Below are 270,323 nucleotides of genomic sequence, written 5' to 3' on the forward strand. Positions count from 1 at the left end.
CTGAAGGGGCAGCAGGAAATAAAAGTGTGTAAAACAACCTGGGAAACCTCGTCAGTAAAGACTGCTGGGGCAGGTTAAAAGGCAATTAATCAGGCAGATCTCCCAGGAAAGAGGAGGCTTTGTTAATACCTCAAATTTGTGCTGCGAGCACAGCGTGCTACTCTGCAGCTCTCTGCACAGACACCCCCACGCTGCAGGACCCCAGCACCCATCACGTTCCTGCTGTGCGAGTGGGGATGAAACACTTGCCTCAGTTTCTCCTGTGAAACCAAGCAAAGAGCAAAGGGGAAGGGGACCATATCTCTGGAAGGATCAGACATGTTTCTAAGGTGGCAGGTTTCTGGGATAAAAAGGTTCCAGCATTCCTGAGCAAAATAAGAAAGTGTAAACCTCACCTGTGAAGGTTCCAGCAGGCAGGGGAAATCCTCCAGCATGGCAGGAGGAGACGCACAGATCCAGCTACATGTACACAGACACGGGGTCAAAGCTGCGAAGCGTCGCCCCACACGCCCTGCACCCCAGGGTCAGTGCCTGGTTTGGGTTGGCCTCTAACCACGGAGGGGTGCGAGGGGCTCGGTGTGACCCCCACGCTCCCCCCCCAGCTGCCGGAGACACATGCTGCAGACATCAGTGCCACTTCTGGGACTGCACGAGGGTCAGGTCGGGTGTTGTTTCCCCAAGGGGGAACACAGCAGCCATTGGCAAGATCAGGCCCTGTGTAGGCAGAACCTGCTCTTCCCTTGGCGGCAAGACAGTTCACCACTCAAAAAAAGGAAGCCTGGAAATGCCTGATGCTCAGCAGCTCCTTTTCAGCAGGCAGGAGCAGGAGTCAGAAGGGAGAAGGCTGCTGATCCTGAGGGCCACAGCACACACAGCATCCTTTCTGCTACCGCGGGCAGCCAGGCGAGCAGGAGGAGCAGCCTCCCTTTGCAGGGAGCGAGAGGACTTCAAACCCCTCCGAGTGCCTGATGAGCTGCTGTGCCAGAATGAATCACGGAATGAATCTGGTGGGCACCAGCATCCCTGCTGTTCATGTGATTACAGCTCATTTGAGAGCATCGTGCCCGCTCCCCACAAGGAATTTGGCATTTCCAAAGGCACCACGTGAACGTGCTCCCACCACCACCTCCTGCCCGGGCTTTGGTGCAGAGAAGCAGCTCGCTGGGGAGGCACAGCCCGGGCTTGTGGAAACCTGGGGAGGTTTCACAGCAAGAAAGGAGGGAGCATTCCCCTTTGTCACGTCTCACCAGGGAGACTATCACTGCCTGCTCCTTGTCCTTCCCTCTCCCCTGCCGTAGCAGGAAAACAAGGACATTACAACCACCGCCAAAGGGAGGCTCTATAAATGGCAAAAGGGGCACGAAGGCCTTCCTGGGGGGTAAAATTCCTTCCAATCAAACATCATAAGCAGAAAGGGCATGTTTGTGAAGTGGTTTGGGGTTAGAAGCAGCCCTGCAGGGGAGCATGGAATACTTATGTTTGAAACTGCAGGAAAAGTGTGGGTGCCCCAAAGCTGGATCCTTGGGGAAACTATTTACTGCTACAACTGTCTTCGCTTTTAATCCTGAGCAAATTTAACTGACCACCCAGGCACCCCAAGAGAGCAGACAACCCGCTGAGCTAATTGCTTCGAAGGGCAATTAGTACAGCCTAAAGCTCCAGGTCCAGAGGGGGAGAAATCCAGAGTGCTGAGGCTGCACGGCCCTGGGGATGCTGTGAGATGGTAATTGCACCCTGAGCACAGACACTGCAGGAGTCAATTCAAAGAAGAGAAATTGCTTTTAAGCAATTGCTTCATGCAGAAAGACACTGTGCTACAGCCTTCACAGAGGCCACCCGGTGAGAAGGGGGCTCGTTTCCCTCTGAGAGTGGGAAAGGGTGACGAGGCACACTGCTCCCCTAATGACACCCAGGGGAACAGGGTGAGGCATGAGGAGGGGACTTGTGGGCATTTCTCTTTCTGCCATGGCAGCACAGCTGAGGTGTCCCTGTGGCTGTTTGAGACACTTAACACCGAGCCACCCATGCCCCCTTCTGTGCCCCCACTGCAAGTGTGGGGGCAGGAGCCCAGCCAGCCCCATTCGCCCAGCCTCACCTCTGTAAACAGCCCTCCAGGACGAGCCTCCCCTTCCTCATTCGTGCTCCCCCTTCAGGTCGCCTCTCCTGAGAACGGGTGGCCAGCACCGCACACACTCCTGGGACAAGGTCTTACAAATGGACATGACCCCATCACAGAATCATCTCAGTTGGAAAAGCCCTTGCAGCTCCTCCAGTCCAACCATGACCCTCACCCTGACCCTTCCCAACTGCCCCAGATCCCTCAGCGCTGGCTCAGCCCGACTCTTCAACCCCTCCAGGGATCCCGGGGACTCCCCCCTGCCCTGGGCAGCCCATTCCAACGCCCAACAGCCCCTTCTGCACAGAAATCCTTCCTCAGAGCCAGCCTGACCCTGCCCTGGGCAGCTTGAGGCCATTCCCTCGGGGCCTGGCGCTGGGGCCTTGGCTCCAGAGACTCATCCCCCCTCTCTGCACCCTCCTGGCAGGGAGTTGCAGAGGGCCAGGAGGTCTCCCCTCAGCCTCCTCTTCTCCAGACTGAACCCCCCCAGTTCCCCCAGCTGCTCCCCAGCAGACCTGTGCTCCAGACCCTGCCCCAGCTCCGTTGCCCTTCTCTGGCCACGCTCGAGTCATTCAATGGCCTTTTTGGGGTGAGGGGCCCAAAACTGAACCCACTCAGCGAGGGGCGGCCTCCCCAGTGCCGAGCCCAGGGCTCAGATCCCTTCCCTGTCCCTGCTGGCCACGCCAGTGCTGACACAAGCCAGGATACCACTGGGCACCTTGGCCACCTGGGCACATCCCTGCCTTACCCACTGTAGCTCAGGAGCGCCTGTCTGCCCCATGGCAGTACCACTGCAGTGGCCATGGCTAATCCCACCACTAAGTCTCCCAGGGCTCGCTCCTTGGCACATGCCAATACATCTGTGGGGGGGTTTTTTAGCAGAAGCCCATGTTCCGAGCCGAGGGCAGGCCAGGCCAAGCCCTCAGTCTCAGTCTCACATGGCCAGTGCCTTGCTGCAGCATGAAAACCAGGGGCTGGAAGGAGCGACCTTCCCCCTCCAGGCATGGGAAGCCCAGCGTGACCTGTACTGCACTTCCCTGGGGCTTGGCCACGCCAGGGCCCTGCTGCCCACAAAGCTAAGCACCAAGAACCGAGACTCACTTGAATTGCCAGGGCTGAATCCACAGCACACTGTGCTGAGCCCCGAGAGCCACCGAGTGGCCGTGCCTGCCAGCTGCACCATGCCTGGCCAGCACACTGACACGGGCCTATTTCAAACTTGTAACAGGCCATTTTCAACCTTAAATCCTTAAGGGCAACAAAAAAGGGCACACAGCTGCTCCCTCTTTTTGACATCTGTGATAGAGGGTGGCTACAAGCTACTCCACAGCACACGCACCCGGCTACCAGCCTCTTACGGGCAAGAGAGAAAGATGAAAGATTTCCCCTGTCTTTGGGGTGAGTGGAAACAGTGCAGGTGACCACAGCAGAGTCAATTCACACCCTCAGTTAAGAGCACCCCGGTGCTGTTAGGCAGACCTCCTGGTGAGCACAGGCAGCAGCAAGGTGAGGCAGCCCCCGCCATGGCAAAGGGCCAGTTGTGTCTGCCCCAGCGCCCTGCACGGGATGAGAAAGCACAGCCTGTGTGACGAGGGGAAGATGTCACCCGTGGCCGGGTGTACCACAGGCCATGGAGCCGTGTGGGGTAGGCGCTGAGGTTCTGCACCTTTGGCTCTCAGGGTGACCCACGGAGGAGCAGAGGGCAGCACCCTGCTGCAGCACACCATAACCAGGCTGGCAAGGTCGGCGACACGAAGCAGATCCTTCCCCAGCTTCCTTCTCAGCCTGGTCCCTCAAACCAGCATCTTTGTGAGGAACTGGCTCCTCAGCAGGAGGATCTGAGGAATCCTTAACATCCACCCCACTCACAGTACCCCTTTTGTTACACAAAGTACAGAATCTTAAGCTTTATTTTTCTATTGGCCAGCAACTTAAACTGGGTTTAAAAAAAAAAATGCAATGAGTATTATTAGACAGAGAAAAAGTATAAAACAACTCAATGGATACAAGCCAACTTGCTGGTCATATCTCATTCTTCCTGGCCTCTCCCAACCCTGTACAGTGTATTTGAAGGGAATGGGTGAAGGCAGCTATGAAGATATGCTTAAACTAGAAATACTGCTTCAAGCAACATGCTCAATATTTTCTTCTCAGTTAGCAGTCAATACTTGTCAGGAACTTGATTTTAAAACAAGAAATAATTTAGAGATTTCTCCTTTAGATCATTACATAATAATTTAGATTTCTTTCCCCTCTTTCCTACTGCTGTGGAACCAAGGATACACCTCAGTTCATCTACCTCTCTTTCTGCATTAGTTAAGGATTATTTCATGGAGCTGATGTTGATGGGGGAGTTTCAAATTGACCTGCTCTGAATTTTAACTTGTCACCCTTTAGCGCCAGTCCAAGATTTCTGCTCTGTGAACTAAAACTCCCACAATGCTGCAAGACCCTTCAGGGGTCTGGGTGATTTTGCTCATGTTAACTGTCTGCTGCCAAGGGACAGGGCTCAGCCAGCAACACTGAAAGGCCAGGAGAGGGAATAAATGTGTGTGTTTATAAAAGGGCTTGTCTTCACTGCTTAGAAACACCAAAACCCCACAGCCCTTTCTGTTTCATGGGTGTAACAGGCATACCAGGAAGGTGTGAACAAGACAAGAGGCACACAAGATCCTATGAATTTGGGCTAAGACCTGTTGGCATCATGATGGCACTAAGTCAGTGGCAATGGCGATGTCTATGTCCTGTGTGTATCCAGGATTCCAATGCAGAGAGAATACTTCATTAAAACCTATTCCTCTGCAGCAAACAGACAGTTAACCCAGCACTAACAATTTGCCAAGTACACTGGGGCAACTGGTTGAAGCTAACTCTCCTGACCTTCTTGGCAGTAACCAGTAAAGTGGGCTTCCACATCTCATTAAAGCCAGAAAACCCTCAGCTCATTAATGAGCTCTTCGGAGGCTGATAAAACATTTGTATGTATTCATCTCCTGCCCAAAAGAGACAAATTAGAAAAATCAAGCCAAGGGCATCTCAACACGTAAAGAGATGTGAGAAGGTATTTCCACTAACTGAACAGGCCGAGGGGTAGGAAGATATGCCAGCCCCACAAACAGACCAGTTCTTCACCAAACTCAGCAGGGGATAGGTAGGAGGAAACAAAGCTCTCTCACTTGCACTGGAAGCCACTCAGTAAAACAGACCAGATCCAAAAGTCCATCGTCTTTGCTCCAGAATCACTAGGAGGCAAGAGGCCTCTTATGGCTCCTAATAGCACTGTGCTGGGGAAGCTTCAAGGAGGAGGACGAGGAAGGATTGCGAGAAATCCTAAGGCACGCACATCTTGGCAACATGTGAGTCATGACAGAATTTCAGCTGCAGCACGTGGTGCTCCCGATCAGCAGGGAGAGCAGCTCCTGCCCCAAGCAACCAGGCAGGCATCCTCTCAGGCAGAGATCAGCTGTGGTAGGACATTGGTGCACACTTGTGAGGAGGGAGAGAAATCTTCCGTGTATGAGAGACTCAGCTCTGGCTCCAGCTCAGCGCAGAAGCATCATCTGTCCTCAGTCAATGCTCGATGCTGCTGAGCCACTTCTCAGAGAACAAACCACAGTTCTCATAGAGCATCCCAATACCTTCACGTTGGCTCAGGAAAAACCTCAAGAGAAATGACCCTGGATAACTCTTGCTTCATAGTTCTATCAAAGGACTATTTCACTAAAATTTCCAGCAGAAGATCCACAGCTCTTTGTTTCTTGACAGTGAAGAGGACCCACTGAACTCCTGGCTGCCTTGTGCACAAGGAGGGTGCCTCTCCCCAGAAGGGCAGGTAAGGCAGTGCACGGTTCGAGAAGCATTTAATTACAGAGCCAAGTCCTCAGGTTACAGACACTTCTGTGGTGGTGGCGAGGAGTGGTCAGGTTGGCAGGCGCTAGGGGAAGTGGCAGAGGGGGAGTGACAGAGTTCCCGCAGCTATTAATATGGTTCTGGCTTTAAACTCTTGTACAAACAGCAGGTGAAAATCATCCCAAAGATCTACAGGGTGTAAAGAGAAGAGAGAAATGCATGAAAAAACAGAACGGATGCAGTGGAGGCAACAGCTTGCAAACTAACAGCCTGGACCCAGACTGGAGTGGCAGCTAGCTCCTGCCTGGGGATACTGCACTCCAGCTTGCAATAAGCAGCAGGAGAGAACATAATCTGTGCTAATCCTCGTAATTAATCACCAGAAGCTTCTCTGGGGTGTAATTTGGCTACTTTCCAGAAAAAGGGGGAAGATGAGGAACTCCCTGATGTCTTCATCTGCAAGAGAAGAATATCTTGTGCCCTCACTTCTAAAATGGGAGCAGGGGGCATCCATACCCCACCCCTTTACTGATCACCCTCTCACAAATCCTTTACAGACCCACAGTGCTGTTCTTCAACATGACACAGCCAAGGGAGAAATTCAGCATGACTTAAAATAATCCTACGAAGGGGGGTAGGGAACTCCTCCCGGCTGGCTCTTCAGCGGCGCGGGCAGCCACGGCAGGTCCCCACAAGAGGTCCCTCTCCGTCTGCCAAAGCGCCTGCCAGGGCCAGCGCGGCTTTGGACCTAGCGACTCCTCAGGTCCCCAAAGCACCTGGCAACTCCTCCTTGCCAGGCAGAGAAGAGCCTAAAACATCTGATTTTTTTCCATCCCTCGGGTCTGGGGTTCCTTTCTGCCCAGCACCCCCAAAACTCCACTCAGCCCTTTTACCTGCACACAAGCAATGCTGATCCCCACCGCCCCGATAATTTTCAGATGATCTTGAATGAAGTTTTCCAGCTTGGTAATGCAACCGCTCTGCAGGATGAAAGGAGGGACATGGAAAATCAGCTTCATTTTAACCTCTTCTTCACTTTAACCCAATGGTTGTGACCCTTGAAAGCAATGCTACAAAAAGCAGTGTCTGGGAGTAATCTCTTTGCCTGCGGAAAAGCTGCACAGATGATGCAAACCACATCACGTTTCGCATTGCTCTGGACCTACTGGCTCAGGAATTGTCAAACAAACCCAAGGTGGCTGCTAGTTGGGCAGGAGAAATGCATAAGAAGAACTGGCCATATCACACAGAGGGAGAGTGTAATTTTCTCTGAGATAGGTGGAGAAAGGTTCCCTCACTCACTGCCTAGCACACTCCTGGAGAGGGTATTTACTCCTGTCAGGCCAAAAGGCTGAGGAAATGCTGCTGGGTGGATCTGCTACCAAGAACTCTAACATCACAGGAGCCTTTTAAGAGTAAATTTGTCCTGCTGCTATTTATGACAGCAATGAGTTTCAGTGTGAACCTGGAATGCCAGGCTCTGCCTGCCTCTGCCTTGCAACTTGGCTGGCAGTATGATCTTTCCCCTCCCTGTTTTAGGGCCAAGTTTTTGTTGTTATAAAAGCAAAAATAAATTGGTAAGAGCATTCTCTGTCAGTGTTTCTTTTTTTTTTTTTAAAAAAAAGTTGCCTTTAAATAATTAAACTGTTTAATTTACTGAGGCAGGTTTTCCATAGTAACATCAGGGGGATATATTGTGTAGGCTACAGCTGTGCCCCAAGGGTGCTGGGGGCCCTCCTGCCCCACATCACGGAGAACATGCATGCAGGCAGAGGAAAGGAGCAAGCACACAGCCCTCCAGGGAGGGATGGCAAAGGCCTCACTTTTCCCATGCCAGCAAGAGGTTTTAGAGTCAGCCCCAGCTGCCCTGATACAAAGCACTTACTCCTGTTCCCTCTTCTGATCCTTTTCTAGGTTCTTCTTCCCCAAAGCCCCTAAAATCCTTCCGGAACTCTGAGACCTCATATCATGATATGCAGCACCGGCCTGTGGATCCAAACTTCCCCTTACAGCTTCTTCTCTAGAGCTAGCCCAATACATTTGTCAGCCTACAGGGCCTCTCTTAATAATGCAGCTGGGCAGCTGCCTCCAGCTTCACGCAGCACAGAGTGAGGATGGGAATTGCCAGCCCTGCCCAAATGGTTGTGGGTTTCCACTCCCAGAAACACCTCATCAGCCCTTGGACTCTTTTCTGTGCTTCCTCCTTGGGTCTCACCTGGAAGGCACAAACCTTATGGGTAACGCTTCTTTCTGAAGAGCAAAACCCAGGCAAGCAGCTGAACATAAGAGGGGCTTTAGTGGATCAGAAAGACTGGACTTCACCTCCCTATTCATTTCACAAAGATAGACAGTCGGTTTCCTTTTAGCTGTTTGAGTTGCTCAGCTTAATGCAGATGTTATCCACACTCCTGTTCCAAGTCCTGCTTAAAGCACAAGCTGTGATAAGAAATACCTGCTTGGAAGAGGGCCACCTCTTCATCCACAGCCCTCCTTAACTGTCAGGGGACAGGAACAAGGAAAAAGCTCCAGTTGCTGCTCCCCAGACTCAATACAGCCATCCAAGGTGCTGGTTCCCCTGATGAATTAAAGGACTCTGCCACCTCACAGAGAGCATCACAGTGAGCAAGTTGAAGCCAGGTGTCAGGACTCAAGGGTACCAAAATTAACAAAACTTTCACCAGTCTTCTGCAAATTGGATGAATAAATGGTCCGAGAGCAACCTGTTTACTTACTCAGCTAGTCTGAGATTCAGTTTGCTTCTTCCAGGAAAGAGACAAGCCCCTCTACCTCAACTCAGCCTGAACTGCAGCCCAGTGGAACTGGCCTAATTCGTCTTCTACGGGGTCCTCTTTCTTCCTCATACACTGTTTCTTCATGCTGTAGGTCAAATCCCACTATCTGAGTCTAGTACCAGAAGTATGTCCATCTGCACCTCGCTGAGTAATTCCAATGACAGGAAGCTGTGTCAAACATAGGGCTCACATCCAGGTCTCTGGCCAGAACCACCCATCTCTCCTACTTCCCCCTATCACTAATATACTCTGTGGCAACAAATATAATTTATTATTTTTCTCTATATTTACAAACAAAATAACCTAGATGGCTAAACACTTAACCAGATAAATGAATTCTGCTTTCTAAGGAATCCTACTGACTTTGAAGCCCACTGACAGTTTGCAGCAGTAAAGCAACACCCTCACTCCCTGCCTGTGTCCTTTACATACTTTGTGACAGGGGGTTCTGAAGCCCTTTTGCTCTTTACCTCCTTGTAGATGTTGGAAGGATGGTCTCGTCGGCCACACAGGTCGGTTATCGTCTTACAGCAGCTGTCTGGGACCTTCCGTCCACTGGCCTCTGGAGATTTGATCCACTGGCTGTCAGCCCAGTCTGTATAGTTGTTGCTCCCACAGCACTTGAACTGCGTGTACACAGAGCAAAGCCTGAGCCTGCAAGCGCCACAACCTCCTTCCCCCTCCAGCCTCCCACACCAAACCCCGGGCTTCGCCCTCCAGCTATTGCACGGGTTTGATTTTATGTTTTGGGGCTTTTTTTGGGTGGGGAGGTGCAGGGAGGAGGACTATAATTATTAGTGACTTTTGTGTTAAGAGTCCCCAAAACGGCCATTAAATACCAGCTTCATCCATCTTTCAGCAGCTGTGACTTCTGGTTACTGCTGGGATGAACTGTAACCAGAGTGCAGCTGCAGCTGCCTCAGCTCTGACCCACCAGACTGGAGAGTGTTGAAGATGATAACAGGGTAAGTTTAATTACCAGTTACTATCACAAATGCACCTGCTATGGCAGTATGCGTGTAGTAGGCCCCACAAGTGTCTGTGCACAAGGGTCCTTTCTGTGGGAAAGCCTGTCAGAAGTGTGGCAGCCCCGACCCGAAGCACCCCTGAGCCAGGCACAGCTAGCAACAGCGGCAGGAAGGCTCTTTCATTACACCTTGCTCTCCAGGGTACTGAGGAGCTTAATGAAAAATGTCAGCAATTTCTCCAAAGCTTTGAAGTGTGAAGTAGAAACAGCTGTCAGAGTGACTTGGCAGCTCCAGTTCACTGTGGGAGCAATTCAGGTGTTGTTTCCACAGTGCTACCGGGTGTGCCATTCAAAGATCCCACTACACAATTCTGCTGGTTACATGGCCCAGGCCCTGCACCCCATCCAACCACGTTTGAATGAGAAGCAGCAGAAGATACACTCAGCATACAGAGGAGTCAGAGAGGGACCTGGGGGTGCTGATTGCCAGCTGGCTGAACAGGAGCCAGCAGTGTGCCCAGGGGGCCAAGGAGGCCGATGGCATCCTGGCTTGTGTCAGCACTGGCGTGGCCAGCAGGGACAGGGAAGGGATCTGAGCCCTGGGCTCGGCACTGGGGAGGCCGCCCCTCGCTGAGTGGGTTCAGTTTTGGGCCCCTCACCCCAAAAAGGCCATTGAATGACTCAAGCGTGGCCAGAGAAGGGCAACGGAGCTGGGGCAGGGTCTGGAGCACAGGTCTGCTGGGGAGCGGCTGGGGGAACTGGGGGGGTTCAGTCTGGAGAAGAGGAGGCTGAGGGGAGACCTCCTGGCCCTCTGCAACCCCCTGACAGGAGGGTGCAGAGAGGGGGGATGAGTCTCTGGAGCCAAGGACCCAGCGCCAGGCCCCGAGGGAATGGCCTCAAGCTGCCCAGGGCAGGGTCAGGCTGGCTCTGAGGAAGGATTTCTGTGCAGAAGGGGCTGTTGGGCGTTGGAATGGGCTGCCCAGGGCAGGGGGGGGAGTCCCCGGGATCCCTGGAGGGGTTCAAGAGTCGGCTGAGCCAGCGCTGAGGGATCTGGGGCAGTTGGGAAGGGTCAGGGTGAGGGTCATGGTTGGACTGGAGGACCTTCAAGGGCTTTTACAACTGAGATGATTCTGTGAAACATCTGTATGTTGGATGTCGAGAGCCCATGATGCCTTTTGTGTATTCGATTTTAAGCCCTCTGCCACTGCATTAATTCTCCCTGCCTCTAGAGATTCCTACCTCCTGCTGCAGTTTGTCTACCGCGCTGGTGACACTCTCTTCTCCCTCCTTCCGGTACTTCTGGGTCATGGTGTTCTTCAGATTTTGCTTCAGCTCCATGCTCAGCTGAATGGGAGAGACAAGTGGGATAAAAATCACAAGGCAAACTCACACCTCAGAGTGACTCAAGAGCCCTGCATACATTCCATTGCCTCTGCTCCAAGAGGAAAGCAGAGAGCCTAGCGGAAGCTACAGCTTCCTTCAAGATCATCCTCCAAGGTTGGAGTGGACAGGCCTATTTCCAACTGACTACAGATCATGCCTCCATTTTAATAACTGGAAGGAGGTGCTTCAGGTCCAAATTTCAGCCTGTGTACACATCACCATATGGGTCCTCACCTTGAATATTTAAGATTGCCGAGACATGTCTGCAACAAAATAGAACACAAAACTGTGCCTGCTTAAATGTGAATATGCCTATGAGACCACATGCAGTCATTTTCCTCTGAAGCCTGTTAAAAAGTGCTAAAAACCAAATCATTCTGACCAGGAGCAAGAAGAAATTAGAATCCTGTGCATGCTGGATTGACACCATGCAGACTGAATAGCTCTTGTATTGGCATGAAAAAGTATGCCACACAAGAGAATTAAGTGTGAGACTGCAAAAGCACTATGAAGTCTTTCTTGGTAACAGTGATAGAGAGACAAAGTCTGGTTTTGCAAGTATAGAGTTTCTGAAAGCATCATCATAAACCACTGGCATGTTCAGGGGATTGGACTTAAACATTTATTCCTGTGAAGGCTCTTTCAATCCATTGGAATTCATCTCACCCATCCAGGTGACAGCCAAAAAGTGCCAAAGAGCTGCATCATTTTTTTTGGTCATCCTAGTTCATACAGCAACACCGCTTTAGTCCAACACTGTGAAATGCTAAGTTTCCTATACCAATAAACAATGTCAACATGCATGTTAGATGGAGTCAATGAATGAAACAGGTGGGTAGACTCTCTGTATACCTTTTATTCTACACATTAAGTAGTAAATGAGAGGTCAAACACCTGGTTATGTTGAACTGTGCAAAATACACTCTGCAGTTTATTCTCCCTTTGAAACAGTTTTTTCCAACCCCATGTGCCAAATGGGGACAACACCTACCTCACAGAGATGATATGAGGCTTCATTCATTAGTATTTGCAAAATGCTTTGAGATCCTGGGCTGGGAAGCTCTACAGAAGTGCAAAGGACTTAGTGTAATAAAAGGAAAGCAAAAGGTTCAGCAGCTGGAAGGCATCAGAGGCAAATAAAGAGGAGAGTCCATTAGCAGAATTATTACTTGGGAGAAAAGCAGTTACCTGCGGGCTCACGGGGAAGAACTGCAGCATGGAATAGAGATAACAAAAGAAACAATTTAGACACGCATGCACGAGCCTTAGACACCAAAGCAAGGGCTGAAATAAAAACAGTGGCAAACAGAGGAAGCAGCCTGCAACCAGGAAAGAAGGGGGATTTGTCAGCCAGAGGGCAAGGGGGAGTGCCGCTATTGATCAGAGGCACCCCCAAGTGATCTAAAGCGCTCAAGGGAACAGCTCTGAATCTGTTGTCCCTTATTTCAACCTAAGGATCAGCTCCTCTTCATCCATTGTCATATATGAACCTCGTGCCTTTGCATGGATATCCGGACTGACCCTGGCTTCCTGCCAGGATTGATCTTTCCCTGTTAAACACACACATTCATACCACTGATCTTCCTGGCAGGACCCAGCATGGTTCTTTGGCTCCTCACAAACTGCCACTGCCCACCTTAGTGAGGCAAAGCACAGAAGGCCCAAGAGAAAAAGGAATGGCAAGAAATCCTGGCAGTGAAGCCAACAAGATGGGACATCCAGCTGCTTTTCAGACAACCACTTGACAACAATCCTAATTTGCCATTTCCAATCAGTTTCCAGACATGAGAGCAACTTTGCAGGTGGTTTGTGCCTTGGTGGTGAAACCCCATTTGAAAACAAAGTGATGACTTAAGGCTCTGCTCTCTGCAACTGCAAAAAGTGCCAGGCTAGAACTGCAGCTGTTGGGAGCTTGTTCTCCAGCCCCTCAGCTGGGCTGCTTAAATGAAGCTCTCAAACTTCTTGACTGGAAAGGACCTCTCAGCTGGACCATCCATTATCTCTGCTAGTTCAGAAGTATGGCAGCTAGCTTGCTGGATGCAGCAGGGACTTTTCCTGTGCCCTCAATATACTAAGTGGCACTAATGTGATTTCAGGTGCTTGCACTATGTTTTGAAGGTCATTAGGAGAGTTCCTAAATCTACACAGTGTCAAAAATTGTCTTCTGCAAGGCTCTGCAGAAAAACAGCACACAAAGGTGAACCACAGGAAGAAGCTGAGCAGCCTCCCTAGAGTAATCACCACCACTTTGTCAAAAACAGTAAATAATCCAAGGTCTTCTGTATGGGGCGGGAGTACAGACATATGGAATGTGAACCACAACCAGACCCTAGGTCCCAAGCCTCCAAGCCCAATTCTGCCTGGAGAAATGGGATTATAACCAGCTGGTTTTTCTCCCTGGTTTGAGTCTCTAAGGACTAATGTCCACTCACCTGTTGGTAGTAGATATAGGCCAGGATTCCAGCAATGATTTCCAAGAGAAAGATGCACAGCAACAGTATGAAGTACTGTAAAAGAATGGGAAAAGCAGGATATTAGAACAGAATGTGACGAGATGCCAGGAGCTAGCTTTTTATTATCTGATAAAATGCATGACTCTGTCCTCATTGATGCTTTTCTGCAGCATTGTTCAAAGGCAGGGGCTGGGATTAAGACCTCAACAGAGTAGGAAAAGAACAATCCCATAGGTTAAAAAAAACAAAACAACCAACCAACCAACCAACCACAGGGTAACTGAAGACAAGCAGCAGCAAGTGTGAGTTTAACTCACAGACCCAAAGGGGTGTAGAGAACAGAAAAGTGCAGGCAACTAAGATAAGATCACTGGACAAAAGAAAGTGGTTGCTGGATAACCTGATGACTGCACTCAGTATCATAGAAAACATCTGATTCTGACATCAATACCAAAAAATTTGAAACTTTTGCTTGTTCTGATACTGTTTAGGGTATTTCATCACGTTACTAAGGAGCAATGTATGTTATAATGATGATTCAATAAAGCAGCAGAGGGCCTGTTTCACCAAGGATACAGTAGGCCAGCTAGGCATATGCATAAACCATAGTTTTATGTTCCCAGTGACTTGTGGGGGGCTCCACCACAGGCTGAAGGGCACTACTGAAACAGATGGGACTTTAGCACAGATTCATGCTCAGGACTGTGACTAAATGTTCTGCTGAACTAGGACATAGAGGGAAAAGCTCAGTATCTCAAAACCAAAGTGATAAGAGCTCTTAGAAGACTAAGATGAGAACATGACTATTTTTTAAAAGGGCTTAATGGCAGTGAAATGGAAGGAGATGTGCCCTGCTTACCACAAGGAGAATCAAATGGACAGTACAGAAAACTGTTTGGGAGCACTGTTCCTACACCAACCCTACAAGCAGGAACATATGTACTAGATTAAAAGGACTGGGCAGGCCTGAAGACAGAGGGTGATGTGGCCACTTTCTGCTTAGGGTCAAAGATAGCTTTTCAGGGAGAACCTGACACAGCCCCTGCCTTGCTCCTGGTCAGCAATGAACAGCTTCTTTACAGATCCAAGCTGCTCTATGACTGCTATTAATTCATCTGTTATGTAGATAAAGCTGAAGAAACATCAGTTCCGCCATAACAAGGACCTCATGCTAAGCCCCCGTAAGAGTCGGCCTCCCCAGGAGAGAACAAACAAATTATCTCCTGTTTTCTGTTTTAATCCTGACTTTAAGAAACGGCTGTTCCCAAGGGATGAAGCAAGCGGCTCCCTACAAACATAACTGGGTATTAAACCATCTCTCTCCCTGGTACAAAGGACAGTGAAGACGTGGACACAGCAAGCTGACCTACACAGCCACAGATGCCTTTTGTGGCATGAGAGTTACACTCTCACTGTGCACCCTTCTTCACTAGGTATTTCCAAGCCCCTTTGCAGGAGTAAAATGACACAGACATGAACACTCAGGCTTCCTCTTTCACCCCCGCTGGGATTCAGCAGCTGCAAAGGATGGACAGCTGGGTTTTATCTGCAGACCGGGCTTTAATCTGAGCAGACAATCTCAGGCTTTCACTCCCCAGCGACACGCTCTCCCCCACAGCCGAACACTGAGCATCTCTGCAGACGCCTGTACAAGGTACCCATTCATACCAGGGGAATGAGTCACCCAGCAGAGTGCGGGATAGCTAAAGGCTGGTCCCAACACAGGAGGTTGAAAGGGGGCAAGAAAGGATGGGTGTGCCTCGACACAAAGGCTGGCTTTCTTTTGTTGGGACCCAGTTATATCCTAACTGCTCTGACATCATCTCTCTGCCAAGGAGGGGGCAGAAGAGCAGCAGGATGCTGAGAACAACCAATGAACTGGAAAGCTTCTTTTATTTATTTTTCCCTGCTCTGTGTCGTCATGTCAGAGGCATTCAGGTATGAGCTGTGTCACCACAGCCTGGCTCACTGCGCTGGCTTACAGTGGGGAGAAACAAACACATATCCCGCAGACCTTAAAAAATTTGAGTCACAAGGCCCATGTAAAACCTTGTAAAGGAGGTTAGTACATCTGCCACCCAGGACTCCAACCTGTCTCTGCTGATAGACTGCATCATTATCCTTATCTCAGTCTCATCGTTCCCTCAGGGCCACTTCCAAGTACCATGCTGACAGAGGGGAGCAGCAGCTTTCACTCTGGACACACACGGAGCCCAGGGCTGCGCTCCTGGCTCTTCATCAGGAGTTGCAGGGCTTTCTTACAAAGCTCTGCTCTGGGAAGAGTAGGCCAGCTCTGGCATGGAGCTGCAGGAACATGCCCTACTTGCTTCCCAAGAGGCTGCAGAACAAGTCAGAAATGTGGTATCACCCCAAGGCCTGTAGTAGACACATGCCTGGACCTGGGTGGGCTTGGAGCAAAATCTGCTCTTACTCTGGGTCCAAGCCAGAGTCAGAGCTACCTCGTGTCTCCTCAGGATCTACAGGGTCCAGATTTGTTCCATCCAGCTTCAAGTGTTTGAGTGAAGCACCAAGTTTTAGTTGTTTTCCCTGAAAAACACGAAGAATGGTTCAACCTGCCTACAACCCAAATCACTACCTGAAGAAGAGATACATAGCAACTATACTCCTAAATCAGCAATCTCACTTCAGTGGGAAGGCTCCAGGCAGCAGGAACAGAAATCGTAACTGATGTATGTTCCCTTCTCCCTATCCAAGGTAGCTAACCATAAGTGGCAGGGTGAGGGGCCAAGCCTGAAGAAAGCCACCTCCTTTCTTTAAATGCAAAGTCTTTGATAGTTGCTTTCCTGAGACTCCTGCTTGCATACTTTTGTGTATGAAAGCATGCATCTTGACTGAAGTATAATATAGTAGCGGTTTGTGTGCTTGTAAAGAGCTAGACTGCAGCATCACAGCCAGCCAGGCTGCAGATCCACTGCCATGCCTGCTCATGGAGCCACAGAAACTCCACATCACCTGGCTAAAGAAAGACACTAGGAAGGCAAATAAGCAATGACAAGAAAAAAGTAGCACAGCTGTGAGTGATGAGCAATGAAATACTATGAAAAGCCTTGAAGTGGGCCCATAAAACTGAGTTAGGTAGAAAATCAGTGAAAAAAATTCAGAGCTTCCGGAGTCTTCAACAGAAGAAAACAAAAAACAGATATGCATTTTACAAACAGCACTCAAAGCTCTTAACAGTTGATTTTTAAAAGTACCAAGGAGGCACTGGGGAGAGCGAAGAGTGCTGCTTACAGTACTCCCTCCCATAGTTATGTGGGCCTCTGGTACAGAGAGAAATTGGGACAGGCTGGCACAGACACCGGGGCACTGACTGTGAAGCTGTCAGCATTACTGTCTGAGCTCAGAGCTGGCAAAGGCCCCCAGGCAGGCTCACCCAGCCCTGGCAAGCACAGCCCTCTCTCTTGTGCAGATTACTCACCCGCAACCAAAGCGGAGTGCAAGCAAGAAGAGACAATAGGCCTGTCACAACCAGCCACTCCCAAAGGACCCATGGTGTAAGGAGACAGAGTGACCTTTTGTTCACAAGAGACAATTATTAGTTTTCTGTGGCAGAATAACAAAGAAAACCCCACCGGATTTTCATCCATAGCTTCTGGTTGAGGCAAAAAGACAAAGGGAGATCTCTTTGGCTTGGAGAGTAAGTGAAGCGAGACCAAAAGGGACTGCTACAGACCAGGGGCCTAATGAACAAGCATCAGCAATGCACTCACTGTGTCCTCCTCTCTCTTTTATTCTCCCTTTCTGGCCCTACTCTGCCTCTTGCAGGGATTACCCGACCTTCAAAGCAGTTCTACAAGCATCAGGTTTGCTCACTATCTCCTATTTCTGCTGCTCTATCCAAACAAAAGAGGGGAAATGGGACAGTGAGGTGAATGAGGATTTGCAAAGGAAGGAGCTGAAGAGTTGCTGAAGTATCCTCTTCTGTAACTGTGAAAGCCAAAAGCCCCTGATTGTTATTTCAGTCACTGCACTCACCACTGTAGCCCAGATACTAAAAGGGACTCCTACCACACACCAGACTGAAAGGGAGTTTTGAGAGGTAGGAAGTGGAACAGAAACCTTAGGGCTGGTCAAAAACTTCAGCGTATGTGGGTGAGGAAGGAGCTCAGGAAGTAACACACCAAAAGGTGTGAAAGAAGAAGATCATCAAAACAGTGCAGCTTTTTTTGTGGAAGCGGAACTAAAATAATTTTTTTGTGACTAAAGAAAATATTCACTGGAAACGTTCTGATTTTTGACAACTGTGGGAATTAAGAATTGGTAGTTTGGCAAAATGTAAACTGACCTTGAGGTTAGAAGAACGATTGTGGATAACTGAGGCAACATTATGGAACACCATGTTGTGTAAAAAACAGCAGGAAAAAACACCACCTGCAGAGTGTGGTGAGTGTGTGAGCAGTGAACAGGCAAAACCTGAAGGTCGGTGGGATGTGGAAGTAAAAACAAACCTATGTAAACAAGTGTGAATAAACTGGGAGCTTGCAGACAGTGCAGCAGCATTTGCTCTTGGCAATGCTCCCTCAACAAACTGGGGTGAGTTTGTCATGATTCAGCGTGTTACCACAATCCTGGCTGGTCCAAGACCGGTAGACAACCAAGTGAAAAACCACGTTAATTTGGCTTGAACCTACTGTCATTAAAAGCCAGTTTTGTTACAGGTCTCTCATATTTTCCTCTCTTTTTCTATTTTCCAAAAGACAATACCGGATGGGGAAGGAAGAAGGAAGAGACAAAAGCCAGGACATTTTGTTCTGAATAGTTTCAAATAGATGTTCTTACACAAAGCATAGGTATTATGACTGTACTCTGTACTTCTGGAGCATGCAATGGTAAGCACATTCTTTGGGCGGATGACAGGCAATGCTCTGCAGGAGAACCTGCCCCTAGGATAAGGACAGCACTGCTGTGAGGAGCTGGAGGCTTTAGTGGTATTTGCTCTAGGACAAACAAGTAAGGTTGATGCAGAACACAACCAAGATGTTTCCCTCCCTCCCAGCACGGTTCAAGACAAAAATGGGGTGAATCCACCCCCAAACAAAACAACCAAGCAAAACTTACCACTCTTAGCAAATTCCGACGCTCTTTAAAGGTGGCACAGCAACCAAGGATGCCAGTAACCATGACAACCACCCCAGCCACCACCAGAATATAAGCAGTTGCCGAATATGTACTGGAGGAGAGCAGGCTGATGTAGTCACTCTTCTCAGCTAGGGTCCAGGTGCCCACTGCCATCACGGCCCCGCCAGCCAGCTGGGCAGAGAGAGAAGCAAGCAAATGAAAGGCATTGATGTGTGAACTTCCTCACCTCCCAGAGCAACTGGGCTTGGATACCAGGATGTGTCTCAGCTCCATAAGCTGAGCCAAAGATGACCTGCACTAAAGGAAGGACTCCCAAAGGTCTCACTGGGACCCACAGGCTCCAGTGCACCAAGGGGCTTAAGGGCAGCCAGTTTAGCACCCTAGTCAGCCTGAGACACAAGCTACCTGAAGCATCTACCTGTGCACAGCAATTCGGACTTGGACCAGAACCTTCCCAAATGCAGCAACACCATTATCTGGGCAAATATGAAAAAATGTCAAATCTATTGGGATGCAGCAGAGGGGAAGAAAACAGCTTTACATCAGCAAGCTTTCACTGTTTGTCAGGGAACAGTACTACCAATAAATGACAACCATGCTCCGTATCTCCTTCCTAGACTACACATCTGGGGACAAAGCAGTCTGGAAAGAGCTAAACAGCCTGGCTGGCCAAACTCTAACCCTTGCAGCGAATGAATGTGGAGAAGCCTGCCAGACTCCTACCAGTCCCTTTTCTCTTTGCAAGCCTTGTCTTTCTGGAGGGTTTTATGCAGCTTCTAGTAAGATCAGACAGTTTTTCTTAAAGGTCTGGCCTGGACCCTCTAATGCTTTGTCCCAGGCAGCAAAGGGAAAAACAATCCTTTGCTATCAGTAACTTTCTGGTGGAAGCATGAGTGTAGGAGGCTCTAGTGTGGACTAGGCTGCAAGAAGGTGTTTGTTAGCCTTGCTCTAGCTGTCCCACTCCACTGCCCTTGCTCTAGCTGCCCCAGGACTCCCTCTGCCATCTTGAGAGGAGGAATGGCAAGAAAGTGGAGTCCTCAGTCTCCCTGAAAAACAAAGCATGTTTTCAGGCTCCCTGTTATTTTCTACACTTGGTAACATGACCTAGAAACATGCCAGAGGCTACAGTGTCAAACCATAACTTCTGCAGCCTGGGCAGGCAAGCCCAAGGGATGGGATTTCACCCCACAGGACAAAATCTGTGTCCTACTGAACTGATATCAGCGGTGTTTGCCAAAAGACTTCATCAAGGTTTAGATTCCTGTGCCCCGACACCAAAACTGCAGTGCCATCTCAGTGCCTCTGAAACAGACTGAAGTTTCTTACCCAGAAAAAGAAGTTGAAGATGAAGAGCAGGTACTTGAGGCAGATGGTTCCACATGTTTCCTTCTTTTCCGTATACTCACGCATCTTTCTGGTTCAACAAGTTCCTGGGAAAAAAAAAAAGAAGATAAAAACTTGAGTCAGTCATCACACCCCTTCTCCCAAAAGACCAGCATTACTACTCTGCTGCTGCAAGAACTCAACACTTCTGACCTTTTGCTGAAATAGTCCAGTGAGCAAGCCATTCGACTGACTGCAGGGATGCTAGGCAGTGCTTGCTTAGATAAAGAGCTCTTGTATCCATTTGGGTGACCTACACAGCACGAGGCTTCGCACAGTGTGAAAGGGAGGCAGATGGTACCAGCATGTGGCCTTCCTGTACCGCCTTCATCCTCCTTCGCTCTCCCCATCCTGCTATCACTTCTGGAGACTCACTCTCCTTTAGATCAATACTTGCAGTGGAGGGATCAGACCTACCATCGTGCGAGCAGTCAAGCCAAAACCATGAACTGTGATCAATGTCAGAGTGAGGAAGCTTATAGCAGTACAGTTCATGTTCACTTCTTCCTATCTGACCCAAAATAAATTAATCACAGACCTGTTATCCAGAAAATCCCAGTATCTGGCTCCTGACTCCAGCCTGCAACTGCTTCTTCTGAAGGCAGTGACAGAAACCTCTGTCTTTGACATTTATGGAATAATCTGGCTCCAGAGAATGTTCTTTCCTCACTGGCATTAGTTACAACTGCCTTAAATAGATCCCTCTCTAAGTTTGGTGTATTTTTAGTCTTTACAACTGTAACTGGGAACATACTTGTTATCCACTCGCATGCCCTATCCTTTTTGAACCCCAGCAATATGCTGGAGTAATTAATTCTCTTCTTCACTCTGCTCATTTCTCATGGCCCTTCTCACTGGCCAGCTGACTCCTAGGGCAGCTGTCCCAGCTACTGAGATGAAGAAACATAACCACTGGCTTCAGAGAATCTGACAGCGTAAAATGCTACTGCAGATACATCACGAATGGGAGCTCGTTGTGGGTCAGTCCCGGTGCAGTGCTACAGATCTGCTACAGTCCTGAGCAGGTTTCTCAGAAGCAAGTCTGCAGCAAGTGCAGCTCCATGTCACTTCACTGCCTCCTGCTGTGATGCCAGAAGGACTGAAGCTCTTGAAAAAAATATTCTCACCACTGCTTGACTAGGCAGACAGGCCAAAGGCACTGCCCAGAGCATCACTGCCAGCACCATCTGTGTGAGGCAGTTTGCAACTAAATCCACACCACCTCTCCTGCATCTTGCACCCAATCTCCCTGGAAGCAGGCAGGCAAAGAGCCTCTCCCCTCTTCCAGAGGCGTGCAGTTCATGCTCGCTTACATTACAAAACTTCCCACAAGTGGTGTGAGCTTCCTCTGCAGACCCACTGCAGCTGCAGTCCAGACACGTAGTGCAGGCACTTGTCTACCTTGGCAAGCCCACTGCAAAACACCTGACAGCACAGAAAGAGAGCCATGGGGATGCACAATCAAGTGGCTATCGGGTTGGGTCAGTCACTCACTTTGATCTTTGCCGCTAGCACTGCTAACATCTGGCTTTAGAGCCAGATGAACCAAGGCTGGGAACAACAGCTGCCCATTCCACAGCATAATTGTATTTTATTTGCAGGGAACTGTTTCCTTTTGCTTCACGCCAGCCCACTCAAAAACCCCAGCCAGGACTGCGCTTTAGAAACTAATAAATGAAACTAACAGGGAAAGGTGAGAATATGCCAGCAGTGCCACCCATGCCTGTCCCCTGTCATCCTTTAACAAGAAAACATTTTTCTCTCAAACAACATCTGGCAACAACAGTTGGCAGCAGAAGGCTGTTTCACTGGCAAAGGGAGTGGATCCAAGATGGTGGCATATATCAAGAATAACTCTTTGGATTTATCTTCAGAAGAGATCAGAACCTCCAGCAACGCTCAGATTAATTACCGTGTTGCAACACAAAAAAGCCCGGAGCAGTGGGGAGGAATGGATGCTGGCAGTACCATATGCACCAAACAGGTCTGTAAATTCTCAATGAGAAGACGCCCCATGAATGCAATGTTCACGGAAGGTGACAGATTTACAGCTCCTAGAGGCTTCATTTAGCCACAGAACAGGAATGGCAGCAGAGACAGGCTCACACAGCCACACACGCCTGCACAACCCAAAACAGAGAGATGCCCTCCAGTAACAAGACTCTGAGGGCTGTACTTGGATTTTTGCCCACCCTTTCTAGGGGTCATAAGTACTACTACTCTACTATGGCCCTCTACTCAGGCCATAAGTAGAGGAAAATGCACTGTAGATTTGCTGAGACTGACCCTGGTCCTCATCACTGATAGCCAGGGGGCAGTAACAATGCTTACTGGCCTTGGGCTGGCTCCTTGGCCCAGTTTCCCTCTTGCTCCAGAGGATTTCAAGAACCTTTCCCTCTTCCTCTTAAAGTATGTCCCCTGTCAGAAAAAAAGCCACTACAGATATTTCCATAGCAGCATACAACAGGTACTGGGCCCTAGCGAGGGATGCTAACTTGTCCCTTCTCCTGATCGGAGAGGTCAGAAATCCCAGACCGAGCTGCATCTCGTTCTGGGTGAGGACTGGGCAGACACACAGCTGAGACTGCACTTGCACTCAGACAAGAGAGTCTGAAATTCCCCTCAAGACTGCAGGACCTGCACCACTGAGCACCACGTACAGGCCTTTCAAGCAGCTCAGCTTCACTGCTGCAAGGAAAGGATCTGTTTCCAGAAAGCTGGCAGGGAACAGCTGCAGGTTTATAAGGCACCGTGATTCACGCGGGGATGGCAGGCCATGAATCAGAAAGCAATCAGGGCTGTCTCCTGTTTGATCTATCCTTCCTAGCCAGGAGCAGAGCTGATGGCACTGGCTGCCTCTGCGTGCTTAATGACTCACCCAGCAAGCTATTCAGGGAAGGCAGCTCCTTCCAGACTCTCCTTTTGGAAGTGGTGTGTTTGTGCTCCTTGCCTCACACAGGGTGGCCTGCCACCCCCCACTGCCTGCAGAGACAGGGTCAGCCTTTAGGGAGCTACACTGGTCTTCAGGGGAAGCAAGTGAGGGCAGGAGAAGGCACTGAAATACTTTTCCCAAAGAACTCATGCAGGGGAGAGGGGAGCCACAGTCTGCCTTCAGGCTCTGAGCCTCATGGTCCCAAAAAGCACAGAGGTGTTGATCTGCTCCACAGCGCCCCGATGAACATGGGGGCCTCATCCTGAAATCACTGACATGACCAGGGTCTCTTGGCTTCAGTCATCTTTATAACAGACCTCAGAAGTGGCACGAACCACTCTTGCAACCAGATAAGAAGTAGCAACATTAATTAACACACAGAGTTATATTCTATTTTAAAACACTGAGGCAAAGGTCTATTCTGAATCACATGGATAATTACAAACAAGCTCTCCAACGGACAGAAAATGGCCAGCTATGCCACAGGGGTGTGATTACAAATGCATAAAACCATAGTAATTTGACATGAGCTTCACAACAGGCAGTGCTTTGCTAACTGTAAAAGCGGTTAGAAGACCAAAAGCACTTCCATAATGAAGTTCACTTGATCCAGTCCAATAGACAGTAACCTCACCAGCAAGTTAAATTTAAGCAAGCAATCATGGGATACAGGCTGTGAAATTTAGTCATACAATGAAGAGAGGTATTTTTATGTAATCCACCAGAAATCAACAAGAGGTTCCTACTATGCCCACACACCTGCAACAAGCAGCAAGGAGGAATAATGGTCCAACCAAAACGAAATGCACAAAGATGGGAGGCAAAAACAAGGACAAATTCAGAGTGACAAGAACCTGTACATGAAAGGGAGGGGTAACAGTTTGAAGATTAATTCAGGAAACTGGGACCTGAAGAGCTTGAATGCAATTCTCCACTCTGACACAGACTTTATGCACAGCCTTAGGCAAATCCCTTAGTCTGTCCCTTGCCTCTGCCCTTCCTCCCCAGTGCAGGACCCTCATCTTCCTCTAAACCCAGTGATGTTGTCATGATCTGCACTGAGAACCCCTGCTGACAGGGGAATGCCGGCTGTGAGGCATGACAGGGTCCAGGTGACTGGTGTATTGGCAAAAGCCCTACAGCCACACAATTTCACTGCCTCAAAAGTGCTTTTGCCAGTACAGGCTGCTTTGGCCAGTGAACTGGAACAACCTCTTCTGGGGTCAGTAAAATCCTTACTGAGGAGTATGGAGTAAACTCCATAATGAGAGGACTGTCTGGTAAAACGATTTTGGCAACCATTTACAAGGCATGATGGCTCAAATACATCAAAGATTGCCAGATGCCAATAACGAAGTACAAGAGAATGGAGAAATAATGAAGCACCTAGATGAAGAGCAAGAAGGAAAGGACAATCCACCTACACAGACATCTCAAAAAAAAAGGAAAAAGAAAAAGAGATTGAGCTCATCCTGCCCTGGTGACTGCAAGCCACAACCTCCCAGCTGTGTAGGAACACACAGAGCATGGCTGCCAGGCAAGGCAGGGGGTCCCTTCAAAAGTCAAACCATTCCCCAGCCTGAATTTCTTGGGCTCTCATCCTACCACAGCTGAACTCTTGGGACAAGCCAGTCAACAGGAATGTACCAGAAGTTGAGCATTTTGGCTCCAGTTCTGGGTGCTGAACACAAGCACTGCACAAACAGCTGCTTTGTTGTGCTGAGCCACCTAAAATCTCAATGGCAGGACTTGCTCTGGTTATCCCCTGTCAGACCACTGTATTTTTATTTGCAGGCCCAAAGGCACGCAAAGGCACACTCCCACATCCCAGCTCAGAAAGCACGTGGCATGCACACACGCACACTCTCCTGCTGGCTAGACATTCATTTAGTCATCACAGACATTGCTTGGTACATTTGCCTCAACTTGCACAGTAACAGTACTTAATTAAACAGCAAAGAAAGCCAGGCCTGCAGGCTTTTTCTGCACAACCTCCCCTAAAGCACTGTCTGACAGATGGGGAAGAAACAATGCCAAATGAAATCGCTCCCAGGTCATTAAAAACATCATTATTTTAAAGTATTGATTTTTGAACGATAGCAAGAAAATTGGTATCCGACACATCAGTGACGTCTATTTCATAGGTAACTGGTATGCCAGAAGTTAGGTAACTTCGGACATCTTTGCCAACACACACAAGAAAGACTTGCTGCAGGAAATCCTGCTGCACCTATGCTGCTATCAAAGTGCAGCTCCCAAAGGGCTGCAAGTTCAACATCATCAGCTGTCTGCTAGGCTGGAGTCTCTCTGAGCTGGACCAGATAATCCTGGCCCTGAGGCAGCTCTTTGGAAACAAAGCAGATGTCCTCCCCATGGTACCTGTGGGCCAGCAGCCTATTACCTTCAGCAAACTGACTAAAGACCTCATTCTCCAGCAAGGCTAAGCTCCAGCCTTTGAAAGCATGACCTAAGTTCCCTCTCTGTAATATGAAAATACTAGCACTGCCACTTTACCTACCCCACTGAACATGCTCAGAAAAAGCCTCCAGCTGCTTATCAACTTGCCAGCACATCTCTCAGCCCAGAAAGCAGACAGCAGTCATTAAGTAAAGCCTTCCCAGAACTCTGAAGCTTGCAGGTGAAGAGCCCTGATTTACACAACTACTGAGTGCCATTATCTACCCCAAATCGAGAGCCAACATGGGTCAACAGTCTTGATGCTGACCTTTCACCACCAAGGCAGCTCACAGCAGCAGTGCAGATGTTCACTCGTCTTTAAGTGCTTCCTTCCACCCCCTCTCTTCTTGCTGACTCTGGTCCTCTGCTGGATTCAGGAAAGCAGAAAGCTGAAAAAGAAAAGAGAGATGCAGAGAATCATGAACTAGGTCAAAGATTATTCTGGGAATCAATATTTGATAATATGCTTTGCCACCAAGTCCTCCTTTTAACAGAGAGCGCATGATTTCAGAATACACCTTATGAATGCAGTTGATGAAACTGCAAAATGGGCACTGGATAACGGAGAGAGCCAAACCACGGCAGTGGGGAGTGGGAAGACCTTCTGATGGTAGGAAGCTGTGGGAACAGGTTTATATTAATTACTGCATCCTCTAAAAGGTGCTATGGTTTCTCTCAAGGCTGTGGACACACAACGACAGCTCATTCCGGTGGAAAAGGCCTGAAAGTAACTCCATGAGAAAGCTCAGAAGCAGACCCTTCTGTGCAGCGGGAAGCCCCAGCTGGTGTTAGTGCCTCAGAGATCACTGCTCCAGGCCCTCCTACAGGAACTGCTGGGAAAGAGGAAAGTGGCGGGCAGACAGTACCAGCACTCATTGTGTACGTCCACCCTCTGCTCCCAGGGTGTACAAGCCCCAGGATATAGAGCACAAACCAGAGCAGGGCCCCTGCAGAGAAAAAACGTGCTAGGAACTCACTGTTTTCTTCAGCCTCTATCCCTGCTGAAGCATAATCAAGACACAGGTCTTAAACACCACTGTAGGGTCTGCTGGAAAACAGCTCCCTGAATTCATCTGCCACTGACAGCCCTCTTAGAGCAAGGCTTCAACTTCCCAGTGTAACTGCACAGCACCTCCCTCAAATAAGCAAGAAGCCACAGGAAGGTGCCTTCAAATTTAACAGGAGTTATTTCTCTACAACCGTACTACATTTACCATAGAATGGCTTGGGTTGGAAGGGACCTTTAAAGGTCATCTAGTCCAACCCCCCTGCAGTGAGCAGGGACATCTTCAACTAGATCAGGTTGTTCAGAGCCCCCTCCAACCTGACCTTGAATGTTTCCAGGCATGGGGCATCTACCGCCTCTCTGGGCAACCTCCACCAGTGTTTCAGTACATTCACTATAAAAAATGTCTTCCTTATATCTAGTCTGAATCTACCTTCTTTTAGGGGTAAAAACCATCACCCCTTGTCCTATCACTACATGCCCTACTCAAAAGCCTGTCCCCATCTTTCTTATAAGCCCCCTTTCAAGTACTGGAAGGCCACTATGAGGTCTCCCCAGAGCCTTCTCCTCTCCAGGCTGAACAACTCCAACTCCCCCAGCCTGTCCTCACAGGAGAGGGGTTCCAGCCCTCTGATGATCTTCGTGGCCTCCTCTGGACCCACTCAAGCAGGTCCATGTCTTTCCTGTACGAAGGACTCCAGCGCTGGACCCAGCACTGCAGGGGGGTCTCACAAGAGCAGAGCAGAGGGGCAGAATCCCTCCCCTCAACCTGCAGCCACACTGCGCTGCATGCAGCCCCGGAGACAGTTGGCTTTCTGGGCTGTGAGCTCACACTGCCAGCTCATGTCCAGTTTTTCATCCACCAGTACCCCTAAATCCTTCTCCCCAGGGCTGCTCTCAATCCCTTCATCCCCCACCCCGTATTCCTGGACTCATGTGCAGGACCTTGCACCTGACCTTGTTGAACCCCACAGGGTTCACATGCACCCATTTTTTGAGCTTGTCCAGGTCCCTCTGGATGGCATCCCGTCCCTCAGTTGTGTCACCACACCACTCAGCCTGGTGTCATCTGCAAATGTGCTGAGGGTGCGCTTGATCCCACTGTCTGTGTCATTGGTGAAGATATTAAACAGCACTGGTCCCAGTACAGACCCCTGAGGGACACCACTCGTCACAGACCTCCATGCAGACATTGAGCTGTTGACCACTTCTCTCTGGAAGTGACCATCCAGCCAATTCTTTACCCACCAAATAATCCACCCATCAAATCCATTTCTCTCCAATTTAGAGAGAAGGTTGTGTGGGGACTGTATCAAAGGCCTTACAGAACTCCAGACAGATGACATCCATAGCTCTGCCCTCATCCACTGATGTAGTCACTCCATTGTAGAAGGCCACTAGGTTGGTCAGGAAAGACTTGCCCTTGGTGAAGGGCTGTCCTTGAATCAGCAGCCTGCAGTAAACACCAACCACAAGGTCCCCTTTGTTGGCTCAGTCTCTAATTCTTACCCATAAGCTTTCAACCTGCTCACGGCTATTCTTCAGAGACAGCTCTTCACAATCCATCCATTTCTTGACTGAGGGCAATGCTCCCACCCGTCCTTCCTCACCTGTCCCTTCTGAACAGCTTGTAGCCATCGACAGCAGCACTCCAGTCTTAGCAGCACAGTGGCCTCCAACTCCTCCTGTTGGTTGCCCATGCTATGTGCATTAGTGCAGAGGCACTTCAGCTGGGCTGTTGGCCGGGTCACCTTTTCAGAGGAACACACCTGAATTCCTTTGAGGTATTTCACCAGTGTTTCCCTGTTGGCTCCTATGACCTCAGGAGCCCCTGGATCCTCTCTGTAAGACTTCAAGTGTCCTCCAGTGTACCCAGGAGGTCTCAGAGCAACAGGCTGAGAGCCCTGCGAGCACAGCAACCCTCTAACCTTGATGTGTCATCCCACAGCTTGTCCTTTCTGTGGAGGCAGCTAGGCCGCATAAGGCTGCTGTACTGGAAAATGGCCCCTAGCATCCTTTCTGTCTCCTACTTTTCGAAGGCAGAGGGTCCCAAACTTTTTGCAATCATTTGTACTTGCCACATCCTCAGCCATCTCACCCTCATCCCACAGCAGTCAGGTTCAATTGTTTCCACAATGTTTCCGTTGGCATTGCAGGCAGCAGGATGAGGAGGAGAAGAGAATAAGAATTCTTCCTCCCTTAACCTGTTTGGATACTGAATTAGTGATCCTTTGATCTACACCTTGACACTAACTTCACAGCCTAAGGCTTAAACTCTTATCTATCACGAGTACCAGGATATGGAAGCAGTAATACTTCCTGACTTGCCCAGGTGGGATAATGGGGTGTTTGAAAACCACCAGGGAAGAAAGCATTTACTTTTTATTAACAGATCAAATTTAATGCAATTTATAAGCATTTTAACTTCCTATTATCTTCAAGGAGAGGTTCCTGCAGGCCTTTACCTAGCATAGCATGGGTGACACACCTTCATTTATAATCACCTTGGATCACCCCTGCTGCCATTCCCTATGAAAAGGAATGCTCTGGTAAGAGCTAGAAACTTGTTGATTCACATTACTGTGTAGCCTCTAGACCACAAAATCATCTCGAGAGAAACAGTGGAAATTCCAACATTTGAGCCATTGAGAATCAGGACAAAGTCCTGGAATCATTAATTAAAATCAGACAAGGAAGCTTTCTGAGAACTGGGGAGAGGAGGGAAGGCACTGGCAGTGTGGTCACCTGCAAAGCAAGCAATAGCTCTGAAGCATCCTTAGTCCTGAGGCTGGGCCCAAACTCCCCTTAAGTAGCCCTTGTGCCTTACCATTTATCCATCTGCTTCATGCTGCTCCCGCACTGCTGCCCTTTCAGAAGAGAAAGATGCCCCAGGATGCAAAGCTGAGTGCTTTGCTTTCCATCTCAGCATGCTGGAACATGCTGGGAAGTCAAGGTACTTGTGCCTCTAGGGCTGGGGAGAAGGCAAAACACAAGCCAGACAACCAGCGAAGCAAAAAAGCTCCTTCTCCTTCCTATAAATGACAAGGAATTGTCATTTATACTTATGTGTGGGGCAGGCACACAGAACAGATTTTGGCCCAAACCCCTCTGCCCTAACGCTTCACATGGAAGCTGAACTCACTTGGCACTGGTGAAAGAGATTCCCCAGACACAGGTTGGAAACTGCCTTTATGTCCTTCTGCCTGTTGTCTAAACTGATTACATACTCCTGAGGGCATGGAGTCATCTTCCTTGACTGTACAGTACCTGGCACAAAAGGATCTTGCCTTCAGCCTTTTAGGGGCTGCTGAGAAGCAAGGAATACAAACCAGTGTTTTCCAGCCACACCATCTGCGCCCACCAGGAATGCGCACAGTGGTCCTGGGAGAGGTGGAGACAACTCAGAAAGCCACCTACATTCAACATCAAGTACGATCTCTCGGCCATCTCTGGCAGACCCTGCTTGGCTCCACCCCTCAAATGGGAGAGCACCTTTCTGAAGAACTTGAAGAGAAGAAGCAAGATCCCATCCTGGGAATTTGGGAGGATCTTACCTCAATTCCCTCTGGGTCTAGACATCATCTCCACAGGTGCATCACAATCCTGCTGTCGCCCCTCAGGACACTTACAAAATCCCTCCTTTCTTCTACCCTGCTTCTTTCTGAATAGACCCCCCGCAAGAGAGATGTAGATCCTTAACTCTTGTGAATTTTGATGAGTGTCAGGTATCCAGTGAGGAGCTGTGTGCCTAATAGACTTGAGGAGCTGACAGCTCTTCGAGACAAGAGCAGTCTCTCAGAAGAGCACTTAGCCCTTCCGCTCATTTTTTGAGACTGTTTACTCCCCAGGGGAGGGACTTACTGAAGCATAAATAACGACAAGCATAAATTTCAAACTCAGCAAGGATTTACATGCTTGGCATCACATACATACCTGTGAATTATGTGTTTTACGAGGGGGTTAGTCAAACGTAGGCGAGGTGATGGCTGGCTTCAGGATCCTTGAGGATAAAAGCAACATCAGCGTAAAACCAATTTCACAACCATTAAGAAAATGTAAGAGAGAAAAAGAGTGACCAAGCATGCCCAAAACTGCATGTCTGCGCTTTAGCACTACAAAGCAAACAAAAATCCCTTCTCAGAGCTTTCTGGTTCTAACAAAATCCAGAGCCAGCCACACCCTGAGGGCAGGAAGGCCCCGTCTGCTGCTCCCAGAAGTGGATTACCAGGGAAGCACACGGCCCCTCCACACACCTCGTCCCACCAGGAGCTGGAAGGCCAGAGACCGGCACGCACTGCGCACCAACGGGAACTCCTTCTGCGTCAAACAACATCCTCTTGTATCTCATAAGGCCTCCTTTATACTAAAAGATCCCAAAGCACTTCACGCTATTTATACACAGGAACCACTTCACCAGTCACTGAACTGAGGAGAGGAACAATAACCGTCTCTTTTCTCTCACTTGAAGCACCAGAAATCAGTGCCTGGCGCGTGTTTGCAGAGAGCTCAGAGCAATGAGGGTTTGCCACGACAAGGAACAATAGTTCAGATAGGTCAGGGTTAGCCAACAGACAAGACAAACTCTTCACTGCAGTCTGATATTGGAATTTTAAATTCTGTTTTCCCAACTCTGTTCAGAGGTGTTGTGGGCTTTGTGAGTTTTCTGGGGTTTGGTTTGGTTGGTTTTTTTAAAGCCTGGCTTTGTCTGTGCTGGAGAACTTACCAGCAGCATTAAATTGCATTTCTAAACAAAACAGTCTGTGCAGAATCAGCTTTCTGCCTGATCCCTTCCTATTCATTACATTCATTTTCAGCTCAGCTCTCAGAAGCGAAGCCACCGGGTCCTCAGCGTTTTCAGGAAGTGCTCACAAAACCTCCCTGCCCTGTAGCCATGCTAGTACTAGGACCAAGCCAATAAGCACTAAAAATCCTGGGAGGATTAATATCCTCCCAGCCCCACAAAGCCTATTCAGGCAATTCTGTACATGAATTCAAAGCACTCTCCAAATAACGCAGCGATGATAACCATTTGTTCACTCTCTACAAATAGCTGGTTTTTTACACAGTGGTTTGAGCTCAGGGTAAAGGCTAACCTAAGAACACGTGCTGTGTCGTTAGCTAGCACACAGTCACTCAGAATTTGGCTGCAGTTTCATTGCAGAGGTACTTTCTGTTTCATTCCCTATAAATCTCTGCAGTGAAAAGGTGACTAGCTAAAAGCCAGTAGATTTTCTACCTGCCCACAGTATCGGGTGCATATCCCATGGCAGGCCAACATCTTCACCTCACCAAGCTCACAAATGAATCGTGGGACTGTATTTGTAAAAATTTGTAAAAATTTTGTAAACTGTCAAAAATACGTGCAGCAGTTTTTGGAAGAGAGGGCAGGCAGCTGGTGTCACCACGGGGTATATTTCTAGCCTCTCAGTGACACAATATTCTATAACCTCACTGCCTGAAAGATTCTTTGCCTCCTCAAAGCATCTCAACAAAGAAAAAAAGGTAGCACATTATAAAAGAAGCACAGAGAGATCAAGTGACTCTCCCAGCAGAAAGAAGGGGTGGATTCGCTCTCCTCACATCTCAACATCCATCCTCCATCCACCGAGCTGTTCTGTCCTCTAGACATTGTTAGCACTGTCCTGCCTGTACCTGCGACACCTAACTGCAGACAGCACTAAAGCAAGAAGTGCTGAAAGCTGGCACCAGCTTTAGCTTTTGTACAAAACTTGTTTTGCTTTTGAGTAGGCTGTTCCTGTTCACACATTCTGCGATGTAAACAAAAGCAAGGCAAAAGTCTCTGGAGTCAACCCAGATCTCTCCCTGGCAGTCTGCCTCAGTTTCAACTCCACAAAGATTGTATTTTAAAAGCAGCTGAGGAGGTATCTGACAGTGGAAACCAAGGTTAACAGTCTTACTCCTTCAGCCACGTTGCTGATTAGCTCAGGACTGGTGCCAGCCATGTCAGAGAAAACCTCTCAGTCTGTCAGCAACAGAGCTGGCACCTGCGACCGTAGGAACAGAGCAATGCACTGCAGCACCCCAGCACACCGACAGAAAAGGGAACATCACGCAGCCACCCAATGGGGCAACAGCAGCTCTCACCTCAGCGTGGCAGCTAGAGAGATACCAGTGACATTCTCAGGAGCCTCCCTTCCTACCCAGGACAGACACCTCATTCAGGAACACTCTTGCACCTGGAATTACCCACTTTGCTAACAGCAGTGCCAGAACGGCCATGAAGTCTCTTCTGAGCATCAATCAATCCTTATATATCCCCGACATTCATGTCTCTGAGGGTGTTTTGGAGTGATCACTGAACACTTTGAGGAGTTATATTCCTCTCCAGAGCTAAAAACACTTTACTAGAGTCAGATCAAATATCAAGCACAGTCAAGGGCAAATTAAATGACATTTCATTTCCCAGAGCTCTAAGTCGAAGTTCATAGGAGCTGTCTCTCTCCTGTTGCTATAGGAGTGATGCTGGAAACAATGCTCAATCCACGCTGCTTAAGGCTGCCTTGAAAAGGACCATTCTTCCAGTAAAAATTAAACAACCCCCAGCCAAAAATAAAACATTCCTCCCCCTTTCGCCTCGCTCTTGTGTAGCAGGTTTTAATGACTCCACCAAAACCATTTACACAGCCGTTTTTAGACCAGCCTGCAAACTTGACAGGGAGGCACCAGCATGTGAATTAATAACCGGGAGGCGACGGCCGTCCTCAAGGCAATTACTTGCTGGCCCTTCGCCAAGGCTGCAGGCAGGAGAAAAGATAAAAAGAAGTCCCTGACCCCAGAGCACACGCCAAGAAGCTCTAAAGAAATCCCCCAGCCCCAAGCCGTCAACCACTTCCTTGAAACACCTTGCTCCGCTGGTCTGTACACAGACCTCCAACGCAGAGGCACCGGGAGCTGCGCTTGCTCAGGTCCTCTCCTCTGCTTTAAAGAAACACACGGGCAAAGGGTAACTCCTCGTGAAGGGTACAGAGCTATGGTCAGTACAGAAACTTTGGCAAGTCTGCCTCAGCATATCATCCCCTTCATTTAGAGGTGGGAGGAAGGAGTAACTGGAAAAGGGTTCCTCTAACAGATGCCAGCACAAACCAGCAGGACTTCAAACAAACCCAGGAAATCCTGCAGGGGATTTCTCCACCAACCCACCATCGGGTTACCCTGAACAAGCTTCATTAAAAGAAAGCCTAAAAGGAGTTTGAAACTTAATCCTCCACACCACCCCCCAAACCTTGGAGGTCAATTTTTAAGTCAAGAGGGACCATACCATCACATCTCTCGTTATTCCAAAAGTTAAAGTTTTAAAGGCCAAAAGTAGTCCATTCTACACACTAGATTAACCCTCAAATATCAGGAAGACTAAAAGGACTTCAGGAGATGTGAGAAACCATGTACTTTTTTCCCTCAGGAGCCTCTCCAAATGTTACTGACATGCACTTGGTGTCCAGACTACTCCAAGCTCAGCAGAAAGCAGCAGAGCATTTTCCTCTGTGTGCAAGAGCCAGGAACACGGCAAACATCCAGCGTCAGGCAGGCTCATTATCCAATGCCACCCCACGCCATTAGTGAGCAGGAGGGCACAAGTAGTCCATAGCATGGTTCACTTGTAGGTTAAGACAGTCAGTCCTTAAACATTAGAAATATACTCAGAGAAAGTCCAGGAATGACACAGCCAAAAATTTCTGAAGAAACTGAGTAGCTACCTTCACTTTGACCTGAGTTTTGGTCAGTACTAAATGCGCCCTGTGAAGATGAGGTCCCTCTAGAATACCCAGGGGTAGAGCAACCCAGGAAACAAGAGTCACTTTGTGATTTTGAAGAATTTAGATAAAACTCTAAAATTCATGCTGGGAGTAACCAGGTCAATCCTGGCAGAGAAAATAATCCTCATATTACTGACCTCAGACTAAAGAGTGTTTCATGGAGCCAGGGACACCTTCCTGCCACTCAGAACACTCCTTGCTGCACTGGGGCACGCGTGTGCAGCAGCAGCATCTGACTTGATAACCACTACCCTGTGCACAGACACAGGAAAACAGAAAGGACTATTTGGGCAGGGTGATACAGGGAGAAGGGAGCTGGGCTGGCCAGAGATGGTTATCAATGTCAAAATAGGGAGGATACTGCTGATCTGCAGCTGTCATGCCCTTCTTACACAGGGAAACCAGCTTCCCACTTACACACTCATAAATATACTGTTGATAAGAATTACACTGATATAACTACAATAATTTAATTTGGATACTCTCACTGTTCTCATCTAACTTGGCTTCCCCCTCCTTTCTTTTTTTCCTAAAAACTTGTTAAAATTCCTGATGAAGCAGCAAACAATAAACCCCCTTTTCTCTACAAGGGGGTTTTCTTCCACATGGAGACAGATGCAGCCTGTAAGTAAAGCTCGTGACACCAGTGAAAGCACTTTTTCCTCTGCAACTGTGCCTGCTTTTCCCTCCTTCCAGGCTTCTTGAAGCACACCTGAGAGGCAGGATCCATGCTTCCCCAGTGCCTGACCAACTCTGAGAGCAAACAGCCCAGTGCAAGTCAGCGACCAGGATTTTTTCCTGGTGTAAGCACAGTGGTTTAAACTCCCTTTTTTCCTGTCTCGGGACACAGCGCACACACCACAGGTAAGCCCTAGGAAGCACACAATGGACAGAGCAGGGTTTTGTTAAGCTCTCCAGCACCCATCTCCAAGGCTCTGCCTCCTTCCCCACTTACAGCACAAGAGCCCAGCAGGACGCTTGTACTATTTCCTTGCTCAGGAGGAGGAAAAAACCCAGCAAACTAGGACTCAAAGGCACAGAAACCAGCTGACAGTTTCTCTTCCCCAAACACAGAAAGAGGTCCTCCCAATAACTGGAAATTTGTCCCTCCAAAAACACTCCGAGTGGACAAGGTAAACTGGAGACCACCTCAAATCTTTCACCTCACCTCTGGCAGGCCTCCCACCTAGGCCAAGTCTCCGGACGAAGATGGAAGAGGGCTAGTCCATACAGCCACACGGGACCTGAACTAACCACAGCTTCCAGCTCGCTGGCAGCACAGCTCCTCAGCAAGTCCTACTTTCACAGAGGACAGGACTCATTCCTCCTATGCTACAAAATCCAAACCCACATAAGCTCTGCATGAAGCTTACAGTGACCACGGAGAAAAACAACAAATCACCTCTCTTCCAGGGCAATGTACGGAGAGAGATATGGGATACGAATTGCTCCCTTCTGGAGTCCACCAAAGCTAGGAAGAAATACCGACATTCACAAACCATGACTCATACCGGCCTTGTGGACGGCACTCCAGAAGTCCTGCTCACTGACTGGCATGCCAGAAATACCAGCACGGCTGGCATCTGCCAGCTGGCTTTCTTAGCATATAAATTTGACTGAAATGGTCCTTCCCCCTTATTTTCTTTATTGTTGCAGTGTGGTGGTCAATGAGGATCAGAGCACTCCCTGAAACCACAGCCACACAGGCATTGTGGCTTTTGCTCTAGCAGATAACAGGTCATTGCGGCTCAAAACACGATCCACTTCACACAAAACAGAAACCTCTCCCACAGAAATTCCCACCTCAAACCACTCTTGGTCCCAGTTTTAACTGGGTCTCATTAGTGAACGTGCCAAAGAATCTGTTGTTGGTACTCCAGCTACACTGTTAAGGAGCTGCCAAGGACTCTGCTGTTAACTGACTGTCCCTCCTTCGCCCACTAGACCAGGATCCTGTCCCCACCAGCAGCTCCTCACACTGACATCCTTCTACAGAGGAGCCGGCTGCACCTTCAGGCCCATGTTGAGCTTATTGCACTGATGCCTGAAACGCACCTCTCGAGCTGTACAGCACTTTTCCAGCTCGGGCTGGAGAGCCGTAACCACCCGACCAGCAAGAGGAACTGGAGTTAGAAACAGGGACCAAGCCGGTCATACCCCAGTGTGGCCCAGACCCCAAAACACTCCTTATTCTGCCATGCAATGCCAGGAGTGCAAAACAGTAATTACCTGCTTGGCCTTTCTCCTGCCTTCCTCTCGCCCATAGGGACAGAAGTGCTCCAGGGCAAGGTATCAGGCAAGCTTTCACCTCACTCCTTTGTCCAGCACAGCCAGATCTTTCTCCCACAGCATCTCTAGAATGTGTTTGTTCCTCTCAACCTGTCCCTCTCCTGCGGTGGCAAAGACATCTGGGAAACATGCTGCAGATTTCAGCCCAACTCCAGAGCTTCTTAGGAGCGTGCACTTCCATCCACTTTGCAGCTACAGGGAGAAACTCCACCGAAGCCCAGGCACTTAGAGCCTCACAACTCTTTCCACTGCCCCAGCTCCCCACTGCTCTGTTTAAAACCAGCTCCCTGCTGCTCTGTTTTCTTTCCTATAAAAGGAAAGAGAACCTGGGTTGGAAAACTGAACTTTGCTCCTTTCGCATTCAGAGCTATTACTAGCAATAGATAACAAACAATGGTTGATGCCAAACATTTTGTCACCTACTTCTGGTTCGGTTTTTCCTTACCAAGCCTCCTTACTGCTGCCAGGAACAACCCGTGGGTCTGAGCAACATCCCCTCTCGCACCTCCCACACATCTCCTTCCCACCTCTCTTCGGAGGCTGTGTCACATCCCGCATCCTCCACGCTCCCTCGCTTTGATGCACTCACCGCTGACACACATGCTCAGCAGGTAGAAAAAGTGACTCCGTAGCAGCCTACATGGATGCAGGCAACACATACCGTGCAACTCACTGCACGATTGAAATTGTATTTGGTTGGTTGTACCCTGCTAACAGTGGGTCAACTCTCAAATGAATTTAAACAGCTGCCAAGGACCCTCCCTTCACCTCCACAGAACATAAGTCCGGATGTTTGTCCTTATCCCATTAAACCAGTACCCTGCCTCCAATAGTGTCCAGCACTGCTGGCATCAAAACTAGGCATGAAATACACACACACAAATATATATGTATATATAAATATATATAAAGAAGTCTATGAAGACCACAGCTGGCATGTCATAGCAGCTACTCATGCCTGCATCCAAGGAGCCAGCTACTCTTTCAGGCTCGTGTCAAGCTTACTGCTTGACTGAGATGCACCTCCCAAGCTGTACAGCACTTTTCCAGCTTGGGCTGGAGAGCCGTAACCACCTGACCAGCAAGAGGAACCGGAGCTAGAAACATGGACCGAGCTGGTCATACCCAAGTGTGGCCCAGACCCCAAAACACTCCTTATTCTGCTATACAATGCCAGGAGTGCAAAACAGTAATTATCTTCCTGCTCATTCTGCCGAGAGTTTTATTACCGTGCAGCAGCCAGGACACAGGACTGACAGGGCTGCCAATTCACTCCCTGGGATGCCAGGCTGTTGAGATCACAAGCAGAGGAGTCTGGCAGGCGGGACAGAGCAGAGCGCTGGGGAGAGAGGCGCCCATCAGCAGCGCTGCTATTACAGTGCTGATCCTTGCCAAGAGGGCCTGGCAGCAAACAGGTTCTGCGCCATGGATGGCATGGAGGGATGGTACGAGGTGCTCTCTGCAGCCCTGACAAAACATCTCAGCCCTGCCAATCATTTCTCCCTCCACACCCTGGCTTCAGGCATGGGGTGGCAGGGAAAAACCCATTTCTCAGATGGTCACCATCCTGGGGGAAAGCTCTGACAAAATGCACGTGCAAAAATTCATGGGAAGATAGGACGATTTTACAGTGACACTGTTCATTTCATTTTGGCTTTGCTGTGGCAAAATAAAAATCACATTCAGGGTCTGAAAGGCAGGATGAGCATGCGGGACAGGAGACCTGGTCTTCACCTTTAGGACCTTGAAGGTTTTTAAACAACCAGGGAGACTAAGCTTTCTGTTCCTCACAGCCAGGGAAGCCCAACCGAGCTGTAATTTCCAGAAGTCACCCTCCCTCAGGCTTTCCATGACCTCAGCTGTCAGTGCACACACTTGGGGAGAGCTGCAGATAACCCCAGGTCGAGCCCAAGAGCAGAGGTGGGGAGCGAGAGAGTGTCTTCTCAGGAGGTCTCAAGAGCAGGACCGATGAGGCCACTGGGGACAGTAATAGTAGACTGGGGCATAAAAAGCAAAGCTCTCCTTGTTTTTTAGAGCCAGTCCATCCACCTTCTATTTTTCCAGGCTTCTGTCTTAAACAGAAGGCACAAGATAAACAGAGGGACAGCACCATTGCTTTGCAAGTGACCAAATCACCTGGAAACATCAGAAAGGACAGCCTGCCACATACAGGTATACATGCTGATAGAGATACTACATGTACAAATAAATATGTGTTTTCCTCCTATGCAAAACAAGTAGCCCAATGCACTCTTGAGAGCAGAAGCCAAACTTTGTAGAACAAGTGAATTCACCTGTGGGATGATCCAACTAAAGGAGACACAGCTCACCAGTCAACCCCTTCGGGGCTGTCTCAAGAGCAAGGGATTTGTTGCCTGGTCTATGTATATGCAACAGGAACAGACAGAGTTGTGCTACTTTTATTAGCTGGGAATAATATAATACGCCTGCTGGAAACTTCCTAACAGGGATAGATAGCACTCCATCTGCCACTCCCACTTAGTATTTTTGCTTGACAAGGGAATACAAGCAGCTTTCTTCCACCCCCTTGCTGAAGAATCTCTCACACCCATCGACACAAACTTTCAGAGGCTACACTGAAAACATCCTTCACAGAGCCAAGATTTCGGCTGTGCGTGCCTTACTGTACTTAAGAGAAGCCTCAGAGTCCTGCCCACTTCCAAACTGGCATAAGACTTCCCTTCTGCACAAGGGGACTGGGAAGATAAAACACTGGAGAAAAATCTTCTTGGGTTGGTATTCCCTGCTTACTCAGAAGACAGCTTTTGTATTCAATCCAAGAAAAGAGCCACAGACCTGTTGAAGTTCCTCTTACTCAGTGCTCTGCTGTCTGCACTAAGAACAAACCCTCCTTCAATACACCTGCCTTAAGCCAGGAGAAAGAAAACCTGACTGTTAAGCTCCCACAAAACATACTGCAGGATGGACTAACCACCTTAGACTCAAGAGTAAAATGAGGTGTCATACATGGGACATTATCTCAAGCACATAGAAAAGGCACGTTCTTATTGTTTACTGGAGTCAATATACAGCAGGGAATGTCAGGACTTTTACCAGGCAACTGGGGGAGTCATTCTCCTCCACTGCAGAAAGTCTCCACCAAGAAGATAAGCCATTATTTTAAAAAAGCCACAGACCAGTCAATATATGCAACAGTTTAGAATAAAACATGCTTTTTGCAGAAATAAAGCATATGGACAGAAAGACACCCAGGTCAGGAACTCGAAGACACCATCAGAAAACCACAGAGCAAGGAGGTGATCTCAGGATAGTTACATGAAGGAGCTCAAAAGCTGCCAACTCCTCCAACTCACAACCCCAGCTTTCAGCAAGGACACCTGACTCAAAGTAGTGGCACCTAAGAGCAGCTGTAGCACACCAGAGCCCAGACCCACCTATATAAGCCAGCATTATGCCTTTGACAGGAACCTGTCACCAGATAACTCAAGCAAAGCATAAGTGATTCTGTCTCAAACATTACCCAGCTTCCAACAGTCTGCAGATTGGCAACTGCCTGTCCTAGGCACACAAACTCCTTCAGAGAAACTAAATAAACTGAAACTTTTGCATCGCTTTTCTAGTTTCCATTGAGCTCATCAACAGCTCAGAAGACAAGATGCTCTGCTCTCTCCACCACAGGCAGTCATCTTTGGTAGCAGCGAGGAGGACTGGGACAGACCTGGTCTGACTGAGGACATGCTCAGAGACTCTTCAGCCTCAACAACACCAGGCAGTAGAGATCCCTTCACACCAAAAACGTCCCTAAGAACCTAGGCAACAGCCTTGCAGATGGCAAAGGAAACGCATTCTGGCAAAAGGGACTTGTTGCAAAACTGTTTCAACAAAATGGCCACCACAGGGCACTGCCTCTAAGGGGTGATGCCATTTGAATTAACCCTCGTTCTAGCAGACACCACACAAAACTCCCAGAGCGAGCCAGGGAGGTGCTGTGGGGGGACAAAGGAAGTGAAACAGTGTAATTTAATGAATACTAAAGAGTAGCCTGAGACAGATATATCATTGCTAAAATTCAACAGGATACTGCAACAGGTTGATTACAAAAGCCCTCAGGAGGAGGCAAGATTTTTTAAAATTTACAGGAGTTTACATTCTTCATGAGATGCCACGGAGCAAAGGATACTGGGAAAGATTCCTCATGGCAAGCAACACCGCGGTGCAACAACAGCCCATCGCCATCAGCTTCCAGAAAACGACATGGAACATCGCCTGGATTTTGTGGTAAACAAGGGCTCGCCCTCCTCCTCCAAGGGTGCTACAAGCCCGACATAAAGGCCAAGTCTTATTTGTACAACAGGGAGACTTGGTTGAACAAAAGGCAGAGGAAGATAAATACCGTTTCACAAGATTACGGCGACATTCAGAACACTTTAATTCAGAGCACGGGCTGTGCAAAGCTTCCCACACCCTCCCCGCAACAGGTTAAGCACCTTTAAGAAGAGAAGCCGCCGGGAGCTGCACCAGGCCCCTGGGCGCTGGTGGGGAAGCAAAGCAGCGCGGCGGCAGCGCCGGCAGCCAGGTGCGGGCGGGCGCCCCACGGCCCCCGAGCCGGCACGGAGGGAGGGAGCGGCGAGTGAGGGGAGCGCCGGAGCCCGGCTGCAATAAACGGGGTCCCGGGCAGCGCCTTGCCTCCCTTCCCCTCTCCTCCCCTCCCCATTCCCGGGCCGGGCTGTCAGGCGCTGCCGCACGCAGCCCCGCCGCTGCCCCGGCCTCCCCACACCGTCCCCCAGCCCCTTCTCCCCCGCCCGCCCCGGGCAGCCGCCATTTCGGGGCGCCCCGCCTCACCCCTGCGCAGCGACCCGCTCCGTGCCGCCTCACGCCCCGACCTGCCGCGCTCTGAGGGGGGAAGGTACCGAGGGCGGCCGGCGCGGCCAGCTCAGCCCAGCCCGGGCCGGGCCGCCCCGAGCCGGCGGGGCGGTGCTTCGGCGGGGCCGCCTCCCTCCGGCCCCCGGGCCCTCATGCCCGGCCCGGCCCGGCCCGGCCTCGCCCTTGCGCTGTTTTGAGTTTCCCGCAAACCAAAACGCCCGGAGAGGCGGCGGGGAGCGGGGGCTGCGGGGCCGGGGCTGTGCCCGCTGCCAAACCGCGCCTCGGGCACCGCTGACCCCCGCCTCTCCCCACCTGGGCCTCCCGCTGGCGTTTCCATTGCCGCAGGCAACGCATTACAGCAAACGAGCTGGAGCTTCTTTCTCTCTCTCTCTCTCTCTCTCTTTTTTTTTTTTTTTTTTTTTTTAAGGCGTCAGACCTGCTTGTTAAAAGCGTTTTCCATGAAACATCCTGTAAATCAAGATCAAGCCCTGACTGGCACATTGCCTCATCCTTCCATTACCTCATCTCAACTCCAGCCCAAACCCCCCTGTGCCAAGCAGCAGCCCCGCACAGAGGCTGCTCCCCTCCGAGTGGCCTTGCACCGCTTTTAGGGGTGAGTGAGCAGAGGGGAGATCAGAAGGGTGAGGGAAAAGGCCTGTTTAGGATCTCCTGGGTGTTTGCCTCAACTGTATCACTGAAGCTCTCTCACCTATGTGCCCAACTCGGACATCACTTCATCCTTCCCAGTGAGTGAGTCAACTCCTCAGCCCGTGGGGATCCTGCCTGAGCTTTAGCTTAGAGCCCTGGAGAGCCAAGTGATGACACGGGCATTAGGGGACCAGCTCTCCCTTACGCACGCAGAGGTTTCTCGCAGAGAGCATGTGGCAGCCAGAGATGCCAGCCCCTACCCCAGGCCCCTCTACCCCGCTAGCCCTCACTCAGCCCTCCTTGGCAGAGCCCTGGCCAACCAGCCACGCTGGGCCACTGCCTTCTTGCCACATTCAGAGACTCCACGTACAAACAGGGAACAACATAACCTCCTGTCCTGGCAGATTTGAGTCATCAAGCGGGCACAACTAGGCACAACTGGTGCCTGTGAGGCAGTCGTGCGCTTGGGAAAACCTGCAGCTAGAGGTGAGATACACCACAGGACCCCCCAGTCCTCAGCTTATTACTGGAGTAACATATATCTTCACAGGAGATATGTGTTTACCTTGAAAAAACTAATTTTACATGGTCAGGTCTCCTGTGGACTGGTCATTTCAGAAGCACTGCACAGCTACATTTGTGTTTGCAGGATCAGGGCCTTATCAAAGCACATAGCTTGACGTGCATATAAAGCATGCCCTGCAGGCTGAAGAGCGGAGCCGGACTATTGTAGATGTGCCAACTGAAATTTCCGTGTGACTCATAAACAGCCAGGTCAGTAACAATCAGACTGACAGTGGCTCAAAGGGCTAATGAAGATCTGAGCTGCAGGACTGTGGATCTGCTGGTGCTGAGCAGATTTCTAAGTAGAGCATTTAAAGATGAACAGCATGAGCTATGAGATACGCTTATACCTGGAGCTTAAGTACTTGGTCAACATATATGTGGACTAAGCAATTAACGAAAAAGAGCATGAAAAGACACAAACAGAAGAAGGTGACAGGACAGAAAATAATGTGTGAGAGACCATGATCCCCATAGCAGAAACTGATTAAACTTCTGTAAATGGAAACTGTCCCTTGGGGTTCAGGCTACTTCTGGAGTAAAGAAGGTAGCAGAAAACATCCCAAACCTTTGCAATTCCTGCATTTGTCCTGTGGGAAAGCTTTAAAGTTAACACTGGTTTAATGCTCTCTCTTCAGCCCTGTTTTGGTTTTTCAAAGAGATACTGTTAGGTTAATCCTGTTATGCTTATCCTTAGCACATTAACATAAAGAGACAAGCGAAACCCAAGGCAGAGTGGGGTCTCTGCCTATGTGCAGAGCTTGGTGAGACCAGGACTGCTTATCAGAGCAGCTGTTTTTCTCGCCTTTGCCCTGATTGTATACACAGCTGCACTGTTGCACATGCCAGGATAAGGTTTCCCAGGCTATAAGGAGAGTACTTTCTTATGACATGATTCCAAAATGCCGTACAGGTTATGTGCAAAAAGTCACCTGTCCACTAAGAGACTGCAACCAATATGGCACAGGAATAAGACCTCAGGCAGCGTCCATTTTGTGTCCTCCCTCGGCTCATGCTCACCTCAGGATATCCCTTTATTTGCTTTTTATATACACTGCAGTTTCCAGCAGTCACTTACAAAGGGTGGCTGCTCCCAGGGCTTCCATTCAGAGGCAGGAGAGATTCTGACAAAAACAGGGGGATGCAGTAAAATTAGGAATTGTGTGGAAAGTCTGGTCTAGTGTCTGGGTCTTCCAACAGGACATTTAAATATTGTGCAGAGAGACAACAAAAGACCATCCAGTAGTAAAACCCACCCCGGTGCTTACTGCTGTCCAAGTGCAACCTGCTCAAACTGTGCCACTTTATCATGGCTGAAACAAAAGGCCACCCTGTTCCTGCTAAAAAAAAAGACGTTCCAACGAGCTACCTGTGTTATCAGTTTATAGCAGGGGAAATGAGTAATAATTTATTTGGTCAAAGCTGCAGAGAGATTCGTTCTGTAATGCACAAACATCCAGCTGGAGCCATGCCAAGGCACAGGGATTAAAAGCAACCACATTCCTGACTCCAGTGAAAAGGATGCCTGGGACATTATTAAAGTCAGTGTTTAGTTCTACAAATAGAGGTACAAGGTGAGAACGTGCCCTCTCTAAAAGCACATTGGAGAAGCATCTCCCCTTTTTCTCCGCCCTGCTCTGCCTTCCCTGATCAGCTGGGCTCTGGCTGCTTGAAAGAGATAAAAAAATAAGACTGGAGATGAATGGCTCCTGCACTGCCTCCAAGACACGGATCAACTCCCTCCCTACATACAAACCATGTTATTAGCACTGTGGGGGACAACGAGAGAGCAGCAAGCAGGGGAGGTCACGCTGCACTCACCGACGGAAGGAGAGGCTGAATCTCCTGTAGCGCCTGACAAAAATCTCTCAGAACAACCATTTGTAAGACAGCATTTCTTTATTGCCTGTACTCTGCTTGCACACTGAGAAAACATGCTTAAGGTTGTACATTACAAAACCCACGATAGTTCTTGCCATTGCAATATGACAGCACTGATAAAGGTAATATGTAGGCTGGCCTGTAGCTGTGTGGCAGCTGTATTTCATGCTTTTATCTTTCACGTCCTGTGTACACAGTATGGGAGGTATGCATTCAGACCACGGCTACTGCTCTCTTCCTCCTGCAGCAGCTTCCCAAATCCTGCTGCTGCGGGTGGGTAAATGTTAGCAGTACTGATGTGCCCCGACCAAAGATGCCAGTTCGCAGTCAGCGCCGCTCCTCGCTGACCTGCAACTGGAGCATGAGGCAGAGGAATCACTGACAGTAGCTCCCCCGACTCAGGGATGGGACTGACCTGTTCAACAGGTGAGAACATCTGTGCTCATTCATGCCCACGTTGCCTAGAAAGCTACATCTGTGTGCAGATTAGTGGTGCTTTCTGAAAACAGAGAGGATTTCCCTTCCTAGACATCGTTTCTTGCAAACACAAGCAGCACTGCTGGGATTACTCTAGACTCCCCACCAGCAGCCCTGGTTCCTTCTGGACCTCTTCCAATGTTCTGATTCCCAGTCTCTGGAAGGCATTAAAACAGTTAAACACAGCATGAGCCGCAGCCAGCCAGCAGCAAGGACTGAGCAGGAGCTTATTACTTTTAGCTATTCCTTTTAGTCATGAATCCTGCTCTTCCAGAGAACATCCTTTCCGGTCAGCAGTAAAAGGTACTGGGAGGAACCACAGAAATCCTTTGTACCACTGATGGGCTATAGGTGACGCAGAGCACTTTTCCTGCATGGGATGAGAAATTTGTGCAATAAACAGATGTTCAGAGTAATCACCTTGTCCCAAGAGAGGAAAACAGTGGGTAAATATAGGCCTTCCCTATGCTGCAAGGCTGGGGCACTGCTTTACAGCTGCAGGATCACATCTTGTGCCTAAAACGTCAAAGTCACTTACAGAAACAGGCTCAAAGAAGAAGGGGAACAGAGCATTATAAAAAAACCTCACTTAGTCCCACAAGGCATTAAGAGTAACAAGGGAACTACAAAACAGAAAGCGTCCCACCCCAGAGCACAGCAGGGGCCTCGTGCCTGGCACAGCAGCAGCTATGGTGAGAGACACGCTTTTGGGGCCCGTTCCTACATCAGCCCGTGCCCTCCCCTCACCCTGCTTTGCCCTGCTCCTCAGTGACAAGAAGGCCCCTTCCCAACGGGAACAGGTTCAGCCCTGCTTTCTCAGACCCTTCACCAGGCAAGCGAGGTTATTGCACAAGGTCACCGCAAGAGGAAAAGCTCCACTAGGAAGGTTTCACCCAGGCAGCTGCCTTGTGCTGTCAGCCCCGGCAGGTTTGAAAGCATTGTGGTCCAGCCAGCAGGGTGGGATCTTCCAGTACAGCAGAGAAGTAGTTCCTAGTTGCTGGAGCTTCTTCAGGAAAGGATAAGAGAATGGGAGGAAACGGGCAGCAGTCAGCCTTCACACAGGCTATATATGGCCCCCTGGGAGGTACAGCACAGCTCCTGCAACGGGTTATGAATCAGCAGCACAAGTGAGTCCCAGGGCAACTGCTCTGTGTCCTGTAAACACAGAGGGGGACAGTGACAAAGTGAAGCAAGCCACTGGGATGACTCGTTTTATCAGTTCATACCACACCCACATATGGAATCAGTATTAACTACAGTATTGGCAAGTCCAGCCAAATTTTGCAGGAAATACAGGGCCTGATCCAGATCTTACAGGAACTGATGGAGGTTTTCCTGCTTACCACACCATGCTTTCAGCTGAGCTCTACTGTTACAGAACCAAGAGGAATGCTGCTCTGAGACAGATGGTTGACTATCTAGAGCTAACCCAAATTTAAAATAATTTCTTTATCTCTTACACTAAAATTCTATTTAACACAGCGCCCACTGTGTCCTCCACTCTCTGCTGCTAGGCCACTTTGCCAGAAAGAAAAGGAACAAGACTTCATCCTCTTACAGGGAAGTGACCTCTCCAGACAGAAGACCCAGTCTGTGCTATTAGCCAAGACAAGATGAATTCCCCCAAAGCAGCAGAGGCCCCCAGAGACCAGGGCTGCACACGGAGTTGGGAAATGGAACCATGCAGATCATATTTGGCCTGATTTAGTGCCCTGAAATTCCCAGGTGGAGAAAAGCTGCAGCTTCCCCAAGTCTCTGCAGAGCTGATACCATCAGATGCGGCTTGCTTGAAAGAACCCCAGCTTCACGAACAGTGCTGGCACATGTCTCTTGCTGACACACTGACGTGCCTTATGTGCAGCACCTTTTCCTCCTGCTGACATCTTCCAGCTGCAGGGCATTCTCCCTCTGCTTGTCCTCTTGTGCCGTCAGCAACCTGGAACAAGCAGCACAGATCAAGAACACAAGCCAGTTACTGATATCTTCCTGCTGAGGCATTTGGCTCTGCCCTTTGCTCCCCATCAGCCAGGGACATGTAGGATTGTAAAAAGTGACTGGCCCAAAGACCGGGCTTCTCTGAAAGTTGGGCTAGATAAACCACACACGGAAAATGACCATAAATTTCCAGGGAACAGGGAAAGAAACTGGACACATAGAAGAGGGGGCAGCATGGCTGTCAGAACGCCATCAGAGCACCAGCCCAGTGCGTGAGTGGCCTGTGCCTTCTCCCCAAGCGCCCACACTGATGGCAGAATCCCGGGCTGTTTGCTTCATCTGCCTGGGCCATCTTGGGCAGCGGCATGGTTATAAAACATGCTGAAGGCACATGCTATGGGGGACGTGATTCACCTAGCTAGTAAGTAAATCATCCCAGTTAATGAACAGCTAAGTCCTGGTGTGAACTTAACAGAGATGATGCAGCAGGAGGTGAAGGGATAAAAGAAAACAAAAGGATATTTTTCTTGCAAGATTTCAAAGACTTTTTTTCAAAACTACTTGCTTTTTTAAAAACTGAAAAATCTTAGATCAAACTTCTTTCAGCCTTACAAAGTGTCTTATCTCCCTTTAAAAATATTGCCACCAAAATGTCACGTTCTTTATAATGCTTAATAAGATAAGGAAGAAAAAACCCTTAGAGATGCATGCAGACTTCAAACTAAAAACGCCAACTTAAAATCTGGGAGAGTACACAAAGCTTTTGTGATGAAACATTCACATTAAACTCCCCATCTTTCAACAGGTAGCTCTGCCAGACAAAGCTTTGCATGCAGTAAGATCCAGTCTACACTTGGTGCTCTCCGGGCACAGAAGACAAGGATGTGGACTCAGGGGGAAGAGCGTGTTACTCCAGGTCTTTTTTGTGACATGGATGAAAGTCAGTCTCTGGCAACCCTCTCTCCCTGCCTGTTCCCCAGGAGAGCCCACACCAGTCACTTCCAGCGGGGGAGATACCCCAGGGTGACTGTTGCTGTTCGCTCACCTGGCCATGTGCAGCATGGGCTCCACGATGTTATAGCCAGTCATCGCGCTGCACTCGTAGAACACGGCCTTGTATTCCTGCCAGAGAGCACAGCAAGCACCCACGTCGGCTGCCAGCGATCCCCCTGCATTCAGCCACCCCTGGGAGCTGGCCCACCCTCTCCAGGAGGGTGGCTGCTACCCCCCTGCTGGGGCACACACCCTGCTCATCCACCCAGGAACAGGAGATGTTTCTTCAGCACTGGGGGCCCAGCCAGAACATGCATTAGGGGAGTGCTCAGAGGGAGAAGAGCTGGACGTGCTCCCCTCAGAAACACTGAGCAGCACTGCAAGGAGGTGTCAAGCCTCAAGAGGCCATTGTCTGCCACATGCTGGCCACCATCTCATCCTCCCTGGCACCAGAGGGACCTCAGCACACAGTTACATTGGAGAAACAAGGAGCGGGAGGGGAGAGGGAAGGTACCATACTGGGAAATGGCTCCAAGAAGGGCTTCCTGCCAGCCAGGCTGCCCTGCTCACAGCTGGAGGGAGGCTGCAGAGCAGGTCGAGCAGCAGAGCACAGAGTCACACCTTCGCCAGCCTTTCCCCCTCCACCCTGGGCACATTCCGGGTCTCTCTCTGTGCAGCATCCATTTTATTCCCAAGCAGAAAGACCACAGCTCCATCCTCGATACCTTCCTGCAAAAGAAACAGAGTAAAGCACCCCAGAGACTCAGCTGAGGGAAGTATCTTGAAGCAGATCTTGTTCCACCTTCGGTGACAGGAGGATCAGGCCCTTTAGTGCATTAAAGGGCCATTCCTCAAATAGCCCCAGGGATTTCTGGAATTTTAAATTACAGGAATGTATTTCAGTTGTTTGGTATGTACAGCTGGAGAGAGGGGAGACAGGACATAAGTTTCTCTCTGGGAAATAACAAGCCTAAAGAAAAGCAGTTTGCCCTATAGGCTGTTGGGAATTTAAGTTCAGGCATTGCTTCTTATTAGTTCAGTAGGTTTTGTGTGCTATTCATCTGATGTGCTGTCCTAAACTCAGCGATCCCTTGCTGAAAATCCAGGGGCGAAGCACGCTAAGCGACTTCCAACTCATGTAGGGTCTCTGCAGGAACTGTTATTCCTAGATGATTCCTGGAGCCCATTACCTTTGGTAAAACTCCCTCTAGTTCCACTGGCTCACTAGAACATCACCAGCGTAAGGTCTGCAGGATGGGGCTTGAAGTTATTTCCCAACTTGACTGCCCTGCATGACTTACAATACCTGAACAGCTTCAAAGCCAGATAAATACTAGGAGGTGGAAAGGAAACAGAGAGATTATTAAAAGTTACAAATTTCAGGTGCTTTGATTTTCTGTGTGCTCAGTTTAACCTTCCTGAAAGGAGCCTGATTTTCAGAGGCTGATTAGTTTTGAAAAATCTTAACCTTTGATCTTTTAGAGTTCAAAGAAATAGCTGGTTTATTTGTTTGGGTTTTTTTTTCTGAACAGGCCTGTGGAAGTTAATATTAGAAACCTCCAACCCAGGCTTATTCGTTTCACTTAGATCTTCGTTCTTGGTTTTTGAAACTGGACACAATCAAAACAAAACCATCTTTGATAATTTTGCTTCAGCTCTGAATCATCTACATACAACTTATTTAAATTATACAGACAGGTATTTTTGTCTCCCCAAGCAGATACAGGCCACAGATGAATACTTGTATTGAGAGTTTGGAAGTAAAAAGCAGGGGATAGACTATGGTATTAATATACAGTTACCAAATAAAAAAGAAAAAAAATAATCAGCTGTTAAATTTGAAGCAAATGAGGACCAAAACTAAGCTATTACTAATAGGTTAGTCTCATGGAGAAATCTCAAAGTCAGGATGTGATCATGCGAAGTGCAGTGCGTGCATGCTGCAGGTCCGAGCCTAAACACACCAGGGCTGTCTGTCTCCCTTTCCTGAGCATAGTCTGGATTCCAGGAGATCTCCTGATGTGACGGCTTTTAGGAGATGTTGCCAATGCACATGGGCTGCTTACACACACACTACTGTTTTGGCAGGCCCCACCACTTTCTGCCATAGAAACAGCCCTCCCTCGTTTAATGGGCTACCACTGGCTTTGGTACTTTCAACAAGAAGCCCCTGGTCCGAAACTGACTACCACAGGCAGCACTCATGGCATCTGCTTTGATAATTCATCTTCTCAAGGTCAACAGGACCTCCTGGTGTTGGTCTTAGACCAGCCAGGACTGGGACGATGCGTTGAACAATAACAAACTCACACCAGTTTGTTGAAGGGGGTACACTGTCAAAAACAAACGCCACCACACCGTGTGGCAGCTCCCAGTTTATTCCCACTTGTTTACATAGGTTTGTTTTTACTTCTACTTCCCACTGACCTTCAGGTTTTATCTGTCCACTGCTCACCATGCATTCTGCAGGCTGTGTTCTGTCCCGCTGTTTCTGACGCTCGCAACACAGCGTTCCGAATGTCGCCTCAGTTACCCACAATCATTCTTCCAACATTAAGGTCAGTTTACATTTTGCTAACTACCAATTATTAATTCCCACATCCTGGGGCATCAGAGAATGTTGCTCGCAGACAGACTGTTGGAGCTGGACTGGAGCGAGGCAGTGGCAGCACCACCAGCAGTTAGAGAGCTGAGGCCCCCCCTGCTCTCACCTGGACACTGCTCATCCAGTTCCGCACCGCCGTGAAGGAGCACTCAGCTGTAATGTCATACATCACCAGAATCCCATCTGCCTTCCGGAAATACTGCTTGGTAATGCTCCGAAACCTGGGCCCAAACGAAACCAAAGGCACTCTCAGAACCACAGCTGCATAATGACAAGAAACAGAATGGGATTATCTGTCTTTTAGTGCAGGCTCTCTGCAAAGCCTGGCAGCTCCTATGCATGAGGTGTCTCCTGGACACTGGTGTGCACAGACCAGTGACAGGTCAGATCCTTGCACCCCTGAGGCAGCCAGGGGCACGCAGGAGTCTTTCCAAATGCAGGGTGCTGAGAAAGCAGGAAAGGAAGACCTTTGCAGGTCAGGAGGAAAGAAACAGAAGAATCTGTTTAGGTGGGATAGGAAAAGGTAATTGCCTATAAAAAGTGAAATGGATGGAAAAAACCATGAGCTTTCTCTAGACTCTGGAAGAATCTGCAGACTAAGCTGTACCACAGTATAAACTAGGCGTGCATAATGTCTGCCCCAGTGCTGCCAAAACAGCAATTAAGATCTCATAATCAATAGTCTGTTTCCAGTTTTGAATCTATAAAGCAATGCCATCATACATAAAATCAGTAGTTAGACACAATTTCCAGGAGGAACTCCCACCAGACATTTACTTTGTCCTCTGGGTACCAGTTAAAACCACAGACTTGTATTTTGGGAAAAAATTTCAACAAAGCAAAACTCAAAAAACCCTACAAACAAAACACCCTCCCCCCCCCCCCAAATCCCCAAACCTTAAAACCTGTAAGCATTTTGTGACAGGGCCATGGTAGAACCACACTGATTGCGAACTGATGGAATTAAATGAGATACAAGTACTGAGATCTCACTGGAAAGCTGTGAATTACAGCCCTGCTTACAGGCTGGCAAGATTTCCTATTCTATTAAGAGCCAAGAAAACCTACAGCAAGTAGTGACCCTCCTGAACTCCTCAGATTGCCTGAAGCCTGTTCTTTCTCACTACAGTAAGGGCATGACGTTCTGGCAACTACCCAACTGAGAAAGCACAGACTCTATCTTTGGCAGTCAAGGTGCACCTCTGGAACTACAGCACAGGCTAGATGCTCCAGAAGAAACATCAAATAGAGGTTGCACCAGTCTCAGGGATGTCACCAAGGAGTTCTCTTTGCACGCTCCAAGGGGTTCCTCTACCTCTTCCATAGGATATTCACAGTTGGACACCTCCAGTTAGAAGCCATTAATATTTCTGTGTAAGGAAGAAAAGCTTTTGCTTCTTCCCAGGTCTCCTATTCAGTATCAGCACTGAGCCAAGTTTTCTCTTGCAAGTACAAGTCTAAGACTTCCTAATGCTGCAGGGGCCTACCCTAAAGGTCCTTCTGCAGAGACAGTATTTTGAATTTGGCCTCTGATGCAATCTGGCCTCAGTAAAGTGTCACATTTCATGTCATAACAACTCCCCTTACTGCTGAGCTTCAGCACTGAAATAACCACAAGAGCCCCTTCAAAAATCATTATTTCTTCAGCATGAAGCTTGATTTTGGAAGAAATAGTTTGCTTTTCAATAGGTATTCCTGCTTAGTGCATTCCCACCAGGTCTGCATGCCAGCTGAGGTAGCCAGCATCATTACTCTGCTGGCACAGTTTAGCATTATAATATTCCCATGACCTCGGCTGCCTCCTAAAGGCCTGTCCCCATAACATATTCAGCCAAAAATACCCAGTACTTATTTTTGTCAGGCTCTCGAGGTTAACGGCCCCCTTGAAATAGCTTTTCATCTTCAGCTTCAAAATGCATCCTAAACAAAATCTAATTTACATGAAGATAGTGGTGGGCCTCATCTCTAGAAGATGAGGGTCAAGTGTGTCCTCTACTACTCTGTTCCTCACCAACAGTGCTGGTAATGTCTAGTGATGGCCCACGCTTTTGAAACTAGATGCCTTCAAGTGGGGAGCATGTATTCAGAGTCACAAAAAGCTACACTGCCCCTCTACCAAGGATTACCACTTCCGTGAGTCTATCAGCAGAAGGGACAGTGGAAGAGGCCAGTAACCTCACTGACAGAGGCCAGCAGGGTAGTTCAGTCACCTTCTGCACAGGTCAAGCTAATTCAGCTGGCTTTGTCTGAATCAGATCTGGAAAGGTTCACACACTCCACCCTCTGAATAGCAGGTGATGGTGAGCAGCTGGGGACAGCAGTAGCACAACTGTGTCTGAGAGCAGGACGCCTATCCAGAGCCATTGTTTTTATCCTATTCTGCAGCCCTGTCCTGCAGCTTTTCTCAGAGCAGGCTGATGCAAGAGAGATTTGAGAGCTAGAAGAGCTTTGAACCCCACACCGTACAGTTATTTATGGACAGACCACCACATGCCACAAGCATGCAGGTCAGACATATGGAAAACTACTTTTCCATCAGTCCTCAGAGCGACCTCCCGGGGGCCTGCTTTGCAGTCACAGCTTCTAGCAATCCCCAAAACAGACCCTTGCTGCAGGCTCAGCACTGGAATAGCTGCTGTGACCTCTCTGGTCCTTCTGAGGCTAACAATTTTCCCAAAGACAGAAACCAGGTGCACACACTCTTTTTCCCTTTCCTCCCGTTTCCTCCACTGAGCCTGGCAGTAGGGCATCCTCACAGAAATTGCTTACCTTTCTTGTCCAGCTGTATCCCACAGCTGTAAGGCAACCTGGGTGTTATCCACCATCAGACTCTTCACCTGGTAATCGATACCTGTCAGGAAGGGAACAACGATCATAAGATAGGATGGGGACGAAGCAGCTTGCCATTGAAATGGCCAAGATCAACACTATTTAGTTCAAGGAAATTGAAAGACTGATGGGAAATTGGGAGAGATACCATCTTTACCTTTAGCTGGGGTAAAATGGGGGCAAAAAGCAAGTGTCCAAGCTGACTTAACCCACCCTTCTTATCCAGATGAGTCAGGAACCCTCTTACTTACCGATGGTTGCATTGAGCTCAGCCAAGAACCTGTCATAGCAGAAGCGGTGGATGAAAGAACTCTTCCCAACACCGGAGTTCCCTACAAACACCACTTTAAAGATGCGGTCTGGGGAAGGGCTGGCTGCTTCCAGTGCCTGGAGCTACAATGGAAGAAAGGAGTGCAGTTTTGAAAAGCCCAGCTGCACATCGTGCTTTGGACCCCTGCACTATAAACCGATAGAGCTGGACTTAGATGAGAAGGGTCAGAAACCCTCAAGTCCCTAGCAGCAGGTGTTTGAGGAAGAACCCCAAGTAATTGGACTCACCCTGGTTTCAGTGCCAACGGGCTGACCTCTAGGAGGCAATGGAGCATCATCTAATCCATCTGCATTTTTTCTACAGTCAGCATCCCCCTTCAGAGTCATCTTCAACCACTCAGCATCTGCTGCCAGGGACCATCTCTCCTTGTCTCTGCTCTTCTCCCCGAAGTTTGTGCTGCCTCTTTCTCCCGTCTTCAGCCACATCCGGTTGCCTGGGATGTATTTACAGTTCTTTCTGTTGGGTTCCTCCACTGCCACATCCACCGGGAAGGTGAAGGGAAGGTCCGCAGAGGCCAGTTGTCTGTATTAAAGCCCACAGGCACCACAAATAGGGTGGGAGGGTAGGGGATGAGGGGTGAGGTTGCAAATTCCCAAAACAATCAATGTGATCCAATTAGTGCATATGTAGCACTTGCAGGAACTCTACTTCATACATACACGCCCCATACTCCCTGTGACTAAGGCATCAGCAGCACCCCTAGGGAAAGAGAGACAGCTCACCTGAGCTATGCTGTACTCCTATGTGCTGACATGTATTTAATTAATTTTAACAAAAATTCCCACCTTCTGGGTTTTTCAAGGATTCTTTGCCTCCCATTTCCCCCAGTACTGAAATATGAGGCAAAGCATACAAAGGTGGCAACAGGAAAAACATTTGTTTTTTTAAAAAAGAAGCAACAACCCCCCCTCTATTTTTGTTACCAAATATAACACAAAAAGAACTAACAAAGGTTTCAAGGTTAACAAAAAGGATTTTAACTGCAGGCAGTAGGGAAAGGGCTGGCTGATCATCCTTGGGAGGCTGCCTGCAGCATGCAGGTTACTGTGCTCTGCTGAGGGCACACAGCTGTGCGCCAGAAACCCAGCCCATCGCTTCCAAACACGGCTGGAAGAGAGTCTCACTGAGTTCAGGCCACAGAAACCCGCCACAGGAGTGCACACTGCAGTGAACACGCTCAGGGCCACTTTGCCTGGTGCTAGCTCTGCTCTGGCCTGAATCCACACCTGGCCCAAGGGAAAGGAAACCAGGACCCAGAAGATGTTTATTTTTTAAAGCTTCCAACCAGACATCTTGTTCTCCCAACAGCAAAAAATCCCCAGGACTCCTGCACAAGCTGTGGTAGTGGGGAATAGGTGTTGCACTGACGGTGCCCACACAAGAGCAGGCTGATGTACTTTGTTCACTGGAGGAACAATCTTCAAAAGAGCAGCCAGAATAACTGACTTAAACTACTGGAAATCATTGCTGAGGAGCAAGGCAGCATCTTAGCTCTGCCTTGGCTTTCCATGGTTAAAGAACTAGACGAAGGGAGTGAGAAAGCTTAGAACTCAACTGAAGGGCTTTATCCACCAGAGACAGCTCTGTTGCCTTCACTGGCCAACAGATTGCATTTAAAAGCAAATTAGACCAGTCAATCTCTTCAGAGGCAGCTCATCCCACCTCTCTCTGCAACACCTTTCTTGCTACTAGTGCAGGAATCAAAGCAACAACTCTCCTCTCTCACTCCTGCACCTACACCTCATCAGGGCTGCAACACGCCTACACTCTTCCCAGGAAAGGGAGCTCACATTCCTCGTTGTCTTCCCTGCATCTGCCCCAAATGCCAGCCCAGAGCCAGGCCAGCTGGAACCTCTCCCCACTGAAAATAGACACATCCTCCCAGGCTCGGGCTCTGGGGAATGGCCCTCATCTCCCCAGGCTGGCAGCAGTCGCAGCAACGAAGGGCTGAGACTCAAAATCCTCTTCAGGTGAGCAAAAAAGGGACAAACAAAACTTTCTGAACAGTGACTCCAGATCTCATGGATTTTGTTCATATTTCTCAAGCAATGTGATGTGACAGCACTGGGACACAGATGGGACCAACAAATACTTCTCCCATTCTCACATCACCCTCATGATGTCCATGAGCCCAGAGCCTGAAGCTCAATTCTTAAATGCCATTACCAGAACTGCAAGCATTAAGGGTGCATTGAAGTTAAGAGAAACTCCAAGCCTAGACCTATGTCTCTGGTTGGCACCAGGAGAAGCTGGGAAGCAGTGAAAACTTCTGCAGAGACCTGGTAGGAAACAGGGAAGCGTGCCAGCCTTAAAACTTGTTTGGGGCCAGCAGTTGCAGGGGAGACCCAGCTCCAAGGCAGGTCAGGGCTGGGCTGCCCTCCCCTCCCCTGCCTCTCAGAGGAACCAGGCTTTTGGCCAGTGCTGGTGTGCTGGTCACATAAGTAGTTAACAAGGGTGAAGCTTAACACCAGCACAGTGCAGGCAAGCAGGCGTATGTGGGTGTTGAAGCCATTGTACAGTCTGCATGTAGGATGAAAAAAAAAAAAAGGCCTTGGCCACACAGACGTGTTTGCCTGCCCTGGCTGGAGGAGAGGCCTGGTGTGCCAGGTGAGCATCTGCATAGGCGTGGAGGGAGATGGGCAGGATGAGCCCACCTGGGGCTGGGCCCTCTCCTTGGGGCTTTCATCTGCCAGAGAGAACAGAGCCTTGTGCAACTCCTGCTCTCTCCCATGCCCCAGGGATACGGGCTCTGGCATGAGGTGCCATTGGACAGGATTTCTGACCGAGGAGGAACTGGCACACTTGGGAGATGATGCAGTCATTTTAACGGAGCTGCCTGACTCGGTCAGAGGCAGCCTTCCTGACTCCCATCCCACGAACACTCCCATAGCTTCTGATGGCAATTAGGTTTGTTCCTCCATTGCTGCATGTAGAAGCAGCCCAGAGGGGGGCCACCCCCCTGTGGAAATTAGCTAACAGCATCCTCAGCTTCACGCTGAGCCAAGACTCCTTGATGCCAAGAGGCAGCTGGGGCCACAGTCAAGCTGCTACCCCTCCCTTGCTCCCAAAACCAGGCAGCACCAAGGCGGGAGAACTAGACAGAGGACACAGCTTGGCTGACAGGCACTCCAGAGGGCACAGACTGACACCACAAACACAACACAGACGCCCATCTAACCGTTTGACCGGCTTGTCGTCCAGCAGGTAACTGCCTAGCACTGACCCTTTCTTCAACAGGGGCTTTTTGCTCTGAGGCGCCTGGAAGTTGAAAAGAGAAGAGATGAAGAACGCAATTAGGACCCAGGAACCCACCCAGCCCCAGTTCAACCACTCGCCACCTCTGCAGCCAGCTTTGGGAGGCAAGGCTGGAGCCCTCGCAGCCTGTAGTGTCCCACAGAGGCTGAACAGAGGTGAGCACAGGGCTTGCTTTTCTCAGTTCAGCTCAGTTTAACTCATGCAAGAAGGCATCACTGTTCCTGCTTTCCCTCTTGCAACAAAATCCACCAAAACCGGTGGTGCCCCAAACTGAACTCTAACCAGGCAGAGCTTTTATTTCTCTGGCTTGGTCTCACAGCTGAATCTGTTTCCCCACCTGCCTTTTTATTATGCTGAAGTGTTGTGGGACAGACTAGTACCCCTCCTCCGCTGGTACTCACCCAGAGCTGCACATGCACCATAGGGAAGGAAGGAGACTGCTCTGCAAAGGGCAGTGGCACATGCTCTGCCCCACACAAACATCCCCCTCCATCCTTTCCTCCTACTTACCTCAGACTTCCTACAGCCAGTGTCTACCAGCTCCCCAGAGAGGGAGAAAGCAGGACAACTCCTCTCACAACCCTCTTCCCCCCATACAGCAGCTTTGTAATCCTCAGCAGAATCAAAGGTGAGCAACTGGCCTGAGATCACACTGGAAAGCCTGTGGCAGAGAGGACTGACCTGCCAGCTCCTCCAGAGGCCGCGCTAAAGCCTAGCCCCCCTTACCCCCCATGGACTGGCTAACTTACGTGGCTCCACACAAAAACACAAAGTGAGAGACAGCATGGCAGGTTGCCCATCGCCTTGGCGCTGGGGGATAGGGAGATGTACTCGCTCTGGACATCTGGAGATTTCTGACACGTTCTCACAAGTTATTTCTGGGGTTAAAGGTGGGGAAAGAAAAGCTTGCAGCCTGCCAGCTCTGCCTCTGGCAGCAGTTCTGAACTAACCAAACACCTGCAGGCAGCTCTGGACAGGCCTTCTTTAGTGCTGCCCACAGCCCAGGGGAGGAGTACGAAGATTATTTCTTCAATAACCCCTGGCTTATTTTAAAAGACAAAAAATTAAGAAGTTGCTCTGTTGGCCAGAACTCCCAGGACACCTTTATGCAGTCCCACAAAAGGAGACTGGATGCCACAGAGGGTCTCACCCAACCAGGAACAATGTGGGAAAAGAAAAAACAAACAAACCCAAAACATTTTTTACATATAAAACTGGTGTTCAAGAGAAGCTCCAGCCACAGAAACAAACCAGCACTGCGAGGCTCACAACTGTGGAGCACATATCTTCCAAGGCAAAGGACCCCCAAGTGCATAGCAACCCTTCAATCAACACTGGCATCAGGCTGTGCTTCAGCCAACCAGTGGTTCTGCAGTGGGGATGGAGGAGGAAGTTGTCAGAGTTTGAGCAGGTTCACTGAAGGGCACTCTCTAGCCACCCAGAAAAAAAAATAAAAAAGTTACAGCCCACTGGAGCTGAGTCGCAGCCTTCAAGTCACCTGTGGAGGAAAGGGACTCCCAGGCAGTCTGGTATGGCACCACCCTGCCTGGAGAGCAAACAGCCTGCGGAGTACATACCTGGGTAAGAAAGGAGAAACAATGGGGTGCGATTTGCCATTGGTTCTACCATGCTTTATTGGCCTGCCAGGTTTGTGTAGCATGTGGCTTTTCATCAGGATGGTAAAAGGACAGACGTGACATCACAGCTGTACAACACATGATGGCAAGGACAACAGCACACCTACAAGCATTCTGGATGGGAAAGATTCTGGTTTATCAGTGGGACAGGAAAAATTCTGGCTTATCAGTGAAATACATCTCCAGTGTAGTCAGAGTTCCAAAACACTCTTCATGATGAGCAGACATGAAATTTGCTGTCAGCATACAGCATGCAAACGTAACTCCACAGCCAGATGGGTCATGGGTGTGAAACAGAACCCGCAACCCCTGAATCTCAAAACACCCAGCATGGGTTTGCACACAGGCAGAAATAGCCACACACTGCTATCTGTGACCTAGCCACCGGGGCAAAACAGTGCCCCACAGTGCTGTGGGGCCAGGGTCTGCCCGCCCAGGCAAAGCCAAAAACTCTTACGAAGAGCAAGGTTAGGCTGGGTACGGAACAGTGCAAAGGAGCAGAAGCTGGGTTGCTATCAGCCACGTACAGCCCGACCCCTCCTTCTGACCACTTCAAAATCTTCGCTATGAAAGAACCACTGTTATCACAATGTCATTTCACAGAAACAACACAACTCTTCCCAGCACTAACAGAGGATATTAAGGCCTTGGGTTTTTTTTTCAGCCTGTAAGAACACTGACATTCTCTGGAGGCTGGACTCTCCTTCTTGCTGCTGCAGAGAAGGACTGCTATTTTCTCTTCCCCTTACAGTGGGACAGGCTGGACAGCAGATCTCCAAGTGTATGATGATAGCAGCATCTCTGCAATCCCTCAGGGCCCTGCTCTCCTCTGGACTGAAACCAGAGTGGCCAACAAGATGTCCTGGCTGACAAAGGAAAAAGCCTTACTCCGGTGCAGGCTCCCTCTGCCCAGCGCGACACAGCCACACCAGATGAGCGGTGGTGGCAGGAGGAGTTCCCCCGGCTGCCCCATCCCTACTGCCAGCACAGGGAGAAGGAGAAAGCAGCTCCTCTGTACTATGAATCTCTTTTAGGTCCACCCACAACTTGTGGTCGTGTTTCAGAGCAGCCCTGAGCAGGTCCTAATGGGGGAAAAGGAGAGGAGACTAGAGGAGCAGACGAGCTTTGCGCACACAGAGGTACATACCTGAGCCGTGGTCTCCACGAGCCACCCACCCCACCCACAGGGTCCCAAGAGCTGATGAAACATTATGCATGGAAAGAGGAGAACAAACCATTTTCTTTGCCTGCTTGCACTGGACTCTGCTAGAGAGTGACTGTTTATTACTTCTCCAAGAGGGAGCAGGAAGCTCTGGTGCACATACACATACCTAGCAGCTTTAAAAGTGGAGGGGGGGAAGGGGAACAAATCAGATTTCAGAAACACACACACAAAGGTACATGCACACATACCTCACCTCCATCCAAAACAGTTACTGTATTTTATACAGCTGCTGCTCCACTTGGAGAAGAACTCCAGCCTCTCCCCCAGCAGGGCATTTCATCCCCTGCCTGGGCACGATCCCTGCGTCTCCTTCCCTTACACCCCAGCCTGCCACTCACTGCCTGTCCTCACTGCAAGGCAGGTACTGCCAGATCTTCAAGTGGGGCACGGTGCCAGAGCAGGCAAAGGTATCTGGTGGCAGGGATGGGTCGAAGAAGAGCACAAAGCAGCCTTGCCAGCGACATTTGGGAACACAGACTTTTTAGTGAAAAAACAGTAAGAACTAAAACTAGATCATGTATTTGTACTTATCTTGGAGACTGGGAAAGGCCAGAGATGGAGTCGACTGTTCCAGGGTCAGAGGCCCCCTGCTTTCCCCTAGACCTGACACAAGGCTCACTGCTGCCCCTCCACCCCAGCAGAGCTCCCAGGAAGGGGAACCTGCCCCAGAGGAACATCTGGAAACATCTGCTACAGACACAAGGGGTCAGAGAAACTCCAAAACCTTCCTGTGCCCCTCCACCCCTAGTCAGGCGGCAGCACATCTGGGAAGCCATCTTCTTCCTCACCACCCAACTCCAGGGACACCTCCCGCTCCACTCCCCTACTTGCACATGCCCGGTGCCTGTCACAGCGCAGAGCCCCGTGTGAGCAGCAGAGCCACCGCAGCCCTGCGCGGGGCTGCGTGTCAGTCACAAGCTAACGCGCCTCGCGTTAAACCCGGGCAGTTGGCCACAGCAACCAGCAGAGCTTGTCTCCAGCACGGGCAGAGAGGTGCTGCAAAGTCTGTATTAAGCACCACACCAGGCCTCGTGAGCTCAGGTCATTGTCCCCCGTGGAAGTGACAGGGCCCTGAGTGGTGACAGCAACAGCCGCAGATGAAAGGAGGGTGGTTGGGAATTAAGATTTTCTTTCTTAGACTAACCAGCTTCTTGGCTTCAAAAGCGTCTCGCTCGTCTCGAAGTTTCTTGTTCATCTCTCTGCTCCAAAGGAAGACACAGGAGAGACACAATGAAGCACTCATCAAAAATAGAGACCAACATTTGAAAGCTAGAACAGAAAAGGAGCTTGGGACACAGATAAAGATGTTATTTATTGCCAAAAGGGTTTGGATTTCTGCGTATCCCAGCTCAGGCAATGGGCTCCATATGGTGCCCTTAGCCAACAGGAAAGACTAAATTTCTCCAGTGGAGGGATTACTTGGTGAAATAACACAGCCTGGACTCTGCCAGAGCTGGCCAGATTGCGCAGCTGTGTCTGGACCTAGAAAAACAAGCAGTGTCTGAGCACTGCTGGAATACACTCCCATATTTCTGAGCGAAAAATAAGCCCAGTGCTGAAACAGCCCCTTAATGCACAAGAGCTCAGCATTTCTCCCAGCCCCATTCTTACCTGAGGAGTTCCAGCTGCCGAAGGAGGCTTTGTTTCTCTTTCTGCATGTTCTTGGAGACTCTAAATACATCCCTGGGTAAAGAGGATTTTAAAAGGGAAAATAAGTTAATGGGAAAGGAAATACAAAGATCCCTTTCTCGGGGACACTTAGGGTATTCTCAGAGATAAGGGCCTGCCCTACGCTAGGAGAGTTGAGAGGCAGCAGCACCGCCACGGGAGCTGGGGTGGTTGGGTTGTACCCCAGCTCTCTCGCCCTCCTCCAACGTCAGGGTAGGCAACCCATTTTCTCCTTTCATGCTCCAGGTTCCTCAGCTGCTAGAGATGAGAAGGATGCTCACTGCCATCTGGATCTGAAACACCCCAGAGTTTTAGCTAAGTATGATTAGATTAAGCCCAGAAACAGGAACACAAGTGATAGGAACTTCTTTTGGCTGTCGGAACTTTACAGAGGTGATGGTGAACTGGAAAATACATGGAGGAGAAGCCTCCTTTAGGCTGAGGAACATCTGTATATTTTACAGAATTTTTTACTGCTTTTCAAGCCAAATATCAATGAACATATTAATTTCCCACTAAAGGCAGCTGGGAGGGAGCAACATTACTCCCTGTTTCTGCCTGTAAGACCACTGGGACGTTACTTTTTTCCTCCAGACAAGACAGACAATCCTCTGATGAGACCAAGGCTTCTAATTAGAGATCCTTATTCTTAAACTACTTTCCCATCCTTCCGTCCCTGACTGGGTCCCTGCCCTGACACCCCCTTCCCTGCCCATTCCCACCTGTCCTTCTGCTCTTGCTCAAGCTGAGCCTCTTTCTGGAGCTTCTGTAATTGCCCCTTCACTGCCTCCAGCTCCCATTTGCTCTTCTCCAGCTCTTCCAGCAGGTTTTCATTCAGGTGCCGCAGCCTTTCGTTCTGCACGCGGGTCTCCAGCTGCTCCGAGTTCAGCGACTGTAGCTGATGTTCCAGCTGCAGTGGGAGAGGAGGGGTTAAACACAGAGAGGAAGGGTTTTGTGCTATAATCACAAACAGGCTGAAAAAGCAGATGTAAACAAGGAGGCAGAAGGGAGGTAAACACAACTTGGGTTTACCAGACCACCCGTGTCACAGAGAAGGTGAAGTGGAAGCAATTATTTCTCATCGTGCCAGCAGTGGGGGGCAAGCAATGCAATTAGTCAGGCATAGCTGAGGAAGCGCTTCAGGCAGTGTGAGGAGCTCGCTGCTGTCAGGCTTTGTAGAAATCAAAGTGCAAATGAGGGTCAAACGAGGACTGGAAAAATTTGGGCGGAAGCAGGGGTGTGTCTGTCTGGACACATTAAGCACAGTTGTTGAGATGCATCCTCTGGTTTGGGAGCTTCCTGAGCCCGTGGCAGCTGAAAGGGGGGCATACCAAGGTACTAGGGGTATCTCACATCACATCTGGGAAGTCAAGAGATGGGGTGGCCTTGACTACTGCTGCAGACACGACCTCAGCCTAGAGATGTTGTTTCAATGCCACTGGGGCACATCTGCTCTCTAGGCAGCACAAGACCCCAGCACAACAAATAAGCCTGGTTTGGGAAGTTCGACGCCTGCTGTCATGTACCCAACTAGTGATGTGATTCCTCACAAATGGCTGGTGTAGTCTGGGGAAGGTCAAAGACAGATCCAGCAGCCAAACCCACCCAGCTCAGATGACAAGCAGGGCACGGCAAGAAGGATCGTACTGACCCTTCAGTATCTAGCCAGCCATACCAGCTAACTGGGGCCCTCTGCTGAAGCTGGTGCTATGCAGAAATTGTGGTACCCATCTGAGAACTTACAGCCCCCAAATAAAATCATACAATTCATGCTTCCAACCAGGGAGGAGCACCAGGAACCAGTTCTGACCAGTGCAGTAGGTGGCAGAGTCAGCCTCCACATTTATGCCTTCAGCTTTTGTCTTTTCTCTCAGGCTACCTTCTCCCCCTCTCAAAGGAAAAGTAAAGCAGCCCACTGAGGCACAAGTGCTTTTTTCTTGCCACCCTGCTCTCTGCCAGCACACACATACAACAGTCGTGAGCCAGAGTGAGCAGAGCTGACCTCTCCTAGGTTCCCTGAAACACAAGCCTCACATCTCTCCCCACTGAGGCTACAAGCCCAAGTCACACCCAGCTTTATCTGGAGAATTCCAGTCCTTTGGATATCAGGGAAAATTTGAGCATGACCACGTCTGCTGAGCAGTGGAGCTGAGACTAAGAAACAGCAACACCTCCTCCCAGTCTTTGGATTTTTCAGTAAGCCAAGGGACAGGCTTTAATCAAAGCACCCCGGCCCCTCCCTATCACACACAACTCTCCCGTTTATGTTGCCTGTACTTGGAAGCGACACCGTAGAACAGCACAGTCACAATACCGGCCTTACACCACAAGAGGGACCTGATTATCTGCACAGCTTAGTACAAACCGCAGTGTTAAGAGCATCAGAAATGACCATTCAATTAAGATTAAGTGTCCATGGAGCTCAGTACAAGATGAGATGCTACCCAGGAAGAGCATGCCTGGACACCTAACTGTGGTCCATTGCCCTCATCCAGCCCCAGCAACTATGGTCCCTGGCCTAGGGATGTTAGTGACCATGTCCCTGACTACACCTTTTAATAAACATTTACAATCCTGTTGTCCATTTGTTTGTCCAGTCCATTTTTGAACTGCTGATACTGCCTGCCTCCTGCGGCAAAAAACCCTAGCACTAGTCTCTGGGTAAATCAAATTCATACTGGTCTCACTGGTGTCCCTCACCTCTGCTGTTGCAGGATTCAGGGAATAACAGTTCTCTGTGGACCTTATCCACCACATTCCTGAGTCCGTAAAGCTCACTTACATCTTCCCTCAGTCTCCTCCTCTCCAAAATTAAGTCTAAGCTTTCCTAGTTTCTCTCCCTAAGGCAGATGTTAATTTCCTTAATCATATTAGTTCTCTGTATCTTGATACTCAAGGAGGACACAGTGGAGTCAGAGGAGACCAGAACTGCACACACGAATTGAGACACATCAAGGGTGTGGGCAGCAGGAAAATTATGTCCTCTATCTTATCTTCAATATCCTTCCTGACAGGACCGAGGTTTTGCTGGCTTTTCCAGCTGCTGCACAAAGAGCTGATGATTTCAGAGAAGTGCTGTTTCACCCACATCACAGCTAGGTACCCAGCCTGGATACCCTTAGTCGCCAGCATCTTACAGGTACCTCCCATGACTTGTTTCTGTGGGGGTCATGTCTCAGTTCTTCAGACAAAAAGGAAAAAGAGATCCAGAACAGACCATCCCATACGAACATTCATGCCAGGGACAGCAAGCTAACAGAAAGTTTCTCCTTTGATCTTTTCTGTGACTGATTAAACAGTATGTCATTAGGTGCTGAAATGTAAATATACAGCATGTACAGCTCTAAGTGCCACAGAACTGTTCACTCTGGGTTATTTTGGAGTGGCCAGAAAACAAACTAGAGAAATCTGACTCTTGTACGTCCATACACATCTTTCTTACACACTGCAAAAGGCTCCAAACTCCCAACTTCCAAATGTTTACGCCTTCTTTCTTGTCAAACAGTTATTGCACAACTGATAGGAAGATTGGGCCAAGAGAAAACCAAGCAGATAAGAAAGTGCATAGACAAAATATTCACAGGAAGACGTTACAGTTGAAGACAAATCAGTCACTTGGCAAACAACTTCAATACCTTCAGAGACAGGAGAGAACTAGACTAACTAGTACCAGATTAGCTAGCACCAACCCTCAGCAGACAAAAACCATTCTCAGACAGAAAAGGCCGTAGCAGAAGGACAGTAGAAGGGGATGTGCTTCTTTAGAAAGGATTTGGGTCCTGTTACCTTCTTCTGGCGGTAGAGGATTTTCTCCAGCTCCTGCTCTTTGCTGCGCAGTTCCTTCTGGAGCAGGTTACTCCTGTCATGTCTCAGTGCTTCCTGCAGAGGGAAAGATACACAGCTGTGAATACAGCAGCCACCACAGAAATAGCTCTTCTGTGGCCAGGTGAGCCGCCACCTCTGCCTTCAGACCAGAGAAAGCTTGACTTCAGCCAAGAGAGATGAGGTACCTGGCAGATCAGCCTCTCCCTTTCTGCTTTGATCTGTTGCTCCATTTCTTCATAAAGGCACCTGACTTCTCGGTCATGGTCTGTCTCCTTCCTACAAAAGGCAGGGTGCACACAGGTCAGGAGGGAGAACAAGAATACAGAAAGGAATCAGGAGAGGAGCAGGGAAGCAGATTCCCACTAACAGCTGCGTGGCAGTGAGTGGGATTTTAACCCAACCAATGTTGTGAGTAGACACCGATGTAGTACAAACCCGTGGGGATCAGATCAAGATAAAGAGTCATTTTATTAAAGCAAGAGAAATCTCTGCATCCTGCAACGCAGTCTCTCCTTGCATTTGAGGCAGCATCCAAGTATCGGCTGATTCTTGACAGCAAATGGCCATGAAGTTCTCCTTACCGCTTCAGTGCCTGTTCCATAGACTCCTTCTCGTGATTCACCTCCCTTATGTATGATGAAACACGCAACAGAAACTCTTCAAAATTGGATAAGAGCTCCGGACGCTCCTTTCGTAGCCGAGCCCAGAGCTCCCGAATCTCACGTGGACTGGAGCAAGCATACAAGAGAGAAGGAAAGCAAATGAATTTCTGTGTCATCTTACAGACTGTTATTTCAACTCCAGCATGCACTGGGGACAGAAAAACTGCCCTTCTCCTGTGACGACCTCGATTGCACCGTCACAGCTAAGAGGGAAGTTGGACAGTGACTGAGTATGCATGTGGATGAGATCTACTGCGAGGTTAAAATAAAGGAAGTAATCTGAAAGAGGAAAAGAAAAGTCATCTAGGAACCAAACCTGGAATGATTATTTTTCCAAGTATTCAGCAATAACACATTTGGTGACTAAAACAAGCCTCAAAGAGATGAACATTCAGCAAATTTGCTGTGAGCTATGGTCAAGCAGCAAACTGCTATAGCCCAGGGATTTCAGCACACATCACATAGGTGTTTTTCTCATACCAGGGCTGTACTGGTCGATGCTACTGTCCTTCTTATTTATTTATTTTACAAGTTTGGAAACTGAGGCACAAAAAAAAAAAAAAAAGTAAATTTGCCCAGGTGTCACATCAGGATAATAATGGAGGAAGCCCCGAAAACCCAAAGTCTTCTTTTTTCTGAACCTGCAACAGTGATTACACTGTTTTGGCACTGAATTCATTGCACCCTGGAACAGAGAACTTATAGACTTACTCTTTCCCAAAGAGTCATAAGCCTGCAGACATCACATCATGCCTCTTTTTAGGGAAGAGCCTTTCATTACTATTTAATTTTTTTTTTTAAATCCATGAAGTACTTTGGAGGAACTGCCTTGAAATATAATTATACCTATAGACATTATCCAAACAGATATTTTTTCTTTGTCTATGTATCTGTCTCCTTTGTGAAAAAACAAGCAAAAAAACCAACTAAAAAGCTCTTGACTCCCCCTGCCACCATTGCATGATAACCTCCTTTTTCTGTCCCAAGTTGAAAAAGTTACTAGCACTTCATCAAAACTTCGTGTTTTAGATAAAAGAACATACAGAGTCCCGTAAATAAACAAACCCATTTCTTTCTAGCAAAAACAGTGAAGATGGTTCAGATTCCTGCTCTGACCCCAATTAGCTTCTGTTTTCTATTAATTCTTTACAACAGCTGGCTTGGCACAAAAGCATGACATGAAGTAGCTACTGAACTCACTGCATAAAACTGCAAGTAAGTGGTCAAAATAAATAATACCACTTTAGGACTTGATGCTTCTTAAAGCAGAGTTATAAACAGCAGAGGCTGTTTTTCCAGAACAGTAACATGGCTTTTCAGTGCCACCCCATTATTTGAGGCATAACAGCTTTCCAGAGTTTTTCAGGACAGGAGAAGTTGTTCAGCGTTAAAAGAAACACGCAGGCGCTTTGCATCACAATGCAAATGAGACAAAAAAACCTGTTTCATGACAGATGCAGCTCTGAAAGCAGCAAACTCCTTCACTCTCAGCTTTTGTCTCCAATGCTGTCCACCTCCTGTCCCTACCTGGGCTGCTCGCTGCAAATAGGGAGCACTGTTGGACTACAATGCCTGAAAAAAAGACGCAGCTGGGCACCCCAGTCCCGGCAGATATGCATCAGTAAGAACCAGTATATAACCATAATGCTTCACTTGGGAAGGCCCTAAAAAATGGCTGGATGACACCAAGGCCAGCAGACCCTACTGGGGCTACATGCAAGGGCATTCATATAAAGTTTCAAGGCTCAGGTAGACATCCCTTGCTCAGTTTAGCCTTTCACACTCCTCAAGATCAGCCCAGTCCCAAGCAGCTCCTTGAGCTTGGGACTCAAAGTCTCTTTCACAGAGACTCTTAGAACTAAGATTGTCTGAACATATGTGAACAGTCACACACCATTTTGGAACAGACAGCACACTCATCCTCCTTACCTTGTCTAATCCCCACATGCTTCTTTTCATTTGCTGCATGCAGATGGGCTTCCGTGCCACCAACTGTTACATTTTACAGCTGTGGTATGAACTCTAGTTTGGGAAAATATTTACAAAAACTACAGCACTAAAAGTAATTGATAACTGATGAGAAAACCCAGCCTTCACTGCATTTGTTACCAAGCATATGAAAACCCAAGACAGCAGTACAGAAAGCCCAAGCATCAGTTCGCATCTTTGGGCTTTGCTGGTACTTTGAAGCTTTGGTATTGCAAGATCAAAACAGGGCAGAAGTAATGCCATGAGACTCCCCTACTTACTCTTCAAACATCTGGGCTGCTCCGAGCTGCTCCATCATGGAACAGAATCGTTTCTCTTCATCATCATCATCTGCCGGGTCCAAGTCATCTGTCCAGCCTGACTCAAAGGTCTCCTCGTGTCTGGAGTGATCCATTCTCCCAGCACCTTGACACAATTCAATCCCTAGTAATTTTCCTGGTAGAAGGAGAAGGGAAGAAGGAGAATAAGAAAAAGTCAAATTAGATGTCACTTAATAAGCTGTTATTTAAACAGCAGCCTGACTGCACACTACTGGTGTAGAACACAGCTCCTGGTCAGTGAAAAGCCTCTGTTCTGATGTCCTGAGTGATGTCAGTCCAGTCTGCAGTGCCGGGACTGAAACTGGCTCCCAGCCCGACAACAGGCTGTAAGGGCTCTCAGCTGCATGAAGGTGATCTACCCCCTCGGCCTTGGGTTCTCAGCATCAGGTCACTTCACTCCCAGGGACCAGCGCTGTGGGTTCAGTCGTCAAGGATCCCACAAGCTCCTTCTGGGACTGCAAGCCCCGCACGGAATAGCACCATGCCTCAATTCCCCAGCTTAAAAAAAGTGAGGAGGAGATCATTGCCCCTCCCTTCTCATGTGCTACATCTGTTCTGATTCAAGTGCTATGGGACAAGGACCGCCTCTTGCTGGGATTGTGTAGAGTGTCTGAACAAAAAGAACTTAACCGCTGAGCAGCCCCTCCTGCCCCATCCCACATACTTCCAGCTTCCAGCTATCTGGATCCTGCTTCATGCTGAGACACTAATGCCATGAGAACTTCATGCTGTGCAAGGCATGTGACACATACTGGTGCTGGGAACAAATTCTTCTCAAAGAAACAAATCAAGCCATCCTATCCAGAATGCAGGCCCCCATCCTGTATACAGAGGTCAGACCTCCATCAGCAGCTACTCTTCCTTTCCAAAACATAACTGCTTTGTTCAAAAAGCAGAAATTACATCCCAACTACAAGGCCGGGAGCCAAGGATGTTCAGAGCACAGATGAGAACATGAAGCTGCTCTAAGGGGAAAAATATCCACTATTTGTGTACCTCAAGAGACTTAACTCCACCACTTCCTAGCTCCATATGTCCAGAATGTAGCCACTTCTCTCCTGCTCTTAAAATGTGCTGTAAAAAAACTTGCAGTGTGGAGATACAAGCCCTGCTCAGTTTAAAGCCTGAGGCTCAGACAGTTAATTAAGGAGATGGGCTTAGACTAGGCACTTTGGATGTCTGCTTTAAAGAAAGATTCATTATGTCTCATTATGTCTCTTTTACAGCTAGGAAAATTGAGGTAGAGAATGATCTGAAGATTGTTTTGACATCCTAGAAGGATTTGAGATTGCTTTAAATTGAACAATTTAAATGTATGTTCTTTTGTCAGTTGTGCAGATGCACTCTGTAACCTCTCAGAGGCCATGTAAGGAGCCCTCTCAAGAAGCTGACTTGATTGCACCTTAAATCACTTCCCTTGATTTCCCTCCTGCACACTCCAGAAGGAAGACAGCAATGTGCCAGATAAAACTCTTGAGTTAGGGGCAAAGTATGGAAAGGTTTTCAATGAAGCCAGACACAAGAATGACCATAAAGAAAAGAAATGCAGATATTAAGTGTTTTGCCTAGACTGGAGCAAGTCCCCCACAGCCAGGCTGCCAGTACAGGGTGGCACCTGATAACTAGTGGCTGGCAGAAAGCGAAATCTCACCTGCCTCTCTCAGCAGGGGCACTGAGGGAGGTACCCTATGGTCTATGGCTGGGACAAATGCCTCCAACAATGAGATTTGGGAATAACCAAGACGTAACAAAGAGGGCACTGCAGGTGCCAAGGTGCCCAAACGGTGCATGTTCACCTTCTACACAGTGCTGAGCAGGAAAGCCCATGCTCCCGAGGTGACTCTTGTTTCTGGCAAAGGCAGCAGAACCAGCCAACAAGGCTTCACCGCCACAGGCAGGGGCACAAGGCAGAACGGGACATAGTCAGCAGGCACACAGTGGGTTAACACATTCCCTGAACAGGCTGGCCTGTTTATTGCAAGGAAAGCTTTACAGCTTCTCCTTTCAGGGGTGGTTGTTTCTGGCCTTCAAACTGAAGCACCAAAAAGTCCCCCCTCTCTAAGTTGTGAGAAAACCATGAGCAGCCACAGTCTGAGCAATCAGGACACTGCAGGCCAGGAGCCCCCTCAATCACTTCTGAAAATCCTAAACCACCTGGTTCACTTGCTTTGTCCTGATCCAGTTAATACCTCTACATGTCCAAGGAGGGTGCAGATTTTCTGAGAGCTTACAATCAGCTAAGACAACAAAACTCCTACAGCAAAGGTTATTAGTGCTAAGGCCTTTCCTCCTCCTTAACACCTCTTGCACTGCTTGTGCCACTGGATGACAGCTCTGGTATAGAATGAGCATTCTCCTAGTGTTTGGAAAAGACAACAGTAAGAGGAAAACAAAAGCTCATTTGCCAGTGTGCTAGCCTACTAACAGGACTCTGAGTAAAATCTTTCAACAGCACTGCTGCCAGCTGGAGACAGTTGCCAAGGGGCTTATTTCTGTTCCCTCACCCAAGGAGGGTCCTTGTCCAGATGAACCACTGTGGAACAGATAGCCAGATACAGGCTGCAGTATGTACCATCTCCAGCAGGAGATGTTCAGAAGCTGGCTCTTCCATGGTAGGCAGGAAACAGCTTTGGAAAAAGGCAACACAAAGCCCCAGGAAAGGGGATAACAGTATGGCCCCACACATCTCCTCCAACGATACTCACATAAGCACAGGGCATTGCCTTGCACAGCTGGTACAGCTTCAGCAGAACCACTGCACTTTCTTTCTTACCAACATAAAACATCACAGGGGGGATTTTTCCTTCCCCTGCCTCTGTGCAGTCCTTACCTAGTCCCATGCTGAACTCCACAGGTGTCAGGTATCCATTATTGTTCTGCTCCAAGCTGTCGAAAACAGTCTCCAGCTGCTCAGGGGTTAGGGGCAGTTCACTCTGGAGCCGCTGCAAAAAAAAAAGAATGAACAAAATTATGGCATGACTCGTCTTCCCTGGGACTAGCTCCTGTGCCTGCCATCCTCAGCTCTGACCCGCAGCCGTGTGCCCTTTCAACACTGCATCCTGGCCAACAGTCTGCCAGCACAGCAGAGTGATGACACAAAGACCTGTTTGGGCCCACTGATATGGCGACACTTTCCATTCAGTAATGGTTCAGGATGGTTCAACCAGGACTTCAGAAAGGACACTTCACATTATTTTGTTTGGAGAGAGCTCAACCCTCTTCCTCTCCCACATCAGAACCACTGCCAGCCTCTTGGCACCCCTGCTGCTCCCGAGAGCTCTCTGGCCACATCAGGTGCAACTCCATCTTGCTGGCAGAGAGGGAGGACAGAGCTGTGGGTGTCTGGGTTCAGTTCCCAGCTCTTGCAGGAAATCTTGCAGATCATAAACAAAACGTGAGTCCATAACAGAGAGATAGCTTTCTCCCGTCATCTTCTGCCTGTTGGGACCGTATTATTATTCCCACAACACAGACAAGGAGCAGAGAGATTTCCCTTCATAATACATGTGCAAAGCACCTAGTGAGAAGGGGCACCCAAAGAAGCTTCCAGATAACAAGAGGTGTAAGCTAAAACCTCGTTACTCACAGCTTTAAACATACACCTTTAGATAAAAGCCTAATAAATATTTATTAATGTAACTATACAAAATTAGGCATCACACAACCCAAAACAAAGTGAGTCAATAATTAAACCAGCATAGACCTGCCAAGTGTTAATTAAAGATGGAGAGAGAGATGAGACAGGAGAAAAACAATCCACATGTAACCTTCCTGATAAACTGTTAAAATAAAACTCACAAAGGATTGTATAGATTCTGCTAACAACTACTGTTCTTAACAGAAAGCAGCAAACCACATTATCCTAGGTCAAAGCTATAGTTCAGGCTTATAGTGAATTTTTGTGATCAGGCTTTAGCTATGATTGAGACATAAAAGTTATACAGATGTTTGTGAAGAGGTTGGTGGATTTTTTTTTCATTGTTGACTGTGTGGGGTTTTTTGGGGGGTTGTCATTTTGTTTTTTCCAATTAAACCAAAGATTTTTTTCCCCCAGCTTTGTTGTCCACTGCATGCTTAATGTTTGTGGGAACTGTTGCAAATTTTTTCGTTGTAAGCATTCCTTAAAGATTTGGAATTGCAGTCCCACTTGTCCCAGGAACTCCCTGGAGGTCCAAGGCCCTCCTGGGATTTTCAGTTCCTATCAGCTGGCTGTGGCAGAGTTTGGCTCCCAGAAATCTGAATGAGACAGAGCCCACGTGCACACCCACACTTGCCGAAAGTAAAGACATGATACATTCTCCCCTCTTCCGCCACCCATGTCTTCCAGGAAAGGGGAAGGATTTATTTCCCTCACCTGCATGTCCACCTTCGTGATAAAACCCTTCTTGTCCTTGTCACACAGCTGGAAGAGCTCCCTTGCTTTCTCGAGCATCTCCACCTGCACATCTGCCAGTTTGCCCATTTGGCTGGGAGGAGAAGCACCAGGAGCCACCCCATCCTCCTCATCCCCATCATCTTCTCCTTCCCAGCGGACATATCCCAAGAGCACTCCCCTCTGGTTCTCCATCTTCTCAAAGTCTTCTCCCCCAGGGCAGGGGCAAATGGAAGAGCTGCCGGACAGGAAACAGAGAAACCCCAGTCAAACATGACCCTCCACTTCCACCCCACACATCATCCACTCACATGCCTTGTTGGTTTGAAAGAACAATATCCAGTATCTGCACCTGGACTGGATGACCTTTAAAGGGCCCTTCCAACCCAAACTACTCCATGATTCTATGCTGTGTTACTGCAGGGAGGGGTTGAAGGGAGTGAGTTTGTGTCAGAGGTACACAGCACACACAGGCACACACGTGGGTGTGACCAAGCCTACCACACTGCCCTAACCCTCCACGCTGTGATGTGCTTCAGACCCTGCAATGAGCAAGGATGTTCTTTCGCCATCTCTCCTCCTCTGGCTCAGACCGACGGGGCAGTCAGAGTTCTCTGCTGGTGAAAGCCAGGTCCCACACGAAGGTTTTAGCAGAGATGAGATGATGGGAAGGGAATATTAAAGCACACAGGTAAATCTGCATGGGAGCATGGTGAGAGCCCCACATTAGCTGAGACAGGGGGCTCAAACTCCATGAGCAGGGCCAGCTCCCAGCTCCCACACAACTCCCTGGATGCCCTGGCCAGGATGCTTCTCTCTGGTCCTGGTTCCTCTGGTAGTAACACGTGCTTTTCCTCCTTCTGTTGCTTTTCTGTGCCATCTCTGAACAGCAAACTTGCATCACAACTGCAAGAACACAGAGCGGGATGAAGGCAGACAGGAAGATCTGTGCAAGCGACCGAGGAAAGAGAAGAAGGAATGTCTCTCCCAGCCCTCTCCTGCCCAGGTCCCCTGGCTGGCCTTCCACTTCTGACATTTTCTTGTTAATGCTTCCCAAACAGTAACTCCGTCTCCTTTCATGTTACTACAGCACAAAGAAAGGTCAGACAATTCCTACACTGGGAAAAATTTAATAAGCTGGGTACTCCTACCCTCCTTGCCTTCCAGCCTCTGTTTTGAGAGCTCATAAGCTGCCAAACAGAATTTTAATCTGAAACGTTCACCTTTATAGGAAGGAAACCACATGACTATGGAGACATTTCAGAGGCCAAAGAAAATAATTCCCATTACTTACAAGTACCAAAACCAAAAAAGCTAGGAAAGACAGCAACCCTTTAAGCACAGCACTATGACTGTAAATATGTGTACAACACATTCCTACCCCAACCCAACCTGTGACTTACTGATGCCACGTAGCACCCTCCAGACAGCTTTTCTTCAGCAACACCACCACATTTTTTAAGCCTTGTCGCACTGATTGCTTTAGACTTCTTCTGCAGATCTGTGTTCTGCATTGCAGGGCAGAAGTGAGCTGTGCAAGCAGGCTGATAGCAGATTTAAACAGTGCTAGACAAAAAGGGCTCAAGGGTTGTTGTGGTTTTTTTTTTAATCTCCAAGAAATTAAAAGCCGCATACAGATGCTGTGATAACAAACAAGTTAATTCTGTTTGCACTCTTAGTACAATGGGAGGATAAAGAGCATGATGGCCAGGAAAAATGTCACATGCGACAACTATATGAAGCTGACATAAAAGCAGAAGGCAATTATGTACCATGGTATCTGACTCCATTTATTACTGCTGGTTTGTGAGCCAGAGGGTGGTTCTGCTTCAAAGAACAAGCAGAACGCTTCGCTCCCCCTTTCAAATCAGTGTTTTCTCAGGGCACCACCATTTAGTGTCACTTGAAAGGATATTTATTAGAAACTCTTAATAAGACTATCTATAAATGGGTACTATTATATGTTTCTAGTCAAGCAGACATCCCTGGCAAGCAATGGACACAGAGCTGGACCCAAGCTTTGGGGAATATGGCAGAGGAAAGGAGGGAAGAAAGCATGAAAAGCAAGAAGTGTCTTTCTCTCTTGCTCTTTTTCAAATAAACCCTCCTACCAAGCTTTTTTTGTACATGTGTTATGGAGCCAACGCTGCAAAATTTGGAAACCAAAGCTTGATTCTATCCATTAGCTGGACAATCATGTAGTAGTAGTACATGGTAGTAGTAAAGAAATTGGAAAGAACCCCAGCTTACTTTTCACATTCAAGTAAAAGTTGCAAAGCTGGCCTTGAAAGGAAAAAGACCCAAATAGCTTATGTTGCATAAATTTTACAGGTGATTATAGTGAGGAATCACATAGCCACACTGATGAATAATTATTGGCTGCTACAGGCCACCTTGTTGAAGCTTTTTGCCAAACCCATTCCTTCCATGAAGCCACAGTCTCAGCACAAGTAGCACCCTGTACTAGACAGTGAGAGGAGGGGAGGAAACGAAACAGGAGTTCAAAGAAAGAGCCATGACAGGACTGTAGAAAACAGACAGAATATGCGTAAATTAGAAATAAGTTTTCTGAAACATCCCTCTAGCTGCCTAAGAGATGCTGAAGTCCCCAGAAATAAAGTAAGATCTTACTTTCTTATTATCAGCTTCATCATCTCTGTTTTAAAAACGGGATCAGTCCATGCAGATGACGTTTGCTGCAGCAAAAAGGTTGTACGAGGAGGATGTTCTGTTCTCTCTCTTGAGACATATTTGCAAGCTGAAATTGGACCCATTACGTCCCTACCTCTACCATTTCCTCATTTTATCAAAAGCCCAGCTGTACTGTAGCTCCCAAACCTTGGCTGAGCTAAAAGTCTCTTAATTAGAAGAGCTGGGAGCCTGACATGGACAAGAGTCTGAAAGGATTTCACTCGCATGTAAAAGACTAAGCCCATTAATTCAGTGTTCAGAGCGCAGTCTCTTGTTCAAACTGCTTCAAGTGGCTTCAAGCCAGATGTGGCTCTTTCATGATGAGACAGCACTTGTAGAGGAACAAAGCAGCAAATAAGAGCGAGTCCCAGTAAGCAAAACACACTGCAACTCCGGTGGACTTCTCTCCCAGAGGACTGAGAGGCTTGGCCCCATCCCCGTTTGTAAGGGCATTGCATGGTATAAATGGACATGAGGCACAAAGCAGATCTCAGTCTAACAAGCACTGTCATAACTTCCCCAGTTACAGCTCATCACCACAAACTACTGGGGAAGCAGCTTCATCAGCAAGATGCAGAACATCACTGAGGGACAACTTTGAAAGAGGCTGAGGTCACTAGAGTACTAAAAACCGTGGACAGGTACCCAAAAGTGAGGCCAGAAGAGCTCGCTTGGGTGCAGAAAGATCACTGACACAAGTAGAGGACACAGAGATGATAGGGATGGGCAGTTAATGCTTTTGTCAGGCAAACCTGTCAGGCTTCCCCAGTGAGATGTAGCTAAGCCACCTCCAGCAGCAAAGCCAGGGGCTGTTACCAAAACCTGTCAGGAGACAGGATTAATTTTTCCAGGTGTCTTCTGGCATTACAAGGTAGTCAATGAGTCAGCACCTGTTATTTCTACACCTAGCCTGGAGTCAGGACAATCTCTGTATCTTGGGCTGTTTCTTTCCATCATAAGAACATCTGCAATGGGACACAGCAGAGTACACCTAGCCCAGCATTTTGCCCTCAATGGTGGCTGTAAATGGCTGGTGAGGGAGGAGTAACAGCAGGGCAAGCACAGAGAAAGCGTCCCTGAATAGGTCTGTGAGCTTCCAGCCACTGTCAGTCTGGGGCAATTCCTGAGCCATGTGGTTCCTCCCTCGTCTTCCAAGACACTTGTCCAGACTCCCTTTGAATCCAGATGAAAACACTCACTGTTCACATGACTGTGCTGATAGAAACGGGGTGCCTACTGCAATCAGTGGGTGCTGACAAAGCTTCACGGGACTATTCCAGTTTTCTGGGTATGTGGTTTGACCAGCACCCACTCCACAAGATGGAGTCCCAGCTACAGCTCAAACAACTGTTTCCTGCCACCTTCACACCTGGGAACCGTCACAGAGACTAAAAACTCCTCTCCCAGTGCCTAGGGGGATCTACCAGAAAGATGGAAGTGCCAGCGACACGGGGGCACCAACAGACTCCAATTGCCTTGGCAACCCTTGGTGCATCATGTTCTCTCTCCCCCACCACCCAGAGGTTTAGCTGCCTGTGCTCAAGGCCAGCTCTGATATTGCACAGTCCAGATGTGGGTAGTGTCCAACATCTGAATAACCCGATACAGAGCTCAAGAGAAAGCCAGTCTTCAGGACCTGTGGATTAGACCAGGTATCTCCTGCCACAGAGCATGCTGGGGCCCAGCAAGCAAAAATTCACCTGCTCCTGCAAGACAACTGCCCCAGAGCCTGGAAAGCAAACACAGATCTTCTCAGACACAGAACAGGAAATTCGACTGCCAGTGAAGACAGCTAACATCAGGTCTTTTATTTCTGCAAAGAGATAACTCAGACCAGTCTTACACACACATTTTAACCACCTGAGGCATAAACTGAAGTTTGTCCTGTGCAAAGCTGGGCCAGCTGGATCCCATGGGCATGGCATTCTTTGGGGAAATCATAAGACCTGAATTTTAATCCTGACTCAGCTTGCCATATGGCCCTGGGTAAGTCACGTCACCTGCCTATGCTAATAAATTGTCAGCTCTTCCAATTTTGTTCTGATGCTTGTGACAGCTGGCACTTTATTTTAAGACTCAGTTCCTGGAGACTGATAATTACATGTGAAACTCAAGCATCAAAATAGTTTCAAAGCCTCAAAGCTGAAGAATGAAAAACTTCAACACAGAACTTGAAGAAACTGCAAATTTCAACAAACAGAAGAACAGACCCAAGGTGCTTTTCCTGGTAAAGGGAGATACTACTTTCAAGGTAGCGTTACAGGGTCATGGTTTCTGATTTATTGTCTTGGAAAACTTCTTGTAGCAGAAAGCAGTATTAAGGAGGTAAAGTCATGGCTAAAATGGTATCAACAGCCAAGCCCTTATCTATGTGACCGTGACTACCATGTGCACTTGACAACTTTGGGGTGGTTTTTTTCTTTCCACAGCCTGGTGACAAGGAGGAAAGGAAAGTGGGGAGCACAGCCAGATTTTCCACAGCTGGTCCTTAGCTGACCCCAGTCACCACAGGGCACTGTACACGCACTGAATCCACAGCATTCCTAGCAGTCCTGCCCCAGTGTAAGACAATGAATCAACAGTTAAAGAAGAAGGAAAAAACTAAGCACAACAGGCTAAGTGGTTTACCCAGGATTACAGAGCAAGTCCGGTATTTGTGTCCTGTAGAGGTATAAGGGAAAGTTTTCACTTTCCTGTACCACTGAATTTTTGGTGACATGGTGGTAGAAGGGAATATTAAAGAAAGAATCATTGTAGGTACATGGTAGGTGTCCAAGGTGTACCACAAAGTAAAGTGCTCAGACTTGCTGGGCAGTTTCTCAAAAGACATCTTCCCCTATCTTTGCCTCAGAAAGAACAAAAACACTCCCATACTAAAGCTAAATATTTACGCCGTTTATTTAAACAGATCAGAAGAACACACCCCCTTTCCTTTCTGCTCCTGGTGCAGAAAAAGAGTCTTACAACTTTAAAGGAAGGATGGCACAGGGTGTTTAGGTGTGCGTTGATCATGCTCTCGATGCATACACTGGATGAGACAGGTTTGATCCCATGCGTGAGAAGGCATTACGTAAAGAGAAGGAGATGAAGGGCTGGGGTAAGGGATCCCAGCAGCAGAAGCCTGTTGCTTCAGCAAATAACAAAATCACAGCAAAAGCACGCCAAGATGCAGTAGTACAAAGCATTCATTGCTTGCTCATGGAATGGAAACATCACTCAGGAGCCGCTGAGTAACATTTTAAAATGGCAATAAAAGCTTCACAGGTCCTTATGCCATTTTATATCAAACATATGTCACTTGCTTTGTTTGTTCTACCTCCTTTTCCTTCCCAATGTTTTGAAGGCAAATAATTACTACAAAAAGTGTTTGTTGTAGGACAGTCATACATATACCAGACTTAAAGTACTATGAGATTCAGTATCAAATACACATATTTAAAATTATTATCCTAGCTGCGTACAAAAAGCACATATTCTAAATTCACTGACAAAATTACAGCCATACAAATCTGACCAGGTGAAGGTAGAGCCGAGATCTTGCCAGGGAATGACACTCACCCCCATATCAGACTGGCTCCCACACAAGCTGAATTTCCAAAAGCTGCTCAAACGCACTGGGCACCCATTTGATGGAAATTTTTTTAAAAGGCTCTGCCACCATGCCTGAAAAGGCTGGGAGGAGAGCAGAAAGGAAAGAGCTATTTCTCAGTGTGCTTTGTTCAAAATTAATTTTGCTCTTTCCCTTCTCTAGGAAATTTGTTTCCATTGTTTGGAATTTGTTTGGGTGGTTGTTGGGTTCTCCCTTCCCAAAGGGAATGGCAGGAAAAGAAATACACTGAAAAATTAGAAAAACATCAATTGTTTTGTGAGGCTTTTTTTCTTTAAAAAAACGTAAGAAACCCATACACACCCTGGGCAGAGAGCCTGAAACCAGGTGTAATATCTAGAGCTGCACTTCACTCTCTCTCTTTTAATTGCCTGCACTTGATTGTATCCCTTTAAGGAAACAGGAACGAATCCAGGAACCTTTGTGTTGTTTACTCAGCAGGAGATTAGCCCAGCTTGATAGCCCTGAGCTAACCCATGCTGCAATATCGATGGATGACTTCATCAGGAGATATGCCAGGACGATACAGAGGTATATCCCAGAAACACAGCACAGGGCTCATTCTGAACAGCACCTAAAAAAAGGTGCCCTGCTGCAATTTTCCCTCACCCAAGCTCATCAGAGGAACCCTTCTTTATGACTTATCATACCAACCTCTTGATCTTTGCTAAAAAAACTTGCCACAGAGAAATGTGCTTGATGCACACTCTATGCTCTTATCTGCAAGCAACTTGAGATTGGTAACTTCTCTTTTTTTATTTCAAGAGGTGAACAAATAAACTTCTTAAAACTGCAGTCACTGACGCTTCCCAATTCAACAGCACAACAGAAAGCACCAACACGTGCCAGGAACCATCAATATAATAAGGCTCCAACACAGATCGGTAACCACACCGTACCAAAACAATATTCTTTCCCCCAGAAATTGCTACAAACCCTCCATCAAGCCCACAGGCCGCTCCCCAGCCATGCCCGCCACAAGCCAGTGACACTCTGGAGCTCTCTCACGCTGGCGCAGTGTCACGGCATTGGCACCGCAAACACCGAGGGCGCGTGTTTGCACTGGAACCGCTCCTACTAATCGGGGGTTTGGCTTCGTTGGGTTGTTTTGCTTGGGGAGTGGAGAGAGAAAGCATCAGTTTTTCCTCTAACAATATTTGGGCCAAGAGTTAATTCTCAGCAATTAAAAACAAAATCCAAACCACATTTTTTCCATAAACAGCTAATGGTCTTGGATCTGTCACCGTAACTAGCACGCAGCTGATTTTTCAGAAAATAAAGAGTATGTCTGCAATAAGACGTGACAAATAGCAACAGCTAGTTTTAAAACAATGAAATTTTAAAAATTCCTTCACTTTATAAAGACTTACAGGTTTCCTGCAACTTTTTTTTTTTTTTTTTTTTTTTTTTTGAAGAAGAACAGAATATTGCAACGTCTCATACAATGCAACATAAGGATTCATCTTATATACCACAGCGGCAGAGGAATGGAAAATCCAGCAATATTGTACCCTTCGGCTTCAAGAAGAATAATTCATTGTATTTTCATAGGCTGGAGATCATGCTGCACATCCACAAAGGACATGGTTAGCCAGCCGTGAGTAAACATCATTCACTTAATCAAGTAGAAAAGGCTCTGAGCAGTATCAAGTTTCCCACTGATGCCACTGCTGTTAATGTTCTACCACAAATATGTGGTTGTTAGAGGACAGAAACAATTAGCTCAAGGATATAATTGAGAAAGACAGGATATTTCAGCTGTGAAGAGATAATACAGCCTTTATTCACATTAGCTGAACACTAACAGTGTTGTAAAGTTGGAGGTAGATGCTGCTTTGAGCTCAGCATTCAGTAGGTAGATTACGCCTGGGTAACACCAAGCATGTTGACTGCAAAGTGCTCTGCTGGTGATACCTACAGGCCAGGCAGGTAGGTAGGAGGCAAACAAACTTTCTTTGCCAGCCCAGATGTGGGAAAAGGAGGAGAGAAGGCAGAGGACTTGGCACTTGATGTCAGACGTGCTGGATCACTTTTGATTCAAAGTAAAAGCTGAGCACTGGGAGCCCAGGCAAAGGAGATCCCTAGTCTCTTTTCCAAGGGCTGGTGCAGCGGGCAGGAATGTCCCACAAGGAAGACAAACTCCAGACCTAAGCTGGCATTTAAAGCTCTCTTTAGTCTTTACAAGAAATTACGTAAATCCAGGGCAGCTCCTCAGCTTGTTTAACTGAACGTTGCTGGCGATTTCCTCCTGCCTTACCTGCCCCTTTAGCAAAGGGAGCACTTGTGTGCAGAACAGGTTGTAGCAGAGACAACAACCCGAAGTCAGCACACCATACTCCTGCTGGACTCCTGCCTCTGTTGCTGAACAGCAAAGATGCAACCAAGGAAAACTCAACACGTGACGAGCACCACCTTGGCTGCAGCAGCTCTGCAAGGACACATCAGCAGAAATGCTGCTATGGAGACTCCTTCCACAGCCTGAGGAGCAGCAGAAGCACCAGGACACAAGGTTCTTCCTCAGTGCTCAGGAATGCTGCCACACTTGGTGTCCTGCAGAGAAAATTCAGGCTAAAAGGATGCATATCTCAGTCCTGTGCTGGTGGAGAGCAAGACACTCCAGTATCCTTCAGGTACTTCAAGGGTAAAAATATAATATGCAGAAACAGCCTTTTGTTGAGTAAGTGGATAAAAGGTTCTAACAGATACACAAAGCTTCAAATGCAAAATTGTGGGTTTTGTGGAGTTGCCTGCGTAATCCCAAATGGCAGAGTTGGTGAAGAATTGTCCCCATCACTGTCTTCTTTAAGAATCCAGGAGCCTCAGATAAAACTGGGTGGGGCAGTTGCACATCAAACAGGAGGAAGCAATTCTCTGCAAACCATTAAAGAGTGGGACACAGGATACTGAGGATGTCAGAGCTGTCCATGGGCTGCAGACGTGGCTGGGTTTTTCTTCCCTGAGTTTGTCCATAAAGGACTATTACACAAAATGTCTGGTTTGTGAATATTTTCTGAGCCACAAACAGCCAAAAAAGTATACTAGGAAAGTATCATTACACATTTATGCTGGGAAGACAAGGGTATCTGGAGACACAGTGCTGGTTCAGCTTGGCGGTTCCTCAGCACAAATAGAGGCTGCTTTTTCATCACCAGGAATCACTCTCCAAGCACACAGTCCTCTGCCAAAAGGCCACAGCATTTGGTGCATTTGCACCAAGGACAGTCCTATGAACTGGACTTGGTACTTCAACAGCCAAAGGTCAAGCTTCTCCCCACAAGTATCACTGCCACCAGACCCATAACTTGGGTACCAAACTCAACTCAGACCTCCCTTTGAGTCCTCAGATTCTACCTGTCTATGTAACACCAGAACAAAGATTTTTCTTTCCATCAAGAAGCTGAATCTCCCTATGGCAGCCTCACACCTTGTCTGACCTCAGCAGAAACTCTCCTGGGCTGCTGTTACCTATGCACACTCATCCAGCAGAATCACTGTTCAAGTCTGTCACCCTCTCTAGGCACCTTTTTACTAGTTCTCACCTCTGTTGTAAGAGAGAGAAATAACTGCTGTTACCTTCACGGAGGATGATTTTTCTGCCACCCAACCTTGGGATGCTGAACGAGCAAGGTGTTGACTGCTGCCTCTAGTTGGTTCCCAATCTTGTTCTGTCACTTCTTAAGTTTCCCAACAGCCATCCATGTCCTGAGCTCAAGCCCCTCCTGTCCAGCTGCAAGTTTTCCTCACCTGCTTCAGCGCCCTCTTTGGGCAAAGGCTAAAAGTCCTGTGACAATCCTATCTCACATAGAGTACCACAAGTCTAAGATCACAGAAGTGGGCAAGAACCTTATCTTTGTTGAGTAAGATCCTTGATCTTGCAATCAGCCTCATACAAACAAAAAAATCATAGCCTTACGTTGTCCTCAAATAGCTCCCCCACCACACACACACAGATAAAATATCAAGCCAGAAAGAACATGAGACCACCCAATCCCCTTTCAAAGGAGAAACTTCTTTTTGGTAAAGCACCCACTCACACTGCTTACTGAATACATGCGATAGACAGTGATTTCTTCTCCAGCTGAGCCAGCAAGTTCTTTGCAGCACTTGAAACCTCCTTATTTAGAGGGCTACAGCTGCAGGGGGGTGCATGAACTTCCAGCATCTTTACCTCACCCCAGGAAATTCAGCTCCAGTACCTTGAAAACTGGACACACTGATCTCACCCCCATGATCTTTTCTGGCCTGCATGTTAGCAACAGAACCAGGGGGAGAAGGTTTAATTTGCTATTCTGAATCTGCAAAGGACAAAATCGGTTTGTAAAGATTAACAAGTAGGAATGAATATGGAGAGGATTTCTAGGCACCACGACTCTCTGCAGAAGCTTCTCCATGGCTGGTGCTGTATTGGTTTTGCCCAGGAGCAATATATGGGACCCATGGACAGTTTGACCTTTCTGCAAATGCTATTAAAACAACAAACAGAGCTGAGGCAGCTGGGTGAAGCCAATTTCCAAGAAGATGGTTAACCCATTCTCTGCCTCACAGAGATGAAAATGGCCATGTGCACAGGTGCAGGGCACTTGGTTACCTCTCAGCTAAGGATCTACCCTGATAACAGTGGGGATAAAGGTGAAAATTCACCCCTTCCTGTGAGCTAAGGACGCGTTGGCTGTGCTATGCAAAACACTTTTCCTGAAATGCCAGTGTAATCTGTGCACTGGAAACGGATGAAATCCATGCCCTGAGTAAAGACACCTCTTGGCTGTCTGACCATTGAGGGGGCCACAGGGGAAGTCTCAGATCTAGGGAGTCAACACTCTCACTCCCTCTCTCAAAGGAAAGAGGATTGCTCTGAATGCCCAAGAATTCCAGGATCTCGTACAAGGTATCAGAAATATCCTCTCCCTTTCTCATTTGGGGGGCACAAACACAACAAAATACTAAAAGCCTCGGATTTCTACAAGACAGAAAACTAAAGAATGTTTTGAGCAGCACAAGCCCTGAACTGCTCCTCCAGAAAGAGGGATACGTGCAACCGAAGGGCACGTGTTCCCTGCATACCAGGCACAGCTTAGTGCAGGGAGCAATGAAAGCAAGCAAACTCGGAAGCAGATGCTATCTGAGAGGTGCTTTTGTTCAACTTTTACAACTGTCCTGGGAAAGGTGAAATTACTCGGAGCCGGCAGAAATATTCCCCTCTTTGACAAAAGCTGTCACTGAGTCAGAATTGATGTAGGATTGATAAGCAGCAACACTGATTTAAGATTACAGAAAAGGAGGGGCAGGGGGAGTAGGTGTGCTTATGAGAGATAGTGGAAAATTTCCTGACAAATATTTTTAAAGAAAAATTTCTAAGTCTTCACAAAGTATGCAGCAGAAAATCCTTAGTTTTAATCTAAACAGCTCAAGACATCTGTTTCATAAGAAAACATCCAAATCCCACATATTCTAAGCATGTACTTTTTCCCCTTTACTTTTGAAAATGTAACCACTGCAGCTATTACTCTAAATCGACAGTTTCCCAAATCAACAAGTCACTAGAAATAGTTAAGAAACCTGCAGAATCACATCAGAACAGAGAGCAAATTTCTTCAATTCAACAAAGACATTGGGTGATCCAAACCGAAGCATTAACCATCTGTTAATTAAGCACCTCCAGGCTCTTGAAAACCAATGAATAAATTTTCCTTCCTCCATCAGAGGAATAAGAACCGTTGTCTGCGGTAATATACAATGCCACTGCACTCAGTGAGTTCTGCTGTGCTGCTTTAAGGCAAAAGCAGGAAGTCGGAACAGAAAGTTCCTAGGGAGAAACTCTGCTGAGACACAGCAAACTCCTTCAGACTTCCTCCTCAAATAATTTCTTGTCCAAATGAGACAGTTTCTTTCCTCCCCTCCACCTCATTGCACAACCTTATTTTCCCTCTCTGCAGGTGTCCCCAAATACCTCGAGCGGCAGGGCAGTATCGCTCCCCTTCCCTGGAACCAGCAGTATATTCCACAGCAAAAGCTAGCGGAGAATGAACCCTGCCACTGTAAACAGAGTATCAGAGCAGGTCCAGGCTAGGAGGTGTGGTCTGCAATGATCCCTACGCATCTCATCCCCTTTCCAGCAGAGGCTAGTAGCCATCGGTTCAAAAAGCTGCACAAGAAAACCTGCCATTAATCTCCCAAGGTAAATTCCTTGTAATCCTGCCTTGCACACAGCTGTGAAGAAGGGCTTGTTTCGGAGCTTCCTTAGGCAAGAGGGGAAGAAGTGGTAAGCAAGCAGATGATCCCTTGTCTCATGCTGAACTTACTTACCTTCCCTGAGAAACCCTATTTGGGCTTGTAGGTAGCTCACTGCCTACCTCCCATCCGATTTCAACAGGGCAAACTACCCCTGTGAATCCTGCCTCGAGTCTGATTCCACTTTCACAGAGCTGGCAACCTGTTTTACAGAGAAGCACAAAGAGCTTAGGAAAAGAGAAAGGCAAAGCGTAAGGTAACAGTGCAAGGAGCGTCTTTCCAAAGCACGGTAAAACACACCCTGGGGGTGGGTTGCACACCCCAGGAATTTCTCACTAAAGCAGCCAGAGATGCTACGCTCTATCCTGCCACTGACCAAAGCGTCCCTTGATCCCACAGCACCACCGAAAGGAAGCCAAGCCACCCCTGCCTGCTGACAGCTGGAGATACTGAGGGGGATTTGTCACTACGGGGCAGCTCCAGGACCTCCAGGCAGCATGAAGTTGCCCTCAGCTGTGTCAGCTCCCACTGGTTAAGCCTGAGGACTTCTTGGAAGGGGACAAAGAAAAAAGAGAGCATGTTGAGATCCTGGCGGGCTGGCTCTTCATCACCTGGTATGGTTTTGCCCCCTTTGCTCACCCCTGCCCCAAATGCCTCTTTATGTCAGCCCTCAAGGATAATATTTGCCCAGCAAACAAGCTTTGCCATACAAGTCATGAGCGGGCAAGCCCAGGCTCTACAGAGAGCAAAAACCACTCTTCCACCGATTCCCACCGAGAAGACTCCAGCTGGTGTCTGAACAGCAGAGACTTCATCAACCTGCAAAGAGAGGAGCTGCAAACAGCCCCATCTCCCCAGCAGCAAGCAACCATAGGACCTGCAGAAAGCAAAGGTAAAATACATGGGGAAGCACCCGCCTTTAAAACAGTTATTTCAAAACCCAGACTAAAAAATGGACATGAAGACTACTATAACCCGTCATGTTTGTCCTTAATACAGGTTTAACAGGGCCAGTGAGCTCCCTGAGCCATCTGGGAGGGCTCTGTGCTGCTGGAGGGCAGCTCTGCTCCTCTCAGACCAGGACGACCACCTCTCCACTCCTCACACACTCAGCTTTGCCTCAGCCCCAGGACCACACATCCTTTGGGGCAGGCAGTGTACCTGAGGCAAAAAGCCCCCAAACCCCATACCAAGTGAGGTACCTGTCTCTGAGCAAGAGAGTTTACTCACCATTTTGTTTACTGTTGCTGCAGAGGTGATGCTTAACACTGAACCATAGTCTCAGCTAGGATGCTGCTAGAACAGCACAAATAAGCAAGCAAACTGCTTTTCTGCACCTCGCAGCCCGTCTCATCTCTAATCTCCTCCTGGGGTCCTTTATAAAGATTCTCTTAATACTGACCAGAACAAAAAAGCTTATCAAACACACAAAAATAAATAGCATTTTGGAGCTATGTTAATGAATCCTTAGCATTACATGGATAAAGGTCAGGAAATACAAAAAGTTACGGTTCCCATAGTAATGCTAATTCAACCATACTGCACATCCTGGGTGTTTAGTGGTACACATGGAAAAGAAAAAGGCTTCATTCACCGAAGCCAAAAAGGTTTGTGATTAAGTAAAGACACTTGAATACCACCCCCACACACGCAACAGTTATTGTTCAGAGATGTGGATTTTCAGATCGAATTGGATTAAGCCAATCTAAGCATCATTACAGCTCCCCATATCTAGGGCAATAGTGAGAGCTCTCAAGCATGATTACAGACTGAACATTATTTGCCCAGCCTGAATAAAGGAAAAGGATCCAGGCGTCAGAATGTGTTGAGTCACCAAACTGCAGTCAGCACCGACTCTGCACTTGGATGGTGGTAAGGAGAGATGGGAGAGAACAACTGACCAACCTCCCCCCACCCCTAACTAGTAAATGTTAATCCATTTCTAGAAATGCTCATTTCTTTGATACAACTTGAAATATCCCCCTGCCTAATATCCCACCTCTCAAGTCTAGAAACAGGTTGTGAATGAACTCCAGCCGTGCTGACCTCTCTCCAGCACAAATCTGTGTACTGCTCTACTCTCTGAGCTCCTGAGGTCTTATCTTCATGCTTTACATAAAGCCCACACCACTCTTCCTAGAGGAACAGCTACAAGTGGTCCATTTGCATTTAGCAGCTTCGACTGAGCAACCAGATTTGCATGGGAAGCAAAAGACTCTTTTCTGTGCCATAGGAAACACATTAAATCAAAGGGGTTTGTGCATCTGTACCAGAGCAGGGGATTACTCTTCTGGCTGTGTGTCTGGGAGGAAGGAAGGGTAGAGCAGAGATCTCACAAACTCCTTTAAGAGACAGTGAGGGTGAGGAAGAGGGAATGCAGCTCTGAAGTACAGGAGCAAAGTGTGCAATGGAAGAAACATGTACATCAGGGGGGGGGGGGGGGGGGCATCTGCATGTGTCCTTTTTCCCTCCAATAAATCTGAATTCTTCTCCTGGGTCCCATGCTTTCAGACAGAAGGGCACAGTTCAGGACAACACACACCTTTGAACTTCAAAAACCTGACAGGTGAAGAGAGAGGCTCTGGCAGAGCTGCTGCGAAGAGGTGCTCAGCCCTGCTAGACCCCAGAGCAGCCGCACAGCCCTGCTCAGAGGGCACCGAGCTGGTGGAGCTGCTCGTGAAGCAACATCGACCCCAGAGTCTGCAGCAGGACACAGGAACACACGGCAGAAGTCCTCTGCCCCCAGGGTTACTGGGTGGCTGTGCCTTCACTCACACACCTCAGGGCTTTGCTGTCACCATCCCTTGGGGTGCACTCACCTTCTCTTTCAGGCTCCAGCATCAAGTCTCCACGTTTTAAAGAGGCTTTGCAGCCCTCCCCACAGCTGCAATGCCTGGCTATTCCTCCGAGCTGCACAAATGCCAGCCGGCATCTAGCCACACCTGCCAAGGGTAACAAGGATTTGGTCACGCTTTATCTTATCTAAGAGATGATGACGCTCGTCTTTCTTCTTGGGCAAAGCTCAGCAGCTCTGCACCTGCGAGGAGGGGAGCTGGGCAGATGCCAGGAGATCAGCCTGCAGCGGTTCACACCAGAGCAGGATGGCTCTGCTGGCCTGCCCCACAAACAACTCGGCATTTAGTCCACAACCAAGAGTTATGGGGAAAATAAGGCTCGGCAGTATCTACGCATCTCATCTCACCTTCACCTCAGCTGCTAGTACAGGCATACAGCTCACCTTCCCTAGACACAGTGTAGCCACACCAGTCCTTGCCAATAGATAAATCAGTCAGTTTTATTTTACAGGGAGTCAGAACATTTATCTGGAGAGAAGACTTCAACATCCATCATGCTGACAACCTACAGGTTCCCTACAGCTCAAATTCCCAGATGGAGATGAGCTCGATTTCCTCCTCTTCATTTTACAGAGGGGAAACCGAGACAGGTAAAAGCACTACTCTTACTCAGCAAGGTTTTCCTGAATGAGATGGAGAGGTATCCACATACTGTAACAGTGAGGGCCACCAAGTTTTCCTGTATTACGCATTAGATCTGCCTCTCCACACCTGCACCTCTCCCAGGCTCCTGCTACGCCCAGCCAAGGGCTCACAGCTAACCTGTGGTCTGCTTCTAACCTGCCTTTTCCAGAGGCTGGACTCACCTAGCTATGCCCAGACATAGCTGGATTTTTCGCGAAAGGTTTGCTTGCCATAGACTAAATGACATATTTAGACATTCCACAATTGTATTTTTAACACCACACAGCTACCAGTGCTACTCCTCCAAAGGGCTGTAGATATCCTGCTTGTTATTCTTTTCAAGAGCTTGAGATAGGAAGCAAATGAACAGCCAGACACTGTTACCTTGCTTGTGCAGCTACAACAACTGGAGCCTTCACTGCATTGCTTTAGCCCTCATCCAGCACACATGCTAAAAAGCTAATTCTTTCAAAACGCTGCAGAAGATGTCTTAAGAGCTCTCCCCTTATTCATACTCTCATCTCCTCTTCAGAAACGCAGGTTGCCTCAGCCCATCATCTGCTGTGAACACCAACATCTTTGCATCTGCCAGGATCTTACCAGGGTCACAAGCTCGGGCCAGCCCCCTGCCCAGACAGCGCAGGCCTACCACAGTGCAGATGTCAGGAGGTTCACGGCTCCCAGTCACATTTTTAGAGGTCTCCTGCCATCCTCAGAACAACACAAACTTTTCCTGAGGCCTTCAGGTATATGTCATCCTCAAACATCCCTCTGAACCAGGCAGTCCCTTCTGCATAAATGGGGCCATTAACGGGTGCAGAAAAGTGATACCAGCACAGAGATTAAACCTACAGAAGCAGGGACAAGAGCTCCTCCTTCAGATGACATATCTGCTAAATTAACTGCAATCACACACTTCACTAGATAGAAAGCAGGGATATTACAAGCCTCTTTGCTCTCAATCTTATTACTTGACAGATTTTCCTCCAGTTATGCCAACCAGAGGAGAGCACTGTGCCCTTCCAGAGCGTTGTACCATACCCCGTGTCCTCCAAAACAAACCTGTGATTAAAGTCACAGTCTCTAAGAGCACAAGACAGGATTAGTTCCTGCTGTAGTACTCTGCGACACATGGTTAACAGAAAAAAGGGCTTCCCAGTCATGCTACCCCAACTCAAATGAAAGCCAACTAGGCTTCATTTGAAAGTTCACAGTACCACAACCTATGTACAACCCACAACAGCTATTAACCTGAGGTTTGGCACCATTTGCTCCCAAGGCTCACAATATTTGTTATTCCACTGAAGTCCTGCAGTTAAGTGAACTACTGAGACTCAGGCATTCCTGGCAGCTTATACAGAAATCTCCAAGACAATCAGAAATCAGCATGAGAAAGCAAATTAAGAACATAATTTTCAAAAAAACCACTTATGTCATCCCATGGCATTTTTTTTTTTCTTAATGTCTGGCTGAGAGTTTTTAAAGCTTCAGGCTGGCAAACCTTTTGAACATATGGCCTGAGGAGAGCACATGGTGCTCCTTGCCACAGCACAAGCACACAGGGAATACTTAGTGGATCCACCCCAGTGCTCCTTGCACAGCTGCAGAGATCAGGTTTGCTTAGCAAAATTAGGTCCATGCATAGGGAAATCCTTCTCTGTGTTAGCCAAAAAATTAAAGCTTTAGGATGCAGGATGGAGAAAAGAGAACACTGCTAGAGAAATATTAAGAGGGATAATCAGAGCATCAGTAACAGCGCCCTTTCAAGCCTCTGGGCTATGAATACCTCAAAGGATACACAGTGACAAAGGATAGAAAGCTTTACTAACTGTTACAATTCTGCTCTTTTGGCGCAACAACAAAGCGGATCAGATGTTCAAGGTAAGACAAGTATTTCCACCTCAGACTTTATATGGACAGCAAGCGAAGACCTCTGGCAGGAACAGGGAAGACGCTGCTCTGCTCAGTGGAAGACAACACATTTGCTACAGCTGAAGGTTCCTGCCACTGTCTTTAAATCTGAGATGAGTTCCTGCAAGCAGGCAAGGAGAGGTAGGAGGATCTGGTCCCCAGAACAGCCTTATCAAATCAAAAAGATTTAGACAGCAAGTAACATGGAAATTATTTATAGAAACCAAACCTAGCTTATTGTACATAGGGATCAATATCTGCAAAGCTCTCTGACCATGAAGAACGTTGTGCATGGAGCTGTGCCCAGAGCATTATGTCACCACTGACTGTCCTCATCCCATTAGTTTATTCTCCGAGGCTGCCTGGCAAAGCCACAGACCCCCAGCACTGCCTGTGTCCTGCTACAGACAGCCCTGCATGGAGTCCCCCTCTGCAATACCATCTCCAGATCAGTAGATGGTAAGGTCTTAATTCATTAGATACATCAAATCGAGGTGGGGGGAGAAATTTTCCTATTCTGTGGTGACAGAAAAGCCAAGCAGCCTTTCTGATCGGAGAGTTTATACTATCCAGCATAGCTTGCCACAGCAGAGAGACCAAGAGAAGAGTGATGCTCTGTAGAATTAGAACATTGTTTGCGCAGCAAGGTAGCTTTGGAGAGATTTCATACCATCTTATGAAACACCCTGAAATTTCATGCCTCAGGCCTCGTATCAGTCTCTGCAGCAGGATGCTGTGGTAAGGAGAGGATTCTTCCACTCCAGCCCATTGCAGTTTCTCAGAACCTCCTCCAGACCACCTGAATTGCCCAGTGAAAGGACAGACTAGACTGTTTATCTGCTTAATCTAGAAAAGCACCTTCCGTAGCACTCAGGAGATGTATATATATATATATGCATCTGTATATACCCGCTTACATGATCCTCAGAAATAAATACAGCTCTAGAACACAAAAAATACGATGCACTGCCTGTGAACCTGGGTAAGGAAAGGCAGGAGTTACTGGTTTTCTGAGAGCCCCACGATGCACAACAGCCATCATCTCTATCAGAATAAGCAAGGACTCAACGGGTCACGTCTAAGTAAGCAAGCTGTGTTTGGACTGTCCTGCCTCCTCAGGACATTCTGAGCACAGCCATCTCAGAGTGCGAGGCTGGCGATCGCTGGCCTCTTTTCCCCTTGGTTGTTTTCAGGAAGTCCTGCAGGAAGGACCTGAGGTTCAACACAAGTTTACCCGAGTGCATCCCATGCACACGGGATGTTAAAGAGAAAGACACTGCACTCTTAGGAGAGGGAAAGCTCTGGTATTTTTTCCTTCTGAAGAGGAGACGCAGCACTAACGCAGCTGCCATAGGGACCTGCAGCATCTTTACTGTGCAGCATCATCTGCACCTGGATCGTGGCAAGAAAGAACGATGCTAAAAAGAGAGAAAATAAAAAGATCTCCATTCAGATCCAGCATGCAAGACCAAAGCCTCTGGCCCTCATGGCGAAGGAGCCTACAGACTTCAGAGCCCCAGAGGAGGGGAGATGGTGGATGGACCACACCCGGGGGCGCTCCCCAGGATGGACCCCTCAGGAGCGGCAGGTGGGAGAGAAGGCGGCTTGGCACGGGAACGTGGATCCTCCATGCCCGTCCTTCGCCGGCCAAGGACCAGACACCCGGGGGCGAGCAGGTATGTTGCTCTGGGCGGGTGAGTGCCCCCCCGCAGCCCACTGACCCCCCCAGCCGCAGGGGAGGGACCGGGGGTGCCGACGAGGCGAGGGCGAAGGCTCCGGCGGGGCCCTTCGCTGTGGCGGCCGCTCCCCAACACCTCGCCGCGGGCCCTGGCCGGCTCCCCGCGCCCCTGAGGGGTCCTGCCCGGACGCCGCCGGCCCCACAAAATGGCGGGGGGCAGCCGCCCCGCTGAGGGGCCCCGCGCCCTCAGCCCGCCCCGGAGAGCCCCTCACGCCGCTTACCTGAGCCGGCACAGGCGGAGCGGGCACCTGCGGCCGCCCTGCCCGGGGGAGCGGAGCCGCCGGCAGCGCCGGCCCCGACCCGGAAATGAGCGGGGCGGCGGGAAAACCCGCCGGACGGGCACCGGGCTGGCACCGGGCTGGACCGCGGCCGCCGCCTCCCGCCCCGGGGGGACGCAGCCACCCCGGTCCCGAACACACACCGCCGAAGGCACGAACCCCGCCGGCGGCCGCCCCGCGCAGAGCCGCGGGCATCGCCCCTGAGGCGTCAACTTCGGCGATCCGCGGCACCGAGCTGGGGGCTTGGTTTTTGCTGCCATTAGAGATGACAAAGCTGCTCGCTGGATCAGCTGCATGCTGCAGCATTAATCACAGCGCTTCTCCCTGTCCTGGGAGAGCACCGAGCGGAGTAGCTTTCTACAGTTCACTGCTGTTAGAGGACTGGAAAAAAGAAAAAAAAAAAGAGCCCAAGCCCTGCAGCCCCTCTCAGACAGCTGCAGTAAGGAACGGGGGGCAGTGTGATTTCCCCGGCCCTGCAGCACCCCAGCAGCGATGCCCCCCCCAGCCCCCCGGTGCCGGGGGTTGCCCCAGGCAAGGCTCTGGCCGCCTTCCCTCTGCCTCACCGGCTGATGAAGGGAGGTGGAAGAGGCAGCATTCCATTTCCACCAAAGATGCCCCTGATTTGGAGAAGTCTCAGATTCGTGGATAACTTTTTATTAACCCTTTCGCAAGTACCAAGCACCTGCAGTTCCCAGAAGGTGGTGCTTTCTCAATGCTTCCTGGAAACCAGCAAAACAGAGGCTAATATCATTCAGGGCATCTTGACTTGGGCCAGAATGCACCATTTTTCACCTCTACAGCAGTGCCCCCCATTCATCCCATCCTGATGTACGTTTACCCTGACAGGATTTTAAACAGGATAGGGCCCGGCGAAACAAACCCACATCATACAGTGCATTCAAAAAAATATTTAATAAACCTTTAAAGGGCAAGACAAGCAACCTACCACAGCCAGGTAAGTATATTGAGAAAGTTTTTATTAGAAGGTATATTTCTGCTAAAATAAATAGTTACTTTTTCTTCAGCAAAACATTAGGAAAAAAAGAAACAAGAGGAAAAAAGCATAAACAATTTAATACTGAACTTTTAAAGTGACTGTGAACACTACTTAATGACATTGCCGTGTAAATACATGACTTGTGTATGCTATTGCTGGTCTAGTTGCTGCTCTGACATCAGTAATTTCCACAGGATCTCTACATGCATTGTGTGCTTAAGGGTCTTCCCCAACTCAGTGACAGCAGTGGAGCCCCAGACACATTACGCACAAAGAGCTGCTTTAGGTGCTGTTTTCAGAGAAAAGAGAAAACCCCGGAAGAAAGAGGTATTTATTTCAAAGTTATGTTTCTAAGTCTTTGTTTGGAACTAGAGGTTTCCCCTCCCTGTGCAGGAGGGCTGATGTGGATGCAGTTAGAGATTGTGCTAGCAGAGCTGCCTGCAGGTTGGAAGCAGAGCCCTGTCCCACCGGTAGGCACAGGGAAGGAGGGAGAGGAGAGCGGAGCAAGTACTGCTGCATGGGGAGAGGCAGAGACGCAGGGACACACAGGCCAGGGCCCACTGTAAAGGCACAGCGTGTTGTTTGGCACAAACGAGCTGGCTGACGTAACAGCCAGGTGAGGTGGTCCACTGTCTCCTTGATTTAAGGGGAAGATCAAAACTTGAGAAAACTGTTGGCAAGGCCCTCTGACTCCGGCAAGGCTCAGCCCTGCCACCCACCACCTCTAGCGTATGTTTAGCAGAAATGGACCCCTAAGGAAAACACACACATGGAGTTTTAAGTATTTCTCCCACAACCACTCCGGCAAAAGTGAAGGCTCTTCTCAGAGGAATGCATGAATTACTAGATTAGTTTTTAAAAATGGATTAAAACACTGGGGAATATACCAGCAGTACTAGGGACACCCCAGTGCTGGCAGACAGCAGATTCTCTTTTATTCTCTGGTCTGAGTGTTTGCAGGTACAGAACCCTCCAAGAAGTCATGAGAAAACAATTCCTAGGTCCTATAGATAGTGGTCAGAAGGGAATTATTTTCTCCTACCCGTTGAAAATCAGCTTGCAACAGTATTGGCAGTAAGGCAGGCAGCAAACCAAACCCAACATAGCACACACAAACTGTGGCCTACAGAGCATGCCATAGATATGGACTGTTGTACAAAACATAAAACAACTCTACAGTGTTGTACAGGTTAGGGGCTGGTTAGATGCACAAGAAGTTCACTATTAGCCTTAAAAGCAGCAAGTAGTATCACAGGAAGAAGAAAAAAAAGAGTGGATTCCTGAATGCACAAATGCTTTATGGGAAAGAGTGGAAACAGCAAGGGTTGGGACTCCTCCAGAGTTCAAGTGAATGCTGTAAGGACAGTTGGACATGGACTGGAAGATGAACAGAGGTCCAGGAGCCTGACCTCTCAACCACCAGGCCCTGGCAACTACCCGCTGGGCTGCCCAGACACACATCTTGCTGAAGGAGGGACTGACTACTGCAGACCTTGTTCCTAAGAACTTGAGAAGTGTAGGTTAATCAGTGACTGCTGCCCAGGAGATAAACGCATGCCATGAGGTACATGTAAAACAAAGGCTTGAAGAATTCCAGTTAGCACCATTGCAACAAACCTCTCCATATCCAATCCAGAGCCTATCACGAGGTTTTCAGGGATTTTAAAGTTGGGTCTGATCTAGAAAAGGCAGTACTGCATAACAAAAACCTGTTCTTCAAAAGCAGCCAAAGCCCTTTCTCTGCATCAGCAGGCAAGATGATCTTCCCTACTTTCTTCATCCTTTGCAATCTGTGATGAATGAGCAGCAAGAATTTCAAGCAAATGTGTGAAACTTCTCTTAAGGAAGAGGAGGGTAGTTTGAGGTATTTTTGACAGATCTGCAGTTTCTTTATCAGAGCTTAAATCTATAAAGCCAACAAGCTATCACCCAACAGCCATCGCATCACTTGGGGAATAAAGACAGGTGAAGAAAGAGTTAACACGGAGTGGTGCCTTCCCAGTATCCGTTCACACCCTGCAAATTAGCATAGGGAAAACAGGAGTTTCCTCCCTGAAGAGTTAGACCTTTATATTTAAAGCCAGGCTCTGGTTTGTGGTTACAGTTTGAAGTGTACAAAAGCTCCCCTTTGAGGGGTTAACATAACCACCTAAATGACAGAGGAGGTGAAACACAGAATGAAAGTCAGGCCCTTTTACCAGGCACAGCGGTTAGCCTCTTGAAATGCACGGACCAGAACCAGCAAGCCTTTTGGATCCCAGCACTGGAAGACAGTGGCACCAGCCCAGTCAGTTCTGATGCAAAAGGAGAACAGAGGAGATCCAGGGGGATAAGGGTGCCAAGCTGCAATTTCTTAGTACACTCTGTTGCCAAGAGAATTTTGTTTCATAGTTTAGTGGTTTACATAATCACTCAGTAGTTTTACCAGTCCAGGAAGAAGGGATTAAAAAAAAAAATAGTTGCATCATTTTCTCCACCCATATATTAACACAAACAAGGCAGAGTCAAAAGGGCAGCAGCTTCTAAGCACAAGATTTTCCTTATCCAGCTTTGCCCCTCACAGATGTTTTGCTTCTGGATGAAATGCCTTCATCTCTTGCCACTAAATATCTGTATGTTCTTGCCAATTGCTTGTGTGCGTCAGGGACGAAAGACATGCATTTGGCAAACTAAGCAGCTGTGCCTGTGCCATTCCCCTAAAGGAGGGAGCCCAAAGTAGTGGAAGAAATCCCCCACCAAACCACAAAATAAACCCCTTTTCTCAATTCCAATTTTCATCAAGTTCACCCTCCTCCCACTAACTGACAGTAGCTTATGGCTGGTTCACTTCGATTAGAGTTATATCCATCTAGCAGTAAGCTGCTTCTACAGGCTTTAGACAATCACAAGATTGACTTGTTTTATCATCCAATATTCCTATTCTCGTTTCAGAATCCTCCCATTTTTTCTCTTCCTGTAGCGACTTCCCTGTTTCCTAATTGCCTAAACTACGTGAAGCTTAAGACTAAATCTGACTGCGTAAGTGCAGGCCTGCTTCATAAGCTATGCAGGCCCTTGTGTTACATAGGTGGGTTACATCCAGAAAGGGCAGTGGGGTGACATTGAGTCCCAAGCTTGTATTTGCTCTGGCATCTCCCAGACAGTTGGTTAGCACCACAGCTGCCCGGTCTGTTGCCTCCTTACTTGCAATGGCCACTGCAGAAAAGTCCTGATACTTAGCACAGTCTCCACCACAAACACCAAAACCCATACCCAGTGCACAGTTGAGCTGGTAGGAAACAGCACCCACCACCTCACTCAGACTGCTCATGCAGATGTGCTCAAACAGATTCACTACTTCCTCCAGCTATTAGTAATAATAACCCTTCTGGGCTTATTTTCCCTTTCTATATCAAAGGTGCAAAAGAGAGTCTATTATAAATCACTATTCCATGCATAGGCTATGTATCAGATTCAGATACCCTGTCCTGCTCCCCCGCAAAGACAGCATATGTTTGCTTTGGCCAGTTGAATATTGTTTGTGCTAGGAGAGGTAGAAGACGCCTCATGCAGCTAGACATGCTACAGAAAAAGATACCGGGAGCTGGTTTGGTGTCATAGTGCAAGAACTTAAGCTGAAGTACATGCAATCCCCACAGGAAGCCACGTCTCACCCTGTGAAGAACAGAGTTCATGCTTGTGCGCTGCAAGTCACAACCAGACCAGCACCAAGAAGGCAGTACCTTACAAGGCACAGTCCTGCCCTGCTACAGATCCATTAGCTCTGGTGTTTTAAGGGATGAGGCAAAAGTAGCCTCTCTTCCAAACATGCTGCATCTGCACCCACACTCCTAACTTCACTTCCACTTCTCATGCTCCTGCTACTGCCAGCTGAGAGCTGTACCTGTGAGCCACGACATAAGACAGGCAAGCGGTGAGGCTGGTATAGCTACAAGCCTAAAACCTTCTCACTCCAAAGCTTCAACATCCAAACTCTTCAAGCAACAGAGCCAAGCCCCAGTTTGGCAGGAGATGCCTTCTGTATCACCCACTTGGAATTCCCTTCAGTTGTACGGTCCCTTAAGGAGCAAAGCCTGATCCCCGTCAGAGGCAGCCATTTCCCCAGCACTCGCTGTGACACTCCACCACAAGACACACAAAAATAACATGCCCTGCACAATCTCACCTTCCTACAAGCACTTCACATTGCTTCAGCTGCTAAGCTGATCCCAAGATAGTCAGGCTGAGCTTTTCCAGGGCAACCCCACACTAATTCCATTCACAGTGACAGCAATGGGGCCTCAAATTCAATGTTTCCCTGGAAAAAAAAATTCTACCTAAATTACTTCTTTAAAATAAACTCAGTGACTTACTTAACACTCAGAGTTCAAGCTGCAGCAGTTCTGTGAGGACAAAAATCGAAAAGGGAGAGACCAGGACAACATAAATCAGGGTAAACATGTAACTTTTCTACATTTCTGCAGTTCCAGTGCAGTCTGAAGCAGGGCCAGCTCTGGCTTCCAGTGGGGATGCAGTTAAGGGACAGAGGAAAGGATGAGGCTTCAGCAAAGAAAGTCAAGAGGAGATTTGAAAGCCATGAGAAAAATTGGTTTGGCAAGAGGCTACTTCAGCACAAAGAGTTAAGGGATGTCAGATGATTTAAGGAAAAACAAGACTCATGCTCTAAAAAACAAAGGAAGCTAAAAGCTGTGTGAACTTGAGAGCGTCATCTACATCCTGATTATTTGGCAGTAAAAAGCCAAAGGCAATTCAAAGTGCATTATTTGGGAGAGCCCAGCTGAGTTTGCATCAGCCTGGTCACAGGCAGTGCCCAGGCCTCAACACAAGCCTAGAGCAAGGTATCAGCCCATGTGTGTCTGAGCACAGAGATCCCTTGCCTGGCCCAGTGGGCAAGAAATGGTTACAGTCAATTCCACCAGTCTCCATCCTGGGGAAATCCCCCTTGCAGCATATTCAGGAGCACAGGGCAGCCTGCTGCTGAGGGATGAGACTGGTCCCACCCTACATCCGCTCCCCTTCCCACCCACCCTCATCCCCTCATGGCAGCAGACTCAGAAGAGTGGCAGGCACTCTTTGGCACAGTCTAGAGGTGGAAGCTTGATCTGAAACCCTTCCCGAGGGAAGAGGGAGGCCTGCATGTCCACGTTGATGCAGAGTAAGCCCAGCATGAGCTGGCGCTGGTACTCCTCCCACTTCATCATGACATCAGACAGGGAACGGTTGCTTCTCATCCACATAGGCAGTGCTTCACCACAAGGTGACGCAGAAGAAATCGGCAAGCTCTGGGGCCCTCCAAGCTCAAGGTGATAGTAGAGCCTGAAAGACAAATGCATGCAAAGAATTCAGTACATGGGAAAGCTTGAGCAGGTCACCAGACCAGAGCTCCAAAACCATAGAGCTCCCTTGTTCTACCACTGACTGCCTGGTCACAGAATCCTTCAGGTTGGAAAAGCCACTTGGGATCATCGAGTCCAACCCTCAGCCCGACTCTACAAGTTCTCCCCTACCCCACGTCCCCCCACAGCTCATCCAAACGGCCCTTAAACACCCCCAGGGATGGGGACTCCCCCCTCCCTGGGCAGCCTATTCCACTCTCTGACCACTCTTTCTGGGAAAGATTTTTTCCTCATGCCCAGCCTGACCCTTCCCTGTGGCAGTTTCCAGCCGTTCCCTCTTGTCCTGTCCCTGATCCCCTGGGAGCAGAGCCCAGCCCCAGCCTCTCTGCAATGTCCTGTCAGGAGCTGCAGAGAGGGATGAGGTCTCCCCTCAGCCTTCTCCTCCTCACACTGAACACTCCCAGCTCCTTCAAGGCTCCTCACAGGATTTATTCTCCAGGCCCTTCCCCAGCCTTGTTGCCCTCCTCTGCACTCACTCCAGCACCTTGAGATCTCTCTCGTATTGAGGTGTCACTCTCGTAGTGAGGTGATCTTAGTCATCAGTCTCTGTGTGTGCCTGTTTTTTCCCCCCTCGCATCTCTTGATTATTCTGACCATGATTTCTTGTGGGTAAGAATCACCCCCTTGTACTAGGATCCAAATCACAACTGGGACCCTCTGTTTACTACTGTAACACACAGTTTCCCATTCTCGTCCCAGCAACGCAGCCTTGCCTCAGCCTCAAGCCATGGCCTACTGCAGGGAGTTCAGTTCAGAAGCACAGGCACACATGCAGACCCAAAGCACTGTCATCTGGAAACCCTCTGGTGTTTCCTGGCCACTCTAGTGCCCCCCACCCTAAACCAGGCCTAGATCTTGAGGCAGAAAAGATCATTTGAATACAAGGAGACCCTGGGCCTGCAAATGCCATGCAGACAAGCACCTTTGTCTTCTACCATGGAAAGAGACCATGGAATAAGCTAGCATATTGTTTTAATCAGACCTACATCTTCTGCCCTATTGCTACAGTAACAGCTTCATTACAGGGTCTGCCCTGTAATGAGAAGAAGGATGGAGACTCTGTGCCAAGTCTATCCAACAGTTAAGGAAGCCAAGAGACCATGGAACAGATTTGCATTTAGGTTGGGCAGTAAATCCTTCTGGTCAATTTGTGCCTTACTTGCTCTGCTCCAGTAGAATAAAGTCTGTAGAAGTCAGAAGGTGAAGAGGGAAATGGAGGCTCCTCCAGACCAGTGCTGCAGAGGAGAGCAGACATACCTGGCTGAAAGATGGCTGCCCAGTTTCTTCTTGGCTTTCTTCACAAGATAGTTGCAGATTTCAGTCATCTGCTCCCTCATCCATCTAATATCCTCTGGGATATCTGGGAGCCATTCCAGCAACCTGGGAGAAGACAGAAGACAACCATTAGTTGGGCCACACAAAGGACAGGATTAAAAGAATGCCAGTTTTGCCTCCTATCAACAGTTACTCATTATTTTTAGTGACAAACGCATTAAGAGACATTTGCAGTACCATTCACAGAATTAAGGGGGAGAATCTGTGAAGGCTGAGAAAAGCCCATGAACTTATTCCTTCCATTTTGCATCTGCACTTCCCATATTTTAAGTCTACCTATCACAAATTATCTCCTTCCAGACACTTTTCATAGGGTATTTTGTACTGAGAACAAGTCTGACAGACCCGTCCTCCCAACCATGTAAGTGTAGAGCTGGAGATGGCTGGGTCGCTCCAGAGGGGATCCACCTCTTGTGTGGTTCCTACTTTCATCCCCACACTCCCAGTTCAGCAGTCTCTCTTCTCTCCAGGCTCCAAAATTTATCACCATTTTCTAGGGCAAGTTCCAGCACACAGCCATCTTCCTTCAAGCTGGAACTACTAACTGTAGCTAAATGACAAAGGAAGGCAGGAAAAGCTTGGGTTTTTTTTGTCATAGGTCTCCTAAGCGCCAGGAACTCTTTTTCCAGGAACTCTGGTACTGCAGCGTTAGAGAGGATCCTACTCTCTGTCCATTCGTGCCCCACCAGCTACATCAAACCCTTCACTGCACTGAGAACACCAGCGAGGGACCAGGCAAAGGCCTACCTGACAGTGAAGGAAACTGCAGACTCCAGAGGCAGCATATAGGGAACCATCATTGCTGTGGCCACACGTATAGGCAGCATGTTGGTGATGCCAGTCAAGAAACTTCTTCTTTCAGCACAAGCCTCCAGAAGAGCTGAAGACAGAAGAGAACATGGCTGAATCCCCGCAGTGGGACTATCCCTTTCCTTGCCATACCCCAGAATATACCCAGCCTGAGGTCTCCCCTCTCCACTTCTTAAGGAAGTCTTGCTCAGGGTAGTAGCTATCTGAGCACAGCTGAGAACAGCAGCTTTTAGCTTTATCAGACTCCCAAAGGGGCGAGCAACAAGATTCACTCCTCTCCTTACCATGCAGAACACTGTCAAATGAGTCAACCTTTCCCAATTCAGCCTCCATAGAGCAGGCCACAGCTTTATCTAAGAGGCCCCAACTCCATCTGACCATCAGTGGGTGCCAGTTCAATCCCTGGGGATGGCCCAGCCCAGCCGCAAGCAATACCCACACATCCCAGTAATCCTCTCAAGTGGACCAGAAGATTTCCGAGGCTCTTTCCCTTGGATCATACCTTGGTTCAGTCTGGGAGGCAAGTGTTCAAAGATGTGCTCTTCAACAGCAGCAAGGGCAGTATTGTCCTCCAGTTGGTCCTCAGCTTCTGTTTCTTCCTCTTTCTTCTCTCCTGGGGGAGCTTCTATGGCAAGGAGAGGACGGGCAGGACTTGGACGATGAAGGAGACCTGAGAAGAGAAGTCATACTGTAAGGATGATACAAACTAGCTTCCCTGCTTTGCCTGGCTTTTAGAGTGTTAGTCCTCACTTCACCCTAACCCACACAGACAGACATCACACCCAGCCTCTTTAGCTTACATCTATTGTAATGCTTACCACAATGAGTTAGAAACCTTGCTGCTTTAAGATCATCCTCTCTTTCCCCACCAGAAATATTAACTTTTCCCCTTTAGTACCACAGGGTGCTGTTTGGCAGTGTTTTGTTGCTATAATATGCCAGTCACCAATCTTGCAGGCAAGATTTCCCTCCTGCAGCTTAATCAACAAACACAGCTGCATGACGACTCTTATCCCAGTAAAGTACACATCACAGAACAAATGGGCTTGATCTGCTGTAAATTGACACTAGGTGGCATCAAACACACACTCAAGCGTTGGAGGCAAGAAAGTCCAGGGCTTGCACCTAGAAGAGTGAAACTAGTCAAACTGCCAAGCGCTGGGGGCTGCTGAGGGCATGCCTGCACTCTGCACCGCTGTGCCACATTAGACATACCCTGGCTGCACATAAAAAGCAGCAGGATATTTGCAGGAGGTCCAAACGGCTCTGGTGCCTAACAACTGTGTTGGTGTAGTACTGAACACATGCTGAGTAGCTTCACTCAGATGTGCCAGAACCACTGTGCTTGTGTCAGTGTGGTTACAGTCCTTCCGTTTTGCACTGGAAAGGTGTCGACTCCACCTGTGCTTCCTGAATTGCTAAAATAGACTTACTGATAGGAATTCCATATTCCAATATCTGAGGTACAGCTCAGTTCTGCCCTTCCACCTTTCATATGCACCACTGACTATCCTCAAAGCCAAGGTACCAAGCCTGACAAAGAGGCAAGTCAGTGCACCCTACAAACACCCAGTGCCTTACCATTCTTCTTCAGGAAATGCAGTGCATCCCGATAGCCCTGCTTGCACATATCCCGCAGCACCTGTGGGCAGAGGAAAGCAAGAGCAAGTCATCTGGAGATTGGCTGGCTGAGCAGAGCAAACACCCAGCTCAATGCTGGCTTGAGACCAATTCTCCTGACTCCTGAGGTCTCCCAGGGATGAGTCTCATCCTTGCCAGCTCTTCCCAGGCTTTGAGCAGGAATGGGAGGTATAACGTGAATACATTGGGTAGGGGAATCACAAGATAATTCTGATTGAAAGGGACACCTGGAATCCTACCTAAGTATGGGTTTAGAGTTGCAGCCACCTCATTGCCCCATCTAGACCTGACACTGCTGTGGTCAGCCTTCAGAGAGTCACTCTGACAAGCAGCCCAGAATACTTCCCAGCAGGAAGAGCCACTGCATTTGCAGATAAAGACAGCTAAGTATAGAGAGGGGGCAGGAAAAAAAAATTTGTCCAAGTAATTCAGCACACAAATGCATGCTTATTATGCCCAAACGTCAGAGCTATCTGAGGCTGCATTTACTCAGAAGCACGCAAAGCAGTTTGCAGTACCACCTGCTCCACTGGTACTTTTTAGGAGACTGCAGGCTGGCAGCTCCATCCTGACCTTAAAACATTCAAGAGCTCATTGGTTCTGATGGTTGATACATCCTTATTTACGAGTGAGCCTGACCTCCTGGCAAACGCTACCCTAGAGAGTGACGTGGGAATACTTTCCAAGCAACTGCTACCACCTAAATTCCAGATCTTCCAGTAGCAAAAGAAAACCAAGCCACCTATAGAACCTTGTGCAGACGGTAAAGGTTTGCCAAGTCACTGGGTTGATAATGTCAAGGTTAAAAAACAGACAAACAAGTGATACAAAACTAAAACAGTCTGGAATCTTCTGCTAAAGTGCAGAAAATATAGCCAGTGCCTATATATTGAACTCAAGTTCTGGTGCTGCCAGGAAACTCACCTGTGGCTCTGGGGGGAACAGAGCCTTTGAGAGGCGGTACAGGTTGCGAAGGTTGAACTGGATGCTTGTATTGGTGACTCTCAGCTCATGCATGTTTGTGGAACTGTCCCGTGGACAGATATCACTCTCTCCTGAGAACGGAGACACTGTGATTGTGTTCTTCAGCTCATACCGTGGCAAGTTGTCAGAAATTCCTCCATCAACATATCTCTGAAATAAAGACAAATGAAGGACATGTCAGACTCATAACTAATCAGGTAGCTTTTTTACTCTGTGTTGCTGTTCATATTTGTGCCAACAACTTGGGAAGAGAACGGAATACATCCAGCAGCATTGGAGGAGTCTAAACTAGTGATAGCACAGCTATGTCATCTATAATCTCCTTTTGCTATGTGCCTTCCTTCCTATGGTCAAGTGTGTTGTTCACAAGTGTTCAAGGAGAAAGGGATATTCATTTGTGTGACTGCTGACTTACATCTCCTATGGTGTTTAACTGCTGTCCAGTTAAATACTATGACACACCAACAACCATCTGCAGTGCAAATTAGCACTGATCTGAGCTGTCACACTGTGACACTGTGCCATTTTTCACTTGTGTTTAAAACAAATAAGCTCAGACACGAGTCCCCACTGGCAGAAGGTTTGTTACCCAAGAGTAAAACCAGCTGACTTGTTGCTAGCAGGCTTATCAAGCAGCAATCCCAACCCATACATACACATTTGGAATCTACTTGCTGCAGTGCGATAACGGAGCACAAGGGACTTGGGTTTTGCTCTTAACAGGCACCCTCTTATCAGAGAATGTTCTGTACCTATGTACCATAAACACATTCATGTTATCCTTGCAGGAAGGGCAACCCCAGTAGCATGTACTCAATTCACAGTATTCGTTGGAGCACTATAATTGCACAAAGAGCTGAGCAAGGCAATCCCTATCACAGGCCTTTGGCAGAGTAAGCATCACACAGAAGATAAAAGGAAAGGGATGTTGGTCAAGCCAAAAGAGTAGGAAATCCAAGACCTTTGCAGAGCAACAACTCAAGTTCTTGTGAACCTCGGTTATAGAAGGGTCCTGCTGATTTTGATTTGGGTTGATCCTGACATTTGCTGCCTGGAACCCTTCCCTTTGGACAGGTTCATTGTACAGGAGCTACACAGCCCTGTAAGCAGCAGATGTAACATCTTTCAGCTCTCTGCTGGGTGAGGAGATGAGCTGCCAGAGGCTGAACCCAGGCAGAGCATGGAAATGCTCATCGGAAGAGGAGGTGCTTGAGTCTGTGTCTTGTTTTGCCTTGTCTCACAGGCAGACAGCCCACCAACATTGGTCTTTTGCTGTACAATGCCTAGGAAAATGCCAGCTGCTTTGCCTGGAGGGTGCTTTGCACTTTGTTCTCTCTTACTCTAGATGGCAGGTAGGCAGAGATCTCTTCAAGCAGCTTCTCTGAGCCTGGGGAACAGTTCTTAGGCTGGAAGCAATCAAATTCAGCTATAGGAATCCAACTCCCATTGAAGCAAGATGGCCAGGGTGGACTGACAGCACAGCAGGTTTCTTGGGGGCAAACTAGACATCAGGGCTCTCTCTGCATAGAGCCTACAGGTTTAAGGAAGATGGCTTGTGATTACAGTTGTAGGCTACAGCAGCACTAACTTACAGGACAGAGAATTTTATCCTCATGCCAGGCCTTGTTCACCAAACGCAGTATCAAGACAGATGTAGTTAGGGACTCCTACACCACCTGGATTTGGGCAGTGAATAAAGTGGAAACTCAAAACCAGTAACAGTCAGCTTGCTTACAGGATGCTTTCGAGACAACAGAGATGCCAAAAGTCAGTTGAGGCCTTTTAAAGTGTGCATCAGTTTTCTTCAAGCCAAAAGCACCCACAGCAAACTGTCATTGTCATCATCTCCCCAGAGCTGCTCCACGAAAGCCAGACTCGGCACAGCTGGATCTGGAGCCAGCTGGCTGACTGCCTCTGCACGGAGGAGACCACGACAGGCTGAGTGGGGCGAGGGCAGAGCAGAGCAGGCAGCACCTGCTTTGTTTAAAGGTGGAAGTGAGTGTTCTGGCCACTTAACTGAGACACTACCGCTAGTTTCGCGGTAAGGATGCAGATACATGCATTTCCCTGAGGGTGGCAGCCTGAGTGCACAAATGCCGTTAGAAGGCTTAACTACAATAAGGCTGACAGGCAAAGCCTTCTCACTGCATGGAAATCTGGGAATACACATGCAGACCCCCACTCTTTGGTCCACCATTCCTTACTCAAGATCAGCTGCCACTCTGATTTGCCTGAACCTCCAGCCTTACCACTCTTCAACCTCCTGCCAGGCCCCCAGCAGCACAGAGACACAGGCTGGAGCCACCAGCTGTTTGCAGGAGTGAGCAGCAGCTGCTTTTGGGGATCGTTCATGGACTGGGGTAGTTTCTGGGGTGCCCAGTTCCATTCCCTTATCGTGTCCCCCTGTGCACAGGGTCCCTCGCTCACATGAACTCACAATTAGCTTTTTGACCCTTGTTAAGGGTTCATCTCACCCACATGCTACAGACAGCTCAGGGCTAGAACGTGTGTTGACAGGTCAGTTATCAACCATTCCATTTCTTGGTATTTGAGAATGATTTTTTTTCCTCCCCCCACCCATCTTCGTCATCTATTCCATGGGACTACCAGAGCTCAGAGAAGCAAACACTGAAAAAGACTAGGAGAAAGGCAGGATGTGGATTTTACAGCTTGCATCAAATCACACTGCCTTGAAAACTGGTGCTCATGCCAGGCCTTCAGTTTGTCCTGTGGCAAATACAGTCATTACAGGCATCCTAGGAACTATGCAGTCCTGTTTCAAAACCTTCTTACAGGCTCATACCCAACCTAATTTAACCTCTTCTCTCACCAGCCCCCACTTCAGAGACAGAAAGAGCCATGACTTTCTGGGGAAGAGGTAGGAATTAATTTCTTCATCTCATATATTCCCTCCCGACGCTTCCCCATGAGGAATCTTGATATGAGATGTCCTCCCTCAGTGTGCCAGGGCAGCTGCACATTCCAGAAACCCCGATGTTGTATGCACTTTTGGAATTTTGAGATTCTGCCTGATCCACACTGACCTCAACTAGCCCCAGAGAGGTGTCAGGCAAGAGCTACTGCTGTGCTCCCACCAGCTGTGGGACAAAACCCTGCCTGCGGTTGCTGAGCAAATGCCAAACCATTACTGGTTCTGTCACTTCTCTGAAGGGCTGGACATGGGACATTTCCTCTAGGGCATTTCCCTGCCTAACGTGCTTGCACAAGACAAGAACAGCCAAATTCTGTATTATGCAGGAGCAAAACTGACCTCGTTTTTAGCACACAAGTAGCAGTGGGAAGAGATCTGATGTGCTCTGACAGACTGAGGCATCCTGGTCAGGTCACTTATGGGAAACACATACATTAATAGTGGTTCTCCCTCTCCCTTCTATTTAGATTGCAAATAAACTGCCTTTTAATGTGTGCATTAACCCATGTAGCACAAGGGGAGTCCAAGCTCAACTGAGGCCCTTAGGCATATTCAGAGATGCTCCAGCTCTGCACAGCTTTCAAATGTTTTCAATTCTAACATGCAAACACAGAAGGAAGAAATTGCTCTGGTCAGCCTTGGACAGGATGTTAAAGAAAGCTCCAGCAGGCAGCAGAACATTATTCTCAGAGGAAGGACAGGAAGAACTCCACAGAGAAGAGGTCTGGTATCAGCATGACTAGTTAAAACCCTGCAGAAAGTGTCAGGCACATGGGAGAGGAACTACACGCATGATTTCTAACCAGGACCCAGGTTCTTTCCACATGCAGAGGGTTGGAGCCTCAGTGATGGACAGCATTGTACCAAGCAGCCAGGAGAACCATCTGCTACATCAGTCAGCACTTGCCCAGATTGCTGTACATTACTACCACATTAAATTCTCTAGTCCTCAGGGCATTTATAGCCATCTGCAAGCAGCAGTGGAAAGAAGGCACATCCACTGTTGGAAGCTGTTTATTTGGGAATTTCTCATCCCTCTTCTGGCCAATTTCTGCCAGCAGACAAGCAATAAGACTGCCAAAATTTAGTACCAGCATTTCTGTCTTCTTATTCACTGGTACATGATTTAATGAAGGAACATCTTGGAGTCTTACTCACCACTCCACGCAGGGTTGGAGGTATCAGTCCACAGTAGACAGGGATAAAGGTGCTGCAGACACAGGCCTGAGAGGGAAAGAGATCCAGAATGTAATAAGCAAATCAAAACCTACTGAAGCTATTACTCTTCTCAGAATGCCACACTGGCACATGCTAGCAATTATACTCCAGTACTAAGGACATTTGGAAAGCACGGCAAAGCAAAATTGCACGCAGGTCCTGCCTATCCCTCTGCAAACAGTTTCCATTCACCTGGATCAGCTCCTCCTTGGAATTGAAGTCTGACAGTATCACATTTTCTCCATCAGAGACCCGTGTTAGGGAAATACCCAAACGTCCCGCTGCAACTTCATGCCCATTCTCTGGCACGGTCTTGGACAGGCAGATCCTAATGATCTTCACCAAGTTGAAAGATGGGTGGAGAGGGCCCAAGAACCTCTTGCGGGCTTCTTTTGACACTCGAATAATGCTGGCACCAGCCTCACCTGTGATGAGAGAAAGAAAAATGCACCATGAAATCCTAGCAAAACCAGCCTTCTCCTTTACAAAATAAGTTACAGGAAAGCCTCGCTCTCAGCTTTACTCAGAGGTTTCTCCCCACCAGCTGATACATAATTCAAGACGAGAAGCTTTGTGTATTGTGGAAGTATTGTGGACAGTGTTACAGAAGTCATGAAAGTTTACTGTCTTGGCCCTCACACTCCCCTATCACAAGGAGCTACCCTCATCTTACATATGATTTATAAAGTCAAGGAAGATCACATGCATCTGGCTAAGGCCTCACACTTTTTCTTAAATCCTGCTGCACTGGCCAGTACAGGGCTGGTGAAAACACAGACTAACAAAGAAAAAAAGGGAGATGCTTTAACAGTTCTGAGCTTACAGCTAAATCCACTTCAAAACACCTTCAAGTAAAACTTTTCTAATAAGCATCTTCTTCTTCTGACAGGAAAAGAAGTCATCTGTCTGTAAGCAAAAGTGCCAGAAAAGAGGAATGTCAGTGCTTGCCAGTTAAGTGATCCCAGCTCTGCTGTGAATGTCAGACATCTCAGGTAAGACTGACACTATGCTCCATTAGTGAATCAGTGACTTAGTGCCTCCTGCAGAGTCTTTGGTGTCCCATCCCTTCCACGTCCAATTCCACAGCACTAAACTAGGCCCTGATGGCAAGCAGGACTCACAAAGGCATGCCTGCATTACCCTTTCACACAGTGACCCAGGCTGGGTTTGGAGGAGATGAGACATGCCACATGCACAAAAGGGAAGGCATCTGCTAAGCCCATTATCTCACTGTCACTAGGAGCCCAATCTGGCAAGAACATCAGAGCTGTCCAGTGGGAAAGGAGGCATGGGAGAAAACAAAACAAAAACAATCAACCCAAGCCAAACCCTCAACACCCAGCATACTGCCCTTTGCACACACCAACTGCTGTTTCCACACACATCTCCCAACCATGGTGAGATACAAGACAACAGTTCCTCCAAGAACCAGCCCAATGCACTCCCAGCAGCATCGGGAATATAAATGCAAGATGAATGTGAGGGGAAGAATTAAAGAAAAGAGGAGAAAAAGAGACACACTTTCACAAATTAAGACTTCTCTCCAATCAAACTGAAGTTCAGTCTTCCATCTTTCTCCAGGAACTATCAGCTCAAGTCAACTAGAAATCCCTCTGGTTTCCTCTCCCACCTAGTCTTGCAATTGCAGCAAGGAGGCAGCAGAATGAAAGAACCCAAGTTAGACCCAGGCTAATAAATATAATGGAGATAAGAGCAACCCTCAATACTATGTTGACATATCCCACTCTTTTGCAATACACGTGTGCCAGCAACATGTTTTCCATCACACAGCCTGGGAATGTGATTCTGTGCTTAGGAAACCCATCAACACCAGTAGCTGAAGCATGCACAGAACACTTGAACATGACCAGAAACTCTGGGGTCCAGATTTCAGGCACTGTGAGGTAGCAATTTCACAGAAAATCCAAGTTTCCCCCTCTGAAGGAATTATTAGCACTATTAGGACTTTTGCTCTGTCCTAGAGCAATGTTTAGCAGTCTAATTCTGATCTCACCCAATGAGCAGTAAGCCCAGCCTGTTCCAGATAGAAGCCACACGGTTCAACATCCTTCCCAACATGAAGGAAGCCAGCCTTACATTTTATCAGCAGCATGACATTAGCATTCTTAACGCTCCCTAAGACACCTTCACATCTGACAAGGGGAGAAGACACACAAAGAAACGGCAACAGAGCCAAAACCCAAACGAATCCCAGCCCAGCACCCTGGCCACACAATCCCAGGGAACTCCACTGCGCTGAGTGTGTTGCATGGAGTCTCTGGCTTAGTTAAAAACCCATCGGAAGGGTGAGAGTTGAGCATGCAGCTGTAGGGAGACACCCTGTGTGCAAAGGCAATGCTGCGGGGCGGGAGCAAGTGCGTCACCCAAGACTTAGAGAACGATGCTTTCAGACTTGGCGTCTCAGTGTGCGGGAAGATTTGATAGCAATACTGAAAACAACTGCAATTAAACTGAGCTTATCACTGTTTGAGCTAAAATGTGAGTTGGGACAAACAAAACAGCAAAGTCCCAACTATTCCAGGAAACAGATTGTCTCAGCATTTGAGAGGACACTTCAGTTGCACTGCCAGCTCCATCATCATTTCACAGCCAAGAGAACAAAATAAGAATTAGTGCCAATTAGCAATTTCATTCTCTGAATACTTTCTGAGTGTTTGTTGTTTGAGGGGTGTTTTTTTTTATACATGTGTACATACATGCATGCACACAGGAACTTCTGAGGCATTTCAGTGTAAGGCACTTGTGATTCTGTTGGACTTGCTGGCTCACTTGCACCAAAGCTGAGTGCAGAACAGCTCTCTGGGAAGAAATGGGCACAGGGTGATCTGCAGCAGCACCACCTTTCCTGGAAATAAGGCTAGCTGAGAGTTCAGCCAAAGGAGTCAGGTTTACATAGCTAGATCCATGACAGATGACAAACCCCCTTGGAAATACATTTGGAAGGAAAGAGAAGAGGCAAGAGTGTTTTAATCCCGTTACTACCAGAAGTGCGGTTCCAGGAAAACCAGCTCACATTCTGCTTGCAGCCTGCCAGAAGAAGCAGCTAAATGAGAGGTGGTCAAGAGATGTGTCCTACAGGGATCAGCCACAAGCTGTCAATTATTACTAGGACTGGTCCAGTGCCAATTCCAGTCCACAGAAAGGTTTCCCATTGTTTTTGATGGATCTGGTGATTTAGAACACAGTGTCATGTGAAAAAGCTACATTTCCGTTATTGTGGAAATACCAAGCAATACCAACTATCCCTCACAGTATTGCTTGCTGGGAAAAAATTTCATTCTTCTCCCACCAACCAGTTAGTTCAACACTTCTCCCTGTGAAGATTTATTAATTCAACCGTCCTCTAAAAATTATATTAAGAAGTGGTATATTCAGTTTTCATTAGAAAAGCTGTATCACCCTCTTCTTCCCTGCCCCCACCACTGCCCCAGTGGGTGTTGTTATACATGAACCAGAGTATTGCAGGGCCATCATCCTTATCTGAATTGCAGCTGTGATGACGCAAAGGAGCATCAAACAGTTGTGTCCTGAAACACCCCAATGTGTCCTTTGCCAGACAAGGCAGGCCAGCTGCTCCACCTCTGCCAGTTCATCCTGCGATCTTTCTGCAACAGCTACAAGGGGCAAGTTACTGTTACCCTGGCAAAAAGACCTGAAGGAAGCTGCTAGTTTGCATTTCATTTTTAAGCTGTGTCAAACCAGCTTCACAGCTTACTGACACAGCAAGATCATTCCCTTAAAGAACTGGCTTTTACCTCCACCAGTCATGCCTGACTCCAAAACAACCCAGTATCTAAATTGCTACTGCCTTGTGTCCCCTAAACTACCCTTCTCTAACCTGAAAAGCATTCAAGCAGCAGGTGCTATTTATAACCGTACACAAATATACAAACACCTCCAGCCACAGCAGCCTGCTGCTACTCTACCTCTGGAAAAGAAAAGCTGGAGATCATTCACCTAGAACTGATGTTAGCCAGGCTGCTGGGAAGACTTTAAGTGCAACTAAGGGCTCTGAGATGAAACAGAAAGGCCACTTCAAGCCTGTGCAATGCGTAAGAATGAGGAGCATTGCAAAGGTTAAACACCCCATGGCAGGAGGGGTGACAAGTGGGGAAGAAGGGCTTCTTCAGACCTACATCGTCAGCAGCAAGGCTTTTGCACCAAGGGCACCATGATGCTCTCCTGTTGACATTAGACCACAATGATACCCACTTGCCAGCCAGCAAAAGGACAGCTGACCCATAAAGTATTTCAAGTGGGAGAAAAAAAAGCCTGAGACACAAACAAAAATAGGAACAGAGCAGGCTGAAGAGGGAGAGGAGCATTCTGGACATTCCACCCAGCAGCTCCTGTGACTGTGGCTCACCCATGACACTGCAGCTCCCTCTGGAAGAGCTCCATGTCAGCACAAAGATCACCCCCTGCGCCTGGGACGTTTCCCGCTGCCTGGCTAATGCAGCAGTAAACAGGATGCAAGCTTGAAGTAAAGGTTCTTCCACAGGGATGGAGAACAGAGGACGGCACTGACAGTTGATGGATGTAGGGACAGCGTCTTCTGTCACTGCTGGTAGAGGGCAGGGAGGGGGTCACACCTCAGACTGCAGATGCCATACCTTACCTGGACTGCTGGAGCATGCAGGGAACTGTGCAGATCCTCACCAGACCTGCCTCTCATTCAACACCAGCAAGAATTCAAACGGACTCCTTCCTTCACATCAGCAACCCAGAAGGCACCACTCACAGAATTATCTAGGTTGGAACTAAGTCTTTTCCAACCTAGATGATTCTGTGATGATCTTCCAGTCCAACCATGAACCTCACCCTGATCGTTCCCAACTCCACCAGATCCCTCAGCGCTGGCTCAGCCCGACTCTTCAACCCCTCCAGGGATCCCGGGGACTCCCCCCCTGCCCTGGGCAGCCCATTCCAACGCCCAACAGCCCCTTCTGCACAGAAATCCTTCCTCAGAGCCAGCCTGACCCTGCCCTGGGCAGCTTGAGGCCATTCCCTCGGGGCCTGGCGCTGGGGCCTTGGCTCCAGAGACTCATCCCCCCTCTCTGCACCCTCCTGGCAGGGAGTTGCAGAGGGCCAGGAGGTCTCCCCTCAGCCTGCTCTTCTCCAGACTGAACCCCCCCAGTTCCCCCAGCCGCTCCCCAGCAGACCTGTGCTCCAGACCCTGCCCCAGCTCCGTTACCCTTCTCTGGCCACGCTCGAGTCATTCAATGGCCTTTTTGGAGTGAGGGGCCCAAAACTGAACCCAGTAATCAAGGTGCAGCCTCACCAGTGCTGAGTACAGGGGTAAGATCACTTCCTCCCTCCTCAGCTTCAATACCCAGCTAAGGCTCCAGACAGGCCAGACACACCAATAACAAAAGCTCTGACAGAAGCCAGCTAGCAGAAGGAAGCACAGGTGCTTTTGACACTCCTCCAGCACCCTGAGAGCCCAATGCCTTGTTAGTTTGGGACAGCATGACCAAGCTATTTTGACTGCAAAATTTTCAGACCAGGAGCCAGGTCCTGCATACTGTAACCAGGACCTCATTCAGGAGCTGCCTAAGTTCTGCTTCACTATATGTTTGAACAAGGTTTGTGTGATCCTGGGCACAGATGCTCCCTGCAAGAGTCCCCAGCTACAACCTTCACACTTCACTTTCAACTCAGATGGTTGCTGAGCATCACTGGACTTCTCATGTTTCCCACTGGTAGATCCCAGTCCAGACCTGAATTTAGAAATAGGCTGAGTCAGAAGGAATTTACTGTCATGATCTCAAGGTTAATTTAGCTGGCTTCCCTGTCCCTTGCTATTTCAGCTGTTCCTGTACCTCATCGATGGAAGAGCTAAAAGCCAGTCTCTAATGATGAACACAGTTTCAGGAGAGCTGTCAACACCAGAAATCCCCAGGCTGCTCCAGCTCAGCACACACAGCTCCCACACCTGCCTCCTCTCTGGGTTCTGAGAGCAGGCAATCACATGCTTTCCCTGCCTGGCCTCTCCCAGGAGATTATATGGTCCTAACTATAACACAGTCCTGTCACCAGCCCAAAACCACAAAGCTGTAAACAAGAGGCACCGAAACAAAAGTTTGCAAGCTGATATCTATAAAATAATTAACAGAGAACTTTATTGGATATTTCCTCACAGGTAGCTCAGACTGCCAGAAAGTGCCCGTTCATTCACCCCAAGCAAGTGCATAGCAACACACCGGTGACCCAAGGACAACCTCAATGGTTGTGGGCAGTGACATGAGTTTGTGAAAGATCCCACCACCTGGCTGGACTTCTCTTCCTCTTCCTGCACTCACGCTGAAACCACCTGGTTTCCACTCCTTGTCCCAAGACAGCAAGAACCAGACAAACCTTGAGGTGAGCCAAGCTGAACTTAGGCCAACTTGTTCTGAACGGAAACTTGATCCAAGATGTTCTCTGACTGCCTATCAGAGAGGCCAGAGGGATGTCAAAGGTGGGCCCGAAGACAAATTCATGCCAGCAGGAAATAAAGTGAGACCAATGTCTTATGATCTGCCCTTCTAAGACATTTTCAGGTGACAGGTCTTTAATTTCAGTGTGAAATCCTGGGCAGGTGCCTAAAAGCATTGGGTGTGGAAAGAATATCTATCCCTCACTTGACAGAAGTTGTATAACTCCCACTATTTAACACAAAGAAAAACACTTTAAAACATTTGAGTCTGGGGGATAGCAGCTAGCCTTTAAAGGCACCAGTTCTTTTCACATCCGTGCACATCTTCCTGTAGGCCAGTAAAATTAAGAAACACCCTGTACCAGAACTAGCTGTTCTTCTGGGACTTCCCTAATTTTTGTTTGTTCTGAGGTATATTTATTTTAAGGTTTTCAATCAGTCGTTCTCTACTACTATTTAGCTGTCAGATTAAGAAACAGCTCAGCTGACTGGGCTCCAGATAAGAGATACAGGAAGGAAGCTTTTCTCTTTTTTTTTTGGTCATTAATAGGTAGCAAACACAACTCCCCCTACAACACACACCCAGTCAACCTGCAGACAGCCCTGCTGCTTGACTGGCTGTTCCCTGTGGCAGGTAACCCTTCCCATCAGGGACTCTGTGCAGGGATTTTTAACTCCAGAGCTCAACAAGGAAATGATTTTGCAAAGGAGATCTTAGAAAGCCTGGCCACCGGCTGTTAATAATGGTCTTTCTCCCCCTTTGCTCAAGAGTGAGATACATACCCGAGATACATACCTGCTCAGAGTAACTCCTAGGGATCCCTATCAGACTACAGTAAGAAACACTTACTCTGACCTTACAGGTGGGGCAGGTGGAAACACCAAAAGGAAGAGACAGCTTTTCAAGTAGGGCCAGCTCTCATAGCCAGAGGCAGATGTTGAAGGAGGGGCTCAGCCCACAACACCTTCTGGCTCAGATTCTCAGTGCTCAGCATTGCAAAGTCTAGACACAAGCAGTGCCAGGACACAGCCTGCAGCAGGAGGGCTAAGAAAATCCACACCACCTGCAACTGCTTCAGAGCCAGAAGCCTTCTTACTAATGTGTTTGTCCCCAAGATGTTTGCTTTTCTATTTCAAGTAAAATTTGGGAAAAAAGCAAAAAGCTGTTGATCACTTTGTTTAAAGACATTTTTCCCCCTCGAGCCAAAAAGACGTGGTTATTTCCTGTGCTCTAGATACCAGTTAATAGAGAACTATCGCCACATCCTGGATACGGGGAGCATAAGGAGAAGACCTGCTTTTAAGTTGCCCGAGTTTTTTCCTCTTGCACAGAGCAGCTCACCAGACAGCCCACAGTCACTACTGCCTGCCTGTCCACCCACCATTACCTACAGGGCAGGACCATCATGCAAGCCAGAGCACAGATGCACAACTCATACCCCAGCTCACCTTAAGGCAGGCTGCTCTGCTTTGTACAAAAAGGCTTTGGGAGAACAGGCACAAGAGGTGCCAGGCTTGATTACATCTCTAAGCTAAACCTTTGCACCGGACTTAACGTAGCGCTGGCACACCAAGACCTCACCAGGCAACTGATGTTCTGCAAGCTGAGGCCTGTTTTGTTTCTGCAGTCAGGATAGGAGCATTTATTTTTGCAAAACAAATCAGAAAACAGTGCAGCTGCTACTGTGAAACAATCAATAGGAAGGTCCAGAGGCAGCTCAGTTCAGGCAGACAGCCAGGATCATTCTGTCACAACCACAACAGCAATCCCCACTAGCTTAATCTTTCTCCACTAATTCCCTAATACGAGGCTTAATGCTGCATTCCTGTTCATTGCATTAGAGAGAAATTAAATGGTATAACAGTGCATGAAAAGGAAAAGTTGCTCAGAACCCCAGGCAAACTGTACTGAAAGCCGTGTCCTGTCTTCATGCATCCATCCCTGTCAATGATATAACACAACTCAAATTGCATGGGATGACAAGAAAAGGGGATTCGCAGAGTAAGAGAAGGTGCATCTCAGATCCATGCTGCTCACTACTAGCTAGGGCAATGCTGGATTTGGGGTAATTTTTTGAAAAGTACTCAGTGAGAGAAAGCTAGCAGAGGGGAGAAACAGACTGAAAAGCAAGGTTGTAGTAATGTGAAATTGCCTTTCTCCTCTGCCCTGCACAGAGGCAGAAGTGGAACCACATCCAACTCCCACTCTATTCATCCGAGTGAAAACCACTAACACAAAGCCTCCAGTGATGGCTGTTCTGAACAGGAACCGGTGCAGAAGGATCAAGTCTCACCCACACGCACAACATTACACATACACTCCATACTCTCTTCTCAGGGTTGGTTTGCAGGATGGCACCACACACCTAGAGAAAGAGAGCACTGTTTCCACTTCAAAGGGGAGGAATCACTCGAGGTAGGATGCTTTGGAAAAAGAGATCAGTGCTACAGGACAGTAGATACCTTTGCCAGGTACCTGCACCACAGATCCACAAAGAGAAAAAGTGGAGTGAGCAGTCATCATTTCTATTTCCAGAGCCTGAAGAAATAGTTGCCACTCTACCATCCCTTCAGCTTTATCCCGCACTAGCCATTACCCTCAGCTGGCTCACCAACAGCAAAGCAAGGCCCACACACAGCTTTTGGTGGCTTTCAGCCTAACCCCTGCTGAAAGCTCTCCTACGTGCTTGCAGACAGCAATTGTTTTGTGTTCACCAGAGATGGTACCAGAGACACAGCCAGCTCTGTCAGGCAGAAGAGAGCAGCCTTTCTCCCCGTCCCTTCCCACTGTACACTTGTGTGGATGCTAAAGCTCTGGCACAGAATGAAAGGACTATCCCTGAAGTCCTCCACTGGCCCTCAGCCTGCCTCATGCCCAGCTCCCTCATGCTGGCACACAGCTAGCCAAGCACTCCAATCCATGCCAAGCACACTGCTTGCTGCGCCCGCATCGCCCTTCCATCTCACACAGGCACGCTGTCACCTTACACCCCTGAACTCTTCCCCACTAGCTGTGGCATGAGCGGAGCAGGCTCCAGCAAGGAAGTGAGAATGAGCAGCTTCATTCCAAAGCAGTCCTCAGAAGAGAGGCACAGGCATTTTGCTCTAGAAGGAATCTCATTTTGATGAAGCAGCTTATCTGGGAAGTGTCTTCAGGCAGATCACAAGGCAGGCTGCATTTCTTGAGAGTCATGACACAAGAATACCTGGAGACTAACTTTACCTTTCTTCCACAGACTTCAGCAGTGGTCCCCCAGCCACCAGTCCCAAGCATCAAGATGTCATGGGTTCTGAAAACAACTGTGTGAGCAGGATGGGAGCTACTCACAGAGGGTTGCACAGACCCCTGCAAGGGAAGAGCCTCTGCTCAACCCTTCCCGCGAGGCTGAGCGGTGCACAAGCAAGAAGAGCACAAGACAGATGTAGCAACATCCACCTGAAGCTCACACCCACTGAATGAACTCTTCTGTGTGCAGAACTATGGCAGTAGTAAAACAGTTAGTTTGTTCCCATGAAGAAGTTTTGACCAATCCTACTATATAAGAACACTGGACTAGATAAATCAATGTAACTTTCACTGTGCTGACAACCCACTCTCAAACAGGGCTCTAACTTTCTCCATGCATGACATAACTATGACAGCCAGAATCCACACCCTGCCTCCATGATACACTGGAATAACTCTTCCCAGGCCCAGCCCTGAATCAGCAGCGTTCAAGGAAGCCAGCAAGAGCAGCTTTTGTAGTTAACATATGTAAAGGACTCCCTGATTCATTTACACCCTCAGATGTCACCTCCTCTATTCCAGGATGCTAAGCGAGATAATCCACAGGAGTGGCAGCTCAGAGACACTGCCAGAGCCTCCAACGCTAAAATGGTACTCAGTCCTTTAAAACCTAACCCAAAAGGCTTGCAAAACCAGTATCCCTCCAAACAAACTGCACTGTATGAAGAAGAGAATGGTTCATTCTCAGAAGAAATCCTCCAGGCATGGCTTAGCCAAAAGCCTGGCAAACAGCTGCAGAAGATGCTTTATGAAGCTTGCTGATTCCAGGGGACTTGTCAGAAGTCATCAGTGTAGATTTGGCCTTTATCTGTACCAGAAAGCACCCCAGTTTCAGGTCTGGGCAAGTGCCAGAGGGCAGCACAAAGCCCTTAGTTCTGCTAAAAGTACCAGCTTCCACACCTGACACGTCCCAAGAACCAAAACCAAAGCACATGCCACCTGCCCAGACTCACCCCTGCTTGGGATCACGTGGAGCTTGGTGTGTTCTGAGCCTTTTCCCCTTTCTCCAGGAACACTGAGGGCAGATCTCTTGTACACACTGTACTGCAGATCAGCACAACCCCAAGGACAGGATCAGGCCTGTCACAAGCAGCTACTGTATCACAAGTGCCAAATTCTCTCCTCCCTTCCTCTGGCCTTTGTAGCTACAACATGCAGAACTACAACAGTCTTCCAGCATCAGTTCTACACTCCCAGGCTCACCAATTCCCTCCCTTCTACGTGCACCCTGGAAGGGATTTTCTACTGCCCCAGACACTATCACTTCCCAGACGCATTATTTTTCCCAAGATCATACGACTTATTTAGGGCCCTCTACACGGAGTCATCTCCTCTACCCCTCCTTTTCACCAGCTCTTACTCTCTCTGGTGCCTTATGCCTGCTTGACAAGAAAAACAGCCCCAGGCAAATACACATACATGGGCTCCCTCAACTCCAAGATTCTTGAAGGCACATCCTGACTTTCACCTCGAGTCCCACGAACACTTACGCAGAAAGAAAGAGACCTAGTGTTAAGAGCTGGGCAATGGAAGTGTAGAAGTGCAGAGGATTCAATGGGAAAGTGGTGGCCAGCTTGGAATCCAACCAGCAACAGGGTTTGCCTCATGGAGAGCAAGACGGACAGGAGTCACCCACTCACACTGCTCCTTGGAGTAGGAGATTTCTGAGCTTTTGCAAAGGCCCTGGAATTAGGAGGCTTGTCCATTCCCAGCTCCAGAAAGAAGGAATGTTGACCAAATTACCATTTCTCCAGCACTTGCATGGTCCTCTTCAGGTACAGTACAAAGCAAGCACAGCAGAGTTGAAAAATCCTCTCCAGCCAAGCCAGTGACCATTTCACTCCTACTTTATGGAGGGCACAGAGGGAAATGTGGAGAAGGCCAGAGGGAGCAGGGGACTAGCATCAGAGCACAGTTACTCCAAACCCACTGCACTGGAAGGCAGCACAGCCCTTGGACAGGAAGGAAACAAACACCACCAGCTACTGGACATGCAGGTAGAGCTGTTGTAACCACTACAGCATCAGAAGTCTGGAACTGGAAGACAGAGCAAGAAATCTGAGGAAGGTTTTTGATTTAGCAGGACTAAACTTCCAAACATTACCAGTAACCAGATATAGAACCCTGAAGAACACACGATAGCTTCTCATATATTATATGGAGGACTTGTGGGTGCCTTGAAGAATTTTGGGAGATAAGGGGCAGAAAGAAGTGGAACAGCCTGGACATCTTACAAGTTCCAAAGCAATGTTGAAATTATGGGTCAGAAGAATGACAAAGACCACTTGTGCTGTTGCCACTGGCACTGCACAGCTTCTGCCATGGCTGACAGAGCAAGGCTGGGCACCAAGCTGCTCTGCATACCTACTGTCTATGTGGGGTGTCCTGATTTCAGCAGGACAAAAAAGAACACACACAGGCATTGCTATAGTTATGTTTTTCACTGAAAGTGGCTGCTTGGCTTCCCTTGCACTCACCCAACAAGATGCCTGCAAGAGCACCTCTCCTCAGCGGAACTTCCTTGTTAGAGCCAGGCAGACAGCAGGAACAAGCTCCTTCCTTCCCTCCCAGCAAAAGGTATTGCAGGGTTCTCCAGTGGCTTGGCTGCCAGCTCACTCATCAGGACACCCGAGCCTGCAGCCCTGTGACCGCTGATGGCACCGACCCAGGCACAGCAGCTTCTCCACCAAGCCAGTGAACATTTCTGATTATGTCAGCACAGAATATCCCCCCCACCTCTATTTTCCACCAGAGAAAGAAGCAATAGCTTTACTGCTTCCAGAAAGTGGCAGAAGGTCCGCCATGAATTACATCCACATCTCCATGTGTGCACATAAGGGTGCCTCTCCTTTCATTGACTGGGCTCAGGCTGCTGAGCTCAGCAACTTTCTCTCCAGCAAGGGCTTCTACAGGAATACAGATGACAATCTCCTGTACAGGGGGAACTTGAGTTTTGAGAGGCCACAGATGCTATGAAGCTTTCCTTCACGTACCTCTGGAGTTCTATAGATCTCGTCACACAGCCACACAAGAGAGCATCACATATACTTCCCCTAGGATATGCTTCACAATTCACACATTGGCCTGCATAAACTGGGATTGCTCTGAGAAATCTATAGAGACCAAGCTGATTTATTTCCCTTTCTCAGACTGGAATTTGGTGTTAGACCCCACACACAGAGAGAAAATAATCTCTGTGACCACTCCTTAAGCCTTTGCATGCACATAATCAAATTTCAGGAGCACATTTAAGATGTTGTCATTGTTCATTATCTCAGTTTCAAAAGATAGAAGAAGAGGGTTTATTTGGTTGAGTTTTTCCCTCCTGCTACCCAATAGAAAAAGTCTCTACAGCTAGCAGTGCATTTCCTGGTGGTCACATGGTGACAGCTTGACAAGTAAACCTGAATTCTAAGTAACTGTTACCTCAAATCAAGCCTGAGACAGAGTCCCAGCCAAGACATTTGTTAAAAAAAAAAAAAAAAAAATATCCTGTAAACAGCTAAGGAAGAGCTCCCCAAAGAACACTCCAAACAACACCGCTCAATCTAGTGTATATATGGTCTCCTTTCTGTATTCTTAGTACTAGAAGCCTCTCAGCTTGCTTTATCATATTCTGCTCACATTGTCATGCTTAGGGAAAATAGCTAACTCCCACAGATGGGGTTTTGATAGCCAGCTTTGCCTCTGACAGCAGAACCCACCTCTTCCCCCAAAATAAGCAGCAATTCAACAGTTCCAATCCACCCTCAGATGAGAGCTGCACACCACAATATTCACATGCTACACAACTGAGACGCTGTTGGTTAACTATGAGTCACAAGCACAGTCCGGCACCTTAGCATCAGCTTGAAAACAGCTTTTCGGTGATTACAGGTTCACATCCCATCATTCATTTATTCATGCTACAACACTGCAGTATGCACAATCCAGTAACTTGTAAACATGCGAGACTTTGCCCGATGCATCCTGATGGCCACACAGACTATTCTAGTGGAAAAACGGCAAAGTTTTTTCATGCCAGTGAACAGAATAACCTCAAAGCGAGAGCAAGCACTTCAGATGTGGGACAATACCAGTGTTGTAGCCCTGGAAAATAAATCCGAGATCCCTTCAACTCAATGGTAAAATACTTAACAAGAGCTAGGTGAGGTCATATCAGACCATAAATACCTCCTGGAATCTTAGAAATAAGGCCCTCTGTCTAGCCAATATGGATGCAAAATGTTGTTTTATTCAGTATTCTCAAATATGCCTTTGAAGCCCGCAGTGAGATCTCAAGACTGCAAATCATTTGGTCAGGACTTTCAGTTCAGTGTTAGCCCATAGTGAAGCCTTACTGCCACGTACGAATGACGACAGTGAGATCTTAATTCAGGGAGAAGGCGGAATCAGCTCAGAAGCAAGCTGAACAGATGCAAAGACCAGAAGGAAAAAGCTGGGAAAGAAACCACTAAGATCTTACACTCTGAAGTCCAGGAAAATTTCTGTTCTCTTTGATCAGGGTCTCAAAGGATTAGAACCACAGAGAAACCTCAAAGGTGGTATTTACCTTTGCACAGTACAGTCTGAGCTCAGCGCCAAGTACACATGCATGAAGGTGCTAACCTCATCTATACACAGCCAAAGCAGCAAGGCTTCTGCAAAATTCCCCTCTGCTTGTCATTCAGACACTATTTCACATTCCAGTTTGATGGACAGGGCAACAGACAGTGCAGGATAGCAGTTGCCACAAGCTTTAAAGCCCACAGGCTATTACACCTACTCTCAGACAGAAACCAGATGCACAGCAAACACAGATACTGGGGATCCTACAACAGCCTGTGCTAGGATGAACTGCTCTCCCAGTACAGGCTGCAGCTTTACCTTCTATCCCCTCCCTTTCTTCCCTATGATTTCATTCTAACCTCTGGACTTCAGCCTGGAATCTGCATTGTCAGGAGGGTTTACGACAGGGACAAAGTGCAGCGACACCATGCCCCAACCAAGCACCCATCTGCTTTTACTTTCAGAAGTCAGCTCTGTTGCCTTTGAGCTGCTTTCTACCCAAGATATATGCCAGCCACACAGGCAGAGTCAAAAGAAAAGTTTAACTTCTCTGGGATAGTTAAGACAGAATTTGAACACCCAAAATCCACGCCTTGTCTGGCTTTAAACAGCATGGTTGGTCCTCTTTCAGGAGGGAGGTGCATGCTGCCTAGAAGGTGGCCCCTAATCAGCCCTCATTATCATGCCTCTCCTTGTACCTCATAGGGAGCAGGGAAACCTATTCTAATCCTGATTCACAGAAAGCTCTCTCCCAGGCTGGCCAACACCCTGAGGGCAACACTTAGTGCTCCGTGGATGCTCTGGGCATACAAATAGCAAGAACAGGGTAGACGTGACAACAGAGTTGCTCAGCATTATAATGACATCTGAGCAAGGCAAGGATTTGGGCACTACGGCCAGCCTGTCTCCTGTTCATGCCACACTTCTGAGTAGCACAGGGACCACTCGGTTCGGGCACTAATTGGGCAGCCACCTCTCCACCAGAAGGATCAGCAAACAAAGCAACCAAATCCCTGGCACCTATCAGCCAATGATCGCTGCAGAAGGGATTAGAGGCCTTTTCGCTTGTCCACAATAAAAGCTAGCACCATGGCATGACTACGGCCTTGGGGACACCAGATCAGGGTTTGAACAGCTGTTAGGAGCTTCCCATCAAGCTCCAGAAGCAACGGTTGCCCTTCACTGGGCATTTCTGTAAATAAAATAGTAACGAGGGTGAAACTTCAAACCCAACTGCACAGAAAAAGCTAACTTCTGCTGCATGAAGGCTGTATCTCGAAACCCTACCTGTCTCCAAAGAACAGGGAGTGCTGTGGAAAACACCTGCGATCAAGGTGAGAGAAGTTCAAGCAGTAAACAGCTCTGGTTTCACTTGGCTCTAAGAGAGGCTCCTAATTCTCTGAGACTAAATAGATACACCCGATTCTCCCACACCACGTTCCCCTTTCAAGTTTAAGATGCTTTTCTGCATTTGTTATTCTCAAAAGATTCCGAGTACAGACTCTAGCAGGTGCTTGTTGACTTTTCCGCCCATATGCAAAACAGCTGAACTTCAAAACAGAAAAAAAAACCAGGAAGCATCGCACACCATTCTCTTCAGCTGCTCCCCAGACATGCCCGAAGCAGAGACAGACTACACTGGGTGCCTGCTTCAGAAACAGCTTTTTAAGGTTTCTTCTCCAACTTGAAAACAGAGATAACATCTAGCTAAACTGGAGATCTAGATCTTTGCAGAGGGCAAGAAAATTCCCCCGTGCCCTCCACCCTGAGAAACAACCCTCTTCCAGAAACAAAGATGCTAGGAGAGATTTCCTAGTTACTCAGAGATGCTGTTCAGCTCTAACCCGTAGCGGTAACTCGCTGCTTGGTGTCTCCAGCCGCTTCGCCGCCCGCTCGCAGCCCCCCAGAGCTGAGGCGCCTCCGACACCCCGGGCTGGAGGCACGCAGCCTCCCACAGGGACCGGCCGGCGAGGGGGCGAATGCTGAGGGAAAGGCCTTAAAAACAAAGCGCCGCGCGCATGTAGGCAGGATGCTGTTAGAATTTATTAATAACCACGAAGGGAAGACGCGAAGGAGAGCGCCGGCCCCTCAGACCGCCCGCACTTACCGAGGCAGGCGCCGCTGACCAGGGCGGTGGCGGTCAGCGCCCCGGCTGAGGCGCCGTAGACCTTCCTGGCGTTGGCGACGAGGAAGGGGGCATGTTCCTGCAGGCAGCTGGCCACCCCGATGTGGTAGACCCCCAGGAAGCCGCAGCCGGCGAAGGAGATATTCCAGGTGGAGTCCGGCGGGAACATGGCCTCCGCGCCCCGCTGCAGGCGGGGGGGAAGATGCAGCCGCGACGGAGAGGGGAAGCCGCGGGGCTTCTCTCACATCACACCGCCCCTGGGCGGGCGGGACAGAGGACCGGAGCCGGGAGACGCCGCTGCCGGAGGAGCGGTTGGTTGGCACGGCCGGGCGTGCGCTGGGCCGCCGCTGACAGCCGCCCAGCTTATATGAGGCGGCTCGGGCCCGCCCTCGGCCTGCGGCGGGGCCGCGCTGAGGGGCGGCGGCGCTGGGCGGGAAGCGGCCGGCGCCTCCTCCCAACCCTTCCTCCGGTGAACCCCCCTCCCGGCGCGGCCGGACGGCCCCCGGGGCATTGCGGGCGGCCGCCCCCTGCGGAACCGCGTGGAGGGGCGGAGGCGAGACCGGCTCCTTCGGGGAGAAGGGGGAGAGGAGAGCATGGCGGCTCCTCGCAGCACCCCAGAGCTGTGTACCGGGGCAGCAGCCTGTCTGCCCCCCCACAGAACACCCTGTTCCTGGGAGGCCGCGGCTCCAAGTTGATGGAGTTTCCTGCAAATACAGCCCTTTGTTTTTCGGGAGGTGGGCAAGAAACATGAGAGGAAGGGAAAAGCTTTCTTCCCTTTCACACGAAGCTGAGGAGCCTGAGGGAGGCAAGGTGTGGCCAGCAGCGACAGGGAAGGGGTCTGAGCCCTGGGCTCGGCACTGGGGAGGCCGCCTCTCGCTGAGTGGGTTCAGTTTTGGGCCCCTCACCCCAAAAAGGCCATTGAATGACTCGAGCGTGGCCAGAGAAGGGCAACGGAGCTGGGGCAGGGTCTGGAGCACAGGTCTGCTGGGGAGCGGCTGGGGGAACTGGGGGGGTTCAGTCTGGAGAAGAGGAGGCTGAGGGGAGACCTCCTGGCCCTCTGCAACTCCCTGCCAGGAGGGGGCAGAGAGGGGGGATGAGTCTCTGGAGCCAAGGACCCAGCGCCAGGCCCCGAGGGAATGGCCTCAAGCTGCCCAGGGCAGGGTCAGGCTGGCTCTGAGGAAGGATTTCTGTGCAGAAGGGGCTGTTGGGCGTTGGAATGGGCTGCCCAGGGCAGGGGGGAGTCCCCGGGATCCCTGGAGGGGTTGAAGAGTCGGGCTGACCCAGCGCTGAGGGATCTGGGGGAGTTGGGAATGGTCAGGGTGAGGTTCATGGTTGGGCTGGAGGCGCTTCAAGGCCCTTTCCAACCGAGATGATTCTGTGATGGCTCAGCACAGCCACAGCAACCCCTCTCAACAGTTTTCTCTGCCTCTAAACTTACTAGAACACCCACAGTTGCTTACCTTTGCTAACCTTCTCCTAACAGTTTTCTCTACATTCCTCCAGGCTCACCAAAACACTTACCTTTGGTCAGGGCAACTGCAATTTTCTCTTAGTGCAGGCAAGCTCATGTTATATCAGCTCACCACAGAGCAGCACTGGGTGGGAGGCTGGTGCAGTTAGGAGATCCAAATAAATTTCGGAAGGTGGAAAGATCCCCTTGTCATAAACTAAACAGACTGTAGCCATTCAAACAGTTAGGTAAGTGTGAAAGTTTACAGGGGCATCAAAAAGATCAGCACAGCGAGAGAAGCAGCTGCTCAACTCAAAGCAAAGAAGCTCAGCAAGAGGGAGGTTTGGGGGGTACAAAACAAAAAACTAGTTTTTTAATTGAATCAACATAAAGCAAAAGCACTTTCTACCAAAGTTAGTTGGATTTTGTTTTGGTTTTTTTTTTAAAAAGAAAAAGTCTTAATTCATCTTGGCATGTCTATTTGCACTAGTTTTCTTATAACTGGTCAGAAGTTTCTCATTTGGAACACTGTTATACCTGTCCTTAACAACTCTCAGACTATACAAAGCTAGGCCTTCATCCTCACAAAATTTCACCAATTATCTCAGTGGAGGTCATCCCAGTATCCCCTCTCCTGTTCCTTCCACTTCAAATGTCCTTTCAAAGGATACAAGGGAGGCTGGTACCCTCCTCATAGAGGGGCTGTCCAGGTTGCAATAACAGCTACTGCCTCACAGTCAGATGATGAAAGCAACCAAAGTCAGCAGGGAACCCTTGTATAAATCCAATACTTGAGTTTAAGTTAGGCCTCATACTCCAGCCTCTACAGAGTGCTTTTTCATTAAATATTTGCACTTTCCATCCCTCAGACAGGCAGGAGTCCAGCCTTACCTTTCTTCCAAGTCCTACCCTGGAGCCCACCACCTCACCTAGCTGGCAGGAACTACCCTTGATACAGATTAGCTCCATCCTGGAGCACCTAAAGAATTAGCCCCACTTATCTCAAGTCCTCTGTTTATGCCCTATACACACCCTTCTTTCTCTTCCTCCCCTACCTCTACTTGCTTTTGTAATTTCCTTCCTCTCTGGTGTTTGACATTGTTACGTAACCCTTGTCAGTTCTCATCTCCACCTGAAGAGGTGAGCATTTGCGCACCTGAGCCTTGACCCTCTTAAAGGCCCTTAGCACCAAGACAATCATAGTGCTTTCACCCCGTGCTTCTGGTGACATGGAAAGGTATTTCCAGGTAGCCAAACCCAAAGAAAACATTATGTCTTGCATTTTCCAGAACAGGGATTGTGCTGCAGAAGAACTGGTCAGTGGGCTGTGACTTTAGTGGAAATGTGTGGCAAAACTGAATACTGAACCTTGTTTGCAGATACCTCCCTAACACTTGTAACCACAAGAACAGCTTCATCCTCAAGCCAACACTGCTTCCTCTTTTTTCAGCATTTCACAACGCTAAGATTCCTACTGTGTCTGGGAAATAAACAATACCGTGACAATCACTTGATTTCTCAACAGCAGTCTCATCCTAAATTGTTTACATCACTCTGCCTTGGCCCTCAAGGTTATCTGTTTGAGGAGGTTCAACCCTATTGAATCAAGTTAATGAAGTAAGCCACGTGAACAGTAATTTCTTTGGAGTGCTGCCTGGGTACTGACACTAACAGGCTGGCAAACTACTATGTTTTTCTCAAAAATAAATTATCCCCCCAAACGAATCTTTTTCTCCTCAATAAGAAAGTACTGCCAGAATCCTCTAGTTGCTCTTAATCCTGCAATAAACCAGGTCAGCAAGACTTACATGGCAGCTTTTCATGTGTATCAAACACCTATCAAGACACTGCAAGTTCACTCACGCCCTTACATGTTGTGATGTCACTGAGACAGCTTCTCATGCAATTTCTCTTTGTTGCATTTATTTTATAGTCTAACGAATAGCGAGCAGTTAGTACACATGAGATAATTAAGTACAAGAAAATAATCTGGTTTTTTGGGTAAGACCTTGGCTGTGGGCAGCCAACGGGAATTAATTTGAAAGGGAAGCTGAGAGGCAGTCTGTTATACTGTTGTCTTCAGCATGTTACTTTAGTGGGGTTGCCTGTAGCCAGCAAGACTGGGGCACTGGTCATGAAGAGCAACCCGAGTGCTGTTAACATCACTGATGTCTTTTTCTTGACTGTGATGTTTGGGTACGTTGGACAATTCCATGGCAAACTCTTGGGACTTGCTTCGTAAGAGTGTCTCCTGAGGCAACGGAGCAGTCCCCTTGTCTAGCTCTCTTGAGACTGAATTTTCCTTCTAGGAGAGCTACTACAGATATCTCTGCCCTACATAAGTCAAACCTACTGAGTTCAGCAGGGTTCCTCCATGTAGCAGCTTGCAAAATTGGGCCTTAGTAGTAAGAGTGAAACTCGTTGACAGTGGCCCCAGGGAGCCATTACTTATTACTTTTCAGTAGTATCCAGGACATTCACCCCGCTTTCCAAGTAGTGAAGATGTCATGTTACACTCCCTGCCCCATGGTGCTTGTGAGGAATGATTTTCAGTCAGAGTTGATTTGAGATGGCACAGCATATGTCCCAGTGAGGAAAGCTTGCATGTTTCAGCGTCAAATCTATGACTAAATCACTCTTCCCTACTATCAATTTAGTAATGATCAGTTACCAGTGTAATCTCTGGGCACAAGGCTATCCTTTCCTTTCCCTTCAATGCCTTTGAGCTTTTATTTATGAAGACATCAGGAAAAACCTGTCCTAGCTAAAACTGATTCTGCAAGGGCCACCACTCCAAGCTTTTGCAGGCACCAGTTTTCTCCGAGAGCATCATGGAATACAACACATCCACCTCACTGCTTTCCTTGCCCTTGGAAATGATTGCTAAGTCTGAAGAGGCACCAGTGATACTTGAAAATTCAGAATAGTGTCCACAGAGCAGGGATCCCATCTCCTTCACAGCTGAAGTTCATTGAGATCAGCAGAAGAGAGTGGTGAATGAACTCCATCCAGAGCACCAAACAAGTCTGCAACAGAATTCCAGGCACATCACTGCTCATGTACAAAACCATCAGGTGACAACTGTTTTATAAATAAATGGGGGATAAAAGCTTGAAGTGCTTTGATTTTACCTTCACAAGGAATACCTGTGGGGTGGTTGTGTAAAATACACTGGCTCCCTGTGGCAGTGTAACAAATGCCATATTTTCAGTGTTCTCAGAGAACTGCCCTGAACAGTTTACCAAATAAGCTGTCCTTCTCTTTCTGAAAGCAGATTGAGCATCAAGAGCATTCATTAAAATTATGCACTTTCTGGAAGGAATTTAAAGGTGGTAAGAGGACACCCAGCACAAGACCAGGTCCATAATTCAAGGTTTAACAGGTCATAGGGAGAAAAAAAACGGGGAAGAAAGAAGTTAGTCTAGAAGTAGCTGTAGTCCTCCCCTCATCACAGTAGCCAGGCAGCTGGCACCATAAATCTGTCTCATCCCACAAGCCTGGGCACAGCAAAACTCATGGAATAGCTCAGTGCTGCTGAAACAAATCCCTTTGTCCATGGAAAAATCCCTGTGGAGTGGTGTGACAGGGCAGTTCCTTCCTGCGAAGACACTGACTTTGCTCTCGTAGCAGCCAAGCAAGGCAGTATCACAGGGTGAGGGTAAAACCACATCCAAGAACCACTCTTTTACAGTGATCTGAGATGGAGAAATCAGAAAGGAAACACAGCTATACCTTCACTCCTTCCAGTGCCAAACCACAGAGCCATTATGAGTCTGACAGAGAATTAGGAGCAAACACAAGTGGCTGTCATTCCTGCCACAAAGATCACTGTGCTAGGCCTTATGAGACAAAGCAGATGAAAGGTATTGGCATTGTTGCCTCCTGTAACTTTCCTGAAGCAAGCACAGAGGGCAGCAAGGGTTAGTTGCTCACATCACGGCCATTCTGAGGACCTAACTTTCAACTTTCTCCCTTGGCTGCTGTGAAGTCATGGGCATTTTCTCCCTCAGTACACCACAGGGAGTTAAAACAGTTTTTCCTACTTGGATTTCCCCCATCTCTCCTCCTCTCAGAAGTACTTGCCACGCTTTGTCCAATGACTCATAACCAACATAGTTGTTTCAGGAAAAAAAAACAAGAGCTATGTTGGAAAAACTTCAGTATAGGCTGCTCCAGGACACCTTTTTGACACTACCTGTGGAGACTGGGTATGGGAAGAGCATCACATGTGCCACTTGCACTCTACCTTATGGTGAGAGGCAAAGACTGCTGTAGAAGTCAGGGTAAGTTGCCTACCAGAACCATCTCCTAGCAGAATACACTTTATAAAAGCAAAATCTACTGTCCTCCCAAGCTGATGCATTCTTCTGCTCACACCAGAGATCAGTTTCAGTTCTCCAAAACCACCATTCTCCTCATAAAATAGTTTTTGTTCAGATCAAGGTGATTCACATCCAGTTACCCCCAGGACAGCCATTCAGTAGGGTGGGTACCTCTGCACTGTCTGTGTCCTGTGAAGAGCAGGATGCAGCAATGCTTTTTGTTAGATTTTATGTTAAGCATACAGATGTCACATCCAAGCAGAGTCAAGCACTTTACTGGTATTGTCCCTCGATCTTGGAAATCTGATATAGCAACAAAATTGGTGCCTTTAGACATTTTCAAAAACTAATTGCTATAACTAGCTCTGAAATGTTAATGTTTCTGGGCTAGTTCAGACCTGCTGTCCATTCAGTTTCACATATTTTGGAACTGATTAAACAGATCTTGAAAAATAAAAGTCCTTTTATTGCTGAATAGATGGGACTCTTCCTGAGTAAGTGGGATGGCAAAATAGTAAGGTGAACTTAATATCAGGTAGATTCAGCTTCCACATACTGTTTATGAAACAGCAGCATCAAAACAAGCATCCAGGTTCAGACAAGCTGAGCCATTTCTTAAGCACTTCAAGTGCGTTGACTCCCATGGCTTGTCGGAAAATTCATATACCTGTTTCAGAGACAAAAAAATCAAAGCTTTGTTGGAACTATTTTAAGAACAGCTGTCTGAATCCAATAGCACTTATTATAATTATTATGATAATAAACTAAAAAAAACATTTAAAACAAAGATTTTTTTAATATTTTCTCTATAACAAATAATTAATCAAATAGGCCGAATCCCATGTCATCATCAGATTCTTCAGATTCCTCCTTCTTCTCTTCTTTCTTCTCCTCAGCTGAAGGAAAAAAAAAGGACCAATGGTCATTATTTACATTTTTCACCCCACAGATTTAAGATACACATTTTGGTGTTCTCTGTTTCCATGTTGTTGGTATTTCAGCCTCTGCAGTTCATCTCATTCCCTTTCAACAGCCAAATATAAACACCAAGGAGACAAAGACACTACTGTTGAAGAGATGCTTTATACAGCAAAGTCTGTCTGGTTCTCCATTCTAAGCCAGACCGGTCTTAAGGTGGGTAAAGAACAAATGCTTCCGATTGCCCAAGGAAAAATAACTGTTCAGTTTACACTTCAATCACATAGTGCACTGCAAAAGTGGAAAAGCCTTGAAATTTGCACTCAATTTTTCAGATTTTAACAGAGAAAAACGAAGCTGCCCTGTAACAGTGCCTCTGCACTCGCACTCACCGGCAGCAGGGGCAGCAGCTGCAGCAGGAGCAGCAGAGCCCCCTCCAGCAGAGACTGCCACAGCTCCCCCAGCTGGCATGCTGGCAAGTTTTCCGTTACCTGTGTGGGACAGAAAATGAAGTATTTAAATGCTCATCGCAAGCACAGAGGTAAGTGAAAGGAAGAAATACAAGGGTGCAGAAAACACAGATACTATGTCTCATGGACTGAACCTGTCGCTGTTAGCTGAAAGGAATGAGAGGCTGCACCCATGGTAAGAAAGTATAAACCATTCTGTGAAAAAAAACCTCAAGAATTTGAGATTCACAAAGGCTTATCCTGAGAACACTTGACAGCACATTATTAGTAAGTTCTCTTCTGTACACAAGTCCCCTATTTTTTTTTTCCCAAAACTGCATATAAAAACAGTGGCAAACACATCCATTTTACACATGCAAAAACCCTGTACTTTTTCTAAATACAGCATAACTACCCAGAAATTCGTAATTTCAAGATACGTCAAAAATAACATAGGCAGCACTGGCTTCCCCCTGCCCTTTTTTAAGGGTACAGAGAACTGTGAGGGAAGACTGAATCACACTTACAGGAGAGAAGGGGGTGAGGGGAAAGATCTATTTATGGCCAAGAGTACAGTATTTCAAACAACTTCTCCAGCACCCTATGAACCCTACTGCAGTCCTCTGAGATTAGTAAACTGACTTCTGATTTATGCTTGTCTTTGGAAAGCTAGCTAGTTCTCTGGCATCTGCCTTTCACATACCAAGGCTCCCACAGCATTCAGAGGTTGCGTACACAGTATGTTTGCCTGTATTCCAGTTTCTGGGAATCAGTTTCTAAATAATTCTCTGTTACTTTAAACTCCAATAAACTAGCCAAGTAAACAAACATGTTTCATATGCATGTCAGTATGTTCTAGGAAACAACCGACTTTATTACAGAAAGAGATGGCATAAGTGTGTTGTAAGCACATGCATAATGGCTCTTTTAGGTTCAGACTGCATGGACAGAAATGTCCAGTTATTGCTCATAACAGCAAGGCCAGGCAAAGTCCTGGCAACCTTTAAGCAAATATATGCCCAAAAGTTCCCTTGTGCCTATGCAATTGCAAAAAAAAAAAAAAAAAAATTAATTAATCAAAAACCTTTGCACTACCTCAGCTCTGCTTTATTTCAGCCCTATGACCCAGTCAATGAACGTTAAAAAGTTCTAGCTTTGGTAAAAGCCAGCAGGTAAGAGCACAAGCTTCTGCAGAAGTCAGCACTCAGAGAGTCCTGTCTTAAAGTAAGAGAAATGCCAAACTTGGGGAGCTCTAGAAGAGATGTGTACTGGAGAGGATTGTGTTAATCACTGAGGGTGTAACTGTACCTCTCATGTGAACTGACATTTACATTTAATGGCCTGTTCTTCCTGTTTTATGTCATTGGTGCACACAAGTGGGTAAATACAAAGTAAAAATCTCCCAGAGAACTTGAAGTACAGCTAATTCTTTCTCCGGTCAACATGTCCAGAAAACTACGTCATGAGCATACTACCAGTAAGCTCATATGTGCTTAAGTTTTCCAGTTTAATGTGGTCCACAAGCGAAACCCAGCAGGTACTGGCACCGACCTGCAGAGAATTAGAATGGACCTGGATTTCAGTCATTTCGGCTGAGATCCAGCATGGAAATCTTCAGCTGCAAAGCTGAACTGATGAATAATCAGGGTGTTGGCAGCAATTCTACACTCTCAGGTCTACGTTACCAAAATAGTAGAGACAATTATCTGTGACACTCAGAGACTGTACTTACCCTGAGCAATGACATCCTCGATGTTTTTTCCATTCAGCTCACTAATAACCTGTGTAAATTAAGTTTAGAATGTTAATAGTTTCAAAACAGCATAAGCTATATTTAAACAAGTACTGATTAATCATTATGTGCAGTGCCTCCTCCTGCTTATCTTGCTGCTTGTACAGCCCCAACATTCCTTATTTCTCAGTGAAAGGAAAAGGACACTGAAATGGAAGCTTCAGCTAAGTCTCTTACACTTTCCTGAGAGAGCATTTTCATGAGATCTGTTACAATAAATTTATAATGAATCCAAGGACCTTGCAGAAAGAAGGATACACAGACGTTGCAGAGCCAATTAGGAAACCCCACTAATGGTCTGTTAGTCTCTGAAGGACTGTTAACATATCTTGCTTAATACCCAGCGGGAAGCTCTGAAGCACTGGGCCCTAACCCAAAAACCACAGGGCCCTGTCCTCAGCCTTACCAAATCTTACAGCCAAGCTGGCCATTGTATCCTTGCACTGGAACAGAGAGTCCCGACTTCAGTTTTACTACCATTGTTGTATAACCAGGGATGAGGAAAGCAAAACACAAAACCAAAAATTGCTAAAGCAAGCAAGCACTTTAAAAACAAAAAGAATGCCACAAGCTTAGGGGTGAGTCCCTCTACCAAGAGTCAGTGCTGACCACTGCCGAGTCGCCGAAGAGCTTTACAACAGGCACCTTCTGCTTACACAGAGCATGTGATCTGTGAAATGCTGTGCCAGTGTGCTTGCTTCATCGGCAAGGAAGGTGTTTTTACTGGCATAAGATACAGCCCGTGCAAATAAAAAAAGGATTAATTATGACCAAAACAAACTCCAGAGAAGCTTTTTGGATATTGGAGGATCAGAGAAAACTGATGAAGGTATTAAACAAACAAGCTGAAGCCCAAAGACCTGGTGCTTAAACCATGAGTTCAAACCAACATCCCAAACCATAATAAGGATGCTGTCAGCTCAGTCAACCCATTGTTTGGTTGGGCCTATGGCAAAAACTGTCTCCAGCTGGGAAAGTAACCTGTTCTTCCTCCACCTCACTGGAAGCACTCTGTATACAAGCATGGGTCAGGAGAGAGCACTCTTTTTTTGGCTTTTTTTTCCCCCCCCGGCCATTTATTTTTAGGTCCACAAGGCTGAAAGTCTATTATATCACAAGAAACATTCTAATTAAAATACTCTCTTCTTAAAAAACCTGGTTTTCAACACAACCATTTCAGTATTAACTTCCAAAATCTACTTACGTCTTAGTATTGAATACTTTTAATATCCATGTTATAATTTGCCTACATTTCTTGGTGAAGGAACAAATGATTCTTTGCAGTACGCTAAATAAGAATTTATTACTAAACTTCAGGCCTTCTAAAGTGTTAGCTTTGAATCAATACCGACCAAAAGCCAAAATTAAGTGTGAAGTGCAAACTACACGTTGTGTCAGACCAGAACTTATTTTCAATGCGTCCTTATCTGCAACCACCATCCCACTGAAAATTTATAGGTTGAACAGTCAGAATTCTGCCACAACTCACAAACATCTTTGCAGATGACAGCTGTTAAATAGGAAAACATTGTAAAAATAGTTGATTGGTTAACCAGCGTTTTAGAAATCACGCATATAAATGACTATCAAACGTCTGAACAAAGTAAGACTAGATCAACAGCAAGGCAGCTAAAGAAACACTGAAGCCAAAGACCAGATCCTGTGTCTGATGCTGACAGGAATATGACCATCTGCAGAAAGAGGCAATGCCACCTTGTTCATGCGCTCATCGTCCGTCTCGATGCCAACGCTGTCGAGGATCTTTTTCAAGTCCTTTGACGTAGGAGACTCATTGCCACCGAGGACCGCGAGAAGGTAAGCTGCAACGTAACGCATCCTGGAAAGCAAGAGACGTGGATCTTCAGCGTTCATCACCTCCCTGCGTGGCTGGAAGAAGCTTTTCTCCTCACGGCGCGAAGCAAACCTTGCCCTCCCAGCTACAAGTGTTTTGCTCTACTTTTAAATGGAAACCCACGGCGCTGAGGCCGCGTACCGGCCGCCCGCCAGCACGGGGCCCCGCACAAGGCAGCCCGTTAAACACCGCTGGCGTCGGGGGAGCAGCCGGCCCGGGCCCGGGCCCACTCCGCCCCCTCTCCCGAAGGAGGCCGGCACCCGAACGCCTCTTCACCGCCGGCTCCCTGCGGCGTTCGCCTAAGCCTGTCCCACCCCTCCGCAGGCCGGGCCCCGGGCCCAGGCCGGGAGCACATGGCCGCCATTTCCCCGCTCCCGCCCGGCCCCACGCGGCCCCGCCCGAGCCCCGCTGGCGGCCGCGGCCGGAGCGCGTGGGCCGGGAGCGCCCGTTCCCGCGGGGCGTGGGGAGGGTGCAGGGCCGCCGCTTCAGCGCTTACTTGGGCGGAGGCGGCGGCGCGGAAGAGAGACCGAGGACGTGCGCTCGCTGCGGCAGCGCGGCGGCGAAAGGGAAGGGGCGGTGCCTCGGCAAGGCCTTCTTCCTGTCACCCCCCAACAACGAGCGCTGCCATTGGGCCAGGCCGGCGGAAAGTGGGCGGGCCAATGGGAAGCCGCGGGCTGTGCTGCCGCCGGGGCGCGCAGTGGCGCATGCGCAGGACGGGGCTGTTGGGGGGCGCCACCGCTTCAGCGCGGGGCTGCGGCAACTCGTTTTCCGCTTTATTTATTTTTTTTCTCCCCAAAAACTGCGGCATGCGCGCGGGTTGGGCGGTGCCACTCGCGGGCCGTGCCGTGCCCTGGCGGGGTCGGCGTGGTCGCCCAGGAAGCACAGGGCTTTCCGCTGAGGAAAAGCTCCACGGCGGGGACTGGGCGGCCTGTCACAGAACCACGGTATCATCTGGGTTGGAAAAGCCCTTGCAGCTCCTCCAGTGCCACCATGACCCTCACCCTGACCGTTCCCAACTCCACCAGATCCCTCAGCGCTGGCTCAGCCCGACTCTTCAACCCCTCCAGGGATCCCGGGGACTCCCCCCCTGCCCTGGGCAGCCCATTCCAACGCCCAACAACCCGTTCTGCACAGAAATCCTTCCTCAGAGCCAGCCTGACCCTGCCCTGGGCAGCTTGAGGCCATTCCCTCGGGGCCTGGCGCTGGGGCCTTGGCTCCAGAGACTCATCCCCCCTCTCTGCCCCCTCCTGTCAGGGAGTTGCAGAGGGCCAGGAGGTCTCCCCTCAGCCTGCTCTTCTCCAGACTAAACCCCCCCAGTTCCCTCAGCCGCTCCCCAGCAGACCTGTGCTCCAGACCCTGCCCCAGCTCCGTTGCCCTTCTCTGGCCACGCTCGAGTCATTCAATGGCCTTTTTGGGGTGAGGGGCCCAAAACTGAACCCACTCAGCGAGGGGCGGCCTCCCCAGTGCCGAGCCCAGGGCTCAGATCCCTTCCCTGGCCCCGCTGGCCCCGCCAGTGCTGACACAAGCCAGGATGCCATCGGCCTTCTTGGCCCCCTGGGCACAATGCTGGCTCATTATCACCCCCCAGGTCCCTCTCTGACTGGCAGCTCTCCAGCTGCTCCTCCCCAGGCCTGTAGCGCTGCTGGGGTTGTCCCGGCCAAGGAGGCTGGTGTCAGTAACCCTGTGGCAGGGTCTCACAGGTGGGGTTATGGGAGTTCCTGCCCATGCTTGATTCACTTGATTTCTTCCTGCATTAGGGAAATTAAGAAAAGTGAAAAGTTAACATTGTGCCAAAATCCACTGGACTCAAATAAATCAGGACTGCTGCAGCAGCAGGGCAGTGGGGAGGCTTTGGCTATCCCTGCCTTGCTGCCCTGGAGGCTCCCCAGAAACCCCCTGCGTGGTTCAGAGGACTCTCCTCCGGTAACTGGTACTGCCTGACAACCACCGAGCTCCCAGTTTCCTAACTGGGGAAGTGCTTCAATGGGGCAGTCAGAGGTTTGTGTTTACTCCCTGTGGAAAAAGAAATTTCCCTCCAGGCACTGTGCAGCTTGTGCTCAGCTTTGAGCGAGGGGTGCTTCTCCCAGGGTGCAGCACTGCTGTGTCACAGCATCAAGGCATCAGCTGGAAACTTGTCCTTAGGGACAAACCCGGCTTTGCCCTTCTGAGGGAAATGGAGAGCAGCACAAACACTTCGGGGCCTTGCCAGGATGCAGTGTTAGACCAATCGGCATCCCTCTCTAAAAGGAACAAGCTCTTAGGAGACTCTTTTGTTAGGATATTATTAATAGTAGGAATAATTGATAAATTATTAATCTTACAGGTTTAATTAATAGGATACAGGTGCTCTAGGAACAATACCGACAGTTCAGCACAAATACTGCTCATTTGTCCCCTGTGCAGCCCTCATCATGGCTGGCTTAAAACACAGTCAAGCTTAATTAACAAAAATCAATCGTAGGTACTAAGTTTTAGATATAACAAAAGATAAGGAATAAGTGATTAACTTAAAGTAAACAATTTGGAAAGGGTAGGTAGTTAACATAGATTGTATGTTAAATAGAACATTCTGAGTTTTTCTCAGAAGTCTAACAGTGAATTATGATGAAGATTGTTTAAGAAGATAAGTAACCACGAAGACCGAAGTCTGCACCAATGAGCAGGAGCTTCAAAAGAAGAATTGGAATGTAACGATGAGAACCACCTGAAGCTGCAGGACTTTTTAAGACTGATGAAGACTCAGGAGCTGAGAGTTTATGGGAAAACACCAAAGACTTTTGCATTGCAGAATGTTATGTAGAATCATATATATAGAAGGTGCCTTTCTGTTAGGCGCTGCCACTCCCTGAGGTGATGGCCCAGCTCTGAGTTGTTAATAAAGCCAGCCTAGAGATACCCACAGTCCAGCAAAATTCTGTAACCCCCTCGCTGCTCCCGCTACGTTTCTCTCCCTGAATTTGCAGTGAATGATCACAACACCAGGAGCTGCCCCTGCCTCCCGCTGCCCGCGGGCTGAGCTCACGTTTGTGCCCAGGAGAGCTGCCCCGGGGCCGGCTGGGTGCCGAGGCCGTGGCGGTTTTAGGAAAATCTCATTTTTTGATATTTTTGTGACGGGGGAGGCCTGGGCCTGGCTCCCCAGAGCCGCCTTCCCCTGTCCCGCCGCATCTGGCACCTCCTCCGGCTCGTCCCGCCCCGGCGGCGCGTTGCCTGCAAACTTGTCAGGAAGTGCCTGAGCTGAGCCCAAGCCCGCGCGGCCGGGCTGTCGGGCCTAGGCCGGGTCTGTGTGCCAGGGACCGGGTGCGGAGGGGTGAGACAAGCGCGGCCTGGCCGCTCGGCTGCGGGGCCCGCCGGGGGGATCCCGGGGGGCTGAGCCTCGGGGCCCGCCGGGGGGGGGGGTGTACCCGGGGCCTGGGGCTGCCGGAGCTGGCGGCACACTCCTGGGTGTGAGTGTCTGTGTCTGTATGTCTGTCTCTGGGTGTCTGTGTGTCTGTGTGTCTGTCCCTGTGCTCGAAGGTGCCTGCCGGTGCCCTGTGCACAGCCTGAGGCTGTGTTTGGGGTCTCCCAGCCTGGCCAGTCCAGGACTGCCCTCTGGTTCCATCACCACCAGTAGCTTTACAAAGCTATAGCAGATGAGGGGTTTTTTTCCTCAGGAATGTGTGATGCACAGCCTTTTTGTAAGAAATACTTACCTTTTTACTAAAGCGGTAGTTTCCACATACCTGTTCTTCCTGTCCTCACAGGTGTGCAAAGTTTCCGCTCTTTCAGGGAGCTGTGACAGCTGCCCTCAGGCTGTGCCTTGGGAGCGCCAGTGCTGCCACATCCCGCAGGTTACCCGCGAAAAGCCCTGCTCCAGGGTGCTGCAGCTTCCTTCTGCTGGCCTTGGATGTTAAAGCCGTTACAACTTGTTTTGTGGTTCTGCACCTCACTCAGAAGAAACTTCCATTCACTTATCCATGGCAGGGTTTAAAAATAACTCCTGATACTCACACCATAAGGTAGTTTAATTGCCAAGCTCAGGAGGAGCTGCAAAACATCAAGGAAGCGGAAAGAGCAAGAAATGGGGGACTTGGAAGTGTGTGACTACTGGTACAAAAGCAAGCGTGGTGCCTCTGCTCATCTTTGCACTACCAGTGTGCTGTGATGATAGCGGCTGATTTTGAAAGCCGTATGTGGATGAAGGCTTCTTCACACTAAGAAGGCAGAGGAATAATTAATTTGTTCAGATTTCATACTTCTGCTCCTTGAGAACTAAATCCTCAGCATGCACTATGTGATATCTACTTTTGCCCTTTATCCATGGAGAGTGCTGTGAGGGGAGGAGACAAGGACTAGTTGGTAACTAACCGGTCGTGGCTTCATGCCCTGTTTGCTGCATTGGAGCATCCCTGCGAGGCAAAATCTGCCAGACCCCCAGTCCCACTGTGCAGTCCAGTGCTCCTGTGCCATGGATGTGCCTTTTCTAACCCCCTCCCTGGCCCTGCCACGTTTGCTCTGCTACCCTTTGCCTGTTTTCATCTATGTTCATCTATGTTTTATCCCCTCGGCACCCGGTCTCACAGCCAGGTTTGATGAGGACCCTTGGCAGCCTGTGGGCAGCCTCTGGGCTTTGGCCCTGGCTCAGCTCTCCCTGCACTGGTTTTCCCCTCCACTTGTAAAGCTTCCTGCACTTTGAAATCTGCATAAGACATAGGCATTTACATTTATATCTTTTAAAGTTAATATTGCTATTTATTCTGATGGTGGGTAATTGCTCCATTCCCTGTCAAGATGTCAGCTGGGAAAACTCAGAGGTTTTCCCTAGGAGGAGAAGCCTCCGTGGCATCCATCACCCTGCATTTCTGTGCTCTCTGCCTACAAAGCTTTCAGTAACACGCGTGTAATCCCTCCTGCCCTCTTCCTGTGATTGTAAACTGTTTCCAGCCGCTCTGGGCTGGGGCAGGAGGCCTTCATCGTGCACTTGTGTTCTCTTTCAGAGCCATCTTTCCTCCTCCTCCTAGTCCCGGCTGCCTGGTGGTGCTGCCGGTGCCTGACTGCCTGGCAAGTCAGAGCATGTCCGGACCCCGTGGACGAGACGCAGAAGATGGCAGAGCTGCTGGGGCTCAGGGACGAGTGCAGGGAGGGGGCTTCGGGGGCTCCTGCGCTCGCTGCCTCCTGCCTTGCAGACAACAGGCTGAACCTGGATGTGTATCCTGACGGCTGCCGCCGGTTCGTCCGGCTGTTCGAGGGGCGGCAGGGAGAGGTGGTGCGGGTGGAGTTCCTCCGGCTCAGCACCAACGATCACCTCCTTGGCACCACGCTGGGCATCCTTCCTCATCTGAAGCATCTGAAGTCCCTGGTGCTCAAAGGTAAATTCTTGGGCCTGTTGCCATCCAACTTTTCTAGGCTCAGCTTTTTTTTTTTTATCCTTCTCCACATCTGCAGGACAGAGTGCCCCTTAGTACAGCTTTGGCTCTTAGCCTTGCCCAGAGCTGCGTGCAGATTTCAACAAGGTACAGCCTCTAGACTCTTATTTCCTTTCTTTGTTTCTACAGCTGCCTGGGGACTGTTTTTTTGGAGTCTGGCTGGGTTGACGCGGCAACATTTTCTTTTAGCCGTCCTCTAGAAGAGCATTTTTTGCACAGTTATAAAACTGTGTATGCAAAGAGACCGTAACTGTAAATACAAGGAGAGGGGCATTGAAAGGTGTTGGAATGTTCAGCTCCTCTTTAATTTTTGGGATTATAATGAGGTGTCTTTGCTGCGTTTCCATCTGAGTCAATCCTAGCTTAATCCTTGCTTGGTGTCGGTGAGCGTAGGTTTAACAGAGTTCAAGACAGACCAGAAGAGGCTGCTCAACATTTTATCAGAAATATGACTCAGGGCGTGAACATAATTTGGCAGGCTGTAATAACTGTTAGACCTATAAATATTAGATCATTCTTTGACTTTCTCATCTCTTTATTGTAGGAAGATCTCAATACAAATGGTATAATGTCTGAATCAGACTGAATCATTTGCTCTTCGGGAGATAGAATTTTAAAAAGAAATGAGAGAAAGAAGGGGGAATTTGTGGTCAGAGTTCAGGGTTCTAGCTGAAAACTGAAAAGACTGATGTTTGTTTCTATATCTGCCACAGATTTCTCATGTGAATAATTTCATTTGTCTTTTCCCTCTTTAGTAAGGTGAGGATAATGGCAATACCTTTTATCAGGCTTGTGTTGCGAGATGTACGCACATGCTGAGCATCCTGAAGGGCAATAAAATAACTGACAAAGATTTTCTTAGGTACAAAGTACAATGTGTTTATCAGTTTGATTGTTCTCATTTTTTACCATTATGCAGCATAAAAAAATGTTTGGTGCCCTCTGCTGTATGTGTACACAAATAGACAACAGTGGAGAGAGAGGAGGGAACAATGAAGAAATGGAAATTTTTGGAAGTTGCCTTCTGTTTGCTCGACTTATTTTCTGTGGGTATAGCCCTTTTCCAGTTTGAGTGTCACAAGCTGGGGTGGGGGACTTGCATCCTTCCCTCTCTGCACTGTCTGGTGTACACAATACAGAATTGTCTGCCTTTTTTCGCACATTTTCACTGCTTCCTCACATCTGCTCTCCAGTCTTGTGAAGGCAGATCTCAGTCCTCGGGGCTGTTTCTCCCTCAACAGCATGGGCGAAAACCTGGTGGGTGAGGGAATGTCTCTTTACTCCATAAAGTGTGTGTTGGCCACTGGTGCTGGTGGGGAAGAGGTAGGGAAGGAAAGCAGGAGACTTGGAGGTGTATGGGCCACCCTGCTGGCAGGTGGTGGATGTGTGGAGTGGCCTGGCTCTGTCTGAGCTTCGACTCTGGATGTGTTTCGCAGAGCTCAGCTGGTTGACTGGCACGTCTTGATTTTGTAACAGATCTTCCCCATTATTCCGCTTTCACTGTCAGGAAACTGAGGCAAGGAGCAGAAAACACACTTCTCTATGAGTACTTTGTAATCAGCGCTGCTCATTGTGATCAGCAGCTCCCCATCTTCTGGGTCTCTGTGCTAAGGAGTCTCACATGAGGCTGGCGAGATATCCCTGCTGCATATTGACCTCTTCCTCCTCTTCCCTCCACACCCAGGCGGGCACGCCAGGGATGAGTTTGGCTCATGTCAGCGTGGCTCCCTGACAAGCCTGCCGTCAGATGTTGGGAACCTGAGCTGTCTCACCCACCTGGATCTCAGCTTCAACAGCCTCTCCACCTTGCCTGGCTGCATCCTCCACCTTCCCAGCCTCTGCGTGCTCCTAGTGAGCCACAACAGCCTGGTGACACTCCCTGAGGACTTCGGCTCTCTGAGCAAGCTGACTTTCTTCTCTGCTATGAAAAATCAGCTGAAGAACTTACCTCAGAGCATTGGGGAGCTGGCAGTGCTGAGGGACCTGGATCTCTCAGAAAATGCTTTGGAGTTCCTCCCCGAAGAAGTTGGGAATCTGCACAACTGCACAGAGCTGGATCTCTCTGGGAATTGCTTATCGAGCATCCCAGACTCCTTAGGTCAGTATTTTCTAGGGGAGAAGAAGGACATGGGCTTGTTGAGCTTTTGGTATGGTCCCTGAAGGCCCTTGGTGTCTGCCCCCAGAGTTGTTAGCACAAACCATCAGTTAGGTGGCAAGTGGAAGGGATATCCAGAAGAAACATGCTTGGTTCAGTCCGTCCCTTTGAGCATTAACAATTCCCTGGACCGTGCTTTCTGCTTCTGCGGATCAGCAAGACTGCTAAGATTTCAGTACAATTTACCATAGCCGAGGATCTGGCCTGGCTGTTTTTGGGCAGCACCCAGGACTGGAAACAGAAGAGCTGGGGTTGGATGGGATGCAAATCTGGGCTTGAAATCGCGCTGTCTGGCGTGTGCCAGTCCATGGAACTGGGCTCTGAGTTGTGCTGCATGGCTGCCTGGCTCGTGGGTCCCGTATGACTTTTGGCCCGGGGGTGTTGCTGATGCTGTTGTGGAAGCATCTTCTGTCCATACTCGTAGCTGGGTGCTGAAAAGCAGAGGACAGAGGAGGCTGTGTTGCCTCTCGGCTAGTTCCCTGGACGCTTTTATTTTGTGAACTAAAGAGATGTTGGGCTCTTGTGCTTTTCCCTTATTGTGTGTGTGTGTGTACATGGGATGAGGAGAGCGGCGGGGGGGGGGGGGGGGGGTCGGGGTTGGAGCTGACGCACAAAGCAATTAACAGCACGGATCGGGGGTCGTTTCTTGTTCTAACCTGCAGCCAATTTGAAGTCTCTGCGGCGGCTGCATCTCCACAGCAATCTCTTGGTGACGGTCCCTGCCTCGCTTGCCAGCCTGCCCAACTTGTCCAGACTTGATCTGCAGAACAATTGCCTCCGTGCTGTCCCCCCTGAGATCCAGACCTTGCCGTTTGTGCACCTCCGAGGCAATCCCTTAGGAGAAACGGAGCCGTCCCCGCAGGCTGGTAAATGCAAAGCTTCTGCTGCTGTGGCATCTGCTCAGCTGTCCCCTCACTCAGCTCAGCGACTCACCGATGGGTTTGGGTTAGAGAGGACAAGCAGGAGGGAATCAGATCAGTATTTAATGGTCTGGAATAATGACGAGGCTGCGGGGATACAGACAGTACTAGTTCTGTTTTTACGAGTCCAAGCCCAGTCTGAAGGGCTCAGTGTTCCCTGGAATTGGGCTTGCTAGGAGAGGTTTTACAGTGGAAGTGAAAATGGGATTCACAGGAAACTGATCAGGAGAGGCCCATAAAGGAGTCCAGCCTTTTTAGCAGAGGTGAGCACCAGTTCTTGGACTTGCTGCATGGCCCTAAGGCTGTGGTGGCTCTTGCTAGAAGCACAGAGAGCACAGAGGTCATTCTGCTGTGCAGTTACCTCCTACTTTATTGTAGTTCCCAGGCTGCAGAGGAGCAGCTCTTTGTCCAAGATGAAGGTGATTGAGCAGGAATCTGAGCAGGGTTTCCCAATGGTGCTCAACAAGAGCAAGCACTGATTCGCAGGGGTGGCCCCAGGCAATCAAACATGGCCCTGAGAGCTGCAGGAGTGATAGACTGAAATATTTGGTAATTCCCCCTGCTTCTGAGTTTTCCTGTGGGAAAATCAGCATTTCCAGTGTATCTTGGGACTCCGAGGCCTCTTCCCATCCTCCTGCTGCTGCTTGATCAGAAGCCCACTGCAGTGTGAGCAGTGCTCTTTTAGTGATTTCCATCAGATTAGGATTAAACCAAATTGAAATGCAAGTTCAGCCTTTCTTGTCTATCCTGATATAAGTAGCCTTTGTCTCCTTCTACCCAAAGTTTCTTATTGCCACAGATGAATCCAATGCCAGAGGGCTACGAAGACTCTTCCTTACATCAGGAGAGGACAGGTAAGCCTCTGTTATTAAGAATTTTTATTACAGTTTTATAGCAAGGTGCCAGACAAGACTGGTGCATAGTGGGTATTGCACATGTGTGTAGGAGCTTTTGGCCTCAGCAGGCCAGTCAGACACAAGGTAGGAGATTCTTCTGTTGATTTTTGGAGGGCTGAAGTCATTGCACGTTGTCATACATTCATGCATTTCTTCTACAAGCTTCACTGTCACCTCTGAAGGCTGCAGAGTGGCCCTGGCCTGTGGCATCCATTTCTACTTTCCACCGGGGGCTGCCTCTGACCCCCTGCAGATCTACTTCCGAACCCTCGCACCAGACCCTCGGTGGGTAAAGTTGAGGCACCATGATGTCCTGCTAAGTAGAGTCCTGGAGCTGCAGCCTCATGGGCTCAAATTCCAGCAGGTGAGGACACATCCAGGCCACCTCCTGATCAACCTGCCTCGGCAGTAGCTTGGCAGAGTCTTCTGAGAGAGTGTCTTGGGACTTCTGAGACAGTTGCCCCCATCACTGCTGCTTTTAAGTAGCTGCAGAACTGCCTTCTAAGGAAGCCCCACTGCAAAGATTTGGAAAGGACACAGCCAGATTCTCTGGCACTGTGCTGGTCTGGCTCCTTTACCTTCCCCACTGCTCCTGCTCAAGCTGAGCTATAACCTTCCTCACTCACAACCCTCCCTCTGTGACAGAAGATAAGTGCTGTTACAGCAGTTGGCTTTAGCCTGCAAGGAGAAGGGATTCACATCCTTCCCTAAAAGTCTGACTGTGTGGTTTTCAATCAAGCTGGTGAGTCCTTACACCACCAGCGCTGTCATGGCTGACAGCAGCTCACTGCAAAAGCTGCTTTGCCCTTTCTGCCCACAAGCTGCTGAACTTCCCCTGCTGTCACACTGCATAGCGGACCTGACATCTCCTGTCACCTCCCTGGAGGCTGCAGGACAGAGCAGGTTCCTGTATCTCCTCCTTCACTCCCTGCACACAGGCTGTGCTTCAACCTCCCCCTTCTTTTGTGCACAGGAAGCCACAGAGCAGAGCTAGGCTTGGTTTTATCCTCTGTTGGTGTCTCACAGGAACCCTTTTTTGCCAGGAGGTGCAGATCTGGATGCCATATACCTCCCCTCAAACCCTTCACCAGCGTGAGGTGGTGGTTCGGACCTTCAGTGGGCAGAGCTGGAGTGATCTGAGAACAGGAGTGGAGCAGAAGAGAAAATCAAAGGTGAGCAGATTGGAATGATGAGTGACACACATTCTTCCTGTTACCCTCTTTGGTTTTGCCCAGCCAAGACAGAGCCAATCTTAAACATCTCAGGAGCTGTGTTTTGGCCAGCTGCTATAAAATGTAGTGGATTTCAGCTCCAGGTTTCCTCTCCCATGGAGGTGTGCCTCCTGAAGGTGATGAGCTGCAGCCTGCCATGCTTCATCCCTGTTCTAGGGCTTTCACCTGCTTGGCTGTTACTGGCACTTATTTTCCTGCTTTTATCGTATTATGTTATATGCCTGTATGTTTTCTCTTCTTCCCTGTCCTCTGTTACAGAAGCATGTGGCTCACTGTAGTGTCCTTCACTTCTCTTGGTTCCTTGTTGTGTCTCGACTTGTGCAAAATGAATGCAAAGTGCCAACAGAGGGGACATTGCTCTTTTCCAGCGTGGATCCAAGCATCAAAGTGACCTTTCCACCTGGAGTCACTGAAGAGACTCGCAGTGTCAAGCTCCAGGTATGTATGTTTTAGAAACCAAGCTTTGGTAAGCCCTAGCACGGCTTTTGTCCCGTGCCACATAGGGGAGCTGAAGGTGAGATCACAGAATCACAGAATCACCTGGGTTGGAAAAGCCCTTGAAGCTCCTCCAGTCCAACTGTTAACCCAGCACTGACCGTTCCCAACTCCACCAGATCCCTCAGCGCTGGGTCAGCCCGACTCTTCAACCCCTCCAGGGATCCCGGGGACTCCCCCCCTGCCCTGGGCAGCCCATTCCAACGCCCAACAGCCCCTTCTGCACAGAAATCCTTCCTCAGAGCCAGCCTGACCCTGCCCTGGTGTAGATGTCCGCCCTAGGGTGGTTGGTGTCTGACGTGGATGCTTCGTGGGGTGACCCATCTCAGATCACCTTCTGTCTGAGCTTCCCTGCCCGCAGAATGGGCCGTGCTCCACCTGCCCTGTGTGTGGGAGGATCTTGGGGCTCTGCCAGTGCTCCCCCGACCGACCGGCAGGTAGCTGCTGTGGAGGGAACACGAGGAGTTTTTTTGCCTCTTGCTCCCCTGCAAAACATACTGAGCATGGCAAGACAGCTCAGTGACTGAGACTGGCGGGGGATGATTTATGTGGATCTAATTCTAAAGCCACCCCACAAAAATGAATCATTCTGTAGAGTTGCTAGATAGTGCTAAATGCTATTGTAATACCTTGGTGTGCCCCAGCTTGCCAGGTTGAGACCAGTATTAGAGCAGACTTCAGCCAAAGTTCGCTGTGCTTCCATTGCTCAGCAGGCCCTGAGCCAAGAGCCGTGTTTGCCTGCTGGGCGCTGGGGGCACTGAGCGAGCGGTGTGGGAATGTGGGTGCTGGACTGTGCCACTCACTGTGCTGTCTCATGCCCAGGTGCTGCCAGTCTCTGCAGAAGAGATAGAGGAACTCACGGCCGATGCAGGCTGCAGAGCCAGTCCCCTGCTCTGCCTCTCCCAGGACTCCCTGGTGGATTTTCTCAGGCCAGTAAGAATTCAGCTGCCCCTCCCACCTGGGGTCACAGGTCAGTTTATTCTCAAAATTGCAAAAGACAAATGCCGTAAAAAAGCCTACAAATGACAAGCTGGGAATTTTGTTAGCCTTTCCTGTCACTAGTGAAGCTTGCTGCTTCTCCTGCAGGAACAGCAGGGTGTGTCTGCTGAGTGAGTGGTGGTGCAGGTTGGTGAGGTTGAAGGTAATTCAGGTCCAGCAGACCAGCACTGGTCTTCACAGACCAGTAGCACGAGCTGGGAGAGTGGCCTCGGCAAATAGATTTCTCTGCCAAATTCCATGGGTGTTTAGACTGCTGGGTTTGGTGAGACAGGTTGGAGAGGCACTTCTGCCAACTGAGGAGATGCTTTGGGAGAGGGCTTTGATTTGTGATTAGGAGTAGCTTGAAGCAGGTGATGAAGATGCTCCCTCCATGAGTCTGCCTTCGCTCTTACTTCCTTGATCATGAATCAGGTGCTGAGCCACTGCAGTTAAAAGTGTACGATCATACACCAAGCCATTTCCCACTACCATAAACAGCCTTGCCAGGGATTCCTCTGTTTGCATGCTGGGTACTTTGTGTCTCTTAATTTCCTATTTTCTGGCTTTCTTGTGAAGAAGTAACATCTTTTTGAGTGTGGCTTGGCCTTCATAGTAACACTGCCTGTTACCTGTATGTCTGAAGTGCATCAGGGTTGAAAAGCCTGTGGGATGTACATTTAGAAAGACACAGAACTTAATTAATAACCCCAGATACTGGTGATGGGAATTGTTTAATGAATCTGTTGGTGAAAACCAGCACACTATCAGTTTAAGTCTGCATATTCTGCCAGAATATTCTGGAAGCATTGGGATATTGCTGCTCTTTGACCAAAGTTCAGTCCTTGATGCTGAAGAGAAGGTCGTGAGCCTTAATTTGGTGCTTTTATGAAGTGAATCACCCAGAACTGTGGCTGGATTTGTAAAGCTGTGAATGAAGGCTTCTGCTGCATATGGCATCTCTTGATCGCTGTGGTCTTTAGGGCTAAATTTGGATCGGTCGAGGCTGCATCTTCTCCATGGTGACCTGGAGGGCCAAACCTGGGATGACATTACTAGTCAGGTGGTGCTGGAATTCACCCATCTTTATGCAGTGTTTGAAGTCACCCACTTCTCCTGGTGAGTGCAGGGTTAGTCCTGATGAAACAATGAGATGTTCCTCTGCCTTGCTTTTCCCACATTCTGACCAGGCGTCATGCCATCAACCTTACCTGTTCCCTTTTCCCTTTGCAAATCAGGCCCAGATTAGGACTCTGTCTCTATACCCATCGTATTTTATAGTCTCGTAGGTGTGACATTGGCCTCTCTTCCTAGGCAAGTTCCCTCCTTTTTCTTAATTCCTTGTCTGCAAGGTACTGGCTGTGGTACACCACCAAGACCTACATTGGAGGCATTGCCAAGAAAGTCTATGAGCGGCTGCGTATGTACCAGGTGAACTTCATTGCTCTGCAGAGGAAGAAGGACCCCGAGCAAGTCCTGCTACAGTGTGTCCCCAAGCACAAGGTCTGATCTGGGTTGTGTAGCTTTGCTCCTGAGCTTCCCGGGCCATCCTCTGTAGGATGTAAGGGCAGCAGTGCACCAAATGGTGCTGTTCGCTGCCCCAGGGTCATGGCTGGGGTATGCTGTCACCACGCTGGGTTGGTGGTGTGATACCAACTCACTGGGAGCTGGGGAAAGAAGGAAAACTCATTCTATGCAGTGGTGGGTGCTGTGCAGTGATTTCCTCCCCTGTGAACCTTGAGGACTGGGCTGCTAAAACCATCTGAGCTGCAGTAATTAGCCATGTGCGTGCTGTTAGCGACCAGCAAACATGAGGCAAAACATTGTTGGCTTAAACTTCAGTCAAAGATATTAAAGCTAACGCATCACTTGTCTGACACGGGCTGGTAGCGTGGGCAGAAGCACTGCTCTGCTCTTAGCTGACGTGGTTAGAACTGGTGCTCCTGCTGATGTTCCTTGCTGTTTACAGTCCAAGCAGTGGAACAGAACACATGAGCCCTCCTTAATCTGCTTCAGTGCAACATCAGGTTAGTTTATGCTGTTAGCCTGAGCTAATCTGGTTGATTTTGTGCAGAAGGAGATGTGAAGCGCTTGCACATTCTCTTCTGCTGCCTCTGCCCTGGGGCTCTCAGCCCTCAGCAGTGTTGCTTCAGCTGTCAGCAAAGTAAGCGTGCAGCTGTGTTTGTAGAGCGTGTGCCTTGACAGAGAGCGCAGCTCAGCGAGGCGAGGCTTATTTTATCAGACTTCCAGAACTGGGCTGCATAGTCAACTCTCTGCATAACCCTTTGATCTGGTTGCTCCTTCTTTTCTTTATTCATTCTCCTGTATTGAAATGGCCTGTGGGCATAAACATCTGTAAGGAATTTTTATGTCTTGCATTCTGTGCTAAAATTGTTCCCAGAGGCGGCAGCAATGGCACTCAGAGTGAGATCAGGGCCTGGGGATGTCTCTATTCCTGCCAGAGAGAATGTATACTCTTAGAAATAGAAGAATAGACACTTTGGCTCTAGGATGACTCTTGCAGTGCCTCTGAGACCCCAGGTCTGACAGTGTGATCACAGGCTGCAAAGCCAAAATGAGCTTTCTGCTGCCCTCAGCTGTGTGCTATTGTAGCATGTGGCTTTTTGCAGAGAAAATGTCTTTTAATGGCATACTGTGAGGGGGATAAGCAAGTAAATCCCTCCCTGCCTTTGAAGGTTACTAACCTGTTACAAAGATAAAGACATTGCTGAAAATGCTTTTTTAATGGCAGCTTTGGGATGGCCTATCGTCGTTAGTCCACATAGGCTTTTCTGCTTTTTACTTGAGAAAAGAAACAGGGAAGCCACAAAACTCAGAGCACCTCTTCCTTGTCTGTAGTGAAGGTACCTGGGATAGGAAGGGTGGGGGTTTGTTCATTTGTTTACATCCTTTTTATGTAAAATGGACTTTCCCTGTTGAAGGTGAGAGGAGCATCGTGGGCGTAGGGACGTGGGTGAGGGGACAGACGTGCTTCAGACCAAACATGGGCTCCTGTGTTGTCACCCTTGTCAGGTTGACCCAGTGCTGAAGAAGCTGCAGGACCGCTATCGAGGACCTGAGCCATCCGACATGGTGGAGATGTTTGAGGGAGAGCAGTTTTTTGCAGCTTTTGAGCACGGCATCAGCATCGATATGGGTATGGTAGTACTGGGCTCCTTTCTGCTCTTAACTCTTGTGCTTCTGTAGCCCCAGGCACGTTTCTGCTGGGGGCTGTACTCCATGGCATGGAGTCTCCATGCTCACATGCTTCTCACAGCAGCCAGCCCATTGACATTGACTTTGTCACATTCTCTGGTCACCCAACTTTTGTGTCTACTTTTCCCTATGAAAGTGCTGTTTGCAGGCTTTCATTTCCTCTCACGCTGTTGTAGCCTGCAGAGGGAAATAGCCAAGCATGTTTATTTTATGACTGATCTGCTTCTGCAGCCCTTTTTCTGGCATCTTAGACACCGCACCAGAATGCCCATGGTGATCTAATTAATGTTGCCCATTTCTGAGAGAACACATAGAGAGATACTTTTTTGGAGAAGGTATTTCTGAAATAATCCAGCGCAAAGAATTCCCCCTAATGGAATCATTAGAAGAGAAGGAAAGAGGGAGCAGAACCAAAACTTAAGATGATGGTTTTTGCCCCAGTGTGTCTGAACCTGGTACAGCTGCAGACACCCATTTGCTGCAAAACCTGAATGTACAGCTCAGTTTCATTGGTGTAAATTAAGCACAACTCTAGGAAGAATAATAAAATGCGCTGGTCTTCCAGTGGAGTTCACGAGGCCAGAGTCTGTCCCTCTGTCCTGATTTAGGCTGGACTCTAACCTAACTTAATTTCTAGATAATTACGTATATGAGTGTTGTACCTGATTAAATTATTTTCCTTTAGCTCTATTCCTATTTCTGCACCCACTGCAGAAATGGTGAAGAGATGGGTGACCTATTTTTGTGTGTTACAAGATGTTATTGCAGATGATTCTACCCTCCAAGGGGTAGAATGGACCAAGGATGGGTCTTGACTCCATCAGAACACCTTGCCCTGCCTTGCCTTCTGTTCTTGAACTTGATCTCCACCTTGTGGCCATTCTCCTTTTTCACCTGTAGGACTTGCTTTCTCCACAGCCAGTGATTTCTGCTTTCCCCTGTCACCCAGCAAGAAAGTCGGGGGTTACAATTCTTTCAGGCATGAGTAGGAGTAGATAGTAGCATGGTGGCTGCTCGTGGACGATGGGCTGTTGGCCAGACTTGACAAGCTGCACACTTTTCTGCAGCATCAGGTTGAGTGTTTGCTGCTTTTCTGCACAGATCGCCCCGACTGCGTGGATGGATGTCTCTCGTTTATTTTTTACTCCCACTTGAAGAACATGAAGGAAATCTATGTGACCTCCCCTGTAGACAGGAAAGGCCAAGCTGTAAAAGGCCAGGTGAGCAAGCAGTTACACTGACTTTTTGTTTCCTCCTTCATCATCATCATTGCTTTTACAATGCTCCTCATAATAATCTCTGAGTGCTGGGCATGACTCTTCCCCTCCCCTCTTTCCCTTGGCTTTGCATTTCACTGACTAACCCCTGAATAAACAAGAAGAGTAGTCTGGAAGGATCACTCATCACTTAGCTCTCTGACTTACATTCCTGCCATTAACTCTTGGGGTGTTGGCAGTGGGTCCAGCCTTTATGGCAGAACCTCAGTGCTCCTCCCTGTTGCACTTAATTGGGAGACTGTATTTATGGACTGAGGACAGGTGAGAAATGCTGAATTCATTATTTCCCAGACAGAAAAGGCACGGTGCAAACAGACTTGGCTGCTGTGCTTCAATCTGAGCCTCGCTGCCTGCTTTCTGTTTGCAAAGGTCTCTTTCTACCGAGGCGCAGTTCCCGAGAGTGTCCCTGAAGATGCCAGGAGGAGGAGGAAAGGACCAGACTCCCTCTGGCTCGCTACTCTGCCCATCAAACTGCCTGTGAGTGGTTTTGTTTTCTACAGAAAAATTAATCTGGATGGGGTAAGAGCACAGCCTTCCTGCTCAGCTAATTTTGTCTTCCTCCATGAGAATAGATGCAATGAATGACTGCAAGAAGTGGCTGCCCAACCATGTCATGGTGGAGATTCCCCACTCCCATGAGCAATTCTGCAAAGAGAAACATGACTAGCTGGGAGTGCTCTCCATCTCCTGCTCATCTTGCCTGTCAAGCACAGGCTTGTTGGAGGGGTGGTCAGAGAGGGTGGATCCTTTGAATGAATGAGGGATGTAGAACAGGAGGAAGCTCACTGTAATTAAGGGAAGTGTGTGTTTTGTTTGTAAATCCCTTAGTCACACAGCTCATGCAGCAGGGCAAAAGAAAGGTCTAGGTTGAGGTAGTTAGGCTGGATTTGAATTACAGGTGTTGAGTGTTTAAAGGCTAGGCTTTGTGTTACAGTGAGAAAGTTTTGCTTAGGGAATTTAATTGATTTTTGAGAAGCTTAAAACAATAAATACCTTTGTAGGCTGAATGCTTCCCTTCAGATCATGTGCCATGATCTCACATCCCCTTCTGACATGTGCAACCTGAACGTAATTGCCCTCTTACCGCTGAGGAGATGGTTTCTCATGGGGAGACGGTTCACTGAAAAATGCTCTGTAAAGACAAGACAGGAAATTTGCAGTGTGAGCTCTGACTGTAAGCACTATGATTCTGTGATATTTTTCAGAGGCAGTGAGCATTGCTGGTCATTGGCCGGTGTTAGTGCTCCTTCCTCCCAGTAGGAGTGTGGAGACTGAATGGCCAGACAACATCCTCTACAAAACCAATTTGTTTAGCATGTTCTCGCTCTCTTCTCTGTGACACAGCGATTGAAACCCCGCTGGGGTGAGAACCCCAGTCCTCTGAACGGCTTCTCCTTCCCTCCTTTGAACCTGGGCAACGCCGAGACTGGCTACCTGACCCAGGCCAACCTGCTGAGCATCGCCAGGCGCGTGGGAGCGGACTGGCAGACCCTCGGCCTCCACCTCGGCTTGACCTATCAGCAGATCGAGCGCATAGGGTACAACAACAGGTGAGACAGGGCACAGTGATCAACAGCCATGCATTATATCTGTCCATCTGTCTGTCTGTCTAGCTATCTGCAATGTCACAGCGTAAATTAATGCTTGGCTGGTTGAAAGTTTTCCTACTGGAATTGTTTTGCTGGATAAAAGAGGGGTTGACTAATGGTTCTTCCCAAAACATTACCTTTTTTATGGTAAGAAGATTATTTTCTCTTGCCCTTATAAAACAAAGCTTTCTGTTTGAAAAACAAAAGTGGGAAGTAACAAACGTGATGATCTTTGTAGTTCAGATGGGTTGCATTCCTGTTTTGTGCTGTGATCTGGATTCCTGGCCAGACTCCATCTCTGACAATGGGCAGTGGTCTATGGCATTAATTGTGAATATCATCTTTATTCAGAAAGAGCTTGTGGTACATCATGAGACATGCACTCTGACCAAAAAGCCAGTGCCGTAGGAAAGAATGAGACTTGTTAGGACCAAACTACTGTTCCTGTGGGGAATTTACACTCAAGAGCAGAATGCTTTAATTTGACATTTTCATTAGGAAAATATTTCCCAGAGAGATTTTAGTGCAGGAACAGCGACTTCTGTATGATGGGTGGGGAGAAGGCAGGCCTGTGTGTCTGGATAGTTTCTCTGGGGCTCCAGTCATGGGCTAGGACTCAGGTAATCCTCTTTGGGTTGCCCAGCATGAGAGTGTGTTGGTTACTTCTGTGCTTCCCCCTTTCTTCAGAGAGGATCTTAATAAGCAGATCCTGGACATGCTTTTTTCATGGGCTCAGCAAAACTCAGAGGATCCTGACTGTGTGAGCAAGTTGATTACAGCCATGAAAGAGAGTGGCCGCCAGGACATCGCTGATGAGGTCGAAACCATCATTGAGCTGGGACGGCAGAAATACAGGGAGTCCATCCGCCGCGTGGGCCTGGAGCAGGAGAGCAGCGCTGAGGACTCTGCCATAGCTATGATGTAGCACCTACCAGAAAGAACTGTCTTTCATATGGGGACCCGCCGCCTACCCGGAGTGACAATGTCTTGGGGCTGCTCCAGCCTCAAGGGCCAGCCTCTTCCCGAGGAGCTGGACGTTGATTTACTTGCGAGCAGACTACTGAGCTCTCCTGGGTCTGCACTCACATGCCGCTTCTGCCAATCCCAGGTGGTTTTTAGTGTGTGTATGAGCCTTTTCTGTAATTCCGCTTCTTGACCTTGAGCTTTAGATTTCAGAAACATGGAGAAATTCAGAGATTGAAGTGTCTGTCAGATGAGTAGTGGCTAAAGTAGCCTTTAATGAATTAATATTCATGTTACATATATTTATTTATAACTTATTCCTGAAACTGTGTTGGAAACACTGGGTGTGAGCATTTGGGTCTGTTTGTGCTCATGTGCTTGATGGGAAATGAAGGTGCAATCGTCTTATGAAGGCCTGTGGTGCAGTGGGGACTGTTCATCCGTTTTTGTTAATGATGTGTTTTGTTAACCTGAAAATGTGAACCATATTTCCCATGAAAATGTTTTCTATTTTCTGCCAAATCTCTTACAGTTCCCTCAAGCCCAAAACAAAATCTAAGTATGTGTGGGGAAAAGAAAAGAAACTAATTTCTAGCAAAATTGCTCTTGTTTTTGGTTTTGCTCCAAAAGCAATTTTGGAACAAATGAAATTTCACATTGTCCCTAGGCTGCTGCACCTGCCAGGCTTTTTAGATGAGACCTACATGCTGCTGGTCTTTGACAGAGTTCCAGTTTTATTTTACAAATAAGTAAAAATCCATAACCCCACTGTTCTGGGAGAGACTCTAATTTAAGTGAAAAATATTCCTTGCAGTTTCAAAGGAATATTCCTCACATCCTTCCAGTGAAATATGCCCCCGTATTAGTGAAGGTGTGACCCCTTGTGAAGTCTGCTGAAAAGCATGACTTAAATTTGCATTTTAAAAACTGGTCTGACCAGCTGTGAAATAGGCAGTGCTGTGGGATTGGCATGAACTGTGCAGAGCTGAGCTCCCAGTTTTGCAGTCTGTATATCTTGTATAAGGCTGGAAGTATTTATTGCTTTTTAACTGCTCAGACAATGATTACTGAGTTGCCCTCCTCTTCCTGTTCTCCATCTCATGATGGGTCTCAACTAATGACCCACTAATGACAGTGGGAATTTTCAGGCAAGTTTTCTGAAAGACGGTTGTCATCTACATAAATTCAACCCTTTCAAGACAGATTTGGATTCAGCCTAACTCTGTAAGCAATATATAAAGGGCTGTTCTCAGTCTGAAAAACAGAAGTCTGTATAAAAATGCCAGGTTGCAACACCCAAAGTCAACGGGCAGCTGCAGGTCTCAGAAATCCTGGTGTTTTCTTCCCCCTGTGAAGAACCATCCGTGGTTTCCCTGATGCCATGTTTCAGACCTGCCATCAGTGCAATTGAAAGAGAGGCATAAAATTGTTCTGCTTTTCTTTCAGAATTCTTCTAAGGCCATACTGTCATCTCAGGCCATGGAGTGATTAGTCCAGAGCACTGGACAAGGACGTGCAGACTTGAGTTGTCACCGTGGGCCCAGGGACTTCCTTCCTCAGATCTGATTTCTTAGGCCATGCTGCCCCTCACGTCTCATGCTGGGTTCAAGTCAGCAGTTCTTTTCTGAATGTACATTTTCTCTGGTAGCCTGTGTCATATGTTCTTGTCTGTAATTTTGATGTATACCAACGAGGTATTTGTTCTTTCCTCCTGTTTTGGAGAGATGCATTTGGGCATATTGCTCTCACTGGAAATAAAATAAACACTGTTTCACTGCGTGGTCTGCTAATCCATAAATGCCTCCAGATAGAGCCAGGTCCCTTTAAACCTGCCGGCAGAAAGACACAGGTGAGCTTGGCGGTGCTGCACAGAAGTGGGAGAAAAGCTCCTTTGCGACAGGCTGCAAGTAGCCTGGCTTTGCTGCAGAGGGGCTAAGCCAGGAAACGACACTCAGGGCATGGGTTTGACTAGCTGAGCGTATGACTAGGGCTCGGGTGGAGCAGGGCTAGGGAGCAACAAGGCTAATCTAGAGGGGCCAGCGCATAGGCTTAGCCTGGCCTCTGGTGAAGGTGCAGGAGGCTTTTGTCTAGCCAAAGCCAGCCTAAGGAAGGCTACAGGTCGCATAAAGCAGCATCCACTGCTGCAGCGGGATGAAGCCAGGCTGCACTTTGCTTTCTGTTGGTGATGGCCAGGCAACAGCCGAGTTAGGCAGTGCTGAAGAGACCTCAGACAGGCATCAGCAGCTCTTCCACATAACCAACTGGGCTAGGAGAGGGAGGCTGGTGCTAGGTGTTTAGGCTTACTCTAGATGTGGGCTACAACCAGCCCAGGTGACAGGAGACACCAAACCCTAGACAGTATCATCAGTAGAACAGCTCTTTGGGATCTGGGCCGTTAACTTAAGGGAAGTTAAGTAACTACCCAAGAAAAATATTGTTATCTCCAGTCTCTTACTGCTGGGCTGGGCTGCCTCACTGGCATCTGGTTTTCTCCATGCAGTGACACTGAAGCAAGTAGCCAGCTGAGGCTATGGAGGTGCTGGTGGGAAATCAGAGCAACCATCCGACTGCGCTTTCCTTCAGCTGACTTGGCAGCAAATATTTGAGCGGGACAAGAGTCAACAGAAAGCATGTTATTTTCAGGTGTGTTATCTTTATCAATAATCTCTCTGAGGCACAGTAACTCCTTCGCAAGCCCGCAGTTGCTATGGCCAGGAAATGCTGATGACAGTTGCAATAGATGGTTAAAGCAGAAAAAACCCTGAACAGGGCATTTATCTTTTGAATCAAAAGATTTCTTTCCTTTCTGGCTTCTTTCATGAATTCTTCACATACTGAGGTAGTCTTTTTCCCTTACCAGCTATCTGTTTTTTCCTGGGGCCTGTTAGGCACCTTACAGTGTCCTACTGATGATCTGGAAAATTTTGTGGTTTTTACTGTGCATAATCCTAATGCATCCAAAATTCCTCCAAAAAATTTCAACCAGGAAAAGCCTCCTTACAAACAAATTTAAAAACAAAGGGAGAAATTGTTTGGGAATGGAAACATTTTTTCTCCTCTTTTTTTTGTCTGTAACATCTATACCCCTTTCACTCGCATAATTAAACCCTTTTCTACTTCATAAACTTGCAGATCTCCAGCAGCATGACCAAGTGGCCTTGGAGGTGAACAGTGTGTTTCTCACATAACACCCTCCATTTCTAGGATCTGCTAACCACGACAGTCCTCTAGCTGCCAGGAGACAGATTCAGGTAAGATGCTTCCAGCTCCTGCAAAGATTAATAAATTTGTGAGAAATGAAAGCCTAGGAAAAGCTCAAATCAGTTTATTAATTCTATAAAAAACACAAGGCAAAGCCTGACTATATCCTGCAGCAGGTTAAACTGTTTACATGGTTCAGGCAGTAAAATGCTATATAATTCTCAGGAAAAGACCTGAAGGAAATAGGAAGGTCGGAGGGAGCCCACAGGGGCTGTGCTCCATTTGTCTGTTTACTGTGACTGGACAACAATACTGTAAAATTCAGCACATCCACAGGATTGCTCTGGTAAGGGGACGGAGATACCTGTGGTATGTTGAGGACTGGGCTGGTACCTAGTTTGATACAAAACTGAGGGAGTATTAGAAGATACCCTGCCAACCGATAAGGTTTCCTGCTGTTTGGTACTCTACAGTGTCCATACTTGACAGTATCATGCTGCTGTTGCTTTTAAAAGGGGAAGGAAATCTGATGGTCTTTAAATTCACTGTTTTCTCCCCAAAGGAGCATCCCAGCCTGTTTTCAGCCATTAAAGCCATGAGCAGCTTTCACTGGGAAGGATGTGGGGCTGTTTTCAGACACTGGTGCACCAGCCCAGGGTGATCTCACTGTGCTTATCAGTTTTATGCTGTTAAATTAAAGAAAACAGCTTTTGCTACAATTAAGTGTGTGTCCATTTCCTGAACTCCACAGGAATAAACTGCATGTTCTTAAAGCACTGTTTGTCTGTAAATCTGTGTGGCTTGAATATCCACAAGGAGAGTTTGATGCTTGTTCCAGCTCTCAGCTACTTTGAAGGAACTCGGTGACTGGGAAATGTAGAAAGCAGGTAGGCACCATGACAGTGGAAAATTTAGTCTCTACCCTTCCTGCCTCGCAGTAGGTCTGCAGGCTGAAGCCATGCAGAAGGTTGCTTTGGGAGGCGGGGACTAAGATTCTTCTGCTTGGTTTGTTCATTGAACACCAGTGCAGTTCTTGTCTTTTCCAGAAAGGAGATAGTGGAACTGGAAAATGTGCAAGGAGCAGGAAGGATGCTCATACACGAGTAATACAGAGTATCTTTATTTCTTCGTAGAGCAGAGTATTACATCGTCTGGGAAAGGATGAAGACTCTGAATAGATGGTTGCCATCCACTGTTTCTCAACTAGGTGGCACCAAATGAAATAAACCGACATCATCCACCTGCAAATAAGCAAAAGGAGGTACTTTTTTTCCTCACTGAGCGTAGTTCTAACGCTGAGTCATTGCTGCGAGATGTTTGAGTCCAAACTATAAATGTTGTATTCAGAAAGTAATTGGTTAAATTGGTGGGAAAAAGATCCTCTAAAAAGTAAACAAATACAGAAAGTTGAATGCGTTCCCACATGGAAGGAGAGGCCAGGGCTGTCTTTCCCAGACAGATTAGTAAACCAGCAACAGCAGAGCATGGGGAGAAATAAAGCAGGCAGAGGAGGCAGATCAGACACCTCTACTTGCTTTCTCTAGACAGGCAAGGGGGTTGCAAGTCTTGCTTCTGCTGAAGCTGCCCTGTGGATAAGGGGAGACCATGGGTGGGAAGCGGGGGTCAGAGGACCGGGGAACCAAGACTTGCATGCGTCGGAGGTGGCTGTTTGCTGGGACCCTCCTCGGAGCCACGCAGCCGAGCTCCACTCCTGGATTGAGGATTTCAGTGGTGACCCAGAGTAAATCAGGCAGCACTGCCCAAAGTGAGAGACGGGATTTCTACCCTGGACATGTTAAGCTTGAAAACTTTGTCTTGTTCTCACTGCAGCTGGAGGTATCTCCAGGCACCTCCTGGCTGGGCACACAAAGGTCTCCAGGTGGGGCCACATCGTGGGGCAGGCCCTGCAAGGCCACCGGGGAATACAGGGGAGGTCACAGGGGATAGGGGACAGCCTCACACATCACGGAGAAGTTGAACAGGTCTGATTTAGCTAACGGGATGGGAGAGCTTGAGGGATGCTGTCTGCAGACATTTAGTGAGTGACCTGGGAAAGCAGCAAGCTAGTAGTCCTCATCTTGTAGTTGCTCAACCTGCTGTAAGCTTCCAGGCTTTCACCACCCCGTCAGCCTTGAACCAGCAAGGGTAAACCTTGGTATTTCTAATAAAAACACAAATAGCTTAAGAAATTTTTGAGTTTTCTTCCATCCTAATGCAGAAAATCTTTTTTCTTGATTAAAAAACGGTACCAGGGTGCTGCAGGTCCACCTGTGGGATGGCTCCAAGCACCAAGAGCTCAGAGCTTTGGGTATGAACAGGAGGTGGCAATATGTGGTGATCTGAGTAGCCCCAGATGTGTGTCCCAGGCATGCTGGTTCTGCCAGGTCTCTGCCACGGGCCAGACTGGGTCTTTTGGAGGTGTTTAGCATCCCCAGGTTTAAGAAACAGCAAATCTGTGTGTCCAGGACAGACTGGGGCTCATGCAGAGGTGCCTGCAGCCCCTGTGGAGATGCCCATCTCTCCCTGCTGTGTGAGGAAGGGACCTGGCTGATGAACATGGGTTGTTAGGCTTCTAATTATGCTTTGTTGCACTGATGAAGAGAAGCTTTAGATTACAGTGAGAAGTAGGACAGAAGAGCTGGCTGAGGGAGGTGGTAACAGGATAGCTTGGGGGATGACATGAGTTTAGGTATGAATCTTCACCTTGCTGCTTCTTCAGCTCAGACCTCAGAGGATTTTGCTCCCTCTGGAAGCAGCAATGGCTCAGGACAAATGTTTTTGGTTTTCATCCCTCCAGGTTGGAGAAAAAGGAAATCCTTGTGATTATTAACTTCTCCCCGAGACCAGAGCTGCAAACAAGCACTGGTGGTGATGCTGGTTGTAGCTGCTCCCTCCTAAAACTGCAGGTTACTGGCTCCTGGGGCCTGGCACATCCTTCAGGTGCTGCAGGAGCATAAGGCTGAGTGACAATCCCGGTGAGGTTTTCATCCTGGTGCACTGAGAGAAGCAATAAAACACAATGTCTCCCCCTCAAAAATGTCTTAACAGATGAATTTGTCACAGCCTGGGCAGGAAAAAGAAGATCCTGCTGCTTAAACAGGCTATTTTGTGACAACTGCTGTGCATTGACAATGGCTGGAGGGCAGAGGCAGTCACAAGTTGATCCATCAGCTTTTTGGGGTCCCAGAATAACACCGCCCTGAAGGAGCTGGCGGCCGCGCTTGGCGAGGCAGTGAGCCCGGGAAGCCATGGCTCTCCCTGCGGGTCAGGCTGTTTCATTTTCACCCATGGCAGGATGGCAGTGTCCTCAGTGTCCACTTCACCCTCTGGCCTGGTGGGGTGGAGCCATCTCACCTTTCTGCCCCTGAGAAACAGCAAAGTGGGTTAATGCAGCCACAGATTTCCCTTGGTTGTTTGCTGGTGCTGGAAGAGCAGATGAACTAATGAGCTGTGGAGAGTGGGGAACACTTGCTGTCATGGTTTGAGCTGAGAAAAACTGAGCACCACACAGCTGCTCACTCCTCCCTTCTTCCCCAATGCTGAGAATGAGAAAAGCAAAAGGCTTGGGAATCAAGGTAAGGACAGGGATGACTCACCCGTTATCATCATGGGCAAAAGGCACACTCGTTAAGTGAAGAAGAAAGAGCATAAATTTAATACAGACACTAACACCAACACTTAACAGACAGAGTAGGACAGTGAGAAGCATTACCACATATTAAAAACACCTTCCCCCACCCCTCCCTTCCTCCTGAGCTCAGCTCTGCTCCCAGTATCTCTACCTCCTCCCCTCCAGCAGTCCAGTGGGGCGGTGAATGGGGGGTGCGGTCAGTCCTGCCGCCGCTTCCTCCTCAGGGTGGGGGGAACTCCTTGCATTCTTCCCCTGCTGCCTCGTGGTTCCCCTCTCACGGCAGACAGTCCTCCACAAACTCTCTCTAACATGAGTCCCTCCCATGGGCTGCAGCATTTCCCTAGCTACTCCAGTGTGGGTCACCCCAGTGTGCTGCAGTCCTCTCAGCACCAAACTACAACAACGGGGGCTCCTTTTTCCACAGAGTCCTGGCCTTCTCTGGGCACAGTCACCTGTCCTAGTGTGGGGTCCTCCCCAGCCCGTAAATTGGTCTCTGCTCCCCCAGTGCCCCCCATGGGTGCAGGGGGCAACCCTGCCCTCTCACCACAGGATAGAGGGGAGTCTCTGCTCCAGCACACCTCCCCCTTTCTCCTCCTTCTTTCCACTGACCTCGGTGTTCACACAGATATTGCAACTCCTCCTCACAACTCCAACTCCTCCCCACAGATTCCTCTTCTTAAATTCATTTGGCAGAGGTGCAGCTAACTGGCCTCGCCTTCATGCAGAGCCAGGTCCCAGTTGGAGCTGGGGGACCCTTAAGAAGCTTCTCACATGGTGCCACCACCGTAGCCCCCTCCCTTGCTACCAGAAACCTTTGCCACACACACAAACGCAGCACAACTGTAAAATCCTGGAGCAAATGGCACCATTTGGCATTGCTCTGCCTCACACCCCAGGGAAAGTGATGTTCCCTGTCCTGCAATGCCCCATAAATCCAATGACACCTCTTCATGGGGGCAGATGTGGATGGTGGGATGCTGTGGGGCAATTCCTCCCTGGGATGAGGGGGTAAACCCTGCCAAAAGGCTCCTGTGGCAATAGGCAGCTGCAGCAGCAGGCTCCGTGCCAGCAGCTGGGCCTGGAGTGGGATCTGGAGGCCAATCTCGCAGCCAAGACAGCGCCATTCATCGGCACTCAATAAACAAAAGTGCCTTGCTGTTTTATCCAGGAGATAAGCGCACAGGGCATGAGATCGCTTTGCCGCGTGTTCTCCGCTGAGCGTGAGAGCCTGCCTTGGCTGCCAAAGCAGCCAGGACACTGCTGCTGGGGGACACGCTGTGGACAGGCACGCCCTCCGGCTGGACCCCATGGTGCTAGGCACGGCGAGATGCTGGTGCTCACTGGAGGTTGCCAGCCCTGTGAGGCGTGTTGCGGGAGCTGGGCCATGTGAGCCAGCTCAGCACACAGGGTCAGCCCTGCAGCTCTAAAACTCACTTACAAAGGAAGAAAATTCTACTGTTACGTCTTTTTGGCTTCTTGATGATCAGTGATGGAAGCCTGAAAGCTTTATGCATGCTTTTTTACAGAGGCTAACATTGCCGAGCCTTGATTTCCCCACTTTTGTTGGAGAAAAGTGGCTGGAGATTTTGCTTGTGAGAATTGAGGAACACTTGTGTGCCTTGAGCATCAGGGACTTTCCTCCCACTACTTGCTAGGTGTTTGAATCAAATAGCTACTAAGAAGATGCCTGCAGCCTCCTTTCAAGAAGTGGCCAGAGACGACAGACAGACCATGTATGCTCTTTCACCTGTGTGGTCTTACAGCCTTGAGCTCTCAGGGACAACAGAGCTGGGTAGAGCTGTCCCCTTCCTGCATCCCCTTCACTCTCCGGCTGCACCCACATCCCCTCTCAATGTAATGTCAAGTGTGTGCACAGAAAATGAAACCAGACCTGCTGGGTCAGTGGTTTCTGGGTGATTCTCAACTTCCAAGACGACAGCCAGCTGTGAATCTGTTAGTTTTCAGACTGTTTGGCTGTACTCTCAGCAGTCAAATGCAACCACCTCTGTGCTGTTACCTTTGGCAACCCATCCCATGGTCCCAGTGGAGAACAAGATCAGGCTCAGTTAAGATTGATTTTTCCAGAAAACAATGTTGACCAATGCTAATTATGTTACTGCCTCTTCAATCTTTATCAGTTAAATAGTCTACCAGTGCTCTGATAATCACATCCAGGATGGCCACCAGGCCAAGGGAGCAGTGACCAAACTCACCTCATTTGGCTTTTTTAAGCACTTGGGGATTTCACTGCCACTCTGTGATTTATTAAAACGGAAAGCAATGCAAATGGGGAAGGAAGGTGAAAAATACGACCTCGTGAAAGCCTCTTTCTTTGCCAGCAGACTGAACTTGACCCGTGTCCTTGGCAGGGCTAAACCAGCCCACGGCCTCTCTGGCAGTGGGGCTGAAAGCAGCGCAGGACTTTGAGACTTGTGCAGGGGGAGCTTTGTGACAAGCCGAACACAAACCTGGTATAATGCTCCCATGTGTGCCATCATGATGACGATGTTGCCTCATACAGGAGGCCCAGAGCTCTGCCCTTCACCTTGTATCAGATGCAGACACTGCTGCTTTTGAAGCTCTGCTTTCTATCAAACGATTTTAAATCTCCCTTGTCAGAAGAAAAAAATTGTCTGAGAGCAGAGGAAACCTTGACAACCTGGCACTCGCTGAATGCAAACTTTCTTCTTCTGCTTTTTTTTCATCCCCTCTCTTAAAGGCTGCCGGAAGAAATGGGTCCTTAGTGCCATGCAGGTTACAAAGAGCAGTTGTTTTTAGGCAGCAGAGCCAAAAATAAAAACGGGTGATTGCAGTCCTCTTAAAACTCAGTGCAAAGCTGGACAGCATTAACCTCTTCTTTGCCGGGAACAGTACTGTCCTACCAGCACATCTATGAGATGATTATTTTAAACAGTAAAATCTATCCCCCTCAGTCCACACCAGGTTCAGTTCAGCTTTTGAGTTGGCACAGTGCAGTGAAACCCACCAAAGCCTTTGCAGAACAGGGCAGAGCAGGGACCTGCCACCACCAGGGAAGAGGTGGGAAGGAGTTTTGCAGCTGAGAAATGGGAGGGGATAACTGCAGCTCCCCTGAACCCTGTTTCCCTGTTCCCCAAACTGGAGGAGCCCCGTGTCAGTGCCTGCCAGTGCTTTCCCAAGAACATGGTGGAACAAGGCTGCAGGGTTGGACAGACTATGACAGTGGCCCACAGCACTTGTGTTTTGCTCCTGTAACGGATGTCCATCCAATACACACCCAAAAACCAGCCATGGTGCACAAGTCTTCTTCCTTGGTCAGGCACCACCTTTCTTGAGTGAGCTTTGTCACCTCCTGTGCTGTTATCTTTTCATGCTTTGCCCAGCCCAGGCTGAAAACTGCACAAGCTCCCTTTTTCACCTACACCCAACTCATCAGCATTGGCTTCTGATGCTTCACTGACCTCTGGTTTACATCTTCTTCTCTCTTTGGGTGACAGGTGATAACAAGCTCCTCTTGTTTTCCAGAAACTCTGCTGTTTCTGGGCTGTTCCTCGTGACTCCATGTAATTGCCACTTCTCCCGTGTGTGCAATGTCCCCCTTAGCCTGACACACGACCAGCCCATAGCTGCCCGTCTCTGATCCTCTCCGATCCATGGCACAGGCTGTGTATTCGTGCTTTGGTGCAGAGCGGGTAACCCCGCGCTTGCTGCATCCGATACCGTGTAGCGCCCGGTGCGGTCAGCGGCGAGGGGTGGCCTGACAGATGTATTCCCCGGGGAGATCTTTCCCCCTCTCCTTGGTGGTGTCACACCCATGGCCATCCCAGGACGCACAGAGATGTGGCTGGCTACTGCTGTCCGCCTCACTTTCTTGCTTAAGTTTCCAGAGCCCACTGAAACCGTCTCCGTGGATGTTTTTGTGTGAGGACTTGGGCCTGTGACACTCCTGAAACCACAGTAAACCCAAGAGCGATGCTCGCCAGCGGCCCTTCCAGCGGGACAGCAGGCGGCACGGTGGCCCATCTGACCGCAGCCGGCTTGGTCTTTACTTTGTCGGGAAAGGCAGATTTGTTGTTTCCCCCCCACTGTCGCTCGTTGCTCCCGCCGTGTGCCGCCCCGCCAGGTGGCTGCAAGATGGCTGACGGGCGGGGTGAGGGAGGCGCCCCGCGGCGGGGCCAGGGCGCTTTGCTGTCGGAGGGGCGGGCAGGGCTCCGGGCACGGCGGGACACCCCGTCCCCCGAGGGGGGACAGCCGCTCCCCTGGGGACGCTGCGGGCCCGGGGAGGCCGCGGCGAGGCCCGGCCGCCCCGGCCCGCGTTGTCATGGCGACGCGGCGGCCGCCCCGGCGGGGAGGGCCCGGCGGCGGCTTTTCCTTCGCCGAGCGCGGCCGGAGGGGGCAGAGCTGAGCTGAGCCGGGCCGGGCCGGGCCGCGCCGCGCCGAGGAGCTCCGCACCCCGCGCCGCACCGGCCTCCGGCCCCGGCGGGAACCGCCGCAGCACCGGACCGGTAAGTGCGGGTGCGGCCGCCGCCCGGCCCTCGGGAGGCGCCGCCGGGCTGCGGGCACCCCTCCTGCCGCCGGGCTGCGGCTCGCGTCCCCCGGCCGGGCCCTGCCTGCACCGGCCCCTCCGGCTCTTGCCCCGGCCCATTACCTCCGGGCTGTGCCGGGCCGCCTTCCCGCACCCCTGGTCCCCGGGGGGCGGGCCGGCCCCTCGCCCCGCCGGCGGCCCTGCCGCCCCATGCACCCCCTTCACCCCGGGGGCTGCGGGCTCCCCTGGCCCCCCCGTGTACCCCCTTCAGCCCGGGGGTCGTGAGCCCTCTCGGCCCTCCTCCCCCCAGCCACTCTCCTCAGCCCTGGGGGTCCCTCTGCCCCAGTTTGGGGCCGGGGCGCGGGTGCCCGTGTGTCAGAGCCGAGCCTGGGGGGAGGACGGCCCCGAGGACGGTGCTGGGTTGCCCTTGCCGGGCGTTGGGGGCTGCAGCGGCCTCACCCCTCCTCTCCCGGCCCGCGCCGGCGAAACTGTGGGTGACACATGTGCGGTTTCAGCCGTGCCCTTTAGTGCCCCGGAGCTGCTGCTTTTTAGATCGAAAGCGATTTCCGTGTTCCTCCGGGGCTTCTGATTTCTGGGGTGATTTGTAGGATTGCAGCCTCTGTCCACCCCAGTCGCAGGGCAGGGTCCTGCTTCTAAGCCTCTCCAAGCACCTTCCAGGCTCTCCTAAGCCAGATCTGCGCCTTTTTGAGGTAAGTCAAGGTTATTGTGCTCTTCCTTCCCGTGGATGGGGAACGTGAAAACGTGGATAGGCTGTGGGATTTCCTCAAGGTCACCCTGGGAATTGGACCCCGAGTATCCTCTCGATGCACCCTCCGGAGCTGCCGGGCTACTACTGCTGAGAGAGGGTGTAGTAGTGCCCCAGGCCTCTCTCCTGCAGGGCTTCTCAGCTTTTAGCTTCTGTACCTTGCCAGTGTAACAAATGTCAGAGCAGGATCCCAGCTATGTTTATTTGTTCTAATACCTTTTAGATATTAGGTGTTTACAGTCAAAGACTGGGTGTTTTTTACCATAGTGTGTTCATCTCCGAGAGCCTTGATGCCGTTAGGATCTGACCTCTTGTGGCATGGCTGCTGCTGCTGGGACTGTATCTGCAGTGATTCTGATCACTGCAAGTCACTACTGTGGCTTTGCCTCTCAAGATCTCAATTCTTGGCAGTGGCAAGCAAAAGGCAATCAAACTAGAGTGGTACTCGGCTGATAACAATATATTGTGTGGGACTCGGATGGTGCTTGTTGTCTTGTGCTCAGCTTGTGTTTTGCTTTCCAAGCTGTTACAGATAAAGGTATAGATGAAGATTAATAGGAGGAGTTACTCTAACCCCTTCACCAGAAAATAAACATGAGTGTTTAATAAGGATTTACCCCTTTGGACATCTTACCTGTAGGATTTTTAACTGTATGCTACTACTTGTCATTTACACAGGTGCAGTTTTTCTCCTGGTGCTGTGCCCTTGGGCTCATTGGTTCACTGAGTGCCCGTTGTAGTAATTGTGTTTTGAAGGCGCATTTGTTTTGAGGGCGATGCTGATCAGCGGCAGAGATGGATGACCGAGTTGGAACAGGGAGCAAATCTGTGTTGTAAATTGGAGCCCGGCACCGCTCTGAAGGAAAGTCTGCGGTGTTGTTTGATGCCCAGCAATCTTGTTAATGCCTTACTAAGATGCCAGGGCCCTAGAAGTTACTCCTGCTGCTGTTTTAAGAAGGGGCAGTGTGCTGTATTAAGTTACTAGGAGGTAGAAATCACTGACAGCCTGTCAGGGCCATTTGCTCCCCTTTCCCTGCCAAGATTTAGATTGCTGGGCAAGACGGGGAATATCTACTTGGCTGGCCGAGGTGACAGCAGCACATACACATGGAACCAGCCTCCCTGCTTGCTTGTGCATCACGTTTTTGTAGGGGTTTTTTTTGTGTTGTAGGTCTCTAGCGGGGCAAAGGTGTGTTGGAGAGAAGGGATTGAGATGGAGTGCCGGGGATTTGGTATGCCTCGAAGCCTGAGAGCCGTGAGGATTTGGAGCTGTGCTCTTATGAGGGTGTTAAAATGGGGAAGGTCTCACTTAGGAGCTGTAAGCATTTCATGTGCCCCTACAGTTGTTCTTGCATAACTGTTGTCATGCTGGGAATTGTGAAATAATAGGAGGGAGAGATCTCCTGGAGTAAGGCAGGAGTGGTTTTAGGTGGGAAGATGTTGTGTTGTGTTTAGCTAGAGTAAAATACATCTAAGATCCAGTGTCCCCAACCAGTGGCCCAGTTTTGCAGATTCTCCTAACAGCTTTTCTGTGAGGGGTAAAGCTCAATCTAGGGAACACCCCTGTTGCAGCATGTGATGACAGTGCAGTGCTGTGAAAATAGTTAATTGTCCCCGGCACTCTGGGTTTTATCTGGTTTTATCTGCGGCCAGGAGGCTGTAAGAGGAGTGACTGATGAGTTGCTCTTTTTCCCTTGGCAGGGAGTGCCTAGGTGTGGTGTAAGGCTGCGTGGTCTCCATCTCTGGCCCTCCAAAGGGCTGGGCTTTGGGTTTGCTGCTAAACCCAGGATTACTTGTTTTACAGATGTTGGCAAGCCCCTGGATTCTCTTTCACCCTGCTGTGGAAATAAAATGCTCTAGAAGGCAATTGCCAAATTCACAGTAACTGCTGGAAGGTGGTATGTCCTTGTGAAATTTGGGAGGTGAAAGGCTTGTGTGGTGAGAAGAAAAGTTTAGCAGTGTTGAATGTAGCCATGGATCGACTCGTGTTCCTTGGTGCTGTCCTGCAGCATGTCTGCCTTGTTCCAGCAGGATGCTTTCTTTTGTCACTTGATTCCTGGGCTCACTCAGGGGCAGGGAACTGCAAATGTTTTGCACTGCCAACTTTCCAGTGGCAGCAAGATGCCCTGTGTAGGGTGTATCTCTTGATGGGCTGTTTCTATCTGCCTAAATTCATATTGTGCTGCCAGAATGACATAAAAGAACTTTTTGAACCAGGCCCCAGGGGGGAAGGGAAAGGGTGGGGAAAATACAAAATATTTTTGTTCGGTTATTAGGAGATCCTGCGCTGAGGGGATGATGTGTAACCAAACCGTGTTTGGAATAGCTGGGACAAATGAGTTTGTGATCCTGAGTGCTGCAGTTCATGTATATTACAGTAGTAATGCCCTGTGAAAGGAGTTTCTGCAGTTTCCTTTTTTCTAGGCTGTTTCAGAACATAGAGGCCTTTTTCCTAAGTCTGCCTGGTTCCTGGCTGTCCTTTTTCAGTGTTGGTTTTTTTTTTCCCCTGTTGTTTTGTTTGGTTGTTGTTTTATTTCTTCCCCAGAATGAAGTTTCTGCACGGCTGCTGGCAGGTCAGTGGTGTCCCAGAGCTGTGCACCTTGGCCCTTGACTGCAGTCAGTTGATGTAGCTCTGGCAGAGGCATCGAGCAAATTTGGTTTGCACCAGCTGAGGTTGGGACATCATGTGGGAGCCCTCGAGCTACAGGAAGAGCCTGGGCACACAGCCTCTTCAGCCTGTCACTTCTTACGAGTTTGTTAACGTCCTGTTAGGCTTCCAGTTGGACACACTTGCCTCCTAGCTGCCTCTGTTCCTCTCTCTAACTCTGCAATACTGTGTAAGTACAAGTGCCTGTGGTGCTCCTTCAACGGCAGCAGTGCAGGATGGGGAGGGATCTGCCCAGTCATGGCATCTGCCTTCTGCTACTGCAGGTACATAAGGACCAGTTATTACTCCCTTTACATCTGTGCATGCCTAAATCCTTAACCATGTTTTCAGAAAATGCAGAAGCCTGCTTTGATGCCAGTGTTTGCACATCTGGGCTTTTTTAGAAATACCCAAACGTCTGCACTACCAGAAAGTTAGGAGAGTTGGAATTATCAACTACTTATCATGGCAAATGAGCTACGGATGCTGCCAATGTGAGCCAGTGCGTTGGTTTTTATTTTTTTTACTTTTGAACATATCTTATATGGTTTGTTTTGTTGTGTGTTTCTCTAAATGTCTTTGCTGGAGCTGCTTGCCTTGTCTGTCTGCAGTAAGGCAGTGGGATGTGACTGCAAGCACCTCTTCTCCCCTGCTGAGGAGGTGCCTGAGGTCTAACAGGACAGTGTGTTTCAGCTTCCCAGGTGCTGTGACTTGATGCAGCTTTTTTTCCACATGGCTGAGCCCTCTGGCCTGTGCCTGCCTAGAGTGGGGAGCGTCATTTGGCCATCCCCAGCTAACAGCACGGCAGGTTGCTAGAGCTAACACTGTGTTGCTCCAACTAATCCTAACAGCAGATAAATGATTTCTTGCTGTCCTCTTCTGTTTGCTTTCCAGCGCCTAGATAGCGGGAAGGAGGAGGTGAATTGAGCTTTCCAATGCAAAGCTGGGTGTTGCTTTAACCTTGCAGTATTGATTGCTGGGTAGTTCCAGTTGTGAAGATAAAGTAACAGGGGGTACAGAAGCTTTAGAAAACAAGACAAAGCCCCAGACAAACCCAATGGAAAGACCTTGCCACTCTGGGTGGTTTGGATTTTTGTCTGACAGTTTATCTTGCACATCTGTAAATATAAAAACTTTGAATACTTGCTGTCCTAGGAGGACTGCCCACATGGTGACTATTTTCTTGGTGAAGGGAAAGGCACTCGAGCAGCAATGCTTGTTCTGTGTCAGGAGAAATGTGATGGGATGCTATTTATTTTATTTGTGGGGTTTCTGTTGATCTTAATGCAGCCTGTGGTGAGCTGCTCACGGGAATGCTGTCTTACGTTTATTTTGTTAAACCTTTTCATAACCACTTCTTGTTCCCATTTTGGTGGTGCTGTTGTGGGTGGGTAGCTACGTCTTGTCAAACCTCCCTGTGCCCTGCCCCTTCCTTTGATGCTGATGAGGGTGGGTAGCTTGTCAGGAGAGCTGTCTGGATTTTTTTTTTTTTTCCTGACCTCTGGATAAATGCTGCAGGCCCAGGAAAAGAAGAGGGAGGTAGATTTTAATTTAGCTGAGTTTCACAGAATGGCATGAATTTGAGCAGCTGGAGATGACTGAAGTCTCATCAAAGGACTGTGCATGCCTCACCTGGAGTTTGGCTCTGTGACTGGGGCTCATGCTCTCTGTTTAAAAGGCTGTCCCAGCTGTGAGGAGCTTTGTGGACAAAGTGGGGACAGGGAATCACAGGATCATCTAGGTTGGAAAAGACCTTGAAGATCACCTAGTCCAACAATAATGGGAATGAGAAGGAAAACTTCCCCTCTTAGACAGGACAGTGGTACTGCTGCACTGTGTGACTGTCTTGGAGGCGACCTTTGGGAAGAGAGGTCTGTGCTTTTTTAATTAGAGAACATAGATACGGGACATTCGGCAAGTCACTTAGGTAGGAGAGAGGTGCTGTGCAGATGAGCTCTTCATTTGGATCAGGCCAGAAGCCAGTTCAGTAGCTGTGATCCTTCATTTCTGAATTCAGCCGCAGCTTCTGGTGAGTCCTTTCTGCTTCAACAAGGGCCTGTGCTGTCTGATGTGAAAGCTTCCAGCCAGGGCAAGCTCCAGCTTTGTGTGGATAAACGTGTGGAAGGAGGCGGTAGAATGTGGTGTGCTTAGTCTGGACCAGTGGTTCTGTCATTTCTGTTGCTGCTGAGTACTATGTCCTTGTCACTGCGGTGTCTGACCCCCTGCTGCCTTCGGGGGGTGTGCTGCCTGTGCGCCTTGGTGGAGCAGACAAGGGCAGTTCCCTGTTGCCTGCTGGGTAGGGTGGGATGGAAACCCTTCTCCAAGGCCACGTGCAGGCTGGGAGCTTGTTCGATGCCCTGTTCAGTGCTGTGCTCTTGGCTCTGTGATAGTTACAGGTTTATAAAAAAGAGAAAATAGAAGGAAGCATGTTCTAGGAGCAGGCTATGTCAGGGGCTAGCTGTGAATTTGGGTACTGCTTTCTCCTTTGCCACAGATTCAGAGCATGACCTTGGATAAGCAGTAAAGTGTCTCTCTGACCCTGTCCCCTACAATCAAACAGGGGCAGCAGCACTTCAAGGGTTTTGCCACTTGTGTGCAATAGCAGTGGCAGCTGTTGCAGAAAGTATGATCTGATGTAGTAAATGGTCTCTCCTTCTGGGTGCTTCATTTTCCTTTTTTCATTTTGTGTTGGCTTTCTCAAGGATGGGGATAGCTTCCCTTTACCATGCCCTGGGTAAGCTGAGCTCTTCTCTGTACGGCAACAGGAGCACTTGTTGGTTCATCTCATCCCTTGGGAGCAGCTGTTGTTTATGAAGACTGTTTTTAAGGGTAGTAGTTCTTTTAAAGGACATAAACCACATTGTGTGGGCCTGACCCCCTTCCCCTGAACTGTCCTGCTCACTTCATTAGCAGCTAAATGCGTGCATGACCTGAGCAGCTGTTGTCTTTTTGATGCCCCTTTTTTTCTTTTCCAGAAACTTAGAGTGCAGATCTACTGGTGCCTCGCTTTGGTTCTTCAAAACTAATGGAGAGCTTGAAGGGAAATAGCTTGGATACTGAAGTGATAAGCACTACAGAAATGCCAGACGCTATATAAACAGCTAAACTCAGCCCCCGGCCCTTCCTGAAAGAGGGATGATTTTGCAGAAATACTTCAACAGATGGTCTGAATTTGGCTTTGGAAAGGAGGGAAGAAATGCCTGGCCGCTGCTGAGCTGTGTGTGGGCGCGTGCCCGAGTGTGCCGTGGGGTGTGCTGCCTGCCAGCACGCTCCTGGGGAGGCTGAGCAGGCTGCTCCCGCAGCCTCTACGTGCTTGGGAGGCATCTGCGCGCTGCTGACTCAGTCGCTGCGGCTCTGCCAGGTCCCTGGTGTGGAGTGAGCTCCAGCTTCCCCTGCGGTGAGGTTCTGCTGGGCCTGCTTGCTGGGCTGTTCTGGTGGAGGTGAGCCCTGGCTGGTTTGCAGAGGTGCGGGCTCAGGTGATGGGAGAGAGGCTGTGGAGCTGCCGCACAGGTTGTGAGCCTCCGTGACGCGCAGGTGAGGTTGTCTCTCGCACTGCTGCACTACTTGGAGCTGGGGAGGTGCAAAGTGAGGTGGTCCGGAGCTGGAAGCAAACGCATCAGCCATGGCAACAGGCACGTGCTGTTTGGACACACCTTACGTGTACGTGAGCTGAGAAACTTGCTGATAGCCTCAGAGGATGTGGGATGAGAGCAGGTTTACACGTCATGGTCAGGGACCCAGGTGAGCTCTGGCAGAGCTGGCTGCTGTGGCCAACCTCCCCTCTCCTCTGATGAGGTTACTGCTCTTGCAGGGGAAGGAGAGCATGGTTTCCCCAGCTGGCACCAGACCTGGGGTCCTGACATCACCTGTGGCAGCAGCAGAGTGCTGTGTCACCTCTCGTGTGGGCTCTGCCATGGGGCAGGCACGTTCCCAATCAGTAGCCATGGCTGGCTCTGATGGGGATTGTGGATTGGAGCCCAGAATTCCTTGTCCGAGGACCTCTGGAGCAGAGTGGTGTGTCTGGTTCCCGTGTTGCCAAACCACTGTTACTCTCCCAAGCACCTGCTCCGCTGCTCACTGTCATGACAGTTTGTCGTGTCTAATGCTGTTTGCGTTCTGCCACACACTCCTTGGTGAAGCAGTGTTGGTTGGTAGGTAGAGCAGGGCTGTGAGGTGTGCTTCAGGTGTGGTGTTTTTTTAATTTTTTTTTTTAACTTTCTGAAAAGAGGTCTTAAGCAATGCAAGATGAATTGCTTTACTGAGGATGCTTAATGTGTCAGGTAAATTCTTGTGGATATATCTAGCAGGTAGCAGCATCGCACTGCCCGTATGGAGTAGCCAGATAAGACATTGAATATCCAGAGAATGACTTTCTAAGTTTGACTTCTCTTTCTTCTTCTCACTCTTTCTCCTTTCTCGTGTTACCTTCTGCTCTGTTTAGGCAAGCAGGACTGCATGTGTTTTCATTTGCCCATGGCCTCCTAAATATATTGTCTTCATGCTGGGAACGCCTTGCCTGCTTTGCAGCCTGCTGATTCACAGCACTCTGGGTGAACAGGGAGCTGGTGGATGGATGATGCTACAGAATCCTGAGCTGTCAGGTGGTGGTTACAGTCCCTTTGACAATTCCTCCACTTGTCACAGCGTGCCTATGAGTTTCCCTGGCTGTTAACCTCTCTAGGAGCAACATGACCTGTGTAGGGCCGCTGAGGTGCCTTTAACAAGGAGCCATTTTGCTGTGATCTGAACAGCTTTGGTGTAAGCAAACAGCTGAGGTGGGAGGAGAGAAATGCTGTTTGTGATGCAGGAGTGAAGCAGGTATGTTCATGTACTTCCACAGCAAAGGGACTGGCAGCAGCAGTGCCCTGTATCCTGTGGCTGAGAGGCAAGGAATATGGATTAACCTGACATTTAACTGGCATTTCTGCTGGTGTACTAGTCAAATTCTACCTTCAGCAGTGGGAAGTAATGAGAGAAGCTTCCTTCTTCGGAAAGGCCTCTACCTGCTGTAGCACAGTGTTTGGGCGGCTGGGAGATGTCCTTTTGTTATCCTGTCTCTTCTCTTCTACAAAAGGCACCTGAAATACAGTCTGGGCTCTGGTGAGCAGCTGAGCTTGCAGGCTGTACACCAGTGTTTGCATGCTTACATGGTGGCTCCTGCTTGATGCTGCTCTGTCCCCTTGCCTTAGGTGGAGCCTAAGGGTGACACAGGAGGGCTTATGTCCTTTCAGACCTTGGGGTCCTGTTCCGTTACCCTCTGATATTTTGGTGTTGGCACCAACATTGGCAGCTGGCACTCTGGGGACACTGTGGCTTTGCTGCAGGGGCAGGGTGGGGGTGTTGCTGGACACAGTGCTGTACCAGCCAGGCTCTTGCAGTCCCTTGTGGGTCTCCAAGTGACAGCTATCAGTTGATGTACAGCCCCACAGGGCTCTGGATTTCTAGGGTTTTTAAACGATTTTGTTCAGGGTCCAGAAGCCGTTATCTCCCAGGCTTCCCTGGAGGGATTCTTGTTCTGTTTTATTGTTGTTTATTGTCTCATTTTTTTTTCCAGGCAGGCAGGCTGCTGCTGAAAGTGTCAACCCTGCTTCTCACTCCTGCCTCTTTTTTTTTTTTTTTTTTTTTTTTTTTGTGTTGGCACAAGCATTTGTGTGTTCACAGCTATGCACTGACCTGGGAATAGGCTTGGTCTGAAATGAGATCCTCTAGTTGCTGCGGGAAGGAAGAGCTCCCTCCTTTTTGGCAGTAGCCTGAAGTTATGCTGGACTAGTGGTTGAGTAACCACAGCCCCTGCTGGAAAAGAGAATCACATGGCTTGAGAGATGTACTTTCTAGGGGTTGAAAATCCCCAGTATGGTTTCCTTCATGAAGATACTTGCATTTTCTCTGCCAACCCACTGTCAAGACTGCATCGAGCCTGTCCCAGTACCTCTTTGTGCAGGACGAACTGTGTTGTACTGCCCTTCCACAGCCCTGTGTTTCACCTGGTGCCTGATTGCAGATCCTCTTTTGGAGGGGAAGAGTCAATGTCGTGTCTTTAAAAACCACCCTGCAGTTCACATGGCAGAATCAGTGCTGCTAGAGAAAGGTGGTTGCTTTTCAGGCCTCCCTGGGATGGCCCTATGTACTGCCAGGTGCACGCTCTACAGGAAGAAGTGGGAACAGAGGGGACCCCCCCACCTTTGCTGTGCTCTGGCACAGTCCCCCAGTGTTCACAGGAACAAGCGCATGCTTCAGAAAGCACTGCGTGAGCACGTGTCTTTGGAGATGCAAAGAAATACCACCGACTTCCTCTCGTCTTCCTCTTCCTCTCCCTCCCTGGCATGCCGAGAGGTGGTGGCGGGGCCTAGCAGACACCCTGAGGGTGAGCACAGCTGATGCCGAGGAAGGCTCCTGCCCAGGGCTGGCGGAGGTGAGGGATCTGGTGACTCTTGGCCTGGAGAGATGTGAGGCTCTTCTCTGAGCATATCTGAACCTTGCTGGGATTGCGTGTCTTTCTTTCTTGCTGTCCTTTTGCTTCTTCCTGCCACAGTCTGTCCCTTCCCCTTCCCGTTTCTGAAGGCCCCGCTCCTGTTTTGAGGCGGGAGGTGCACGCTGTCCCGCCCGCCTGCCCCGGTGCCAGGGTTTAGGGAGCCGGTTGGGATCGCTGAACTTGGTTGAGCTAACGCTGAAGTTTCCGTGTGCTGCCTGTCCGGCCAAGCTGTCCCCGGCTGCCTTCGGGGACGTGGAGGCGAGAGGCCGGCGTGAGGAGCAGCGTGTGGCAGGATGCTGGGGGCCTTGCCGCCCCGGGGCTGCAGCGGGGCTGGAGGGCGCTGGTGCCACGCGGTCCCTGCGGGAAAGGGGCTGCTGCAGGGCCCCACGCTCACGGTCCCGTGGCAGCAGGGTGTCAGCCCGAGGCTTGCGATGGGCCACGGAGGTAGGAAGAGACAAGCGAGCTGGCCCTTTGGAGAGGGGACCCCGTGCCTGTCGTTGCGCCGAGGGCTGAGCGAGGCATTTCGCACGCTAACTAGGCGGTGGGGTGCGAGCCGCAGTGCTCCCGGGCTGCTCCTCCAAAAGCCGTGTCAAGGCAAGTACCTCCCGCTCTCGCACAGCTTTTATGAAAGAGCCTGGGTTTGCTGCACCCTTCTCTGCCTTTGCCCTCAGGACACGCTGGGTTGTTTGAATTAATGTAATTAGCACATGCCTTATTAGCTCACTAAGGCACAAAGAACTCATGTATATTTGTAGCCAGGTTAAGCAGCCCCTATTAATTTAATAACCGTGTCCTCCTCAGCGCATGGCAACAGTTAATCACTGGTGGTGACTCAGGATCAGCCAGTATGGAGGGAATTTGGGCAAGGTGTGTATGTGTGCGGTTCTCTTTTATTGTGTTGTATTTTTATTAATGAGCAGAGCTGTGAAGGGAATTAGCAGCAGGCGCAGTAGACTGAAAGAAGCTTTCAGTGCACATTAGCTGAACAGCCAGCCCTGGATATTTCCTATGCTCTACGCTGTCTGTAGAAAAGGATCTACAGAATGAATCCACATGGTATGGCATGGACTGGGAGGCAGAAATATACAGAAGTAAACTTTAGCAACTGGTGCTTGAACTCTGCTCCAGTCAGGTTATGAACTGGATACTCAGGAATTTTGCTTCATTGTCTGCTGCATTTACCCTCGGTGAATCCTGGGGCAGAGGAGGTGGCTGGTGTATTCTGGAGCTGCTCATAACTGAGACTGTGAAAGCCAAGGTTCTCGTGAAAGGACAAAAAATAATTGCAAGCAATTTCATTCTCTGCAGTGCTATGGTCCTCAGTCTCTTTTGCAGGTCTGGGTCTTCCATGTGCAGAGCTTAGCTAGGTCCTGTGCAACACAGCCAGGATGTGTGCCACCAGTTTTTTTGGTTGTTTGTTTTTTTTTTTCAGAAGACTCAGGTTATGGGGGTGAGTGCCAGTTTGTGCTCCACCACCCTGCAATGATGCAGCCTGCAAGTCAAGGATGGTGGTGTGTGTTTCTGCTCCTGTAGTTCTGCATGTGGGAAGGTAAGGTCCTGCACCACTTCTGAAACTAGTGAGTTAAGCTTTTTGGGGGCTCTTTTCAGCCAAGATCACTACGCATGCAAAGGAGGCTTCCTGCATTTCTTCTCTTCTTCCCCTTCCTGCAGTAATCACAAGCCACACTCTTTTCGGTGAGCATGAGCTGGAAGGAAAGGCAGGAAGAGTGGTGCTGGAAAGCAGCTGATGTGCTTGCGCAGTTTTGGTTGGGTTTTCTGCAAGTAGTTGTTGAGGTGAGATGCAGGTATTCTGCCTGCTCCCCCTCCCTCTTTTTACTTTTCTCATTTGCTATTTCTCCCCCTTGCCAAGTAAGCTTGGGCTCTTGAGGCCTGAACTGTTCCCAGTCGTCATGAGCTTGTGCAGGAGCATCATTGAGAAGATGAGGCTGTTGCGGGCAGATGGGCAAGGAAACCTCATGAAATTGGAAAGAAGTGTGCATGTGCTTGTAATAATGTGCCCTCTCACTGCAGCTGGCGGGGGACCAAGTACCCAGGCTCCAGCAGAGATGATGAGCTCTTCTAGCTTGCATCAGCTGAGGACCTGGTCCTCCTGGGGTCTGCAGCAGAAAAATAAAAGTCTCCGAGATCTCTGTGGAGTGACAGGGGATGCACACGAGTCTGTCTGCAGGTTGGAGTAGATAAATTTGTTTCTCCTTCCTTAGAGCCCGTTCCCAGGATAGCCCAGTGCTTGGATGAAGGTGCCGTGAGTGGTTAGTGGGGTGAGGAGCTGTGGTGGTGTATGTGGTACTGGTGGTATGGGTGCATTGCAGGGGGGGGGGGAAAAAGTCTGTGGGAAGAGAAGTGGGTGCTGGGGTACCTCAGATGCTGGGTGGAGGTGGTGATTTTGTTTTTATTTTATTTTTTCTCTCCTGTTTGGTTTTTTTTTTTTTTTTTTCCTTTCACTGCTTCAGGGGCAGGAAGGGACACTGCTTGTCTTGGTGGGTAGGAGGCTTTCCGTGCAGGATCAGAGCAGCCCGCTGGCTCAGAGCTGTGGACTGCTTGGCACACACCAAAATGGGGCATTTTCAAGGCCAGCTTTTTTATTCAGTGAGGATTTTTGTTCCCCTCTCTCTTCTCTCTGTTCACTGTCTTGGATGAGTCTGGAGAAGGGAGGAGCAGCCTTGACGTGGTGGAGTTTAACCCAATGGCTCCATTGGTCTTCCCCCACACTGTGCTGTGGGGGAGCACCCGTGTGTCAGAGCTCTCTTGGCAGGCCCCTTGCTGGCTGCTGGGCTGGGAGGGTTGGAGCTTAATTTATAGCCCTGGCATAGCTAAAGTTGGGGCTAGTTTTGGCTCTCATCTTGTTCAGCATCTGCCTGAAGGAATGCAATGTAGGGGAAATAAACTTGGATTTGTGGATTGGTTTTCTTTCTTCTCTAAAGAAGAAGAGTTTGTATTTCCCCTTTCCTTTCAAGGAGAAAAAACCTTTTATAGGGCTGCTTGCAGTGTTCTGAGAAAAACCTTACTCATCTTGTGACACAAAAGCGGCGGTCATCCATAACAGTTGGTCCTTGACACAGCTGCCACCAAGCTCTCCAGCTCGTGGGCCACCATCAGGGCCCTGGAGGCCTTCAACTGCATGGTCCGTGCTGTGTGCCCCATGCTAGCCCTGAGGCAGGACTGCCAGCTCTCAGCAGCACTGAGTGGCGCTGTCAGTCACACAGAATCCCACAGAATCGTCTAAGTTGGAAAAGACCTTGAAGATCATCCAGTCCAACCATTGACCTAACACTGACAGTTCCCAACTACAGCATATCCCTAAGTGCTAAGTCGACCCTGCTCTTAAACCCCTCTAGGGATGGGGACTCCACCACCTCCCTGGGCAGCCCATCCCAATGTCGATAACAACCCGTATCCTTCCCCTCTGCAGCCTCGGGTTTGCTGCAGCCAGCTGGCACGGTCCCGAGAGGATGCACCTTAAGGAACAGCTCTGTGCGTGTTTGGGTGTTGCTCTGATGAGGTACTGCTGCAATTTGACCTGAAAAAATGCTTATTCCTCCCAGCAGGGCCACTGATGCCCTTTTCTTTCAGAGGAGACCAGTCTGCTGAGAGCCAGGGGCCCTGGTTTTGTTGCTGGTGGGAGCGAATTGTCCCTTTCACGCGGCAGGACCTCAGCTCAGCACTGCCTCATTTCTACTGACTGAGCTAGAATCTAACCCTTGCTTTCCCTTGGGCTTCTTGGCTGGTTGTTTTTAATTACAGCTTTGTACATGGTGATTATTTTAAATTGGAAGGGGGTAACCTTTTTTTCTACTCTGCTGGTCTCTTAGAGCACACAAGTGAGGGATTTGCACCGTTTAGTTTCTCAGTGGTAAGTCCTTCCAGAACAAAAGGTTTGTCTGTCACCGTCAGTGGGCTCTGCCTTTTCTTGACCACCACAGATTATTGAAGAAATGCTGTATGTAAGTTCTTGTTTGTTTTCCCAGCTCTGTCTCCCATCTGCCAGACTCTAACTTTGTGAAGCTGTCCTCTTTCTCCCGCTGACGCTGCATGTCTCTGAAGCTCTAATTTCATGAAAACTAGTATGGAGAACTGATCCAGAGGAAGGTGGCTTTAAAAAGTTAGAATCACACTGGTTCAACATGTGACCACATGGTTTGGAACTTGAAAAGAGGCATCACTGGCACGAAGCACCCACTTATTTTGTCCAAAGGTGTTCAAGCTGCAAACTTGCTTATACACCAGCATGATCATATGTGGGAAATTTTACTGTCTGTCAGTTAGCTTGTGCTTCCACTGTTAGCTCTTCAGCTGCAAAATAATGTAGGCCATTATGAACTTAATTTAAATAATCATTTTCTGTAGAAGTTGCCACACATACATAGTTTGTTGTGTTTGCATATGGAGTAGTTGTTCTGTAGCTACTTTTTACAGATCCCTTTGAATTGGTGCTGAGGCTTGCGGGTCTCTACAGACCAAGAGCTGGAGCCCACCACTATTTTCAAGCAAAATGCTGAGCCTGAATTCCTGCTATGGCTATGCTCTGACCTTGTATCACTGCATCACTGAAGATTTTATTGGAAGAGATGCATGGAAAGGGTTTTTGGCCATCTGGCTCCTACACATCTTGGTCCGTGTTTCTGTACGGAGAACCAAGACTGAGTTTGCCTTTAAGCATGAGTAGTTGTCCATAATTTGAAGGTTTGTTGCTTTTATTGTTAAGTGTTCTGAAGAATGAGAGGGGAGCAGGGCTGTAGCATTCTTGATGTGGCATTTGTGCAGAGCAGAGGAGCCGGGTCTCTTGAGGCTCATCCACTAGACTCAGTTGCCTTTTTGAGAATGCAGAGAGGAGGCAGGTTGAGATGGGAAGAGCGCCAACAGCTCCCATGGGTTTCCTTTGCTCTCCTCAGTCTTGCCAGGGGTGCTGTGAGCACTTTTAGGCCTGTTGTCTTTCTCTCCCATGAGGGAAGGCACTGCAGTTACTGCCTTACGAGAGTGTTTTAGTGTGTTGTTCGTATGGAGCAGGACTCTGCTATGTGTTCTCAGTGAGGTGACTGCTGGCTCATTTGTCCTGCTGAAACCTTCCCTCTGGGTCCTTCAGCTTGGCAGCCCTGATGTCCTTGACAGCAAGACTTGTCGTGTGAGCCCTGGGTGAGTCACTTCTAACAGCTGTCCTTGCTCATCCCATCTTGCAGTGTAGCTGCAAAACCTCCTGTACAGGAGCTGTCCTTGACTGAAGGTCCGTGCAGCCCCTGAAGTAACAGGTCCCAGATCTGCGCAGGGGCCTCTTGGTGTGCTGCAGTGCTGATACCCAAGCCCAGCTTCTTGGTGAGTGTGAACTCTGGCAGTTTCCTAAGACATGCAAAGCTGAAGGGTGTATCTGGCGTTTGTTGCAGATCGGCACAGGCCTGCTCCTCAGGTCTTTCTGCCTGACTTGAATGCAGATGGCTTGGCACTGGGCAGTTGTGCTTTGCTTTCTGCCCGGCCCAAGTCAGATATGCTCTGGTAACTGGAGTGTGACCTGGTGGTAGGACCTATGAACTGAACTCCCTTTCCTGAGCTGTCCTGGAGTAGAGGGGTAGGAGATTCATCTGGGAGAGAGATCATGCTGGTGCAAGGAGAGGTCTCCATGCGACTCCCCCTGTTAAGCAGTAGGGCAAACAGCTTCTGCACTAATCTAAGCAGGTTGTTTGGACTGGAGAAGCTCTCCAGGTCAGGAAGGCACACTTCTCTTGCAGCTCACAGTGTCTTTTAGAGGCCTTTTTCCAAGCCTAGCTCTCACAGAGGTAACAGAAGATACTTGTTGTCTTGACTTAGTGCTTAAGGTTTCTCAACAAAGCAGACAAAACTGCATGTCGCTGTACTGGAAGTAGGGGGGAAGGCTGTTGCTTCCAGCAGGTTCCAGAGCCCAGAGGGGAGAGCATGGGAAAACTGGGTGTATTCCTCCTGCTTCTACTGCCCAGAGGCAGGAGGATCCCCACCTCCTTCCCTGCTCTTTTATCCCCTTCCTTTCCAGTAATACCTGCTGCTCCACTCACTCTGATTCTTGCTTTGGAGTCACGGGCTGGCTTTTCCCAGTGTGTCCAGGCAGGCAGAGGGGGTAAAGTGTCTGTCTGGTGTCTTTGGTAACCCTTTTGCTTTGCTTCGAGGTGGCCCTGGTGACAGACCAGCAGGCAAACCTGGAGAAAGAGAGAGCTGCCTCCAGCACATGGTGGCACTTTTGTCCCTGAGATAAGAGGGTTGGTTGGACCAGCTCAAAAGAAGCTCTTGAGTGCTGAGCCCTCTTCCTCCTTGGAGAGTGGTGGAGGTGGCTGCATTTCCAAGGCTGGTCTCTGCTGTCTCTGTTTTGTCTTCTTGACTACCCTTGTGTGAATGTAAATGATGTCTCTGAAATTCCTGTGTTCTCAGATAAATCCTGGGGGAGAGGACAGTTGCAACACTGTGCATGCGGTATCAGAATATAGGACACTGCTGTAGTCCCAGAGGCTTGCAGGATTGTCCCTGGTGACACTTCCACCGTGGCCCTGTTGTGGCTCCTCTCCTGTCACAACGTTATGGGTAACTATACTGGTCCAGATGGGTGAAGGATGTGGTGGGCAAATGCCTCTGTTAAGATGTTGGACTATTTTTGTTCATGGCTTGTTTTTTTCCTAAACTGAAATGTTGTCATGGGAGCAAGGTGTTCCTCGGTCTGCCAGTTGTGGTTGGAAATCCTGTCTGAAGGTAAAGGACAAGCTGGCAACGGAGCTGGAATGAGACCTCAGGAGCTTTTGCTGCCAGTCAGGAGTTCTGATCCTCTTTGTTCCCCCTCCCCCATGGGCTCCAGGTAAATCTATACTGCCACCACCTGTGTTTGTGAAGTCAAACACCTCTCTAACATGCCCTCAGCCTGGAGACTGTCCCGTACTGCCGAGGAACTTGCCTGTTTCTTTGTGGCATGATGGAGATATTTTTGAGTTATTCTTCTGTCATCATAAGGTCTCACAGCGTGGAGAAGTTAAGGCTTTGCAGACCGAGCCCAGTTTACAAGGAGTGTGGAGGCAAAGTTTGCCTGCTGTTTTACAAGGGTGCCAAGCCTGATTGCCAGCGCACATTCGAAGTGAAAACTTTCTTGGCGGTAGGTAGGCGGTAGGTAGGAGGGTGTGGGGGGACACCCATCCCGAGCAGCCAGTGGGAGGGAAACCACACAAGGCAGAGGTAAGTCATGGAGGACGGAAGGGGCTTCAGGAGCCGAGGGCTTTTGTGGGGGCTGTTGGGAAGGAGGAGCAAGGGCCCTGCGTGCTGGGGCTCAGCATCTCTGCCGACTTGCAAGTTGAGTGGGCGCAGTGCCACTGAGTCTGTCCCCACGGGGGTGCGAGCAGCCAATGGTGCAGGCAGGTGGTGTGGCACCTCCCCGCTGGGACTTTGGCCTTCTTTCACCTGAGGCCAGGGGAGGACCTGCCCTGGGCTTGGCTCTTTCAAAGCCCAGTGTCGTACAGGGACAGTCGGCCGCTGACCACAAGGCAGGTGAGTTTGCATCTGCAGCCCGGGGCTTCTGCCTGGTGGCGGATCTGTATGAAGGGGCTGTGCTGTCTGGGACACCTGTGTGTTCGAGAGCTGCTTTGTTTTGTTGAGGACCAATGCTTTGCCTGGTGCTGCAGGGAAGTTCATGGCAGTCCCTGCTTTTGAGAGCTGAAGGGCAAGCAAGCAGTAAAGATGAAACTGCCACCAATGCCATCCCAAAATGTCACGAGCTGGCAAGAGCCAAGTTGACAGCTTCTCCCCAGGTGAGATTTCCCGGTGGCGGCTCCCTTGTGCCCTTTGTGCCAGGCCTGCATCTATGAAGCAACTTCTCTCAGGAAATATTTGCAGTTTAGTTTCCTTAAACCTTACTGTTGCGATGGCAGCTTTGCTTCAGTCGTTAGCAAAACTTGGTGTGGTGTCCACACCTTCAAACACGTTTGTGCTGTGAAGGAAAGTGGTATGCTGATCCCAGAGGGTTTCTCCCCTCCCAAGCAAGTACTAGTTGCTGATTGCTTTCTGCCCCGACTGTGAGCGGTCGCATGGTGGTGTCCTCTCGACACAGTGGATGCTGGCATGGCTTTGCACCTTTCATTAACCTTGTGAGCTCTGCTTCTTGATGTTGGCTTCTCTGGCTGGGGCACTGGGTTTGTCTGCTCTCGAAACAAATGGAAATAAGTTGAAGGGAGCCCTGTCTTCCCCTTCTGCTGTTTATTTTCCAGTCAAGGTTGTAGTTTGAATGTTTGTTTTCAGTGACAGTTCCAGCATGTGTTGGCCTCCAGTTCTGTCTCATCCCTGCCTGACCACTCTGCACAAATGTTTGTGCTGGCATGAAAGCAGGGATGGGAACACATGTTTGGGTGTAGGGAGAGGACAGGATTGCTTCCTTCGGCCGCAGCGCCAGCTAGACATTGGCTAAAGGTCTCCTGTCAAAACGGCAGCCTGTGTGTGCCCAGATAAATCGGCGTGTCCGACAGCCTGCGCCTGAGAGGGGCTGCTAGGGAGGGGAGTGCCTGGAAATGGGAGGGCTGGCAGAGGGCAGGAGTGAAGAGCTGGCCTCTGTCGGGGGGCTGCTGGCAGTACTGGGGGAAGCTGGTGGACTGGGGTGCCCGTGGTGGCTCTGGCAGCCTGGCAGAGAGAGAGCGGTACAAGAAGGAGGGTGCTGAGCTGTGGGGACCCCCAGGGTCAGAGTGCAGGCAGAGCAGTGGCATCTGGGGGTAGAGGTGTCAATCCCAGCCATAGGGCAGTGTGGTGGCAATAAATGCGATGAGTGTGGTCAGAGGTGTGGGTAACCTTAACCTGCCCCTTCTCCCATGATGATTCCTGGCTTGTGGAGTTGTTGGGTCCCTGTATTTACATCCAAGCTTGCTGGCAGCAGATGTGGCGTGTGATGAGACTGTGTGCTCCCCCCCATGCCCCAGGCTGGCCGTGATTCTCTAGTAAGCACTTTTTCTTCAGGTGATGAGGCAAGAACCAAAGGTTAAGAGTCCAGCCCCGTGCCCCAGGCTGATCTGGAGTGCAGCAGGTCTGTGGTATGCCATCCTGGAGGAAACCTCACCATCTGGGTGGTGTGTGGCAAGGCAAGGGAGCAGAATAGCACCATTTTGCCAGTGTCTGAGCCAGTAGGGACGAGGTACATCCAAAGCTGGCTAGGTTTGCATTGTGGTACCCACAATCTGGCTGCTCTGTTGCTCTTTGGAGATGGATTTTGGGAGCAGGGGAGAGGCTGCGCTGAGGAGGCTCCTGGTCTACCTACGTGTGGCAGCGTGAGCTCTGGGCTGTTTGCACTGCTTCTCTGCCTAGCACAGAGGCAGTTCCCTGTGCTGTGGTGTGCGTGTCGCTCTGACACTAATTTGCTTGATCACTTTAATAAATGTAGAAGAGACGTCCTGGTGTGCGAGTAATGGGGCATTAATCCATGCCTAGCTGTGTTAACAGCACTCTAGGAAGGAATTAATGCCACATAATTCATCACCCGTGCAGCTCTTGCTCTCTTAATTGCGGGATGTTTGATTGAGGACCCTCCTTTTGTGAGGGCTGCTCAGCCTCTTCGGCTTTGAGGTGGGTCTCTGGAAGCTCTCGTTTCCTCTGCCCACTCACTACCAGTTTCCTCCCGGCTCCTCTGCTGCTTGTGCCATGCTGGTTCCCAGTTCCTGCAGCGCCGTTGACTGACTGGTTGTGAAGTTTGGCCATACAAAGACTTTCTTGAGGCATCAGCATCCTTTTGGTGCTGCTGGCTTGTTTACTGCCCCAGTGCAGGTGCTGATGGGAGGTTTCCCAGGAAGATGCAGGCACTGCTCCCTGACCCTTCTCCCAGAGGATCCTTGGAGCTACACCCCTCCTTGGCTGCAGAAGCTTTGCTTGCCTGCTTTTGTTTGCCTTTTTGCACTCCCGAGGGCACTGTGTTCTTGGGGAGATATACTTAGGTCTTTACTTAATCTCTTTACTTTTTAGGTTAAATATGTAATGTTGTTCTGGATTTGTTTTTTAAGTATCCTGTAAATTTACCTGCATTCTCCTCCCAGCCTGTGATTTTCCTCCTCTCAGACTGCAGGACTGCAGCAGCTGTTTTCCTGTCCTGTGAGGGACTGTGGTCCAGCTCTCCCCGGGAGCTCCCTGGCCAGGGCGCTGGAGGCTTCATCATTCACTAACTTTTAAGGGACTCGGGGAGTTCTGTAGATTACACCAAAGTGCTCAGATAGAGTTTGCAGTGACTTAGGGTTTGTTTTGCAAATGGTCGTTTGCTGGAGCTCTGTTTAAACAAACAAAGCTCAAATAAGCTTTCCACTTCAGTGCATTAAAATCCCTTAATGCATTAAAATCCCCTAGCCATGGACATTCAGGCCTCTGCTCTGCCAGGTGCTGTATAAACAGTTATCAAGTGCTGGTGTATGCTGTAAAATCATCACATCGTTCGCTTCCCCTGGGTAGCTTTTGTTAGGGGAGATGATACTAGTCCTGGCATTTGCTGGCCGTACAGCCAGTACCAAGGAAATCTGTAACTTTGCCCGTTTTTAAACCCAGGAAGATTATTTTTACCCTTTCCTGCTGTGCAGCTGCAGCAGGAGCATCTGTTCCCTGGTGGGAAGCAGCAGCAGTTTTCCAGCTGGGTTGGACAGCTGGGTCGGGCTCTGCAGTTACTGGGCAGGTGGAGAGCTGAAGCCAAAAGAAGGGAAAAGGGAGGAGAGAGCTAAACCCAGCCGTCCCAGGTTCCTCTCAGTGCGGTAGCATCTCCTCCCACACCCGTCACCATACTCGTGTCAGCAGGTAAGAAACAGCCCTGTGATACATGTGTGTGTCCATCTGTTTTGGCTACCTGTCAGTGGTGAATGTTAGCCTCTCTATCAGACCCTGCCTTGCCCCTTAGGAGGGGTGCCTGGCCTCCAGGGTGCCCCTCTGCAGGGAAAGTTGCAGCAGGGGCAACAAGGCAGGAGTTTGCCAGAGCTTGGAGCAGGGTGTCAGGACCATGTGGTGAATGTATTTTGTCAGAGCTGCTGCTTCAAAAACCACAAATATCCTGTTGAGGGTATAGGTGTTGTTGACTTTCAATGGTTCAGGGCTTGTTTATGCCAGGGTTACAGGCTTTCAGCAACTGGTCTCCCTATGTTTTTATGTTTTGGTCTTATTCTGGTTAAAATGCTAGAGAATTAGATTAACCTGAACCAAATTACTCATGTGGACATGCATATGAAAGTACATGCAGCAAAAGGTGTGATTTTCACTCAGGAAGTGCAGACTTAGCTGATCTGGAGATTTTTAAGCTCTGCTTCCACGGATGAGTCAAGATCATGTAAACTGTCTGAAGAGGAGTCGTGGAAGGGATGGAAGGTGTAACAGTGTAAGTGAGTGAGGTTCTGTGCATTGTTTTGGGGAGGAGCCCCTTTCCATGTGCTGGTCTCTCATGGCTTTGGCAGAATGTGGGACTCCAGAAAAAGCAGATAGAGTCTCGTGTTGCCCAAGCATGGGACTGCAAATCCTTTCATGCTGCCCTGCCCTCGGCACTTGCTGTTAACCTTACCCCCTCTCACTACCTGTTAGCACCATCACCAACTCTTTACACTTTCCGGGGACCTTTTATTCTCGGGAATGCCTCTGGCCCTCCGGTTATCTTCAGAGCAGAAGTGTCAGCTTGAAAGTCACCTTGTTGGATGTGAGATCCTGTGTGGCTTAGGAAATCCGCAGTTAAAGGGCAAATACCATTCCGGAGGCAAAGGGCAAAGATATCTCCGCTTCTGGCTCACCACCCAGGTGGCAGCTGGAAGGGAAGAAAGAGGAGAGTGGCCGAGTGCTGCTGAGATGCCTGATGAAAGCACAGGGCACCTGATTCCCAGGTTGGAGATGAGGAGGAGATAAGGACACCTCCAGAAAGCTGAAGGTTGTGGCTGCTTCTGGAATTTTCTCCGGTGTCCAGGTTTCTTTGTGTGGCACTTCTACCAGCTCTCGTTAAACAGTAGCAATTAAGAGTCTTGAAGAGGACCGTTTCCTGTAGACTTGGAGCTTCGGTGCTGTGCTGAGCTGAAAGGAGTGGTCCAAAGGGCAAAGTCGCATCAATGGCGTGGGGAGGGAGAGACACCACTTAAGACAATGTTGGCACAAGACTGAGCACAGGCTAACTGTTTGGGCTGGGAAATAGAGGAAGGAATGTAACCGCTGGAGGAGCAGGTTTTTAAAGACTGAAGAACAGTACATATGTGTTGGAGGGAAGTGCTGAATGGGTCTCACGATGGCACGTGGTTGTCTTGGGGTGGCTGGGTGAACCTGCAGCGGGCTGGAGGTCCGTGTGGTGCTGTGTGAAATGCTCCCTGGAATTCGAGGGAGCTGTGATGGGTACTGCTGTCCTGGCTGCTGGGCAGAGCTCATGCACTGCCTGGCTACTGCCCTTCCTCACGTGCTGCTGGAGCCTGACAGCTCTGGCAGCTCTTCCCTCCACATGTGCTTCTGTATTTATATACACACGCGCACACACATTTATACGGCTCCCTCTGGAGTTCAGTCTCCTCTGAAGAGACCAGGAGCTTCCATAAGTCACTTGTTCCTCAGCTGGCCTCACCCTGCAGCTTGGCCAGTAGGACCTGAGCTTCAGGAAGAATGTAAGTGCCTCAACTTTGTCTCCTTGGTGTCTTTCTCTCCTTTCCCAGGAGAAACTGAAGTGAAAAAGACGTGACTGAAAAGAAATCAAGGAACGATTTGAAGAAACAGATTCATTTCTTAACAAATCAAGTTTGAATTAAATGGCTGATAAACAAATCAGGTAACGTTTCTAAAAAACTTTTGAGTTGTTGATTGTGCTTTAGATTTTTCTGTTAAAGATTTTAAACCTTAATCTCTTTTGTGATACAGAGATCACCTGATCATCTTCTTTGGCCTTAAACAGTTCCGATTCCTGATCTGCTCCTTTCTTACTTGTTTTCAACATTCTTTTATTTTCTGTCTTTGCCATGCTGACACACTTCTGCTTTCTTCAGTTCTTTTTTTCTCACTGTCTTTTTCTTTCTGCCCTCTGCTTTTTACCCTGCATGACTTGGTTTCTACCTCTTTCAAAGGTCAGCTTGACCTGTTGATTTCAGCTTGCTGACAGCAAAGCCACCTCCTTGACCAGCCAAGGATGCAGTGCTTGTCATTAGAAAGTCCACACAGATACAGTCTTGTGCCCTTCTTCTAAAGCCAGTCAATGCTTGAGTGATTGCAGGAACATGAAGTACCAACAATAATTAATGACATTTAAGTGCACAGCAGGAACTTAAGAGCATTGGTCCTGGCATATGCAAAGGCTGGATTTGAGTCCTCCCTGAAAATGAATCTGGATGCGTTTTCTGGAAAGATACAGTTGTACCCTGAGCTTCCTAAGAGCTGTGTTGGATAGATCTGCACAGTACTGCATGTGGGTTTAACTTTCTGCTGCTTGTGAAGTTGCCGCAGATAAATGACTCCGACAATGCTGTGGGATTCCTGTGGGGTCTTGGTCCTCTTCTAACATCTGCTTCTCCAGGTTACTGGCTCAGGACAGGAGGGGTCAGTGAGTGAATGAAACCTGGTGACAGGAGGCCAGGACTTGGCAATGCCTGAATGCTACAGCAAGAGGGCTGCCCCTTCTTAGCGTTTGCCATGATTAGGATATCTTCCTGCATGCCTGCCCTCTGCTAATGAAAACAGCCCAGAGCTGTGCTGATAACAAGACAGCATTGTGGAGTGTTTATGTGTCTAGATTTGCCCGTCATCAGTTACCCAATTTGGAGAGCACTTAGCACTCTTCTCTTACACCTGTGCACACTGAGATTTACCTCCATGGAGCCTGATGGGTGTATGTCCCTGATAACCACAGCAGAGCAAAAGGACCAGATGTCTGTGGCCATTTGAAGCTTGGTATTTTGAAAGAAGGCAAGATGTGCCCTTCAAGATCTCCCCCAGCCCCTCTGATGTGCTCTTGGCATTGTGAACAGGAGCTTGCTGGCTACAGGGACTAGTTAAAAGGCCTGAGGAGAAGGTCTAGGAAAACTGGATGCCTTTCTATTCCTTCTTATGTTAACCTGAGCAAATGGCTTTATTTGTATGCTAGGCTGTGTTGTCCCTGTTTCACTAATCCCTGTGCACTTAGGTAGTGAGAGGCAGTAGCTGTGCAGAAGCTAAATAGGACACAGAGACCAGGCACTGGGGATTCCCATCACACGAGAGAGTGGAGAGCACCAAGGTGAAAAGTGCGTTGACTTAGTCTTGCGAGAGAAAAAGCTGTTGATTCGGGTGCAATGCCCTGTGTCTCAGGTTCTTTTCTGTGCCCCGAATCCCTCACCTCTCCCACTTAACTCATCTCTCCCATCTATGTGACCACAAGTCTGCAGCAGTCACAGGCAGCCAAGCCAAGGAGATCTGTTTAAACTTGGACGATCTACTGAACCCCTCTTCCCTCGCAGCGTGCATCTGTCGTCCCTCAGCCAAGTGAGATTGATACCAAAAGAGTAAAATCCACAGCAGAGGTTTGTATCCCTGTGGCACTGCACATGGAACTTGATCTCAGCATCTCACCAGATACTGCTGCACAGTCCGTCTGCACTAGTCTCCCTCCACAGTGCACATGGGGGAACCTGGATGGTTGGATTTAGGCGTGACAGGGGTATTGAGCAAGGGTTTCTCACCCACAGAGTGAGAGGCTCTCTGCAGCCCGTGTTGCCCAAATTTTTGGCTTGCCCAGGCACATCAAACAATTCCCCTTTATGGCCAGGGTCTGTGCTGAAATTGGGGAATCTTTTGCGCTTACAGTGCCAGCAGGCAAGATGTTTGCCACGTGTCTGTGTCTCACCCCACCTGATATAAACCCTGTGATGATTTCACTGTTGGAACAGTTGTTGAGAGGCAAGTGTCTGCCTGCCCTGGGCGTCTCAGGGACACTTAGAGAAGTGATGGCAGTGCTGAGGCTGGAAAGGGGTACTGGTTGTGCCTTGCAGTCCGTGACTTGCCAGCAGTGACTTTGGAGCTGTATTTGGGGAGGCTGATGTGATCCTGTTTTGAGACACCTTCCTTCCCAGCGGTGCCTCCATCTGAACACTCCGGTCTCTAACTTCCTCTTTCAGTGTGACTGTGGGTTAAATAAGGAGAGCACTAGTGATGTGACGCTTACCCTTTGAAGTTTTCCCATGTCCTGAGAACAAGTTGAGCGTAGGAGTTTGCAGGCAAATCACTTCCCTTCTCAGACTGTGGTGCAAAGATCCCCGAGGCAAGAGAATCTTGAGCTGGTGAGATCTTGCAGTCTGGCCCTGTGCTGAGCTCATGCACTGATTTTAGCCTGCCTTCCTAATATGCTGTGCTTGATTTAATCTTGGTCAGCACTGTCTTGTTTGGGGATATGGACTGAGCTCAGGTCTTTCTGCCTGTCCTTGGCACCTCTTCTTCCAGCTGTGCCAGCCAGTGTGTGTGTTGCAGAGGAAGGAGCTCTGGCTGCAAGAGAGTGGAGGCTGAAAGGAGTTTCCTGGAGTGCTGAGGTCATGCTTAGCATTTGTTTTCCACCCCTCTTTTGTCTGCTTCCCCCAGGGAGACCTCAAGTTGAAACCCTGAGTATCTATATCCTGCCTTTCCCTCCAGCTTGGAGCTGAGAGGCAGCTAGTTCAGCCTGGCTGCTTATCAATCCTCTCTGCAATTGCTCTTCGATGCAGAGTGCTCCACAACGCCGTTGCGGGGGAAACACGTTTGCAGAGCTTCACCCCGCCGCTCCATGGCCAGCCTCACCACTGCGGCTTCCAGTGGGAAATGCTGCCTGTGACCCCATCCAGAGTGTCATGTCCCTGTCCCAAAAGGCAGCGTGCTTGTTGCCCCCGCGGGAAGGCTCAGCTCACCGGCCCAGCCAGTGCAGTCTGGGACTGCTGTCAGTTTAATGTCCGACACATCCTGTGTTCAGGGAGCCATATCCTGCACTTTATTGGAGGGAGCAGACTCAAACAGCTTTCCTTTGTCTCTGTGTGTAGTGGTTTATCGAGCATATAAGTGCTGGACATTTTTTTTTGTAATTGAATTTGCTGGGAATTCATGTTTAGCTGCTCTGACTTTCACTAAGCACCACTGGCAAGAACTCCCTGTGGGAACACAACAGGCGAGCAGAAGAAGCCCCGCGTTTTGGAAGCGCATGCAGCCAGCCAGGTTTTGATTTCCTCGAGAGGTATGAGCTCACGTCTCTGCATCTGCGGCTGTGCAGGCTGCCAGTCCGGTGGTTTCACCGGCCTGTTGGTGTGTGTGTGTGTTCCCCTCGCCCCAGGCAGTGGGTCTGGAAACAGTTTCCTGGAGCTGTAGCTGTCTGCTCCTTGGCTGCCAGCTGGGCGCTTCTGCTGGGCTCGTTCCCACATGACGGTAGTAGCTGACGTGTCACGAACCTCTCATTAGATGTGTATCTGATTGCGGTGCTGAGTAGCATTTGCCAGTAAACCTGCTGGCTCGGATGCCATCAGGCCCTAACTGAAGTCTCTCCACATGGTAGATGGTCCAGCACTCTGTCTTTTCACCCCTAGGGAGAACAGAAACCCTTTGGTCCTGAGGGAGAGGGTTTTCCCTTGCTCCTAGCTTTAGCTGTTTGGCTCCATTTCGCTTATCAGTGGTTCATCCTGATGCTGTGCGCTGCTTTCCCCTCCTCCCTTGTATGTCCAGCAAGGGCCAAGCTTTGCCATGAGGCAGAGCTCCCTTCCCACTGCAGGGGGACAGTCTTGTCATACAGTGATGTGTTAACTCTAGTTGTGCAAAAGAGCCCTATTCTTTCCTCTTTCCCTCCCCTGACGTTATCCCGGTGCTAAGACATCTGTTTCTCTGCATCTCATCCCCTTACAGTTTACCTGCCAAGCTGATCAATGGAGGGATAGCTGGGCTCATCGGGGTCACCTGTGTATTTCCCATTGACCTGGCAAAAACTCGTCTGCAGAACCAGCAGAATGGCCAACGGATGTACACCAGCATGTGAGTACCACCCGCACAGGCAGCACCCCCCGGGGCTTCTGGCAGGGAGTCCTCCCACTTTGTTAACCTCTTTCAGGTGAGTTCAGCATTTCTAGGAGCTTGGCTGTGCCCAGGAAAGCCAGGGGACAGTCTTGAACCAAGCTGTGCTAGAGCAAATAAAGCAGCTGTTGAGGCTGCTGAGCCCAGCAGGTGAGATCTCTGCAGGGGGCACATTGGTTTGGGTCCCTCGCTGCTGTCAGGGCTCCAGACCAAAGCAGAAGGAGTCCTGTGTGATTCTCTGCTCGGCCACAGTCAGGTGCATGAGGGAATTTCTGCCTCTCTGCTGTTTCCCTGACTCTTATATCAGAGGTCCTTCCTTCTCTGTGTCTAAAGAGGTGGCAGTCACCCATTCCCAGCCTAGAGCACTGCATTTGTGGGGTCAACCTGTGACCACACTCAGCACAAGATGCTTTATCCTAAGAACCAGAGTCAGGCCTTATCTTCTTCTTTCCTGACCAGAGAACTTAAGGCAGAAGGGAAGTAGGAAGGAAACGCTCTGCACATTGATGGCTTTAGTTTCTGGGCCTCCTTGCTCTAGCTGATGACATGTAACTGTGCATGAGCTTAAGCTGTGGGCTCTGGCGTGCCACAGCAGACTGGCACTTCCCTTAACAGTTACAGCGCTCTCTGCTCCCTGCATTTGTGTGCCCAGGCATGCAGGCAGGATGCGGCCTCCTGTGTTGCCTTGCCTCTCCTTTTTGTTGTGTCCTGCTGCTGCTGTGGATTGCTTCTCATCCCTGAGGATCCCTTTTCCCCCTGACTGTGACAGTGACAGGAGTTTGGGCAGGGTGGAGGATTTGTAGGCTCCCCTTGGGAGTGCATGACAGGACACCTCATCTCTGGAGGGGGGCTCAGTAGGAGAGAGGGTTTTAACCTCCAGCAGTTGAGTGCAGATCTCCTCTGTAGCCAGGAGTTGTGGGATGAGGCACTGTTAAGGAATGCACAGGATTTACTGTGTATGTTTGAGTTGGCTCCTCCTAAGAGTCTGTGACAAAGCCTGGATGTGAATGAGTAATGCTGGAGGTGTTCCTTGGGCATTGGTAGGAGCTGTAGGGAAAGTGAGCTTGGGCTGCTGGGTATAAGAGAAAGGGTCTTTGAGGGGCCAGCTCTTTGAGGGGGTATAAGAGAAAGGTCTGCTGAGGGGCCAGCAAGGACAAGGAAGTAATGGGGACGACACATCTGTAGATAACATCAGGCTGTCCTGTGTCCTACCCAGGAACAAGGGAGAGGCACTAAGAGGATGCTGTTACCATGCATGGAGCATGTCTCCAGAGATCCAGAGACACCCTTACATTAGCTAGGGATTTGCAATGGCTTGTCTGAGCTGCCCAGTTACAGGGGCTTATTTTTCAGGAAATACTATATGCCCATCAATACCAGATCTCAAAGGTGTCTGCTGAATGCCCAGGAAGGCAGCAGGTTCATTTAAAAGTTTGGCTGTCTTGGGCAGCATGCCTGCCTTCTGCTTAGCTCGAGACACCATTGGCATTGGGGGAGCCTTTCTGTTGAAAGAGCTGAAGACACTTTGGAGCAGCCCTGAGGGCTGGAGAGAGCTGGCCTTTTGAGCTGTGCTGCCCAAAGTATGTTATATATAATTTTAGTTGGCTGTTGACTCCCTTTTTTCAGGGAGAGAAAGGAGCTGGGCATGGTTTTGGCTCCATCTCGCTCTGCTGCAGCTCGAGGGGCTGGGAGTGATGTGTGAGCCTTACAGTGGGGCTGCGTGAGCGTGACGGGAGCAGCTCTTCCCCTTCTCCTCTCTGCCACGTTGTTCAAAGCAGCAGCACTGGCTTGAGGAAAATGCCTTGCCTTGAGCATTGTGGTGGAAGATCTTCTTGTGGTGGGATAGGAGAGAAGTGGCCCAGGATTTCTGGGGCTTGTAGATGTGTTGGGTGAGCAGATCTCGAGGTGCTGGAGCGAGTGAAGAGGAGGACAACGAGGCTGGGGAAGGGCCTGGAGAATAAATCCTGTGAGGAGCCAGTGAAGGAGCTGAGAGCGTTCGGTGTGAGGAGGAGAAGGCCGAGGGGAGACCTCATCCCTCTCTGCAGCTCCTGACAGGACATTGCAGAGAGGCTGGGGCTGGGCTCTGCTCCCAGGGGATCAGGGACAGAACAAGAGGGAACGGCTTTAAACTGCAACAGGGGAGGGTCAGGCTGGGCATGAGGAAAAAATGTTTCACCAAAGAGTGGTCAGAGTGGAACAGGCTGCCCAGGGAGGGGGGAGTCCCCATCCCTGGGGGTGTTTAAGGGCCATTTGGATGAGCTGTGGGGGGATGTGGAGTAGGGGAGAACTTGTAGAGTCGGGCTGAGGGTTGGACTCGATGATCCCAAGGGGCTTTTCCAACCGGAAGGATTCTGTGATCCCAAGAATGAGATGGGTTGCAGGAGCTGGAGTGGTGTGTGTGAAGGATGAGATCCCAAAGTATGTGGGGAGTCCCAGCAGAAAGGGAGGGAAACTCATTGCTGCAACTGTCAGCAGTGCAGGATGGGCTCTTCACAAGTAATTCGGGGTACCCTAGAACAGTCTTGACCTGAGTAGGGCCATAACACCCTCGAGGGAACTCTGTATTTCCTTCTCTCCCACCTCAACTTTACTACAGAGCGGAGATGAAGTTTACTCCTTGTGTTGCCAAATCTCTTAGAAATCTCTTCTTGTTTTCATCAGCTACGCTTCCCTTATTACTGCTTAAAAGAGCTTTTTGTTTCTTAATTATGTATACATACATGCACATGCACCTCTCCCTTCCCCTCTGGCCACAGCAAGTACCTGTCCCTTCCCAAAGACCCCAGAGCAACCTTCAGCCAGTGCCTGGGCTTCATGCAGCTGTGGTCCAGAGAGGGAAACTGCCAGGGGACCTGTGCTGCCTTCCTGAACTGCCCCTCTGGGTTTGTTAGGTGTTAGTCTGTGCCTTTGAGCCATCACAGCGCTCTGCACACTTTTCCCGTTTGCAGTAAATGTAACTAAAACAAAGAAGGTGACAGTTTTCCCAGTGGAGCGGACCTCTGTGCACCCTGTCACGCTCTCCCCAGGGTGAGAGCCTGAGGCTCGCTGCCTGCTGTAGGGCCCATTGTGTTAAAAATAAGTGCTTTAATCTGTGTGGGAGGTCACAGTTGACTGAGCGTTGGGGTCATCTAGCGTTTGTGTGGCTTGTGTCAAATTACATGGAGTAAGTCAAGCAAGTCAGCATTGGGGGTTTTGCCCCCCCCCCCCCTTATTTCCCTTCCAGAGCTGGATTTAAAAGGAGGTGCATGGGGATCGGCTTGTTAGAGCATCTCATGCATGTTTGCCACAGGGGACCCTGGGTAAACAGCCCTCGCAGTGACACTTTTCCCTTTTGTGTTTCTAGAAAGCAGACAGCGCGTGCGGGGTGAGCCGGGGGTTTCAAAGCCCCTGTGAATTAGGGGCTGAAATTGGACTCAGGCCTGAACAATGGCACATTCAGCAGCTGACACAGTTCCCTTCTCGGCTCAGGGTTTTGCTGACAGATCGTAAATGAAAACCACTCCAAGAGATTTGTTTTGTTTTTCTCTGCTCTCGCCCACCTTTGAGCTGCCGTGATTTATCTCTCTCTCCATTTTGTTTGCAGGTCTGACTGCCTCATTAAAACAATTCGGTCAGAAGGCTACTTTGGCATGTACAGAGGTAAGCAAAGCTGACTCGGGCACGGCGCAGCTTTTGCGTTGGGAGCACTGGTGTGTAAGTGGGAGGAAAAGGCCATATTTTCTGGCTTATAAAGCAATAACCTAGCAATATCCTAAGATGTTGAAAGATGCAGCTGTTTCTGAAAATAAACTCCCCCACGCCAGGAGCCTGCTCAGCTCTCTTCCATTGAGGTCTTGAGCCCTCCTCATGGCTGTTTTGGTGTTAAACCTTACCATTTACTGACGTTCCATCTTTACTGGCAGTTTCAGTGAAGCTGCTGTTTCAGGACAGTGTGTTTCCCAGCTTGGGCACACTAAGATTTGTCAGGGGGGTAGTAGCAAACCTCTTGAAATGTCTTACTTTGCGGCTGATGATTGAATTTACGTCAAAGCCAACCACCAACGTGGTCAGGCCTGCTGTCCCATCTGGTTGGTAGCTCATCTCCAAAACTAGCTGTGTCTCGAGCATGCCTGAGTGCTTTGTTCAAGTACTAAGACAAGCTGTGATTTAAAAAAAAAAAATTAAATTGAAAAAATAACTTGCCACCAGAAAAAACTCCCTTGGGGTGGTAAGAAAATCAGAGTTTGGCTCATGGTAGAGCTTCAGCTGTTTGGTTGTTGTGTGCTAAGCTGCTAGAAATCTCCTGGCTCCTTGGCTTAGGCTATCTGTTGCAGCAGTGAGTTCCTCAGTTAACTTTATACCTTTTCTAATTTAAACACAAAATCCCTGAAAGATTTTAAAGATTTTGAGGACAGAGGGATGGCAGGCCAAATTCTGACTTTACTCATAGAAGGGGAAAATGTGGAATACCTTCTTTGCTTTCAGCACAGTCCAGCTGGCTTAGCCAATGCTGAACTCTGGTTCATATTATGTACTGGTATTCAACTGCCTGAATATGCAGTTTTTATCTCTGAGGTGTTCAGATAGCATTCTTTGTGGCACTCATTCACTGATAAAGCCTGATTAAAGTACTGCTCTGATTAAGTCAGTACTTGTTCTGGTTTTTTTTGGTTTTTGTTTGTTTGTTTGTTTGTTTTTTTTCTCAACTGGGAGTCTGGAGATGCTGGCACCTTGCTGTTGGCAGCAGTAGGGTCTCTTGCTACTTCTTTCCTAGCTCCTGAGGAAAGGCAGGCGCTGCGGCCAGCCGGCCTGGGAGCAGGCACTGCCTGCTGAGGCAGCACCTCTTGCCCAACTTACTGGTGGGCGTTTCAGGGGAGTGGGGCTGATGCTGGGGATGGATTGGCTGCTTTGCGCCGGCTTTCCTGGGAGCAGGCAACAAGACAAATAACCCCGAGGAACCCTGGCAAGCTCCATCTTCAGTGCTAGCAGTGACGTGTTCCCCCTTGGTTTTTCCCAGAAACTGGCTGCTTCTGTGTTCCTAGCCAGGAACAGAGCCTGCATTAACTTAGCCCGCCACTGCATATTTACAGCTTGCTTTCTGGGGAGCAGAAGGAAGAAGCTGTTCTAGAAACTTACAGGGAAGACTGTAGGACCCACCAGGGCTTTTGGGAGAGACCTCTAAGGTGTAGGGTGATGGAAGGGATGTGCATCTCCAGGCTACTTTTCACTCTGAAGCAGAAATCTCAAAGGGTGCAGAGGGTTTTGCATAGCTCTTGCTTTTCCCAGCCATAATGAGTCTGGTCAGCTTGGTCCATGTCCCACTAACCCTGTACCCCCTCTATTCAGGGAGCTGATTATGGCTTGACTTTACCTGTCACCTCTGACTATTAAATGGGGAGGTGGGTTTGGAGAGGGCTTCTGTGAATAGCTCCAGCTCTTTCCAGAAATTCATAGATACTTGAGCATGGCCAGAATGCAAAGGTGAGTCCTCCAAGTACAGCAGTCCTGGTCTCTGTGCCACAGTTCTGTGAGCTGGCATTAGCAGCCCTTCCTTTCCTCCTGGGGAGAGAATGGGCAGCTAAAATGCATCCAAGATTTGTGAAGAATGTGAGTACTTTTTTGGGAGGAAGGTAAAGAGACGACTCAGCCTTGCAGACAGGGGAAGATGGAAATCAGATGGTGGGATTGGTTCCTGCTCCCTCCATCTGTCCCAGTTCTCCAGCAGAAGTTGCTGTATGACTCACAAGCTCTTATTTTCAGCCTTTAAGATGAAGTTGGGAGGATTATATGTTAATGTGCTAAAGTGGCAGCTGCTGTGTCCCATGGAGGAGTCCCTTGCAGGGCACTCGGCCTCTGTTGGATGGCAGAAGGGGTCTGCTTGGGCACAACCATTCCCCCTTAAGGTCTCCTTTACGTGTAAATCAGAGCTCCTCAGTGCTTGAACTTGTAGGATACTTTAAGAGGGTGCTTGTGGGCAGACAGTCCTTGCTCTGTATGAGTAGCCCATAGTGAATTGTGTGATGTATAAGGCAATCCCAATCCATTTAGCCTAGCTGGCGGGAGCCAAAGGCCTAGATCAGGCTGGGGAAGTGCCCTTTGCTGTTGACAGCATTTGGAGGGAAGCTGCAGTTCAGCTGGAGTAGTGTGGCAGCCTTCCCTGGCCTCTGCTAATAACACGTCCCACGTGCACCAGTGCTGCACTGGGGATGACTCAATCCTCCCGTTATGTAGGTTGCTGGTGGTATATAAAGGCTCAGTGAGAAGAGGGATGCTTGCAAGTTCAGTTGGCAAACATCTGGTTTTGCCTCTACTTGATTTTGTTCTTTGTAGTGCTTCTGTACTTCTTTTCAAAATATTTTGTATTTTTTAATGATTGCAACTTTTGCATTCTGTTAGTCTGCCATTGCTTCTGGTACATGCAGTGTTGCCTATAGGCCGAGGTTAGCTTTAATTAGGGACATAGTCATTGGCATAGCTAGAATTGAAGAGCTGTGAGATTTTGTGAAAAGGTAGAAAGCACTGTGGAAAGCATCCAGCCAGCAGCTGAAGTATCTAGTTTCTCCTCCTCCAGTGAATTGAAACTGCTGTGGATTATTGAGGACAGGGATTATCCCTTCTCTGCTAAGCAGCTTTACTGAAAACATCGAAGATGGAGGAAAAAACCCAGGTTCATCTCTGTTACGTGTTTTTACCCTCTACTTTATTTGCAATTGAAGGAGAAATTGCTGTGAAAGCCTCTCAGTTCCTGGAGGAAGTCAGCATGTGGGAGCATACTTCTTCCTTACCTTCCTTGTTTGATGGTTTGGAGTTTGTTTTCTTTCTTTCAGTGAACCCTTTGCACTGGTGTTAGACTAGTGGGTTTATTTTTTTTCTTTCTCTCTCTGTTTTTCCAAGGAAGTGGTTATTTATGCTGAGTGTCAGTAATGTACAGGCATTTTACTTTGTAGCCATTAGGAGTGGACTTGAAGTTTTCCTCAACTTGGCATTCAAGGAAATGCTTCATGGGTAACCACTTCCACTTGCAAACCCACACAGCCTGATTTTTATCGTAGATCCTGATATGACTGGCATTAAAAAGTGGAGGTAGAGCATGATGATCATCTCTGTGTGGCTTCTCGTCACATGCAAGAGTCAACATGGTTTGCAAAGGCTGTCTGTTTTCCTGATGCCATTTTCCATGTAATGGAGATGTGTCCTCTGAGCAGAGGATGTGGAGTCAAGGATTCCCGTGTCCTGGTCTCAGCTGTATTGATCCAAAAGTCCCAGTTGTGACTTTGTCATCTGAGGAAAGTCCCTCTAAACCTGTGTCTTTCCATGTCTAATTTAGGAGTTCTTTAATAATTTTTGGGAGTCCATCCTGAGGAACAGAGGATTGAGTTGCCTTTCTTTAGGTGTGTTGAGCCCTGATAGCTCCTGTCAACTTGTGTTCAAACTGAAAACCCCACCAGGTCTTTGGAGCCTAGTGGGTGTGCAGGCTTCTCTGCTTCTCTTTTGAAAACACAGCTTTGGGACAAGTTGTTTAAATCTCTACAGCATGCATAAATGCAAAAGGTATACCCTAGTATTTGTGTTTTTCTTTGCAAAGGTGTTCATAGGCCATTAGCAAGTCTCAAGTGAAGCTCCTCTGGAGGACTTGAAGCTCAGTATGCTTCAGGGCAGGCAAGGAGAGCTTTCAGTCATCCACTGGAGGATTTTTTGAGCCATAAGATTTAAAGGGAGGAGAATATTCTGCAGCATTAATCTAATGGTGCAAAATCCAGTATGCTCGGAAGGGACTGGCCCTCCCCTCATCCCATTTCCCCCAGGGCAGCTTGAAAGCTGCCTCGCAGCCACTGTGCTGCACTAAAGCCGGTGTCCATGGCCCCCAGCAGCTGGCCAGGCCATGCAGACCGTTCATTGTGGCAGGCACAATGTGGGGATTTGCTGTTTGTTGCTCCTGACAAAGGGGCACTCCAGCGGGTGGTGGGGGAGCCAAGGCTTGTTTACACCCCAGGTCTCCCAGCAAGCCTTGCCACAGTGGTGCTCAGAGGGGAATTTCTGCACCCTGTGGCTTGTGGGGGACAAAAAGCCACTTCAACAGTGGCTGTTCTGAGGGTGACACCCAGTGGTGATATACGAGAGAAGGCACAAGGGTTGGTCTAGGGCTGGCTGACTTGTGTGTGGATGAGCCAGTTGACTTCAACCAGCCTCCAGGCCTTTCAGGTTCTGCCTTTTCTGGGCTGCCTGGTAAGCAAGCTGCTCTGCTTTTGGTCGTGGTGGGGCAGGGATGCTAGTGAGAACGAGGGGCAGGGGGCTTTTGCTTCTCAGCATCACAAAATATTTGCAAAGAGGTTGGGACTGGTTATTAATCCAACTTGTACTCCTTTCTTGAAGGTCTGATCTGCATCCTTCTGGATTCAGAGGAATGCATCCTTGGATGAGAGAAGAGGATGCATGTATGCAGGGTGGGAGGTAGTAGTGAAGCTAAAGAAATTGCAAAAACCTATTGGAAGTGGAGTAGAAACACATCAGGGGATGTATTGAAAGCCCAATGTCTTGAGAGACAGAAATCCTATTAATTTCCATTGGTGTTCCATGTTTCTAAACCCCTTTGGTGGCTTAGGAGCTCTCCTTTGTCCGTCCTTGGTTTTGAGCAGGAGTTACAACATGTTCCTGAAGAATCCAGTTAACGATTCCTTTATTCTCATTCTCCAATGGCCTTTTCCTCTTTTCCTTGCCCAGGGGCTGCAGTGAACCTGACTCTAGTGACACCAGAAAAGGCTATCAAACTGGCAGCCAATGACTTCTTCCGGCATCACCTCTCCAAAGATGGGTGAGTAGGAGGTGCAGACCTTTTGTCTTCAGCTTAAAAGACAGCAGCCCTTGGGACAAGTCTGGTGAGATGTCAGGGCAAAGGTAGAACGGGGTGATGTGATGACTGAAATATGACTTGACCTTGAACAGCTCGGGCGGTGATTACGTTTGGGCTAAGGATGTAATGTCTATAATGGGAAGTGAAAAGCGCTCCACTGGATGACTTCTTTTTATTCAAGCTTCTAAAAATAGTCCCAGATCTAAGCCAAGGTTAGCAGATCCAGATTTTGTAGGCAAAATACTGGAGAGGAACCAATGGCACTGATCACTGTGCTCAAACAGCTGCTGGAGGGTCACTTGTCCTTGGCAGCCTATTGGATGCTGTCATGGTCTTTCTGGCTTGAATGTATGGCAAGTCAAGTTCTGTAGACCCCAAACTTAGCATCCCTCTTGTCCTTTTGTAGCCTGAAAATAGTTTTAGAGAGGTGGTGAGTCTGAATTGACAGGGAGTACTTGCAACATTGTCCAGCAGCTGACCTGCAAATAAATGCTGAAGGAATAAAATTGTCTCTTGCAAGTGTGCTTGCAAGTGTGGGTTGGTTCATGTGAATTAAATGTGAGTAAAAGATGCTAGCTGAGCCACTGAGAGGGGCTGAACCCTGAATGTTTAAAGATGTTTCCCTTGCCATTTGGAGAACACTTGTGTCTCCCTTCAGACCAAGACCTTTCTCCAGAGGCAGCCAGTGAAGGTCACTGTCTCCAGTCCTCAGTGACAGTAGGTAGAAAATAGCTTGCTTGGGATATAACCCTGGCTTTTCCCTTCAGCAGTGATGGGGTGGTGCCTCACTGAAAATGCAAAGCTCTGCCATGATTACTTGGTTTAACAACTTCCTATAACGTACCATGTCAGTCTTGACTTCTGCAGATCAGTGGCTCAACAACTTCAGTGGAGACTGTGGACTGACACAGGTTGAGGATCTATTTTTTTTTTTCACGTACCTCATATTTTTGTTCTGGAGTGTTTTAAAGTAGCAGCTACCATACGTCTGTGTGACTCATCAGCTTGCAGCTGTTGGTGATTTTTGGTCTCTTCAAATAGTGTCTCTCTTCTGTGCTCTGCTCAGACAGTGGGAGGTAATGATGTCCTCGTTGCTCCTCGCTTCTACCAAGTGGTGGGTCTGATCCTGGGGCAGACACCACGGCAGGCCCTGGGGTACTGCAGCAGACAGGAGGAACACAGCTGGCTCTTTGCCACCGCCTGTGAAGTGGGGGCTTAGTAGGTTGTACGGGGAAGATGAAAGGGTGTCAAGCTGCCATGCCTTGTACCACCACTGAGAGACTGGCCTGTGGAAGAAATCAGACAGCGTTGCAACATATTTGGTGTTCTCTGACAGCAATCACTGCTGTGATGTTTCAGCCGTTAGAACGTGACATGCCTGTCAGTAGATGTCCTGCACCATGAGAGGTAAAGAATTCCTCAGGGATAAATGTGTGTCTGCCTCTCAGTGCTGTGGCAGGCTTCGAGTAGGTGTTTGGGTAAGTGGGATGCAGCCGTTTCCACGAGCAGCTGAGGTCTTCACCCAGACCTTTGCCAGTTTGATTTCTGGGCTCCCGCTGATCCACACATGAGGTGGATGATGTGCAGTGCCTGGTTAAGAATAAAGGAGCTTGAGAGTTTTGCCAAGAATAAGACACCCTGTTCTCCTAAAACACATGCACTGATGGGCCTGGCACTACAGTGACCTGGAGCAGGAGAGTAATACCACTCAGGTAGTGGGGAGCCTTTGTGTCTTGACCTGAAGCATTTTTAACTCCTTTAGAGAAAGGAGAGGTTGGGCCACAGTTAGGTGACAAGAGCTAGGCAGCATATGGAGTCAGGGTCACTCATCTCATCCAACCATCATGGGGGCTTGAGTGAATGATATCTGGTAAGCTCTGCTTGTGACAATAGCCAGCGTGAGCTGAACAGAGGGGCAGAGCCTTGATGGTGCTGTGATAGATGGTTTAAGGTGTTTGTAACTAGAAACATCACTCTGAGATGTGATGGGAAAGAAGACGCCTTGCAGGTTGGCTGTGGCTGGTATAGGCTGTGAACCTGGGATCTAGCTGGAAGGTCTGGTGCATGCTGTGACCTTGCTTAGGACATGGGAGTGGGGTGTGATGGAAAAGGCCAGGACATTACCAGGAAGGATAAGGACCCTTAGAAACTGCAGGGCAGCTGCTACCGAGGAATCCTTTTCCTCAATGCTAGGGACATCCCAACCTGGGGATGGGGTTGTGCCTGGCCGTGCTGCAGTCCTTGCATGCTGCCTTGCCTTTGGCAGTTCACAGGAGCTTTTCCCATGTGTAGCACGTGTGGCAAATAGGAGTGATGGCGAGGGGCTGTTTCATTGAGTCACGAACCCCCGAGGGTTTGCCTTGTTCTTGCTCCCTATTTCCAAGCTGTTTGCAGTCTGCGGGTTTTCTCCCTTGAGTTATGTCTGTCCCCTCCTCCCCAGTTGTCTTTATAAGACAGGGCAGGATTAGCAGTGCTGGAATCCAAATGCCTCTCCTACCCAGGGAAAAACAGGGTACATACCTGCTAGCACAGTGCAAGGCTGGGCCACCTATTTCACAACTCCAGTCAAAGCCTAGGTATAAACAACAAAACAGCCCAGGGTTAGAAAGGTGAAGATTCAACCTGCCTGACGTGTCAATGTGGTTTCATTTCTGGGTATGTAATTGCAGCAGTCAAGGTGTTACATGGTGTAAAGTGCAGCTGAGGGAGTTAGGCTCAGTGTAAGGCAGGGGTCTGTTTTTGCATGGTGAGCCACCAAGATTCAGCTCCACCAAAATCCTTTATGCACAAGCCAGACTGTCTGCTATGCAGTCATACTGCACTGTGCTCTTAGGCCAGCATCCCAAAGGGTACTCTGGTGCTTTTCTGACTCAGAGCTGCCAAAGTCTTGTAGACCTTTTTGACATTGAATGCCTTTGTTGCGAAGCTTCTAGCACTTGCTTGAAATGTGTTGCATGAAATGTGTTGTCTGATAAAATGTTCATGTTCTGTCAGAATTTGCTGGTTAAAATGTGCTGAGTGTGTCCTCCATGTGCAAGTGGAAGAAACATGTGTGGACCAGAGACAGTGTGGCAAATCCAGCATAACCCCCAAAATACCCTCAAGTTACACAACAGCTTTTTGTGTGCGTTAATTTTTTTTTTTATCCTTTGAAAAACTTGGTGTTGAAATGATCTTCCTTTTAAACTGCTAGGAAAAAAAGTGGCATAAAGCCTGTTTTTGAAAGGCCAGACTAAAAACACCACCTGTAGTGTAGGAAGCTCCTGGCTGCAAATTGCTGGAAGAGTATTTTGGGGATGCATCACCGTGGATTTGTGCTAGACTCCCTTTTCCCTGGCTGTGCTCTTGGATGCTGCTGGAGGTAGAGTATTGGGGCAGCAGGACCTCGCACAGAACCTCGTGCCCTTGTTGGTGCACCTATCTCCCTGAGTCTGGAGATGTCTGTCCCTGGGGGCGCTCCTGCCAGTACGATGCTTCGCCTCTCCTTTTGGTGCAGGAAGGATGTGTTCTCACAGACTAGAGGATTTGATTTCTGCTCCTTTGCCTGTTTCTGTTTTGACATCGAGACTATTGTGACAGCCTACTGCTACAGCTTCTTGTTTCATGAGGAAACAAAACTACGAAGCTGGTTGTTTAGGAACAAGGGAAGCCTGGGTGAGTTGTGTGAGTGCTGGAAACCCCCTTGCTATGCCATGGAGGAAAGGAGGAAGACCAAGGTACTGAAAAATCCTGAAGGGCACCCTGTGACCCTCCTTGAGAAAGGCAGTAAGGATCAAACATTGTCCTGTTTTGGCCTGAGGGCCTCTGCAGTTCCCAGGACAAGTAGAAGAGGTGACCCACAGGAAAGTGTTCAGGCAGGTCCTTGTTTCTGTGGCACTCTGTGCTGCATGGACCACATGGCTGGGGAAGGCAGCACACAAGATAAAGGGAGAACTTCCAGCCTTCAGGTGGCTGGAAACTGATGGGATTCCCCCCCCCCCCCCCCCCCCCCGGATTTCTGAAGCTGGGTGTGTTGAGAGACCCATAATCTCACAGTTGCTGTTAAAATACCAGCAGCTTCATTGTCCAGAGCAGAGGATGTGAGGAGTCACTAGGGCTAAGTAAAGCACTTAAGTGTGAAGCACTTGGGCATGAGGCTAAAAAAAGGTAAGTGATTTAAATGCATGCTGCTGTACTACTGATTTAAAGTACACTGTTGATTTTTGGGTGCTCAGTGTGTGAGGCCTCTTTGATAGATGTAAGTATTGCCTACTTTTTAAGTTCTCTTGGAATTTGGGTGTTAAGCACTTCATAAAAACCAGTCCCTTTAAAGTGTCCTACAAGGTTTCATGTTTATCTCTAAAGCATTGAGTGCCAAGAAGCTGTTGTGTTTGGCATGTGTTTGCCAGGTTCTGTTGTTTGTTTTTCAGGTTCTTGGTTAAATATTACTCTGCCATGGCTGTGGTAAAAAGTGTCTCGTGACTTCTTATAAGAGTAATTTCTTGCTGTCCCTGGATGAGTTTCCTGCTATTCTTCAAGATGTGTTATTCCCTTACACCTCCTGTCCTTTTTAATCTTGACCTTCATTTTGTTTGCTGTTCTGGAGCAAAGGCTGGCAATCTGCTGACTTAGCAGCTTGGATCCTAGGAAGACCAGCACGTTTGCGTTAATTGTTGTTTTGCTGATTCCAGCAAATGTTCTTCCTTTCTTTTTCCCCCTGCCTTGTAGCTTTGCTCAGAGAAGAGAAGAGAAATAGCCAACTGTAATCCTGAGACAGGCAAGGCACTCTTCCTTCTCTCCCATGCAGATGGGGAGACTAGAGCTTGTTCTTCATTGCCTTCCTAGCTGATAAGTCTCCCCAGGGCTCCTTCCTTCATCTGCTCCTCTTTCAGTCTCTCCTAAAATACTCAGACTGTCTCTTCTGTGGCATCTGTTTACGTAGCCATTGAGTAGCCTGGCTGATCCTTGAGCTGCAGAATGCTCATAGACAAGCTGTAAAGTTAGGCTCTTGATTCAGGAAGGAGGGATGCTGCTGCCAGTCCTGGTGCTTGAGCTCTCTGTCACCTTGCACACAGCTTTGGTCTTTCTCCAGGCTGGGCCAAGGCAGCCTCTCCTGTAGTTATCCACTGGATGTCCAGCCACTTCATGAATGCAGATAACCCTCATCCAACCCACTGGGACTTGTAGGTGTGGAAATCTAGCCCTTCCCCTAGAGAAAGAGCCAGTTAAGAGCTGATAGTCTCACTGTGCCTATTCAGGGATAGGTATTGCAGGGTGGGTGGGGGGGTGTCTCTTATTTAGCACAGAAAGGCTCAGGAAATTACAGTGGTTTGAAGCTGTAGACATCAAAGGTCAGGAGAAAGTAAATGCACTTTCAGCTGTTAATCTAGAGAGGGCTAGAGACAGGCTGTTTAGCCACAGAATACACCCATGAGAGGAGCATTGCACTTGTCTCCATTCCAAGCACATACTTTGGGACAAAACGCAGGTTGTGTCCGTGTTCAGCATGCCCAGACGTGTTGCCTTGTTCATTGTTCAGTTTCACAGACATTCATATTGAAACAAACCACTTGGGATCTCCTGCTAGGGCAAACCTGATGTAATGGGTGCAGGCACAGTCACCTTCCTCTTGACTTAGTCCAAACATGCAACGCAGAGGTAGGTTGTGCCATACATGGACTAACGTCTGCCAGAGCAACATTTAATCTAGTGGCGTTACTTTGAGGTGGATCTATCCCGTCCCAGTGCTTTGTTTTGCTTGTATGAGGCATTTTTCAGCTGGCACTAGAAGCGAGAGGGAGGTTGTAATGGAAACTTTCTTGCTTTTACGTTCCCCAGCATCATAGCTCCAGCTTTTCTGAAGTGCGGTTGCAATAGCTGCTTGTTTCCCCTTGGAAAATCAAGGGTTGGGTTAAAGGGACTGACAGGCCGTTTGTGTGCACATTCCCATGTGGCTGTGGCAGACAAGTTGCCCTCCTTTTGAAGGACAAACCCTGTGTGTTGGTCTCCTCATCCGTATCAATGACCCACTATTTAAATTGTTTGAAGGCAACTGGCTCTTTTGGTTTGAAACTCTTGGGGAGCTTTCTACAATCAGTTGGGTTGACAGACCAGAGGCAGAGGTTATTTTATGAGTGAGGAAGATGATGTCCAAGCTGGGGACAGTAACCTCTTGAGTAGCAAATAGAATCTGTCATGGTTTGAGCCCCAGAGGGCAACTGAGCACCACACAGCCGTTCACTCACCCATCCCCCTCAGTGCTGGGAAGGAGAATCCAAAGGCTCAGGAATGGAGGTAAGGACAGAGAGGAGTCACCCATTTAACAGTCACAGGCAAAAGGCAGGCTTGTTAGAGGAAGAAAAAGGATGTGACTTTAATTTAAAACACTAACAATAATGACACTTAACAGACAGAATGAGACAGTGAGAAGCGTTACCATATCTTAAAAATGCTTCCCCCCACCCCTCCCTACTTCCAGGGCTCAGTTTTTTCCCAATATTTCTGCCTCCTCCCCTCCAGCAGTGCAGGGGCAGGGAGGGGATGAGGGTGCAGTCAGTCTGCTGCTTCTTCCTGCAAGGGAGGGGGGCAGCACTCCTCTGCGTTCTTCCCCTGCTCCATGTGTGTCCCGCTCACAGGAGACAGTCCCCCACAAACTCTCCTTCGTGACTCCTCCCCACGGGGTACATTCTGCCTGAGATGCTCCGGCGTGGGTCACCTCCACGTGTTGCAGTCCTCCCAGTGCCAAACTACAACTGCGGGGGCTGCTTCTCCCCACAGAGTCCCAGGGGTCCCCCACAGGCTGCAGGTGAGTCTCTGCTCCCCTGGTGACCTCCATGGGTGTCAGAGGGGTGCCCCTGCCATCTAGCCACAGGATATGGGGTGTACCTCCTCCCACTGCCGCCTCCTTCCTTCCACTGACCTCAGTGTTTGCTTAAGTGTCCTTGTAACTCATCCTCAAAGTACCCAACCCCCTCTCAGGTTCCCCTTCTTAAATATGTTGTTGCAGAGACACAGCCACCATCACTAATTGCCTCGACCTTGGCCAGAGGTGGGTCTGACCTGGAACTGGAGGAGCTTCAAGCTTCTCACAGGGGCCACCGCTGTAGCCCCCTCCCCTGCTACCAAAAACCCCAGCACATGAGATATGGCTTTGTATGGAGGTTTCCTTAGGTCAAAGACTTCTTGTCTTTGGTTCCCTGCCCAAGCACAGTCAACTCCTACACAGTCAAGGTTTTTCAGAAACTTGAAAAAAATCCTACTCTGCTCCCATGTGACATCAATATACCAGTGCTTTCCAAGATCCTAAATTTGGACTGATGTGTTGCTCTTGAAAAGCCCTCCATAAACCACTAGTTCCTGCTTTTTTACTTTCTTTCAGCTCTAGTTTGAAACTCTGATTTAGATCAAGCACGAATCTTCTCCCTTTCCCATTTGACATTGTTGATTTGTCACTAATTAATTGCATTTCATTTGAAAAAGTGAAACGACTGGTTTCTGCCAGTGCAGAATTTGGGGCTATTGTTGTATACATTATATTTAACACCCTCTTGCTGTGATAAAAGATGGATCCTTGCTGGTGTTGCAGCTTTTGAAGTTAGCTGAGATGTGCTGGGTTTTACACCACTGGGGATAAGGCTTGTGGTGCCTTAAATATTTAAACCCCTTTGTCATCTAGAGATGAACCATTTTCCAACTCCTTTTATGTGCAGACTGGTGAGGCTTCTGCAAAGGAAGTGTGAGCCCTGTATGGCAAATTTTAAACCTCATAACAAAAGATTTGCGTATCTTAGGCTACTTTTTTTCTTGGACTCCCCCCAGTTCCAAGGATATACAAACCGAAAGCTGAAAGCCTTTGTTCTAGATGCTTTTGTTGTACCTGTTTGACATCTCTAAAATACACCTGTGCACATAAACCCTTCGTGGGGTTATACTGGCAGAGCTCCATGGAGTTTAATTGGCTTTTGTTGGCTGGAATAATGGTCTACAGATGAACACACAGGGCACATATTCCTGATCTTTTGAACTGGGTATCAAAGCGGTCACCCTAGATGGAAGCCAGGAGACGTGGACTCCAAGGATGCTCCAGGGCTCTTGCTGAAGTGGGAGATGCTCTGCTGTGCCGTAGAGGGGGACTGGCAGGTGGTTTGATTCCTCCTGGGGAGGGCTGGGGGCTGTGCAGCCTGGCGCAGAGACTGGTGTTATGCTTCAGGCTGCCCAAGGGGCACAAGTTGGGCACCTCCAGGTGTCAGGAGGGACCTCTGGATTGGCACCCCCTGATCCCTGCATGCCTCCAGGAATCTTGCTGCGCACGCTTCGACACCTGTGTGGGTAACTCCGTGGGAGGGTTTGTTCTTTGCAGCTGCTCATCTATGGGGGAATTTGGAAAGGGGAGACCGTGAAATGTTCCTCCCTTCAGCCTCGCAGGAGATCTCTATATTTAGTCGCTGGTAATCTCTGCTGTGGCTCTGTGCCTCTAATCCCCTGCTCTGATATCCTCCCTGGAGAAGACGGGAGGTGGAGCAATCAGCCCAGCTGACATGGTGGGCCAGCAGGGTTACGGTGCATCTCCCCTCCCTTTCCTATAGGGTTGGCATCGAAACTTCTTTGCCAGCCCACAGTGCCACAGCTGTGCTGTGTGTGTATGTGTGTGTGTAAACCCTCAGTAAGGGAGTGTGGCTTGGTTTTGCAAGGGAATAGGGCGTATCATTGTGTGACTGCTTTTGTTGTAGTGCGGAGACTCATATTGAATAGGTTAAGATGAAGTACTGCTGCAGGAGCAGGGCTGGGGGGAGTAAAAATAGTACTTGCATTTAAAATGGGAAAAAGAGGAATCTGTTTCCCTCTGGCTGTGGGATTTTTATATATATATTTTTTTCCCTTTTAGAAAGAGAGCAGATCAGAGGCACTTCTTTTTTTAATCAAGTCAGTGTTTTCTGGTGCCAAGTGGTAAGATTTTTTTTTTTTTTTTCAGGGTGAAAACTCATCAGTTTCTGAAATGTGAGGCTTTCTGAGCATTTGCATCATGAGTTCCTCTTGTTAGTCTTAGCTGGGCTGTTTCATGGCTTTGGGATGGAGGGAGTTATATAACGCTGCATTTTGTTAGGCAGAAACATGTCACAGGTAATCCCTGCTCCCTAGTGCAGAGGGTGCACAGAGCTGCAGTGCTAGGGGTCTATCCTGTCCCTTGTCCCTCAGGCAGGACCAGTTTAGTGTGAAGGCTACTTTTTCAGGTTTGGAAAGGCTGGTGAGGTGAAGAGACTCCTAATCTCAGGGGAACTGCCTCCCTGATTCTCATGTTCACTGTTTGTTTTGCTTTTGTTGGAAAACTCCAAAGCAGCAACTGGAATATTTTCCCCTCTTTGCTTTCCCTGTGGTCTCTGTTTGTTTGTTTGTGAGGATGTTGATGGTGTTTAAAGGACTATGCTGGCAGAAGGAAAGCTGCTTATCCCCGTTAATGCTCAGGTCCTCCGCTGCCCTCTGGAGCAATACACTTTCTGAAGGCTGTGCCCTGACTGGGGGCAACGCCAGGCTGGAAGAGAACTGCAGCTCTCTGTCTGGGGATGGAGAGCGTTGTGTGCTCCCGTCTGAGGCTGTTCTGCCTGGGCTTGTGGCATTTTCTGAATGTTCTATTTCTGGGGCCAAAATGGGTCTCTTCCTCCAGTTCAGGTGATGCTGGCAGAGATGTTAGGCCTGGGCTATGCTGAACTGCCAAGCCTAGCAGGTTCTCCCGTCCCCCAGGCTGCCTCTTCTGTAATCCCCAGGGTCAGAGGGGTGCCCTAAGCCCCTGCGCCCAGCTGCCCCAGACAGGCCACCTCCTCTGAATGACTTTTTTTCTCTCTTTTCTTTGGGCAGGAAAAAGCTGACACTACTGAGGGAGATGCTGGCAGGCTGCGGTGCGGGTACCTGCCAGGTGATTGTCACCACTCCCATGGAGATGCTCAAAATCCAGCTGCAGGATGCAGGGCGAATTGGTACGTGGGCTTCCCTTCCCTGTGTGCTGAGCCAGCGGGCGGGGGGGGGCTGGGACTGAGCTGTCAAGGCAGCAAGGGAGGGAATGAGCAGAGAAAACCCTTTTCTTTCTCCCTGCTCTCCCAAGGCAGAGGTATCTCAGGCTGTAGCAGAAGTTTCTCGTCTTCCCAGCTCATTTCTGCCCACACTTTGCTCACCTGGCTTTGCAGAGGTTGCAGTTACAAAGGGTGATGGGTTATTTTTGCTCAAAGCAATAGGCTTGGCAAGTGAAACAGCAGATGCTGCTGGTAAATGGAGACAGACAGGAGATGACGAGCTGGTTAGCTTGTGAGTGGTTAAAACTTGTTAGTTACTGTGTACCCAGGAAGGGATTAACATCGTCCAGTGCTTTTCCTGTGGTGCTTCCTCCATCTCCATGTTTTCTGGTGTCTGTTCTCTCTCTTCTGCCCCTCTGTAGCACCTCCCTAACAGCTTCCCAAGGGATACATCCTTTCCAAATGACTTGTCTCCCCTTTCTCTCTCTCTCTTTCTTCCCCCTGACAAAAGCAGCAACTGTCTCTATTGAGAGTAAATAAAATTTTCCCAGTGCACTGGCTTTGGAAGAGGTTTAGGATCAGGCTCTTAGGGCTGTGGGCAGGAGCTGGCAGGCAGAGGCAGGAGGGAGTGTGAGCCTTTTGGCTGAAACACCGTGGGGTATTCCTGGTGAGAAGGGAGACCAGAGTCTGCCATGGAGACTCTGGGGGGAAAGGCTGTTTGCTATTGCCTTAATCTCTTCCAGAGATCAGCCCAGGGTGTGGCCTCGTTCCCCAGGAGCTCTGCATGACACTTAGATACCATGTTTATGGCTCCTGGAAAATGGGCCAATTTGCCCTTTAATCTCTCCTTTGACTTGGCATTCTTGAATAATCATGGATTTACTTTTTCTTTCCTGTCTTTGCTGGTTTTAATGCAGACCTTATCCTCTTTGTGCGTATTATTTTAAAATGTTTTGAGGGAATTAATCCATGGTTTGAGGGTTCAAAAGAGGTTTTCACTGCTGTAAACAGATTGTTCTCTGTGGTGTGCTGGTGGCAGCCAAAGGCTTGCCTACGGGTTGATGTGCTCTCCATCTTCTGGCCAAAGAGCAGAAATGCAGCAGCTTGGAAAGGCTGGGAGAAAATACAAATGTGGCTGAGGAGCTCCCCGGGTTAATGATTGCTTTCAGGGGAAGGAAGCAAAGAACAGAACTTTTGAACCTCTCTTGTTGATGAGTATTGTTAGTTTGTTCTACCGGGGGCTCGGGGGCGTAGCTGGTAGCTACGTACTGACAGCTGCCTGCTCACAGCAGCTCCTTTTCTCCACGCTGTGGAGGTTGTGTGTGACAGGCTGCTCCTGCTTAGGTAAAACCTAGTCGGCAGGAGAGTGCAGCAGACAGCGTTGTGCTGTGGCACAGCCAGCTCCGGCACTGGGACAAGCTGGGACCTCTCAGGCTGAGGGAGATGCCAGACTGGGAGCAAAAGCTTGCAGGGCACCCGGCTGGCCTTGGGCTGCGTGGTTTGGTGCATGTGGAGATCTGCCTCTTCCTCCTTGTCCCGTGGCACCGGGCAGCGAGAGACTGCTGTTGAGCCTCTTGCAGACCAGTGCTCTCTCTGCTCCTCGCCAGCGGCGCAGAAGAAGCTGATGGCAGCACAGGCCCAGCTCTCCTCTTCCTCTGGGGCGGGGGCGGCCGAGCCGGCGGTGGAAAGGCGCCCCACAGCAACACAGATAACGAGGGAGCTGCTGCGGAGCAAAGGCATCGCGGGACTCTACAAGGGCCTGGGAGCCACGCTGCTAAGGTAGGATGGTGGAAGACAGGGCACCAGTGTTCCCAGTCCTGAAGCTAAAGCACCAACCATCCAGGGGATAAGCCTACAAAGTGGATGTTGGCTTCAGGGGGTCTGGGTTTGATTTGTGTTGGTTTTCATGCACAGGTTTTGAGGAAGGCTGCTTTTCTGTTCCTGGAAGATTTAATTCTGCTGCTTTCTGTGGAAGGGTTTTGTCTCCCTCATGGTCTATATTTTAGCACTGTAGAGAAGTCCTTGTGAGCTAGCAAAGCAAAGCTGTCAGTGTGAGTCTCCAAAGTGACATGGGTTCTGGCCCTTGGAGTGTGTTGGATATAAGGACAGGTGCCTGCTCTGACACTTTACCTGGGCTTTCACAGAGTCACTCTCCTCTAGCTTTAACAAAGGCAGGGCTAAAGCAGCACCCAATGGGCTGGGGAGCAGGATACAAACCTCTTGTAAGACCTCTGAATCACAAAATCGTCTAGGTTGGAAATGACCTTGAAGATCATCCTGTCCAACTGTTAACCCAGCACTGACCGTTCCCAACTCCACCAGATCCCTCAGCGCTGGGTCAGCCCGACTCTTCAACCCCTCCAGGGATCCCGGGGACTCCCCCCTGCCCTGGGCAGCCCATTCCAACGCCCAACAGCCCCTTCTGCACAGAAATCCTTCCTCAGAGCCAGCCTGACCCTGCCCTGGGCAGCTTGAGGCCATTCCCTCGGGGCCTGGCGCTGGGTCCTTGGCTCCAGAGACTCATCCCCCCTCTCTGCACCCTCCTGGCAGGGAGTTGTAGAGGGCCAGGAGGTCTCCCCTCAGCCTTCTCTTCTCCAGACTAAACCCCCCAGTTCCCCCAGCCGCTCCCCAGCAGACCTGTGCTCCAGACCCTGCCCCAGCTCCGTTGCCCTTCTCTGGCCACGCTCGAGTCATTCAATGGCCTTTTTGGGGTGAGGGGCCCAAAGCTGAACCCAGGAATCGAGGGGCGGCCTCACCAGTGCCGAGCCCAGGGGGCAGATCCTTTCCCTGTCCCTGCTGGCCACGCTATTGCTGATACACATGTGCTGGGGTCTTTGGTTTGAGTGTGAAAAATCAGGGGGAGGCCACTGCCTTTACAGGGCTGCCTGCCTCCCATGGGCCTGTTGCCCTTTGTGTGGTTAGTTTTGCCCCTGCTGTGTTCCAGCTCCTGTCTGCATTGCACTCGTGGCTGTGCTGCCAACACATGATGCTCGCAGCCCTTCCTTTGATGCTCACTTTGTTGGTGTCCCACTCTGACTTTGCTCACCCTTGTTCTTTCTTCCCCTTCCTCCCTCCACCACTGCAGGGATGTCCCGTTCTCCATTGTTTACTTCCCACTGTTTGCAAACCTGAACAAGCTGGGCCAGAAAGACCCCAGTGTAAAAGCTCCATTCTACGTGTCCTTCCTCTCTGGGTGCGTGGCTGGTAGTACGGCTGCGGTGGCTGTCAATCCTTGCGACGGTGAGTCCTGAGTAGCCTCTGCTGGTGGCCTGGTGCCAAGTGACAAGAGTCTGAGGCCCACGAGTGGGCTGGGTGAGGAGGAGGGTACCTGTGCCAGCCCCCTCGCAGTGCGAGCACACAGGGAGGTGCAGGAGGGGAGCTCTGCTGACGGAGCTGCCTCCAGCTCAGATGAGGTTTCCTTCTGCCTGAGCAATACCTTTGGCCACAGCTTACACGAGGGTTTGCAGTACTCCTGGGTAAGTCAGGAAGAGGATGTCATTCATTTCAGTCATTCTTCGCAGGAATGGCTGCGAACATGCCCCTGAAAAGGCTGGTTTCCATGTGGAGTGACAGTACACAGACCGTTTACATGCATATGGTCACAGACAACCAGGGGGAGCCTCAGATCTGTGGCCTTTTATCCTGCCCCACAGCATCTGCCTTAAACACCACCTCAGTTTCACTGCTGTGAAAAACACCAGAAAGTAACTCCTCTCTCCCCAACATTGCACACACTCAAAAGTGTGAAGAAATGTAAGAGCAGCATGGTGTACTTCAGATACTTCTTCCAGAAGAAGCTGAGTATTTGAAAATCAATTCCCGTTTTGCAGAAAGATACCGGAATTTAAATGCACTTTAAGTATTTAAAGCTTAAGTCACCCTTGGAAACTGTGGTCACAGTGAGGGCAGGGGTTGAGTTTTGGGTGGCTGTGGTTTTCTTTTATCCATTTCTAAAGGAATGGGTTTGTTTTCCGCTGTTTTGCTGACAAATACGACAGCAGTCTGTGTTTTTGGTGATCTCATTTTGACTGTTTCAGAGACAACACTCTCAGGGTGGCTCTCACCTGCTGAAGAGCGTGCTGCATTCCCAGTGCTCACCACTGTCTCTCTTCTCTTTCTCTCTAGTGATCAAAACGCGGCTGCAGTCCTTGCAGAGAGGAGTGAACGAGGACACCTACTCAGGGATCCTGGACTGCACCAAGTAAGACCCCAGTGAAGCAGATCACCATGTCGGGCAGCTGCTGCTGCCTGCTGCCAGGGCAGCTTCTAGACCCAGCCAGCAGCTTCTCTGTTTCAGGTTCCCTCTGAACCTGTGCTTTTATCTGTCTCTAGGGACAGATAGATATATGGCCAGATATATACTGTTCATATATATAGGTATATAAAATAGAAATTCTTCCTGTCTTGAGCAGGGCAAATACTGCATTTATATTTAAATGCTTCTGTCCGAACCCCAGCAGTCATAACACCGACTTTTTATTTCTGCAAAGGGAGGCAATGCTGTGGTTGTCTCTCCCAAGGCCCTGTTGCCTGAAAATCCTACAGCATAAAGCCTTGTATCCCTCCCGGGGCTGCTCTGAGCAGCGGCTGCAGGAGCACAGTCTGCATGGGCTGTCCCCAGCCCGCTCTCCTCTCACCCTTTGCTAATCTGTGGTCTGGGTGATTCAGAACACAAGCGCTGTGCCGCCTGTACTGCTGTGGTAGCCAGTCTCTTGCCGCCTGTACTGCTGTGGTAGCCAGTCTCGTGCTCTCAGGCTCTGTCCCATACTGAAGGTAGTTGGGAGCTGGCCCCAGCTTTTGAACCTCTTGATGCAGACGCAGGGTTCTCCTCACTGTACATCCAGGCCCAGGCAGACACTCCTGCTCCTGGCCAGACGTAAGGATGGGACCTGTTCCTGCGTGGCTCTCTGCAGAGCACGGGGGGGGGGTGGATGATCTGCTGCAGAGGCAGTGCCAGGCCTCGGCGCTGGCCTGGGTTTAGTCTCTGGAAGGAGACTGAAAGCCAAGGCATGGCCAGAGGCTCTCTGGGTGTGGTGGAGGGATGGGATGGACACTTACCTGTCTGTGCCGTTCCTCCCCAGGAAGATCTGGCAGAAGGAAGGGCCCATGGCCTTCCTGAAAGGGGCATACTGCCGAGCCCTGGTCATCGCTCCTCTCTTCGGCATCGCACAAGTCGTCTACTTCCTCGGCATCGCGGAGTTCCTGCTGGACATGCTCCCCAAGCACCGGGCCTAGCCGTGTGCCCTCCCGCCCTCTGCAGCGCTGAATTCATCCCCGTGTTCGTCATCAGTGTCGATTGATGTCAGAGCAACAGCACAAAGGGTTCGCGCGGGGACGCCGAGGGGACGTGGTCTCCAGACGAGCAAACACGGGGAGGGAGAGAGTCCCTTTTCTGTCTTGGTCTGGAACCTGCCCCCTCCTGCTCCTTCCATGGACAATACCTAATTATGCATATCTCTTTCTGTTCCCCCCCCTTTTCCTTTTTTTTTTTTTTTTTTTTTTTTGGTTTTGTTTTGTTTGTTTTTTTGTTTTTTTTGTTTTTTAATTGTCATACTTAAGGACACTGGTAAGCACAGACTGGGCTTGCAGACCCAAAAGCCTCCTCCTAGACTTGGGGAGGAAGAGGGATGGGAAAGAAAGAACCTGAGCCCTCGTCCACCCCAGTCCTCCTCTTTCTTCCTGGAGTTGCCAGCTATCTGAGGAGGAGCTGCAGGGGCACCTGTGTCCCCTCAGCCCCTCCTTGGCTCTGCTGGCCCCAGGCCTGGAGCAGGCGCCGCACAGAGGGGGCTCATCTCACTGCTGCCGGAGGCCTGGCAGGGGGATGCTGGATCTGGCAAGTTCCTTGGCCTGGAAACATTCACCCCTCCTTTCTCCCTTTCTCAAAAATGAGTCGGACTTAGATGAACTTCTTGAAGATCAGAGGAAGGGAAAGGAAATAATTACTATTGATTTTGTAATTATTTTTGATTTAAAGCAAAGGGATGTCCCTCCTAACTAGATGTCACAGGCACATCCAGGTGAGGTGCAGAGGTGAGATGTCTGCTTTGTAGGGAACATGTCTGGGATCACACAAACCTCCGAAGGTGCTTCACTCCTTGGCTACAGGCAGAGGTGGGAGAGGAACTTGGGATCAAGTTATTTTGTTCAGAGGGGGGGTGTTTTTGTGTTTGTTTTGTTGTTTTTTTTAACGCAGGGGTTATGCGGTGGGAAAACCAAGCAACAAGAAACCACCTACATTCCTTCAGCCTGCCCACCCCTGGGGTGATAAAGTGGTGGCTGCAGGTTTAGATTAGCTGGTTGAGGGTTTGTTTTTTTTTTTTTCCCAGCCTGGCCCCAGGTGCATGAGACCTCGGGGAGCTGCGCTAGAAACCTGTGTGCTCACTTTGCACACTGCAAACACAAGGTCTGGTTGTGTTTTGATGTTTGACTTGGGCGTGTTTGGAGCTAGCCGGTGCCGAAGCGGAGGGTTCCCGCACCCCGCGCGAGGAGCTGTCAGTGTGTACATGGTGACGGGGTCGAGTCCTCTCGATCACAGAAACTCCTCGTCCCGCTTGCTCTTGGGGTGGTGATTGTTGCTGGGTGTCAGGGGGCAAACCCACACCTACAGCCCGCTCTGCGAAAGGGACACTGCCCCACCTACCATCGCTTGTCAGAGCACTTCCTCCTTCAGTACTCTCTTGGGCTGTGTAATTAATTCTAGTTTTAAATGATCGTCAGTGTGAGATCTACCAACCCAGCATGATCTTCTCCATTATTTATTCCATTTGGTGCAATCCACCTGACTTTGGTGTTTAAATTAAACTGGTCGAATTCACTTCTCATTCCTTCTTTTCGCTTTTTTACTCCAGGCGCTTGCTTGGTGTTTGTGTTTCAAATGTATATTTAAATTAATTTAAAAAAAAAAAATCTCTTTTTAACGTTTAAAAGAAAACCACCTCTGTTTCAATGTTCTTGGGTTAGGTTTTTGCAAAACCTGTATGTTGAGGGCCTTCTTCCTTGATGCATCCTTTTTTCTCTTTGGAAAAGTTGTTCTATGGCTGATTTGTTACTTGTCACTTCGCATATGTGAATTTATTTTTTTTCTTAATGACTTCTTTGTTTATCTGGGAAGGAATCTGTGCAAAGACGATGATAGATGTCTGTGCTGTGTGTAGTGCTGTGATGCTGCTCTTGCTCTGGATTTCCCTTGGGTGGATTAAAAGAGAAAGTTTCTTTTTTTAAGGTGCCCCATTCTTTGGTGCTTTGTTATTTACAAGGAGGTTCTCCAAAAGAAACCTTGCTGGTAGAAACAGTGGCATTTCTGCTTGCCCTCCTGCCTGTGAGGATCGCCCCGAAGCTGGGTGACTTGTGGCTGCTGGGGGTGCGGGGGGTGCAGGTTTGTGTTGTGGGGTTACGTCTGGAGGAAAACGTGGTGCAGTGAAGGGCTGCGGTTCAGGAAAAGCTCTCCTTGTCCTTTTGGATGCTTTTAAAAACCTTTTTGTAAAACTGACTCTTCCTCCTGAAATCTCCAGCTCTTCTTCCACGATGTTGGAGCTGGTGACTTGAATGAGGCTGAGTTTTAGCTGCTTGGACATGTGCCTGAGCCAGGAGGATGTGGGGAGGTGGCAGGGGACAGTGACTGTGGCCCTGCAGAAGCCCCCAGGCAGATGGGGTGCTGCTGGTCAACAAAAGTAAAAGTTTGAAATGGGAGAATTTCTCTCCACTTAATTAATCACCAGTTAACCGAAACCTCTAAGTATTGATTGCAGTAGTGAGGAATAACAGTGAGTAAACACACTCGGAGAAACACACCTCTGACCCGCTCCCTGTGGGTGCCACGTGTCCCCGGGGCAGGGAACAACAGCCACCACGGGGTCAACTCCTCCTGCCTCCTACCTGGTCCCTCTGGCAGGGGCTGCTCAACCTCCCCGGCCCTTTTCAGTTGTCCTTGTCCCAGGTCAGCCCTGGCCCTTCCTCCTGCCCTGACGGGCTGTGTGGTTTCCTGCCCTTAAATACGTTTTGGTGGAGGTGCTGGATGCCTCTGTCATGGGGTTTAGGTGTGTGGGTCGGTTTTGCCTGGTGGAATTTCATGGAATGCAAAGATGAAATTTCCTAAAGCCCTGGGGAAAAATTTCCTACAAAGCAAAAGGGAAATCTCCTGGAAACCAATAGAGGAATTCCTGGGAAACAAAGGGAATCTATCCTAGAAAGCTACAGTGAAATATCCTAGAAAATGAAGGGGAAATTTACTTCAAGACAATGTAGGAATTGCCTTGAGAGCACTAGTAGGAATTCCTCAAAAGCAAAGGGGGAAATATTCTGGAAACCTGTAGAAAGCAAGAGGACAACTTCCTAGAAGGCCATAGTGGGAATAGCCTAGAAATCAAAGGAAGAAAATTCCTAGAAAGGAGGGAGGAAATTTCTTCAAATATCAGGGAAACTCCTGAAAAGCAGAAGTGACATTTCTTAAGAACATAGCAGTGATACTTCTTAAGTGGGAAATTTCCAGAAAGCAAAGGAGGAAGTGCTGGAAAGCAAAAGGGAAATTTCCTGGACAGGAAGAATGAGATTTCCCAGGAAATAATTTCTTGCTTCCCCAGGAGCAAGTCATGGGGAAATCTCCTAGAAAACAATAGAGGTCCTCTAAGCAGAGAGAAAATTCTTAGAAAGTAATAGGGAACTCCACAAAATTTTCCAGGAAGCAAGGATGAAATTTGGAAAGCAACAGGAGGAAAAACATCCTGCAAAGTGACAGGCAGATTTCCTGGAAGGAAAGGGGAAGTTTCCTGGGAAACAGGGTAATGTCCTAGAAAACCATGCAGGAGTTCCTAGTAAGCAGTAGGGAGAAGTTCCTACTCCCCTTCCTGGAAAGAAGGGGAAATTTCCTTGAAAGGCCAAAATCCAGATGACCATGGTTCTGCTCCGTGGGTAATAAATTTGTAAAACTCCTGCAAATCTCGGGGGGTTTTGGATTGTTTTATCGCTCCCGGCAGATCTTAAAGGGGCTCAAGAAAGAGCAGTGAGGGCGAGTGCTTGGGCCACAGGTGACCTGCTTCATACCATGGTTGTTTACTAATTTTCCTTTAATTCAAAACCCCACCTCACCTGCACTGCAGGGCTCTGAGGCACAGGGGGACCGTTCCCTGTCGTGGGCGGCCATGCCTGGGACCAGCGTTACTGGAACCCAGCCGGGTGCTGCTTCCCCCTCCTGGGGTGGGGGTCCTGCTGCCACCGGGCTGATGGGTGACTCCAGGGTTGATTTTCCTCCTTTTCTTTTGTTTTTTTCTTCATAAAACCGTTGTGCTGCCACGCTGGGCAGCAGCACTGGTGATGCTCGTGGTGCCTGTTTCCCAGGCCAAGCACTGCCCAGATCCCACCAAGGCATCCAAAGTGGGTGCCCGCAGCTCCCAGCTCCTCTCTGGGGAGCAACACTTCAACTTGTGAGGCCAGGAGCAGGCGTGGGGCCAGGAGCAGCGCCAGGCCTCCGGGAACTCCTTGGATTTACGGGAAAAGGGAGTGTTGGGAAAACCTGCTCCTGGATGGGGTGAGCCTACTGCCCTGTGCTGGATTTGCTTTTATATTTAAGTTCTTTCAGAGCATGCCCTTAGCATGGAAATGAAGGCAGCCTGAAAGAAGAAGGATTAAAGAAGGACTCAGCAGGGACAGGGAAGGGATCTGAGCCCTGGGCTCGGCACTGGTGAGGCCGCCCCTCGATTCCTGGGTTCAGTTTTGGGCCCCTCACCCCAAAAAGGCCATTGAATGACTCGAGCGTGGCCAGAGAAGGGCAACGGAGCTGGGGCAGGGTCTGGAGCACAGGTCTGCTGGGGAGCGGCTGGGGGAACTGGGGGGGTTCAGTCTGGAGAAGAGGAGGCTGAGGGGAGACCTCCTGGCCCTCTGCAGCTCCCTGCCAGGAGGGGGCAGAGAGGGGGGATGAGTCTCTGGAGCCAAGGCCCCAGCGCCAGGCCCCGAGGGAATGGCCTCAAGCTGCCCAGGGCAGGGTCAGGCTGGCTCTGAGGAAGGATTTCTGTGCAGAAGGGGCTGTTGGGCGTTGGAATGGGCTGCCCAGGGCAGGGGGGGGAGTCCCCGGGATCCCTGGAGGGGTTGGAGAGTTGGGCTGACCCAGCGCTGAGGGATCTGGTGGCGTTGGGAAGGGTCAGGGTGAGGGTCATGGTTGGACTGGAGGAGCTGCAAGGGCTTTTCCAACCGAGGTGGTTGTGTGATTTTGTGAAATAAATATAATAAATAAATGGAAAGGCAGGGGAGTTTCCAGCCCTGAGGCTGAGCCCTGCACAGCTGGTGCACCCTGGAAAGCCCCAGTGGTGGAGTGTGCAGCTTTCGGGCCGAGCCGGAGCCTTTTGGGGTGTCCCTGGCGCCCCCCTGCCCTTTGCTGGGCTCAGCTCTGCCTTGGGGAGCTTTGGGGTGCAGCTGCCCCGCACCAGCACCTCTGGGGCTACAACAGCCCCTGGGGAGCAGCCCCAGAGGGGGGTCACGGGCGTTTCAGCCCCCCAGCTCAGGGCCTGATCCTGCCCGTCGCCCACCAAGGTCTGTGCCCGTCGCTAGGGCAGGGCAGGGCTTACATCTGGGGTATTTATTTTAATTAGCGTTCATGGGGGGGTGCAGGGCTCCGCAGCCAGCATCCCCGGGGGGCCGGACCAGGAGCATCCCCCAGCGCGGGGGGGGGGGGGCCGGGACGGGCCCGGGGGAGGCGGCCGCCGGCGACACTTTCACTTTCAGCAGGGTCACGTGGTTTCCAGAAAGCCGGGCGCGGGCGGCGGGAAGCGCATAAAAGGGCCGGGCGGGCGATGGCCGCGCCCCGAGCCCGGCTCAGCCCCCGGCCCCGGGCACCCCGCGGCACCATGGCAGCGGCGCAGAGCGAGGGGTAAGCGGCCCCCGGCCCCCCCCCCCGCCCCCCCCTCCCCGCCGCCGGCCCCGGGGGGCCCCGGTCCCTTCCCCCGGTGACGGCCCCGCGCCCGCAGGGAGGCCCCAAAGCTGCGGTTCGGGCCCTGGCTGGTGAGCGCCGTCAGCAGCGGGATCTACCGGGGGCTCTGCTGGACCGACCCCTCCCGCAGCGCCTTCCGCGTCCCCTGGAAGCACAACGCCAGGAAGGACATCACCAGCAGCGACCTGGAGGTCTTCAAGGTGGGTGGGACGGGGGGGTGTCACCAACAGTAACTGGAGGTCTTCAAGGTCGGTTGGGTGGGGATCACCAGTAGCAACTGGAGGTTGTCAAAGTGGGTGGGATGAGGGGGGTCACCAAGAGTGACCTGGAGGTCTTCAAGGTGGGCGGGATTGGGAACTGGGACACACACACACACACCCCCCCACACACCCCCCCCCCACGGGATGGGACTGGAGCACCAGGAATCTGCAGCCTCCGCGCACATGGAGCCAGGGTCCCCATCCTGACCCCCCGCCCCCCAGGCCTGGGCGCAGGCGAGCGGGCGCTACGAGGCGTGTCCCGAGGACCCGGCCAAGTGGAAAACCAACTTCCGCTGCGCCCTGAGGAGCACCCGCATGTTCGTGCTGCTGGACGACCGCTCCAAGTGTGGCGACGACCCACACAAGGTCTTCGCCATTGCCCCGGGTGAGCCTGGCCCCGTGGCGGCGGGATGAGGGGGGGCAGTGGGGGGGGGGTGCAGCAGGCGATCTCGGGGCGCCCCGCTCACCCTTCTCTGCTTCCAGACGCCCTCTGTCACGGCGAGGAGGGGGGTTTCACCAGCCCTGGTCCGGCGGTGGACCGGCAGCCGCAGGTAACGGGGTGGGCACGGCCGGCTGGGGGGGCCCCCACTGCCACTGCTCAGGCATTGCACCCCCGTGTCCTTGGGGGGCTCCCAAGCTGAAGCCCAGCACCCGGCCAAAACATGGGACAGGGGGAGGCTGGGTCCCCCCCATCCACAGTGGCAAGACCCCCCCCCCCCACGCCGCTTCCCTTTGCAGCTGCAGCTCGAACCCCGAGATGTGGCCCCAGAAGTTGCTCCCCCAGGTAGGTGCTAGTCCCCCGTTTGTGTTTTTATTTTGGGAGGGGGCACTCTGGTAGGCTCAGCTGGGGCTGGTTTTGGGGTTGTGAGACCTCCCACCTGCTGTGCCCCCCCGCAGGCAGCACGGTACCCCCCCAGTCCCCGACGCTGGAGGACCTGGAGGCGCTGCAGTGGGTGCTGCAGCAGTGTGACATCTCCCCCCGCGACCTCGGTCCCTCGGACCCATCCTGGGCGCCTGCAGGTGAGACCGGCCACGCTCACAGGGTGCCGGGGGGGTGACCCCACGCGGGGGTGACCCCAACCCCTTCCCACGGGCGATTTCTCTGCAGGGGACACCCACCACCAGGACACCTTGCTCCAGCCTCACCCAGAGCCCAGACTAAACAGCTGCCTCCCCCCGTCGGCGTTCCAGCAATGGGTACCCGCAGCGGAGCAGCCCCCCTTGGGTGCCTACGGTCCCCTGGACCCCGTGCTGCTGGGGGAGCAAGGTGGGTGCTGTGGGGTGGGACCAGCCCTGAGTGTGGGAATGCTGTAATGGTGGGGGAAGAGGCCGGGGTGCTGCCACCTGCCCCCCCTGCTCTGTGCCAAAGCACCCCCCACCCCACTGCACCCTGAATCGCGATGCTGACATTGCCTGTCTGCTGCCGTAGGGGCCGTGGCAGGGCCGTGTCCCCCGCCGGAGGTCACAGCCCTCGTGGCGTCCCCAGGGGAGGCGATGCTCTTTACCCCCGCTGCCAGCCCGCCACCGCCGCCGGTGGAGGAGAACACAGGTGAGGGTTATTATTTATTAATAGCCACAGAATCACAGAATCCTTCCGGTTGGAAAAGCCCCCTGGGATCATCGAGTCCAACCCTCAGCCCGACTCTACAAAGTTCTCCCCTACCCCACATCCCCCCACAGCTCATCCCAACGGCCCTTAAACACCCCCAGGGATGGGGACTCCCCCCTCCCTGGGCAGCCTGTTCCACTCTCTGACCACTCTTTCTGGGAAAGATTTTTTCCTCATGCCCAGCCTGACCCTCCCCTGTTGCAGTTTAAAGCCGTTCCCTCTTGTTCTGTCCCTGATCCCCTGGGAGCAGAGCCCAGCCCCAGCCTCTCTGCAATGTCCTGTCAGGAGCTGCAGAGAGGGATGAGGGCTCCCCTCGGCCTTCTCCTCCTCACACTGAACACTCCCAGCTCCTTCAAGGCTCCTCACAGGATTTATTCTCCAGCCCTTCCCCAGCCTCGTTGCCCTCCTCTGCCCTCACTCCAGCCCCTCGAGATCTCTCTCGCATTGAGGTGCCCCAAACTGGACACAACCTCCAGGTGTGGCCTCACCAGTGCAGAGCACAGGGGGACTGTCACCTCCCTGCTTCTGCTGGTCACGCTAGTGCTGACACAAGCCAGGATGCCGTTGGCTTTCTTGGCCACCCGGGCACACTGCTGGCTCATGGTCAGCTGCTTGTCAGTGAGAACCCCCAGATCCTTCTCTCCCAGACAGCTCCAGCCACCCCTCCCCGAGCCTGTAGCCATGCAGGGGGTTGTTGTTGCCCAAGTGCAGGTCCTGGCACTTGGCCTTGTTGAAGCTCATAGGTAAGACAGATAAGCATTAAGATAGATATCTTACATAGATGAACATTTTTATAATTATTAATACTAATAGCTATGATTATTAACACTCAAGGTGGTGTTTTGGGGAGTGGAAGCGTTTGGGTTTGGGGGATGCGGCTGCTGATGATTGCTCGGTGCAGATGGCATCATCCCCATCCTGGATGTCAGCATCTACTACCGGGGGAAGCTCTTCCACCAGGAGGAGGTGGAGGGCAGGCACTGCCTGCTGGCGTACGAGCCCTCCGACCCGGCGGTGGCTGAGCGCCCCGGGCGCCTGGTGCGCTTCCCCAGCCCCGACGAGATGGCCGACAGCAAGCAGCGGCACTTCACCGAGAAGCTGCTGGGGAGCGCGGGGCTGCAGCTGGAGCAACGTGCCCGCAAGCTCTTTGCCACCCGCCTGAAGAAGTGTAAAGTCTTCTGGGCCCTGTCCCAGCAGCTTGAGGCTGTTGGGGGGCCCCCACCCAACCTGCTCTTCCGGGATCAGGAGACTCCCATCTTTGACTTCAATGAGTTTTGCACAGGTGGGCAGGAGTATCCTGGTTTGGGGGCTTGCGGGAGCCAGCTCCAGGATGTCACAAACATCCAGACCCACCCCCCTCCTTTGTGTCCCCTGGGTTCACCCCAAAACTGAGCCCTGTCTTGTCTCACAGAGCTGAGAGACTTCCGCAACAGCCAAAGGCAGCGGTCTCCCGACTTCACCATCTACCTCTGCTTCGGGCAGTCCTTCGCCAAGGCCAAGCCCAAGGAGTCCAAGCTCATCCTGGTCAAGGTGCAGGGACCAGCATCCACCCCTGTCCCACTGCTGCCTGGGGAGGGGAAGACTCTTGGGGGCAAGGGAGGTGGGGGTCTGGGTGTCTGAGGAGGGGGACCCTTGGGGTCAGGGGGACCCAGGGGCCTGGATGTCCAGTGGAGGTGGGAGTCTTGGAACCCAAGGAGGGAGACCCTCGGTGTCCAGGGACATGGTGGGGGGCTGGGTGCAAAAGGAGGGGAGACCTTGGGGGCTGAGAGAGATGGGGCACCTGAGGGGGACCCTTAGAGACCAGGGGAGATGGGGGGGGCTGGGTGCCCAGGGAGGGGGACACTTGGGGAGCAGGAGAAATATGGAGTGGGACATAGGTACCTGGAGAGGGGACCCTTGGGGGCCAGGAGTCCAGGAAGGGCCCCCCCAGACAGGGGCCAGCTGCCTGGGTCAGGGGACCCTTGGGGGCTTGGGAGGGGGGCAGCTGCCCAGGCATGGGGACCTTCAGGGGCTCTGGGAGAGAGCGTGCCCTGCACTCTCCTTCCTCTGCTCCAGGAAGATGGGGCCACGCAGGGTGTTACAGCCACACCAGGCAGCTGCCCCTAACCCTGCCCCTTTGCTGCTGCAGCTGGTGCCCAAGTTCTGCGAGTACTGGTACGAGCAGGTGCTGCGGGAGGGAGCCTCCTCCCTCGACAGCGGCACCGTCAGCCTCCAGCTCTCCGACTCCTTCAGCCTCTTCGAGCTGATCGAGCAGTACAACATGCAGGTGGACTGACCCACATACACCCCATGGCCCCCCCCCGGGACGGGCACCAGCCCTTAGGGGACCCCTGGGCGTCGGGGACCATGAAAACCAGCATCACCCAGGGAAGGCCGTGGTGGGGTGGCTGCGGTGGGGTCCTTTCCCCACCCCAAGGACAGCTTCAGGGGCCTGGCCCAGAGCTGACACGTTGCTTTTCCCCCTCCCTCAGCTGCTAAAATTAGTGTTTTTGTGGAGTTATGTTATTTTCTTAAGTTTTCTAAGTTTAAATATATATATATATATATATATATAAAAAAAGGTGCTTTCTATCTTGCTGATGTTGCCTGGATATCTGCCCCCTCTAACAGTCTGAGACCTTCACCCCCTCCATCCCCCAAACCCACAGGGGTTCATGGCCAGCCTTGGCTCAGCGAAGCTCCAAGCCCCTTCCCCTTGGAGTTGTGCAAACGAGGTGACTTCCTGTGCTGGAAGGGATGCATTTATTTCTGTGCGTTAAGGGTGCAAACATGACTCGCAATCAAAGCGTGTTGAGGACAGCTTGGCTTTGGTTAAACAGAATTCTTCCTTCGGGTGGTGGGCACCTCCCAACTGGCCCAGAGTTACTCACTTGAGATGTTCTGGAAAAATAAGGCAGTAACTACAACACGAAGCACCCAGAGCAGAGGGTGGTGTCTCAGGGAGACGGGGTGTCCCCTCCTCAGGCTGGACGCAGCTGCCCCTCCTCATTTCATGAGCCTGGGCCGTGGGCAAGGGGAGGGGGCAGCCTCCTTACCTGCCGGTTGACATGGATGCTGCTGGGCCCAAAGGTGGTGGTCCCGTAGCTTGTCACGTAATAGTGAGCTGAGGGCTGCGCCGGGGGCTCCTCCGGCTGCCTGGGCACTGTGGGGATGGGGGGACACCATCAGCACCTCAGCTCCGAGAAACCCTCAACCCTCCTCCCCGCCCTGAGCACTGTTGTGGTGCAAACCCAGGAGTATCGGGCTCACCTTTGGGCAGGAGCAGCTCTGTGCCAAAGCGGTGCCCACACGTCCCACAGGTTTTAACATCTTCCTTCATCCTGTGGAGGAAAAAGCCCCACGAGGAAGGAGCAGAGGCTGCCCTCAGCACTTCCCATGGAAGATAATGCCAAGGTGATGGAGGAGGCTCCCTTCTTCCACCCTGACCCAAGGTCCTGCCTCCTGTGGGACAGCTGCTGCCTTCCCAGGTAGCACCTTCAGCTCCTCGTGAAACAGGGGAGATGTGGGCACCGGCCCAGAGTAGCCATCATGTGCCTGAGTCCCTGAGTCCCAACTCTTTCACCTTTCCACGCTTGATTGTCCCACACAAATAAATGCTAATGGCACATGGGACACAGGCTGCTGTGCTCAGGAGGACAATGTGAGAGTGCCCGGTGAGTTTCAAAACTAAATTCACACAGCTTTTAGAAGCTGACCAGCCCCACCAGCATCGCAGTAGCAACCCCCCAGCCCTGGGCTTGGGGGGGCTCCTCACGTACGTACGTGGCGTTTGTGCCATCCATGTCCGGCCAGATGAGCTCCGCGGGACAGCCGGCCGTTCGGCAGGGCGTCTTCACGCACACGTGCAGCCCCGGCCACTTCTCATGGAGCTTCTGGACGATGGACACAATTGCTATGAGGAAGTCCCAGGCAAACTGGAAACCTTCCGTGCAAAAAAATAACGTTGCTTACTCACAGCCACCCAGCAGTGGCAGTCCAAGAGACACTGTGGTGATGTGACTCTGCTTCCAGCCCACAGCCAGAACAGTTGGACCAGCTCCAGTTCCTCAAGTTAACCAAGGCCCATCAGCCTCCAAAGGGCATTTAAAGATACGCTGGAAGAGCTCCCCAACTCAGGTGGACCTTTTGCTTATCCCTTGGAGACCCAGCCTGAGACCATACTCTGCTGGGACCTTATGGGGAAGATGATCCATTTGCTCCAGGAAATGGAAAACTTGACTTTTCACTTTCATGTGACACCTTGAGAGGAATCCTGACCAGGTTGCATGGAGAAAGAGGAAAACTTTAATCGAACTGCTGGTGGACCCCAGCCAGACTAAGTTTTGGGCCCTCACCCCAAAAAGGCCATTGAATGACTCGAGCGTGGCCAGAGAAGGGCAACGGAGCTGGGGCAGGGTCTGGAGCACAGGTCTGCTGGGGAGCGGCTGGGGGAACTGGGGGGGTTCAGTCTGGAGAAGAGGAGGCTGAGGGGAGACCTCCTGGCCCTCTGCAACTCCCTGCCAGGAGGGGGCAGAGAGGGGGGATGAGTCTCTGGAGCCCAGGACCCAGCGCCAGGCCCCGAGGGAATGGCCTCAAGCTGCCCAGGGCAGGGTCAGGCTGGCTCTGAGGAAGGATTTCTGTGCAGAAGGGGCTGTTGGGCGTTGGAATGGGCTGCCCAGGGCAGGGGGGAGTCCCCGGGATCCCTGGAGGGGTTGAAGAGTCGGGCTGACCCAGCACTGAGGGATCTGGTGGCGTTGGGAACGGTCAGGGTGAGGTTCATGGTTGGACTGGAGGAGCTGCAAGGGCTTTTCCTACTGAGATGGTTCTGTGAGTCTGTGACACGTGGCAGAAGCTTCTGGGACACCTACTCAGAAGGGTGGAGGTGGCAGGGGGGAGCTAAGGTGAGACATGTGATTGGGAGTCATGAAATAAGGATCAGTGATCCTCACCTGTCCTTCCTACTGGCTTTCTGCACCGGAGCTCCAGGTAGCTGTAGGCCCTCTGGTTATTCTCTTTTATCAGCAGAGGTTTGCCGTTGCATATGAGCAGGCAGGTTGCCTTGGCCACCCAATGCGTGGAGTAGAAGGAGCAAGCTTTCACCAGGAACCTGCAGGGAAATTGCCCATGGCTTCACCACCCTCCAGCCTGCTTATCTCTAACACTGGGAGAAAGCATGGCATCAGGTGGCCTTGAAAAATATGAACACAGTTTTAGTAGAAACAGAGGCAGGCACCAAATGAGGACCCTGCCCTACTGAAAGCTCAAGCAGCAGGATCAGCCTCTTAAGTCAAGAGCTGCTTCCAGAGTTGGCCATCGGGTAAAACTCTGGCCACAAGTCAAGAACCCCACAAGGACAGGAGACCTTCCAGAAACTGGAACAGTCCCAGCACTCCTAGAAACTGGGCTGTCCTCAGGTGGGACTGGGAGACCCCTGACTGCCTGGAAGGGCACAGACTGGCCAAAAACTACCCTGGATGAAAGGTGAACCAGAAGGAGCATGGTCCTTGCTCACATCCAGGCAGTGAACATCAAAATGGTTCATCCAGAGCTCCAGATGTCTGGCAGAGCTGAGAAGCCACTCTGGTCTCCTGAGTCCCAGCCTCAAGCCTCAGCTGATATGGTCTCAACAGCCAAGGTTATACTGGCGCTGCACTCAGCAAACCCTGAACCACACAACCGCACTGAGGGCTGGAAACCACTGCTTACCTCTGGAAGAAGCCCTCAGGTATTTCGGGTGAGAAATAGGCACGAATGTGGAGGTCCTCGGGGTGATCTCCTCCCCACACCTCGGAGACTTCTTCGGTCTGGTTCAGATAGGTTGGGAACAAGTACCAGGACTCGCCTTGGCCCTGTGTGGTCTCCCATGGTTTCCCAGGCACGAACTCGCTGGCCTGTGGGTTGAGTGCTTTGGCATGCCTCACCTCCAAACAGAGCTCAAAGTGCTCCAGGAGACTGAAGAGCTTCCCTCTCCCTCTGTGGGGCCTGTGACTCATGATTTCCTCAAAGACATCCCACATCCCTTCTGAACAGAGCTGGTGCTTCACCAAGGCACGCACAGCCTGGTGGCACAGCATTGCCTTTGACTTGAAGGTCCACACCCAGTTGGACCTGTCTCTGATGGTGGCACGTTCCCCGATCAGCGTGTCCACAGAGATGCTCTCAAGCTGCTGGACTAGGCGGTACCTCACAAGGAGCTGGGCAGGAAGAGAAGAGGTGGCAGTGAGAGGAGCCCAGCAAAGCTGTAGAGCTTGGGCCCTGCAGAGGTGATGGTCCTGATGCCCTCACTCACCTTGAACATAGTTATTAGGAAGGTAGGCTGGAGAAAAACAGTGCTTTCCAGGTGCTCGATTTCCTCATACCACACTATCAGCCCAATGCGGTGGAGGTACCGCAAGATGTCCTGGAGAAGTTCTCTGCCCAGGTTGGCCAGGTGCTCGCACTTGGAGAGTTTGCTGAGCAGGTACTGGAGGTCCATCATGCCTAGAGGGAGACGCTGGAGCTCAGCACGTATCTCTGACACCAGCATTCAAAGGCAGGTGCTTCAGAGAGCCAACAAACATCAGCAGCACCCAACGTCACCCATCACCATCCCTGGGGAAGCAGCTGGGACCAGCAGGATGCCGGCTGGCTGTGGCCCATCCTCAGCTGTCCTGCTGCCACCCTGCAACCCCCATGGTCTTGCCTTACCTGAACAGTGCCAACAGCCTGTCAAGTGCATCTGAAAAATGAGGCTAGTACTAGGTTTTTTCATTTGTTTGAGAGAGCAGGTTTGTTTCCAGCCAGAAAACCTCAGATTGTCAGTTAAACCTCAGATTGTCATTTAGTCACACAGCAAGACAGGTGACAAAAGGATTTTCTCCCCATCCTCTAACCCCACAGTGGCCAGGAAAGCCAGAGATGACACCGGGCACTGGAGGTGTTCATACCTGCTTTAGGTACGTAAGTGAAGAGCCAGGGCCGCCTGCTAGTCCTGCTAAGTCATAGGAGACACGCGGACAGGGCTGGGAAGGGGTAGGGGCCATTAAACAGCGTTAGCAGGACGTAGGTTTGGAAACCACACAGAAGCATTAAAGCTGTGAAGCTCCTTCCTGAAAGATTTTTTTTTAATCGCTTATACAGGGAAAAGGGGAGAAAGAACCACCTTACTGGAAAGAAACAAACCCGCTGCCGTGGCCAGCTCAGGGTAGCTCCAGCCACAGGTTGGTAGCTGTTGGTGAAGACACACTCGACCTTTCCTGGTGTTTTTCCCCAGGCCCCCAGGCAGTAACACACCATGCTCCAGCAGTAACACTGCAAAGCCTTCAGCAGCGACCCACCATCGTGTGAGCGAGGCCAGAAGGTGCAGAAAGCACCAGCAAGCCCGTCCCAGGCGCAGGGCAGCAGGGCCTCCCCAGAAGGTGTGGTGGGGCCGACAGAGCACTCACCGTGGCCTGCCATCTCCTCGCTCTGCGCAACGGCCACAATGGCAGCTTCCACCTGCCTGTAGACAGGCGGCAGCACTCGGACGACCTCAGGGAAAAGCTCCTCATTCTTCACATGCTCCAGAATAGTGGCCTCAAGCTTTTTGATATCACGGTGATCTGTGCAGTTGACAGCAACTAAGTTTAAGATCTGGAAGAGAGAAAGCACATCCAGAGGAGCCTGTGAGGTAAAGGAGGGACCTAATGCCGAGGAGGTCACCAAGGGTGGGACACACCGCTGGCTCAGCTTCAGAGGGCGCTTCCCTCACACCTTGCTCCGCAGCAGTTCCTGGGAAATCACCCAGGGATGGTAAATGCCCCCTCACGCTCCTCCCCAGGCACTTGCTACAAGCCACAGGAGGAGATGCCCATCACCAAGCAGGGACAAGGATCCAGCAGGTCGTGGCCTGGGGTTACAATGTCCACCCCAACCCTGGGGAGCAGCTGCTGTAGCAGCTTGATGCATTAGTACCAGGTAATCATCACCAGCAGCCCACGGGACTGCCAGACACAACAGGGGCCACAGACAGCAAGGAACCACAATCATCTCAGCCCTACGGTTAATGTGCAGCTCTCCATCTCCTTCAGCCTCTCCCACTGGTCCACGTAAAACTCGGGCTCCTCAATACCCTCCAGGTTGTCAATGAAGTGAGCGAGGTTGCTTTTTCTCTCTGCCAGCATGGCCGCGATCTTGGTCATGATGTCGTGCCTCTTCTCCTCTACCTCCTCCTCCCGGCAGCAGTCCACGTGGGTTCCCACAGGAAGCACCACTGAGTTTGGGACTCGCATGGACAGATTGTTGATCCAGAAACCAACAAGCTCCTTGAAAATCTTGTCATTAGTTTGGTACCTGGGGAGGGAGAGAAAGAAAAACCCAAGTTCACGTCTAACCCTCCACCAGCACGGGCCTGACCACGCAGCACCCTGTGCTGTCCCAGGGGCTTACTGAAGAAGATCTCTGATCTCCCTAAACCATCATGGGCTGTATCCAAGCTCATCCTTAAGTTTCCCATCCTTAAGATAAGCCAGTTTAAGCTATGGGGTGTAGCAGAGTCTGTCCCTGCTGTGGATGGGAGCGTCTCTCTGTCCCACAAAGCCCAAGCCTGATGCTTCCTCCACGTTCAGAGAGCACCACAAGATACAGGAGGGCTCATGGAGGTACTTCCAAGGCAGAAAGGAAAGCCATTTAGATGGGGATCAATGAGGTGTTAATGCTCCTCTAACCCCTCAAACCAGAGGACTTCGGTAAGGCGATGACAGATATAGTAGCTTAATTAAAAGAGTGATCTGCAAAAAGGAGGAGGGGGAGAGCCAACTACCCTATCGGTGAAAACACCAGGCATCGAGGTCCAATGGAAATGGTGTGAACCTGAAGAGAGGAAAGCTTCCCCAGCCCCTGTTTTCTCACACTCCACTTTGAATCCAAACCAGCTCAACACTTACATGTGGAGATTGATGACAAGGATGACAAGCGCCTGTGGGGTGATGAACACGTGGTGGGTCATGTAGTACTCCAGCTGGCCGGCGAAGTCCCAGAAGAGAAATGTGAAGTCCTCGATCCGGAACTCGCTGATCTCTATCCCAACTGTCCGCTCTTCCTTGGGCACCAATTTGGTTTGCCCTTGCTTTAGGCTTTTGCAGATGGTAGACTTCCCTGCCAGTGAAGCCCCCAGGAACATGGTCTTGACCCTCTTATCCTCCTGTCCCGAACTGTGTTGAAGCTGGATGAAGTAATTCTGGATCTGCTGGATGCCACCAGCACACACTTCACTGGGCGGCTCCCGGAGGGGGTTCCCATTGGCCTTGAACATTTTCAGGGACTGCCCCTGGAAGAGCTCCCTAGGGAGCTGGCGAAGGGCATTGTTCTGCACATGGAGCTCCTGTAAGCGTACCAGCTGCAGGACAGGCTGGGGGAAGGTCCGGAACAGGTTGTTGGAAATGTTGAGGTATTGGAGGCTGTTCTGACAAGCTGCCAGATCCCTGGGGAGGGCACCAAGACGGTTGTTGTTCAGCCGCAGGTGTTTAAGCCTGGGGAGATGGGAGAAAACCCCCTCCGGGATGACACGGATTTGGTTCTGGTTCAGCTCAAGCTTCTCTAAACAGACCAGGCTCTGGATTTCACTGGGAAAATCCACAATCTCATTCTTGGACAGTATCAGCTTCTTCAGGTTGCAAAGCTTAGAAATGCCAGTGATGGTCCTGAGCTTGTTCCTGTCAAGGTCAAGGCTCTCCAGTGTGGGGTTGCTCAGGACTGCTGGAGGCAGCACGCGCAGCCTCTGTGTGGAGAGAGTCACTTCACGCAAACTGTCCTCCTGCTCCTGACCTGGACACACGGGACAGGGAAGGTGGTTAGGAGAGGCTTTCACCCTTTGGGTTGCAGATCATTTTTTTCCCTTGTGCTCTGCATGACTTTGGGGATCATCTTGGCCAGCAAAGAAAAGCAGAGGCAAAACCCAGGAGCTGGTTGAACAGCATGACCACAGCTGCTGCTCGAGCAGCTCCGGTGTCCTCTCAAGAGAGGTACCAAAGATAAGGCACAGGGACCTTGGCTGGGCCTGAAGACAAGAGGAAGAAATGGTGCCCCCCTCCCCCCGACATTGACCTGCAGCCCAAGTGTCACGTTAACAGCTTTGCTCTCGTGAAAGCACTGTGAGAGCTCCAGCTGCAGATGCAGCTACCCTGAAACCATCAGGTTTCTAGTCCCAACAGCAGGCTGGCAGGGCAGCTGACGTCAGGAGGAGAGCTGCTCTCCAAATAACTCACCCAGCCCACCCTCTGCGCTCGACCACAGCCAGGGAGATGTGTTGAGGCCCGGGCTAGCAAGCTCAGACACTTCCTCTCTCACATCCCTCCCCTGCTCCAGATGGGCGCTGCACTTCCCTGCAGAGAGGCTCCCAGGCCCGGGACAGCGGGGGAGTCACACAGGGACAGTGGAGTCCCCCGCAGGACAGGGCACACAAGAAGGGACTTAGTGATGGTCGAGAACATCCCCAAAAGAAGGGTGTTTAGAGCAGAGAGGTCTGCAGGTGAGAAGAACATCAGGGGGACATGGGATGGGGATCATACCATACTAGAACAAAACATGGTCAGATTTGCTTTCCTGTCCCTCGTTTCACTTCCTCACCAGCTGACGCCGAGCACGGCCTCCCCTTGCGCAAGGCACCCTGCTCAGGCTCAGGACCGACTCATCAGCTCTCAGCACCACCACCTAAACCTGCCGCACGCAAGGAGCCCCGCAGGATAGCAAGCTTTCACCCTCTCCCAAACGCCCGGTCTCCTCCGGCAGAGGAGAGGCAAGTCAAAGGGCTCCCCCCACTGCTCCAAGCCAGAGCAGCAAAGAGCCAGAGCAGCTACTCACAGGCTCTGGGCTGGGCCATGGCCCTGCAGCGTGGCACCCGCTGGATCCTCCCGGTCGCTCGGCCTCCCTTTCTCGTTTCCTCCTCTCGTTTCGCTCCCCGCCTCCCCGTGCTCTGCCTGGGAACCCCACCCTCTCTTTCTCCATCCATCCTCAGAGCAGCTCCCAACAAGCCCCCTGGCAGGGCTGGGGCCTGGCCAAGCAGCTCCGGAGGTCACTTACGAGACAAAGATGGTGGCAGAATAGCCCTGAGCCAACTCCTTAACAGCGGCCTCCCTGCCTTTCTAACGGAGCTTCTGGTGTTCCCGCTGTTGCAGAGGAGGGAAAGGACATTAACATGAGGTTATGCTGCTACTAAACTGCTGCACATGTTAAATAAATGAGATTTCTTCCCTTAAACAGGCCACAGCATTTGATCCAAAAGGGTCAACCAGAAAGGAATAAAAGAAAAAGGCAGTAAGTAATATACACAAGTATACTAGAAAAACTTTTTTTCTAGAACTCATTAGAAGAGGCATTTTTAAATATGTTTCCAATTGCCTCTCCCAAGGGGCATCTTACAATTTGATGGATTTATTTTTAATGGTGAACAGAATGAAAGAACCACTATTCTTGTTCATGTAACTTCAGGGGAAAGCACAAGCAGAGAGTATAGCTGTCAGCCTCCTTCCTCCTCCAGGCAATGGCAGGGGCAGAGGTAACTGAATTTAACAGTCCTTACAATAATGCACTAATACCTTATCTTTACTGCTAATTCAAGGCTAACACCAACCAAGAATTTGAAACAACAAATCAGTCTGAGGAACAAAACAGATTGACATTATCTGCCCAGTCAACAGTGTAGTTGCTTCTACTGTTTGGTCAAGCTTTGTGTTCACACCTCCTCCCCTTTCTCACTCAGGCAGGCAGGTTATTCCAGAATTGTTCCTGACACATCCAAAGGTGTCCACGTTTCAGCTTAAGCTTATTCACAGCTAGATCACGTTCTCCTGTCCTTGTACCAACAGTGCCATGAAAGTTTCTGAAAGTTGCCGAGAAATCTATCTGCAGTGTTTGTATTTACAACCCCACACCCAGCTGCTAGGTATAAATTCTAGCTACATGTTCAGCTTTAAAACTAAAGCTTCTCTTCCCGCTATTCTTCTGTGGTCTTGGTGAGCCTTTCTTCCAAAATCTTCAAAGCAAGGCCAAAGCTATCAATCCCCTACTCTATTCAGGCTGCGCTTTCCTACAGGAAACAAACAGAGCCAAGGAAGATCAACTCCAAAACGCTCAGGGCTCATCCACAAACACTTCTGTAGGACAGTGAATGATGGGACTGAAACACTTTGCCAGTCCAAACAGTACTGGTATATGGGCTTGTTTTGCTTAAAGATAACAAGTCCCCCAAACAGCCAAAATTACAGTATACAGACAAAAATCTTAAAAGTGAAATCAGAGTTCACTGAAAAATGAGGAACGCCAGCAAGGGCTCAAAGGTCTTGCAATTTTTGAGTCTTCCTACACTCACCAGGAAAAAACAAAGAGCTGCAGTTATTTGCTGTGTAAAACTCATCCCAGAGAGCCTAACTGTTTTCTCTTTGAAGGCAAGCAGCAAGACTATCCTCGGAGAGGGCAGTTTCCAAGTGCACTCTACGAGGTTAGGAAAGCCCTCACATCAGACACACTGCTGCCATCTGGTCCAACAGGCCACGTACATTCAGTTCCCGTTGAAGGGAAAGCAGTTTCTAAGTCATAATTTACTGGTTTTATTTTCAGCTTCTCTGTTAAACACGGTTAGATGGGGAATGACGGTTTTTGTCAGGTTCAAAGGTGCTGAACATATTTGTGAGTGACTATTTCAGGTGATCACTTAAAAGATCAGTTGCTCTGCAGTACACTTGGGACAGGGAGCACAAGGAAAGCAAGATGAAGTCAGTATGTGTGCTGGACACCTTTGCTTCTTGATAGGAAAACTGGTCCTCCTACATGGGGAGGAGGAACAACTACTTATCCAACTCCAATCCTCTTCTAGAAACACAGTATTCCTCACGCAAGAGCCGCGCGTGCAGGTTTACACAGAATAGCCAGGGCAAGAGGCAGCTGTAAGACAAACAAATGACACCTGCTATAGGACTAAAACCATTCAAAATAACTTTATAAATTCTGTCACATTTCTGCTTTGTACATCAGTTCAGCCTTAACCCGCCAGCTTGTTACTGAAAATTCATAATGCTTGTTTTTTGTTTCTTTTTTTTCCTAAAAGGCAGACACAAAACCAGCCATCAGTGCATTATTTACAGAAGTGCAACACGGTCTCCCACCCCAAACTGAACTTCTCACTAACAAGATACTTCCAACAGAACGTAAATAAACACCACAGCTTGAGCAGTGTTTCTGAAGTCAGTTTATAAAGGTTAGCTCGTTTCTGCAATCCCCAAATGACAGAGCGAGTAAAGCTTCGCTCACCATCAAACAGGCTAAAAATACAACATTTCAAGTATTAAATCAGAAGTTTCTAAAGACAATCCGTATTCTGATAAATAAACACAAGGGAAACTATACAGCTTGCAATATACTGTATATGAAAAGTGGTGTCCAGTTTCAAACTTTTTAACAAGACAAGTGCACAGCCCAAAAATGTGATCAAAGTAACCCTGAAAACTGAAGCAATCCGGGAGTCCCAAACATTAATCTCTTCTGTGTTTCCCCTCGAATTACTCTGCTGGTCTGAGGCATCTGATTGTTATTTAGTTCTACATCTGTAGGTAATCCAAAAAAAAAAAAAAAATCCCAAACCCAAGTTCATTCCCATATGGAAACAATTCAAAAGAGAATTCCGCAGATAAGTCCCATTATAATCTTGCTTCTCTGCACTTTATATTCAATGAGATGCAACTGCAGATCTATTATTCCCTCTGGCATAGTGTTTGCAGCCAGAATAAATTCAGTCCAAGTCTTGCTGGCCGTGACTTGCTCTCAGTTTTCTACTTCACGTGTATCTTCACCATCCGATTTCTTATGTTTCCTCATATGTTTGTATTTTTCCACATATGCCTTCACCAGATTAGCTACCTTCATAGGGTTGATCTCTCCACTTTTGCTGTGGCAGATCTGTAAGGATTAGAAAAGGCATTCTGTCAATTAACAGTATTACAGTAGTTCAGACAGGCAACAGAGAAATGAGAGAGAAGCCCTAAGCTTCCCAGGAGAACCAATTCCTGCACAGGCTCTCGAGTCTTATAGTAGGACACAGAGTGGAAAACTCAGGAGGATAAGAGTAGTATTTTACTTCAAGCACTGCAGAAATGGCTCAGGCCTTATTTACAGAGCACCAACAAAATGCAGAAGCATCTCTGAAAGCAAAATTACTCATTTTAACTGTGGACTTTTCCATCCTGCCAGTTTTACACAATATATGGTAACAAAGGAAGTGTTGATTTTCCATTTTTCTGATGGTTTTGAGAAAACAATGCTCAGATTAAAAGAATCTGGCAGTTTTGAGGGCCCATTCTGAGATATGGGAAAAAGAGAATGGATCCTACAAAGAACTTTATCAGTGTTCAGAGAAGAGTTCACAGTGACTTCAGCAGCAATTGTGTTGCTCAGCTCTCCTACAAACCACACTTAAGGTTCACATAGGTCACGCAAAAGATGTGAAATTGCAGCCATTATCTCAGGAATTTTTATTTATAATAGAATTTCCCAGTGATAGCAAGAATGCAGAGCGGGAGAGAATATAGTTCTCTGGGGTATCATTTAGCTGCCTTGACCACAGGAGCATTACTTGCTCTCACAAGACAACATTTACCTGCTGATCAGGTCTTTTTTTAGCCACAATCTGGTCAGCACTAAGATGTGAGACAAAAGTCAACATCAGCCAAATTGCAAGGCCATCTTCCAAAGTTCAGGGATACCACAGATGGTCAAGGAGTTAACGCACAAAGTTATTTCCTCACTTTATCAGAAACAGCTTGACAATGCTGGCTGAAGTTCTTCATGAGAGAGATGTGACCATTCTCACCCAAGGCACGTACTATGTAACATTTCAGCTCAAGCAACTTAAGCTTCACAATGTTCCAGACCACTGAAAACAGTCTTCTCAAAGGAAGCGTCTGACAGCCTTCACCCACGGCACCACTCAGTGCTGCTTCAAGCAACTACTGCTTCACCACAACACCGCGAGTCAGAGGCCAAAGATCTGCTCCTCAATTACAGCACGTAGTTGCTGAAGCAGGCCAGTGCAGCCCTAAGTACTGCCACTTACTGCAGCATCTTCACAGCTCCTCCTCTCCATTTCACCCTCACCTTACCTTCTGCACTGCTTTCCGAAGAATGTTCTTGTACTCCTCCTTTGTAATCTCCCTCTTCTGGTAAAAAGGTTTAATAGCAAGTTTCACTTCTTCCACAGCCCTTTCCTGCATGTGAAGCTTCTTCATGTACTACACAGCAAAGAGAAGTTCATTACCTTGTGCTGTTTAGGGAATGGTTTCTGAATCTATTTTTCTTAGAAATGCTCTTAACAACGAAGATACTAATTTAAAATTTCAACGACCCAAACAAGAGCTAGCCTCAAAGTGATTTCCTTTCCTGTAAACTGCAGTCTTGAAACGTTTGTGCTATGAGGAACCCTAACTTTATGTAACATTTATTCTCTTAGAGAACGTGTTTTAAGCAAGGGACTACAACGTCCACTTCTTAATTTTAGTCTCCTCCTTCCCTTCCAACAGCTCTAAAGCAAACAACCATCCATGCAAAGGCATCAGATTCTAAAAGCAGCAAGTCATAGCTGCAAATAGAAAGCTTCAGGTAGCTCTGAAAATTGTAACGTTGCCAATAAATGAAGGATTACAGATGACATCAGAACATATTCTGTCAAAACAAGTTCATAAAAACTGCTGCTCATAAATAGAGGTTTGGTGGGAAAAGCATCTTACTGTTTTGTGGTAAAAAGTAAAATAATTGGCTGAGAAGTTTTTGTTCTTGTGTTAACATCCACTATGCTTAGAGCAGATGGTCTATACAGCAAACCCAGAACTCAGCAGCAAGGGACTAGCATGGCAAAATCTCCAAAGTATTTTACTACCTCTGCATTTTCAGTGTTGATAAGCAGCAAGATACAGTCCTACCTCTCTATAGGACTGTTATGAGAATTGACATTAATTTCAAAGCTGGAGAAGAAAGGAGAAAACTAGGTGTTCAGAGAAACTTGGACATTCCGGTTTTTGGAAAGTCCCTTCCATTCATGCAAGAAAGTTTCAGAACTTCAAGCACGTATTTTAGATGCTTTAATTCCTCTCTGTCTTATTGTGATGAGGCGGTAGAAAGCAGAACCATCAAATGGAGTAAATCCCAAAAGAATTCAAAGAAAGGATTGCTCCTGGGTTAGCACAGCCAGGCACCAAAACCAAGAGCGACAACATGGGCTGGGAAAATACAGTACAGAAAAAACCCAAACTTCAAAAGGTCAAATAAAGAGCTCATTAGTGTTATACATTTGCTATTTGATAGCATTCACTCACTTCCTCATTTTTCGTTTTATCCACCGGAGGTTTGGGTGCTTTGATCTTTTCTTCTGTGTTTCCAACAGAAGCAGCTTGGATTCCTGGTTCAGAGGCAGTAGCCAGGCTGCCCGGCTCCGGAGTCAGGCTCTGTCCTGCCATGCAGCCAAGTGCTGGAAGACTACCCTGCATGATGAACTGAACCGTGGGCTGGCTGACAGGGGCGTAGGGGGGGAGGCTGGAGGGCAGAGGTGGCGTCAAAGGTATATTTTGACAGTACACCTGTGAAACAGACATCATTTTGTGAATGCTTATGTTTACAAGAGAGAGCATCACATCAGGATATTCAGGATCCACTCAAACAGGCAAATAATTACTAGTTTAAATCAGGGAGGACAACATCCCAGCACTGAACCGGGTCCCTGTGCACCAGGAGCTAGCACCAGCCCTGCTCATGTTTTAACTGGTGGACAGCACAGGCTGATGGCATGGACCAATGCCACCAGGACAATTTTTACAGCCTGATCACAATCAGGGAGAAGCTCACAGCTTCTCAAACAGCACCATCTTTCCACAAGTTACTACTGCAAACAGAGGCTGCATGTGTAGAGAAGCTATATATGAGAGTGGAATTAAAAGAAAACGTGCTGCTTCAACTGTAAGGACCAGCTGAGAGATCGAACAATTGGAGGACTGCTGAGGTGTATGGGCTTTATGAGATGTACCACACTCAAGAGGAGGGAGAACTCTGCCATGAGAGGAGGGTGTTGCACAACGAGGGCACAGATGAGGTGGGATGCCTTCCATGACACTTGGGTGCCAGAATAGGAACCAACCTGAGAGGAATCTAGATCAGGAAACATAGGCTCAGGAATCATATAATTGGTTGGAGGAGGCTCATTTAACTGCACCTGATTTAACGTTTGGTTCAAGTCCTCTGCTTTCCAGGCCCCTTCCTTTGCTCGCTGAAGTTTGTAAAACGGCATCCCTAGTTCCCCAAGAAAAGGAAAAGAAAACAGTGAAGAACAAAATAAACCTAATGGGTGAAAGATTCAAAGTCAATTATATTTTTTAAAAATTAAAAGGGATCTAACGATAACGCTAGCCGTAAGAGGATTTTGTTTACCAGTCATTAACATTTTAAAGCTTCTGATAATAGAGGACTTAGACCCTTGAGCAACTGAGTTTTACTGGGTTTCCAAGAGAGTAACCAATGAGAACCACACAAGCAAATCTGTCAACACACAGAGCGCAGGGTCCCAAGCCAAACTTTCTAGCAGCTTTGGCTTAGCAGAGCTCACAGGAGCGACCCACAGAGATTTGTCACACTCCTTGGTTCTGAGAACTATTTATAAATTCTGAAGGCAAACCAGCCATTCTAGTTAACTGCAGAAAGGGGGGAACACAGGCTGCCAGTTCAGAGATTGGGCTGCAGTATGCACTTCATGCTGGCTAGCTGAGCTGTGCTGACAGCATGTCCTCTCCAATTCATTAACACAACTCGCCTCACGATTCCAACAAGTGCAAAGTGCCAGCTCTCAGGATTGAAAACCACAGGATCACCCCAGCTCAGATGACAGAGCTGTTACACTAACAACCAGGTTGAGTCAGGCACTGAAACCCTAAGACTAACACAGCCTGCTTCATCCACTGTGGGTTTTTTTTTCCCAAAAGAGAGACTTACTTGGAGCTTTTCCAGCAGACAATGTGCCACCTTCTTCCTCTTGAAGATTCCAGGTAACTCTTTTCACTGGTGCTTTTGATTTCAATGCAGGACCCTGAGGTACCACCTCCAGTTCAGGCTTACCAAAATGACCAGCTTTCTCGTTTGTTACAAGGCACTCATCTTTAACCTCCGTCACACAATCTGTTATTTTGCTCTTGGATGAGCTTTGAATTGGTGCAGCCTCAGTCGGAGCGTGCAGGATAACTTCCTTCTTTGGGGCTGGTTCCATCAGAGATGGACATAATGCAGTATTTTCTATTTTAACTGTAATCTCAAGGTTTGTATTGCTACAGCTACCAAGCACTGCTGGATCACTACTACTCATTAGTTCTGTTTCAGCAAAAGAATCCACACTGCCAACTGGAACACAAATGTTTGTGACCTCTGGCACAGGGAATGCAGTTTCACTGGTCACTTCCTGACAGACAGGCTCTACCTTTACAGTTTCTTGGGCCTCTCTCACCTGAACCGGGGTCTCAGCCTGTATTTCCTCAAGTTTGACATTTGGTTGGATGGTTATGGAAAGCTCTTCTAGTACTAGCTCCTCCTTTGGCTCTTGTTTGAAGGAATGGGGTTGCTCCAGACACCTGGACAGATTTTCAGCTGGAGGCTTTTGATCCTTTTCTGGTGGAGGAGGAAGCGAGGTCTCTTTTGATCTGCGTTTTCTTTCTTTGGAACGTGATCTCGATCGTGGTCTTTTTTCCTTCGATTTGCTGCTTTTGTGCTCCCGAGATCGAGATGCAGACCGAGACCGAGACCTCCACTTTCTCCTCTCCCGAGACCTGGATCTCGATCTCTTTCTGTCCCTTGACCTCAAGCTGCTATCTTTATCATATCTCTCATAGCTTTTGTCTCTCCTGTGTTTCCGCCTTTTAGTCCTCTCAATGCTGTTTGATCGGGAACGTTCCCTCCGTCTTGATCTTGAACGAGACCGTCTCTTCTTTTTCCTATTTTCATAAAACTCAGAAGTACTTCCAGGACTACCTGAACGTGACCTAGATTTCCTTCTCTCCCTAGACCAAGACGTTTTTGCCTTTTTATCCTTCGTTTTATCCTTCATTTTCTTTTTTTTAGATCGTTCATGACTGCTAGAACGGTCAGTAGAAGACCTCCTGCTCTTGGGCTTCAACACATGTGTTTTGCTGTGCTCTTCTCCACCTGACCAAGAGGTAGACCTGGAGCTTCGGTCCCTTGAGTGCGTCCTATCCCTAGAGCCCGATCGGGATCTCTTACGCTCTTTGACAAGTGCCTTTTTCCTTTTCATCTTCTTCTTGCTTCTGGAGCTGGAGTTTGAACAGGATCTCGAACGCGATCGTCTCTCTGTTTGTTCCACCTTTTGGCCTTTCTGCTGCCCATCATTCTTTGAGGGACTATCTGGTTCTAGTTTCACATTAATATTAGGTCTAATCAATTCCTCAGCATTAAAGAACACATTAGGGCCCTCTCGGCTTTCCTCCTTTAAACGCTCTGCACTAGAAATTTGCTTAACAGCAGATGAAGTGCAAGGACTGTTCAGAAAGTCTTCCTCATCCATATTGTCTCGTTCCTCTGTATCAGAGATCTGTTCTACAATCCTGCTTTCTACTGTCACGTCATCCTGAGGCTCCGTGTTACTAGATGGTACGTCAGGGTCAGCCCCAGATTCAAACATATTTTCTACCAAGTAAGGGGTGAAACGACGGACAGTTTGAAACGTTTGAACTTTTGGATTTTCAATGGAAATAGTCCTGGTAATATTAGTAAGCGGGATCCCTGAGCCAAGCCTTTCAGGACTGCTGCTTGCTGAACTTGAGTCTGATCCTGTCGGCTCAAAGGGATCATATATTTCACTCTTGACCTGCTTTTTCTTAACTGAAAAAAGAGGTGAAGGACTCTCTTTCTGTTGCACTTTGTCGTCCACAGGGCGGAAGGTGTTACAAAATCCTGGGTTAGACAGTCTGCTGGGATGCCCTGCATTTCCTGGAATATTGATTTTAAAACTCTCAAAAGAGCCTGGCCCTTTGCTCCTCAAAGTGCCCAGTAGTGATGAACTGCTATATACACCTGTACTGGTAGAAAAAGACACCCCACTCGTATGTGTTTGTTGCTGAGATTCCTTGACATTCGACTTCTGACTTTCCACCTTGCTACCCCTTCCTGGCTGATTGGTGCTCTCCTTGCCAGTCAGCTGGGTTATGCAAGAGCTGGGGATGTCACAGCTTTGGCTTCCTGTGGGTTCTGGCTCCACCTGCTTGCTGCTGGTTTCCTTTTTAATCTTTGGTATCCTGGGAAGCTCAAAGATGTCAATTCTCTTGAGAGGTGGTTTTAATTGCTGCCTCACAGTTACAGCTTTTGAGCCAGAATTCAAGGTACGGCTCAGGGGCTTTGAAGATGAGTCAGTGGGTGCAAAGTTTTTAGAGTTTCCATTAAATCTGGGCATTTCATCTAATTTGGAGCCGTGCCTGCTCAGAGTAGCTATATTCTGAGTCTGAACAGACCTGGGTGTCATTGAATATTCAGATTTTACAGTTGCCTTTTCTGAAGTAGTCTGTGCAGGGTTTGCTGCAGGCTCAATCCTGCTCAGTGAGGGTGGAGACGATGGAAACAAGCTTGAGGAGAAGGGTCTGGTGCGAGTACTCAGCCCCGAGGAAACTGAAGGTCCAGCGATGGAGCTGACTGCTGTGGTCCCCGAATGCACTGTACTCAGTTGAGAGTTATGTCCTGAACCATCATCCACTCTCGAGTCATTGGTTGATTTTCTGTGAAGTGGAGCTACGGTAGACAAGCAAACAATTAAGCTTTTCAGTACATATCCAGACATTTTCCCCCAAGACTAAAAGAAATACTGAGCTAATTATTTTAGACTTCATTCTGGTTTGCAGACATACCACAAAGTAATAAGGCAGTCCAATAATTCTTTTGGTCAGATGTTCAAGGTTTAATGCAAGAAAACTGCATCTCTGAGGTAAACACTAACATTTAGGAAATAAACTATTTGTTCTGCAGCTATCACCACATTCATGTTTATTATCCTGTAGTTGACAGTTGACAAAAATGACTATAACACGGGATATTATAGGTACTCACTTTAAGAATAAAGCTCTAAGTATCAATTTGAAAAGATTCTTTCCAAATACAGCACCAAGGGAAGACACAGCTGAAAATGCTAGCATGTATTCTAGAGCTCAACGTTTACAAAGAAACTTCACTGCTCTTCAAACCAAACTACAGTGCACAGGCATGGCAGCAATGCATGACAAATGCCAGAAGAATTGGGTTTTAAGATACTCCTGCTCTATCCAGTCCTCCATTTTTATAACAAAGCATGAAACTACAGTGCAGTACTTCTGAAAGAAGTATCTATTAAAATGAAAATCCTCCAGTAACATCTCACCTCTGCAATTAAACCGGAGACAAGTAACAGAGCATTTGTATGGATCTTATTAGATGGATTAGAATCTATCTTACACATTCAAACGCTCAATAAGAGTATCCTTGTGTTTGAAGCCATGCAGCCTGTAGGACCAGGGCAGATGTGGGATGAAACAAAGAGGCTAATTGCACTAGGAAGTGCCAAACCCTTACCTGCCTTCTTTGCTGTCAGCGAACCATCTCGGTTGATGACCACATCCGAACTACTCATCATGAGAAAGCTCTGTCCAGACAGGATACTTCCCAACAGATCAGGCACAGGGGCAGCTTCTGCTTCTTGATCAGGACTCAAGACAGGTACACTGCTTCTGCATGTTTCAGAGGGGTTATATTTCCTTTACTCTTACAGCACTTGTTCTATACACACACATTACATTAAAAAGAAACCAAAATCAAGGGCATAAACAGAGGTCAGCCAGGAAAGTTCACTTGTAGTTTTGGCTTCACTAGAGTCATTCAGCCCCCATTCTCCCTCTGATAAACAGAAGGTGAAGCTTTTACTGACTGCCCACAGGAACACCAGAGGGTAGGAAAGCATGTAATCATACCAGAGAGCCTGGTAAGCAAATGCTTTTAATCTTATTTAATAGTGGTGCTCACTGTGTTATTTATCAGGATTAACTTTCCAGTGCATTTAAGATGCATTTTTGAAGCGTAAACCATTGTTCAGCACATCAGAGATATTTCCATCCCAGCTGCCTCTCTTCCCCCCCCCCAAATCACAATCACTCAGGCCTACACTGCTATCTAAAAAACCTGATGCAGCTTGAAACGGTGTTTAACACCAGCTAGGATATGCATAGGTGCCTACTGGTAGGGTAGCATGGCACAGGAGGAATTACACTGAAAGACAACAGCAATGCCCCCATGCACAACACAAGCACTTCCCTTTATGCATTACTCAATCTTATGAAAACAGTTTAACTGTAAGTTTTCTGTTCTTGAAATACGGACTGAAAAGGTTTGAGTGCTTTTGGTGCTGGGGTGTGGCTTTTTTGTTTTTCTTTCTTTGCTTTTGTGTTGGTGGGATTTTGGGATTTGTTTTGTTCATTTAAAAAAAAAAAAAAACACCAACACAACAAAAACCAAAAAACCGAAACCCAAACTTCAAAAGGGACCAGACACAGCTCTTTGAAGCAGCTACACTTTATTTCTTATTGACAGCAAAGCAAGCTTTCCAAACATAACGTACACCAAAAACCTGTAATAACATATCACAGAAAGATAAAATGGGAAGGCTAAAAGATTGTGCTACCAGGCCAGACCAGGAAACTCACTGTAGTCCAGGCAAATCAAGCCTTTAGAAAAACTGAATTTCAGCTAAAGAACTCTACCTTCAAAACAATGTGCTACTCAAATAACTCGGAAGACAGGGAAAGCTTCCTGAAAGGCTTCCTTCAGGATTGAGATGGGAAGAGTAGAGAAATATTCCAAGTTATCATGGAAATATACTACCATAATCCCGAGAAACCAATCTTCACCATGCTGGATGCATTAGAGGACAGCCATGTAAATCTCTCACACCTTTCATCATTTAAGCTAAGCGCCTTCCATTTCCCCTAGTCTTCAGCTCTCTCAGCCTTGCAGTTTTCTGTGACTCGGTTAGTACCTGCCTCAGTCATTTTCCCCATCCCTTTTCTTCTTATCATGATGCTGCTCCCTGTGCACTGTATCCCACACCCCAGTCCTGGAAATGCACTGTGGCTGCCAGTGGGAGGCACCCAGCAACGCTCCCCGGCAGGCACAGGGGCACACAACTGGCACACACAGACAGCTGCCTGACAGCAAAGCAACTGTTAAACTGCACGATCAAACAAAGCTTTTTGAGCACCAGCAAATGGCAGAGGAATTGGGTGAGGAGGGTACATCCCTCCTCTCCTCCACGGACAGGCAATTAGATTCCCCAGCCCTCTCAAATAAGCAATCGGTTTTTTAAAGGTTAATGAGACCGGGATTTAAAACATAGTAATGGGGTTACTAAACAATCCCAAACCATAAAGCCAGAAGACCCAGAATAGGGTGGAAATGCCAAACAGAAATTTCAGTGAAATAGCTAGAGCTTTTATGACAGAATAAGTGTGTGTCCTTCAACATAAAAAAAGGAATTCTTGCATAAACTGCTGTGGTTATTTATCTACAGATGTGCAGGCAAGTGTGCACACACATTCTTTCAAAATATTCAGAGTAAGAAAAGAGTTAAACCAGGATGATCACCCAGTTTTCTCTTTTGTTAGGGTTATTAGACAATTAAGGAGACTAAAATAAAATAAGTAACTTGATGGATTTTTACCTGGGAAGACCCACAGAAATAGGTCTAGCTACAGGACGGTGAGACCTCAGTGCTGACTGGGAGAGAACTCTCCTTTTGGCACTCACTGGTGAATCTGGACTTGCTGGAACCTCTTCATTACTGTGGGTAAAACACACACACACCCCCTGAAACTGTCTGAATGTTTTTCATGTCAAACAGATGAAGTAGATAATACTACTAGGACAGATATGATTAGAGAGCATCATTTGTTTTATTACAATGCATTAAAAAAGATTTGTGCGATACACTTATTTTCTGGGGCTACATAAATAGAACAGCATAACTCAGCCAGTAGATTCAAATGTAGATTTTTATTCTTGGAAATATTACATGGGTAATTTCCTTTTATGAAAGGATCAAAAAGACTTATTTCAGTGGAAAATTAAATTTTACCAACAATAATTTCAGATGCCCCTTCCTTGGAAACCAAAGCTTAAGAGTGACACAGACTATGGCACAGTAAGATCCCTCCTGAATTTCAAGTGTCTGGAAAAGTGAAGACGGGAAAAGGAGAAACGTGGAAGATTCCACAGGTCCATTTAATTCTACATGAAATCACAGTTCATTGTACCCCAAGAATACAATACACTAGCTATCTTCACTTAAAAGGAATAAAAAGAAAATGACCAATTAGGATCTGACTCCTTCAAATTCTAGCCTTTGAATAATGCCATTTAAAGGTTTTCACGAGGCTTATTATTTCAGCAAACCTCATTAAAGAGGGCTGATTCTTTAAGAGCTCAGCAGCTCGGCCATGAAGCAAAGAAAGACCAGGCCAATGTGTTATTATTATCTTCAGATGCAAGATCTACGCTTTGCAAAGAAAGTCCCACGTACAAACAAGCCGACACTTGTGAAATTACCAGGTCCCTGGTCATAATCCAGGGATATCTTACCTTTCATAAGGATCCAACTCATATGGATCTCCAAACACCGACAGAGAAGCTGCACCGATGTCTGCTCTCATCAGACCAAGCGAGGGTTCCGGTGGTTTGTACATGGAAGGAAGTGAGGCCCCACGCAGAGGTTTACTAAGACCAAGAGTTCTTGCAATACGGGAGCGAGTGGTAACCTCATTTTTAACCTGCACAGATAAAGAGACTGGGTTATCTGTTAGGGCAGGTACGTACCCTGGGTTTAAAGCTCCACATTCTTCTTAGGCTAAGTACAGTCATCAGGTTACTACTGTCAGTAGCAGCAGTGGTGTGCATTTATTGTTCTATTTGTTTTAAAGCCCTTATTAAACTTCTAACTGTGGCCTAGATGTCACTTCATACAGAGACTGCATGTATCACGTTTAAGTGACCAGATAAGCTAAGTTTCTAAAAATCTTTAATGATGTCATTCAAAATTGTCAGTTATTAATTATTAAAGGCTGGAGGGACAGTTCTGGCTGCAGGATGTAAACTCCAGTTAAGGTAGCCAAGACAAAATTCAAGCTGGTGCAGAGTATTCAGTGTAGTCCACGTGAGAACAATATCCACAACTGAAAAGGATTCTGAGAGCCCTTACAGCTGATGAACTGGGTGTGCAACACCACGGACACAAACATCCATAGCCTATTGAAAAGAACAGGTGGTGGCAATTTTAACTGAGCTTGCAGCAGCACCTAGTAAACACTAGAGCTGAATGGCAAGGCAGAGCACAAAGCCTGCAGGACACGCTCTACAGTGCGATGTAACAGGATTTGTCAGCAAACCCAGCAGGCCTGCCTCAAGTTACAATTTGTTTCCATGTACAGCATCTTTCTGGAGTACACCAGACACATCCTGCGCATACTCCCACCAGAAAACAGTTATCTGCTATCCTTGTAAGACAGTATTTTCACTGAATCCCATGTTATAGTGCTTTTACGCATGGCTGAAAAATGGCAGATACTGACACTGGCAGAAACTCACATGTGATCTTACTCTCATCTTTTTTCCCCTTCTCTTCTTCATCAGGCGCTTTCGTCTCTTTAGCTGTGTCCCTGAACTCTTCTTCCCAGCAGAAGATTTTGTCTGAGTTCTTTTTTTGCCTCCTTTCTTCCTCCTACCTGATGGGACAAAAGACAATCAAGTATCTGGCTAAATGCTGGCATTGAATTTTATCCTATACTCCCCTTCTCATTCCCCCATGGCACACAAAACAACTCAGAGAGACCGCCAGTGTGCTGCAACACTTCCTCTCTATACCCACGGGGCAATCACATTTAAATCAGCAAAGCAGAAAATGTGAAATGATCGGGATTTCTTTGAAAACAACCCTCAAGACACTTCTGGGCAGAGGCAGTATGGGGAAAGAAGAAAATGCATGTGGTATACTTCTGTAGCTGCACAGGTGTGGCAGGATACAGCTGATCTGGAGTATTTTGTGTGATTCAGGCTTATCTTCCCAAAGCTTTTATTCTTGCAGATGGGAAGCCCAGGCAGTGTTGATGCCCTTACCTGTTTTTCTTTTCTGCCTAGCAGGAGGACGCGGTGCAAGAGGACGCTGGTAGATGGCTGTGTTTAGGCCTGCTACAACTGCCTCAATTGTTTCATCCAGAAGAGAGGACATGAGGTACCTTGGCACGTGCTGCGTGAGGGATCAGAAGTTACATGATACAGGTACCTTAAAGCTCAGCAATGAATTACTTATTAAAGCATTTGATGAAAAATGGATTTGAGATTTGAATGAGAAGCACTCGTGTCACCAGCTGTCAGTTAAGCGATTATGTCACCTTTCTCACCTACTGACTGTCATACTAAGGAGAACATGACCTTACTCTTCAGCCTCCCTCAGTATCACAAGTCATGGCTAGCCTAACTCCTGACTCTTTAAATGAAAACAAGCCCCAAGACTGACATTTCCTCAATGAAAAAGTTCACAACTTTCTCAAATCCACCCAACTGACCTCTGGCTCATCACGCAGCAAAGTGCGATGATCAAAGTCTGAAAAGCCAAGTCCCCTGTCTCAAACTCTTCATTCTTTAGGTCAGATTTACCTAATGCTGCAAAACATGTCCAGTGACGGCATTTCAAACACACACCTCGGGTCATTCACTGGAAAGGTAGGTGTGAGTCCCCCTCCAGAGCATTATTTAATTGTGATAAGCAGGGGCTGCTCCTACAAGGTTCAAATTTCCCTTCCTCTCTATACCCAAGGGACAATCACATCTAAACACACACATTTGATGTGTATGGATTCTGAACCACCAGCCTCAGAATGTGAACTCAAACACAGCACAGGTTTGTTCCTTCCTTCCATTAGAATGACATTAAGAGCAGGTTTCTCTCAGCAGCTGTGTTAAGTTGGCCATGCCCACACCAACTATATTCCTAAAATGTCATGGAGTCATAGAATCATAGATGGAAGGGACCTTTACAGATCATCTAGTCCAACCCCCTCCTGCCATGGGCAGGGACATCTTCCCTACCCCCTCTCCTTTCTTCAAGCAACTACAATGCATCAAGAAAAAGTTTCACAGGTGCAGAGACGCCTCTGATGTTACACATTATTTGCTGTGCTTATTTTCTACCAGAGCATATGCATCAGATCCTTGTACTGTTAAAAAATGTTTATGTGGCACAAACACTAGGGGAGAATGGCTTCAGAGTATCTTGCAATGGCAAAAAAGCTTCAAACTGCAAAATGTTTGAAAACAGAACATGCCAACAGAAACGTATGCTTCACTTGATCTTACTATGGAAGTAGTTTCACCAGGCTTCTCTGTTAGTGTCACTAATGCACGCTCCAAACAATTTTAATGAGCTATTTTTATTAGAATGTCATTTTTAAGTATTGAAGGTGCCAGTAAATACTACATAAGGTTCTCTGATTTGGAGAGCAGGATGGAGTAAGGAAAACCCTGAACATTACCTTAATCATATTAATTTTTCTAGAAGGACCTAAAATAGTGCATCTAGTTAACCACCACTAGTTTAGGCACCTACCAAACAGTAGATGAATTACAAAACAAACCGTCTCCTGAATACTAAAGCTTTCCAAGGATCTGGAATCAGCACCTCTCTGGGCTTTTAGGACAACACCTTACACACACCTTAACCAGTGGAATTAGGCTTCAGTCAACTCAAGGTAGGAGCTACAATAAGATGCACTTTTATTCAGAGACAAAGGGAATAAGTAACAGTGCCTTTCTAGGTATAATCTGTATTAATCTCTGCAGACTGAGAAGTGGAGCTAGGGAATGGCTTCTTGAGTGGCAAGTACTGGGTTCCCAGGCTTACACTACTATGCAACAGTCCCCAGGCACCACCTCTCTCATCTGCGGGAGACAGCTACACACTATTTCTAAAACAACAGGCAGGAAAAGAAAGAAGAGCATCAGCTGTTACCTTGCACAGCCTTTTGCCTCAAACAATACTCTACTACAGGGGTTTTTTCAACTTAAGATCCCTGACAACTCAGATGTAATTGCTTAACAGCAACGCATTAAGTTCTTCTATTCATTAAGTTTTTCTATTTTAGTAATTCTTCTGAAATTGAAATTAAAAGGCCTGGGTTTGGAGATGGGTGTTGGCAGCCAAATAGGATGACCTCCACCATGGAGGACGTAACAAATTTAAGGACTGCTAAAGCACTCTGGGAAGTCCTTAAATCAAGGAAAGAAAACGTGATAAAATCTTAAGATGAGCTAGATCTTCATTCATGGCATCTATTTCAAACTGTACTTACTGCTCTAATTCAGATCATTTGGGAATTGCTACAAATTTCTCTCCTCCCTCTTACAATGATTTTGATAAGAGATTTAACAGGTAAACTCTGGGGAGCTAATTAACAGTACACTGCATCTTACCTTACTGCTGGTTGGGAAGAAATGGAAAAGCTCTGCTTTTTGGTCCAGATTCGGACATTTTGTTTTGCTTCCCTTAAGCCTGTCTCTATTTACCTTTATTTCTTCTGCCTGAAGTTACACAATATAAAAGTACAGCTCATGAAGCTGAGGCACTTCACAGTTTCAAGTGCATTTCCTTTTTTTTTTTTTCCTCACCTGACTTTTACAACTGGATTATTACAAGGGAAAACTTAATCTGCCAGACCTCCTACCTCAGCCTTCTCCCAGTCTGCACTTCACACTCCAAGGAGACAGACCCAATCTGAAATCCACAGCCAACTGACCAACTTCAAGAAATACTCTGTTGTATCCATTATTCCCTTACTCCCTCTTTTCTACATTTTTCTATCTTTAGAAAAAAAATGACTTAATACAACCAAAACGGCATGTTATAGACAGATGAAACCAAGTTTATATTCATAGAATCATGGAGTAATTCAGGTTGGCCAGGATCTTGGGGTGTCCCTCAGAAGGGTCTGACCTTTCTGTTCATTGGTCAACACCGAATTCAAACCAACTGGGTGAGGCCTTTCTTCAGGCAGGTGCTGGAGACTACCAAAGACAGGGTTTTCAAAAACTGTCCAGGCAACCTATCCCACAGCTGACCATCCCTAGGGGAAAAAACAATTTTCCTTATGTCAAGTCAGAACATCCCCTTCCTTTCAGAAGTTGTAGAATTTCACATGTTTCTACCAAAATTCAACAGCAACATTAATGAGGAACCAATTAACATATCACTAGTCCCATGGAGGTTATTTACAGGCTCTTATTCCACGCTAAATCACCATATGCTCCTGTGCAATTAAAGGCTTTTTATATTTATGGAAGTGACAGGTAGAGTGCTTTGGCTAAAGCCAGAGAACAAAGCCAGCAGGAGATCCCCAAGTTTGAAGTTCTCAGTTTGCAGCATACTAATTGTTACCTAAACGATCGTAATTATCCCAGCCAACAGAAACATCTTGGCTGCCCTCATCTTCAGTAAACAGTTTCATGAATAAAGGATTTGAGGGCCCTTGGGTATTTGGGATACTTTCTTGCATAGATTTCTGGTACCTGTGAACGCGTTTGAACTCACACTGCCACATCATCACAGACACTAGCATCTGGGTTTTTTTCTCCTCAATAAGAAGCCGATTTTCACAAATACAGAAACCTTAAAAATCCTAAATTTTTCTCTTCAATTGGGCTGAAGGTGGTCAACAGTTTCTACTGCTGTGGGGCAAGGGGTAGGAGGACAAACAAGCAAATACACATGCATGTCAAATAAGCACACCCTGTCTTTGCAAAAAAAGCACGCCAAAAAACCAGCAGTGGTACACAAACCGTGCATTAACAGCCACTGGGAATAAAAATACAATTTTGCTCACAGCTGAGGTGATAAAAATGCAGATTAAGAGAGGAAGCTACAACAGACTTCAAAATAGAGTCTTGTGCTCCACTCAATTTCCACATGTTCTACATCTCAATTTAAAAGAACTCCAGAACCACTAACCACTGAGCTATGGAGAGTCACAGACAGCTGAGCTATTTAAGGGAGGGACTTATGTCAGTTATTCCAGAGGCTCACGAGCAAATACTCCTAAATACCTGTATTTGTTGCGCTGTTGTTATCCGGTTTCTGTTCACTGTTGCCCTAACTCGTTCGCTCTGCCGAGTTCTGGCTATAGCTCGGGTTCGGACGTGAGGGCGTAGCCTGCTCGTGGTAGGAATAACATCAGCCATGAGGGCAGCAACCTCTTCTTCACTGACATGGTCTGTATCTTGAAAAATAAGATGCTCAGGTCACTTGTCTTTCTACAGGTGAAAGCATTTGAAGAATTTTGGACAGACAAATAGTATTAGTATTCCCTTTCTTAAACCAATCACCTCCAAAGGCAGACATTACCCTCTCAAAAGGAAATGAGTACAGACACTGCTGCTTCAGACTGTTACACAGAAAGACAATTTTCTAGGTAACAGAAATTTCTGCTACCTTGGCAATCTGAGGTCAGGATACTAATAAAGTCCTTCCAAGGTAGTACAATGCAGTTGCACCAAGGTGCTGGGCTTGACTCAGGAAGATTAATGCAAGCAGCTTCACAGGTTGTAACTGTGGATGAAAATCTTAATAAACAAGATCCTCTTATCAGTCAAGACTTTAAGTCAACTCTCTTGATTCAAGAGAGAATGCCTATCAAAACAATTATTTAAAACAGATAAAACCAGGGGTTAAACATCTCTTCAACACAACACAAGCTTCACATCACCTAAGTGAAGAGGAAAACTTTACTTTGACTGGATACCATGAAACCCTCACCTGCAGCAGCACCGACACCCATGGGGGCACAGGCTGGACAGAACCATTCATCTACAGGAACTTCACTCAGAGGTGGATTAAGGCATTCCATGTGATACCTTGAGAAAAAAAAAAAAAAGAAGCGGTCAAATAAAAACCAACATGCTCCTTACCAAGGCAAGGGAGGCTATCCACACACTACATAAGGTGGACACATTTTCTTAAGCTTGAAACTACGGTCTACACATCTGCTTCTACCAATGTCCAGAGAAACGATGCTGCCTGATAGTTACATAAAGGTCTTTTCTAGATGGTATTTTGATCACGTTAGGCTCAATAAAGCTCAGAAAAGTGAGTGTTTTTTCCCCTTGCTGTGCGGTATATCCCTTGTCATTTGAAACCAAGCTGCAAGAAATATGCAGAGCCAAAGTTGATGGTGGAAAAGAGAAAGGAGAGAAGTATTGAGGTGCTGGGGAGACAGGCCATCAGGAAACAACATCGCTTCCTGCAAACCAACACAGCACTAATGTTACTGGTCCTTATGAACGTTTTATTTTCCATAACTAGACATGGGTCAACTGCAATGCCTTGTGACGTTGAATAAACACACTGGACCCCATGTACACCCAGACTGATTAAGACAGCTGGGGGTAAGGACTGCTGTGTAACTGCAGGAGCTCGGCGCAGAGCATTGCTCTGTCACCGGCTTCATACAGCTGCTTGCAGGACTGGAGACTAACCACACTGACTTCCAAACACCCTCCCACTGAGAACCGTGCTCATCCTTCTCAAATCTCGAAGGGAAAGAAGAGACACTCCCTTAGGCAGGCCTTTTGAAACGTTCCCTGCCCAACAGGCTGAGCAGCTAGACTGAGCAGCCTCACCAGCTGCTTACAGAGAAGCTACCCAGGAAAGCCTTTCAACAGGGCCCAACTTGGGTTCTGTAATCTGTTCAATTCTGTTTTCAGCAATTAAAATATAGCCAAAGCGACAGTGTTAGTAGCACAGAATTTTTGAAGCAACTCGTGTTCAAGTCACACTGCTAAAAAGAATTAAAACAGATTTCCCAAGTAAATGAGATGCTGCTCATGAAAACCAAGTGCGTAGACCAAGTTCCTTAGGCAAGGAACATGCAGACACCACAGCCTTCGAATAAGAGTTTCAGCTGCAAATTAGCAACATTTCTATGACCAACTTTGTTCTTTTTCTAAAAGGGGAAACCCGATTTATTTCTGATGTAGTACAATGCTTAACTCTGAAATAAGCAGAGGAAGAAGTGAAGCTCTCTGTTTCATCTTCTCATGCCAAAATTCACTGCCTAACAACATATCTTAGTGCCTGGCCGCAGAGTACGGAAAGGGAAGGAACATCCATATGACACTACAATCCCATTTTATAGCAATACAAAAAAACCCCACAGACAGACTACAGTTGTTAATTTACTTTCCATCCATCACGCCAATTTCAGACTGGGTCTTTCAAACCTGTTCCCAACCATGTTGGGATAAACTCATTTTGCAGCTAAACTGTCAATACCAATTATATTATGTTTATACTAAAATATATTGATTGGCAAGGCAAAATGGAGTATCATGTCCTTCTTGCATGAAAGAGTACACCTTAGCAGATGAAATTTCACACCCTTTCAGAGACTTAAGAAGATGAAGTTGAAAAAGGATGTTTGCAATAAATCCTTACTTAAAAAATAGAGTAGCAAAGTATTTTCCTTCTCTGGGAAAGAAGAGTTCATTCTCCAACTACCAGCTATGAGGAATAAGGTCACTTCCCCAAAGCAGTATTCTGACAAGTAATACCGTTAGGTTCAGGCCAAAGTCATAACAAAAGTACTTGTAGCAAGAACTTCATTACATACTTTTTCAATTATCTCAGAGTTCTGAAGCCACATTATGACCCACTCAACAAGCAAAGACTTTCAGCCCTAAAACATTGGACACTGGAGAACTATTGCAACAGTTCTCTAGAGGCCCCTGGATAAGGAAAGACCACATCATAACAAAACTCAATGGCAGATCTTATAGAAGGATAACGTGATACTTGTTTTAAAAAAAAAAAAAATCAAAAGAAAATTGATTTTGCTCACACTCATTCTCTCAGGTTCATTTACTTGCACTCTTGCACCCACCCACTCACAAGACTCTGCGTGCCCAAGCGGTCTGGCCAGGACACTATGTGCAGAGTGCAAGAGACACTGGCCACCAAGTCCTCAACACATCTCAGGCTCTGTGACTGGTAGCAAAGAACTAAGTTTGGACTTCTTCCTTGTGCCTTTAAGGAATGAATGGATGCTTTTGGGGACCTTCTGCCTCGTTATTTTGTCTCAGTCCTCACAAACAATAAGAAAAAGGAGATCTATGAAATTTTGGGTCATGGATGTCGCCCCGCTGTTCATCTTCTTGACACGTATCTCTATATCAGTACTACTCTCTTCTTGCTACTTGGTAACCTGAAGTCACACATTAATGTGTCACACCATTAATGCATTTAACGCTTTTTCTACTGTTTGTTCAAGTGTTTAGATATGTGCACTTTTGTACTCACACCAATCTTAATGCTATTGTTACACAGTTCAGAAAGTTAGGTTGTTACAAGCCTTACCCAAAAATTATTTCAATGGAAAAAGGTTTGATTGCTTAAACCATAACTTAATACCGCACAGTTTAAACATTGTGAAAAACCACATCTAGCTAAAAGCAATGGAAAGACAGAATGACCCCACTGGCTTTAGAAGTGTGGGCAAAAATAACGGACAAAATTTTCATTCCAGCGTCAGGTCAGACAGACAATGTAGAGGAATAAAACTAGGGTTTGAAACAAGCTATTCTATGTTTTTCTAAAGTTAATCTCATTCATGGAGAGCTGGTAAAGACTGCAAGTACTTCCAGAAGTACTAATGCTAGAAGTCAAGGATTTATAAAGAACTTCTTAGGAAAATAAGATAAAAATAAAAAACTGTAGCAGACTTGGGCGGGGGGGGCGGAATCAGAGAAAGTATTGAGAGACCACAAAGGAAAACCTGAAGCAATACCCTGAGTTCAGATAAGGCTTTTGAAAGCTCTGAAAGAACTGAAAGACATGACTTCAGATAAGGCCTATGAAACACTTGCTTTGGTTAAGTATTTTAAACTCAGTGTTCTGATGACATGCTTAACAATATTTAGTGTTCCAAATTTTGTCTCTTGTCCAGAAGGTAAATCAGTGTACATGGACACTAAAGAACACAAAGACAAAACCAGATTTACCAGCTGCCTAGTTAGCTTGCTAGAAATAATTTTTGAAATATTATTTTACATATTCACTGCAAGAAAGTATCTCTCTGTTCAATGGGTAACTTCTGACATCATCAAACTGACAATGCTGCAAGATTGATTAAGTAATATGAAAGCTTTACATTCTAGCAGAACACTGTAGGCCCAAATTGTGTTCAAGTATCTTGATGCCTCTATTTAAACACTTATTAATCAAGGAGGGGAAAAAAAAAAAAGTTTGGCAGAGACAGAAGTAAGCAAGAGTAAGGGAATCATTTAATAACTGTGATATTAAGGACAAGATCTCAAAATTTTATGGAGCTGTGAATCTTAAGCACTTCTGTACAGCACTATTCTGAAGGAGAAATAAAGAACGTATGCTTTTTACCCTCCATGCACGCAGATACTGCATGGATGAGCACAAACATCTTCAACACTTGAAGGTGTGGTCACCTGCTTTGGTGGTCTGCAGCACTGAGGTGTGCAGGACTCTCCACACATACTCTGCTACATGATCAGAAAAGGATCCATCCCAGCATTGGGGTGTCTGCACTCTAAGCACGTGGATACAAGCCTGGCCGCATGATGAGCCTGAGGAGAGCAGCAAGGTTCAGCCTACAGACCAGATAGCGCCTGTGGCCAAGCACTGGCCTGCCCTACAGCTGCCACATGCACTGCAACCTCTCTTACCCTGCATCACAGCCATCACACAGCAGCAGGCGGTCCTCCCGGTCACTTCTGCCACACACCTCACAGAAGGTTGGATCATCCTCTCCATCATTACCCTGAGTTTTTGTGTTCTCAACAGGAATCTAAATAGAAGAGGGATTCACATTTTATGCAGAACATGGCACCTTCCAAAATCCATTATCACATTAACAGTACCTGCAGCCAAATCTAAAAGTGAATGAACCAAGATGGCCCTCACATACCATAACCTTCATTTAGTTCATTCAACACATCTAGGACACGACTAAATGCTTGAAAACATCTACTGAACTTGTCAGATACCAACAACTATAGAAAACTGTGTATTAAGAAAAGTCGAAACCAAAATTCCTGAACTAAAAAGTAGTCAACCCCCCCCCAAAACAAGACAAAAGAAGAGAGCAAGCTTTTTCCCCCCTTAAACATGTGTTAATTCACACTGCTGTTAAAATGCAAACTCTTAAAAATAAACCATCAGTTTATGAAAACAGAGCAAACTCCTAAATTTCCCCTGAAAATCAACATGTTTCTGATATTAATAAAGAGCAACGACAGCTCTTGAATATTCTTTTGTGAGACTACTAGCACATTCAACTTGTGCCTTCAAGAGCTCTACTATTGCCTTGTGTCTCTCTCCCCCCTTACAAACCCAACTGCCGCACAGTATAGCTGGTGGCAAGACATAAGGGAGAAACCATGTATAACCTAGATTATTTCTATTCATACTACAACGGCACTTGCAGTATGTGGGGCATTTTCCCTACGTGGCCAGGCTTATCAGTGCAGAACAGCTTAGAGTCAAGTGTCCATTATGCAAAAAAGGGAGTTATGGAAACCACCGTTTTTGCCATCAGAAAAGATGCCACGCTTCCACCCACACACAACACTGCAGGAAGCATGGTTAAGGAGGAAGAAAAAAGGTAACAATTCCTTAAAAGGCAATCTCAAAATAAAACAGAAATAATTCATCCAGACACCAAATATCAGATAAACATGCTAGAAGTGTAAACCTTTGAATAGCTATTTTGTGGCAAGTGGCCTTGTTGTTTGCTGCAGCACAAAGCTTACCTTTTTTAAGATTTTACCACCAAAACGTGCCCGAATGCTAATGTAGTTAAAGAGGATTCGATCCACTGGACAGGAGTTTGCATTCTAGGGAAAAAAAAATCCTGCATACAGTTAATAAGCACATCTCTTGATTTAATTTTTTAAAAGAAAAGATTCAATTATTAATGTAATAAGAATTAAATTAATGCAGTAATCATTTTAACAACTATTGGCATTTTAAGTACTTGAACCTGACTTACCTGGTTTACAAACAACTTACTGTATCAGAAAATACACATTTTTAGAAAAGCATTTATTATACTGAAGACATTTTATTATTATTCAATTGTCAAAGCAACATCAAAGTTCTTCCAAACACTGCCTTGAAACAGTGCTCGTGTTTTAGGCCATTTTCTTTCTTTTGGATGAAGGAGCAACTGAAAATGGCTTACAAATATATTCAGTAAGAGTGCTTTATTTCTTTATTTATTTAATTACCACTGGTACTGCTGCATGCACAGTAAGTTTTGATCTCACCCTCAATTATGCTTACAGAAACTAAGTTAGGCGGCAAGGAACTCTTGACTGAAAACTGAACTCAGAACAAACTGCTGATGTAGTTAGTATTATTCTTTATCTTTTCTATGTTTAAATGTTCACTGTTGCAACAGATCCCCATCCAACAGTCAGAACACAGAATTCAACAAGAGTTGAAGACAAATATACAGAGAAATATACACACAAAGAAAGAAAAACAGTATTACTGGTGTCTTGACTTGAAAAAAGGAATTTCAGATGCCTAGAAACACACTTGCTTATGACATTACAGCTTTCAGAGAACAGAACAGATCAGGACGGGTACAAGAAAAACAGGTACACACTTCACAAACATGAATCTTGCCAAATAACGAAGTAACCCAAGTCTGTGTTAAAAAGCTTAAGAAAGCAAATCTAAATATTACAGTGTTTTGTTCTCATTACAGCAGAGCAGTGTGATTGGAGGGGGGAGAGAGGAGCACATCAGAAGGCTACAGGACATCGGGGACAGAAGAGCTCACCTTAGACCACTCCACGATGCAGTCCAAGCAGAAGTAATGGGAACAGTTCTCAGGAGTCCCAACAGCCTGATCCCTAAATGTGTTGAGGCAAATGGGGCAGTTTTCGCCATCCTCATCAGAGGAAATGCTCACTCCGTTTATGTGTGGTTCTAATTTCAGAGAATCAGTCATTCCCCCCACAGCAGCCTCAGTTTCCTCCTCCTCCTCTTCCTCTTCTTCATCATCATCTTCACAATCTTAAAAAGCAAGAGATGAAAAACAACTCATGTGTGTGCAGGGCTTCAGCAGCAAGGGCAGAGGGGGTGGGCAGGATGCAGTACCACTTCACAGAAAATTCCAAGTAAGCTTATTTGATGGGGCTGCAAGGGGGAAGCACAGCCTCCCCAGTTTGAGGCAATAATTTTTGCTGTTTTCTTTTTTCCTAAATCCCTTCACTAAAACACAGTGGATTACTCTGGCAAAAAATAAAGCCTGGTAATGTGACTAGTCTTGCAAGAGATTAAAAGGACAGACAGCAGAAAAACAACAGATTATTGAAACAACAAGAGAGTAGGATATGTCAGGCCACCACTGAACACTGAAGTTAAAAAACAGAGTTATAATAAAGTTATCATGTACCCAACATTTTTTTTTTTTTTTTAACAGACACTCCAGAGGACAAGCAGCAGCAATATGCTCGCCTGCAGAAGAACAGATTAAAGACTTCACCAGTAAATCATGATTTTGAGAGTCAAGGGAACTGGGTGCCTAGCTGGAGACTGCTTAAAGCAGCTTCGTTTTGAGAAAAATTAATTTTAAGCACTCATCACACATTGTTGAATGGTGGTTTTGGTTTAGTACAAAATAAAGAAACATGCATTAGTCTCTCCCTAAAACCTGTGAATTAAGTTGACTTTTTCAAGCAGCAAGTAGTTACCTAAAAACCACTCACTCACTTTGGGTTTTGGATTGCGTTTTTTTGGGGGGAAGGGAGCGGGGTGGGGATGGGTGTTGTTGTTTTGTTCATTTTTTTTTTTTCCTAAAGAAAATGTGGTCTTTGGTGTTTTCTATTGAATTCTTCTAACTAGACATAGCAGAGAATACTCTAAATGATGGATTAATAAAGCTTTTTGGCACCTGGTGCCAACTTTTTAGTCTGTGTGCAAATCAGTCTAACTAGTAACTTGGAAAACTGTGCTCTTGCCTTCCTAACAAGCTTCAAGATGTGATAAAAACTGGTTTTTGTCTGTCCAAATAATAATTTGAGTGCAGCAGTTTCAGAAGTACATGCATCTACAGAGCATGCTTTCAGTAAAATCAACAAACCCAAGTAACATCCACACTCCTCCTTCAAAGAAAAACTAGTCTTCTTCCCTTCTCCCTAGACTTAACAGCAACAGCAATTTATTTCCAGAACTCCCCATCAACAACATTCACTTTAGAGCCCCATGCCAAACCAAACAAACAAACATGCTTTTCATAAGGGAAAAAAATAGCATGAGCCATTGCTGCAATTTTGACTTTTTTTCTACTCATGCTAGGGCAGAGTTCATTCCTACTGACTATAACTACACCAGTTTGGCTAGCAGGTAATCTTCATCTATATGCTTTAAAAACTTAAAAATGGAGGAATATTCCTTGTTTATTTATTACTGTAGGATTTGGGCACGGGCCTGAGACAGCAGCATCTGTGGATTCGTATTTCATGGTTAATTTCTGGAGAAGAAGCTTTCATCCCGCTCTTCCTCCAAGTATTAAAAAAAATGCCTGTTAACACACATTAACAGACCTACCTTCTAGTTCTTCATCTTCACTTTCTTCCTTGTCCTCCTCACCTCCCTCTTCCTCAGTGTCATCTTCTTCCTCATCACTTCCAGTATGATCTTCTGAATCACAGCTATTTCCACCATTGCTTTCTTAAAAAGAAGAGAGAAGCAGCGAGGAAATACCTATGTGATGCAGACAGTCGGGCAGAACAGTGAAGGACGCACCAGACTCCTGCTCAGGACATTAAATATGTAGTGAAAACCCAGATTTCCTCAGTGCCGTCAAGGCTGCCTGTTTTGAGAAACTCAAGGGAAGCATGCCAGCAGGTTGAGGTACAGAACTTAAGCAGCAAACCAAAAAAGTTCTCAGGTGAAAAGAGTCATAAATATATCTTTACTTCTCTTTGGAGGTTAAACCAACAGGTTCTCCAACCTAGAACTAGAAACATGCCCCTGCAGAGAGGCTGCATTTACCTGTTTCACTGAGGAGTGTGAGGCTTCGTCTCTTGCCCTTGCCTAGTGCAGCGTTCTTGTTTAGCAGTTCATCCTGGCTGTCATCATCCATGGCAGGACATTGGGAATCCGCTCCCTGCAAGAAGGCAGGCTGCAGTGAGGCAGTGCACCCCTACACGAGCAGGAGGGGCATCAGCCTGGCAAAGAGCGTCCACTGCATCTGCGGGGACATGAACAGTGCAAGGGACCTCGCTCTACAGCAAAGGCTCCTCACACCATAGACTAGTTTTCCCAGTTTCACATCAGAGGTGGCTACAGGTAAGCAGTTACCGTTATGTGGAGTTTCACATCCCTACTAAGGTAGGTGAAACCAGCTCCTTGTGAAACTCCGTTTAGGTGAAAGATTCAGCTTTATCTCAGGCTCCTGCATGACAGAAAAAGGCATAAGCAGAACTCCCCACTGAAAATGGGAATAGAAAACCCATAAACACCATCTCGTGGACTAGCAATAAAACTCTAAACTGAAAGGGACCAGAGGCCCTTTGAACAAGGCCTAACAGGATGACAATATGCATTTCAAATCAAAATACCCTATTACCTTGCTCAACTGAAAAGAAACAAGAAGAAAGGTTATGTATTTCAGGTCTTCTTTTAAAGGCCTTTAAAAAAGGCCTTTTCACAGCTCCTTCATGAAATAGAGAAGTCTCAGACCTCACAATCATTATTCCACAGAAAGGAGACTTGATTTGGTGCATATTAATGCAATCACATTAATTGCTGTGCATTAGCACAGATTGGTAATAAAACTGACAGATACTGAGAGATGTCTCATGATTCAAATTCATAATGACAATCAAACCAGAGCTTTTAATCTATAATGCTACAAAGCATTAAGACAGACAGATCCCTGCAAGCATCTATAAGCCAGTCATGGAGAAATATAATTAATTGACACTTATAAAGCTAGATGTCATATCTCAATATGAAAAAAAATTGGATTCTTCTATAAGTGTGGCAAAGAAGTTTCAATGGGGTGCTCTTCTCCCACTCTCCCTGCTATGCGTTACATATCTTGCATATTTAGAAAATTTTTGGAACAAACCATTAGGTTTTATTCAAGTGCTCCTGATGTGTATCTTTACTCGCACACTCCCTTTTTGAGCCACGTAGCACAGCTCTGCACTTAAGAGTCTTAAAAACATAGGCTTTGCTAAACCAGATTAAACTGCAAATGGAGTCTGGCTCAGGGAAAAAAAAAACACAACACCCTAAAAAGAAAAAAAGATCAAGCTTCAACACAACCAAGTTCTTGGTAAAGACTTCTAACTTCAGTAAGAATCTCGCCTAAATAGAAGTCTAAACTTTTAGCTAAATTCGTGGCTGTTAACAGGGGTGTGTTTAAAAACAATTTACATTGGCTGAAAACACGCAGACTCATCAAAAGCCAGTCAGTCTATGATGTAGCTGAAAAAAAAAAAAAAGAAAGAAACACTAGGAATTTTTCAAGTTTCAGCAGTGCGTACGTATGAATTATTCAAACTGAAACTCAATTATATAATACCCTCCCAAAATCTCAGTTAGCTACAGCAGCACAAAATTCGTGGCGCTGTTTCAAAGGGCAACGCCTGGCAGCACCAGTCCCACAGCAGGGCAGCAGCAGGCTTATTTGTTACACAGGTAGCAGGGATTTACACAGCATGTTTGGATTTACACAGCATATTTAGATTTTATGCAAAACTTGTGTCTGTGTCACTCCTCCATCAGCGGGTGGTGGGAACGGAGCGGGTCCCTGCTGACCCGTCACAGTCACATCCAGCCACTGGGGACGACGGAGCCCAGCCAAAGCCACTGCTGGGGTAAAACCAGGGATAAACCTCCACTTTGTTACCACAGTGACCTTCGTTCCCCTGCTCCCTAGCTTTACAGCAAAGCAATTGAGCACAGGGAGGAAAGGATCTTTTTATTTTTAAAAGCGATTACCACAAACCACAGTTCTGACCAACATATACTTCAATTACATTTCCAAACAGCACGCATTTCTTCACTGCTGTGGAATAAAACAACCACCCATGTTATTTGCACCCTGCTACCCCAAGGAAATATATCCTTTAAGCACAGAGGCAAACAAATCAGCACTTGTGACTTGACAATCTAAACTGACATATTTATGCAGCAAATGCAAGCTTGTACTTTGCTCGGAGGCAAAACTCGGAGTTAAGGAAAATCTGGTATCACAGCAAACAATCAAGTCTTCAAATCCTGTCAGTAAAAGGGTCTGTTTTGTGGATAGCTGGGAACAGACAAGGAGAAACTGAGCGAGATGAAGTGAATTTGAGATTTTAAGCAGTCACAAGTCTTACTTTACAAACAACCCTTTCCAAACTGGGCAGCTGCTCTTAAGAAAAAAAACACGGAAAACAAAATTGACTATACACCTAATATGAGAGCTTGTTCTCTTATTTTTTTAAGAACAATAAGCACCATTTCCAAGGCTTTTTTCTTACGGGAGACATTTCAAACAAATTAGGACTGTGAAACACAAACACATTCACCACACACTTCAGAGAGCTCACCCACCTGTACAAAAGCTCAGCTTTCATTCCAGCACTTACCACATCAGAATTTTTCTAATCCCCTCCCCCCCAAGATGGAACGGGCAGATGCAAAAGAGATAGGAAGCATTTTTATTATTATTATTATTATTATTATTATTATTATTATTATTATTATTATGTAAACCGAGAAGTTTGGTTAAGATGGAGATTGTAGTGACTCCTCTAAGGCAAACCTTAACTATGCACTTCTGTAACAAAAAAGCCCGGACTGCTAAAAGGCACCCAGTTATCCCTGAAGGCTATTCGAGGCAACTAGAGCTGCTTTCAGTTTTAGGGGTGCCAAGGACCTGCTCTCACCACTGTACCCAACCCCTCGCTGCTTGCTTAGAAAACCCCATGGTGTGCAGCACTCTGCGTGCAGCCCCTCAGCAGCCGAGGGGCTCTCGTCTGCTGATCCTCTCTTCTGCACCCCACTTTGAAGGAAGGCTCTATTCAGTCCCCCGGTACGTGTCCCCAGCAGGCAGCTCACAAACACAGATGTGGGGTGACCTCTGTCTTCAGACTCAATACCACTAACGCGAGGTGTCACCGCTTACAGCAAAACCCATTTCAGCTCCTTGGGCAGGTGCATCACTCGCACGTTTGCAGCCTGTGCACAGCACGTCCAGTATCCCAATTACAGGTTGCACACTAAAGGCAGACACCACACGCCTCCTTAACGTCCTCCTGTTTTCAAATTCTCATTCAGAAGAACCTCACAAGATTTTAATAAAAACACTGAACCGCACAAACAATGAGCGCGTGGCAGCTGTTTGATCCCTTTACATGCACCAGCGCTTCTCCCCAGCCGTGGGTTCCCTTCACAAAGGCACAGCCCCACCAGGGCCAAGGCGGGTTTGTGCCGAGTGCTGTGCCTACTGCAGCACGGGCTCTGCTGCAGCACAGTCGTAAGCCAGGGCTTTGTTATTAAGACAGATTACACTTTTACATGGAGCCGCCTCAAGTCATTTTAATTGTACAATCAAACAGCAATTACAAATACTTTCTTTGAGCCGTATTAGTAATGGGGTTTTCTGTTGGCTTTAAGAACTGAGAAGATTGTTTCCTCCAGAACAAGTATTTATCAAACAAGCACTTCAGTAAACACACCGCTTTTTGAAGTAAGATCCTTATGCATTACCACAAACCGGTATTTTAATGCACTCTGAGTATATTCCAGCTAGAAGGCAAGTGCAGGTTTCTAACCATCAGAGGAGCCACGGTCTGCAAAACACACTCAAACTCCATCTCATTCTGACACGAAGCCGATGGAGCCACCTACAAAAGCAAGTGACTCTTCCAGCCATGTGCACCTTCCTTTCCAGCACCAACTTCTTGCAGTAGTTTCCAGTTCTTAGAAACAGAAGAGCTACTAGACAAGGCATTTATTTTAACCTGCTTGGGTAACATTCAGGATTATACACAGGCAAAGAAAACAAGTCAGCTGGATTTTCTCACAGGGTGGTTTTGAATGCTGATCTAATTTCATGGGCAATTATTGAGCAGTCGTGTTCCAGAGAGCACTTATAACTAAATTTAAGTCTACTAAATATTCAAACCCATGAGCTTTCGGTTCTCGCTGGCACATCTGCTTTATTTTATTTATTGTTGGTTTGTTGGGAATTTTTTTGAGGTCTTTTGGTGCTGCTTTTTTTTTTTTCCCCAAATTGCCCAAACAATTTAATTTCCTCTGGAAAACCAGCATCACACATCAGAGCACATCTGGCTTTGTTTCCAATTTCATACGCTTCATAGAAAGAAAAAAAAAAAGTTGTCAAAATCATGGTTGTACCCAGTTGGAAAACATCTGGATATGGTGTGACTAGTATCTGCCACCACCACATTCCACAGGCAAAGTAAGAACTAGGCAGGGAAAATATTCAGACTAACAAGAGACTCCTACAGCCTAGTGCCGCACAGTGCCAATCCAGCATGCAGAGGGAGCTTTAAAAAAGCCCTCTAAATCTAAATTTAGATCCAACTTTCCCCTGTTTTAAGTTACAAAAATATTAACTCTTAAATAGCACTATCAGAACTGTCCAGGCAACAATTTAAATAATGGAAGTGCCTAAGAACCTAATAGATAAGGCATGGAAAATTAATCCCAGGGTAGGTAAGAAAGCACTTATCTTTCTCCCGTGCTGGCCCTGCCCTAAATTTAGCCATGCTAAATTCCAGGACCAAAACCGTCCACCAAAGCTTCCCCAGGAGCTGACACTGAACTTTTTGGGGAGTTTAATGCAAACAAAGCAACACACAGGCTTTGCAAAGATACTTTTCGGAAGTGCGGGATCTTATGCAGAGGAGCTGCTGGGTGTTTGTACCTCTGTATTCCAAGCAGCAGCCGAGCTCTATGCAATTCCCAGCCTGCAATTCCCTGAAGCCCCTGTCTCCATTTCCAGCTGTGAACCACGGTCCAACACTGCACATCCTCCTCTTTCTTAACAGGCTCTTTTCTCAGGAAGAGTCACTGGCGAGTTCCCTTTCAGCATCAGTCCCTCACACCATTCCCATCAGCTTGCCCTGCTGTTTATGGGCACAGCTGGGATTAAAAAAAAACCAACACCATACACCACTACCTCCCGAAAACCCCAAAAGCTCCTGCACTTTTATGTTTGGGGTTTTTTTTTAATTTTGTGCATAACCATAACAAAAAGTAAAGTACCAAGAACTACTGACTTTTACGAAAGGAAGTAACACAGCGAGCACCTCTGTAATACATCCATGCAACAACCGGCTGGAAAACCAGCGACTAACGCTACAAAAAGCACACCCACCCCCCTGAACACGGGGTGCCCCACAAAGGGCAACAATTCCACAGCTTAAAAACCTGTCACTCAGCACAGCTCCCTCAAACCACAGTTTTTAAGCGTAAAGATGCTTCTGCAATAAGCTAATGTGCGTTAAAAAAACCCAAACAAACAAACAAAACAAAAACCAACAAACAAAACGCTTGCACGGAAACCTCATCTCTCCATGTTAGACGAGAGGCCCACTGGCTTCACTGTAGGAGGCTGAACAGCTTACAACTTCTTCAAAGGCGCTCACGCGAGCGCCACAAACAAGGGGAAGAGGGGGCGGGGACGCCGCCAGAACCATTTCGTTTTATTTAGTACCTCTTCTTCGCAGCGGCGAAGCGCGCTCCAGGCTCCGGATCGCGCCCCAGCACGGGGCCGCCGCCGCCGCGGGGGTCCTCCCCGCACAGAGAGACGCCGTCGCCGCCTGCTCAGCCACTTAGACCCCGCGGGACCGATTCCAGGAGAAACCCGGCTCTCGACAGCCCGGAAAACACCCCCGGGAGGAGGCCGGGCCGGGCCGGGCCGGGGGCAGCCCCCCCACCCCCGCAGCGGCGCCGCTCAGCCGCATCTTCCGACAGCCGCCAGGCAGCTGCCGCCAGCGATTACTCAGAAAATAAATCAATAAACAAGTGCGTTTATCAGAAGAAAAATTAAGGAGATATAAACAAACCCGAGCGCGGCGGGGCAGTTTCCCTCCGGAGCTGGCAGCCCGCCGCGGCAGGGGACAGCCGCTCCATGCAACCCTCGCCCCAGCCCCGCCGCCGCCCCGGCAGGCCCCGCCGCCGCGCCCCCGTCCCCGGGCACTCACGCAAGGAGAAGGCCCCGGCGCTCACATCACCGGGCCCGGCCGGCGGAGCGGGTCTCAGGGCCGGAAGCCCCCTCTGCCCGGAAGCGCTGCGGGAGCACTTCCGGGTCACGGCGGCGCCGGCGGGAGCGGCCGCGGGACTGAACCACTGTGCGGCGGGGGGGGCGGGAAGGAGAGAGGCGACGGCGTGAACCATTCGGGGCACGGGGAGGAGAAGGGCCGCGGGGCCGAACCGCCCCGCGGGGAGGGGCCGGCGGGCAGCGCCGAAACTGGGGGGGGGGAGTTTGGGGGGGCGCCCCCCGCATCCCGCCGCGGCCTGTCCCGGCCGCGGGGACTCGCTGTCCCCGTCCCTTGGGCCGCAGTCCCCACGCTTGGGCCGGGTGGAGCAGGGGCGCAGATGGCACCGAGCCGTGCGGGGGTCGAGGCCTGCGGGGGGGGCTGAGCCCGCCAGGCTGCCCCCGGGCCCGGCGGGCGGGAGGGGGCCGGGCTGCCCCCTCCCCGTGGAGGGGCTCAGCAGGGCTGCGCCGGCAGCCCGCGAGGTCACGGATCGCTTTTCCATACCTCTTACATACCCATCTGAACATCGCGGCTCGGTTGTTTGGGTTTTGGGTTTTTTTTATTCCCTCAGACTACGCGTGGCTGATCCCAACCCAAATGTTCCCGTTCCTGTGGGTGATCGCCCGCACGTAAGGGCCCAAGGGTTGTTTCCCCCCTCTCATGCTGTTCTCTCAGCTGCGGTTTTCGGCCCAGGCCTGGGCTGGCTGCCGGGACGGGGAGCGGGGCCCTGGCTCCGCTGGTGGACGGACGTGACCGAGAGTTAACGCCGCAGACACTCGGGTCATTGTCAGAAATCAGCCGGGGGCCGGGGGTGGGGGTGGGAGAAAACAAGGTCCTTTTCCTGGAAACACAGAGCGGAGCAAAACCTGCGCCAGCCCAGCCGCTGCCCGCCGGCTCGGGGCCTTGGGAGAGGGGCGAAGCCCCAGGGAAGCCCCATCCAGGAAACACAAAGCGCCTCGTGTTTGGAAAGACAAGATCTGCGCTGTTCAGGGCAACTTTTTAATTGCACGTTAATTGATGGGATGTTTGCCAGCCCGACGGGGTAGGATGGGGGCACGTTCCCCCTTCTGGCTTCCTCCC

General features: G+C 48.8%; 9 protein-coding genes and 1 non-coding gene across 17 annotated transcripts; 3 read left to right on the forward strand and 7 right to left on the reverse strand.

Annotated features, from left to right (window-relative positions):
- Window positions 1-4,008: 4,008 nt before the first annotated feature.
- Window positions 4,009-41,475, reverse strand: CD151 (CD151 molecule (Raph blood group)). Of its 2 annotated transcripts, XM_074918160.1 has the most exons (10): window positions 41,327-41,453; window positions 30,372-30,438; window positions 25,701-25,821; window positions 19,987-20,090; window positions 18,640-18,831; window positions 13,540-13,614; window positions 10,964-11,068; window positions 9,228-9,383; window positions 6,859-6,945; window positions 4,009-6,154 (listed from the first exon to the last, which is right to left on the reverse strand). In XM_074918160.1, the coding sequence occupies exons 4-10, from the start codon at window positions 20,068-20,070 to the stop codon at window positions 6,095-6,097; spliced, it is 759 nt and encodes a 252-aa protein (XP_074774261.1). In that variant the 5' UTR covers window positions 20,071-20,090; window positions 25,701-25,821; window positions 30,372-30,438; window positions 41,327-41,453; the 3' UTR covers window positions 4,009-6,094. The 2 variants fall into 2 exon arrangements, with proteins under 2 accessions (XP_074774261.1, XP_074774262.1); XM_074918161.1 differs by lacking the exon at window positions 30,372-30,438 and having other exon boundaries at window positions 41,327-41,475.
- A 2,977-nt stretch (window positions 41,476-44,452) lies between these two features.
- On the reverse strand, window positions 44,453-92,515 carry CRACR2B (calcium release activated channel regulator 2B). 3 transcript variants are annotated; one of them, XM_074918271.1, is made up of 18 exons: window positions 92,439-92,515; window positions 72,546-72,801; window positions 71,022-71,133; window positions 68,132-68,306; window positions 65,802-65,948; window positions 65,406-65,496; window positions 65,182-65,274; window positions 62,118-62,305; window positions 61,339-61,410; window positions 60,872-60,926; window positions 56,789-56,868; window positions 53,838-54,132; window positions 53,531-53,672; window positions 53,220-53,301; window positions 50,557-50,671; window positions 48,467-48,574; window positions 47,898-47,974; window positions 44,453-46,853 (listed from the first exon to the last, which is right to left on the reverse strand). In XM_074918271.1, the coding sequence occupies exons 2-18, from the start codon at window positions 72,756-72,758 to the stop codon at window positions 46,769-46,771; spliced, it is 2,130 nt and encodes a 709-aa protein (XP_074774372.1). In that variant the 5' UTR covers window positions 72,759-72,801; window positions 92,439-92,515; the 3' UTR covers window positions 44,453-46,768. The 3 variants fall into 3 exon arrangements, with proteins under 3 accessions (XP_074774372.1, XP_074774374.1, XP_074774373.1); XM_074918273.1 differs by lacking the exon at window positions 92,439-92,515 and adding an exon at window positions 86,320-86,419; XM_074918272.1 differs by lacking the exon at window positions 92,439-92,515 and adding an exon at window positions 84,809-84,884.
- An 873-nt stretch (window positions 92,516-93,388) lies between these two features.
- On the reverse strand, window positions 93,389-124,535 carry PNPLA2 (patatin like domain 2, triacylglycerol lipase). Its single transcript, XM_074918717.1, has 9 exons — window positions 124,189-124,535; window positions 108,001-108,233; window positions 107,749-107,814; window positions 103,599-103,808; window positions 102,615-102,675; window positions 101,536-101,703; window positions 100,971-101,103; window positions 100,146-100,268; window positions 93,389-98,808 (listed from the first exon to the last, which is right to left on the reverse strand). Exons 1-9 carry the CDS (start codon window positions 124,373-124,375, stop codon window positions 98,544-98,546), a joined length of 1,446 nt encoding a protein of 481 aa, XP_074774818.1. The 5' UTR covers window positions 124,376-124,535; the 3' UTR covers window positions 93,389-98,543.
- Window positions 124,536-130,423: 5,888 nt separating this feature from the next.
- RPLP2 (ribosomal protein lateral stalk subunit P2) lies at window positions 130,424-135,584 on the reverse strand. The gene is made up of 5 exons (XM_074918298.1): window positions 135,486-135,584; window positions 134,851-134,974; window positions 133,078-133,126; window positions 131,289-131,387; window positions 130,424-130,874 (listed from the first exon to the last, which is right to left on the reverse strand). Exons 2-5 carry the CDS (start codon window positions 134,971-134,973, stop codon window positions 130,798-130,800), a joined length of 348 nt encoding a protein of 115 aa, XP_074774399.1. The 5' UTR covers window position 134,974; window positions 135,486-135,584; the 3' UTR covers window positions 130,424-130,797.
- On the reverse strand, window positions 132,787-132,919 carry LOC141966278 (small nucleolar RNA SNORA52). Its single transcript, XR_012634572.1, has one exon. It is a non-coding gene; the product is annotated as a small nucleolar RNA SNORA52 (small nucleolar RNA).
- A 3,545-nt stretch (window positions 135,585-139,129) lies between the features above and the next one.
- Window positions 139,130-154,682, forward strand: PIDD1 (p53-induced death domain protein 1). Its single transcript, XM_074918647.1, has 16 exons — window positions 139,130-139,154; window positions 139,987-140,334; window positions 142,076-142,489; window positions 143,209-143,412; window positions 144,266-144,320; window positions 144,525-144,726; window positions 145,406-145,534; window positions 145,853-146,032; window positions 146,912-147,059; window positions 148,048-148,183; window positions 148,417-148,567; window positions 150,098-150,221; window positions 151,382-151,500; window positions 151,927-152,034; window positions 152,902-153,107; window positions 153,834-154,682. Exons 1-16 carry the CDS (start codon window positions 139,130-139,132, stop codon window positions 154,069-154,071), a joined length of 2,787 nt encoding a protein of 928 aa, XP_074774748.1. The 3' UTR covers window positions 154,072-154,682.
- A 10,633-nt stretch (window positions 154,683-165,315) lies between these two features.
- SLC25A22 (solute carrier family 25 member 22) lies at window positions 165,316-218,336 on the forward strand. 2 transcript variants are annotated; one of them, XM_074918162.1, is made up of 10 exons: window positions 165,316-165,425; window positions 187,969-188,081; window positions 192,134-192,259; window positions 195,882-195,937; window positions 200,999-201,089; window positions 210,960-211,078; window positions 212,719-212,890; window positions 214,197-214,351; window positions 215,237-215,312; window positions 216,193-218,336. In XM_074918162.1, the coding sequence occupies exons 2-10, from the start codon at window positions 188,062-188,064 to the stop codon at window positions 216,344-216,346; spliced, it is 969 nt and encodes a 322-aa protein (XP_074774263.1). In that variant the 5' UTR covers window positions 165,316-165,425; window positions 187,969-188,061; the 3' UTR covers window positions 216,347-218,336. The 2 variants fall into 2 exon arrangements, with proteins under 2 accessions (XP_074774263.1, XP_074774264.1); XM_074918163.1 differs by lacking the exons at window positions 165,316-165,425; window positions 187,969-188,081; window positions 192,134-192,259; window positions 195,882-195,937; window positions 200,999-201,089 and adding an exon at window positions 210,660-210,773.
- Window positions 218,337-221,849: 3,513 nt separating this feature from the next.
- On the forward strand, window positions 221,850-226,469 carry IRF7 (interferon regulatory factor 7). The gene is made up of 11 exons (XM_074918015.1): window positions 221,850-221,969; window positions 222,067-222,229; window positions 222,512-222,674; window positions 222,773-222,840; window positions 223,028-223,073; window positions 223,187-223,309; window positions 223,398-223,556; window positions 223,719-223,838; window positions 224,800-225,180; window positions 225,310-225,428; window positions 226,027-226,469. Exons 1-11 carry the CDS (start codon window positions 221,893-221,895, stop codon window positions 226,171-226,173), a joined length of 1,566 nt encoding a protein of 521 aa, XP_074774116.1. The 5' UTR covers window positions 221,850-221,892; the 3' UTR covers window positions 226,174-226,469.
- A 291-nt stretch (window positions 226,470-226,760) lies between these two features.
- LOC141966214 (malignant fibrous histiocytoma-amplified sequence 1 homolog) lies at window positions 226,761-234,714 on the reverse strand. Its single transcript, XM_074918648.1, has 11 exons — window positions 234,696-234,714; window positions 232,781-233,660; window positions 231,896-232,187; window positions 231,302-231,488; window positions 230,167-230,357; window positions 229,584-230,071; window positions 228,827-228,984; window positions 227,661-227,820; window positions 227,148-227,218; window positions 226,934-227,040; window positions 226,761-226,778 (listed from the first exon to the last, which is right to left on the reverse strand). Exons 1-11 carry the CDS (start codon window positions 234,712-234,714, stop codon window positions 226,761-226,763), a joined length of 2,571 nt encoding a protein of 856 aa, XP_074774749.1.
- Window positions 234,715-236,812: 2,098 nt separating this feature from the next.
- Window positions 236,813-269,282, reverse strand: PHRF1 (PHD and ring finger domains 1). 4 transcript variants are annotated; one of them, XM_074917866.1, is made up of 18 exons: window positions 269,190-269,282; window positions 263,011-263,125; window positions 262,564-262,686; window positions 260,792-261,027; window positions 259,755-259,838; window positions 258,669-258,790; window positions 254,734-254,831; window positions 254,025-254,191; window positions 250,047-250,176; window positions 249,519-249,655; window positions 248,517-248,704; window positions 247,600-247,719; window positions 245,463-245,617; window positions 241,857-244,649; window positions 241,009-241,160; window positions 240,194-240,454; window positions 238,985-239,113; window positions 236,813-237,785 (listed from the first exon to the last, which is right to left on the reverse strand). In XM_074917866.1, exons 2-18 carry the CDS (start codon window positions 263,099-263,101, stop codon window positions 237,651-237,653), a joined length of 5,121 nt encoding a protein of 1,706 aa, XP_074773967.1. In that variant the 5' UTR covers window positions 263,102-263,125; window positions 269,190-269,282; the 3' UTR covers window positions 236,813-237,650. The 4 variants fall into 4 exon arrangements, with proteins under 4 accessions (XP_074773967.1, XP_074773968.1, XP_074773965.1 ...); XM_074917867.1 differs by having other exon boundaries at window positions 241,084-241,160; window positions 254,025-254,197; XM_074917864.1 differs by having other exon boundaries at window positions 254,025-254,197.
- Window positions 269,283-270,323: the final 1,041 nt, after the last annotated feature.

This window comes from Athene noctua, chromosome 14 (assembly GCF_965140245.1).
Source record: "Athene noctua chromosome 14, bAthNoc1.hap1.1, whole genome shotgun sequence".
In the NCBI taxonomy this organism is placed as follows: Eukaryota; Metazoa; Chordata; class Aves; order Strigiformes; family Strigidae; genus Athene; species Athene noctua.

Bases quoted from the DNA above. Each gene is read 5' to 3' on its own strand.
- CRACR2B (XM_074918271.1), bottom strand. From the start codon at position 72,758: ATGGAGAACCAGAGGGGAGTGCTCTTGGGATATGTCCGCTGGGAAGGA. The intron at 65,949-68,131 runs GTAAGTAGGGGA...TGCTTGCTCCAG, and splicing joins GCAGCCCAGATGTTTGAAGA to TCCACGTGAGATTCGGGAGC. The intron at 56,869-60,871 runs GTTAGTCTAAGA...TTCAACTTCCAG, and splicing joins CTTTTGAAGCCAAGAAGCTG to GCGCCTCAGAGCAAAAAGCC.
- IRF7 (XM_074918015.1), top strand. From the start codon at position 221,893: ATGGCCGCGCCCCGAGCCCGGCTCAGCCCCCGGCCCCGGGCACCCCGC. The intron at 222,841-223,027 runs GTAACGGGGTGG...TTCCCTTTGCAG, and splicing joins CGGTGGACCGGCAGCCGCAG to CTGCAGCTCGAACCCCGAGA. The intron at 223,557-223,718 runs GTGGGTGCTGTG...CTGCTGCCGTAG, and splicing joins CGTGCTGCTGGGGGAGCAAG to GGGCCGTGGCAGGGCCGTGT.
- LOC141966214 (XM_074918648.1), bottom strand. The intron at 230,072-230,166 runs GTGAGTGAGGGC...CTTCCTGCCCAG, and splicing joins TCCTAATAACTATGTTCAAG to CTCCTTGTGAGGTACCGCCT. The intron at 228,985-229,583 runs GTAAGCAGTGGT...ATTTCCCTGCAG, and splicing joins CCTGAGGGCTTCTTCCAGAG to GTTCCTGGTGAAAGCTTGCT.
- PNPLA2 (XM_074918717.1), bottom strand. From the start codon at position 124,375: ATGTTCCCGCCGGACTCCACCTGGAATATCTCCTTCGCCGGCTGCGGC. The intron at 103,809-107,748 runs GTGAGTAAGACT...TCTTTATTTCAG, and splicing joins CTCCAACCCTGCGTGGAGTG to AGATATGTTGATGGAGGAAT. The intron at 98,809-100,145 runs GTATGTCTGCTC...TTTGTCTTTCAG, and splicing joins GGCAGCCATCTTTCAGCCAG to GCTCTACTATCACCTTGAGC.
- SLC25A22 (XM_074918162.1), top strand. From the start codon at position 188,062: ATGGCTGATAAACAAATCAG. The intron at 188,082-192,133 runs GTAACGTTTCTA...ATCCCCTTACAG, and splicing joins ATGGCTGATAAACAAATCAG to TTTACCTGCCAAGCTGATCA. The intron at 211,079-212,718 runs GTACGTGGGCTT...GCTCCTCGCCAG, and splicing joins GCAGGATGCAGGGCGAATTG to CGGCGCAGAAGAAGCTGATG.
- CD151 (XM_074918161.1), bottom strand. From the start codon at position 20,070: ATGCGTGAGTATACGGAAAAGAAGGAAACATGTGGAACCATCTGCCTC. The intron at 13,615-18,639 runs GTAAGTTTTGCT...ATTCTTTTACAG, and splicing joins GTCGGAATTTGCTAAGAGTG to TACTTCATACTGTTGCTGTG. The intron at 6,155-6,858 runs GTAAAAGGGCTG...TACACCCTGTAG, and splicing joins TCAGCATTGCTTGTGTGCAG to ATCTTTGGGATGATTTTCAC.
- RPLP2 (XM_074918298.1), bottom strand. From the start codon at position 134,973: ATGCGTTACGTTGCAGCTTACCTTCTCGCGGTCCTCGGTGGCAATGAG. The intron at 133,127-134,850 runs GTGGCATTGCCT...TAATTTACACAG, and splicing joins ACGATGAGCGCATGAACAAG to GTTATTAGTGAGCTGAATGG. The intron at 130,875-131,288 runs GTGAGTGCGAGT...TTTTTCCTTCAG, and splicing joins AGCTGCTGCCCCTGCTGCCG to CTGAGGAGAAGAAAGAAGAG.
- PHRF1 (XM_074917864.1), bottom strand. From the start codon at position 263,101: ATGGATGATGACAGCCAGGATGAACTGCTAAACAAGAACGCTGCACTA. The intron at 254,832-258,668 runs GTAAGAGAGGTT...TTTTTTCTCAAG, and splicing joins TGTGATGGCTGTGATGCAGG to GTATCACATGGAATGCCTTA. The intron at 240,455-241,008 runs GTTGGTTCCTAT...TCTGTTTCACAG, and splicing joins CTGATCTAGATTCCTCTCAG to GTGTACTGTCAAAATATACC.
- PIDD1 (XM_074918647.1), top strand. From the start codon at position 139,130: ATGATAGCGGCTGATTTTGAAAGCC. The intron at 144,321-144,524 runs GTAAGCCTCTGT...TTCTTCTACAAG, and splicing joins CTTACATCAGGAGAGGACAG to CTTCACTGTCACCTCTGAAG. The intron at 144,727-145,405 runs GTGAGGACACAT...CTTTTTTGCCAG, and splicing joins ATGGGCTCAAATTCCAGCAG to GAGGTGCAGATCTGGATGCC.